The following is a 288358-nucleotide window of genomic DNA, read 5'->3' on the forward strand; positions in this document are numbered from 1 at the left end:
AAGAACACAGTTTTAGCCCAGTAAAGACTGTGAGAATTAACTCGGCTGCAGAACAGAGCTAGATCTGATTACAAGTTTTGAAAGGGAAGCCAGCTGATGCTACAGAACCATGTCACAAAATGAAGAAGCAGAACAGATCTGACAATTCAGAGGTGAAGTCTAAAAAATGCAATCAACTAGAGCGAATTTTCAAGAAATAATGGAAGAGACTGATTGGAAGAAAATGCACACCTATATTCATAAGAAGCAAAAACATTTTGCAAAAGCTTCCCATCAGTAACTACAAGTGTCTTTAAAAGAAATATTCTATATGAGGGAGCCGTTCAAACGATAGCTATGTTTCAGATGGGATTTGTCTCCTCTGACTACAGCACTTTACAATGTAGGTCTCTACTTCTGCCTGGGGAAGAATCCCATTGTTGTTAACAGAGTGCTAGTCAATGTAGTCAGAACAGTTCAAGGTGTGATTCAACTGAGCGGATATAGGTACCTACATCAGAATAAGAAGAACTGCCCCATAGACTACATTGACTATATTGACTAGCCCGCTGCTGCTGTAAAAGTGGCTTTGGGAGACACCTTCATTTTGTCAGAAAAATCCAATCCCACTGCCTGAAATACAATGAATATGAGTTGGACACAATTTTGCAAGTAAAGTTTCAATAACGTTTTTTTCAGTTATATACCTATCCAGCACAAGTAGGTAAAGCTCATGTCATGCAGTGAACAAAATATTCTTACTGTGAATAAAATGTAAATCAGATGTAAAGGAAACAAATGTGAAAGAACAAAACTCTCTCTCACCTCCCATTGAGAGAGCTGAAACTATGGAAGAACAGGAGTTCATGAAGATAAAATGAAAAAGATGTGCATAGGAAAGCTGAAGTACACGAAAATATAGCAAAGTAAGAATAGAATTTCTAGTAAACAGTCCAGGCCAGAAAGAAAATGCTAAGATGATAAAAGGTGAGTGCTGTTAACAACATAACAAGTGTTGGAACAGATACTAGCTTGTATCTAAATATACTCAAGGAAACTTTAGATCAACAAGTTAAGAGATGGCCTGGATTTGCCTATGATGCTGAGAAAATTACAGACTAAAAACAGATTACTTTTCTTGTTATTCTGCTATAACATTATTAAAGAATATCACTGCTACACTGGTAATCTTATGTCTAGTCCATAAAGACTGATTACACCAACTGTGGTAATTACAGAAAATGGACCATGATTTGATTATGATGTTAAATGTCTTGCAAAAATAGTATCACTTAAAGCACTTCACGGCCAAGGTATCCACAACATAATGGTTTTATGGAAAATGTCATAAAGATTGCAACCAGGGTGTCTACAAAAATCTCAAGGGTGAAACACACTATTTGCCTTACTCTGAAAACAGACTATCAGTTGCTGAAAGTTTAATGGGCATAGCTTAAAATTCATTATATAGTTGATAGTATTATATAGAAAGATAACGCAAATTCTTACTAGCCCCATTAAGAAAAAAAAAAAAAGGGGGGGGGAGGGAAACGCACATGATGATAAAAGATATGAGAAAAGGTGACATAAGTGAAAGCCCTTGCAGCCATAGGGCTCTGAATATCTTACATAATGCAAACCACAGGTGAAGCCCTTCCAGACAGTCCACATGAAGTTTCTCCTTATCTGTTCAAGCAATTACTGACCAAAAACAATTCTTAGGAGAAACACAGGTCATCTTCTGCTTCTTCCAGAACAGAGAATGCTTCTGCATCTCCTAGAGTTTGAAACAGCAGGTTTTTGATGAGTTGGACAGCAGCAATGACGAGAACTGTGTGAAGAAAAGCAGATGCTGAAGTATACAAGATACTGAGGAGATCTGGGAAACAGAGGAGCCAGCTGAAAGACAGAGAATTTATTTGTGTTGTACTGTATATGATTTTCTTCTGGATGATTTTCTTCTGATGAGAGGGTTATTTGAAAGATGAAATTTCTTGGCTTCAGCCACCTATGGCTAACAATTGCTAGTGAGAGGACAAGTGGGATATTGAGATCACTCTACTTCCCTCACAAATTCTTTCTTTCCTAATATTATTTTAAACTAATCCTGGTAATAAATGTGATTAAAAAATGTCATTTGACTGTTGTGCAAAAGTCAGAGATAACCATTGTTATGGTAGGCTTGAGGGCTTCCTAAACAAGACTGTGAAATGGTGTGAAAAGGAAGAAAAGAATGTTCCAGCAAAGCAGCTCTTGATCTTGAGGCCTCAATCTTTTTTGAGGTATTGAATATTATACAATCAGTAAAAGAAACCTGAAGGTTATGGCATCCATCATTTCAGGCTGGAAGACTGGGCAAGAAGCTCATCATGATATCATGATGTGGACAGCAATGTAAACAAAAAGAGTGTTCTCTGTTCAAAATTGCACCAAATGGTCAATATGATTCTGACAAGATGATGCTGGTTTAGAGAGTAATAAGCCCTTCTGCTTTTCTGATGTTGCCTGCCAGGGAAAAGCAAATCTCACACTCTGGCTTTGGAGTTTGTTTTGTATTAGTCTGACAGGATGTTTAAAAGAAATCGGCCTCATATAAGGAGTCACTGTCCCAAAGGTAACAACATTTTCACACAACATAGCTATGGAAATCATTAATAGCAGCTAAAAATAAAGTTTTGAAATGAGCCAAACTGCTTTTTCTGTCAGGCACAGATTGCAAAACTTATTAAACTGCAAAATAAACGCTTTGTTTCTACTGCCTGAGTAAGTGCAGGCTTTAGTTCTGTATCTCACAGCCTGTGAAAACAGTCTGCTAGGATATCTCGTGCTGATGACAGGGAGGCTAATGACCCAATGCTTGTTCAGTCAGACTGATGCTTTACACTAACCCAGAAGAGGACTACTGTGCCACTTGTACCAATGACCCCTAGAAGAACCTGCAGCCTTCAGAGCTACTGGACAGGAGCCCTGAACTGTTATCAGGCTCTTTATTTAGAGCAAAGGAGAGGCTCCATTCTACCAACAGAACTGTCTGCAGAGGCTGTGTTAGACAGCTTTTTTCCTCTTTCTTATTTCCTCTGACCTAGACTAATTGTTTCTTTCATCTACACAGAGATAGTCTGACCCCAGAGAACGTCAATCAGTGTCTTTGTTGGTTTCTCCCCTCTCTGTCATTGAGGAATGTAGGCTAAAAGGAGTGGTTCTTCTCTTCCCGCCCCATGTGTTGGATCTAGTTATCAAGTGACCTCAGGATGATTTGAATCAGCTTATTGATCTGTTGGGAAACTAATTATTTGGGAGGATTTGTGATTTATTTTCTACCAGATCAGCAAACTGATCTAATTCACCGTGGGCTGCACTATCGGTACAGACGCAAGAAAAACTCATGTTTAGGCATGGGGCAAAAAGGAATCCACCCTTCGGAAGCAGCTTCCTCATGAGAATGTGTGACATAAAACTGCACCACCAGCAAAGGTCTTTTCTTGCTATGCTAAACACTATATTGTCTTGCTAGTTAAACAGCATAAAAAATCTAAAGTCACAGACTCCATGAAATAACCTCATCCAATTTGATTCATATTGACAGAATACACAGAATCAACCCTGACAAACACAATTCTGTGAAGAGTTTTTAGGTGGAGCGTTGGGACTGCAGTCCGCTCCCTGCTTCAGAGGCTACTGGCTTTGTCAGATGCTATGGTTAGATGTAGTCTTTTTTCTTGGCTCATCATATGTTCAGTCTCACCTCATACCTGTTGGGAGAGGTGTGGGTGGATTTCTCTGAGTCTTATTCAATGAATGTTCTCCTAATGCTGGTTTTTAATTAATGCCATTTAAAGGGATTCGTTGTTTTGTGGGCAGGGTTCTTTCGCCTCAGGAATTTTAAATATTTTGATTATGAATACATTATTGAGACAAAATGATTTTTTTCAAACATCAATAAACTTACTGCTCCCTTAGTACTCCCTGACCCTGAGGGAGTTGCTAGGAAAGCTGCTGTCATGGGGAGGTGAAAGAGGAAGGAAAAAAGGTGGGGTCAGAATGGAGAACCACAGGAAAAAGCTCAGTGGCGCTTTTTACTTTATCCCAAGCTCCCAGTGATGGGTGGCCAATACACTGGTGGGAGGGCTCTGCCTCACACACAGATTAACAACTTGCTCCACATTCTCTATCCACTTCCCATCAGCGACAGGAGATAGATCAGGCCATACATGCAGAAAGCAGAGAACAGTTGTGTAAGTGGTGGTCACCACTTCAACGGTTTGTTTTCAACTCTTCTGGGGAAAAAACTGTTGGCCAGATGGGAGCATCCTGATGGATTTCTCTGAGTCTTATGAAGCAGATTGACCAATTTCACATTTGGAATCATTAGCTCATTTTTATAGTAAAACAGAATGATGTGAAAGGTACAATATGTAGTATCTTAAATTATGCATCAAGTTGTTATGGTGATATAAAGTGCTTTTAAAAGAGATTTTTACTCCCCTTAGTGATGTGGCTTTTTTAAAAATACTGTTCTTGAGTTCCTCTTTTAAAAGCATTCAAGCACTCATCCGACTGTAGAAAAGACATACTTCTAGTGAACTTTGTGAAAACTTGATGTGTAATTTGTTTGTAATAAGTTTGAAGCAAAAGTTTTAAATATGGTACCAACAGCAGCCTTCAGAAAGAAAAAGCCTGCACAAATGATGCAGGTGTGGTTTCCCTCCTACTGTTTGGAGTTCATGAGCTCTGTTCCACAAAATGGTAAAACTCTGGGCTCCCAGAAATCACCGTGAGTTCATGGTGCATGGCATCTTGCAGGATTAGTTCCTGTAAATACAGTCACAATGTGCTTTCCGTGTGTTCCAGAATGAATACTGGATTTTATTTGATGCCTGTTTAACATAAAATACGTAAGAGTCCCTGAACAATGGAGTAGAACCAAGATCTTCCATCACTTCCTGGATGAGCTTCCTATTCATGAGACCAGCAAGTCATGTCACCACCCTATAGCCCAATAATTATATTTGCAAAGTAATGTGACTTCAAAGGGGGAGGGGGAGCACCTTCAGTATACCCATAGAATAGTCTCAGCTTCAGAATAGCTTATAGCTTGGAACAAAAGCATTTTCCTGGGAGGTGAGTGACATGGTTTGAAATGCCCTTCATCCTTCAGGCTGAAGAGGTTTTCTGTAGTGTTCGTGGTGATGACTCTGCCACCAACCTGTTCGCTGTGAGTTACACAGAAACTGATCTTCTAAGTCCTTCTCAGGTGTGGCCTGAATGCGGCTGATCTACCAGGCCTCTGCGGCACTTGAAGGAATGTCTTGCCTGAGAATTCAGCCAGGCTCTGACATAATTTGGGTACCGTGCTCTTGGTTTTACCAAGATGGCAGCAATTCTAAACATATGCAAAGCAGAAAGAAGGCTGCAAGGCAAGGTATTGGCAAAATTTAGTTGCCTAAGGAAGGTGTTTGGCAAAGCACACGCTGGGATTAGGCAGGATTTATGCACCTAAATCCTACCTAAATACCGAACTTATGGATCTGGGCCCATGTAAGTCTAGCTGTGCTGCATGTCCTCCTCTGCTACAGAAGAAAATTGATTCTGCATGGTGAAAGGTATCCAGTGTTCTGGAGATCAAGAGCACTTGCTCTCTGCTTTAGTTAGGCTGCATGAAAAAGTATCAGGATATGATCGCTACCACCTCAGGAGCCCAAAATGCGTGCGATTTCCCCCATGCTGTTGCCAGGCAGCTTTCCACAGCCCTTCAGAGGAAGAGCCATTATTCACTTTTACTCATCATCCAAGGGCTCTTGCTCTTAGGAGAGAAGAGAACTGTTTATTGAGTAACTTCGGTTTTCTCCAGCGTATCTTTTTTCTGGTAGATTATAAATCTCAGATGCTGTCAGTGGTGAGTGGAAATGAAGGCTATTGTTGGACAGGGAGGAATTCTTATCTTACATCCAGTTACTTAAAGATAACTTAAGATCTGCTCACATGTTTTCTGCTCCTCTGGTCTGGAATATCTCGTGTGGGGCAACTGGGCTTTAAGGCTTTGACCACATGGTGTGGAGGGGACCACACCCCATAGCAACTTGTTCTGTCAAATTTTGTTTTTCCCAAGGTGTTCAGAGTGGGAGAGAGGACAAAGCTGCTACGCAGAATACCGTCAGCTGTGAATTTCAAGTGTTTTTGTGGACAGGGGAATACCATCAGACTTCCTAGCTTTGCTATTCAGAAAGTGTTTTTGCAAGATTCTGTTAGAAATATCATGGGCACCACACAGTTTTAGTAATTTACATTTGTAATTTGTAATTTAAATCGAAGGTGTGCATAGCTACGTATAAATGCACACACAATCAGATAATTCATTCAAATAAAAAGTATAGACACATTAATTTTTGCAGACATGGCTTTTACCTGAATTACTACCACCTCCCCAAACACTGAAAACATGTATGCATGTCATATCCTACATCTGTTTTGGAGGACAGGCACACAGTTCAGACAGGGTTGTTGACATGAAGAAAAAATACAGCATCTCTTTACCCTTTACGGCTTCTTAAGACTACACCATTATGCGAGAAATTAAAAAAAAAGCTTAAAGTTGAGGGTATGAGAAGAGCGTGTACACTCCTGGAGGAAATTCGACAAAAGTTTTAATTAAGACCCGACGAGGGATGACCAGAGGTGCTGCCTCACGTTGGCAGCTGAAGCCGCGGGGATGTGCGGGGCACATCTGTAGTTCCGGGAGGTGGGGGGGGCCCGGCCGGTGGAGAAACCGCCCCAGGCAAGAAGCGCGGTATCCCTTCCCCGCTGAGATCAGACGCCTTGCGTTTGGCTCGGCTCTGTCCCTGCGACACAGGACCGCCTCAGCCCCCGCTCCCCAGACCGTTACCGGACTGTGCCCGCCCGCGCCGTGCGGGCGAGGCCCCCTCCCCCCGCCCGACCGCTGCCAGCCGGGGCCTCCGCACACCCGGGCCCCGGCTGCAGCCCGCCTCTCCCCACTCTGCGGGGCTGCCCTCACCGCCGCTCGGGCACTCTTTTCCCCGCGCCCAGGTCCCCTTCCGGGAGGGGTGCGACACCGCCCCACCGCGCTCCCTCCCCGAGCGCGGGCCGCCCGCCGCGCCCCCGCCCGCCGGAACCCGCTGCCCGCCCCCGCCGCGCCCCGCCCCGCCCCCGCCGCGCCCCGCCCCGCCCCAACGGCCGTGGCGGGGGCAGGCGGCGCGCCCCCGCGGGCAGCCAGCCAGGGCAGCCAGCCAGGGCGCCGTGCGCGCCCCCGCGGCGGGAGGGGCGGGCCCGCGCGGGACGGGGCGGGGCGGGGTGGGGCGTGCCGCTGCACCCCCTCCCCCTCGCGCTGTGCCCTCCCCCTCCCCAAGGTGTTGGCGGCGGCGGGGACGCGCTCGCTCGTGCCCGCGCCGCCCCCCCTCCCCGCTCCCCTCGGCTCTCCCCGGCTGCGCTGGCGGCGGCGGCGGCGGCTCGGCCATGGCGGCCCCGGCGGAGCTGAGCGCGGAGCGGCTGCGGGCGCTGCCCGGCAGCTGGAGTTACGGGATCAGCCAGGGCGGCCGCGTCTTCTTCATCAAGTGAGCGGGGGGCCGGCGAGGAGGGGAGCGGGGCTGGGCTGGGCGGGCGGGGGGTCGGGAGGGGCGGGCGGGCGGGGGGGAAGGCGGCGGCGGCGGCGGGGCTGCGCCTGCCTGACTCGGTCCGTGTGTCCGTCCCCGCAGTGAGGAGGCGAAGAGCACGACCTGGCTGCACCCGCTCACCGGAGAGGCCGTGATCACCGGGCACCGCCGCAGCGCAGGTAGGAGCCCCGCCCGGGGGCCGGGGGCAGCCGGGGCCCCTGGCCCTTCCACGGCACGGCCGCCCCCGCCCGGCCACCCGGCGAGCGCCGCCCTCCTCCGCTCCGCTCTCCCTGGGGTCTGGCCGAGCCCGTCGCCCCGCGGCTGCCGCGGCCGCCCCCCGGGCTCCCGCCGCCCGCCCCAGCCCCCGGGCGAGCTCAGCCCCGCGGCCCCTTCCCCCCCCCGCGGGCGCGGGCAGCGCCTCTGGCTTCTCCCCGCTGCCCGCAAGCCGCCCGACCCCAGAAGCCACCTGGGTGCCGCCGCAGCCACCCGAGACAACTCCTCATCCCGTGCTTTCCGCGCTCCCCTCACTTCTCGCAGTTGTTTGCCCCCAGGTTGAGCAAGAATGACATTATAGTGCAACCTGGCGTGTCCAGCTTGCCATCAGTGTGCTCCCCATCTTTTTCTTAAAACGCTTCCCTTTGCACCCGTGTTTTCCCTCCGCGTCTGTGTAATTTCTCTTTCTTTGCTTGCTTTCTGTTGCCTTGTATCACCCCTATGATATTGTATAGTTACCATTGGAGACCGCCTTTTTCCTTTTGTGCTTCTTACAGGCTACCCTGGTTATTCACCTGCATAGCATCCTTTCTTAGTTTAGCATTAAACCACTCATCTTATTTCTGTTTCCAGCAGTACCTAGACATAACCACGATAGGTATACTAGAAATGTAGAGGCTGATTCCACTAAATGTAGTCACCTAGAAACCCTTTTCCTCCCTTCACTTCTATCTAGGTTGAGACTGTGGGTGGTTTCTAAGTGACTGAGAGATGTGGAATAGGTAGGAAGAAAAGGGACTGAAACATTAGGAATAACTTGGAGGGAGGAGGGTGGAATCGGTCGTCTTTGCTACTGCAGTTTGTTCTACTCTGGAGAAGTAGCAGCAGGAGGTGCTGGAGGAGGAAGATTTACAGCAGACGCTCTGGAGACCCAGAGCCAAACTCTGACTGCTGGAATTGCACACAGGCTGCATATGCCACTGGGAGGTGGTGGAGTGTAATAATAAGTGCAGTTGTTTTTATGTATGTAATCACTTGGATAATCGCAGGAAAATCTGCAAGTGAATTGGACTATATCAGATTATTTGCTTTTTATGTTTGGTTAATACTTACGCATTAAGAAATCAGAAACAGCCTTTTAGAAAACTGTGGGCAGCCTTTTTTTTTTTTTTTTTTTGAGTTGGGAATAGTTTAAGAAGCACAGGTTTCTGGCTATTAGAACTCTGCAGTTTGATCTGCAATGAAGGACTGTTGTTTGTAAGAAGTCATTTAATGTCGGGCAATAGAACTTACTGATTGCTATCAGGCTCCTCTTTTCCCTGCTTTCAGTACTCGGATTAATTGAGAAACTGGCCTTCATCTACAGCAATATGCGTGGGGGCAGATGTATGTGAAGTTCTTTGCTTGTTGGACACTAACATTACCTGAGTATTAATTCTTTTTTTAAACTATTACCAGTGTCTCTGTTGACTGATGGTGATTTCCCACTGATTTTCGCAGTGTCTCATTTGTTTCTATCATTAAGTGACTTCTAAAGGAAATGCAGTTTGCTTTTGAGTATCTATATTTTATGTAACGTAGCAGAGTTATCATCAGGTAAATCAAACTTGTTTCTGAACACAAGAGTGAGGCATGACCTTGGATGTACTGACCATGATTTGTCAATCAGATACTGAAGTGTCTGCAAAACAAATCTGTTTCTGTAGTTTTCCTCATTCATGTGTATGTTAATGAATCCCTCCATACGTAGATATAATCAAACAGATTAATTCTGGGTTTCATATCTTGTTTTGCCCTGACCATTGTTTTGGAACCTAGTCAAAACATGTTCAAAATATGTCTTCTCCTAAGAAACAATATTTGAGCAAATAACACTTCTTTTGGAAGTGTGTATTATTGCAAAACTCCTTATTAAATAATACTGTGGGATGTTGAGGAGATGATGAGGAGAACTAGATGATGAGGAGAACTTTGTCCTCCATTATGAACTGAAGTGCTTTTTATTCCTTGAGATATTCAGCACTGGAAAGGTATTTTTTGCAAAGTTCTTATAGCAGCCATAAATACTTCTGCTAGAGAGACTTCCTGTTTGCTGTACTTTGCCCTGTGCTGTTGTCGAAAGACACCTTGATTTTTTTCCTAGAGAAGACAGGAGTGAAGAAAAAAGCCAGCCAGAGCAAATAAGTAAACTGGGAGGAAAAAAAAGCACATTACCCAGACTGAATATTTTTTCTTTTAATTAGGAAATGCATTCTTGCTTTTATAATTTAATGAGCGATTCCTACATATCAATTATTGTTTTTATTAACTGGGGCAAACTTTTAAGGGTAATGATGTGTATCTAGAGTTGCATAGAGGTGCCCAACATCTTCAGAGCTTCCATTACATCAGGAAGCTGTTACTTGGAAAAAATTGACCACTAGTGATGGGGATTTTTTTATATATGGGCTCCTGATTCTGAAACGTGATGATAGAGAAGGAAAAGATGTACCCACCTCCTCCAGTAGATTTGCATTGAAAATTATTTCCATGTAGAATTGAGTAGAGTCGTAAACGCTGCAGGAACACTTGTTAGTCGCAACAGTGGTGGAATTATGCTAATATAATGCTAATGCTCTGTGGTGTAGTTGATATCATACCTGTTAAGATGCTTGTAACTTGCATGTAACGCAAACTCGGTAAATTGATTTTTGTTTAGATCTCTGCCTCTTAAGTAATTTGATGCTACTGAAATTCAAGGCAGAAAGATCGGGCGATGACCGTGAGTTCTAGTTACTGGTCAAAGGAAGGAACGTTGTTAAGTAAGGGCACACTTAAACCCTTATTGTTACTATTTGAGAATGAGAAATCCAAATCAGATTTTCATGCATGTAGCTTCTCTTGGATTACCAAATTTAAACTGAGACAGTATTGTGAGTCAATTCTAAAATATTTGTTTATAGGACTAAAGCTTTCGACATATGGAATCAGACACACAATATTTTAACACCTTAGTTTTAGGGAGTAGACCAGTATGGCTAGCATCATTTGAAAAGTTAATTGGAATGTTTTGCTACTTGTTTTCCAGACTTACCCACAGGTTGGGAGGAAGCTTATACTTTTGAAGGTGCAAGATATTATGTAAAGTAAGTTGAATGTTTTTCTGTCACAGTACTATAATTTTCAATTAGTTTGTCTAAATGTTGCTGTAATCTTGAATGTATTCCAAACTGAATTTAAATGTTATGCTATAAATCTAAAAGGAGTATTCAAGCTTGTCATAGTATATGTAGTCCTTTTGTTTACTGAATTCTGCACAGCTAAAACGATTTCTTGAGTTTTTCTGTTAATACTTTTAATTAAAGCTGCTTAAGGATGCAGATTCAAATGAAATTTCTGCTGTGACTGACCGTCTAGCAACAGATGTCCTTGCAAATCAAGAATACCTTGAGTTTGTCTGTTTGTTTGACACTTGTGTGTATACCCTGTTATGCCACAAATGCTTTCAGGAAGGCAAGATCTTACCTCGTCACTGGGAGAAGAGTCTTGATTCAGCCATATTCTCTAGTAATTATGTTGTTTAAAGCCACTCTGAAGGTTTAATGTGGCTGTCTTCTTTGCAGACCTCTGGTTTCTGCTTCTAGCATTGATTTTCATTATTTTTTTATTCAGGTTTTAGTATGTTTTGAGGCGTGTGTCCACTGTGGTAGACTTGCTGTATGTATTGTCTTTTTGAATCAGGGGCATGGAAGTAGAGCTGCTCTGTACAACTCCAGAGGTCGTGTTGATCAGAACTGTACAAACTTCTTACAAGCTTTTCATCTCCAGATAGTCAGACCATCCTTATCTGGAAAATTTCAAAGTGGCATCCATGTGTATTTGTCCGGTTAATATGCTGCTTTTTCTGTAATTGAACAATTTGCAGGCTTTTGTCGATTCATTTAGGAGTTTTACTCACTACACTGTATGTTTGGTTTGCCATCTTTAAATGAATAGTATCATCAGTGGGATAACTTGTATGAGTGAAGGTTGCTAATAGTCATAGAGGTTATAGGCTGCAGATAGGTTTTTTTGTGTCAGTGTTGAGCAAAAGGTAGCTGCTCTGTGTAAGTTGCATTGTAGACATTGTGAGATGGGTGTTACATATGTGTTGCATGGTTTATTTTATATAGAAACGTGTTTGATTTGATCCTAAACAAAAATAAAAAAAATATACTGAAGGATAATGCTCCAAAAATCTGGTCAGAGCTGGTGCCGGGCTCTCTAGAAGGGGTCTTCTTGTTAATAGGTGACATATTTGTTTTACTGTTCTATTCTGCCTTCTTGTAATTTACATTACACTAGTGTTGTACAGCAGTTGACAAGAACTACACCAGACTGAGGACAGGAATGTACTGAGGATTTCACCTCTGGTGTCCTGTTCAGATTATTAAATGAAGACAAGTGAAAATTAAAGAAAGCTGTATTTGTGTGTGTATAATATAAAAAGAAATTCTTCTAGACTTTCAGATGGAACTTGTTCTCATAAAATAAACCTATGAACAATGTGTTAGCTATAGTAACTGGAAATTAACAACTTGGCTTTTCTTAGAATACAAAAAAGTGTGTGGACAGCTATTGTAGAGTGACTGGTGCACTTATGCACAAACTTACCAAGTGGTAGGTTGTTTGTGCACTCTTGTCCTTATAAGATCTTGTGTTCAAGGTGTTATCATAACTGTTAGGGTGTACATTAAGCTGATTGTTTTGCTGATAGCCAACACTAAATAGCTCTGCTTATATTTAAAAGTTGTACTGCATCTTTGAAAACATGTTGCACAAAGAACAGTTCTCTGTGATGTGATATATGTAGGAGGGTAGCAGCGATAGTGCTGTCAAGCTTGCTGAAAGGTTCACACGGTATGACCAGTTTGGCATCCTTAGTTAAATACGTGTTTGTTGTGTAGCCTCTCAGGCTGAATTTAAACTTCTGCCCAATGATAGCTTCTCCTTTTAAAGCTGTCTAGCATTCAGCACTACCAGTGCTAGGGAAGATGTGAGAGCTAACGTAGACAGGGTGACAACATTATAATCACTATCTTATAATCCTAGGGAATGTAACTCTGGATGATATGTTGATTATAATAATTCTAGTTGTCTGAATCTAAACTTCTGTGGTGCTCCCACATGAGTGGTTGCACAGGTTGTTGTGACGTTGTGCTATACAGGCACCCCCACACGTGGATTTTTAATTGTAACCTGCTCATTTGAGTGTACTACTGATTTGCTAGATATTAATGTTTATTATGTTGATCACAGCATAATAAAACTAGGTTAAAACTAAAAATATTGAAAACTTGTTCATGGTCAGGTCTAAAAGAAATACGTTATTTTATGGTCCGCAATGAGTTACAAAGTTATGAGGGAATGAATGTTGATGCATTCAGCTGTGTGAAACTTGGCTGTTGGATTTATGTAAGGTGTCCAATAAGAGTTAGACAAGAAGGATAGTCAAGTTTCCTGATCACATAAATAATTTCACCTAACTTCTGAGGCACAGCTTCAAATATGTGGGTTGAATAAAAATATTTAACAACCTTGCTTTATGGTAAGACCTATGGCTAGACTATGTTTGAAAATAAAAACCTTTTGAAAATTATTCTTATGGTTCTTTAATAATAGGTCTTCACTGTTCCAAGTGGGTGTGTCGCTGAATCTATTACTGTGCTTTTTCTGGCTTTGATGTAGTAAACACTGTATAATCAAATTGGGATAATGTCGAGGAGATAATCGTCAGCTAAATCTTAACGTTCCTTGGACTGGCATTTCAAACAAATGACTCAGGATACAGACTGCGTTGAAATGTGACTATTTTTAAAGAACACTGTATTTTTCTTGGGATGTGTACATTCGTTTTCAGAATAAGTAAATACCAAGTGGTGACTATTTTACACACTCTTTTTTTTCCCATGACATTGAATTTGTTCTAGCATTAAAAAGGAAAGGTATTTTGGAACGCGGATAGATATGGAGTTGTTTCCATTGCATAAGGTGGTTTTGGTTTTGTGTAGAGTTGTATTAGTAAGTTGATGCTAGGTAGGATTTTGACCTTTTTTGCAGGTTTTTTGGATTAGTACTAGAATTCTCATACTTGGTAATGACAGAATCCTTCCCCCACATCCTTCCCATCCCTTGCAAATGCAAATGACAAAAGGTGTTGTTTGTTATTTGGAGAAAAAAAAAAATGCAATTCCATAATATATTGTATATGTTCTCATGAGATGTGGTTACATTGTTAGTGTTTTGTCTCTTTGGGAGTAAGAAGGTCTGGTTTTGTTTACTTAATGTTAGAAATGTGCACAAATAGCTCTTCCGCATCACTTGATGGGAATTGTATTAGTAAACTTTTCTGAAATAATGCTTGGTTTGGGTGTAATCTTTATTTATACAATAACTAAACTTTTACCTGGAATATAGGGCTGTATGACTGTAGAATCGACACATTCAAATATAACCTTTAATAATTCGTTTATTATCAGTTAACTATTGAATTTTCTGTATTATGAAGTAAAACAAGATGTGGGAAAATTCCTCAGTTAGAAAATGATGACACAGCATGCTCAAAAATTTGGGATTTTCTTTTGTTTTGCTTGGAATACTTCACTGGACTACTTATTTATACTTAGTGTATTGAGCAGTCATTGAGCTCTGGAAAGTTGAGGGCTTTATCCCCAAAACTGATTTAAGTTGGATAGTAGTATGGGAAGCTTAAGTTACTTACATTATTTATAAATGCATAAGGAAATGGACCCATGTGACAATCCCAGTATGATAGTTGTCAATAGAGAAGACATACCTGGTCACGAGCTTCAGACTTCTCACCTATTAAGATTAATGAGAATTTTCAACTTGATGTTTTTAGTACCTTGTGATGACTGCATAGTCATTAGGCACCAAGGTACTGGTTTTGAGTCCCATAAAATTATATAAATATGTCTTTCTCCGTGTGTGTATATGTATGTGTGTATATTTATTCATATGCATATGTTTAAGAAACACTTATTGCTGGTTAAAACCACCTGACTATCTAAACTCAGGCATTTGCTTACTTGCCTTTTTCCCTTTTTCATTTCAGTAGTTCTGAACACGTTAGGATTTTTGTATTGATTTTTTTTTTAACCAGATTTATATTATTTAGGTTATTAGTTTACCAAATAAAGTTGTTTTAAAAATCAATCCAAGGTTGATATTTGAGGAATTTTGCATCAGTCTAACTAGTCTGGCTTCTACAGACTCATTCTTGGATAAGCTGTTTGGCTGTTAGAATTTAATATTTCTTAACTCTGCTGTAGGACCGGTACTTCTGGGACAGTACAAAAGCTGGCTGAAAAAGTTCTTAAAAACTTAATTAAGAAGGCTAAAGTTTAATTTTTAGAGTTTTGTGTTGAAGTTTATCTTTTTCTGTATTTATCAGAACAATTTTTGCCTGTCTCTTGCTGAAGCAAGGCCTGGGCAAGCCCAGGCCAAAGCCAAAGTGAGTTCACTGTTGCATCAAATAGAGGTTTTGCATGCTTTTATAGAGACTTTTATCAATGCAGGTTTGCTTATTGTAGGCATGTAACTTGAAGTTGGGAAGGTAAGAAAAATTTGTTAAGAGATTAAAAGGGATAAGATCTTTTTCAGCCTTGAGTTTCTGTTGTTTACTAAAGTAAACCTGCGCTCATTGAGAATTCAGCTTTTGTTTGAACCTTTGTCTTTTATGTGCATTCTAAAGATCCTCTCCCGTTCAGCTGAGAAGTTCTCCTGAAAAATCAAAGAACAGCTAGTCATGTTTGCAGAGAAGCCCTTTCTTGAGAGGAAAAAAGGGATTTGAAAAACACAAGAACAGATCAGATTGTTTTCTTCCAACAGTAAGAATCACAGTGTTCCTCCCAGAAATTCAGTTCCTCTCTTGTTACCGCTAACCTTTATTTTACTAAAATGAAGGAAAGACTAATGTTTATTCTTGGCCTTCATTCAGTTCATTCTTTCATGGTAAGACCTCTAGGTCAAATAGTGGCATATGGCTAGATGGGTGAACTGGGCCATAATGTTACAGTGAACTAACCTGTGCCTTTTACCGTTGTAGTGAGCAAAGCTGTTCAGAAAAGGAGAACTCTTTAGGAATGCCTGCAAATTCATTATCTATTTTAACATTTACTTCTTTATTCCACCGAAATATTTCAAGAACCAAAAATAGGTTGTGTGGGGAGCGTCTTGCTCTGGCACTTCACAGTGCTGCCGCTCGGCGAACGCGTCTCGCAGTGTTACGGCTTCTGCTGCAGGTCTCGCCCTGGGAAGGATGAAATTGTGTCGCCCGGGAGCCCCAGGAGAAGCGCAGGCTTTCGCTCGGTGGGGAGAAAATCCAAGGAGGTAGAGAGAAACAAAAAGGGCATTTATCTGGGAATCTTGCTGTGGGGGAGTCGTGAAAGGGACTAGCTATGCAAGGGGCTACAGCAGGAGAGGAAACAGTCCCGTGGGTGCAGTGCCAAAGCCAGGTGTGGAGGTGGAAGGGTTCTAGACCCAGGAAGAAACAGGTGTGGGTCAGAGGAGGAGAGGTGGGACTGCCTCCAAAAAGCAGCTTAAGGGGGGATGTGGAGGGAGGAGGATGGAGGTAGTGACATACTGAAGGAGAAGGCTAAAAGGGTGGGAGTATTTGCAGAAGGGGGAGGAGTGGAGACTAAACCAGGCAGAAAGGAGTGGTGGCAGAGGAAAGTCAGTAGAAGGAGTAGGGGTGGGAGCTGATTTCCTAGGAGCGAACTTGGTGGAATTTCTCCCAGAGGGAAGGGTGGCAAAAGTTCACCCTGCGCAAACATGTTGTCTGACTCGTGTGCGGGTCTGGCAAGGCCTATTACCCCTGGTTTATGAACCTGTTTCAAAGTTAGTCTGGCGGGTAGAATATCAGATGTGAACGCTAGGAATTACTGTGCTTAGAAAGTCTCTCTTGGAGTGTGATGTTTGTGGTTGATGTTTTGAGCTCTCTCTTTCCTGAAGTGTGTTTCTAAATTGGGGAGTACCTTGAATACTTTAGTTTTACTAAGATAGACTTGAAACCATGAGGGAACTTACAGATTTTTTTTTTTTTTTTTTAAAACTATGACCAAGTTTTTAAACACTTGTAAGAATTAATGGATAATTATTAAAAAATACAAAAACATCTATATGTAAGTTATTACATGAAATGTTGAAATCCATGAGAAAGACACAGAAGATGCTCAAGCTTTTTGATATCTGTTAATAAATTAGTAAGTAAAACTCCCCAGTTTTGGATCCTTGGTTTTGAAAGTGGTAATATTTCTTCCCAAACTTTGGCCTTAATTGGTGATGGGGTTAATAATAGCAGATAAAGCTAATATATACTTGAAGATGTTATTCCTGTGAAGTGAATTCTTCTGTAGTTTTTAATTTTTGGTATCTACAATATGTAAAGGGTGGTGAAAAACAAAGGAAATACTGATCGATCGTAACTTTTTGTGTAGGTGGTTCCTGCATTATTTTATAAGTATAGTGATGCATTTTTTTCCCGATCCCTCCCCCCTTTGGAAAAAAAGATATCTGAATTGATGTGCATTCTAAAATTATTTTGGAACCTGTACCAGTATTTCCTCTTCCTGCTGTGTCAGGGGGTTGCACAGGTTCTTTTTCTCTTCCCTTTCTCGGTACACATGTCCTGCAGTACCTGGAACTGAGGGACACTTCCAAAACCGCCTGAAGTGGCAGGCAGGTACGTTGTGAACTTTTCCAACAGAGAAGTCTACTTGTAGCCACTATTCGGTAGACTTTTACAGGTCCAAATTTTACCTGGTGCACATTATGTTTTGCTGTTACTTAAGGAATTGCAGGCACTTTTTCCCTGTGGTCTGCAAGTGTTTTGTTGTACTGGATCAAAACTAGCGTCTGTTGTGGTGCTGCGCTAAGCCTGTTTTTCCTGCATATGTTTATGTTACACTGGCTCTTATTATAATGAATTACACTTTCATTAAACCTGACATACACTTTGGTTGGCAGTTCAGAGCAATCTTCAGTACGCTTCTGTGTGCGTGTGAGAGAGGGAGAAAACTCTTGTGAAGCTTGAGGCAAACGCTGGCTGGAAGCAAAGCTCCACAGCCCTGACTGCTGGGATTTCTGCCAATGTGGTGCCTGTATGTGTGTTTTTTCTGTGTTTCAGTAAGTAAATACCTAAATTTAAACACTTCCCCCTTCTCTCTCCTTCCCTTGCCTTCTTTCTTTCGAATGTGGAAGACAGCCGTTTCTCTCTGTTCACTTCACTTGCGCTTGTATTTGGTTGGCGGGAAGGTATTCTCTGATAGCGATGTTGGGGGGGGAAGAAGTTGCATCAGTAGCCACCTTCAGAAGTAGAAGTTTGGGGATGGGAACTTGATAGTGTAGGCACTCCAGTAAAACTCTTTGGGAAGGATTCCTACTCCCCAGTACAGAGTAGAACAGGGAAGTCTGCTTAAATAGTTGGTTGTAACGTTTCATCTTTCTGCTCTGGACCTATAAACCTGGAGTTGAATACTCATTTGAAATCTGTGATGTGGAAAAAAAAAAGTCTTTTAGATAGCGTTTTGAGTGCCTGTGTGGCCTGTGATGGTCATAGAGCTTTATATAAACAATTAAAAAACACTTGCATATTCAGGAGGGTTCAGAAACATAGTTCTTCATGGCTTTCTCCATGGTGGCTTAGTAAGAACAATTATTTGTAAGGAAAGGTGTATTGCCAAGCAACCTATCCTTTAAAATTAGCTTCCTGTTTTTTCTCTTCCAGAATCTATTACAAATCATGTTTAGTAGAAACAAATACTTAAAGAACTAATTTTGTGCTTTATTAACTGGAGACATTTCAGACCAGGTAAGAGGGGGGTTCTAGCAGACAAAGGTGTTTGAAAGGAAAATACCTGGTGAAAGTTGATTTAAAATGCTGTCTTTGGGATCTTTCAATTCTGGTAGTTCATGGAAACTTTTGTAGTTTTTACCACTCACTGAGTAAGTAGAACTACTGAAATTGTATAAATCCTGCAAAAAATACAGCTTTTGATGCTTTTATCTGAGCAAAATTCTGACACTTTTTTTTTGTTGTTCTGCAATGTTGTGTTAAATCCTACAGATTATGCAACTGCTGACCAATGTCTAACATAATTTTTGAGAATACCTTTTGAGATGTGTAAAAACAGATGACATATCATCTTCAAAGTTTTTCAATGAACCTGCTTTATAAGAGGGACAGAAAGCTCACTTGGAAATAAAATGTTGTAAGCAACAAGAATAAACAAGTGGTGCTCTCAAATCCCTGTGGGAAAGAAAAAAACTTTTTCATCTGATCGAATGTCAAAAATGATGACTTGGTTTCTTGGAGAGAGTAAAACTGGCTAAGACTGTTGGGGTCAGGGTTTTTTTTTGTTTAGTTGGGTGTTTTATATATTGACCATACCATTTAGTAAGGCTGTTTTCTTTTGTATTTTTTCATGTATGAAGAGAATCCTCTAGATAAATTTAAAACTTCTTGGTTGAAGTCTTTGATAAAGTGTGATACAGAAGATTGAAAAAGAAAATTACAAACAAAAATATGTGTTTGAGCAATCAATGTCATAACATCAAATGTTTATTTTAACAATTAATTTTAATCAGAATAATACTGCAAGTTAAACCTCGTTAGAAATTCATATAATCTGTTCTGATTTTAAATCTCTTTTATGGTACAGTCTCTATCTTCTATACTTGATGTGGGTATCGGTTGCTTACCTGGTCTGAAACACTGAAATGTTTTCAGTTAATAAGGCACGCAAATATTACTAAATTCTTCTTCAGTTAATAAAATTTTGGCTTTTATTAATTGATCCATCTTCTTTATTGTGTCTGCAGAATTAAAAGAGATACATTTGAACCAAGAAATTTTTACTTGGCTGAATTGAACACCTAAGAATATCTCTAATATAGTGAATTTTACAGGTGTAGGTCGCTAAAGTTATCATTGATCAGGCAGGAGGTAGTTATTAAAATTGTTCTACAATGAATTTGAAGAGTTTGGGAGCCTAAATACTTACACTCATTACTGGGAGTCTTGGGCCATCTGTCTGTAGTTCTCCATAAAATATTGACTTAGGGTTTCTTATGTCTGTATACAAGTGTACCTAGGGACTACGCCAGGCTGATGAGCCTTGAGACACTAGTATGTTCTGATCTCTGCCATACAGTCTGTCTCCTGCTTCTGTCCCTCCTTTTGCTCAACTTCAGATAAAAATGAACTGACGATCAGTAAGGCCATGTAATAAACCTTGCCTTGAAGTAGTGTGGAGATGAGACGAGAAGGAAGCAAAGTGTGAATTGTGGTAACACTGCTGGAAAAGGTGGTTTGACTCTTGTATCATTTTGTACTGAGCCTTGTATTTCTTTTTCTGCAGGTCCTGTCTGTCTGATAATTCAATTACTAAATTAAAGTTTTTTTCTGGAAATTGAATTAAAAACTTTCCCAGGTTAAAACTTTCTCTGCAGTGTTTGCCACAAATAGTGTTTAAGAAAAGTTTTGTTCCTAAAAGCAGATAAACTGACAACAAAACCATTAAATCAGCGTAATTTTCTAGCTGAGTATATTGCACGGTATCTCGTAAACAGCATAAAAGGTGAAGTTTTGGAATTATTTAGCTGAGTGATACCCAGTATTATGGTTAAAGTGACTTCTGTTTAAATATAAATTAAATGAAAGAGTATCCTTTTGGCCCTCCCATTGCCAGTAGTGGTTATATATTTTATACACACACACACACACACACACACACACACACATAAATGCAGGACACATTGTTCTTTATGCCTCTTTCAAGGACCCCCCCACTCCAAATTTCTTACATGGAACACTTGCATTTTGCTTCACTTTCAAAATATAAAAAGATTTCTAGACATCAGGAAAAATTTGAACCTTTTCCTGAAGTGCTCTTTATTCTTGTATCCTAAGCTAAACACAAAAAAGATTTTGCAATACACTTCAGAATAGAGCTTGCTCTGTTGTGGTTTTTGTTCAACTTCAGATGAGAGTGCCAAACCTGTCTAACAAGAAATTCGGGATTTCTGTTGCTCACTTTGTGGTTTAAAACAACAAAAAGTGCTATCAAATTCAGCAGTCAATTCAAATGCCCGTGCTTTATCCTCTCCTTTATAATCCTTTGTTTGGATGCCTGCTGCTTCAAAACATTTTTGAGCTCAAATATGTAAGTTATGTGAAAATTTTGCGATTTTGTAGATGGAAAAGAACTACGTGAAGTGAGACATAAGTAGAAGACAATCTGTTGATGAAAGCAGTGATGTCCTATTAGCTTGTAAGTGGGGTTGGTTGTGTTTCGATGGTTTGAGCTTGGGCTACATGAGAGACTGCATCAGGCTGAGGAGTTGGAATTATTAGCATCCTGGTTTTAAATAAGGGGGGGGAGAGGGTCTTTTGCAATTGTTGTTCAGTAGTGGAGCTGGTTTTCCTTTTTGACTTTCCATGATGCTATTTGTAAGTCACTAAAGCAGGCAGAAACTTCTCAAACTTTTAATGAGGATTGAAGGTACCGTCATTTTTGACAGGTATTGCAATCAACGTTAATTTGTATGAGAACTCTTGCATTTCAGTTATTTTATTACTTTGTTTAAAAATTGCCTTGTGCAATTGTAAATAGGATTTTCAAAGAAATTATGGTAACTTAAGGTTTTTATTTAATTTTTCAAGGAGGTGAAGAAATTAATCTGGAATTGGTTCAGAATCTGTGTCTCTTGTACAATTTCACCAGGCCTGGTATATAGGAGATTATGTAGCTGGCAGAGTGAATCTGTAAAGAACAAACATAATTTTTCACTTGTTTGAAGATGGGATAAGTACATCTAGGAAAAATGGGAATAGGGTTTGCTCACTGGCTCTTTGTATTCCTATCTAACTTCTTTGCAGCAGTAGTGAATTGTAATTAATGGGGGTGAATACATTTTGGATTTGATTTAACTGCTGGATTTAACAGTTATCTGTATTACAACTGTAGTGGGAACAGTCAAAAGCAGAGCTTATGGGGGAGTTTTCTGTTTTTGTTTTTTTTATGTCCAAATTTGACGTAGATATGGCAACCACAACAAGATATCAAATGCAATGCACACAAAGCTGTAGTTGGCACCTGTTAATTTGTTTTGAGCAGAGACAAATATTTCAAGTCTTCTGATTAGTTTATTTTCCTTGAGTTGAACTAATTTGCTTTTTACTAATTGAAAAGCCTGTCTGCACTACTAGTTTGAAAAAAAAAAATCAGGGATTTATTTATATCAGAAAAACAACTATCTCCAACTCTTTTATCTTCAATTCTTCTTTTCTACTGCTGTTTGACCTTCTCTTTCTCTTCTTCCTTTTTATTTTATTTCTATATATGTGCCCTTATCATTCACCCTACTCTTTTCACTGTTATTCTGCTTGCTTCTAGCACTGATAGCTCAAGTAGTGTTAGATGTGATCTTCCCCAGTGGGACTGCATGCCAAATTTTCCTAAGGGGAATGTAAATACTGTGAGGTCAGTTCAGTATCAAATGCCTGCAGCCTGAAATGAACTCTGCAGGATCTTCTGATATTCAGTCAAAATTAGAACCTGCTCAGGATACGGTGCTAAACATTGAAAAGTCAAGACTTTAAATTATATGTTATACTTTACAGATTTTTTTTTTTACTTTAATTAAGCTTACTTTTTTCCCTAAACTAAAAGCAAAAGAGTGAACATGAGGGACAACTCACTATAATCATGGTAATTAACAGATATATTTAATAACCTCTCTATATATACTAATGTATTACTTGATTTTTTTTTTTAAGGTTGTAAGCCAGAGGAAGCGGTATATGTGTGTGCATGCTCGCCTGCAACATATCTAAAATGGTGATACTTAAGCATTGAACTTGTGTGCTTTTGATAGCAAACCATCTGTTCCTCCGTGTTTCCCGTCACCTCCTTCCCTCCTCCCTTTCTCCCTGAAAAAGAATGGTGGGAAGAGAGGACTGTGGTAAATTCACATAGCAGAGCAAAACCAAATTGCTTTTTTTGACTTTCTCCTGTACTTCATACAAACCTGCTAGTCATTCTTTTGAGGGAGAAATGCTTAGTGTGTTTCTTTTAGGTCAGTGATGCTCTTTAATTGGCCATATGGTAGCCTGCATTACTTGCATCTATGTGCTGCTAAGGGCTTGATGCAGCACTTCAATTTTTACACGGAGTGAAAGTATAGATTAACAATTGAACTTAAGCTTTTTTGCTTTGTAGTGCTGTCAGTAGATTGGCCTAGTTTAGGCATATTTGTCTTTTGAACGGTTTGTCTATGAAAGACTGGCTCCTATTAGTTTTCGTGAAGGAATCCATCTAACTGATGAAACTAGAAGAAAATAAACTCTGAATGTTAATGGACAAGTCAGGGGTTGAATTGTTCTTTGTGTATTCTGTTGGACACACCATGACAAGACCAATTCATTCTCTGTTTTATCTCTAGGTCTCTAAGATGTCATGATAATGTCACTGTGAAATGACAACAGAAAAATATGACTTGTGGTCAGGGAATTTTTGCTTTCTTTTTATCAAAGCTGTTTTATTTTTGTGAGGAGATAAATAGTGTTGAGGTCATTAGATAAGTCCAAACTGCTTTACAGTGCTATTGTAATGTTCCTGGTAAAGTTTTACCAACACATCTGTGGTTTTGTGTGGGAGGCTTTCATGATACTCAGATGAAGAAATATTTGATTATTGAATGCTACACTTCGATTTTCTTTGTGGATTAAAGTGGGTACTGAAATTAACTGTTAGAGTTCTTGATGAAAAAGTACAGTGCTGAAATGAGAATAAAACAGATTTTAGAATGGAAGGCATTTGTACCTGTCTTGTAAGTAAAGTAATGTTAAGTTCAAATTAATACATTATGAAATGGCTCATTCTAAAGCAAGAATAAATATATTATGGAGCGTAAAGCCATCTTTGAAGAATGGTACTCAAATACGTTTCTTGAACGGTTCTATTAATACTTAGTTTTGTGCGGTTGAGCAGCACTTTTTACTATACTTGAAATTATTTATTTGGAGATGAACTTTACATACTATTTCTCGCTAAAAATGAAAAGCGTAAACACCTGTGTGCTGGTATTAAAATATTCAAGTAAAAATTCAGATTAATGGTTGTGAAATAGTAGGAACAGCTAATCTACCAGTTCTGTGCTTTCTTTCAAAATAAAATAAAAAGCTATTTTTGTGACTTAATCAAAAGAATGTGGGGGGTTTTGTTGTTGTTTATGAAATGATGTAATAGTCATTTCTAATTTCCATTTGAAAATTATGGGAATTTCATCAGCAGAATTACAAGGAGCCTGGTATGTGACTAGCTGTGTAGGATTTGTTAGGTTTGTTTGGTTTTGTTGTTTTACAACGCTTTGCAACAGCGCTGTTGAACTTCTAGAGGCTTAAAGTCGGTGAATAAGGATGTTGTAAATACTAATAAGTGCATAACTTCACCATATGGATTGACTCTGTTTTGGCTTCTGGAGTTGCCTGAGTGAATGACATGATGTCTATTCAACTCATTGTTGCATCAGTGCTTTTCTTGGTCTAATTCTGTAACCCCAGGATTTCTTTTGGGCAAGATCCAATACTGTTTGCTGAGAAGTCTACAAGGGAATGTAGAAGTTTTTTTTTCTATAAAATAGAATATTGGTCGTCTTTAGAAGCTGCTTTTGAAGTATTTAATGAATCCTCCTCATGAGGTGTGATGATTAAACGTAGTTCCCTGTGCATTATTAAAACTTGAAAAAAGGTGCTGATATTTATTTTTCATTTCATTAGGAAAGGATGCAGGTCTATTCTCTCAAATCATTGCGTTTGCTGTCTTTTGTACAGCTACATTCCCATTAAAATATTTTTTCTTACTGTTGCTGAACAAAAATTAACCGTTCAAGGGCTCTAAGGACAACTGTAGTTTCCTCTGCATCTGAACTGTGTATCCATTAAGTGTACTCTGGGGCTGACATTAGATGTTGGAGTGTAGCCTCTGTAGTGTTGTCTCTCTGCAAACCACTGTCAGCTTTTACATCTGTATTTAAGCGATTTGGCTATCCCCCCTGTGATGTAGGTTAAATGTTACTCTTCCTAGTCAGTGAAGATGGATTCCTGGAGTTGTGAAAATGAGTTCTCTTGCAAAACCAAGAAGAGGACGGCCGCAGTGCCTATACTCCAGGTGCATTTACAAGTTGCACCTGTTTGGTTTTGTCATCTTAAATAATTTAATCCAAAGTCAGAGGAATTCATTAGCATCCTTAAAAATATGTGGAGCTTATTGGTAAATTCTCTTTCTTCGTATACAGTTTTGAGTAAAACTAACTTTTTTTAAATGTGAGGGATTAAACTGAAAACAGCTAATTCAAATCCCGATCATACTGTAGACAGTAAAATGTTGTATCTGAGCAACTACTGGAGTACCATCATGTAAAAGTAAAGTTACAGGAAATTATGTTGCTGTGGAAAAATTAGTTTGCTTTATTCCCACAGGCACTAATTATTATTGTTCTAAACTGAAACATGTACTTTTCTGCAAAGGATCCTTGTAAGGAAAACATAATCAAGAGCCACTAAACTCTCTGGTCTTATTTTTAGAGATAAATTGTGCTATTTCGTTGGTTGTATTCCAAGTTATGTATTGAAATGGTAAAAACAAAAAAGTTGCTTGACTTAATTTCATATAATGGTACATACTTAGCACTCAGCACTCAAATAAAAGAGATGGGAAGGGAGAAGAATCTAATTTCATAATGCATTTCCGTAACTTAGCAACTTGGGTTTCAACTATGTGTTTAAATACTTGATTTGTTTTGATTTGCATCCAAAACCACTGTTCTTATTTCTTCATTTTTCAAAGAAGCTCAGCTTTTCATGCTTTTAGACCATGTTTTGTACTGCACAAAATATCATGGAAATGCTTGTCCTAGAGTTCTCTGGTGATACTGCTTTGAGCTATTTCTGTATATGTTCAGATCTTTCTTCTTTGGTGTTCTGATAGTTCTTTGGGACACCAGAAATTATATGAGACCATTACTAGTCTGTAAGCTATACTTAGATACTCAATAAATTAATATATATTTACTTGCTCAAGGTGTAATAAAGAAAAGTATATAAATACTGTGTGTGGAACAATCTTTGAAGCTGTGATTTTATTTTCAGTAATTAGCTGTACTCATCTTCCAGTGTTACTACTCTATGCTATTATGATTCACCTGGTAGCATAGTAATGGCAAGGATGATAATTTGGGAAAAACTGACTCACCGAAAGCTGTGGAGATACAAGTCCCAAAAAAGATAATGGTATCAGGATATTAGTTGACGTGCATCACTAACTCTAAGCAACCTATTGAGTGGTAGAAATATTTTGTGAATTACACCAGTAAATAGGCAGGGAGCTGAATGGGGAGAGGCAGAATGCTTCTGAATGGATGCATTTCTTTAGAATAAAAACTTTTCATGGAAAAAAAAAATCTACAAGGGAGATTACTTTGTGCTTCTACAAATACTTGGGAATAGGATTGGCATATAGTCCCAGCAGCTAAGGGGAGAATGATTAATACCCTACATGAAGTTAGGACAGGAGTTTGCATACAATTACTGTTCACTTGAGCTTAAAGGAAATAGATATGTTTTCAAGATATGACCTGTCTGGGCAGTAGAAGAACTGAATAGTGTGAATTCATCAAAAGTTTATGTATCTTTATAACCTGTTTTGAGGCAGCTGAAGTGGTTCATGTTAAATATTCTACATGGCTCAGCTCTCCCTTTCGAAGAATTTTTTTTTTAATCTAACCAAAGTTAACCATCTGCTTGTAGGAGATCTTTTTGCTGCAAAAACAGATGAAAGGTTTTCATTGTGGTACAAGATTAATGGGTGGAAGAATATGAAGTTAGAGGCCAATTAAAATATTTTCTTGTTTACCCTGTATAAGTAGCTCAGCATTAAAAAAAAAATTATGATGAGGTCTGTAATGACATTCTATAAAGAACTTATTTTAGTGAATATTTTTTCCTCTTTATATGCTTGTTAATTATGACTACTTAATTGACTTTCTCTTTTTTTTGTTTCTATTTGCCTGAGGAGAGGGACTTTCCCAAAGTAAATTAATAACCCAAAAAAGCACATCTGTGTAGTGTTAATACTGGTTCAAGGTTTTTTTTAGCTGACTTTTGGTGTTCATTCTTTAGAAAGTGATTTGAAAATTGAAATCCCTTTCTTTGCAGATTCTACCACTGGTTTCTTAAAAAAGAAGAAAAAAGAAGTGTAATAATCTGCTTCTTATTTAAGGTAACTAGGAAGAAAATTGCCCTTTCACTCTAAATGTGCCGTGTTGAATACTGGATTCAGCAATAACATGCAGTACAGAGGAGAGTATAAGCTCCATGTTCTTTCAGACTGTCTTTCAAAGATTTCTGTATAAATCCCAATTGTTGTGAATAGTAGTACAGATTTTGTGAAGTGGGCACTAAAGTTAAGCTGTGAGTCTTGTCTCCTAGAAGTAGTGAAATAATAGCATTTTTTTGTTCCCTTATGTGATTTGGACATCTACACAGGCAATCTGCAGATGATAGATGCTGTTTTATCACTTCAGTCTATGGAGCCACGGGGTCCTACAATTTTAGTGATGTCTTTCTAAAGCTGTCTAAGTTGGTTTTTTTTTTTATTTCTTTATATTTCCTTTTGAGCCAATATCTTAATTGAATCTTTTATTTTCCCTTTGTTAAAATAAACGTAGAGCAAATGTCTGTTCATAGAATGAATATTCTTGCAGTTTTAGCAAGGAAGCTCTACATGCGTTTAAAAAAAACACTTTGCATGCAACTATATCAATTTGTTGTCTTACTAGTGTTTCCAGAAGTTGGTGGGAACTTACCAATAAATGATCAGCATTCCCACTGCAGTGGCAGGCGAGTGGAAATAGAGCATCTATACATAACTAGCATTTTGTTGTAATCTGCTGTATGACCACTGCTGTCCAGGCATACGCAACAATAGCTTGTTTATTGGAGACAAACAGGGGTTGTTTCTACTTTTTACCACTTGCCATGATCCCCTGGCAGTGCTGAGAGAATCGTAAGCCTTTCAGGAAAGTGTTTGTTTAAATCATTTCATTTGCAAAGTAAAAAGGAGACTTCTTTTTGATTCTTAGGTGTAATTTTTTTGTTGTGATGCCACTCCTTTTGACCGACCTTTTCATGCAAGGATTTCTAGCTCTTTTTAACAAGATTTCCTATGTGAAAGGCAGCACTACTTTCTAAAATTTACTTGAGATCTTAATGATGTTAGGCTTACGGATTGACAGAATTGTGTGCCCTCAGGATATAAAAAAAAAAAAAACTATTTATATTTTATCGTTTTCATTTAGGAAAAAAATGGAAGCTGTGGCCTTCATCCACAGTGTGGAGAAAACAGACTTCTTAAAATCAGACTCCAATTGAAAAAGTCACGTGACTATAAAGGCTTGACATCTGAAATAATATTGTTCCAGTTAAGCGTGTCTGAAAATATGAGCCTAGTTTTATGCTAAAGTAGTACTGGTTTAACAGGAAAATGATATAATAGAACTAGAAAAGATACAGAGAAGTATGACAAGGGTGATCAAAGATGGAAGCTCTTCATTTGAATAATACCTACAATACTTCACTGAGGACTGATGCGGAGAGTGTAAGTCTATAAAATTATAAGTGGTAGAAAGGAGAGTAGAGAACACATTTGCTGTATATTCCAATAAAAGAACTAGCAGGAGGAATTACAGACCAAGAAGAGTTGACCCTTGTGGCTAATGTTCAAAAGGTCTGAAAGAAACATATATGTAATTAAGGAAAGTGACTGAAAACGTCTAGAAAATGTAGCTTAGGATGCTGTGGGCTGTAAGTCTGCATTCATGGAAGAAGAATATGTGGTCACCTTTTTCATGTAATATCCCACCTCTTCAGCTTATAATTGCTGAAGCAAGGTATTGCTGTGTGTCTCTCCTGTTCTGATGGGCTCTCCAAGACGTTTGCTACTAATCACAGCTGGGAACAGGGCACTGTGTTATGTGGACTTTTGTTCTGACCTAGTTCAGCTGCTCATAAGAACAGCACTAATCACCAAATCATAAATATTCATTTACTAGTAGTAAATGAGAGGAATGTTGTTTTAATTATGGTTTTGCAGATTCTTAGGAATGGTCTTGCAGAGCATCTCTGACTGGTATCTTATCACTAAAGCTTTGATGGATGCTGTGTGCGCACAAAACATTGCTGTATGGGAAGACTTAATACTTTCCCTATAGTAATGTATCAGTCTTAACTTGTTTTGAAAATAAACTATGTAAACATGAAAATGCCACTGATCTTCCTACTTAAGCTTTACTACACACAGAGATTTAATGAGAGGAACATAAAACTTACGAAATCATTAGATACTGTCTGCTACCTGAGTATTGATTTAGACTGATGTAACTGACTTAACTTTTTCAATGAAGAGGTTTTGTGTGAGTGAGATGGTACCTGGCAAAGAGATTTTAAAGCTGCATTATTTTTCAGATTGTAGATGGAATTGAAGTGTTAAACTTGTACCTGCTTTCAGAAATCCTATGAGATCATTTTAGAGATAGTTGGAGATTAATTTAGATGATACAAGCTTGGGGAGGGTAGAGTGTGATATTTTCAACAGTCTAAATGATGGACTGATTATTTATTTGCAAAAAAATAAGAAAAATATATTCTTCTCTTTTCTTCCTTTCTTCCCAAAAGACATGGCTGTTCTATCTAAGCACACGGGCAGTTGAAGAATGATTTTTCTTCAACTCTAAATCAGTACTTCGATTATTAGGAAATAACTATCCTTTCTATATTACTCTCTCAAGAAATAAATTCTTTGGAAAATATAACAAGTGGGATACAAATACAGTAGAGCTTTAATCATAATTTATGCAACTTTTTTCTTTAAAGTTACAGATTTGATTTTTTTTTTTTAATTAGTGAAACTATAGGAATTTATTTGAGCAATGAATCTGGAAGCTTTCTTACATACAGATCTCAATGTCGATCAACTCTGAAAATTAAATTTTGCTTTCCTGCATGCGGCCCATAATTGATGTCAGAATTTAGAGTTGCAAAGTAACAGGCATATTCATAAAATCTAAAAGACAATGACTTGCCTTACTATTGCTAATACTAGATCACTGTAGGTTGTATACACAAAACTCCAAAAGGCTTTGGAGTACAAGAACTCTCTATTAGAAGGCTCTGTGAAAGGTTTAGTTTTTTGGAGTCAGTATTGTCTTCTGTTATTAAAGAAAAGAGAAAGCCTGTGGTGTTCCTTTTCAGATATTTTGAAGAGTGGAAATACAGACTTCCTGGCTGACACAAATGACGTTTTTTGCTGTTAAACTACATTTGTGGGAATAGACGTGTAAACTCTCTCAATGGATAGGAATCAATTCCGAAATTTGCTGGATGTGCCTCTGGAATATCTTTAAAATATAAAGAGAATGCTATAAAGAGAATTTAGCTGGTAAAAGCTGCTTAGTGTAACACCACCTGGATTCCTAGTCTAGGATTCATTTGCATTTAATTATTTCTCATTTGGTTTGGGAGGAACAAGATTAAGAATAAGTATGTAATAATATTAGAAACCTGGGTTCTCATTTTATCTAGTAAACAAATAAAAGAGAACTGAGTAACAAGAATATTGGAAACTAGTAATTTATAAATCAAATTTGTTCATTTAAGCTACTCATCACCAGGAATTAGGTTGTGAAGTGTTCTACCAACACTGCCTAAATTTAATCCTACCGGGAATTCAGCCAAGCTTTTTAAAGGCATTTGCATGGCTTATCCATTTCTGAAGAGAGAATAAGAAAATAACAAAACTAAAGAATAACTGAGTGAGTTTCCAAATGTTGATAAAGATCTTGCCATGCTTTCCCAATTTTCAGGCTCTTCCATTTGGACTGTTTTGTGACTACTACTTTACCCAAAAAGATGTCAGTTTAAATCCTGAAATAGAAGAATTGTTTGGAAAGAAGTCAGCAACTAGTGTCTTGGCACTGTCTTCAGCTTTTTAAGCCAGGTTGCTGACAGCGAAAGCATGAACTGAACTTTGAAAAAAAAAAATCTCCAGTCTTCCAAAAGTAAGTCTAAATGGAAAATGGACTCCACTTTAGAGAGACTACATCTTTCTATGCAATTATTTTAAAATTCTTCTGTATAAAATAATAACACTTGAAAAATTCTTTTACTTGAAAATAGGTTCTGCTTTCTTTACAGGTTAATTAGGTCTTGTAATTACTTACGCCTACGTTTTAATCCATGTGATGGCACTTCCACATCAAAAATGATAAGTTATTGGGGTGCAGCTACATTTGTTTCTAATTTTCATTCCCTACAAAAAACTCTTTAAGACCTAATTCTTGCAAAACTCTTTGTAATAGATGAAAGAATTGGAATGCAGGAAGTAGCATGAGGAATTATCTTAGAACTTATGTCAAAGGCTGCCACAGTAGCATTTGCTCTCTGCCACTGTTTGATGTATACTCTTTGAGCGGGCTTGAAGCAATGGTGAATTGAGGCTGATTTAAGTGCTGACAATATAAAGTATGTAAACAAAAAACCCCAGATAAGTGAATTCTGTAACAAAAACTTCTGATTGTGTATGGAATTGTCAGTGGAAGTTACCATTTGTTAATCATAACCATTTTAAGAGAGAGTGCTGTGCGAAACAATTTTTTCATGCTTTGTACATTCTCTCTGAAGCACCCGTGAAATCAGTTACTCTTTCATAACTGTGGACAAAGAATTGTATAGTATGGATGTAGGTTTGCCAAAAGTCCAAAGTTAATGGCTCACTCCAGGGAGAAAGGGTTTTTTAAATATTTTTTTTTTTTTAGCGTACATTTGGAACACTTTCCCAGGATAGGTTCATCTTAAATTTATTTGAAACTGTGTAGAAAAGATCAGTCCCACAGATTCCTTTCCCTCTAGTCATGTAGTCCTTCCTCTCTTATGATGGCTTTTGCGATCATGCAAAAGTCAAGTCAAGGGCAAGTCAAATCAAACTGAAAATTTGTCTGTTGTAGGAATAGTTTTCAGTCAGGTCTGTGAGCTGACTTGAATCTGCATGACTTTCAAAAAGTGCTTCCATAAATACCAGTTCATCAGGCAGTATCAGCTATTCAGAGAAAGAGACTTTTATGTTGGCATAGCTCCATCTGTCTTAAGAGGGTTTGTTAATGCTGAAATGTTTCTCATTAAATAGCATGCTGCATGGTACTGCTATATGGGGAAAAATCTGCTATGTAGATTTGCTTATAGTTTTTATGAGGTGTTCTTATGTGCATACTTAAGTACTGCCAGGTCAGTATTTCCCTGCAACTTGCTCATGTTTCTATTTATACTTAGTTTTCTTTGATTGGCTAAAACAGTAAGCAGGTGCTATTTCTAGCATAAAAGGCATATTGAAATAGAGATGTAAAAATATTCTTTGAAGTCTGCTTTTATGGCTGCCTCCAAAACGAGCAGAAGTTTTAGAATCCAGCAAAATTGATAATGCTGTTTATTGAATTGAACAACTTGCCTGTCTGTCCACAGAAATTTGAAAAAGAATGCTGTAGTATATAGCTGAAATGGTAGGTGAGTTGAGTTAAAATGTAACTGTACTAACAGGAATTGATTAGAATAGTAGAATTAACTGTTCTGGTGTTGTGTTGAGATGTGTTGAGCAGTTGAGCAGTGTGTGTTGAGATCTTTAATAACTAGAACTATTTCAGATTAGTTTAAAACCTTTGATTATACTTGTAGGTACAAGTCTAAACTTTTATGAACTCTTAAAAGTGAGTCTGGGGACGGGGGAAGGCTACTTCCCCTTCATGTTTTTTTCTGACTATCATGTATATGTGCATGTGTGCACAGATGTGTGTATACATATGAAACAAGGTTTGAGATTTGTATAGTTTTCTGCTAGTTTCTACATTTAAAAAGTTGACATAAGAAAATGAATGCCAAGCTGACTAAGCAGGTAAAGATTTTTTTTTCAATCTCCAGGTTACTAATTTTATTTTAATCACCAATCCCTAATGAATCAACTGAGAAAAGGTAGAGATGTATTTAGATAAAATGATTCATGTTTGAGATCTCTAAAATTCCAGCAAAACCAGAAAAGAATTGACTTAACATTGCTAATGTTTCTGTGGTAAAGCGGGCAATGAAAGTAGAATAGGGGGGGAATAAAATAATGGCAAAAGGTATGTTTACCTTCGCTACAAATTCCTGGAGGAATTTCAATCCTTAGGTTGTCTTTGTGCTCATTACTGTAATTCATTTAAAAAACAAAACAAAACACCAAATAACAAAAGAAGTTGAATTGAGAAGTGCAAGTCATTCATCACATTGATAAAATAAAGGAAAAGACCATTCATTTATCTGACTTGTTTGTAAACACTATTTTTTCTCCACAGATTATTTGATGTGTCTGTTGGTTTTAAAGGCAGAGAACGTATGCCATATTTGCTTCGCCTGTTATCCCAGCATAGCATTAAAAACATGGACCTATATGCCTGGAAATAAAGGAAGTATTTCTGACTGAATACCAGAAGTTTTGTCAGTTTTGGCAAGATGACTTAAGGAAATGGTTCTGCCTTGAAAAACACTGTCAGAAACAAGTTTTCAGTGCATAAACTCTATTATAGGGAATAGGCAGCTGCTGCTGCTGACTTTTTCAGCTTTTTTAACATAGCAGTATCATTTTGTTAGGAATGGTAGGGGCTTTTGCCAGCTCTTGATGATAAGAAAATGTAAATATCCTTGAGAAATGCATAATCTGTCACTTACCTCATCTCAATTCTTGCCCAGAGAGGCCGTGGGGTCTCTGTCTTTGAAGACTGTCAAAACTTGACTGCACTCTAAGGCTCTAATTAACCTGAGCTAGGTTTGAAGCTGGCCCTGCTTGGAGCAGGGGTTGGACTAAATGAGGTCCAGAGGTACTTCCCAGCTGAAATCATTGGGAGATTTTTGTGAGTGAAATCGTGGATCTTCCGTAAGAAGATAATATTGTAGTAGCTTTTTCTCCATGGGCATCAGCTTTTGGCTAAAATGTGGAAGGAGGAATACTAAGGAAAAATGTAACTACATACACAGACTTCTTTTCTGAGAAGTGCTTGATATCAGGTTGAGCGGAGATTGGTCTTTTGCTGCTTTTGTGTTTACCAGTTGTAGCTTACAGAGAGTTGTAAACATCTCTGAAATCGCACAGTTTGTTCAGTAATGCTGCAAACTGGACACCTCCATGGATCCCAGTGCCAAGGAGAGATGAGTTTTCAGTTTAGTCCTCCTGAGCTAAAAAATCAAGACAGACTTTGAATGTAGAAATTAAAAGATTTGTCTGAGTGTACCTGGGAGGGAAGAACTGAAGCTTAAACTGAGGTGGTTGGCTCCAACTTAGTTCAGAGCAGACTGATGTGATGCAGTCTGCATTGGAGTGAATACTGTAAGCAAGCACCATCCCCAGGCTTCCAGTAAAAAACTGTAGTTTGGATTTTTGTATGATGTTAAGAGAATACTTAAAATGTGTTTTGGGAGAGAAGACCCCTTCATATCTGAGTGGATATGTTGAAAGGTCAATGAATAATAGTTGAAATATAGATTAAAAGTTAATGCGATGCGTTAAGGCACCAACTCGTCCTGAATGTGGTGAGCTGAGGAGGAGAAATTTATGGTGCTTTTTCTTCGTGTAGTATTTTTAGTGTTTCTAATATGTTCATAGATTTTTTTGAAGGCAATGATTACTTCTACTTCATATTAGTTTGTATAGTTTGTTTGGAATCTTTAAGTGCTACTATTAATAAAAATCATCTCTATACTATATTGAATTTGGAACTTAGAACTTTTAAACTTATAAAAACCTTGTTGAAAAAAGTCTTAATAATTAAGATTATCTCTTCTTTTAGGACCCAGACCTGTCTAGGACAAGGCATTTTTCCTGGCTTTGTGCTTTAACTGACAACTCAGGAGTAAATATAACAGCAGAGAGAGCTTGATAGTGTTAGCGTCTTTAAATGCATTATTTAAAAACAACAACAGCCAAACAAAAAAATGCAACACACTGCTTACCTTCTTGAGAGCGCTTTGTGGTGCACTTGAAAATAGAAACATACAGTGAAGCTGCAGAGCAGTATTGGCAGTTGCCTCATTACTGGTTTGGTCATGTAAACTGTTAGTTGGTACAAGAGAGGTGCATGGGCAGGAAAATCTCTTTTGCTTTTTAATCATTTTCAATACCGTGGATGATGATATAGTGTTTGTCAGTTTGGTTCATATTCTTTTTTTTTTTTTTTCCACGTGCATGGATAGGAGAAGAACTTATATGTTAAAATTTGTGATTTTATGCAAATTTTTTGTACTTTTAATCTGTTTTCATGTTTTTATACATGCATGCGTGTCCATGAAGCTTTTGATACTAAATCATTTAAAATGGAATTGGAGGAGAATTGAGTGTGACAGCTTTTCTGGATGTTATAAAAACACGTTGGTGTTACCAGACAAAATAAGGTTTGTTTTGTGATGTGTATGGTTTTTTGTTTGTTTTGGTGGTTTTGGTTTTTTTTTTTTTAATTCTATAGTAGTTGAATATTTGCTTACAACTGTAAGCATAGATGTTTCTGGCTTGCTATGTATTCTCTAAAATATTGTCATTCAATTACATAAACACAGAAGGCAGATTTAAGGAATGATAAATTGTGCTGTGTTTCTTTTTTTAACCTAGGTGGATAATAATACAGCTGGATTTGAGAGTCTCAACAGTATAATATACATGAAATAAGTTGCATTAAACAATGCTAAATAAGAGTAGTGCTCCAAGTATGTGTTAACAGTGCAGATGTAAGCTACCATCATGTATTTATTATTTGAGTTGACTATTTGTTGATACAATGCATTCAAACAAACTGAATGTTATGAAGTCTCGGGTGGATATAGTTTTTTTAGGTACTAAACATCTCTCTCCATATTATTGTATTATATATATTTATTGATTTATTTAATAATAAAATTTATTTTATTATTAAAATTATATATTATTTATTGAAAAGAGGTACTTTCATTTTTTCTTTTTGCTCTTTAGAAACATTTCTGCAAACATTTGTACTGACCTGGAAGTAGGCTGGAAAACAGTGCAGTCTCATTTTATATGTTTCCTTTAGCTTTTATTTATATGTTGTAGCTGTGAATATTACCTATACATGGTAAAAAGAGCCAGAACTTCATTAAATTTGGGGATCTTGTTGTTACTACTTGCACTATGTGAATTTTTTTGGTGGTTTGAATCTGTTGCAGTGCTTGTTGCAAATAAACCTAGTTTAATTTATATTTCAAATATAACTTAAAAATGAAACAGTTCCCTCTGTTATGTGGCGTTTAAAGTGGGAAGAGAGGAACATGGACTTTTGTAGAAAATGTGTGTACTGATGGACTCATCTTTATTTTTTTGTTTGTTGTAGGGGATCTTTGATAGAAGTTAGATAACATATGCACTTATTTTGGGGAGTTTAGTTTTTGACATTTTGACCATTTTTTTGTAACTACTGCCTTTTCATGCCAATAGATTAATTTCCTAATCTTACTTCATAGGTATGTTTGTCTTGAAGAAATAAATCGGCGGGAGAAGATTTGGGATTGTAACTGTGGTCCCACTGATGTACATACAGACTTGTAACTCAGTTGAGGTCACTTTTTTGAGTTGACTGGGTTTTATACTCTCTCTGCAGACTTCACTTAGTATAACCTTCCTGTGGCAAATGCAGATCACTTCATAGAAAAATAGCTTTGTCTCTTTATGTGGGAGGAAAATGACTAGTACAGGTACAGCTACCTTCTGACAGCTTTGTTGTCTCATTCTTCTCTCTTACCGTCTTCCTCTCATGCATGTCCCCCCTTGCCAGTATATATACGGCCTTACTTTGTCTTACAGCTATTGTCACCTGGACAAGGCCATCTGTGTCAGCTTGAGTGCACTGTGAGCGTGTTACTAAAGGACTTGAACTAAAGGGCTGCTGACTTACATGTTGTTGTCTTCTGTCTTGATTGTCAACCAAGGGAAAGCCAGGCTAAAAGATTATTAGGGGCCAAATGTGACCATGGAGAGATGAATTGATATGCTTTTCTAATTCTTATCTAATGACACTTGAGTACAGTAAGTAATTTCAGGCATGCCTGGTGTGGGTTAGAGCTCAAAGATGATTAATTCCCACAAAGTTTTGTGAAAACAGGTAGAAGGATCTATTCTGTATGGGAAAAATATTATGGAGAGCCTCAAAAATTTATTCCTGTGTTAGATGTTAGAGAATCCGCTACTTAATAAGTCCTTCCTGAGTGAATTTTCTGGAGCCTAAAGAGGCTGCATTTATTTTTTTGGTTTTTGTTTTGTTTGTTTTTAATCTCTGGCATACTTCTGTACTAGTTCCAGACCAAAGCTGTGTTACTGTATAGTTCTGTGCTGTGTGCTAGTATTTCCAGTTTGATTGCTGTTAGAGATTTCCCCTGTCCTTTCACATCTTTAACATGTCCTAAAGTTCTTAACATTCGCTAGCAGAGCAGAGTGAAGGCTGTCTAATAGACGTCTTGCAAAGTGTGGTGTTCACCAGCATTCAGAAAAGAGAGCAGGCGTGAACTTCTGGGCACCTCCTAGAAAGAATCTGTGTTGGTGGGATCACCGCTGCAGTTAATTTAGGTCATACTTCTGGAAAAATATTTGGAAGCATAGATGAAAAAGTGGTACAATGAAGAATAGACAGGAGGAAATTCTAAGTAATTTTTAGGGTGCATAGAGTAAAGTTTAACATTTTGGTGCAAGCAACCCCAGCTGCCTATGCCATGGTGGCAGTAGCTGCTCTGAATAGTGTAGGGGGGAAAATAAGTGAATTACCCTTCCCTGACTGCAAGCTCCAAGGAAAAAGAAGTTGGGATGATTCTTTTTGAATGGAATAGTTTCATATGGACAAGGCAAACTTTGTGTAAGAATAACAAAAATACTATAAGCAGCTCATTTATGGAGCAGGATGTTAAGAACCCCTTACCTGTTGAGTTTGCAAATTTCACTTGATCAAACCTGTTTCTTTCAGAAACTGAATGAATGTGAGTCATGACTGCAGTTCTGTCACATTATATGAAAAGCTTTGATCTTTTATCTAACTCACACTAATTTCTTTGACGGTGGTTTTTGAAGTAAAATCAGTGTACATGTGTTGTGGGGTTTTCGGGTGGGTGTTTTTTGTAGTGGGTTATTTTTGAGTGTTCAAATAGTGCCCTCCTACTAGAAATGTTGTTAGTGAGGAAAAAATTGCAGGAGTTTAGCAGAGGGCAAGGAACCACAAATACTATACTTAAAGGCTGCAAATGATACAGGGCTATTGAGGAGGCTTAATGGGCCCTGGACCTTACTCTGGTCACAGAGCTTGTAAAATGAGATTACGCACACCTGTACCCGGTAGGAGTGCTGTCCCTGTTCTAAAGGAGCATTCCAGTTCTGAGTGTATTTTTTGGGGTTTGTTTGCCTGGAAATTAATCGTAACTTTGCAGCTTGATTGCTTAAGAGGGTAATTGCCAGGTTAGTAGCTCAGAAATCTGAGAAAGATTAATTTGAGAATTACAACATAGATTGTTTTTTGACTAGTGGAAGCAGAGGAGAAACAGAACTTGGGCTTCTTGTTGAAATGACCCAAATATTAAACTGTAGCCCTCACTTTTTCTCTCATAAGGCACAACATAAGTTAGGAGAAAGTGGAGTAAACACTTGTATTTTAAACTAATAATATGGTTCAAAGCATAAAGCAAGACTTGCTTGTTTTCATCTGTGGGAGAGTCAGTCCTGTTACTATGTCTGTTGTGGCAATGTGTGAAAGTGTCTATTTTATGAGCTTCAGAGAGCTATCTGGTAATATTTTCCTCTCTTTACTTTGATTTTAATACTTTTTTTTTTATGGCCTGAAAGATATCTGGATGTTTCATCTGTTTTCCAAATTAAGAACAATTCTACTCAATGTTTCTCTTAAACACCTATCAAATATTAGCTATCCTGTGTCTCCAAAACTTCAGTATCTTTCTCATTTAACATCATGAAATAGCAAGTGCTTGTGAAATTTCTTCCATAGGTGCTTAGCTTCCCTTTTGATGAGTATTTGATCAAATACAAAAACCTCATAATTGGGAGCAAGAAAAATAGTCGGTTGCTTTTGTGTGATTCATTTTACCTGAACTCAGTCGGAGAATGGAGGACATTCATCAGCGAAGTTAGATTTACTGCTTTAAGACCAACAATATTGTAGCTATTATAAATTATGCAATGAAGCTGTGGTGAATGCAAGGTTCAGTGAGATTTGTTTTAAGTTTATTAGCATGTTGCACAACGCCATGTACATGTGATTGTAGCTTTCCTGGGTGGTGGTGCAAGTGATGAACTTACAGTTTACAGCAATTTACAACCAGTTTAGGACCTCGTCTTTCAAGTGTATAGCAATGTGTAGTTAAATAGGTAATAGCAGCAAAATTCTAGTGTTGCTGTTTGTGTTGCTTTAAGAGACACTGTGTTTGTATCAAGCTTTTCACTGTTTTTTTCCACTTCTTCCTTAAAACACATGAGTAATGCTGGGGTGGAGGAGTCTTGGCAGTAAATTATCTTACCTCAATCTATAAATGGACAAGGACTAGTACAGAAGGAAAAAGTAAACATCCTTTTTGTACACCACTACTTAATTGGAGTGTGTTCTTCCTTGCTAAATGATGAACTTTATGGTTGGTGTGGTCAACAGGAAAAACTTGTCTTAGGCCTCAGGGCAAGTACCTGATGACTGCTGTGAAGTTCTTGTAGGGTTTTCTTTTTTCTTTTTTTCTTTTTTTTTCCCTCTCTTTTTGAATAATTTGGGATTATACAAACTTTAATGCTGGTGTTGACTACTCTGCTTTCTTGAGAAATAATGCATTATGCCAGTGTGAAAGAAGGAATGAGTGAAAATTGTATGACTCAGCTTTGTATAATTGGGATTTATAACTTTTCAGACCAAAATATTTAAATAAATTTGGTTTAGTGAGATTAAAGTTTAATCTTTTTGGAAGAAGATACAACAAGAAGGTACAAGAAAAATCCCTCAAGACAGGAAGTAGTTTCATGAATGTGTGTTTTGATTTTTAACATGGAAAATGGTATATCAGATTGGTACCTACCAGGAAAATGAGGATAAATGGAATTTATAACATGACAACTCATAAGTTAAAATAAATAAAACCAGCAACAACAAAATGTAAAACCAAAAAAAAAAAAGCGCAAGTGCAGACGGAATGTTTGACTCAATGTAGTGCTTATAAAAGTTGTTCAGCTTTAAGGATTTTGAGATTTGCCTGGGCAAGGGGGAAAGGTCAAGCATTTTCAAGCAGGAGTATGACTCTTGGAAGATGTACATTTTGCATTGGCTTGCGCTTTGTGGCTTGATGCTTATGTTAGTAATAATGTTGGTGATGCAATGCTTTCTCTTCCAGCACATACCACAAAGGATAGTTTGTGTGTATCAGTCTGCTCTAGCTCTCTAAAAGTCCAGATGTATACATGTTGATTAGACCATTCCTTTAAAAAAAAAAAAAAATCCTAAAAAAATTCCAGTCTTTGCTTTATTTAGGAGGTTATTTGGTTTTTTTAGGGGGAAGAGGGGAGAGAAAGGTAAATATTTGGGAATTAAGAATTTTCAAAATTTTACTGTTCCTTAATAGTTCATAATATTAAGACACAGGTGTACAATAAGATACTATATACAGCATGGTATGATACATATGAAACTGGTACAACTTTTCGGCATTTTTAATGTTTGTGCTGGTGTCAGACAGTCGTCTTAGTGTGCAGTCCACTGTCCACATTTAATTGTTCTTGAAGTATTTTACCTGAAGTGATTAGAAATCACCAGTATCAGTGAAATAACATTTGAACTTCTGAAATAATGAAGTTGAATAGCTATCAAAAGTGGTAGGTAATTCAGAAGTACTTTTAAGTCAGTATTTTGGGTGAGAAGGCACTTAAAGTGGCAGATGCAACCTGAAACACTGTGTAGTTTTCTGAAGACTCTAATTTGATATGAAAGAAAAGGGACTACACTAATATGTTACGTAAAGAAGTAATAAGATTGGAAACTTGAAAAATAAAGGAAGCTGAGTTGATTCCTTAATGATTCTACCTTCAGGTAGACTTCAGCAATTCATGGTGTTTTAATTTAAGAGGTTACCTCACTTAGATGTTAATTTTAAGAGGTTAGCTCCCCATTCTTTTAGCAAAGATCTTTTTGCATCATCCTTTTAGGAAAACCAACACAGCAAAAGATGTGTCTGTTACTTATAGCACAACATAAAGAAACTCCATGGCTTACACTTCACAAATTAACGTGTATTGATGGCTGCGTTGATGGTAAGCATAGTCTTCTTGCAGGTGCATAGTGATAGGATGAAAGACAACAAATACAAGTTTTAGTGGGGTTGAATTGAATTAAGTATTAAGAAAGAAAAAAAAAATTGCTATGAGGGTAGTCACATATTGGGACAGGTTGCCCAGACAATTTGTTGGATCTCCTTCCAGGACTCAACAGGACAAGACCCTGAGCAACTTGATCCATGTTGGCTCTACTCTAAGTGAGGAACTAGTCTAAATGATTTCCTGAGGTCCATTCCCAGTCAAAATTATTCTATTATTTAGGATTCTGCCTCCCCTGCTGCAGGCATGGAAACTCATAGGATTGAGGTGGGGCAGGCAGCTGTCTTTTAACCTGTCTCAGGTCTTGAATTGCCAGAGTGCATCTCTGAGCTGTCAGGTTATAAATTTCTGGATATTTGGGGCGGGGGGTGGGTGGGTGGGTGAGTGTGTGTATGTATAGAAGTGTGTTTGGAAGTCTTCTCAAACCTAACGGAACTAATATTTCAATTTTTTCCAAGTACTACTTAAGAAAAAAAAAAAGACAGACATCAATTGGTATATAACATGTGAGGGAATTTTGCTTATTTGTGTTTTATCTTTAATAGATATCAACTGGCATCTTAACTAATTAGTTACAGATCCTTATCAACTGTTAATGGTAGTAGCTTTTACATGTGAAAATACTGAAGCGTCTCGCTTTTTCTTCTGAGAAATGTTAGGGATATAATTTTGCTTCTGCAGTAATTTCAAGTGCTAAAAATATATTTAAAATCCTGGGTTTAATTTTAAGACTGTCTGGTAGCTGCAATATGCACATTGTATGTTATGGATATGACTAACAGCCACCTTCATATCTTCCCATTTACATTAAAGAGAATGTCTTGAAGTCTTCTGTCAGTCAAAAAGGAATTTATAAATGAAGCCAAAATACTGAAGTGGGCATCTGAGTTTTACTACGCCTTGGGGGCAAGGGGAAGAGCCCTTTTAATTTAAATCCACGTCAAGGAGTTCTTTCACAAAATGTCCGGAGTCAGGTTGGTCACTGCTTGACATTTGCACTTATGCCAATGAGTAATCATTATCAAGGTTTCTTAGGGAATTATAGAAAAAGATAAGATATAGTAGTCATCCTCCTTTGGATTTTTAGTGGCTTTTACAACAACAAGAAAATCTTCTAAAGTTCATTCCTTTTTTTTTTTTTTTTTTTTTTGTCTTGCAGTCATGGTTACACCTTAAGAATCTCTTTTAATAAAGACTACATTGTCAGATCATTGGGAGCATGCATTAATTTGCAGTGTTGCCTTCCCTACCCACTGGGTGATAAAGCTGCCCCATCTGATGGTCTGTTATTGGCCTGTAAGCAGACCTACTAATTAGAAAAGATTACGGAATTAGAATTGTAGACCCTTTAAAACTTTCACTAACTTCCATACCATTTGTTTGCTGGAACAAAACACAACCCTCTGCAAGGCTGTTGGAGACACACCTAAAGCATGCTTTACTGGTTCGTAGGCAAAAACAGAACAAGAGAGGAGGTAGACAAAAACAACTCTTTTTTTTTTAAGTGTGATTATTATACTCAACTAAAATATCCCAACTAAAACTAAATATCCTGCCACTTGCTTGCCTCGAAATCTTTTTGTAAAATAATGTGACGTTTCCCAATTTTTCAATAGCCTGACTGCTGGCATGTTTAAATTCAGCTTCCTCCAAAAGTGTGAGTAAGTTACTCTGTGTGGTTGGTTTACTACTTAATTTTATTTTGAGAACAGTAAAACTACCATGCAAGTTTGGCCAGCTCCCTCTGTTGGAAACTCTCTTCTGTGGTGGGCTGAGCATCCCTGTAAGCTGGAGCCCTCGTTCCCTGGGGTGTTCCGGGCACAGGTGGTTACCTCCAGGAAATGTAGACCTTCAGCCCTTCAGCTCCACACTTTGTCAGCCAGATGGATCACTGAAGGAAGTAGTTAGTGGCTTAAAATTTCCTTCTCCTGTTACTCTGTATCAGATGCTTAATCTATGGATCTAACCTGTAGCTACTGTGAAGTATCCGAAAACCAAACCACACTGAAATGTGTAGTGTTTGCATCAAGTCCTTGGCACCGAAGGCTTTGCTTTGAAGATCTGCTGCTATTTTTTTCCTCTACTTGCCACTGTAGTCGGTTACTGTTAAATGTGCATGTTAAGCTCTTTGTATTTCACACAAGGTTTTAAAATATCCTTGTTCCTTGCTTATCGGCAGGAAATACAGAGTGGTTGAAGTAAAATAATAAGTTTCTGATGTATTTCTCTGTTTATTTTCCTCTCTTTTCAAAAGTTGTCTTGGACTGAGACTGTTCAGGATTTTAAACGTTTTGTGAAGTTATGTGCCTTTTTTTGACTAGTGAATCTTTCTAATTTAGTGTACTTTTCAGCTAATTTGGACTGCTTTCCTTTTACAAAAATCTCGTAGTCTAACTCAGTTCTAAGATTTTGAGAGCCTTCCATTATGCCCTTTTTGTGATCCTTTGCTGCTGCTTTCTGTTCAGAAATTTCCTCATTTTGAAATGTCAGTGCCAATTAAGGCAGCAAAATAATAATTCCTAATTTGTTAAACATTTTAGCTTCTTGACTGTTGAATTTTCATTAAGGCCTACTTGTTTTCTCTTCCCTAGTTTGGTTGGTGGATGCTAGAGGCCTTTTCAGCAAAGATGGCTACAAAGGATGCATTACAGTTACACAAGTATTATATTAAGCACTTACTATCCAGAATCTATAAATTCTCCACAGCTTGTATCTGGATGTACATACTTTGTTTGAATACTTGATGTAGAAATTGAAAAGTAATCCATTATCTTAAATATATTTGAACGTAAAGACTGCTGACACTAGTTTTAACTATAGCTTTTTTAGCAAAAGTAACTATAGTAGCACACTTAGCTGAAAAAAACATAGAACGAAGATATGAAATATGTAGTATTTTTCCTTGTGCCATCGTAGAACAAATTGCTGAAATCTGTCATGTTTTAAACATGAACTGTTTTCACAAAACAAACTGACTTTTTTTTAAAGAACTTACTTCAAACAAAGGAGATGCATTTAAGCAGAGATGCAAACGCAACCTCTGGCAACTCGGTTCCTTAAAAAGATTATAATCTAAGCCCCAAAGTACTGTGTACTAGCAGAAAGGGATAGCTGAATTACGCAGAGAAAAAGGGGTCCCTTCAGGTATGAAATGGGCCCCTGGCTTAAGTTATAGCTGTCACACAGTTAGGCATTGATATGAGTTTGCAATATCTGCTTTATGCTAGAGTAAGTAGAATCACTGAACTGAAATATGTTTTGGACCCTGGACACAGACTCCTCCTTGGCCAGTCATATATTACTGGGAGACTGTTACACGCAAGAGGAATACACAGTTATATCTTGCAGCAAACACATGAAATGTCTGTTTTGCAGTAGAACATATTTATTCATTTACTTGAGCCTTTCAGTTTTGTAAATGAGCAAGCAGTTCTGGTTTCAATTTTCTCAGCACGCAAACTGAACTGAAATAAATCCAGAAGGTAAACTTCTACATTATTAGCGCACCGAAGTTACTCTTGTACTGTGTGCTTACCAGTTAATTTATGTTTAAATTTTCCCTTTTAAACATTTGGTTTCAGTAACTGTTCTGATATGAGAACAGTACTGTATTTCATGCTCATCAGAAGTCCATGAAAGCTTAAAAATAAACAGGTGTATTTAAAAAAAAATGGTTTTGCTAAGAATTTGTTCAGGTACATAATCACAAGAACTGAATCTAAGCTGCATTGTTAACTGGAGATATTTGTCTGTAGTTTTTTCTGCACAGGAACTAGAGCAGGTCTTTAAACTGCTTAAATGTGAAGAGTTTGTTAGGATACGTATTCACTCATGCAGATCTCTTAAATAACTATTTCTTACCTAAAACGTGCAAAGTACTTTGAAAATCCATTACTATGGCTTCTATAAATTCTATAAATTTACACTTTTCCTGAAAAATTGTTCCTTTAATAAAGAAAAAACCCCTCTAGTTTCTACTTCTCTTCTGATCATAATTTTAAGATGTACTACACATACCTTGTGCAGATTTCAACATTTTATACTTGGAAGATATTTGTAAATGGAGATGTAAAGACATTCTGCAACCAGTTGTAGAACACTTATTTTTTTTAAGTTTGGATATTCCTGCTAGATGTTCATCTCTACTTGATATCCTCAGTTATTCTACTGTGGTGTCCCATTCATGTTCTAAGCTTTTCTGACATTTCCTTTCCTCTATGAGCATTCTAGCTCCCCTGTGGCCCCCTATGTTTCCATATAAAAAGGCTGGTAAGAATGTTAATCGTTGTTATGGCAATAAGCAATTCATGAGGGACACCACCCCCCACAAACCCCCCAGTATTTCAACATTTGTTCTTGTCAATAAAACACAAACAGAAGTCTCAACTTTTTGTTAACTTTTTTCTTGTTTTGATTGTTGATTGATGGAATCATACTTGAAAATGTCATTGTTTGAAGGGCTGGACTATCAATGTGTTTAGATGTTAAAGAAACACCTCTGGTTTGTTATAAATGGAAATTCAGAAAAAGTGATAAACTTAAAATGCATAGCAACTTCTAGTTGCCATGGTGCTTCAACTTGAAGTAATTTTCTTCGATATTAAAATACTTCTTGGGTGTCGTCTTTGCTTTTAAGTAGTCACTGTTAAGAAGGAAGTGGCTCTGGGGAGAAGTAGTGAGAAACTATTTTGGAATATCTATTATGACAACCAATGAAGAAGTGTCAAGAAAAATCCTTAGTATTCAAGAATCTGTTTGGGGCCTGTTTATTTTGGCAATATAGGTAACTGCTTTTATGACACAACTTCAAAACACTAAAGAATGGTGGGTTACTGCGGGCCGCCCCCCAGCCCTGTGTAATGAGTCAATTCTTCAAGAAACAAATACGAAGTTGAGTTTGTCAAAATGTTGAGTTCGTAGTCTGGATCAGTCTCCACTGTACCCTTTCACTGTGTGTCAGTCAGCTACTCTGGTTCATGCATGCTTGCGCTTCTCCTCCCCAGTTCTGAATTGGCAGTCCTTTTATCAGTTATGTTAATGTATCTGTAATTCTTACTTCCGTGATAATAATAAAGATTCTTTGTCTGACTGGACATACCACTTTGGAAAGACTTTAAACTTCTTCCAGAGCTTTGATATCTTGCCTCAATAATTTTTGGTGTCAGAGCTGGTAAGTGTTAGACTTGGGTCCCCCATGTGGAATTGAGCTGCACTACGGCTCCCTGCTTTCCCAGCCGAACTGCTCTTGTTTACTCTTTTTTGGCTAGTTTTATTTACTCTTTTCGTTTCAAAGGAGCTTCTTCCATACGTTCCTCTTGAATAAGACCTTTGATTTTTAACAAAGTAAAAATAATAAAGAATTCTATCAGTTACTAACCATTTTATCTTGTTCTTGGAAATAACAGGGGCTTGCAAAAGCCTCTGAAGTGTTGCATGACTTTGGTACATAAGTAGTAATAAAAATGGTAGTCTAGAAGCTGGCTGTAAATGAATTTGTATTGAATTTCATTTGAAGAGTTTTAATACTGAGCATTTCTCTCTGACACTTTAGCTGCATGGCATACAAAAATTGTCAAAAAGCATCTCAATAACTTCAGGAAGTTGTTTTTTCATGAAATACTTTCTATTTTAAAGCAATAACATTTAATTTTGAGAAACTTGAGTTAAAATCTACTCCTTTACTGTAGTCACACAAAGATTGCAGCTGGTGGAGTCATTCTGTACAGTGAACAGGCTAATTACATAAGTTGCATAACATAAACTGGCTTCTTTAAAGCGCTTGCATCATGTTTATTGAAATGATCAATGTGTGAACCAAACGTGGCAATTAACTCAAAATGACCAGGTTTAGAGTTAATTTGTAACTCCATATTTTGACTGCTACCATGTAGCTGCTGAAACTCAAGGTATCTTTGCTGAAAAAAATATTGCCGCTTGTAGGTTAAAAGTCTTAGCCCTGTGTTCAGTTAGGGTGAGTGTTCACTCTGATTATTACTGAACCATCAGTAGAGAAGTGACATTACTGATATTTCTAGAGGTAAAAAAAAGTTGCCTCAGGTGGTTTTTTTTTGGTCTTGGAAGCAACAATCACTTTTCTACTTAGTCACTAAAAACATAACAATCCACTAGTAAATATAGCATATAGATGTTTTTAATACCATTATTTCAGGCTAAGGCATAAAAGGACAGCGATCTTCTAAACACTAAAAAATGACCTCTTCAAAGCAATGTCCTGCAACTGTTCAAAATTACCTAATGGGCAAAACTGAAATTAAGTTGCAGCTTTATCCCTGCTTCCAAGTACAGTAGAGCAATGGGTTGTTATTTACTCTTGCTAGAAAGCTCTATGCGTTCCAGCAAGGTTTTATGCAATTTCCTCTCAAAAACTTCAGAAGACCACTTGCGTAGCTGGAATGCTTTAGGCTGTATACCACTGGGTGAATGTCTTTTATTAGGTAAAAACATGACAATAAAAGTCTGCATATTTGACACCTCCATGTTGGGTTATTTAGCTGGGAAATTATTTGGGAAACGGTCAGAAAAACAGTAGCAAAAACTGCCTTCTAAACAATGCTTTTTTGATCCTGTCATGTTGCTGTAATTAGTTGTGATGGGAACCAGAATGTTTATGTTCTGGTTCTCAGTATATTGCTCTACCAGCTCCGGAGCTCTGTCCTCGTTTCAGAGCCAAGAATAAATTACCTCACCTCAGACAGCAGGTAAATTTTTGAAATGTGCCTACAGATTAGTCTTTGTGTCTGTCAGCAGTCAGTACAACTTAAGATGCTTTTTACTCAATTAAGGTGACGTAACTGAGCAGTACTGTGGACATAGCTGAGCAGTATGTTAAGCTTGTGATGGTTTGCCTGCCAGCAAATTCTGCTGGAACCTCCACATCAACAACACTCAAGTCGTCATTGTAAATGGGATAGTGTTTTGAGTTGGAATTCCTAAGGCACCTAGAATTTGTGGCTTCAGGCACCTCAAAAATTATTTCAAAATGCCTGCGCTGACACTTACACCGTAGAGTAGAGATTCCTGGGCTGGCTTTTAAAGAGTTAGCTTACACACCAAAAGCAGTTAAAACCATGGCGAAAGATAGAACTTTGCTTCAAAGTTTTTGAAGCTTTCTTCACAATGCCTCAGCTCTGCTTGCACCTTAAAACTCCCTCTGCAATCTCTCACTAGTGATTCCTATGTTCTCATAGTTTCACCTGCGTTACTTCAAGTACCTTCTATTGTGCCAGCTTTTAGAAAGGGCACACGTGGCTCTTCTGTGCTGGTGCTGTTATGAAGCAGCTCATCATTTCAAGCACATTCGGCAGTTCCTTCGTTAACAATCTGTGTATTACTTCCTGCTCAATTTTAGATGCTTCTGTATTTTTTAACAAGGTTGCTTTGTGTTTTGCAAAGTAGATCTGTAAATTAAATCGTCTCGTTCATGTAGTTTCTCTAGTTTAATACCAGATGCTTCCAAAAGGTGCTGCTACTCAAGGAGCTTCTTGTGATGAGAATATCTCAGTTTGTCTCTTGTTCCTGCTTACCAGCAGGTATCAGTGATGAAAAGCATAACCTAAAACTGTGAGACTTTCAGTTGCTACCAGGGTGACACCATTTTAGGCAGTAGACTGACTTAAAGAAATGTCAGCTAGGATGTTAAGTCCCTTGAGTTCACTATAGTAGCTGTCTAGAAACTGTAGCTCTCATCGTCTTAGCAGCTGAGTGTGTAATATCCTCATTAGATTGAGTATTCTTTACTAAGCTGATTTGCAGTGTTAAGTGCAGTGTGTGATTGTGTTGCTGCTTTAAAAATACATTGAACCTTTCAGTTCAGAAGGTGAGGAATCTCTTCACATCAGCGTCAGAATCACCATCAGCTTCAGGTTTCTGTTTGCATCTGCTCTTTGGATCCCTGTGGCCTTCTTGTGTAACTTTGTGTAAACAAAAGCCTGTTTCCACATTGCCTAAATGTGTTCAAAATGGCTTTTGAAATAAAAATGATGCCTTGAGGAAGTTGTTACCAGGGCCTTTAGGCTGTCATCTTGGATTTGTTCTATATGAAGAAAGACCTTATAACTGACTTAAGGTTGGGTGTTGGATTTCTTTTTGTTTTTGAGGTCCCACAAAAAAGATGCCAAAGCTTCCTTAATGTCAGAAAAAAAGTGTGGGATGGTGTTTACAAAGGGAATTAGAATTTATTTCTAAAATCAGTAGTAATCATGATCTCTAAGTAGTGTATGAGGAGTAATAGTCTTAATCTGTGTGAAATGAGAGGCAGTTTTGGAGGTACTCCAAGAAAGAAGCTACCTTTAAAATGCAGTATTTCATTCTAATCTTTATTTTCCTTTCAAGAAGCCTGTAGAGATTGTCTGGTTTCTTAATTTTTAATATTAGGGTGGTATCAAGAGAACCGAACCTGCTAAAAAAGGAAGTAAAATAAGAAGAGGCAAATTAATGTAAGAGGTAAGTCTGACACAGAAAGAGATGTCCTACTGCGGAGAAGTTAAGGCAGTTGTAGATGTTCGAAATGGAAAGTAAAGTGAGAAGTCAGCATATAAGAAGAGAGTGGAGAAAAACAGAAGGGAAATAGGAATACACATTCTTTTGTTGTGGTGGCTCTTATAGGATAGATATAATAAATATCTCATATCTAATGTAATATTGGAAGGAAAAACCTGGAAAAGGGAGTCTATAAGTCTGGGAAAGGTCTTTGAGGAATAAAATAATTGGTTAGTTTGGCTAGACTAGCCCCAAAGTGTTTCAACAGTCTACTATGGGCTGAACTAATTGGTAGCTTATGAGCTTGATTTTTGTTCCAGAGTTTCTATTTAGCTTTGTAACCTTGAGCTAGAGGATCAACTACAGTGATTTGAGAGGAAGGACTGGCATTGGCCGAATTTTCTTCTGCGCCTGTGTAGCTTATTGGGATTTCCCCAGATTATGTTCAGTTTATTCCTTTATAAATACTGGATCATTTCTTACATGTCTTCATACATGATGATTTCCTCCTTTGATTTCTGTGCATTCTTGTTATGAGATTTGATTCCTCAACTTGGAATTAATGGCAAAGCCAGGCTTACCACTGGTACAGTTTTGCAGTCAACCCATTCTTTTCCTTTTCTATTCGTTTTATTCTCTTCTTGCTCTCACTCCATCACATCTCGGGCAGGAGAAGGGCAATAAAGACTGCAGATGCAGTGGATTGCTTAAATTTCAGTAAGGCTGTGCTGTTGTCCTTTTGGGAGATTTTTGAGTCTGCTTCCTTGCTGAAGCCACTCCTCTCGCATTCTTAGGAGCATCCTGGAGATTGACCTCTCTGGTTGACCTCAGTTACTGTAGAAGTTGATATCTAGTCAACTGATGCTCAAGTCCCATTAAAACCACTTCCTCTCTGAAGTGCTTTTGGCAGTAAAGGCTCTCTGAATGCTTCAGAGGTTGGTACTACGAGTAAGATTTCTATGTCTACTTTTGTCCTGTTTTCTGGAATGATGGAGCTCTCACATAAAAATGTGAGTATGAATAGGTAGCTTCTAAAATATTATAATAAAGAGGAAATAACTCTTCATTTAAGGAAATTGCAATCTTTTGTTAATAATAATTTGTATATTAATGTATAAATTGATCCTGGATTAGCACTGTCTTCATGGGCAAACTGTTCTCTTCCTTTTTGTTCCACAATTTTTTTTTTTTTTTGGCAGTGCTGTTGAATTGGTAAAATGGACAAGTTGGATCAGTACCACTGTTGCTCCTTTGGAAAAATGTTGTACCTAAAAATTAAATCTTGAAAAAGCTTGATCCATTTAGTACTCATTAGAGTTACTTAGTCTGGGATTATTGGTAGGGAAGTTATTTGGTATTTAAATAAAATTTTTAATAAAAATAAGTTCTTATTAAGAAAATATACAGGATGAGTAAAGAGATATATATTGTTAGATATTTGATCCAGTGATGATTTGTGATGCCTATAGTTATGAAGCAATACTTCTGTCTAGAAGTTAAAAGCACGTTTGTCTTTTGGCCATTCCCAACCCACCATTCCCACTAGCATCATGATGGTTTCTTTGTGGTTCTCCTACCGCTGCTGGTTTCTTCATTCTCAGAAAACAGCAAGGAACCAAGCTCAAAAACCCCTCAGTTTACCTCTCTCAAGGAAAAATCAGAGCAGTTACCTAAGTGGTGCAGATCAAGAAAATGTTTTGAATGTTCATACAATGATTGCTGCTTTGGAAAGAAACTCTGAAGCAGATTTTTGGGGCTTGTAGGATAGAGTAAGCATTTCTCCACACAAGGGAAGTTTATTGACAAGTTGTATATATTTTAGTGACACGTTTGCTTTGTTTAAAAGAAAGTGTTGGTATTATTCTAACATCAACAGGAGATTATCCTGCCGTATACTGCTCAGTAAGCTTTCCTTGTTACAAGATCACTTTCAAGCCTCTCTGTAATTAATTGACTTCCAAAAGCATCTTGATTTCTTTGTCAGCAGTGCAATAGTTTTATAGTAATAATTTGCTAATTCTTATGTCCTTGCTGGAGGACAATCTTGTTAGTATTCTTTCTTGCCAGGAATTGATCATCCTGGATAGGACTTGTAACTGAATCTTAGAGGTTGCTGTACAATTGATTTGTCTTATTGTGAGAGCTCTGCATAGGTGCATCCTCAGCTGTAGAGCCTTTTGTTGGAGATGGTCTAAAAATAGAGTAAAATTCCTTTGCATTTAGTAATGTGTGGTGGAAGTTTCCGCTATAAGATTGTTGGTTGAAGTACGTAGTAGGTCCTGTGGTATGTAGTTAATCCTGCGTGCTAGTCAGGTTCTCTTTCCAGAATTTATTAGATACCTTTGTTTATATGTGTATCTGTGGTTGTATGTCAGTTGTGTAGTATCCGAGGGTCGTAACTGTTTAAATCTCGCCTGGCTTATAAAATTCTTTAAGATTTGTTTTCTAAGTATATTTGTAACTGGGAGGGGAGAGGGTGGAAAAAAACCCCTAATATTAAAAACATGGAGTGTGTCTGTTGAGAATGAGACGTGCCAGTGATTTCGTCAGTGCTGGGAATCTTGGATCGTGAAGGCCAGTTGTCTCTAATCCAATTTATTAGAGCGGGAGCCTGCGTAACATGATCAGGGTGAATTAGACCCTTGTTAAAGGTGGTAGTGGATTTCAAAATATGCAAATTTCTCTTTTGTTCACCAGTCACCTCAACCGTACTGTAGAAAATAATGAAATGATTTTAAGTTCATGTGTGTATTGTATTTAAGCAAGAATAACCAGGTGCACATGTGAAATCGCATCCAGTGAGTGCAGACTTTCTGAAATACCAAAATCAGTGCAAGCCAATTGAAGAGTCACTTAGGGAAATGCAACCTGTAAGAAGAGGTTACTTAGCCTACAGAGGAGAAAGCTGAAAGGGAACATAACTCCAGAAATACATTAACAGCTACAGCAAAGTGGGAATAATCGGTTTTCTATGTCTCTGGTAGTTAAGACAAGCAATAATGATCTTAAGCTGGAGCTGGGGAAAAACAGTCTAAAAGGAAAAATGACCCTGATAATTTCATAAGCCTTGATGGGACAGCCTGCAATGACAATCTGTATTTGTATACATTCGTGATGGTAACATACCTCCAAATTGTTGTTTTGTTTTACTAAAGATGTGATGAAAACATTAAAATCTCTAGCTGTAGCCTAGATTTATTGGCTAAGAACACACTGCACATGAACATCATTGCTCCCACTGTCAAATTAATATGTCACTTCAGACGTGTTAAACTTTCTAAATAATTGTTTGTTGAGCTGGTTTTTGTTTGTTTTTTTTTTTATGTTGCTCTCTGCATTTTGAAAGACTTTATAAATGCATATTACTTTCAACAGGGATTTTTTGTTTGGTTTTTTGTTTGTTTTCCTTAAGTAAAGTCATCAGTTGCATTCTGTTGTGAATTGTGTGCTTTTTTGGTCTGTCTTTCCTCTTTCTATATCTGAATGTAATCTCTTTGAAGTAGAGGTTTTATTCTGTTTTTAAGGTAAGGTACTGGTCCTTGACTAAGATCCTTTGTTTTCCTATATCGTGTGTAGTGTACAACTCAAAATACCACTTGGTTTCTGGGACAAGAAAGAGGTCTTCTAAGTCAAAACATGGTAGGTTGGTAGCCCGTTGGTAGCCTGCGTCCATTTGTAATGATACCAGGGTATCAAAACAGCTATGTTATATGGTATTTGTTCAGTGGACTGGAACTAGTATAATGTAACTTACTGTCTGGCATATTTAGGAGTCAGCTTTGCATGCTAGAGCAAGTGTTTTCAGCATTCTTTGTGGAGCTGAATTTCTGATTTTCCTTTGTTCATCTGGTTACATGGTTTTTATATATAAATGCTCCTTCTGCAGGGAAATTAGTTTCCGGTTTTTGGGGAATTAATGCTGTTTTTCTTATAAATACATGTGTAGCAATGGCTGAGTAGACTGCCTGTGAAACAAGTAGAGTCTTTCAGTGCTCTTTCCTACCCAAATGTTGCTTTCTGTGATTGTTGTTGGCAAAATTATTGATGGAAAGCACAGTCGGTTCACCTGAATTACAAGATTAGCCTTGCTGTGATGTAATGTAGGGATATAAGTCCATGCAGTTTTAAAGCATATTCTGTAGGATGCATCACAACTTTGCTTTTTTTGTAAGTTTGAAATCTGAAGTGCCATTAGTAATTAAACTTTGCACTAGGGTGTGGAAATATTCCTGTTGGCAATATTCTTTGTTTGTTTGTTTGTTTGTTAATAAACTAGTGAATTGGGAGTGTAGGTTCTATGCTATGACATGAATATCAATTTTAACATATTATTTTTTAATAGGTGGAGGGAAGAAAAGCCCCACAAGCATCAATTTGCTTTCATAAAGAATTATATACTAGTTTCAAAACAATGCTAGTGCATTCCCTAGATGCATTTTCAGGGGTAGGATTTTATTGTAATCTTAAATGTTCTATTTTATTATTACACTGATACCCATGTTCCTATGGTGAAAAAAACATTAAGGCTGCCTTAGGGACGTTTGGTCCAAGTGGTGTTATTTTATAGCTCAATCTTAATTGTCTAGTAAATGGAGGTTTGTTGGTTTGGTTTTGTTTGGGGTTTGTTTTTTTTTTTTACATCAATGGTCATCTAGAGTGTAACTTCAAAATGGCTGTACTAGGCAGACCAAAGAGATCTGTGCGTGATAACAGATAGCTATGAAGAGTGTGGGTGCAGCTAAAAACTGCACCGAAGTGTGTTGTGGTATTTGTTAGTACTTTATTCTGCATATGCGTGTGGGATTTTCCTCTCCGGAATACTTCGTGATAAGGAGATCCAGAATTTTTAAAAGGTCCATTTGTTTCTTCTGTTAAACAAAACTTGTTTTTCAGTAAAGTTACTGTTAACATTACTGCTTCTTACATCTTGAGAAATGATGACTGCTTCCTGTGTGGAAGTAATTTTCAGTATCGCTTTTCGGTATCGTTTGTGAATTCAGCTTTCTGCTTTATCTGCACCACTTTTCCCATGTGTCTCCTCCCCACTCTCTAAGCTCAAGTCCTGCTCAGTTGAGTCTCAGCTCTTTTAGACCATTCCATGTTTCTTATTGTCCCTTATGGAGTCCTTCAGTACACGTTCAGAGTTGGGGGACAAGACTGGATCTCCGTGCCCCGTAGAGTTCAATGGTGATATGGTTGTTTACTGTTAGCAGTTCCTCTGACGTGTTTGCCTTTTTGACTGCCACTGAGCTGACACTTCTTGAAACCACCGGGTAGATCTCCAGACCTTTTCTGAGAGGCGGCACCTAATTCAAGCCTGATCTTTGTCTCTGTGCTTCTCTTTCCTGTAAGAATTGCTTTGCAAGTGATGCACTCGGTTTCAATTGCTATCTTGTATCTCAGGCACAGGCTATTATGGGTTTTCTCAGCAACTCTCTTCAGTCTAATTTTGCCTGTCCTGAATAATTCCATATCAATTGCAAATTATTCTTATGCTATTCACTTGCTTTTTCAGATAGCTTATGAATATCTTGAGCATAATGGGTTCTTGTATTTTGCATCTTCCTACCCATACATAGAGGACTCTGTTTTGTTTCATTGCAGTTAGGTTTCTTTAAGAGGTCTGAATGAAGGACTTTGTAAAAATGGGATTTCTTGGAGATAAGCGTATTGATCTGATTAGTATGATTTCATTGCAGTAAATGTGCAAGGTGAGGCTTTCCCCTACAGAGGTGATGTTGACTCTTTCGCAGTATACTGTATATATTCAAATATCTGTTAATTCTGTTCTTCATTATAATACCTGATAACTCACCCAATACAGAAGCTAAACTTGAAAAAAGTGGAGCACTTTATAGTACATTTGGCATCTTCATTCTTCTGACACAAAAGTCAGTTTATATAAGAGGTATGCCATTCTGTCATACTACTAAATTTTTTCCCTTATTTCCTTAGAATTATTAAATAAATAAAATTTGACCTGGTGGTTTTGTTGCAGTTCACTTATATCAGCTCCATAAAATAAATCTCTTGTACTGACATTGCTTTGAGACAGTTTATAAAACTCTCTTGCTATAAAGAAACACTTTGGCACTTTTAAGGGGAACTTGGTTTCTCCAATGAGAAAAATGTGGCTAACACTTTTGCTGTGGTTTTCTCTGTCTTGAGTGCTCCTTTTGCATCTTCAGATCAAATCACTTCTTCAGATTCTGGAAGATTTTTGTCTAATTGGAGAAAGTTTCTGTTCGATTTTTGTGCCACGTGCCAGAGGCAATTTTTCTTGGCCTGCCAAATTGCGGCTTTACATTTTTGCTTTCTGTACTTGGATGCGAGTTCCACTTTTTGAAAGGTCTTTTTTTTCTTGTGGGTTTTATTTAGTGGCTTTTATGTTTTAAAGATTACAATTGTATAAGAGTTAGGCTGCCCTGTTTACCCAGCAGCTCTTCCACCTCCCCCTCCCACCTCCCTGCTTGCTTGCTGCCAGCTGAAATGGAAAATTCTCGACTTTCTGGTAGGTGGCAGCATTTACTGCCTGTTCTCCTGCCTGTCCCAGTGCTTTGCTGGAGGAGCTGGGTGGCTAGCTTCAATTAATACGTGCTCATGTGGGAGTAACATGGTGAAGCAAGGAGGAAGAGGGGGGGAATTTTTGTCAGCTTTTTCTCGAACTCGGAGCGAGCACTGCCAAGGGCGCGATACCGACTGTGGTGATGTGCCTTTCTCTTTTCGGAAGCGTAGCGTCGCTTACTCTGAGCACCTCAGCTGAGGAGTGATTTTCCTTTTTCATATCCTGGTTTGTGTGGTAGCTCTTGGAGGAGACTGAGTAGCTCAGCCTCTGAGTAAGAGGTGGTGCTAGTCTGTTGCACAAGTCTAAATACTGACTGCAGTATACAAATAGTGTATGTTTAAGATTAATTAAACTCAGGTGAGGCTTTCAATTTGAACATAAAGACTAGGATTCTTCTAGAAAGAAATCTGTCATTTGTATTGCCTTGCTTTAATAGCAGAGATTATCCAGACTCTTTAAAGTGGGTGGTATTTTCAATCTTTATTTCAAGCTCTCGGTATTTTTTCCTCTTTGCAAACCTGTTACAAGAACACAGTAAATGTTCAGTCTAATATTTTACTTTGATATAAGCTTATAAGTGGACTACGAGGACAAAAAAGTAATGCGAGAGTAGGATGTGGAGTAGAATTTAATGGGACATAAATGAGGATGGCATGGGAAAAGTAGGTATGTCAGGGGTGAAGAGAATTGCAATGTTCAGTGTTTTCATCCTTCCTGTAAAAACAAGCATGCTTGGCTTCATTGGGTAGCCATGCTTTAAACCAGTTAATATATGTGAGGGGGAAAAAGTGGTAAAATATTTTTGACTGTTGCTTTTTATGTCCTTGAAATGATTGAATGTTAGGGGAGGGAATGAAAGTAGTTCATTGCATTATGGAAGTGCTGACTTCTGCCTCCAAATCAATTCAAGGAACATAATAAAAATACAGTTAAAATATATTCATTATGTTCTTCCTGTTAACAAAAAAATTTGGACGTTTTTTACCTATCATATCAAAGACACTTTAAAATCATCAGAACATATATGGAAAATCAAATGCCAAGTTGGGTCCTAAAATTACCATTTTAATTAGCAGTTATCTGTCATTTTAGAAGTTGTGAACTTGTTTTATTGATGACCTATCATTTAGTTTGACAATTGCTTATTGCCAGTAAGTTGCCTCTTTGTGTTCCCTAATATTAACACTGGATAAATCATTCTGAGTTGAATTTTGGTGATTACCAAAACACATGATGCTTGTTATTCCTTCTTAACGTCTTTGAAGTTATTCTCAAAAAAAATGGCATCAATAGGGTATATCCCCTTATTTCACATCTGAAAATTGCCAGAGATGAACCAGAATACACCAGAGGGAAGAAGAAAAATGGTGTGGGTTTTTTGTGGGGTTTTTGGTTTTTGTTTTGTTTTATTTTTTAACTATCACCTGACAGGTCTGGATAGTTTATTATGGCTCTAGACACAGATTAAAACATTCAGAAGTAATTATTAAACTTTCTCTCTAAGAAGGTAAGATAGGACAACCAGCAGGAAGCACATCGTAATGGGCATATTCATTGCCACTCTGTTAGTCTGGACAAATCATGATATGTTACTTGGATTTGAATCATCATATTTCCATTCCTGTTGCAAAACAGAATTTGTGAATAAGAAACTTGGAGTCTATTTTATAATTTATGGCTAATGATGGAACTTTTTCGAATTGGCAGTGGCAGCAGCAATGTTTCTTACATAAGCTTCTTAAATGACATATGGAAAGCATTCCTAGCTTTTAATTCCTTTTCAAAAGCAATGTCGAGGAATTAACTGAAATAGATATTGATGTTTTATAAACGTGACATGCATGATTAGGCACTACTGTTAATTAGTTAAATTAAACAAGTATCTTCTTGCCAAAAGTGTTTTATTTCCTCACACACACATCCCCCTGATTTGTTGAGCTTTTGAGAAAGCTGCTTTTATTTGTTAGAGCAGTGTTTGACTATTTATAGTAGTGGACCCATATGTTGAGATTTGAGAAACCCAGAAATTAGGATTGACTAAATGCTTAGTGACTGACTTTTTTTTTTTTTTGGTGACAGTATTTAATTCTCTAATCTGGAAAGTTGATCTTAATCTGTAACGGCTTCATGGTATGTTATTTTGCATCAAGTATGCAATTGCATTAATAGATGTAGGCATGTTTGCAAGTATGTGGAAATGCGGACTGCAGTCTTACAACAAAAAATTTCATGTCATTATTTTACTTATCTAAATGTTAGGTCTAGAGAGTGTATGAACAGGAACTGAAGTGATACCAAATGAGGGGGCAGGGTAGGGGAGGCAGCTAGAACGGGGGCTTAAGCTCTGCAGCTTCTCCCTAAAATCTGAAGAATTTGTATTTCACTGACTGGTAAAAGCATTAGCCTTTATGGAAGAACTTTATAACGCCTGTGCTGCAAATGTTAAATCATGTGTCGCTTTCCTAGTGAACATCTCTAACATGTTGCACTTTCTTTGGGCCATAAATCTACTGGAACTGACCAAATCCTTCTGTGTCTTGAAGGCAAAGGTCACTGGTGTATCTCAGTGGGAATCAATCAAATCATTGATTCAGAAGAGGAAAGAGAATGAGTTTTGTAATGATAAAGATTCGATATGTAAAGTAATTCTGTTATTGCTAGGAATAGAAATTTGGACTCTGTTTAATCCATTCTTGCTCCTCTCTCCTTCTCCCTCCCCTCTGTCCCAACCTTGAGTAGATAGCCCAGAGGAAAGAAAGAAGTATTTTTTCGCAGGAAACTTACTCTTTTTTTCCACAGTCTAAAGGCAAATTCTGTTCTTTGTATAAACGTTTATGTAGGTATTTTTTCAGTATCTTTGAAACTTTAGATGAAGTCAAGGACAAACAAATGTGAAAAAGTTTTTTCTGAATAAAATTACCTTGTGTCCATTCTACTACTTAAGATGCATATGGTTACGGTCAGAGCTGTCTCTGTGGCAACCTTCCTGCTCTTGCTATTCAAACCGGGAAGAACATATAAGGCTTATCTTAATAAATGCAGACTACCTTATATTATGAGCTTTGTCTTTTTAGTACAAACTAAATGTTTGGATGGGATTTATTTTTTGTTTGGGTTTTGGTTTGTTTTTTTTTTAAGTTGCATTTGAACATTAATTTACACTGCAGATCAAGTTACTTCCTTCAGATACTTCTGTGAATAAGTTATGTATGTTCCACATTAAAATATTAATGGCGGAGATATCTGACTCCTTGGCATAGGACTAAGATTTTCCAGGTGAAGTGACTTGAGGTTGCAAAAGTACTCCAGTGCCAAAGAAAAAGACTAGCTTATGCATAATTATTTTCAGATATACTTCCTACAATTAATTATTGCATCACACTTACCATCATGAATAAACTTGTAAATAGTCAGTTTTTCCAACTCTATAGGTTATGCTTATATGAATCACTTACATATGAATTGTTCTGGGATACTGGTAAGGATTCTGGGGAAGGAAGTTGACACCCGAGTAGAATTTCTTGAAGTTTTCAAGAGCAAAGAGGAATTGGGAGGTGATTTTTAGAACCTTATTGGGACCTGTTGCCACACTAACCTACATTCATACATGAAGAGGCACAAATGATCTATGCAAGGCTTGAAAGCAGAAAGTTTCCAGGAGGGGACACCAGTGTAGTAGTCTGTTCAGCTTTCTAAAGTTGCTCCTAAACTTTAAAACTTGGGTAAAATATTTGTGAGTTAATGCTGCTTTTGTGCTAATAAAATTGAAAGCTTTGGAGTAAATGCACATTACCTGCAAATGTAAATGCTGACATTTTACTTTTGACTATCTCTTAGCAAGGTTTAAAAGAGCAGAAATGCTATATCTTGCCTTTAAAATAAATATCTAGGTTTTAAAATTCATATCCATAAGGAATAAATTTGATAATCATCAAAGGTAACTTCTGTCTTCAGACTTAACAGGAAATTCAAATGCCTGTCAGTCAATTTACACAAGTCACTTCTCAAGCACACAAAAGTCTGAAACAGTCTGTCAAAAGAGGTTAAAAAGAAAAGGAAAAAAGTAATATGCCACAAAGTAATGTTAAAAAATCAAAATGCCCCTGTATCTCAGAAAAACAAGTTTGGCTTGATGTTCTTTGGTATATCACGTTTGAAATGTGAAGTGGTGATAGTAATTTTGAATGATGGTACAATGATGGCACTAAAATATCTGTATGCATGTAATTCAGATATTTGTATTTCTAACAAGTTTTTGATGGCATTTCTTTTTTCTATATATGCTCTCTGGATGATTCTTATTTACATTGGTTGGCAGTGGAGTACTAGATTATTGTTTAGGGAGATTGATTTTTACCTCCTATTATAAAACCTAAAGGAAATAGCAGTTCTAAAATCTGGGGGCAGATGGGTGAAGGATTTCTCTGAATATTAGCCTTATAGCAAGCTATTTAAAAAAAAAAAAAAAAACCAAACCCAAAAAACCCCCCAAAAAACCATCACAAACAAACCCTGGAACTCCTATGTTTTCTTAACATCAAGTCTTTAGTAATAAAACATAGTAATACAGTAAGTAATACTTACTGTACCATAAACTTACCTTCAAGAATTGGTAGTATGTGTGTTTTTCTTAAATACATTTATTTAAGAACAAATTCTTTAAAACTCATGGCAGAATTAACTTTTTTAATATTGCTCATGTAATATTTTGATGTTTCAGTCTGATAGGAATCCTGGGAATGTCTTATCTAGGCTAATTTAGATTTTAAAAAAACAAACAACACAAGCCTGAACACACCTTGCATCAGAGAAAGAGAGGGAGGAAGGGATGGGATTGCCAACAAAAAATCAGGATTTTAGTGTGTTAGCACATTAAATGAAACTTACTTTTTGAAAAGCACTTTTTTTTTTGTCTATCGAACTTCCAGTTCTAAACAAGTGACTGAATTTCAGACCCTGTTTTTTAAGTGGGGAGTGTTTGGGTGTGGGGGGTTTTGAATGCCGGTTGTGGTTTGTTTGTTTGTTTTAACAGCGAATTAATTATTCAAAACCGGGGGAAAGATGATGCTGAGTCTTCTTTAGGCACTGCTGTGCAATCATTTATATCCCAGAACTTCTTGTTGGGCTGTGGTGTGACTTCCAGTGAGACACAAGCTGCAAGTATGTGCCTTGGGAGCTGCCCTCCTGTAGGTGGAAAAATTAACAGGACGTTAATACTTGATTAATAAGCACAAATTAATATTTGGGGTTTATTTTACACTGCTCTCTCGTTAGTCCTTGCGGGTACAAGATATTGGCAGAAGTAAACACCTGTAGTACAACCTTTGCTAAGGAAGTATAACAAAGTCTTATTTTTCACTGGTGGCAGAATACTGCCAGCCTATTGCAGTGCAGCTGGCACCGCTCTACAATTGAGAGCGCAGTAATGCATTTTTGTAATACTGTAATATCTGAGCGTTATAGTCTTAGCAGCTAAGGATTTACTAGTAAAGTATATTAATTCATAATTAATGTTGTTTCATAAGTATTGTAACAATACTACATTTGTATATACAGAGTAAATTAGATCATTGTTTCAAGGGTTTTCAAACATAATATCATTTGTTGGAAGTGCAGCTAGGATATTGTGTGGAAATCTGTAGCTCTATGTAAATTGGTTTTAAAGCACTTCAGACCACCAAGTTTTTTAAGATGGAGGAATTCATATGGTAAAAATGTTAAACTTCTGTTTGTCTGTAGATGGTTTCCTGAGAATTTTGTAGCTGGAAGTGATGTAGGGACGGTCTGGCAGGGTTTGCTCTGTGCGTGGTTGAGTTCTGTATGTCAAATGAACATTGTGAGTTTTGTCTACAAAATTACTTACTGTAAAACTGCACACTGAAATGATAAACTTCTTTGTGTATGATACATTGTAGTAGACAGAGCTGCTATTGGGAGGAGAAACTTGTAGACACGTTGAAGTAAATACTGTTTCAGGTTTTGTCCGTTTATGCTGTTTGCACACTGATAGTGTGCCTGGCTCACACTATACTGTGCCAAGATTCTGTTTTTCAAACATTGAATTACTACAAGTAATTAAGTCTTTTTTATATTTTTCTCTTTCTTCATTTTGAGTTAAGACCAACGACAGTTTGTCATCTATCTTTTTTTTTTTTATTTAAAGTTATGCAATTGTTTTAGCAGTTTGCTTTGAAATTTTGAGTCACAAGTGGCTTAAAAGGTGCAAAATCAACAGCAGGCTTTAAACACAATTGAATTTCTACTTGTTGTTCTCATCTTGTCAACAGTGGATTAAAGTAATAATGTTCTCATGTAATCAATGTGTGTGTGTGTGTATACATATATATTTCTAAGGAATACCTTAGCCTTAAAAAAAAGCTGTCAGAGGCTGCTTGAAAGAGAAGTTTAAGTGAAGCTGTGAATGAATTTCCTCTGGCTCACATTGAAGCCACACATATTGGCTATCTTGCTCATTAATTTTTCTTTTTCCTTTTTGGACTAATGGGGTTTTTGGAGTTTGGTTTCAGCATGTAATATACCACACACTTTACCACTCAAATTTTCTGTGTGTGTTTTTTTTTTTTTTAAGTGCTTTGGATGAGAATGCATCTTTTACTTATAGGAAGTCAAATCTCCAGTGTTTACCTTCTTGGTCTTAAAGATACTGTAAATACATGTTATTCCCATGTCAGCGTGAGTACATCTTAATTACTAAGATGGGTATTTTAAGACAATATGAAAAGCTTGCAAAATATTATTGGTGTTTGCTATCTTACCTAAAATTTGACTGTAGGATTCAAAATTGAAGAGATTTTTATTAGTCATGTAAGTCCAATTTAATTGTTGATTTTCTTGTGTTTTGCTTTTTAGCTTATTTCCTGTGAATCATGTTTGAATGGTATCCTGAGTACCAATTGTATACTTTTTGAAGGACTTGAAATATTGGAGTAATAATGAAACTTTATCCCTGGGCTGTTAGCTGAAAGCAAAAGTCAATTAAAAAAAGTATTTAAAGTGTTGCTCCCTCTAGTTTTTATTGAAGCATGTAGGCTTTTTCATATTGAGAAATGTAAAGCTCATTAGATCAGTTAAATTGACTTTAACAAAAGGGAAAGCCATAATATGATAATTTTTGTCTGTGCTGTTTTTATTTTAACTGTCACTTTGATTAGATTTGCTTTCAGCAGGTTTAAGTGGTTGGTATCTGACAGTAGGAATTCTTGGTGAGGATAGCTCTGCTGAATTGGTGGCAGCTTGTATGGAAGGAAAGCCTGTGATATTAGCGGCTAATCCGGCACTGTGCTGGATCTGGTGATTCAGTTGAGAATAAAATTACACAGCTACACACTAGCTTGTGAATTTGTTTTCCAAGTATATTAAATAGTATCCCTGTTTTAGGCATCTATCAGTGGGAACCTCCTAACAAGGACTTTTATATCAAGTATCTGATTGAAAATTATAATTACACACCTGTGTTGTGTAGTAAAGTTAAACTGCAAATTAGCTGCAGATCATTGAGAGTTTAATTATCCTGTGCACTGGTTTAATAATCTTTCAATGTCTGTGGCTTGAGAATTATTCTCCTCTCCCTTCCACAATCAATGATACATTTACATCAATTTCCAGGGAAATAGGGAACAGTCCGTAAGCTCTGGCCTGCTGGAGGAAGATGTTCATATTTGGCAAGCTAGTGTAATTTGAAGTGAAAGTCAACTCCATGCCACAAGTTGGTGGATCATTCCCTATCTTGTTGAAAAGGATGTTGGAGAAGCCAGGGGAATAGAAAAAACTGTTTGAAGAAATCTGTAAGTTTGAAAAAAAACCCCTAGATTTTTAATAAACTGATACTATAATACCATTCCTACTGGGCTTTACAGTAGCTGAGAAAAGCAGCCAAATATAGGAGAAATTATCTCTAGTAGTTTGCTACATCTGGTCTTCAAAGTTTCTAACAGAATGCATTTGTAGTTTTTGCAGCAGTTGCCAGAAACTGAGATAGCCAGAGATGAAGATTTTTGTTTTGTTTTTTGAGAACCTACACAAGAATTCCCAGCTAACAGCAGTCTGTGGTTCAGTGACTTCCAGCAGAGGCGATATCTTTGTATTTAACTGCACGTGATGGGTTTCTGTATTCATTCCTGAACCCATACAAACTCTCCACGAGTTGTTTTGGCGGCTGAATGGAGCTCTGTGCTGCAACTGCATGTATGAAGGACTATCACCTTTTTAGTTCTGAATCACTGTCATCTAGTTTCATTTGGTGTGTCCTGCTTTTCATGTAGGTGCAGTGGTGCATTTTTTACCATAAAAGCCTGAGTGATAAAAGGATCTTTATCACATGCCCAGTCTGAGGCCTATCAATCTATTTTTGTTCCTTATATCTGGAAAGTGTTCTACACCCTTTAGTCATCCTTGTTCCCATTTTTTGGAACTTACATGGTTTTTTTTTTGTTTTGTATGTGTGTAAGGACTAATCTACACACAAAACTTTCTGTGAATTCTCTGAGATGACCAGTGTATGAAAAGGTATCTCTTATAATACTAAGGTTTTGTTCTGTAGTAGAAATGGTCAGCTCAGAGCCCATTATTGAATATGTAAAATACAGGGTTTTTTTCATTTGCATCATGTTACGTTACCACTATTAAATATCACTTGCTATTTTACTGCTTGCATACCTAATCTTATATAGTTCCTCTGTAATTCTTCAATTGGGCCCTTCTTGTTGTTATCCTGAATAGCGTCCTTGGTATGAGCTACTCTCTGGTAATGTTTTACTTCTGTATTCATCCCCTTTTTGAAATCAGAATGAAGAGCATATGTGAGCTCAAGCCCTTGCAGGTCTTATTAATTCGTATCCTTTCATTCTTTTGAACCGGTTACCATCTATGTGACAACCTTCCCTCCTACCCTCTGGCAGCTTGGTTTCTTTGAGCAGTTTTGATGAGTGACCTTATTGGATGCTTTTAGGAAAACCAGGTTCTCTGTGAGCTGAAAGGCCCGTTTGCTTTTTTCCCTGTTGTTTTTTTTTTTCTTTGCTTGGTTTTTGTTGTTGTCAGTTTGTTTATTTACCACTAATAAGTCAGATAGATCTCTAAGGTATGGCTTTCCTTTTCAAAACCTGTGGTGACTCTTCCCTACTGCAACAGATTTTATACCTGTTAGTTCAGTTATTTAGAATAGTTCTTACTGCTTTGCATGGTACAAACCTGGTCTGTAGTCCTCTAGCTGACCCTGGAAGCTCTGTAAAACTTTACATAGAGTCAAGGACCTTCCAATTCTGTGAAACTGAGGCAATTTGGATACCTTGGACAATCGACACGCTCTGTGGTTACAGAACACTGTCTGGCTGCTTCACCCTATTCAACCAGTACTTTAATTCATTGAACAATCTGCCTTGAGTCAATTAGGTGAACAACGGTTCCCCAACTGTGAAGACAAATACAGAAAAATAATGCAGCTGAGCTTTCTGCAGTGACCTTATCTTCTATCAGCCCGCTTGATTTTTTTCTTTTTATTTATTTTTTTAATTTCTTTTTTCTTTGAAAGGCTTCCTGATTCTGAAGTTTGAAAGAGGAGCTATATTAGGCTTGAGATACAAGGTCTGTCTCTCCCCCTTTCACCCTCTACACATTTACAAGTGGTTCCTCAGAGCCTGCAATGTATTTATTTTTTGACTTGCCTGTTTGTGAGTTTTCATTGAAACTAGTATTCTTTTTCCCATTTGAACACTCTCAGAATTTTTTTTTCTTTCAGTAAACTTCTCTTATCTTGCTATTTAGTGATGCTGATCTGTCTTGCTTTAAATAGTTTTGAAATAAGTGATACACATTTTCTTTGCAATATATTACATTTTCTGTAATGCGGAAGAGTTTGTCCTCCTCTCTTTCACTGCAGGTGTTTCGTCAACTTAATTTTTACATATCGAGAGACTATGGAGATGAGGCAGAGATCTTAGTGCTTGTTTGGATTGGTTCAGCCAGTGCTCGTGTCTGTAATTCTGTATCAGGTATACAGTCAGCAAGTTGTCAGATCAGCATGTTTTTCTAAATAGCTAATTTTAAATTCATTAAATTATAAATATTAAGTGATAACTCTACAAAAGGATATTTTTACTTTAGAATTCCTTCCGTTAATATAAAGAAAAAGCTTAATGGGCGCATGTGTAACTGTGATTCAGAATGAGTTTAAGAACCTTGCAAAGAGATTTGGCTGGCTGGTAAGTTAATTTGAGAGGAGAATTCAGGTATTTTCCAGATGGGATCTCAGCAATTTTAACTCTGGCTTTATCAGTTAATAAAAGGGATTCGTGCTATGTGGTGGTTATTGAATAAGGATTTGAAAATGAGCATAGGTCTTGCAGCACAAAAAGTCCGCTGAGCTTCAATGTTTCTTACACAGAAACTTGTATTTGATGGGTTATTTTACTTGTGTTCTGTGTTGTATCCAAAACTGAAAAATATTTTATGCTGCTTTTGTTGATGCTAAATAGAATTGAAAGATATGTTATCAGCCAACCAGGTCTTGGACTGTACAATTTTTCCAGACTTCTTGGACTTGTACAATTTTTGCAGTGTAAGAAATTTGCAGAAAAATCAATTGCATTGGACATTAAGAATAAGTATTCAGATTGGATTCCTGAGATTGTCAGTTTTGAGCAGAAGTAAACATATTCATGTGTGGAATCACTTACTAGATTTTTTTAATGGCAATTCTGGGAGTAGACATAAAATAAAAAGGAATGGCACTAATAGGTTGAATTTTAGAAAAAGTCAAGAATTTGCCTTACCAAGTACAGTTCCTTTGTCAGGCTGTTGTTCTCTTGCCCATCTTGAATGTGTTTCTAAAGCTAATGACTGTTTTTAAAAGAAAAACAAATTTGTTAAGAGATTAATGGGTGAGGGGGAATTCTGTCTACTCTGAGGATAGGTAGTGGGTTGTCTGTCTCCATGTAGCTAGAGCTTGTCATCAGGATGTATTTATGAAAGGTGATTGGTTCAGGCCTGGTCTTAGTCTCAGACACCCTGTAATATAAAATATATATAAACTTGGAAAACAATACTAACAACCTGGGCAGCAGTGGCAGTTTTATATGTTCTGGCACACTGTCTGATATAATTTTCCAGATGAATCATATATGGTCATATATTAAAGACCAACACTCAGCCTGCTTTTATAAGCTGTGAACAGCAGTTATAAACCATATTCTTCCATTATACTTGTTCAAGAGCACGAGCACAAACTACTGCATCTGTAACATTTAATATACCTATATTTAGGAAGGAAATGACAATATAAATGATAATGCACAAACTCATAGTTGAGTTGTGGGCATATGAAGAGTGAAAGACTATAAAAAGACAGATTTACCAGTGGCTTGCAGTAACTTAATAAGGAGTAGAATACAGGTCTCTTCTCATCTGGTGGAGTAAATGTATTTTGTAGATCCTTTGATGCCTCATTTGCCCTTTCATGCCATGTCATGTAATTGTCAAGTCCTCCGTCATGAAGCCTTCAAATGAAGAGATGAGATGAGGAGGACATCCTCTGGAGAAGGTTTTTTGAATCAGTAATGGTAATGCCCTTTTGGTGGGTTGTGCAAGCCCCGCAAAATAGTTGAAGACTATCTGTTCTTTTTAGGTTTGGTGCAGGTGCCCTGAGAGCGCTAAACTCACGTGGAGTAAGAGACGTGTTGCTTCTCTGAATATCTGGAGTTAACTACTCAGATAAACTGTGAAAACATAGATAGTGACAGAAGTAAAACAAACAGCACAGGTAACAAACACTGTCGTTCTGTGGTGGTTTTATGTCCTAGTCCTGATTTTGGTATTAATCAGTTCCTGGTGCCTTTAACCATATGATACGTGCATTAATAAAAGTTCAGAAGATTTGTGTGTTACTTTTTCTCAACTATTTTTGTTCCTGATTGTTTGAAGTTACTATTCATGAGTAATATTAAACATCAGTTTAATTTGCTTTCAGTATTGAAGGCATTGGGAGATGAGTTAACAATAGGGAAAAAATAAAAGAAGAAAGTTGAAGAAGGTAAAAATAACACATGGGTTGGAAAGGAAAGCTGTAAACCAAGACAATATTTTCAAATGAGATGCAAGAACAATCACAAAAGAAAAAAAACCCAGAGAAATATACTTATTATTATAGGAAGACTTAAATATTACACAATAGGCACACTGGAAATATGTAGCACAGGCAAAACTATGAATAGAAACAAGAATGTAAATTACATAATGTAAATAAGAGAAAAGTGACTCATCTTTTGAACTTTGCATATGTAGTTTTTCTCTTGTGGTTGTCTAGACCCAGATACACACTTTTTCTTGGTTTTGTTTGAAAAATGTTCGTTCCACTTGAATGGGTCAGCTGATAGTTAAGATGTAAAAACATAATGGCAAACAGATTTTAAATTGCTACACATTTCTGGAGAACATAGCTTTAAACTATATAGAAAAGGAAGAAATTTTAGATATCTGTGATGTAGTATTTGAGAGAGGCATTTTGAGGTATTACTTAGAGTAGACCAAATCCAGGAAAGCTGCTTGTGTGATCATGCCAAAGCCAAGAAGAGAGCTGAAAGAGCTCGTGTATAAGAGACATGGTTGTGGAATTCTTTTTAGGATGCCAGAAAGTCTTGTGAAACTCAGCTGTATATAATTTACTGAAGAATTTATCACGTTTAGTTAAAAACATCAGTTGCATAAGTCAAAGCTTTTAATAAAATCCATATAAAGCCTAGTTATAAGCTTAAAAGTGAATCATACTTCATTCTGAAATAGTGGTGAGTTTGATATTGAGACTTAAAATGAACCTAAACATAATGCAAAACACCAATCTTATTAAAATGAGCTGCTCTGCTTGTCAGAACAGGTGATCAAAGGTGTTCGTGTGTGAACTGTTGATAAGAAGCTGTTAGCTTAGGAGCAAAAATGTCTTAAGTATTCACCACCTGATTTCTTGATAAATATATTAAAAGAAAAAAAAAAAACCCACCACCACCTCGGTCATTAAACATTTTCTATCGTGTCGCCTAACTGTGTGCTGAGTTTACTGAAATGAATCTTATTCCTGTAATACTCTCCAAGGGCTCATTGAACTCAGTCTTTATAGCAACACACAGTAGTCTGGCATAGTTCTAGTGTGCTATGCGATAACAAGGCTTTGGTTTGGATATCAATGCAGAAACTTTAGAAAAATGTTTCAGCTTCCAGGTCTGAAGTTTGATTTTAATCTAATACCAGCTTTGTCAGGTTCAGAATAATAACTATTTTCTGGAAGTCCAATGTACAGGGTATATTTTCTTACTTATGTATTAATTTCAGGTTTTTTCTTTCAAGAGATGTTTATTAGATTGCCAATTGGCAACTTTATACTCCCTTACTATAAAACTTTCTTATCAAATGTACAGATCTTGAAACTCAAATTTATGTCATTGTAAAGGAACCCTTTCAAGTTCAGTGAGAGACTTCTTTGCAAGTAGCATTTTGCATTAGTTGTGGAATCAAAGTATTTTGGTTTTATGTGCTATTTATAGCTCCTTTGCATTTCATTATTGTAGCTACAATTTGTAGGTCATTAAGAGAATAAAATACAGATTCACCAAAAGAAGGAACAAAAACTGTCCTGAAACTTCCCTAAGCTCCTCCTAAGAAGTTGGGCAGATGTCCAAGAAATGCAGAGGGGTTTTTTTCCATGAAAATTTGTCTTTTGGGGGAGAATATACCCACAAAAATTTAACTGCAGAGCAAACCTTTTGAACTTGTAAATTGTTCTCTAGCTCAAAGAAAATTCTTATAATTTGTGCTCAGCTTGATGGGATTTTGGGAAGCAAAGGCAAATAAACCTGAAACAAGAGAACAGTGTTTATTTTGATGGATTTTATTAGCGACTTTTTTCCCCTTTATCTTCTATATGTGGAAACTACAAAGTACTGATTAGGTAGAGATAGATTGGTACAATTAATCTGTTGTCAATGGCATTTTTTTTTTTTTAGAATGAAGCTAGATCAAACCTGCATGGATAAAAACGTTTCTCACTCAGGAGGCAACAATGTTAACGACATCTTGCTTTTTAAAAATATGTTGTATTTCACCAGTCTGAATCTCTGCAGAAGTTCAGAGAGTGATAACAGAGCAAATGATGAAAAGTTAGGTGATGAGAGGTGATAAGCTTAGATAAAAATGTGAAATATGATTTAATACTCATTTCCTTTTTCTTTAAAGAGTTCATTAGCTGGCAAGGAAATACTGAAATTCTTATCAGGAAGCAGACTTTTCATCGCCTAGTGGTAGACTGTAGAATTCATTTGAATTTTGCAACCTGGACAGATCTTGTAGCAAGAGTTGTTTTTTGTATGTATTGGTGTAAGAAAAATAACTGCCAAGGTATTATGTGATTAAAAATCAAATTAATGTAGTTAGTGTTACGTGATTATAAATAAACTTCTTTTTATAGTGATGTAGTATTATCTCTGGAGTATGAAATAGGATGTTTCAGTTTCTTCATGCAAATCAGGTTTAACTGTGCCATAGTTCTATTGTGTATCTTGACTTCTGAGTTTATGCCTGGAAGGAATTCTGAAGTACTTCTGAAGTAAAAGTACTTCCTATCATTTTGTGTGAGTTCAAAGGCAAAGGGCAAGGATGAATGTTAAAATAATTACCTTAGTAAATATTTTGGTTTTATGCCAAGAGGATTTTCAAAGCATAGGAGTGCTGTGTGTGAATCTTAGACTTCAGATCACTATGGCAGAAGCTGCAGATTCTCATACTAAATAAAAGAATTTTGCATTGATACGAAAACCTGATTTTTAAGTTAGTTGTAGACATTAGTGAAGATTAAGAATAATGTCTTCCTTCTCTATCGAACATTGTATTAACCTTTATCCACTGTACTAAAAGTAGAGGATTTGATACATGCCTTCCGAGTAGAGGAATTTATTCCAAATTCAGTTAAGTATTTCTATGCCCAGCTGTGGTAGAGACCAGGAGGTGCGCTATGTTGGTTTTTATATAGCATCTTTTAAAATACAGCATTTATAAAGTAGCCTGCCTGGCTTTGCTTTCAGCTTGAATGATAAGCAGGAAAGCATTTAAAAAAAACAAAAGCGCCTGGGGCATAGCTTTTGTCTTCCCACAAGAGGGGAAAGTCGTAGTGTATTCATTTGAAAAAATGAATATACAATAAATATGGAAAGAGGCCTGCAAGACAGGAAAACCAAAACATAGAAGACTTCTATACTTCTTGTGTCTGTCTGTGGGTGAATTAAAAGATGTTAATCTCTAAAGGGAAAGAGTTTGAATATCTGTTTTCTTTGACATGGGATTTTTGCATGTGAATAACCTGGCTTTTGGTATCAAAATAAATTGTTTCATTAAGAAGCTAAATGGTTTCTTTATGTATAAAGAGATTTTAAGTGGAGGTAAACTGCTTTGGAACATAAATCTCTTGTTAGACAGTTCTCTAGCCTTCCTTCTTGCTTCCCCCACTCTAAAAAAAAAAAAAAGCTGAAAAAAGCTGCCCAGAAATACCAGGTAGGGTAATTCTTAAATTGATTTGGGGATTATTTAACAGATTTGTTGTCTTTGTCTGATTTATGAATTGTGCGGATTAGTGTTCAAATCATATGCTATCCTGAAAAGGTTTTCAGTCTATTACAGTGGCATCATGTAATTACATTGAAGCACATGATGATAGTGTTTAAGCCTTAGGATGCCTTGCAGGGAAGTAGTGCAAATAATTATCTGTGCATCAGTGCAGATTTTAAAAAAAAAAAAAAAAAATCGATACTGCTTGGTGGCTGAGTTTTGCGTTTTCCAATTAATGATTTTAGATATGACTTAAAGTTCTGAAATTGTTTGGAAGTAGGCCATCTCATGCTGAGATGAAGCATCAGGCCATTTTAAATTAGACACTGAGCATGCTCGTATCAAGTACCCACTCTTAGATTTTGCACTGTGTGTCTCGGTTCCCTGTTAGTAGAGCTGTCATTCAACTGAAGTAGAGGAGAGCACAGCATGCCCTTTTGTCATCTTTCTATCAGTGCACATATGATTTCTCTTGGAACTGGAAACTTGAGATGTGAGACAAGCCTTGCTGTTAGATCACCACTGGTTTTGGTGAGTCGATTTTCATCTCTTTCCTTTCTAATGCCTTTAAATTCTCAGATAAAACTCAGCTTCATACTTGTCTCTATTCTCTGCTAATGATATCTATTTGAAATGTCTCTGCCATCGCTCACTTCAGTAAAATAATTCTGGTATGTATGTATTAATTTCTTTACTGCAGAATAATTGCTTTTTTAACAGGAATGCTAGGCTGTTTCGCTCAGAAGTTCAAAAAATGGGCATATATCTTTTTTCTTCTGACTTTAAATTACCCAACTATTCTAAATATAGCAACAGTTCTTCAGCCGTCATTTCTCAGTCATTTTTCATTTTCTTTATGTTCTTAGAAAATTGGTTTAAAAACTAGATTGTTTTGTGTATCTCATATTTTGAGTAGTCTTGCAAAAGAGAATTTTATTTATGTAAGACAATGCTGGAGGATATTTTCAGTACTTGGTTTCAACATAAATTGCTAAACAGGGTAAGTCAACTGTTGTCATCTGTTAGTTTTGCTAATAGATATGCACATATTTCCTTCTATAACCAGCTAAGAAATAGAAAAAGGCATCTCCTAGTTCTTTGCTATGACTGAGATTTTGCAGTTTGGTAGGATATAATAGGAATTTCTGCACAAATTTATAGTCTTTATAGTAGCTGAAGTGAATGTTTGATACAGCTTAACATTTAATTAACTTTTAATTAACTGTGGGAAGGCAGGATTTATGATTCAAAGTATTATCAAAGCTTGGTTCTTACACTTGATTTAAAATCTTATTTTCCTCCAAAAGCATCTGCAAAATATGACTTTTAAATTCTTTGATGCAATGCGTTTAACTTGCAGCAAAAAGTCAGTTGATAATATATATTTAAAACATCTAAACTGGAGTTGTAAAAAGCAATGAGTGAATTGATAAACTCTGACACCACCCCCCTCCCCCCCAAAAAAAGTTGGTTCCTAATTACACTTATCTCCCAGTGAATAAAGATGATTTAATATCATGATTGAACTTCATGTGTGTTTTAAGGTTTCAGTTGTGACATACTAGAATTACTTCCTAAAATACAGTTCATCACTGGATTGATATTGGATGTCTTAATTATAATTCATTCACATATATTTTTGGGCTGGGAGGTTGTTTGTTTTACAAGCAGATACTCTTTATCCTGTTGTGATTGTGCGTATATACTTTAAATAGTCTTCTGGATAAAAGACTTGAATTACAATGGGAAAAACTGCTTGTCAGTGAATTCACTGAGCCTGACAAAAGAGATTCTTGCTAAACATAACCCCTGTTATGATACCGGTTGACCTGATTCATAGGAGTAAAATCAATAAACCCGTAAGCTTCATCATCGCCTTGACAGTCCCGGTTGGAAGGGAGAGAGGACTGAGCGTGGTGCATGTGAATCTTGAGTACTTGAATGTTAGTTTGCTTGACCCCCTGATACAGGGGGGATTCTTGGGGGAAGTTATCTAAATGGGTGTCATAGTTAAGATTTTTGTTAAAGCCTGAGGATAATGCATTTAATTAAGGCCTTGCTGTGGCAAAGGGCTGTCGTAACCCATCAGAAAACCTGCGCTTTGACTGCCAAAACAGGATTCTAGCATGCGGCTCTGACAAATGGTGAGAGAGAGACAGTGAGGAGTAACTGCAAACCTGTGTTGTGCAAAATATATTACTATGCTGACTTGTTATTTTCAAAGCATGTTATTTCTAATACTAAGTTTTTGCTCTTATAACTAGAATGTGTCATTTTATAATGGTGGTGCCTTCAGGTGCCATGAGCTGTGTGAGATCTGGAAAATGCTATGAAGCCGTACAGATTTACCATAGGACAGTTTCCAGATGAACAGCAAACCTAGAAAACTCAAGACCTTTTATGAAGGGAACAAAGAGATGAGGTAGAGACTTGCATTAGTGGCTGCAGAGCAGGCAATGGGAATGGCAATATAAGAGGAACAGGGTTATAAAAGGTAAACACATGCAAAGAAAGTAGCATTTAGCTGTTTTGGCAGTGTTCCTTTATCACTGTGAGCATGCAAAAATGTGAGATTTCTGGTTGTGTTGCTGAAGAAGTTTGAACTTAATATGATTCTGTTGAGATATCCCTTTGAAATAAATAAGATTAAAAGTATAAAAAGTCATATTTTACAGGTTTTGTAAAGGAACAATTGTTAGTCTCAAGGAAAGTAGAAATTTGCAAGTGTTAAACATCTCAAGTGAAGTTATTTTTATAACCTTGGTCTTGTCTATTTTACTTTTCAGAATCATGTTTATCCTTTCCTTTGAAGTAAGTGCTGACTCCAGTTAGTTTTCCAAAAAGAGGAATTCTTATCGTTATAAAGGTTAACTGAAGTTTTACAGGCAAGATACTGTCTACTCTGCAGTGCTACTCTTCTCTACACCCATTTTATTTAGCATATAAGTCTGCTTTTGGTCATGGGTAGCATGCAGAAAAATTTGCCTTGTGTTTATGATCTCAATGGTGATTACGCATAAATAGGTGAATTTGAGATCTCGGAGAACCTGACACCCATATATTTCCTTTTGTTTTGCTGTAATTTTACTCTGTGTTAGTTTTGTTAATTTCTTGATATATGTGTGTGTGTATATGCATATATACACACACAGAATATGCAGAGAGAGAGGGTGTGTGTAAGGGCTGCTGGTTGTACAAGGTTATTCAGAATGTACTTAAATTGCACTGAATTGAGAACTAAAATGACAAAAGATAGTCAGTTTTATTCAATTTCAAAGAATGTTATCATTCAGTCATTTTACACGTGCCAGTCATCAGTAGGATTTTATTTCATTTTATTGTGGATCAATATATTGTAAGTTGCAATAAAATACCAGAATGTAAGGTTTAAGTTCTGATGACTCCGCTATGTAGGCCTACCTTTCAGATTTTCCGAAACTGTAGGTCTCTGGAAGGATCTTTGAGGTGCTCATTCATGTGACTGGCAATATAAGGCATGTAATTCACCTTGTTCAGTTATTTTTTAAAGACTATGAAAAAAATTATTCTGTTTTCCATATGAATAAAAAGTTACTGACTTGTGTGGCGCTCTTTCACTGGGAGAGCAGTATACCCGTAAGAATGTGGTAGTGACTTTATTCATTTTGAGGAAGCACCACTGCTGAAATAATCCTTAAATTTTGTGCGGCTTGAATTTTTTAAATATAAATGTTTGCACAGAACGAAGGAAAAAAAAAATCGGAAAAGGATGTAGAAGTTAGGGATGTGGGGTAAAGGGTATATATATCACTTAAGCTGCCTGCCAACTATTTATTGAATGATTAAAATCTTTTGGACAGTGAAGGATCAGTCTTTTTCTGTTCACATTGTCTTCTAAATGAAAGATTTTACTACTGCTGACAATTGCACATAGTCAGTTCATGTGCCAGATGGAGAGCCTGTGACAATTTTAGACTGAAGGTTGTGTCTAAAAACCTTGTCAGCGTTCTGCATCAAATCTTGACCCACTTTAGACAGTATGCTACAATCTGATACTTTCAAGAGAATAATGCCATTTTTTAGGGGCTTTTTTTATAGAGTGGAGGAAGGAGTGGACCTATGTTTCACAAGCATGATCTAAATTTACTTTTCCAAATGAAAAAGAAACTGCACACCAGTACTCATTTAAAATAATTGGCTGTAATGTCAGCATTGGGTCTGAGATTTTATGGAAAAATAAAGAAGGCATTATTAGTTCTTTCTGTATGTATGTAGTATAAGTTGAGAAGCAGGTTTATTAAAGTGAAAACCTAAAATGTTTTAAATTGTTTTATTTTTTTTAAAATCTTCAGCTTGTTTGTACCAAGAGAGTGGAAATAGTAAGGAGATGGCTAAGTCCTGGCTGAATGAGCTGAGAATTGTCTCTACTTTTTCAGTACATTGAGGTTTAAAATGGGTATTAGATACAGTCCTGTGAATTTTGGCAGATTTTAGCCATGAATATACTAGATCATTGCAATTCGGTAATGAATACCTATTTAGTGGGAATGTCTATCAATAAAAATTTAGAAAATTATTTTGTGTAAAGTGATTGTTGGGAGCTTTACATTTCCTAAAAGACAACCAAGAGTAAAACATTCCCTTTTGTAGGTCAGAATTCCCAGCCCCCCCAAAAAGCACAGGGAAGAGCAAAGGGGAAAAACAAAAAGGAAAAGAAGTACGGGAATATTTTTCAAAATAGTACGTAAGTTTTAATTTTTTCCATATGTTTTCAGCACAGTACAACATCACTTGCCCTATGTATGTATGTATGTATATACATGCATCCATATTTTTTAACAGAATCTGGAATACTATTTTATGCTCCAGAGAACATCAACATTTGAAATATTTTTAGGATATTCAGTCTTATGCACGCCTCAGTACTGTGGTAGGGAGACAATAGCTTAGTATTTAAACATCTCAGTGGCTTTAAGAAAACTAGAATTGCATTGTGTGTTCTTAAAACCAATCTGAATTTAATGGAAGTATGTGTCATACAGTGACTTATTTTGTTTCTAAGCCAATCACAAATTTATGCTCTTCCAAAGCACGACCATCCAGAAAAAAGAATGAAAAGTTAATTTTTATATACCTCAAGCCATTTGAAGGGGCTTATATGCAATTCATATCTTGTGATACATTCTTATCCAAAAACCTCAAACACCTCAAACAAAAGGTTTCCGTGTTCTATAGTTTCCCATTTATATAGAAATGATCAATTTAATCAGTATTTCAGTGTTTAAAGTTTATTCACAAATCTGTATGTCTGTATTTCTATTTCAGATGCTCTCTTTGCGTCTTTTGCCTTTATATAGAACAATGTGTGCAGTTTTTTTCCGGGGAATTACATAGGCATCATAACATAACCATGTTGGTAGATGATCTGTCATGTACATGAAAATTAACATATGGGCAATTAAATAAAGACTATTTAATCAGTGAAAACATGGTGTTTGGTGACAAAACTAAGTAACACTCTTAGTGGAATGACCTTCGACATTTTGGTAGAACAATACTTGCTATGCAGTCTTTTTATAGAAGTGTCTTTTTTTTTTTTTAGGCCATATTAAGTGTGACCCATGATTAAGTTAAAATCAAAAAAGCAAAATGGCTGTATTGCACTATTCTAAATTGTGCCAATTCTTTCTGACAAGATGTGTTCAGCATATGATGGAGGTTTTTTGGGGAAAAATGTTCTGAGAATCATGAAATACGATAAGGTTTTCAGAACTGTCATTAAAAAACAGGAGATCAGTACAATTTTGAACAATTTTCCTAAATAGAAATTTGTCTGATAAAAGAAATGGTATCTTACCTGGGAAATCTAAAATAAACTTTTTCTTTTGTTTTTCACTGTTCTGAGAAATGGTACGAAACTTTTTTTTTCCTCCTGGAGAAAATAGCCTGAGACATCAAGGTTGTCATATCCTAGCAGAGAACGAAAAGGCATGACTTAAACAATGCCATTTTCTGTAATGCCATCTGCTTCATCCCACACTGCCCAGTACATTTGTTTTCTCTATAGCAAAGAAAAGACAGATATCTTTAGTAGCCCTAACGTTGAGGCTGTCAAAATAAGTACTTCAGTGCTGCCTTTGAAAGTGTCTCAAAGTACAGCGTGTTTCTAGCCATAATGTGTTTCCTGCAGAGGCAGCTTCAGTTACCTGTCTGGTAAAGTCTGGCTGCTGCTCAGTGGATCACAGCAATGCCAGCAGGAGGCAGGATTTGCACAGAGGATGAGGGAAAGAGGAGGTGGCATGAATCAAAGAAAATAATTATGAGTGTGATGGAATTTCACCAGATCCTTAAAATTATATCCCAAAATGTATCTTACAGAAGCATCTGTAAGATGTAGCTGGTGACAGATGGGCACTGGTCAAGAGGAAAAGGAAAACCAGCTACTGAATGTACTTTGGAGTACTCCTAATGCTAAGTAGTTGAGACCTTTATTAACTGTTTTCTAGACCTAATGAGTTTGATTTTTAAAACTGGTACTGGATAGGTTTAGGCTGAATTTCTAACTGCTTCAATGACCAGAATAGGTTGAGAACATTCCCCACAACCTGCCATTACAGCATTAGTATCTCACAGTTTCAGTTGCATTTAGTTTCTTTAATGATGGGGAGTATTTTATGTCACGATAGTACAAATTGGAAATGGAAACGGAGGTTTACTTAACCAAGGTTACATGGAAAGTCTAATAAAGCAGAAAGTGAAGCCAAAGGGCATATCTCTGATGCAATTAGCTTGAGGTTGTGATCCCTGAATGACTATCAGTGAAATACTCCAGGTACTGAAATGCATGTCAGTGCAAAGCTGCACCTGCCGAATAGCCCCAGAGAAACTTTTTGCTCTTGAGACTGGACTGGTTTTGAGATTTTAGCCACCAGCTTTGCGTTATCCCATCTCACAGCCCGTTCTGGTATCTTAACATGGCACTGCCCTATAACATGATGAGTTTAAGTTCCTTACTTCATCAGCTTGGGATTCTGAGCACTAAGGTATTCTTGTCCTCGTTGTGTCCTGTAACGATTCTCATTTGCAGGATATATTCAAATTCATAATTTGATCCATTGGATGTGTTTTTTTATTTCATTAACATGTCTACATTGAAATCAAGTGAGAACAGTTTAGATATTGTTTAAACAGAGGTATTAAATATATTAATCAGTGTGGGACTTCAACAAAATTAGATTTATTTAATTTCTTAATTTTTTTTTTGTTATAGTGACACATCTAGTAGAGCAGCAATGTGTCATCTTCTGACAAGTGTGTTGAAATGATGTTGAGAGATTCTGACTGCAGTCCCCTCCTCCATTTTCACATAAAAATTTCTGAGAACTTCTACTGCACCTATGTAAAGCTGGAACAAAGTTTGAGAACTATATGAAAAAGTAGTAACACAGCAGTCAAGGGAATAGAAGCTAAGAAATGTTGGAGCCACTGCAGTGTGAGTTCATGGGGGTGTGTACATATGTGTATATGTTAGTCTAGCGAGTACTTTACATTAACCACCACCACGTTGTAGTTTCTCTAACACTTCTAGACTTTCTGGTCCAGAAAGCACTTTAGCTTCCCAGACTTAAATTTTTTCTCTTGTTACCTTCATAGTTTTATTTAAAAGATTAAATGAAAATGGTAGAGCCATGTCCTTGAAAGACATTGGAAAAAAAAATATTCTTAATAGTTTTAAAATGTTTCCAGCTGGTTCTCTGCAAAGCTCTGATATCCCTGTGGCGTTGAGGAAAAGTTTACAATTTAGAAGATTGGACCCTTTTTCAGTGAAAAGCATTTCAATCTGTCTGCAAATAGCATACACTTACTTTTTTTAACTTGTGGACCTCTTGCATGCACCGATAGCATTCTGACTGCTAAAATTCTAGGCATTGTGACTGGTGAATGTACTTCCAGTTCTCTACAGCTTTCTCATACGGAATGAACATAGAAGTTTAATTGAAGAATTACAGTAACAAGTAATAATAATCAGTAAGACCCTGTTGCTCTTGATCTAGAAAGTAAATTATTTGAAGACAGTAGATTCCATTGCCGATTCTGTTGACATCGCAGTCCTTACTCTGGAGGCAGAAATGATAATTTGCAGATGTTATGGTTTAAAGTTACTGACAAATAACTCTAGCATGTCATCTGTGTTAGAAACAGAACCCAAATAGGTAGAACAAAGAAGCTTATAATACTTAACTAGATGGTTTTTCAGGGTGTGCCAAATCCTTTATGACTCTGGAGATGATTACCAGTAATTCTGTTTTTGTCAAAACATTAAATTTGTGTTTTCTGGACAGGCAGTATTCACTTGTGTAACCGATAGATGTGGATCATCAGAATTTATTCTGCAAAGAGCTGAACTGTTCGGAATGTGAATCTTCCTATAAGTATTGGGAAAAATGTGTCGTCTTAGTCTTGAGTACTGAATATTTGATATCCCGATTATTTTTGAGATATCAAAATGAGTGACCTAACAGTATTTTGTTTAATGTACCTCAGTGCAACGCACAGCTAAACAACTGCTGTGCCCTGGTGTGAATACTTTCAAAATCATTAAAAGCGAGTGGGAGAAAAATTCTTACAAAGCTACTCTCACACCATCGTCCTTTCCTCAAGGAAAGTCGGCAAAATGCATTTCAAAGACAAGCATGGGAAGGAGATTCAGAAATCTATCAGATCTTAAAACTCATGAACTCAGTGGTTTTATACCACATAATTTTCTTGTCCACTTCAGCTAACCCCACCGTTTTAGCACCTTCCCCTTTAGGGGGAGAATAAAAGGAATAATAATAAAAAAAAAAGATTATTAACAAATTTCACTCCTCTCTACTGGACTCTTAACTCCTTTTCTTTTCAGCTGGTCTGATAAACATACCTAATTTCAACTCAGCATGATGGTTTTCAGCTTTCCTGAATCGGTGAGCACTGCTGCCTTTATTTCAAACTTGAACAATGGCTTTTGCTTCGTAAGCTTGTAACTCGTTTCCAGTGTTGTCAGTAGATGTAACAAAAGATGCTGATCCTTGTGTAAACCTTGCCTTGCTGGCTTCAGTGCTGCTTGTAGTAATGCTAATATGAACATCTGGCGTCATTACTCCATGTGAATAGCATTCATTTTACTGACAGAACATACCCTTTCTAGATGGGTTGGTCAGTTCATTGTTTTGTTCCTCAGAATAAACGAGGGACATGAAGGGTGACTAGAACCACTTTATGATAGTCCAAGGGCTTTCACTTAATAGCACATAAGAACCTCGAAGCATGCAACAATAACGAATGTTGTTATTTCTCTGTGTAAAGGGGAGGTACAGGAGTCCTTGGAAATAAGAGGAAAAACTCCAACCTAGAAGTTCTTTAGATGCATTTTAAACCATATTTATTGTAACGTGCTTTGGGGCTACTCTAACCTATTAGATAGCTTTGAGTTTGTGTAAACATTGCACATTTAAGTACATTACATTTAAAAGAAGTGCAGCATATAGCTGGTTTTCAATACCTATGTTAGAGAATTTTTTGATTGCTTAAAACCTCTGGTAAATTTAGGAATTAAGTTTTAAGTTAACTTTCTTAAGTTGTACTTACCTGCAATGGGATTGGTTTGGACCAGTGAGATTTGATAATTGATTTTCTTAAATACAGTGTTTAAAGTCTTGTGTTAACATTTTGGACCTTCAAATGTAGGTTCAGTATCTCACCTCATTCAGTGCATGAAATAAAAAAGCCCTGGGGTTCGTTCTTATCATTCCTTAAGGTTGCTGAAGGTGGCTGGTAAGTAATCAGAGGGTTACTCAGTTCAAAAGTGACACAGAACGTCACTTGTCCAACCTCCTGCCCAAAGCAGTCAGCTCTGAGTTCAGACCAGGCTGCTGAGGAATTTTTCCTGTATGGTCCTGAGAGCCCCCAAGGATGGAGACTGCACAGCCTCTCTGGGCAACAAGTCCCACCACCTAACTGTCCTTCACAAAGAAGTTTTTCGTCATGTCCAGTCTGAACCTCTCTGGCTTCCGTTCACGGCTGTTGTCTCTCAACCTCTTCACCAACTGTGAAGAGCTTGGCTTCATTGTCTTGATAGCATCCTTGTAGCTACAAGCAGGCTGCTGTTAGGACCCCCGAAGCCATCTCTTCCCCAGGCTGAACCAGCCCAGCTCCCCCAGCCTCTCCTCACAGGGCAGGTGCTGCAGCCCCTGACCATCTTGGTGACCCTCTGCTGAACTTGTGACAGTTTATCAATCTCTTTCTTCTATTGGGAGGCAACAAAACTGGACACAGCCTCCCAGATATGGCCTAACAAGGGCTGAGCAGAGGGGACGATCCCTCTCTTCGCAGGAGCTGCCGTCCGTGTCCCCGTTGGTACGGCCCGGGAGGCCACTGGCCGTCTCTGCTGCCGGGGCACTGCTGCCTCGTGCCCAGCTCGCTGCCCTCCAGGCCACTTTGGGCAGAGCTGCTCCCCAGGCAGGCAGGCCCCAGCCTGTGCGGCTGCCGGGCTCGTCCTCCCCGGGGCAGGGCTCTGCCTTCGGCCCTGCCGAATGTCACTGGGCCCCGGGCGGCCCCTTCCCTCGGCCTGTCTGGGTCCCTCTGTACGGCAGCCCCTGCCCTGCAAATTGGTGTCATCTGCAAACTTGGTCTAATCCACCTACTTCTGTCATTTTCTTGAAGGCTCCTGTCCTCCTCTCTGTTCCCCATTTGAACTTCAACTTCTACCTATTGCGTACTTGAACCCATCTAGACTACTTGGCCATCTCTTAGTGTTAATCCAGCCAGGTCATAGTCTCCAGTGAAATCTTTAGTCGCTGCACTGGACGTTGGCTTCGATGTCATTCCCTGCGATTTATCTGGGTTTGTGCCGTCCGCTTGCTTGCTGCCGAGCCTTCCCTGGAGTGCGTGGTTTGAACAATACCCTATCTTGACCAAAACAACAGTCGTTCCACGTTTTTGTTACTAAATTGAAAACAAGTTTGTCAAAGGGTTACCACAGCAGAGTTTCTACGGTGTTGCTTATTAACAACTGCTAACATGCAAGTGTTTGCTTAGTTAGAAAATGGCACGTGACACTTTTAATTAAGCTTTTCATTAATAGATCAATATCCCTGACAGAAATTTTGAAATGTTACAATGTTAATGGATACTGCTATTGTGTTCCTCTGTTACACAATTGCTAAATTTTGTAGTTCTAGTAAATAGCTACTAGACTTCACGTCACGCCCATTATGCTTTTCCGTGGCTGTTGGCTTCCTTGCATTGAATTCAGATTTCTAAGACTCTTAAATTAAAAGTTACTTTTCATAAGTGGTGTACAGATTTTAAATAGAGGTCAGTTAGTTGTTAGGTGAAGCTAAATTGCATATTAGATGCCACTAATATAAGCCAAAAATATTTGAAATAACATAATTTTGCGGTCAATATTTGAATACAGAAGACTGCTACTTACGTGTTTACTGCATCTAAGGTATATCCTCAAAGTTACACTAAATGTCAGAATTATTTTTTAAAATACTCATTTGGTTCACCTTTCAGAAAATACTATTCTTAGTATGCTCACTTTTTTAAAAACTTTTTGAAGCTTATAAGAAGGGATACATCAGAACGCTGGTAAGAGTAGGCAAGTGATATCTGTGCAGCAGCAGCTTTCTGTTTTTAAAACAGAAGATTGCTACTAATACTTTTATCGAAAGTATTTTTATTTTTAAACATGGCCTTTTTTCTTTATGATAACCTGACAAAATGGCTGTTAACTTTAGGATTATAGATCAATTTAAAATCTGTTTTCATTATCAACTACTTTAATATTTATCAGTTCCTAAAACTTTTTTGCATAAATATGGGTTCATGATGAATGTTGATTTAGACTGTTCGTTTATTTTTTGTAGAACAAAAATCTCCTTTAAGTACTAGAAATTTTCGATCTGAAGAACCTTCAAGAACAGTACTTATGAGCAAGTGATGCGTCTTTAATGGCCTCCTGGATTATTTTTTTTTTTGCCACTGGGGGGAGCAGAAGACTGTCACAGGCTTCAGGGAATGGAATATGAGTGTTTGTTTTCTGTTTCAGAAGACTCAGGTCTTAGTGCTGAGCTGTGGGAGACTGTGGGTCCTTCATGTCTGGCACATGCTTGAAAATCTGGTTTACAATGAATAAAGTTCCTAGATAATCAGGTTTCATGATTGCTTTTTTCCAAAGAGTTACATTCTGAATTTGAACTGGATTAAACATGAAAAGTATTTTGGAAAAGGAAGGGAAGAAAATATTCTCTACGGTATTAGTAGTATGAAGAGTAGATTGTGGGTGGTGTTGGTTTCAGTAGAGTGCTAAAATTCTTCTCTGAAACTTTTTGTTGCAGCTGTGCCTAATGGCAAGCTCCCTCTCAGCAGGAGGGTACAATGTAAGTGACTACATCACTTGGATTGGGGTGCAGTTTCCTTTAATAGAAGATGCCGTAGCTGAGAAATGTATATAATTTTTTTAAATTAATATGCGCGTGGCTGTTGCTTTAACCAGACATTTAATCCTGGTCTTCCAGAAGTAAATGTAAAAATACTGTTTCCTTCCTCTAAAAGCCTTGGAAAGGAGGAAACGAATTCATTTTCATTGTTTCTTTTAATTTTAAATGCATAGAATCAAAGGCTGTATACATGTAGGGTGCTAGAAACATGTTCTTCTAGAAAGACTAGCAACTCTAAGTGCTGACTGTTTATTCCCAAGCTTATTTAAGATTCTCTGTCAGTGTTTGTATGTCACTGTAATTGAGAAAAAGTGTTGTCGGCTGTTGAGGCCTTGCGTTCCCTGCTAAGATTGCTGGACTGGTAATGTTCATGCTGTGTGCAAGTTCTATTACGTATCTTTAACCTGTTTGATGTTTGGGGCAGAACAAGACATTCCAGTTGCAAGCCAAGGCTGGGCTTTCTCTTTGGAAAAACTTGTTCTGTCTGTTCTGCCAACAGCAAGCAGTCAAAATTCCTACTTCAAAATTCATTAATATTTTTGTTCATGGTGTATAGAGCTTAAACTAAGCAAAGCAAGCTTAAAGAAATGCTAGAGCAACACATCAGTGCTTTCAGTCATAGATTTACAGCAATTTCATGGCAGGAGACAGCCAGTCGGTCCTGGAGCATACCAGCAACCTGGGTTTGGTTGCAACCAGGACCAGTGATGTCTTTCCCATAGGATCATTTGTTGTTCCACCTCTTCTTTCTTGTTTTGACAGATATAAGTTGCCTCAAGGCCCTTCCCCCTCACTTTTTTTCTTTTAATAGGACATTCAGTTATAAGTTATTATATTATGAATAGACTAGAAGGTGGGTGAAAAACTGATTGCACCATTGGGCTTAAGGAGTAGCAATCAATAGTTTGAAGTTTTAAACAAGTGGTTGTTCACAAAGAAGTGTTTTTTGAAGTTGGTACTGGGGCTGAAACTATTTTAATACTCATCAGCAAGTTGGGCAGTGATGCAGAATGCACCATCAGCAAGTTCTGGATCACACCACCCTTGGGAGGAGGCATCGGTATGCTGGAGGGCAGGGCTGTCATTCACAGGGACCTCAGCAAACTGGAGGAGTGAGCAGACTGGAACATGCTGAAGTTCAGCAAAGGCAAATGTGCAGGTGGAGGAGCAACATCCTGGAAAATGGCCTGCGGGTTCTGGTGGACAGCAAGCTGAATGTTAGTGTTATGCTGTAATGGTGATGAAGGCTAACCACATATTGAGCTGGCTTAGCGAGAGTGGTGATTATTCACCTCAATTCATCACTTTTGAGACTATCTCTGGAATAATGTATCCAGTTTCGGTCACATCAGTATATGTGAGAGAGAGAGAGAGAGAGAAAGAGACATGAATGAGTCCAGCACTAGCATGCTTACAGAGCCAGGACATATCATTTACAAGAAGAGGCTGAAGCAGATTGGTGTGTTTAGCCTGAAGAAGAGAAGGTACATAATTGCAGTCATTCATTACCTACATGGGCTTTATAGAGGAGACAGACTCTCCTCAGAAGTGCGCAAAGAAAGGGCAAGAGGCAATGGTCATAAATTGCAATAAAGTACATTCTAACAGGTTAAAATAAAAATAAATAATAATACTAAAAAAAACAAACCACAAAGCTCTTGAGCACAGAGAGCCTATGGAATTATCATTCTTGAAGATTTTTGAAACTCCACTGGACAAGAGCCTTTGCAGCCTGATCTGGTATTGAATTTATCTCTGAGCATAGGGTTGAACTTGATGACCACCAGGGGTCTTGTCTAACTTACATTTTTGTATGAGTATCATTTTTATGGAAAATCTTTTTGACTTAAGGTTTTTATATAGCATAGCATTTATCCTGAGACTGTCCATAAGACAGCCTGTTGCATTCATCAGAAGCACATTGCCTAAACCAGATGTCTAAAGACCTTAGTAATAACATGAACAAAAAACCATAAATTCCGCGGAAAATACAGATAAGGTTGCCATGTGGTCATCTGTACATATGTGTCCAGAGCAATTTTATTTTCCCCTGGTCCTTTGACCCAGTTCTGTTGTTTTGTCTTTATATTGGCTTGACTGAAAAACAAAATAATTTTTCTTCTTACTTGAAAATAGTAAATTAGGTTTACTGGAACAGTCCATAACTCTCTAGGATAGTATGCTCAATAGTGACTAATTGTGACCAGTTGTCCTACTCTGATTTAGATTTTCAGGATTAATCTCAGCTATCTTATAGTTTTATGATGTTAAACTATTTGTTTAAAATGATAATGCTTCAGCACTGGGTGCTATCTCACTTTGCAGGCCGTTCAGAAGTGAGGAGTTAGCTTTTTGCTATGAAGTAACTATTTTTGTTTTTTACTGAAATAAAAAACTGGAAAATAGCAGAAATTTATTTAAATTAAAGTGTGATTTAATACTAAGTTTTTCTATCATTGAAAATTAGCCCTTACCTGATGGTAAGCTATCATGTCTCAAACCTGATAGTTCTTCTCTCTTCCAGCTGCCTTCATCCTGCTTGTCTTTGTCATCAAACATCATGTGCTACTGTTTTATCAAATCTTAACTCTGAAATCAGGGCTGGAGGCTATTAAAGAAACTTAGATTCTTCTGGAAATATCACAGCTCTTTCAAAGAGAGGCATTAATGCCATGGAACTAACAGGAGATTAATTACTTCTATAAAGTTTATAGTATGCTAACAAAAAAGGAGGAAAAGATTGCCAACTTAATTTCAGGCAGTGGATCAATTTTGTATGTGAAACATGCAAGCAAGTGAGAAAGGGAAGCATATTCTCTAATATTGACCACTTAATACGTGACTGATAGTAAAACTCTTCAATTTTCCAACTGATTTCTGGATTGTTAGTTTTTGGCTTCAAGTCTCATATTCCATACCTTTCTAGAAACACCTCTGCTCAGGTTTTCCACTGTAGACTTTTGCAATTCTAAGTGTGACAGGTGAAATTGTTTCAAAATAGGTCACTTGCCTTAAGGGTTAGCACCTGTGGATTTTGAAGCCAAGCTTTTTCTGACATGGAAGAGTTATATGATCTCACCCATTAACAAGACTAGCCTCATTTTAAAACTATTTCCAACTTCCATATCGCAGACAACTTTTATCTGTTCTAGCCTTAAATGTTATTTACCTTTCCTAGTGTTTTATCTATACAGCTTAGAATCATCTTTATGTAGTGAGGTCCTGTCCTACTTCATACTGCTTGGCCAGATGAGGCTTATTCCTGTAATCTTCTCTCTTAGAGTGAATGGTCACATTGGTACATTTATTTTTGTTCTAGTTTAAAGTAATAGGTATAATTAATTGGCATAGGTACATTACTTAATCATATTCTGATGCTGCCATCTTTCAACCTTTCTCCAGTTACGGACCCATTAGAAAAGAGGCAAAAAAAGTCAGTGGAAAGTGCAGACTTCATGTTTTACCATAGAAGTAGCCACAAGACACAAAGGTAGAGATCTCAGATTAGAACCATCTGCGTGCATACAGGATGCTATTCACATTGTTGTCTATTTTTTAACAGATATTTTGATAGTTAGGGGTATCACCTTACATTTGTATCCCTGAATTTTGTTCCACCATCGTTGCTCCTTCCTCTTGGGGCTTGGCTTTGTCACCAGCAGACTCCATTACATATGTCTTTCTTTTTAGTTACTAATGAAAACACTAATTTTAAGTTAATCCTCTGAACAGGATTGAATTCTGGCAGCAGTCTTCCATGCATCAGTTGGTTCCTGGGTTTGCACTTGGCTGCTTCTCTTGAACCAGTTTCCTCCCTGCCCCAATGGCAGGCTGTTCCCGTGCATTTATTTCTGTTAGTTCATTCTGCCTCCCAGCTCCCGTGGTTGATACTGCTCACATTGAAAACTGAAGAATATTACTCAGGTTTTGGTCCCCATCTTGGCTAACTCCCATTTTAACCCCTTTCTGACTGCATACCAGTTTTGGAGGTTTTTTCCAGTCCTTATTCTTTCTATCAGAAGAGCGTTTTTAGTGTCTAACTTGAGTTGCCATTTCTTTACTTTGAAGGCCTGTGTGTTCTTTCTGGTTTGTTCCTTTATTCTTTCTTTAGACTTTCTCATCTTACTGATGCTGGATTGTTTTTAAAAAGTAGTGATTTATCTTGTGAATTTGGGATCTTTTGCTGCAAGATTCTTCTCTTTATAGGTTGCAGATAATTTCACTAATTATAATGTCAAAAAATTTCAGGCCTCTTCTGTACTGAAAGGCTTGCACTGCCTTCAGTCAACTAGACTGAAGTCACAACTAGTACTTTCCCACACAGTGCCCCTGTTTATTACTAACCAGCTCCAAATTAGCATACTGTTGGTTCAGGACTGTTGACAAATCTGTGGGCTGTCATATTTAAAAATGTGTGACATTAATTTGAAAATATTCATGAAGATAATCTTTGATGCTTATGATTTTAATATGAAAGATCTCTGTCCATACTCTAGTCTAAATTTCGGGATTTGTAGAAGACCCCAGCTGTCCCTGCAACTGCAATTCTAGTTTTTGCTTTTGCAAAAGTGAATTTTACATAATACGTAATTTATTCATGCTGTTCATCTCCTTTTTGCTTTGTACTTTTAAAGTAGAACATTAGTCCATGGTTTTTCTTTCCTGTATAGAAATTTCCTTCAGTACCTCTGTTATGACCATTCCTTTCCTTTCTGTGGTGTTTAGCTTTCAGTGTGTATAGCTTCATATCCTGCATTAGTAGTTTGGATGCATCCGTTTTAGTATCAAAGTTCCTGATCTTAACACACAAGGATTACATTTTTGCTGATTATTATTTTTTTTTAATCCAGTTTCCTAGCCTTTTGCTTCCCAATGGAATTAGACAAGTGCTTTCTGAGGATCTTAGATTAGAGTCCATTGTGCTTCCAAGTACTCCTTGCGACTGGGAGACAAGGCATGGATGAGAGAATGGATAGTGGGGCAAATGTTGGGGCAGGAGGAGGTCAAGAGAGTGAGAAAGGTGGCCCGGCTGAGGGCCACCATGAGGATTCAAGAACTTCTCGTCTGGATTAGCTTGAGCCTCATAGAGAGATGCCCAGTGCTGTGGTGGTCTGTGCTAGTCTTTGCTCTTTCCCTCCAAATCAGAAAGTGTTTTATGAATATTGCTACAACAAATAAAAACTTTGCAGGTTGAAGGTAAATTAGAAGAGCATGTTTAGATAACATAGCCAGCATCTGTTGTTTGCTTTTTCTGGCTGTAACGTTTTGTCTAACCTCCTGATATGCTCTTAAAAATCTTTACTGTTAGCTCCTATTGAAACTTAATCCTGCTGTTAAATGTTTTGTCTTCCATCATCTAGAGGTAGAGATTTTATTGGTAGAAGAGAGTCGATAATTTGGAGCTGCAGTAACATTTCAGAAGTATGTGACATCACTCCGGTATCAGCTTTCTTGGAGGCTAGCAATCCTGACAGCTAAGTTGCTTTTTCTCTGGGTCAGGGTTGTGCAGTACTCATTGGGGAGCAGCTTCTAAGACAAAAGGGTTGTACCTCACATCCTTATGTGTTTTTTGCTGTTTGTGTGTCAAGCTTTTGGTAAAGAATGAATTTCCCTGGAGACTGGTGAGTAATTCTTATACATTTTAACAACTATTTTTCTTTAGACTTAAAGCATTTCCTCCTTTGGAAAAACACCTTTTTTTTTTTTTTTTTTTTAAATCCAGCACTCAATAATTCACAATATATGCAAAGTAGCACACAACATTTATAGCATTCAAGTTAAGATTTTAAATAGAAACCTAATTTTAGGTAGAAATTAAGTGTTTACTGATTTATTACTTACTGTAACTGTGTATAACTTCCACGATTTTTATTCAGACATGCTTGTCTACTAGATCACATGTCTAAGAGATTGAATGTAGCAGGAATTTGAGCTTTTTTAAGTAGCTTGCAACACTGAATGGGAAGTACTCTCCAAATAGACACTTGTAAGTTACCTTATTTTAACCTACAGCTCATACGGCAATGTTAATAGATGACCATCTTTCAAATGTTATTTTGGGGGTTGTATATGTGTGTAGGGGGGACCAAATGGAAAACCAGATGCATTTCCAGTCAGTGTATGTATCTGTATGTATATCATCTGTCAAGCTGTATGTTTATTTCTATATGAATGTCATGTACTGAGCTGCAAAATCTGTCAGCATAAAAATTATTTAGGGGAAAAAATAAACTCAACCCACAAAACTGTATCTGGCTGTAGCTTAAGTTTTAAATAACTGAAATACACTCTAGTTTGCGCTTCATGGTAACTGTTTTCTCATCGCAGAAGAAATATAAAATACATGGCTTCTTTTCTCCTCCCTAGCACTTAAAGGTCTAATTGTAAAAGTGCTGCAATACTATGACATTCGGAAATCTTGGCAGATTCCAATTTTGAAAGGGTTTTATTTTAATATGCTGATAATCTTCCATATTATAGCTAGAAAATTACAGCACATCTATCTACACAGAGGTATTTTGCAAGGGAAGCCCAGGGTTTTGCTGTGTCACTTTGGTTTTGGTTTCTTTTGGTGTTTTCTTTAACGATGACAAGTCTTAATGGATGAATACATGCAAAAATATCTTATTCATTTGTTTGAAGATTCTGGGGAGTAGTGAAACTCATCTTGGTAAAAGTTAGGTATTGATTTCCAGCAGGAAATCATTTCCAGACTGAATTTAGATGGTCTGAATCAGAGCTGTAGGTAGCTACGTGGATGTAATGTGTTAGCTTTCAGAAGCCTGTGCTTAGGATAATTTCATTAGTGCGTCAACTGACAGTTTTTATGATACAGTAGTGTGGTGATGATATATTGCAGATACAGAATTTATATCATATTTATGATTTATGTGATTTAGCAGATTACTATTAGCATAAAAGTTCCTTTGTAGCTCTGACTTTTCATGTAGGTGGCTGGCTTTAACCCAGAACTAAAAGCAATGAGCTGTGGGAGATGCTTTTTAAATTATATTGTCACGAAAAGAACTATTTTCTATGTCATTATAGTTTCCAAATAAATTTTGATGTTGAATTTAGATAAATTTTAATGTTTCATTTTAGTGAGATGTTTATCATACCTACTTGGCTTTTTTTTTTAAAGCTTGAGAAGTTAAATTTTATTACCAGTTTTATCACTGTTTTTTAGTGTAATTTAGACTTAGCCAAAATAGATTTTTATAGGCAGTTATATCAGACTCTCTTCAAAGATGTGTAAAGTGTGCTGCGCTTTTTGATGTATGTAAACCCTATTGAATGTACTATTAAATGGAAAATAATAGAGAACTTACGCACAAAAATGAGGTGCTGGTAGCATTTTAGGTTAGGAGTCATGCAAGTTGAATGACACAAATAGCTATTTTCCTGTTCTGTTGACTGGAATTTAGGATTGTGCATAAACTTCTAATTTGCTGCTTTTCTTTACCAAAAAAACCCATGCAGCTAGACTTTTAAATTAATCAGGATAAGTTGCTTAAATCCTTTCCAGGAAAAAAAAGGGAGTGGAATGAGAGAGGCTTTTCTTAAATATAGGTCTAAAGATACTTATTACATCGGTTAGCTTTGTCACATAATTGCTAATATGAAACTTTCTGGTTTTGTTGGTTAACTGAATAGAGCCATAGTTAGTTTGAGTTAGTGTGGTGATGGCTGGAATTTTCCAGTTACTTTTTCCTACCTATAGGAGTAACAGTCTTGCTCATAAGTTTCCCATTCTCTTGCAGGATTAGTTTTTTTAAAGGAGAAAAGGATACAGTTTAAATATGAGCAAGCGTTTTTTAAACGTTAAAGTACTTAAAGAATATCTTGATTGAAATGTGTGGCTACCTAATATAAGCTAAAAGAGGAATATATTGATGTATTTAAAGGTATATGTCACCAAGCCAAGTGATTGAAAGAAACTTCTGGCTTTGCTTCTAAGCTGAGCCAGTTGTATTGGTGCTGTGCCTATTTTATTGGGGAAGAGGGGGGTGGGGAGAAGGGGTTAAATATGTTTCTTCTAGTATTGAAACTCCTATTTTATCTAAATAATATGACCCCTAAAGGAACATAAACTGTGAACATTCAGTGTGATCTGTATTTTACCTTATCTGGCTTTAGAAACAAATTTCCTTCATGAAAAGAGTGAAAGCTATCATTCTGCCAGAAGTTTTCAAAAGCTTCAAGTGTGGTGTTTATTTTGGGGGGTGGAGAGAGGAAGCAGCGAATTTCTGATTTCACCTGAGCAGTAAAATAGTTTAGAGCAATGATCATTGAACAAATTCTTTAACTCAAAATACCTTCTGCCTAATGAGGAAAAGTATGAACAACATTGATGGCAAGGCATTACCACTTGTTCACACTTGCTTTTGGTGAAGGTGATGAATTTATTGCTTGGCCTTAACATTTTATTTGATTTGCCTCATACATTGATCTGTTTGCATCTTCTAGAATGTTCTTTTTTTGCAAAATACTGAAAACGCAAACCATGTTTGCTTCTGTAAAATACATCCTATGGGATCAAACTTAGCATTAAATCATTAAAAACTTAGTTATGTAGCAATGCCAATCATTTTCAGGGTTGGAACTATCCAAGTAAAAGAGAAAATAAATTTTATCTGAAGTTGATCTACCAATATATATTTTGACTTGTGCATTTTCTGTTCCTTTAAAATGCATTAAGTAGGTTGGATTGTTTGATTTGGATGTGTTTTGCCTCAGTTATTACCAGGGAAAGGGCATGAAGAGGGAGGAGACCATCGCAAGCTTTTTTACTGACTTGTCATTGGCAGAGCATTTTCAGACCCTGCCCGAGGCAGCCAGGGAACAGGAGCAAATTGAGTGTTAGCGCACCCTGCAGTCAATGGACATCTGGAAACTTCCCAGCCTAAGGCAATAATACGGCCAAACTCCCTACATTCATACTCCATGGAAGAGTTATTCAAGAGTTATTCACTCCATTCAAGTGGCATTTTGTTTTCAGCATGCGAGACTTACTTTTGTGCGCATTTTTCATGTGGAATGAGAAATCGCTGGTGAATTGCCTTTTTTTGTTTGGTTGGGGGTTTTTTGTTTCCCCTCAACCTTCCACTGTTAAAATTCCTGACCCTTGCTTTATGAGACTCAAATGCGATAGAAAGAGAATTAATAATATTCACAAATAGTAGTTAATTCTACCCAATGCAGACCTGGGTTATGGAGTTGCTGTCTTTAAAGTTGGTGTTGCTTTGTGATTTCTCGATTCTTATTGAATGGTCAGTCCTGAACACGATACAGAAGGATTTTCAAAGGTTGTGTCTTCAAACGACTTTTTTATTGTAATGTCCACCATTACAGAGTAACACTATTGTACATACAGCTCTAGACAGTAGCCAGTTTTAGAGATTTCATTGCTATGTTGATCAGAGCAGGCATACACAATAAAAGGCTGCTAAGGAGCTAGTGCTGGTCTGTGATACCTGTTCTGTGATCTACACTGTGCCTGAATCTGTAGTGGACACCAGGAATCTAGGTTTAAAGCAAACAAACAAACAAGTGAACAATGCTCTTTTCTGCCAGGAAGGACCAGGGGTCTTTTTAGTGCAACATCTAGTTTAGTTTTTTTTTTTTTCTTTGTAACAATGATAAAGTATTGTGCTGGCCATAAATATATTTCAAAACCCCCACACTTCATAGCTAGAGAAGGGGGTACACCCATATAGAGGCTGGATACCCATAAAGAATGCTAGGAAATTGTGGATACCGGAAGAAAACCATTCTGAAACAATTTAATATCAGAAGGTACACGACATGCAGAACTTACTGAGTAGCTGGAGATCTATAAAAATTCTGCATAGCATAATTGCTTTATAGATCTGGAATATCTCTAAAATTGCTGATTCTGGAAACATTCTATAAGGTGAGAGATACTGTAAAAGCATCTTTTTTTACAAATACTCTGTTTTATAGTCTTGAAATGTAGCCTAAAATCTGCTTTTCTGATAGAATGTGTAATCCAGAAAGAAAAAAATGAGGGAAGGAGTCGTCACTTCTGAGTTTCGTATGAAAAATCACTGCCTCGCAAATCTCTTCCTTATGTTCATGTTTTCTAGTGGTAAAAGGAGAAATGGGTAATACTCCATATGGTAAACTGCAGTTAATTTATCTTCTTGGATATGACTTTACTAGTCCTTTTAAAATTCTTTCTAAAGCCAGATTCAACATAAGAAGAACTTAAACAAGTTCCTAAAGAAGTTGATAGAAGATAGTGCTCCCACCCGATACAGAGGGTGGTATTGGATATTCTTTGTAATTTAAAAATTCCATTGAAATGACTTTGACATTGTGTGATGTCTGCCATCCAAGTGTCCCCTTGTCCCTGACCTCTTGCTCTGACACAAATGAAACAAACTGATTTGTCATTTCTATATGAGGTGTTTCTTTATGAAATGAGTCTTCACCAGGATTTTGTTCATTACCATATAGTTACACTCTTAAAAATGTCTGGTACAGATGAACTGCTCTGATATTAAAAACACTTTTGCCAGCTTGAGGCTGAGGATGTCGTTACACCAATGCAATAGTCAGCTTTGTCAGAAAGGCCGGTTCCATCTCCTGTCGCTGCACCCTGTGCTGTGAGCCTGCAGGAAGGTTGGTGCCATGAAAAACTATTCATTTTCAGTTGCGTGAACTGGATCACCGCATGGCTCCTTGAGCACTGGTGCTAGCACAAGAGCAAAAGGCGGAGTGGGCTTGTCGTTCTAGAGCAGCTAGCCATTTTCTCAAAGCAGTTGTAAGAGTGAAGCCCCAAGACCTGGCTTTACGCAGAAGTCATGGACCTGCACACAGAGCATACCTGCACAGATGACAGCTGTGGCCTCGCTTGTTCGGGTGGGCCAGGCATATGCATTTCCAATGCAACAGCCGTGTATGTACCTGCCTTATTGTGGCACTGAAGCTGAAGCCTGTGCTGCTTCTATCCCGGTTGCAGGTTGTGCGCTGTATTTTGTGTGCAGCATCAAAATACTTCAGTGTTACAGCTGCCCCTGCATTATAGTAATTTCAGTGGTCTGTGGCAGGTGTATGAATGTGTGCGCTTCACATCAGAAAATTCTAGCTGTTGGGATTAAAACTCAAGAAGTCGTCATCGATGCTGTTAGAATTGTATTACTCAATATGTGAGAGCACAGCCCACCAGAGTTGGCCAAAGATGGCTTGCGTGTAGACTTTGAATGGCATGCCATAATTCCAGCAGCTTGCAGTCTCACAACAGCTTGAAAAAACCACCTGTGAAAGAAAACAGCTCCCAGCTTCTGGCTGTCACTGAGGTATGAATTTAATGCAAGAAAATGCTGGCAAGGTCATCAGAGGCATCATGTCTGTTCAAGAGGAGGTATTGTCCTGGAGTTTTTTCTACTGCTGCAGTTAACCTATGATTGTAATCGGACGAGACAACCTGGTGTGCGGTTTTCTGAAGGGGTATGTGTTGCTGGGTCAGCAGTAGTTTTTGATAAAAATTAAGTGTTATTTAAGTTGTAGTGTGGGATAAGGATACAGTTGTGAGGGTCAGGATGTAAAACTAAGAGACTGAATTATAGTATTTTTTTGCTGTGTATGTTTCCTGCATAGCCGTCAAATCTGCTGACAGTTCATTTTGTAAATAAACTGTAGTTGTTCCTTTGCATTTATGAAAGAAATGGATAATGCAGAACAATCTGTGTAGGTGTTAAAACTGAAGATGTGAAAATACAAGGGGAGGCAGCCAAGAAATACTTTTGTCAAATGGAAATTTCCAAACTTCTAGAGCCAATGGTTTGATTATACGAGACCAGCAGGCATCAAAGTGATTGACAATCTGCATATAAGCACTGGGTGGTAGATGTAAACTCTTGATCAGATGGGGTGCTAAAATTTCATCTGGTAAATTGAATAATGATATAGCCTACTACCTAAATGACCTTGTTCTTATGGCACTTATTTTGGCCAATTCACCTTTTAAAACTCCTGACTGTATTCATTAAAACACATTCTAAAAAGTAAAATTTTTTTTCAATGTAGTGCAGCCATTTCCTAAAAGAAAATACTTTAAATAGTTCATTTTTGTTTACCCATCATACAGATTTTTTTCTTTATTTAAAAAGGCCAAATTGCTTTAATCTGCAGAGAAAGCGAATTGTAGTTACTCTTCATCTTTTCCACTTCCTTACCTAATAATGAGTAACAGTGTTGCTGAAGTTGTCATAACTTGTTGCTACTACTTCAGCAGTCTGTCTAAATTGTGGTGTTCATTTATTTAATAAGAAACTTAGCTGAGAAACTGAGATGGGGAAAAAGTAGCTAAAACACTAGGTAAAGGAAATAGTACTTAATCTTGTGTTCAGGTTGACTTGCTTCTTGCTTTTTTTGCTATTTGTAGGTAGGCTGGTTCTAAAATCAATGGATTTTATCATAATAATTTTTACTGTGAATAATCTTTCCATGGAAGTATCCTTTTAACTGCTTTTTCTTCTTCGTATTCTTTTTTAACTAAGTTGGCATTTTTTAGATCATTTGAGGGAAGATGTTTGGACGATATAAAAGATTCTACACAGCTAGGAATCTTAAGTATCAGACGACGACATTGGATAACAGTTCCATAATGTTACTAACTTTTTCTGTGTGCATTCTGAACTAACAGAAAGATACTCCAATACCTGGGGCTCCTGCCAGTTGTGATGATGCCTATAATAATAGATCAAGAGAAAGCAAACCAAAACTGTATTTGAAAGAGGGTTCTTTATTTTGCATTTTTTTATGTGAAGCTGACTAATCACCTGTTACCTAAGCGTGGACATTTTCCTTTAGACTACTGCCTCTAAATGCTCCCACTCTTCCATTTTGTGTCTGGTAACAGAGGGCGGGCGCCGATCTCCAGTTCCCAGCCGTAATTTGGCTCTGCCTGTTTCCATGGCATATTTCTCAGCCCTTTTCTTGTTGCATAAAACTGGGCTTCCATTGCTTTTTGATCATAGGCAAGAAAGCAAGGAATTAATGCTGTAGACTAACAGCATTAAATAGCATGGAAGGTAGATGCAACACTGTAAAGGGCTGTTTTTGCTAATTGCTGACAGGTATTCTTAGCACCAACAATTAGGCGTCACTTAAATCTGACAATCAGAGTTAAACTCGCCATAGGAGCATAAGAGCCGTCGCTGTAGATCAGACGGTGGGTCCATCTGGCCTGGCATTCTCTCCCTGGTAAGGGCTTGTGCCGATGTTGAAGACAGAGGTGTGAGAGGAATTAATACCATGTCGAAGTGTGATACTCTTTGGGGTTTTTTTTGTGGATAATATTATAATGGTGTTTTTTCTGAAAAGCAGTATTTGCTGAAGTGTTGAGGCCTGCCTGATTTTTAGAAATACTCGAAGCTAACAAGATGAATAGTAGGGAATGAGGAATTTAAAACCAGAGAAAAGAGAGGAAGTGTGGCCTCTTTGTAGTTAGATCGGTTCTCAAGGTTTCCCACAAGCCTCATTGGCATCCACACCTCTAGATTAAAAGATGTTATACCTCCCCCAGGATCTTTAATCTGAAATATGAGCAAATGAACATTAAGTGTAAACATGAACATTAAGCGTGGATGTTTCAAGAAAACAATGTAATTTTTTTAAAAGGATGTGAGTGTGCAAAGAAAATCCTGAGATAATTTCTGATCCACTTGTGATTTCAAACAAATCCCAAACCAATTTTATTTGTTGCCAACGTTTCAGTCTTTTGGAGCCTTCCAAAGCAACTTGCTGCTATTCTTCTGAAGCAACAATATTATTATGTTTCTGAAACGATCAGCTCCTGAAGCTGAACCTGAATGGACTGAAAGAAACAAGAGAGCTGAGCGAGGCTGAGCTGCGCCCTCGGACCTTGGAGATGACAGCTGATATGTTCAGCGTTCCAGTTCAGTGCCACGCTTTATACCCCGTGTGTCTCTGTACTTGAACTTTACGTCATAAGCAATGAATATTTTTAATAGAGTTTGTACTCTTTTGTCTGAGATGAATGCAGGCCCACACATGGTGTAAGCTTCAATTAATTATCCTCTGGGGTCTGGTGCACATATTTGCATATGCTCTATCAGTGGACCACCAAGATTATTCAATTAAATCCTTACAATGACTTTAAGAAGGCCAGTGATTAAAGCGTTAGTGATGACTGTTCATTTATAAAATAATTATTTTTATGAATTTCAGTGTCTACCCTTATTTCTTGCAGAATAGGATCTATTGTGAGGGAAAGCCTGAAATACAGGATGTGTCTGAACTGGTACCACAGTTAAAACTGATACACAAGTGGATGCACCAACATTTCAGCTGCTTTCTTCTGTCAGATTGTTAAAAGAAATATTTCTAAGCACTTCTGGATGATAATGTATTTACTTTGCAGAAGCTTGCCAGACCATTTTCCTCTCTCAGCAGACTGAGGAAGTGTCTAGTTATGACCTAGTATGTTCTGATATAAGTGCTTGATAAGCATGGCTTTCTTTTAAAAGTTCTACTGAGTTATTAATAGAAGTGTGTTGTTATTTAATAAAAATAGCTGTTTACTAAATATGTGATTGTGGAAGTATGCCAACACCTAAGGCATTGGGGGAGTGATCAAGAAATCATGGAAGTCATGTAGCGATCTGAAGACAGTGTTATGTTGTTACACTTCTGTGTTACCTTGCCTAAGATGATAAAGGGATTTGCTTCATAGACAGCTAATACTGTGAGATTCACACAGTCTTAAAAAAAGAAAAAAAAACAAAAACAAAAAACAGAGTAATCATAAATAATACCAGTTGGGATAAAGGAAAGATATCTGTAGAAATCTGGCTGAAGGTAGAAAAGTTTTAGGAGAAATAAGGTATTTAACTACTTCTGTTAATGCAGATTTTGATCCTGATGTGCTTAGCTAGATTTGCAAAGCCACACTGTGTCTCTTGAAAGTCTTCTGTTGAATTTGAAGTAGTCATTTACTGAAATTATATAATTTTTTAATATTTTTTTATATATATATATATGTTGCATTTGTAACTCGATAGAATTAAGCAGCTTTACTTCTTTGCAATTCTATAGCAGGAGTTTAATTGAACAATTGACTTGTGCTGTAACTCCTGCAATTATTCTTTAAAGGCTGTCACTGCTTCAAGTAGTTTGAGACTAAACTAAACAAGATTCTGAGTTATATGACACAAGAGTAAAAAAAAAAACTAAGCAAGTCATATCTTTTAACAAACCAGCAAGCAGTCTTGAGTGAAGATAATTGACAGCTGAGGTCTAAGGAGACCAACAATGGAAGCAAAGTGGAATGTGAATTTTGAGAGAATGAGAATCCACAAAATTGAGGTTATTTCAGTAATAGGTAATTGTATGCCATTATTGAAGAGTGGAAAGTAGGGAGAGGAAGAAGGTATGACAGTGAAAGCATTGAAATCGTTGCACAAAAAGAGTGGAAAGTTGGGGAAGGAACTACATGCAGAGTTAATCATTGTTAACTGGGAGAGAGGAACAGCCAGAGACAAGGCTTATAAGTGCTAAATATTGAAAATGGAAGCGTCATGCAGTAGATGATGAACATATATTCATACTGTGTTCTTTTGTCTACACCTTAAGCAAAAAAAAACCCCAAAACCAAAACAACATCCAAACCCCACACAATATGGTGAAAACTGAGATGAAAAGAAATTTGATACATAATATATGTGGGGCAAAACAGATCAGTAGTAAGGGAACGATAAATAGGGGGCAACTACTAAATTTACAATTTAGCAATTTACTAAATACCTAGATTTTTGTGAGGGGGAATTACTGGCTGTTCTGAAACGCTTGTTCTGTATCAAAAAACTGAGGTGAGTAAGCGCTTGTAGGATTTATTGCTCTTGTTAGCAAATGCACAACAGTTTCTGAATGAAACCCAAAGTTTTCTTTTTTTCTGTGTCCTCTGATTACCGAATCCATTGAGATCTCTTTTGAACTTAAAGTGGAGAAGTGGATTGAGTGACAGGACAGTCAAGGTTGTCTGTGCTTGAGAGGTGTAGAGAAGTGACAGTGATGCAGGCTCTTCAAGCTGAATGGAAATGAAGACATTGCAGCACAGCTTTGACTTTTTTCAGGGTATGCTAACTGGAGACATCTTGAGCTCTTGAAACCATGTGAGCTTGCAAAGAAGTCTGACCCAAGTCAGACTTCAGTTGAAAATACTTTTGACAGCGAGATTGGTTTTTTGCATAGACCATATATTAATGTAGTTTAAAATACATATACACATATGTAGATATTAAGCTGCTTAATTTGTCTGCATTCACTTTTCCTATAGTTATTTTTAGCAGTTCTTTTTGAAAACATAGTTATTGAAAAACATGTAAAGATTGGTAAAAGGAACTGTTATGTGTAGGTTTCTCTTGCAAAATGTCTCTAGATTTCATACAGTGAAATGGAAGCATAAGTCAAAACTGCCTTTTGAGTTCGTACTTCTGTTTCTAACACTTGCTTAAGAGTACATTTCACTTATGCTTCTAACACTGTAATAAATCACGAAGGCCAGAACTGCAGAACTGAGCTTAGTGGTATGTGTTGGAGATAATTTTCTGTCTAGTGAGCTTTGAAAACATTTAAAGTTGGTATGCAGCTATCAAAGCATTTGCTAAAAGTTTTTACTGAAATTGATGGTTAGAGTTGTGGAGGGTGACTAAGAGAACTGAATTCTCTCTAATTTACTTGGTGTGATTAATTGCTCCGAGTAGCGTGGTACAATCGTGATCATGCACGCCTAAGTGCGTTTGTCCCTTGTACATTCAAGTGAGGTTTGTTTCTGGTTCTGAAAACCTTTAACATCGTACATGTAAGAAAATTTCCATTAATGGTTCCTAATTAACTCATCTTAATGAAATGCAACAATTTATTAGCCTGCTAATCTGAGTGATCTAGCTTCAGAGCAAAGAGAGCTTGTTCTTTGTATCGGAACAGCTATTGACTGTGGCTTTTTGTTGCCCTCTCCACAAGTTAGCTTTTACTTCTTCCATCCCCTCTACCTCTTCAGGAGAGGCTGCAGCATCCCTCCTGCATTGGGGAAGCAAGCTTTTCGGCAGCATTAGCCGATCAGACATCTGCTGTCAGTCTTCAAAAGGAAGAGGCAGTAGCAGCCAGATTGGAGCATCCAGTGCTGCTTCTGGTCCACAAGCCACCTGCTGAACCATGCTACTCCAAATCCCATTTTTCTTTAGAAAACAGATTGTGGGTTTTCACTGCATAATTGTTATGGTACTCTAGTTCTTGGAAGCTTTCCAGGTAGTTAACCATTAAAGGATGCTTGGATTTCAACTATCAAATCTGAGGCTTACCGATAGTTCTGCCTTCTAACACCCACCTCACTACTTTCTCAAACTTATCTCAAACAGCAAACGATATATTAGTCATTTTTACTACAGACTAATACTTACAGAATTGAAAATTTTCTTCATCTGCAGTGCTATTTTCAAAGTACTATGTTAGACACTGTGCCCATGGCTTAAAATGTATGTAGTGAAATATTAGATAAATGGCAAGTGCATATCACAAATTGCCACACTTCTGTTTAAAGGTGTGTGGCTTTTGTGGCCTTTACCCAAGTCTCAGTATCTTACAAATTCCCAAATATGTTATCTACGGAGTGAAAGACACCCTCCCACAAAGTTTTGGGAAACTGAAAACAATAACCCTTTCTTTTTCTGAAAATGCAGTGCTTGGTTAGAAAGAACAGTTACTTATTGAAAGCTTCTCAATCTGTAATACGGTATATGCTATTTTAGAAAGTATTTCATCCTAGCATTTTGAGAGAGTTTTTAATATTTGCACTTAATTACATAAACTTACAGTTTTACATTGGAAGTATGTCATGAAAGCATGTTAATCATATTTGCTCAACTAAGAAAAGGCTTTGTTTTTACATAAATATTTTCATTGGAATATAAATCTAGTTTAAGAATGGTCCCATTGAAAGAAAGGTTTACAATTTCAGGGCAGTACTGCTTAATCTTTTGGAAAATAAATATCAATAATAATTGAAAAGCTGGAGTACAGTCAGCTATAGAGAAATGTCCAGATGCTTTTTCATTACAGCAGCAGCAAGGATACAAAAACTCCCATAACTGAGGGCTTAAAAGGAAAGCCTACAGAACTGACATGTTGCCTGAAAAAATAAACTCAGAGTAGACCAAAAAAATGGTTGCAGCAGCGACTATAGTTTAGGTGTTACATTGTCTGCCAAGAAAATTAGTAGAATTTTGTATGCACCTTCCCAAGTGTGTGCACGCACAAAGGATTGTAAACACTGCCCTTAGCAGCATATGTGATGTTACACAGGTCTGTCAGCATTTTGCTTTGAAACTTGCTGTCTCTTTACACCCTCTTTTGTTCAGACTCCCTGATGTTAAGTTACCATACTCATATGTTTTCCAGTGGAGCCATGCAGCCTGGTTTCCAAAGTTTGATGTTTAAAAAGCTTAATTGAAAAAAGGCTCGTAATTCTAGGGTATGATAGCACTGACAAAAAAGCGCTTGCATTTGCTATTTACTGTACAATGTGGCATTACAGATTTAGTAAAATAGAAGAGTTGGTACAGCCACAGACCACATCCTTGCTAACAGTTGTGTAGGGACTGCATTTACTTAAATTTTTTCCAAATTCAGACAACTTTTTGTTAGATAACCATAAGTTACTGCATTTATTTCAATTAGAAATGAGACATTCTTACACTAGAAAGCAAGCACACGAGGTAAAAATTGCTGATGTGAATTTTTTTTTTTTTCCCCTGGAATGAAATGCTTCACAGAAGCAGAATAAAGCTGGCCTAGACTTGTCTTATGTTTGTCTCCAGTTGAACCTTGCCTTTAAATGTCAGTGCAAAAATTTAGCATTAATGTAGAGAGGATGACTTTATTGCTCTGGTAATTTTGGTCATCTTACCTTATCTGTAATCTTTTAAAGTATTTTGTCATGAAGCAGGTATGAAAAATGCATAAAGCTGCTTCTCATAAGAAATATCTTTACGTACTCTGAGTATATTTGTGATATATAGGGATCGCATGTTTGCATAATAGAGATTAGATTGTCAGACTGACTCTTATCTAAGATGAAGAATAAATGTTAGGAGGCAGATACTTGGTGTAGCATTCTTCTGAAATGTGTTCTTCAGTGTTCACTTGTCAAAAGGAACAGTCTTTCTAAATTAAAGATACAGAGGCCTGTTGAAAGTTGTGTCCTGGTTTAAGATTTTGTTTGTATTCTTTCAGTGAAGTAGAACTCATCCTTTGCTTTGATGGTCATGTTGAGAATGAGCAAATGAGAAGGCCTTAGCATGTAGGAACACATAAATAAAGTCTACAAAGAAAGGGCATGAGAGCAGCTTTGAAGTGGCATCTAGTTTTAATTTTAGTGGGAGAAAACCAGATGTGTCTTTGGGACTTCTGGCCCAGGTCTTTTTTTTTTTTTTTTTTTTTTGAGAGAGAGAGAGAGGACAGGGAACTCAACCAAATCATACAATGAAGAGATCCCAAACCAACTGTACCCACCCTAGTACTTTGATCTTTCTTGCTACTTCTGAGTGAACTGCTCTGTTCCAGAGGAAAGATGGTCTAAACCCTTCATTTTTAATTGTGTGCATCCTCCTGTACAACTGGATTACATATCTGTCTTTTTTCCCTTCCAACTGCTATTATCTGAGTTTATTCCCTATCCAAAAAATCCTGGTACTCTTAAAGATGATAGCAATTTCAAAATGGCAAAACTTGACAGAATTTTGAATTTGCTGATTTTGCGGTGGTGTGTGTTAGAACAAAATATTGGTATGCAGCATTTTTGGGTCAGCAGTCCTGTAAAACACAAGGTAGAACAAGAACAAACAATCCTGCTTGTGTAGAACTTCTGTTGGCAAGCACTGCTCCTGGAATTATGCATTCTGTTGCTACTTAAAAATAAAATAATATATTTGAATGATGTATTTGAGGGCTTTTTTTTTAGTAGTCCTTGAATCACATTTGGCCATCAAAAGGATTGCTGTTGACTGTATATTTAGTGAGTAGACTAAAACTACACAACAAGGTTTTTTGAACATGTCTAGAAAATAAGTAAAATAATCATGTCTTCTAAAGAGATTAAGGATCTCAAGGGATGGAAAGGAGAAAGAGAGTAGATAAGAAGGCAAACAACATGAGTCAAATTCAAGGTCACTGTCAACTTCCAACCTGAACAAGATAAATCCTTTTGCTCTGAGGGCTTGTGCATGTGCCAAAGCTAAGCTACCTGCTAAATGATGCCAAAGCTTGCAGTGTTCAGAGGAAAGGATTGGGAAGGAGAAGTTTAAAAATTCTGGAGAAAAGAGGTCAAGTTAAGTTGGTGCTTTTAAGTTGGTATCAGTTGTCTTGCACCGAGATAGCTAAAAATGGAACTTGTCCCTGCGTGAGCTATTTTGGTGTGGTTACGATTTTGTGTTGTGGGGTTTTTTATTTGTTGTTCGTTTGTTTTGGTTTGGTTTTGATCCTTTTATAGCAGGTCATTGTCCCAGGCCACTACTGGAAGCAAAAACCGAATATTATCTTGATACATGCAAGAACTATGCTTTATTTTGGATTGAAATGCTTCTCTCTCATGTCATCTTAGTCAGCTGTGTCGATTTCTGGAGCCCAACACATCCCAGTAGCAAATATTAATGAGGAATAGTTTGTGCCACGTACTGAGTCTGGAGAGTATGCTCATGAATACTAATAAAATACACAGGGATTTTTTTTCTGTCTTTGGCTCTAGTGTTTAGCATGCCGTTAATACAACCTAACTATGGATGCTAAAATAGTAAGGGTCAGTTATATCCTTCAGAATAAGTGTAACAGTGTGTGTGTGTGTAGTTACCCTGTGTTCTCAAAACATGTTGATAGGAAAAATTGATTGGGGAGAGAAGGAAGAGGAGCGTTGTTTCCATATACCTCTTGGAGGCTGTATCTCTGCGTAAGCAAAAAGTTAACACACTGGCTTCTAGCTGCCTGTGTCAAAATGAATCACTCTTTACCACATAATAAAAGTACAGACACATAAATATGCAGAGTTGAAACTCTGAATATACAAACACTGGAGTTTGTATAAAATTGAAATTAGATTTCTCAGTAAAAAACCCCCAAACAACTTTTGGCCTATTTCCCCTGAGATTTATTGATGAGATATGTATTCTTATAGTGTAATATATGAAACACTAAGTGTGTGTGTGGATCCAGAAATTCATGGATAACTGAACAACTGTCTAAATCGGATATTGAAGATTGTGAATATCAAGTTGTAGCTCGGTTTTAATGAAACTCTCTGTAGTCTGCAAGATGGAGTTTAAAAAAAATGCCCTAACCTATTGTTATGTGGGAGGGTTATGATAATAATTATCAAGCTACTCTACACCTTACGCAAGTATTTTGAGGAGTCTTGTCAAAATATCAGCTAAATTAATGTCAGAAATGCAATAATTCAGAGTAATGAAAAAGTTTTCAAATGGAAGTATTTAAAATCTATTCATCCAGTTAGACATATTTACAGTCGCCATACTTCTTAGTTGTACAAGCTGAATTTCCAGTGTTCACTCATGAGATTTCACTTGCGTCTAAGCTGAAGAGAAAGAAAAGGTTGTTCTTCCTTTGCCTCACCTTTTGAGAAGGAAGTGACTATAAAGGTCTCCCAAATGCTAGAAAGAAATTATTGTATATTCCACAGGAGAATGTTTTATGTCCACAATATTTTTTTGCCTTTTTTATGTAATGTCAGCTACACCTCTGTACATCTCGACATCAGTGTGAGTAGTAAGGAAAACTGCATTTTGTCCAACACCGTTTTGATATTTTTGGAATGCTGACTTGATATATGACTCAAGCCTGAAACAAAATATGGTTTTGGTCAGAGCTTCCTCTCCCCTCTCATTTTCCTCCCCCTTCCTGCTTTCCCTCCTGGTTTCGTATGACCTCCCCTTTACAATCTTTGAGGGTGGCCTCTTCCTGTGTCAGTGTGAGCCGGGTGCACTCGTACAAAACACGGGATGTGCCTCCTCTGTAGCGGTCCTGAGTATTGATGGTCCTTGGGCAGAAGTCCTGATCCATTTATTTCTACGTTCCTGGATGTCAGCTGATAGCCAGCTGTCATGGTTTAATGTGAAGAAGATGGCAACATTTTGGCAAAGCTTGCGGAGTCCCAGCTTATCTCCATAATTTTTTTTTTCTTTCAGTTCGGTATGAGGGTTTCTGAAATGTCAGAGGGAACAAAAAGAAAGTTTTTGGAAGTGAAGAAAAAGAGGAGTCACAGAAAAACCTGGATGCTTCCTCAAGAATGTTTTGAATTTCAATTCTCTTCAGTCTGGGCCATTTTCACTTGAAAGGCATTGTAGGACCATGGCAGTTAGGAATGGCACAGACATACTCAGGTTGTCTCTGTTCTGTCCCCCCCTTGTAATGGATGCATTTCTGCAAGAGAAGCTTCTTTAGGAGCTAAACTTAGAATTCTGCTGAATTTAGTGTGAAGATAAAGTACCGGTGTTAGCTAGCTCATCAGTTAAGCTCCACAGCATCTCTATCCATTTAGGTATGAGTAGGTTTTTAAAATCCCAGTAAAGAAAGTGCAAAGAATTGAGCTATCTTCTAATCTTGTGCTTTAGGTTTATGCAGATTTATCCAACTATCCATTGACCATGAAAGTAGTGTGAATATCTTATTAGGCTTTTGTTTGGAGGTAACTTTTAATTAGTAATGCTCCGTAATTGCAAAATGTTATGATCCAAAGGAATTTTCAAGACACCTGGGGCATGTTAAGATGGTCTTGTTACGTCTAGGTTGTTTTAAGAAGCAGGAAGGGTAGAGAGCATAACATTTGTGAGATGAGCTGTGCTTCATAGTTTTGAAAGCGAAAAAGTTTAAATGAATAGGCAATAAAAGAAGTAGGTGTTAAGGATAAAGTGCCATTCAAAGCTTTTGTTGTTCTGCACCTCTTCTGCTATCTTGCAACTAAAGCGGTTTTGTCCAGGTTTGGTCTCTGTCCAGGAATATTTTTCAGGGCTGAACTTGTGATAAGAAAGGCATAGTATTGTGTAAGATACCTTACATGAAAAAGATTATCATCACATATTCTTTGCAAAAGTAAATACTATCAAATCGAATTACTTTCTTCGTGATTTACAGTGCTGATTTCAGATGCTGGTTTGTTTGCATTATATACTTTTTATGGTTATAAATGTTATTTAAAGTGTTAAAAACAGAAGAGGTGAGTTTATTTTGAAGCATGTGGGTTATATCCAAACAACGCGTCTGCATTATGTACTCATTGCCCTTTCTTGGTCTGATTTCTGCTTTTTAATCACTGAACGAGGTTTTAAATTTTGTCAGTGCACCTTTCCTGCTCTCTTTCCTACCTTTCGGGGCCAGAGAGTTCAGAGGGGGTTATTGCAGTTCAGCCACCCTTGCCTCCCGTCGTTGCGTAGCCTTGCTGCTGTGCCAGCCGCCAGCTCCACGCTCTCAGGTGTGCTCCCAGCATAACCGGTGCTGGCACCCTGCCGCTGGCGTGGAGGCTGGGGGTAGAAAAGCCCCGGCCTGCAGCAGCACAAGTTACAACTGTCAGCTGACTGACATATCTGGTAGGCAGTAAAGGCGATTCCTCCCCTTCTCTTCCTTCCCCTCTAGGGCCGGAGGGCTCAAGTCAAAACGTTTCCTTCTTGAGTGGCAGCAGCTGATAGTTGTTGAATTTTGGTAATTTCTTCCAAATTGTGGGAGCTGCTGTGATCTAGCAACACCTGCAGTTCAGGGGAACGAGGTGCTGCAAAGTGAGGGTTTTGTGCTGATGAGGGTGAAGCCCTCAGCCGGCAGGCTCCCTGCTGCCTGAAGGCACTCCCAAGCACAGCGCTGCAGGGGAGTAGCACTCCGAATTAAAAAGCCACCAGCAAAAGTAGAACTGTGATTGCGACGCATCACTCTGTTCCAATCACTGAATATTTATCTGGATTATCGGAAGATTTTAAACGAGTAACTTCACGTTCTAAGATAGAAGACAATTGTGTTTTCTGTACTGTTGTTTTATCCCTACAGAACAGTTTTTCGTGCCTTATGTTTAACTTGTCCCTGTCTAGCTGAAATTCTATTTATGAATATATAAAGACTAATACAAATAAATGTGACTATATAAATATATGTGAAGTGAATTATTGGTGATCATATATGAACTAGTTACACTCTTACTGCTCCAGTTTTTAAATTCAAAACCATGACCAACCCAGTGCAAATGTTTTCCATCTGTTTCCAGAGTATTCAAGAAAATTATTTAATACTTGCTATCCTTTTTGTTAGCTTATATATATATGTGTGTGGTTATACACATACATTGTTATATGTCGTAATGAAATATTGATAATCATTTTCACTGGGCTGATATACTTGATATACTGGATTTACACACTTGAGTTGGAAAATCAAAAAATTGTTGTCTAATAATTTTCCTTATCTCTTTTCCGCAGTCATAATGAACGAAAAGTAACCTGCAAACATCCAGTAACAGGACAGCCGTCACAGGACAACTGTATTTTTGTTGTGAATGAACAGTGAGTGGCATCCGTTTCAGTCTATAAACTACATGTTTTAAAACTTGTTAATATTGAAGTCAGATTCAGTGTTTGCTTATTGCAATATTTAATTTCTTTTTTCCAAGTCAGATTAGCATGTGTAAAGTTTTACTTGTTTAAATTATTTGAAAGTAATATTAAATATTTAATATTAACTTTTAAGATAAAAACCATACCCTAAATTAGTTATATGATAGAAATGCATCATGTTTATGGACTGTGTAAATTTCCACTTGTCACTTTACTTATTCTGTAGTGTTAGCAAACGACCTATATATTATATAATAATCCAATAAATTTCCAAAAAGGAATAAATTTTTTAATTAATTAGGGACAATCACGTGTCTTTAATCTATAAAAGATTTTTTTTTTGCCTGATAGTTCCTCCTCAATCGATTATTTTCTTGGCCAGTTGAGACACTTTCTGAATCGTTGGATAATGCTGTCCTTGCATTACTTTTGTAGAATACGTAACAATATGAGAAGGTATGCATGGAAGTCATACCTGACCTCAGGATTTTATATGTGGCTAGGTATTGGGTGTCCTACTCACCACCATTGCTGCGACACATTACACGGTGGCTAGAGTGAAAACCATCAGGACTGCAATATGTGAAATTTCACAAACATGCATATTCTCACTGAAGTGGGACAAAGCCATATGCAGGCTTTGGAGAGCATTTCTTCCCATTTCCATCTCATGTTCATACCTGTCTTTTTCCCTCCCACCAACTCCTTAAGCTAATAGAGAAACCCTATTTTAAAACAATGTCTTAAAATTCATCCATAATAGATTTAAGTTTAAAACACAGTGTAGGTAACTTTACAATGAAGTGTGAATTGCTTTCAAATTGGAAAAGTAGGACACAGGCTGTATTAGGCAATATCTAGGGGTGCTTTTTAATAGCAGTCTGCACACACAGCATGTTCTAGTGCTATTACATATTCTATTTTCAGGACTGCTGCAGCAATGACATCTGAAGAAAAGAAGGAGCGACCAGTAAGCATGATATGTGAAGCAACTAACTATAATCTGACATCAGATTATGCTGCTCATCCAATGAGCCCTGTGGGCAGAGTAAGTCTTTATGTTCAAATTAAATTAAAATTAAAATAATTCAGTTATTCCACAAGGTACTAGACAATGCTATATGTTAGTATTCCATTGAAAAAGAGAAACAAAGCATGTATCTTTTTCAGGGTACTCAACTCCTTTCATGTTTAATTTGGAAACTGAGGTGTCTGAAACAAATTATCACTGAAGCTGTAATTTTTATCAAGTATCTCAGATCTTATGACTTGCACATAAATTGTTTACAGAATCTGACCTTTCTAATCAGTGTGAACTAGCAAAATCTTGAGTGACTGATCAGACATCTGGGTAAGCATTGTTATGGAAATTGCTCGATCTCAAACAATTGCCTAGATTTCTCCAGGTAAAATAGAGAGAATTGTAACTGTGTGTAAGAATTAGTTACAAGAAAGATTGAAAGTGACCCTATGGTAAAATTAAAGGGCAGACAACATGATTTGCTGTCACTGGACCAGAACTAGAAGTCCTGGTTTCCTAGGAAAATTCCCGGGAAAAGTCCTGGAGATTTCTAGGTCACCTTAATTTGTGTTCCACTTTCTCCATTCACCCAGCTTCTCAGAAAGTTAAGGTAAGATGTTTATCGAGGTAATGGGTTCAATTATATCAACTTTAAGTTTATTGGATAAAGCTGATGAGGCTACTGCGTGCATTTTTTTCCATTTTTCTTGACAGCTTTCCTGACAGGAAAGTGCACTTGCTACAAAATTTAAAATTTCTTTAAGTTTGCTAGGACACCAAGATAACAACTTTGACAGCAATGACAGACAAGAGCCCTGCAATCTCTTCTACCCGGTAGTTAACATTTAAACAAGGAAAAAAAACCCATACTTTTGCTAGTCATTGTAAACTTTAACCCTGAGAAGTGCTTTTTGGCAGATTAATCCAGCCTGCAAGAGAAAAATAAACTTTGGAATGTATTTTAACTGAGCAAATTCCTTAATTTCAGAAACATGGATTGAATTTATTTTTCATGTGGTAGGAAACACTGTAAGTTTTCTTTAAGTGCATTTTTGAAACATTTTTTTTGTTGTTTTAAATGTCTCATTAGTCAGGCAGAATCCTGGACCTACATTAGAAAACTCTTATTTAATGAGAAAAGTGTCTTAATCTATCTGTGTTGCTGGGAAAAAAAAAGGAGTCACAGATGAATTATAAACACTTAGAAAATCCATAATTTCAATTTTCATATGATCATGTTTAAGTCCATGCAGGAAAGCCAATTTAAAACAAAACAAAAAAAACCCCACCAACAACCAGAAAAACCCAAGCCCAAACCCAGCTAAGCCCTAAAACAACCAACCAAGCAAAAAAACCCAAATAACCTATTGTTAGAGCTGTAATAGTGACATAGATCGCAATAGTTACACAGAAAATGACTTACAACAGAACTAGCTAGGAAGCGCTCTCAGGTTAAAGGTGGGAAATGAATTACAATTCAGGAGCATGTGTTTTACAAACATATTTTTCACACTCCTCTTTTAAAAGAGAAGTTTAAAATGCCCTTTAGCATGTTTGTCTCATAGTGTTCTAGAAGGAAATTGAGATTGCTATGGCCCAGTTATTGTAATTTCTTTACTTTCATTGATTAATGACACTTCAGCTTCCTGTGGAAATTATTGTATTTTGAAGAAACAGACTTTTGTTCTAGTTCTCATTCCTCCTGTCTGTTCTAGTTATTTAAATGCACTTAAAATATTAATATGATTAATGTGACTGTATGTGCAATTACTGTACATCAGTTTTCAGATGTAAATTTGTCTGTAGTACTGCCACACCACTTTAAAAGTTTTGTTTTCAGGAGGGGAATGCTTGCAAAGTAGAACCACAGTTAATATTAGTCAGCATTTTCTCGTGGTTATTTAAGGCTAATGAGTTGAATCGTTTTAAAAGATAACTATATAGAAATCACTCACTGGTTGTACCTGGATACAACGACTAATTTTCTTCTATGTTTTTATTGTTCATATTTCCCAACAGTAGAACCTGAAATTCTTAGCTGTCTTATCAACCTTTGAATATAATATGTAGAGGCTCTGTGTACTGCAGCACAATAAAAGAGAAGTAAAATATTGGTGAGGAAAGTAAATTACAGAGCAGAAGAATGCTTCATGTGGTTGCCACACCTATATTTTAGGTGTTTCTGTTTTCAGAGGTAACTCATGAACACACCTAATATTGGAAGGTAATGAGGAATGGAAGAAAAGTTTGTGGTACAACTAAAGTTTCAGACAATTGAGGGGTATAGAAATAACTTCTCCATTTCATTAATGTTAATTGATCCCAAATAGGCATGGAACACGGAGAAGTTTCTATTTTGTGGCAGAAAGACTCACTGGAGTCTAATGCTGCTGCTGTCTAGAGGCAGGCAAAAATCAGTCTCTCCCCAGTAAAAGTCTTATTTCTAATCCTCCCTTCCCACTATGTGCATGATGCTGGCCAAATAACACGCTACAGCTCTATAAAGTGCTGCTTTTTCCCTATTAGCTTTAAGTATATTTCTAAACTTGAAGCTACTAGCACAGATCTCTGACTGTGAAAAAGATCTGCGTAGGCTTGAGATTGCTAAAGAGATATATATTTCCACCTCTCTTCTTAGAATGAACAAGTTGTTTTTGTAGTTGTCTTCCTTTTTTTCCCCCCCCCGATGTTAAAATCACTACCAAGACAAATATGATTATATGTCCTGAAATGCATTCAGGGAATAAGCTTTTTTAGTGTGTAAAATCAGTCATATTACCAGTCACCCTCCACAGCTCATCTCCTCTACTTTTCATTGCTGTCCTGATTATCAGCAGAATAACGCTAACAATTTTCTCGCAGTAAGTGGAATGGAGCGTTAGCCCAGGACAGCTGCTGCAGAGCTCCTTGTGTCTCCATTACAGCTAGGATGTATCAAATTGTTTATAAATATTCATCAATTTATTTATAGATATTTCATATGGTCCTTAAGCCAGTCCAGCTTTCAATGGCTAGTTTAGGTGTAGCCATACATTTCTTCTCAGGATTCAGGTTAGCCAGAAATTCTGGAGTAATAGTCATGATATACAGTAGCAAACAGCATAGTAATCAGGAGCAATGGGAAGGACAATATTGGTGCTCATGACCGAACATCTGTACTGTGTTTTCATGATTTATATTAAGGCTAGTCCAGTAGTGCTCCTTGTGCATCTTACATTGTAGTCTTACCCAAAATAAATCCAGTTTGCTCTACTATGCAAACCAGAACACAGTAAGAGTGAATGATTGGGAGATTTGCTTCAAGGGCAACCTCCTGGTCTAAGCTAAAATGCTGAGGCAGAAACCTACTCAGCTCATGGAAAACTGCAACATTGGAAGGCACTGAAATTGCCTTCAAAATCCAGAAGGCAGCATCATGTTGGTTTGTGGTTTGGAAGATAATGTAAGCCTTGAAGACTGGAAACATATTTTTAAACAGAAGTTGAAAGTAACAAAGATTTAGATTTCCATTCTTTGAGTTCACATGCAGAAAATTTCCTTACAGCAAGGTTCTCAACCCACGTTTTTCAAATATAGACGCAATAATTTTAATGTTAATTAATTACTTTTATGCTAGTTCTGAAACTGGGGAAGAAGCCTCACATAAATTCTGGGTCCTCTACCAGCTAAGCGGAGAGAAGAGCAGCTTGCAGAGTGATGCAGTGTGCAGCCCCAACTACTGACTGATCTGTTGCCCAGAGTTCAAAACCCTGCCAGTGGTTGTTTTCTTCAGGTTTGGGAAAGAGTGAATATCACTGGCTTCTTTCTCAGTACTGGAGCTGTACAGGGTCCCCCCCATAGGTTCTGTTTTCAGAGGCATCACAGTTGCTGGGACCATTCCTTAGAAAGGGCCAGATGGTACCAGATGTGACTATAAGTTTGCTAGCTCTCTTACCTTCTACACCTTCCAGCAAGTGATTAGTAGTTGGACCCTACATTCACTGTCCTTTTTTTCTCTTTGCCTTCTCCAGAAGCTGGAGCTTCTGCAGTATGTCCTATATTTTTAGTGCTGTGGGGTAAAAAGTATTTGAACCCTTCAGTTCTTATTTTTTTTCCTTTCTTCCTGTTTCCCCAGTTTGAGGTATTAGATATGAGAGAATGTGCAATGATCAGGGATCCCAGACATAACAACAGGAGAAGGTGACCTAAAAAGTTTGAGAACTCATTATGAGTTTATATATACAGCTACGATATTTCAATATCCTAAAATACTCATTGTCTTGAGGCTGTGAAGAGTTTGTTGTGAAGAGTTATTCTCTTTATGCAGTGTGTGGTAAAATAATCACGAGTCATCTAAAGTGTTCTCTGTATTAACTAAAATTAGAAAGCACTTGTGATGCTCTGTTTAATTAATGGGAGTTTGTATTCACAGTTGATAAGATGTATAAGTAACCCATTAAAACTTTGTGAAATTGGAGTCAATATAGTTTGTTATCAGACCTGTCTAAGAGATACCTATCTATTTTATCTGAATTTGTTAGTAGACTTGACATTAGTAGTACTTGTTGGTTGTGTTTTCAGAAGCATCCTTAATGTGTTACTCATTGTACAGGCATAGGAAGTCTGGAACACACTGGTGAGGTTTTGAACCTTTAATACCTAATATTAGAGCAGGTATGAGAGTTATAAATTACTTCTGATCAAAATCTTGGCACAGCTCTTGTGTGGTATGCCAATATAGTAGCTGTACAGGTTAACTGAGATGGATGTAGAGTTAATTTTATAATTTGCTGAGGATTGTTATAGGTTCTCTGTATATTCCTTTTTTACAGCTGGATGTCATCGTTCTCTTGGCTTCTTACAAACCCTTGTCCATTTTGCACTAGTGGAATTTTTCAGATGAAAATGTGAAAGATTTTTACTTTTATATTTAATTAGGTTTTCAATTGCTTGCTCTATCTTGCTTTCCAAACAGAGTTGAGTCAAATTTCTGTATCTGCAAGGGAAATTAAAAGCACTCTTTTTTTTTTTTATATTCCCTCCTGATTCTTTCAAAAAAGAAATACAAAACAACCTTGTTTCATTGTGTTGTAGGCTTAAGACAAACACACATAGGTTTTGTAATGTTATTCTTTTTGGCTAAGCTATGTTCTGTTCTTCAGTTAATGGCATCGTTGACAAAAGCTGCACATCATTTTAAATTGCAGTTTTCAGTTTATGATTTGTAACCTACTGTGGAATTCTCTCTGAAGCATGTATAAAACCCAACTCAGTTCTGTGATGTGTGTTGAGAGAATTTCCACAGAGAAACGCCATACCCTAATTTGCAACAAAACCCGAGTGTTTGTTTAGCCTTCCTTCTTTAGGAACTTTGCATAACCTTGTGATTAGTCTCAATAGTACAGATGGGGAAGCTGAAGCACAGGATTATATTGTCTCAGTTCAAATGGTGGATTTGGAGCAGAGCCATGAGCACAGCTTAAAAAAATTATTTGAACTTCTTTTGCAGAGTGGGATACTTTGCTATATCACATCGCATGGTGTCTGAGGCACCAATTCTTACAGAATTTAAAACACAAGTAAACATTCAGCTCAGTTGCAGAACAAACTTTCTAAATGTAGGCTGAAAAGAATTAAATGTGAATTGGCAAAGCACTGCACGTTTCTTTATGCCTTTTCCAATTTCTTTTGGTTACTCAAGTAGAAGAATAAAATCTAAAATGGGTTATTTATCCTACTTCTCTTAATCATCTGTGATCGCTGCATAGCTGTAAGAGTGTAAAAGGTTTATGCAACAGCAGATATAAGTGCTGGAGTTTATGGGCAAAAGCTTTAAAGTAGGCCCTAGTGCAAGCACTGAGGTAAAATAATGACTATTCAAACCAGCCAAGAGATCATAGAGCAAAGGGTTTTTGAGGGGGGGAAGAAAGAATTAAAAAAAGTTAGTATAGGTTAGGAAAGGGGGGAGACTCAACAAGAAGCCTTTGAATTATATCTTGTTGAAATCTGAACAAGTTTTGATTTATTAGGCCAGTGTTGGAAGCAGGAAAGAGTAGAATTTTCTTGCCAGGTGATTTCGTAATTAATGATAGTTCTGCTAATTTTTACTTCTCTTTCTAAAGCTTGGTAGGCTTTCTACCTACCTTACAAGAAGGTCAGATATGTATTTCGTTGTTTTTTCTTGTTAAAAAAAAAAATTAAGTACTTGTCTTGGGATTTGTCTTTAAATTTTCTGCAGAGGAAAAAGAAAGAAATGCTGAAGCTAGCAGAACCAACATAATAATTATTTATCTAAAAAAGGAATACAGTTTGTATTCTGCAATCCTCCAGAGAAACATATATAAGAAAAAGATCTTAAAGAAAAGAAAATGTGTTACGATTTTTCAACAGATATTGATGTCATGTTTTCTTTAACCTATTCAATTCAATTTAGACATCACGATCTTCAAAGAAAGTTCATAATTTCGGAAAGAGATCAAACTCAATAAAGAGAAATCCTAATGCACCAGTTGTCAGACGTGGCTGGCTCTACAAACAGGTACTCTTCCCCTTTTCATCCCCTTCTTTTTTTTGATAAGGTGTATAATGTACAAAAGACAATCATTTGCATAAAATACAATGATAGCAATACCAGAGTGAAGCTATAAACTGTGAGGAACTGACACATGGTATTTTAATTAATTAACTACTTACTGGATAACATTCTGATACAAATGAGTAAGGGCATCAGACTAGTACAGAACATTGATATAATATATATACATATATCTCTCTAAAATACCCAAAGGGCTTGAAAAATCTAGGCAGATGTTGGAAGTAAATAGCTGAAAGAATTTCGGGCATGCTGAGATGATGGGACAAGGATGTATGGCCCAGCATATTATTTTTTTAAATTCTGGAGTTTCTTTTGTTAGGCTGTATCTCTTAATTTTTTTTTTTTTTAAGGAAGTAAATATTTTCAGTAACAAATTGGAAATCAAGCAATTTTTTCACATATGAAAAGAGAGAAGAATGCCTGTTTTCTTAACTCAGAGATGATAATCTTAAAACCAGAGATTATTTTAGGTTTTTCTATTGAATGTAAACTAATCTGAAGTATGTGCTCTTTAGTATTTAGCGACAGTGTACCCAGCCTGCTGTAGGTTTGCTACTCTGCAATACCAGACCACTTGCACTTTCTTGTTCTGCAGGAAATCAGAGTAGAGTAGTTTGATTAAAAAATTGAACAACAAAGCTGATTAGGCCATATTAGGAATATATTTTATAAATCCAGCAAGAACGCTGAAAGAACCTATCATTTAAACTCAGCTATGTATGTGTAGTTTTGAATCTACATTGTCATTTACTGTCCCTGCTCAGATCGACTGGTATGACCCACATAGCTTTCTGGATGCTGTTGATGAGTCAGTTTTTAAAAATTACAATCAGATAAAAAGATCTAGAAGTATCTGTTTAGTAGAAGATTTTTCCATGTTTAGAGACTCTTGTGGCCTCTACTTTCATGCAATGTTGAGAGTGAAAATTGTCATAAAGGTGAGAGATCTTTTTGCTTTGTTTTGGGGCTATTAAACTTTTTAGCTTGAAAAAAGGTCACAATATTTGTGAAGTAATGTTTTCTGAATTTTTTAATTAAATGAGACAATCAATTAACTTGATTGAAATATGAAGTCTGAATTATAGCACAGGTGGTTGTGCACATGAGTATTATGTAAATTGTTATTGCCATGCATGTGAGTATAAAAATCTTCCCCTATAAGAGTAGAAGCTTGCTGAAACTTTGCTGCCTACTTCTGAGTAAGTTAGATTCGGTGATGACCTGGTTTTTCATTCTGAGGTCCTTTATAGTGAGTTTTACATGTATGAAAAGATATGGTTATGTACCTGAACTAATTTACTGGAATGCTCTAAAGATTCTTGCTGTTTTATGTCTCTTTGATGTCAAACCATGGATATTCAGCATATAAAGTAGTACAAAGATATTGCTTTCCTAAAAATTATGCTCTTTGTTCATATTACCAAATACACCATTTTAGTGTACAATTGTATTATTTTACTAATGAAGAAACAGTAGCTGTATTTTAAGATCACAGAATCACAGAATTATGATGGTTGGAAGGGACCTCTTGATCATTTAGCACAAGTTCCCCTACTCTAGCAGGCTCAGCTGGAGCAGGTTGTCCAGGACTGTGTCCAGTCAGGTTTTGAATATCCTCACAGATGGAGACCGCACCACAACCTCTCCGGGCAACCTGTGCCAGTGTTTGATTACTCTCACAGTAAAAAAATTTACCTCTGCTCAGGTGGAATTTCATGTTTCTTAATTTGTGCCCATTGCCTCTTGTCCTGTCACTCAGAAGAGTTTGGCTCCATCTTCTTTACAGTCTTCCAGCAGGTATTTATACACGTTGATAAGATGCCCCCGAAGCTGCTCTTTCTCCAGACTGAACAGTCCCGGCTCTCTCAGTCTCTTATCATACGAAAGATGCTCCGATCCCTTAATCATCTTTGTGGCCCTTTGCTGGATTCACTCCAGTATGTCAATGTCTCTCTTGTACCGGTGAGCCCAGCACTGAATCCCATGCTCCAGATAGACCTTGCTAGTGCTGAGTAGAGAGGAACGGTGTCCCCCCTCCATCTGTTGGCAACACTGCTAATGCAGTCCAGGATGCTGTTGGCCGCCTTTGCCATGAGGGTGCGTTGCTGGCTCATGACCAGCTTGTTGTCCACCAGGACCCCCCAAGTCCTTCTCCACAGAGCTCCTTTTTAGCTGATCAGCCCTGGTGTGTACTGGTGCATGGGGTTATTCCTCTCCAGATGGAGGACTGAGTATTTCCCTTCGTTGAACTTCATGAGATTCTTCTCTGCCCAATTTCACAGCCTGTCAAGGTCCCTCTGAATGACAGCACAAACATCTGCTGTATCAGCCACTCCTCATAGTTCATATTACCTGCAAACTTGCTGAGGGTGCACTCTGTCTCAGTGTGCAGGTCATTAATGAAGATGTTAAATAGTCTCAGCCACAGTATCGACCCCTGGGGTAGACCACGAGCAACTGGCCACCACTGGTGCCACTGATCAGCCCTCTCTGGGCCCGGTAGTTCAACCAGTTTTCAATCCACCTCACTGTCCAAATGCATACCGCTGGACAGAGTTTATGTGTAAAATGATGTAGATGCTGTGATGTTTGATTGGTTTTTGTAAGAAAAGGGGTTGCTGCGTTGCTGTATGTTTCCATAGTAGTAATTGACAGCCTATTTAGTCAACAGATTTTTACCAACAGATACTATCTTCAGAAATTTACAGTGAAAGCTTGTGCAGGTTTCTTTTTGGTAGTAAGATAACTTTCTTAACATGTTTATGTAATCACAGAGAACAGCAAGTTTTGTTTGACTCAGGGTGTGTTGTTTCATTGCATGTAATGCCATTCTTCTGTCATTTTTCTACCCATTTTAAAGTCCAGAGTCAACTCTTTTTTTGGAAGGTGTTTACTGTGAACATACTGTTACCATATTATGACGTAATAGCAATCAAGAGGGAACAATAATTAGTAAATCCACTGATACAAAAAGGATGTACTTTAAAGTAGGAAAGAATGTAAAATATGAGAACCACACAATCGTTTTGTGTGCCTCTCTGCTATGTCTGAAGAAGGCCGAAAGATCATTCCTAGTGTGTCTCATTGCTGGCAGAATTTTACATGTGGCTGTGTAGAAACCCATTGGTGGTTTTGAGTGATGGGATAAATGTGACATTGCATAACAGCCTCTTCAGAAAGTCTGTCTGAGGGTTTGTGATAATCCTTTACACTGAAGAAGTTTGGGTATTTTCACATTGTACAGTTGATTTTTATGGCCAGTGTCCTTTGGGCCAGGGGTCTGGCATCCTAATCTGCTACTGAGCCAGTGACCTTGCCAGTGAGGTGATGAAGGCAGTCTCCCCTCCTCGTGTCTGCCGTTCCAACTGTGAAATAGGAGCTGACTGCTATGGACAGTGCTTCCAGGCTTCATTAGTGTTTGTTAAACCACTTTGAGGTCCTCAGAAGGAAGCTGCTATAAAGTCTTTAGTTATTCTGTTTATGAAAATGTTTGTGGCAAAAGATTTTTTAACTTTTTCTGAATAATATTTTCCAGCTAATGCTTGCTTTACCCTTTCTTCTCCCTCCTTCAGCTCATTTCCCCCACCCAAAAAAGAGCAGAGCTTGAAATATGAGGCTAAAGATTATGCTGACTTTTCTCAAAAAAACCCCAAACCAACCCGAAAATGAAACCCATCCCACCCCACAGTTTTTCATTATAGAATCCCTCTTCTTAGTTGTCACAAAACCTATTTACTACAAGAATATTGATAATTCACACATACCTTTCTTCTTGGAACAGATTAACATATTTATTAAATCTGATTCTACTAGGATGTGTGCGCTGCAATGCTCTGGCTTACTTACACTGCAGTAGTGGTGGCAGTCTTTCATTCTGAGTTGTGCGGTGTAAATTGGTTATAAGCATAAAAGAAAATGAAATTGCTTTAGGAATAAACTTTATTTGGGAAAGAAATTTGCTCTAGATATATGAGTAGTAGTAGAAGATGAAGTTCAGCAGAGAGTTTCTTCAGAAAACAAAGGAGGATGTACCCCAAGTATTACCTTTCTCTTTTCCTTTTTAAAAAAAACTATACGTTTTTTCAGTTAACTGTAGATTGTAGTCTCTAGCGTGCTAAAATAATGGGCTCTCATTTCATTGATTCTTGAATCATGTTAACTTCAGGCTTCCTGGGTTATGATATTTGTTTGCAGTGTCAAGTCTGTGATGAGAAGTCAAAGATACTTAAAATATCTTAGCCAAGAAAATGAACTACTAGCACACCACCACAGTTATGTAGTACACAGTTTACTTTACGAACTATTACTATTAACAGTCTTACCTGTTAAAGTTCTTACCTGATCACTTTGATTAATACAGGATAGTACTGGAATGAAGTTGTGGAAGAAACGGTGGTTTGTGCTCTCAGATCTGTGTCTCTTCTATTACAGAGGTAAGTTCCACTCAGGAAAGCTTCGTTTGCTAATTTTACTGGAAGCAGATAAATTTTGACACACCACTTAAATGTAAGAAAAATGAAGCTGCTACTTAATTTAATGGGTAAAATAGTTGTATAGCTGTCAGTATCCAGGCCTGCTACATCCCCCCTCTTCCCCCCCCTTCTTTCTTAATTACCAGTTTCACATAATTGCTTCCTGCCTGTCAGGTATGCTCAAAGGGCAAACACATTCACAGCCACCTCTTTTATTAAATTCTGGATTGTAGTTTTCTGACTGCTTCTGTTGTTAGGAACTAAATATGCCAGGTTAAATCTGATTTTTCATGCAGATGAAGTAACTGAAACGGGGATAGGAAAGGGATAGTGCAGGGGAGCTGAAACTCTGCCCTCGGAATGATAAAGAGGATATATATGCCTTTTGGGACTCTAATCAGTGTTCATGAATGCTTATAAAGTGAAACAAATGTTGTCCAATTTCAAATGAGTAGAAGTCTCTGCTGTATTTGGAATAAAGAAATCTGTTAGTGCTCCTATGTAGCTACATGAGACTTATTTTACATGGGAAAAATTAGCTGCTTATAATTCTAGTCTGGAGATATGTATGTTAGAAAACTGATTCCTTCACCATTACAGATTATTAACTGTAGTCTTCCTGAGGGGATAAACAAATGGGATTCGTGCATATGGAAACATATTCAATCCTGAAATAAGGTGTACAACCATAATAGTTTAAAGGAGGCTAAGAGCAAAGGAGATTGTAAAGCATGGCAAAATAGAGGAAAGTTAACAGTTAAGGCCATCTGCAGCCTTGTGAAGTGTAAGAAAGGATTTCAGCTTAGGGATAAGACTTTAGAATTGGTAGAAGTGGTGTTGATGCTGGTGATGCTGAAAGCAGTGACTGATGAATTTAAAATGCTGTTCTGTTAAAGGGTAGCATGGTTCTATTCTAATCAAGACAAATCGGGATGCAAAAGCTTTGTCTATGTAACTGTTTTAGTTAACAAATTCTGAATTATTGAAGTATAATCATTAGGCTTTGTTTCTTTACCCCAAGAAGTATATGTAGTTGGATAAACCACTGCTGAGTCAAAATTAGTCTATAATTTCAGTCATGGAGGCATTGATTCTGATACAACTACACTGTATTTAGTTAAGTGGTCATTGTATACTCTGTGCTTTCTTATAGGGTTTTCTTATTCTAAATAAGTCTTCAGGCTCTCTCTTCCAAAGGTTCTAAAGAAAGTGCTGCTTTGTAGCTGCCATAAGAACAGATTAGATTGACTTAAAGCACTGCATATGAAGTATCTCAAAATAAAACAAAAAAGCAATAAGCAAAACCAGCAACAAATAAAATAAATCCAAGCAGCTCTATAATCTTACTTTTTCATTTCTACATGTTAGTGTGCCTAATAAGCTGAAATACAAGCAGAACAGTCTAAATTGTTTACAGGATAAACTTAGCTTTTAGCTATCGTTCACTTACTAGAAAGCAGTTAAAGCTGATAAACTGTAATTAAACATGTATAGTAATGGTCTTAAAGGTATTAGAAATGGCTACTAAAATATAAAGAATTGCACTCTAAACCCTGGGCTTTTATGTTTTTGTTAATTCTGTCTCAGATATTGAAAAAATTGAAAGCGGGGAGCCATGCACTTACTCCCACATCGCAAACAGTGCTTCTGGTTACGTGACTGTGGTTGTTGGGGGTTTTTTGGTTTTTTTTTCTTGGTTTCGTTAGTAAATCTTACTGAACTTTTACAATTGTGTTACAATGATAGCAGCTGATGCTTAAATCTTATTTATAGATGAAAAGAAAAATTATTTCATTGTATTTCTTCAGAGCTTAGAGCGTACTCTTTTTCTGTTTCATGGAGGGATAAAAGACTGCCTGCCTTCATATTGGAAGATTATTCTTGCAACAAATAAAAGATCTTAGAGCTGGACAGATGATCTGCTCTTTTTCTCTTGTATTATTCATACACAGCATACAAGTAAAGAAGGGTATGGGGCAGTGTAATGTGTAGATAAAACTAGTCTGATGGGAAACAGATTTTTAAAATCTGGAAATGGAATGTAGCAGTATGTCTTCAACAAAGACCAAAGTCCTCCAGACATGCAGCTGTTCAGTGGAACAAAAATGCTTAATGCTTTTATATGGCACTAGTGGGTGTGACTTAGTCATAAGTCAGAGTATAGTCTAGCAGAAGAAGGGAATTTTTACCCCAAACAGCAGTCCAAATAAAGTAAACCCCAACATTTGCTGTGCATTCTGGGACAGGGGGGAAAAAAAGCAGAATTTTGTGTGTGTGGCTAGCAAGGAGGAAATATTTGAGAGGGGGAGATGGGGTGGTTTCAGGCATCCTTATGAATGCAGTTGAGTACCTGAAAGTAAATCTACTCCCTTCATGTCTTTTCCACCTTTTAATCGGAATAATTTTCTGCTCAGTCCTCCAATTAAATAACTATCCAAAAAAGCATAATTTTTACATCTAACATGTTATGTAATGCTGATATCTAACATGTTATGTAATGCTGATATGGCTGGGCAGAGCTTTCCCCATATGAATAACTTAAATGAAAGTTGTGGCTTTTCAGAATTTAGTGATTAAACGAGAACTGGGAAAAGATTTTTAAATCTGAGTATGAGAGAGAGTCCTTTTGTGCTGTTTACATGTATTTTAATTGTATTGTAAGTATAAATTTTCCGTGCTTGAAGCCTTGGAACATCTATGTTTACATCTTAATTTCATAGATACATAGTCATTCGTTGTGGGCAGTATCTTCAACTAAGAGAAGTGTTATGGGGGACAGTCTCCTAAGATACTGGTTGTGAACAGAAGTTCTGTATCTGAAATACAATTAAGATTGACTTTGTGAATTGCGTCCGATTATTCCTTTATTAAAGTATAACCGGATTTAAGAGCTGGTTGTTCCTTCCAATTAAAATGTCAATTTATTATTGTAATGTATTGTTCTAAAATTTTACAAAAAAACAATGCTCTTGAAAAAGAGTGTTTGGTTTGGGGAATTTTTGTTTGTTTTTTACAAATGATCTGAAACATATGCATTCTTACAAAAAGAATATAATTGAGTGTAAACTGTTCATGGGAATGATAACAATCTCATAACTTAATAATGCCCGATATCAGAAGAGGAATGTGCAAATTTTCTTAAAGACCAACAATCATAAACAGTATTTTAAAATACTTCTGCTCTCCTGGGTATTTGCAATTTTTACTGAGCAGGCAATAGATAGCAGGTATTGTTCTTGTCTCTGAACTAGAGGCTTGACTTCCATCTACTTTTCAGCTTTGAATTGTATACAGGTAAGCACTGATCCCCAGAAAAACTCTAGGTGAAGCTATCTGTGGCATTTTCCATAAGGTAGCTCATGTACTTTAACTTAGAGAGCTGGCACTCTCAGGAGGGCTTTTTATGCTTGTCCATCTTGGGAAAAAGTTGAAGGTGGCCATATTCAAATGGCCTGGATTTCACAGTGCTTAGCAGGTTTTTGGGGGCGCACACTTGTGTGATGTGGCATGCATTGGCAGAGAGGGACTGCACAATTGCTTTTGTGGACTGCACGCTTCTGGGGCTGTATACAGTCACCTATGTAACAAATCAGTCTGGTTTTCTGATTCTCTAATGCATTTTCCTCTGGAGTAAACTTCTTGCTACTGGTCTTGTCTTGTTAAGTACAGAGTTTCACTGAAGGGTCTGAATACAAGTACTGTGTGGCAAAACGCTTTGTTTCTCTAACCAAAGACTCATTCACAGATGAGAAAGAAGAAGGAATACTAGGTAGCATACTTCTACCTAGTTTTCAAATATCTGTGCTTTCTCCCGAGGACCATATTAACCGCAAATATGCCTTTAAGGTAAGGGAATCAAATTTTCAGTTTAATTTTATATCTGAAAGTACAATAGCCTAGTGAGCAGAACTCATTTTACTGAGGTGTTCTGCAAAACAGGATTGACAAACAGCTTCTGAGACTGATTTTTACATAACACGGTAGCAGAGGATTCAAGTATTTAGCCTGATGTAAATACAGACATAATTACTAGGATAAGAAAATGGATTAATATTACTTATTAGTAGTCTTTTATTTTTAGTTCATGGATCTTAAATACTGTGTGGTGTTTTAGAATTGTAAACTGTATCCGCAGCTAGACTTATCCCAATAATGAAAGTTCTTTAGTTATTTAGATATTAAGTATCTTACATATAAATAAAAATAAGGTTTTATTACCACTTAAATCACAGTATTACATGAATCATTGTTAGGAGTGTTTCACAGCTAATCTTTTTAATCCTTATATAAATCGCTCTACTAAATATTTTCTCTTGACTTTTTTTTTGTTTGTTTTATGAGCTCCTTTTGGCTTTTCTTCTGGCCTCCTAAGCAACACATCATTTATTTACTATGGTAAGTACAAATTAAAACTTACTGTGTCATTCAGACTGCAAAAATCTATGCCAAAATTTTCTTTATAATAATCATATTAATGTACATTAATGGATAGTCAAGATAGTTTTTAATAGATTGAAGAAATTTAAGGGCTTTTTATTGAGTGTATTAATGAAGAAGCAGCTACGATTGAAAATTATAGGCAATTATTTTGAAAATATGAATGCAGTGACAGAGAAACACTGAAGTATTCCTTCCGATATTTTTTCTGATAATATTATTTGCAGAAATCTTATTATAGAAAACATTAGAGCAAGTATACAGTAACATTATTTGCCTCTTTTCTTTTACAGAATCTTACATTTTTATTACAATGACCATGTCATTTCCAATCAGGCAGCTCATCCAAACATGAGGACCTATTATTTCTGCACAGATACAGGGAAGGAAATGGAGTTGTGGATGAAAGCCATGACAGATGCAGCACTTGTGCAGACAGAGCCTGTGAAAAGGTAATATGGATTTTCAAAACAGTGGCACAGTGTATTTCTTCCTCATGTTTAGTTTGATGTATTTAAATGAAAGGGCATACCTTAAAATAGAATGTAAATTGGCTGGAGTAATTTCTCCTTATATTGAAGAACCCTTACTAGTTTAACAATGTTGGATAAAATTTTGAAGTTGTAAAAATAATCTAAGTTCCTTTCTGAATACAGATGCCTTGACAGTAAAGGGCTAGAGGACAAAACTGACTAGTTCCTTTAGCCAGCGGGATCAAAAGAAGTGCAATGGCAAGTACTATGTGCAGGCATGTTTGACATCCCCTGCCCTCTTGACTGAACAGCAATAGCAGCTCAACTGGTGGTAGTCTTTGGCTTAAGCTTGTCATAAGTCTCAAATTCACAACTGTGAGTTCACAACACTGGCTAAATTAAACAGTTGCACCTATGGGGTTTTGTGAGCTTCTCAGTCAAACATAGTGGATCTTTTACTTACACCAATCTATGGGATATTCAGAAGGCTAGCTGTAAACTCAGAACACTTCTAAATTTGTACCTGTGCAACCGTTTAGTGACTAATCTTAAACAAAAGATTGAAATCCTAGCTTTCGTCTCTAATGTCCTTTAAATGTATAGATAATATATCAAGTATTTCATTCTTTGCATTGGACAGCATAGTGAAATAGCTTCATAGAAATACATTGTTCTCTGTACTATGGAAAAATAACACGTGCTTCAAACTCTCAGCTGTCATATTCGTTTTTCCCAAAATTACTGAAAATAGAAGATCTCAGCCTGTAGAAAAGGAGGAGTGGTAGGTCCAATTACCACAATGAAATTTGATCTGATTATGTATTATTTCATATTATATATGAAGATGTTATGTTCTTTGTCTCCTGTAACCCTCCTCTTGTTTGGGAACAATAGATAATATGGGGAAGGGATGAGCAGAGTGAGATAGAGCATAAGCAAGTAGATATTTGTCCTGGTTTCGACTGGAATAGAGTTAAATTTCTTCCTAGTGCTGTGTTTTGGATTTAGTGTGAGAAGAATGTTGATAACACACTGATGTTTTTAGTTGTTGCTAAGCAGTCGATAGTCAAGGACTTTTCAGCTTCCCATGCTCTGCCAGGTGCACAAGAAGCTGGGAGGGAGCATAGCCAGTACAGCTGACCCAACTGGCCAGCAGGGTATTCCATACCATATGATGTCATGCTCAGTATATAAATAGGAGGTGTGGTCCAGGAAGTAGTGATTACTGCTTGGTTATTTGTCAGCGGGTGGTGAGCAATTGCATTGTGCATCACTCATTTTGTATATTCTACCATTATTATCATTATCATTATTATTATTACTACTATTTTCCCCTTCCTTTTCTGTTCTACTAAACTGTCATTGCCTCAATCCACGAATTTCACTTTTTTTTTTTTATTCTCTCCCCCATCCCACTGTGCGGGGGGGAGTGAGCGAGCGGCTGTGTGGTGTTTGGCTGGCCGCCAGGTTAAACCACAACAATATTTACTAGCATTTTCACCTTTTAATGTCTTCGTTCAGAGCTTTTAAGAGATTGCACTTAACAGAATAGTGTTACCTTGACAAAATAAAATATCTCATTTAGCCTAGTGAATAATAAACTTAATCTGAAAAATCAGTTTTGTTTCGCATTGTAAGTGTATTGCAGATAGCTGTGGTAGCTTACAGATGGAGAAATGATTAAACCAAATCAGACCCACTTAACTTCAAAGAAAAATCATGTATTGATTGTATAAGCCCTTCGTAGGCTTGCAGTGGGCCATTCTGAATCTCTTTGAACTGGTGAAATGACCTTCATTTGGTGTTTGCAATACTGTGAACATTGAACGTTTGAAGAGGACATCTTTGTAGTAGAAAAAAATTAATGTGAAAAAAGTACATCTCCATCTGACAGAGCCTCCTGAATAAGTGTCGTCTTCGTATTCTCTCCAGTAACAGTCAATGCTCTATAGAAGATCTTTGGTACACCTAATTATATAGACAGTTGTTACATTATTACTTGTGGCATTTCTTTCAACTTAAGAAGCAATCCAAAATGCTAATGTAAATATCCACTTTCTTGTGCAGTTCACTAATGTAGCCGTACAGTCATGTTTGCTGCCTCAGAGCCTAGCAAGATTCGTAGTGAGCTCACCCTGGTGCCCGGCACAGCTTTTCAGGCCAGTCGTCCTTCCTAGGCTGCAGTGCCATGGCTGCCCTAACGAGATGGATGTGCAGCCTGCTGCCGTGAAGGGTGTTCCAGCCTCCCGAGATGCTTGGCCATGCACTCCTACCCCCTTCCTTCAGCCGCAGTGCCTGTTCCAGCAGTGATGTCTGCCTATTTCAGGTGTTTGGCAGTGTATAGGCAAACGGCAGGGATTCACAATACAGCTGGGCTTATCGAACACTTTTCATCCAGCTATACGTGCTCCTGCAACCTGCCTTGCCTTGCTTCAGGTGCTTATCCTACTCCTTGGTGAATCTGTGTAGCACACTAAACAAGTAGCAAAGCACTCAGCAGCAAAATCAGTAGTTTTCTGCCTGGATATCACAGGCAGAACAGGCTTGCCAACAGCCAAAACAAGTGTCAAAAAAGCAACAAGAAAAGCGACTTATGCAACACCATCTTCTTGTTTTAATTCAGCCAAGAAACCCTAGAACAAAACAGAAGTGGATGCGATCTCTCTGAAAAGTTTGTTAGTAGTCTTGAAATAATTACTTGAGAGAAAATACATTTCAAGACCAGTGAAGTCTCAAAGACTTTCATGTCTGTTAGCTATAATAAGGAAGAAAATCCTTCAGACATCTGTTTTCTAAAGAATCCATCTTTTGGCTATCAAACCAGTTCTTAAAATGAACCATGTAGCAGGATAAGATCTTATCCAGAAAAAATACTGTTTCTTCCCTGTAAAAATCTGTTAAGTATTAAGTATTGTATTACCTCATCTCTAAGTAACCTAAAGTTTCTCATGCACATAGCTCTAAGCATAAATGATTTTGGTTCAAATTCAGCTGGTGCCTTTGTTTCTCAATTCTGTTTTTTTGAGGGGTTCTAGCATTGTACTGAATACAGTTTTCTAACAGACTAGATACTTATGATACAATAGCTAGAGTTATTAAGAACTTACTTCCTTAAATATTTATGCAAGCTGATGTTGAGCCACTCTTAAGTGGTTGTTAATATAAATTGCCCAATGATAAGTCAGAGTTTTTACAGTATAGTTCTTAAAATCTAGAAGTCAAGGTACTTCACTGCTTATGATACTCTGAGAACCCAAACCCAACAATCTGTTAAATTGAATGTTTCAGCTTTAAATAATTTCAGAGCTACAATCTGTATCTTTATTTTTCTGAGGATATGAGTTCCTTGGAGAGAAAAAAGATAAAACGAATATTTAAAAGATTAAGTTGTGGGGGTTTTGCCTGGTTTTCCATAAAATAATCTTACTTTACACATATAATTAGCCACATAATACAGAAATGAGATACTGAGCTGAGAAAATAAAAATGCAACCATTTCTTTCAGAACTGATGTGCAGTCAAAGCAGAAAAACTCCCTTCTGACATATAACTGCAGGGAAGGACGAATATTATTTGGTCCTATTGACTTAACTGTAATTACTCCTTTCTAAACATTTTTGTTTTAATTTTACTTGGATAGTAAATTCAAGTTTAATAATGTACTGAGAGACTTATCAAAATAATTCAACAGAAATACTTTAGTCAGTAAGGAACTATTTAAGCTTATGACTCCAAATATGATCTCAAACAACCTCTCTGGATTAGCAAAACATCTTACTCTTTCCTTTGTATCACTGCAGACCACACTTAAGTTGTATCTGTGAGTACTGATTGCTTGTGTTTGTAGATGCTAATGTCCACCAACATTCTGATTTATCATTTTTACCCTAAATGCTGATTTCTCTACTCTCCCATGTTTAAGAGCATCATTTTTCTATCCTTTCACTGTCAGCTGTGTGTGCCAAAGTTTCTTCTGAGTGATGCAGCATGTACTAAGAAGAGAGTGGGTTTTTTTCCTCCTAGTGTAGTTAGTCTCCCTGAAGAGCATAAGCTAAGCTGCCAAAAAAGCACTTGTTAGCATAATGACATCCACAGTGGGGGTTTACTGATGTCACTGTATTTGGAAAAGATGGCTTTTTCTTTTCAAATGCCTCTGCCTGGTTTTGTTAAATCAGTCTTCGTGTCTGTCTGACACTTGATTACATGCCCCCCCTGCCCCTTTTAGAATTATTTACTTAAATAAAGCAGCAGAAAATAGTACTTTTCCTGTGTTACTGTTCTGTACATATTATTCCTGTTTTGTTGTAGAAACCTATAAATTGCATTCAGTATGTGCTGAAACACATATGTTCAATGCTCATTCTCTTTTGTCTTCTCCCTCTCCCGTCCTCAAAATACCCTGCAAGTCTTGTTGAATGTGTCTTTGAGAGCCAGATATAAATATAGAGCCAAATATAAGTATGGATTTATTTATCTGTTAGTTTCTGATAATTCTTTCCCATTTGGATCCTTTGCTGTGGAAAGACATCTCTCACTCACGCTGAGTTGACTGATTTGATGCGCAAAGTTAAAGGAGAGCCCAGAAGTCTATTTGAATGTCAGTACGTTCAGCCTCTACACCATCACAAAGAATGTCAAATATAAATGCTTGGCTCTGCTGTGTATAACCACAGTAACAAGGGGATACAGCATAGAGATTGCATAGAAAAACAATTCTGTGATTTTGGAGTTTGTTGTTTTTTAATTAAGATCTATAGTGGAAAGCACTATGATAGTGTGAATTGAACACTGTGCCAAGTCTTGACTTTGCCACCTCTCTGATGAATGTCCTTAAAGATGCCATTCTCCCTCTGCACCACAGATTTTCCATCTGTAAAATGGCAAGTGCTTCTCTGCTGTAAAGCACCTTGAGAAAGATTGATATGAAGTGCTATGTAAGGGTGTGGGTGGTACTATTAAGGCATGCTGCATATATTAATGCCTGCGTTTAGCAATATTTGCAAGGTAGTCCTTACATTTATTTGTAAACTCTTGAGCGCTGGCTGAAACCTGAAATTTTAACACCCTTTTTTGACTTGATAATTGTGGGAAATGGAGTTGAATTTTCATTCACTTTCCTGTTTGGGGAACTCCTTTAGTATGTGGTAGAACACTGTGTAGCAGTTTTGAGGTGGGAGGGAGGAGGTGATCCAGTTTTTTTCCATAACCTTGAGAAGGAACCTAAGCAGAAATTTTTGGTCTTGGGAACAGTTTAATGTCTTGAGGGGAAAAAAATAAAAAGAAAACACCTCACTTTTAAATTGCAATAGGAGATTAGCATAGCGTTTCTTTGCTGATACTTGGAAATTATAGAAAAGATGACATAGGTACAGCGATTCCACCACGTGTCCTCCCCCACAAAAGTCTGCATAAAAACTGGTTCCACATCAAGATTTTTTTTCCTCTAAAAATTATGGTTGGCAGAAATGTCATCCTCTCCTTTTTGCTAGCAGAAAACATCAGATGTATCTAACCTCTGCATTTAATAGCGATGTATGAGAAAAAAACCACTGTGTTTCAAAATAATGCTGACGCATATAGCCAAAGAGATGTTCATGTTAGATTATTGGTATGAATGTTTTCATTTGCAATACATTTGATGTGTGTGTACGCTTTCACATCAGCAGCTCAGGAATAATCACTGAAAGAGAAGGACTATTTTGAGCTACTTATATTAATAGAGTGAATTTTGGAGGACTTTTATAACGTATTTTATAATACCTTTATATTATGAAGTATTAAGCAGAGATTGGGATCATCACAATTATGTCAGGAAGAGGCATGGGGGAAAAAATCACACCCTTTTGTTAACATGCAAAGAGCATGAGCATTTCATTCTAACTCACGTACAGTATTCAGAGGACCGTAGCGTCTTGCTGTTTCTTATTGATACATTTCAAATGGTGTACTTGTCAAGGCAGGAGTCTCTTGATCCTTTCATATCATGGAGAATTCATAGCAAGAGTAGGGTGGTAATGGGAGGTGCATTTAAAATTAAGTGTCCAGTATTACTAGCAGTGGGTAGTCATTTATAAGGACCTTAGAGTTTTCAGTCCTTTATCTATATGCTGGGGTTCTGTCCCAAATAGTTGTTGGCCTGTTGGGAATTCATGGCTTAAATAATCTGTTGGGGAAGTGTAGACTTGTTGGACATTTAAGCCTCATGTTAAAGACGGGTTAAGCAAAAATGCCTACAGCTATGTATGTAGTTACTCTACTTGGAACTAGAGCATTTTTCAGAGGAGCGGTTATGCTTGTGGTCTTGGTCAGTTGTATATGTGATGGCCTTTTTACACACGGATTAGGCACATGAACTGCACACAGTTATAAAGATGAATAATGCATTTGCAAAAAAGATGCAAAACAGTGTGAAAGGTTAATTTGACATCATCTTAAAATAAAGTTTTGTTCTTGGCTTGGTTTTTACCGAGATGTAATCTTAAAGAATTATATCTCTTCCTCTTCTTTCCTCCTGTACCAAAAAATGTTGATCAAAACATTTTAGGGGTTTTGTGGGTTTTTTTCTAGTAAACTGGGAAAAAAAGTCACTATCTGAGCTGGATGTTCAATTCATGTCCCAGTACGGAAAAAGGTACAGCTTCTTGACACTTTGAAATTTTATAAAGAAGATAGCTAATAGAACTGCATGCATTGAGTATTGTGCAAGTACTGTAAAGCAGTAGTTTTCTAAAAATATTATTTTTGTGGTACAGTTCCCTAAGTCAGCAGCTATTTTCCCCCTTAAAATTAGGGAAGCCACAGTTATTTTCCACAAAATGTATGCCAGCCGAAGTGATAACATACCAGAGAAACTTAACTGATGCCAGTGACCATGAAAAGTTGTTTGCTTTCTTTAAAGGAGCTCATTATATGTTAAATTCAGCGGTATTGTGAATCACAAGCAATGTAATCTGCTACCATTTTTAAAGATGGCTTTAAAAATCGTCTGGATTTCAGGCTGTTGACATCTGGAAGCTTTAGCTCTTAGAGAGCCACTGAATATTTTTACTGTTTGAATGTCCAGCCCTCCAGGAACATCCACTGTTTCAGACTCTGGCTTTATTTCCTCTTGTGCACATTTTTCTACGGGGTTAATCTGAAGTTGGCTTAAAAATTTTACCCCATGTTATAAATACTTTTAAAATAGCAAAGAAATAGAGAAGTGTGGAAGAAAAAATACTCACACTCTCCAACCAACCAACCAAAAACCAAACCAAACCAAACACCACCACCACCCCCAAAACAAAACAAAAACAAAACAAAAAAACCCTCAAAACAACAACAAAAAAAACCCAGCCTGTCCTTGATTATTGTGAAAATATGTCCTGGATTTTTCTCTTGAAGACAAGATATTGGTGTAAAATGTCTGGACAGGGATTCACTGAAAGAACCCTGATAAACACAAATATATTAACTTTTCATTTTCTATTACTGTTTTTTAATGAATGTTTTTTTGATGTTATAGCTTGTCATATATTCCTTTCCAGAGTAGAGAAGTTAACCACTGAAAATACGCCACCTCGAGAGGCAAATAATATTTCAAACCATCGGGTGCTAATTAAGCCAGAGGCACAAAATAACCAGAAAAATAAAGAAGTGAACAAAAATGAGGAGAAGAAAGCTTTGGAAGCCGAAAAATATGGATTCCAGAAAGTTGGGCAAGATAAACCATTAACGAAAATTAACAGTGTAAAGCTAAATCCTTTGGGATCCGAATACAGGACTTTACCCATAACCACGATTCAGGCTGGACACTTCAGACCAGTTCATTTAAATGGGTCTGAGAATAAAGCTGTTGGTCTTGTCCTGGCAGAGACTGGAGATGGAGGTCAGCACAATGCAGTTCAGTCACATATGGAGTCTGAACGAGTTATGCAGAGAACTAATTCAATGCTGCAGTTGGAACAGTGGATTAAAATACAAAGAGGAAAAGGACAAGAAGAGGAAACAAGAGGGTAAGTACTATGAAATAATTTTTTTTTTTTGCAAGGCTTTCTAGCAAATAATACTTAGACTTTTATCCTGGTCAGATTCTTTATATTTTGTTCTATATTACATAAATATATAATTCATTGTTCTCTGTAAGAAGTGCCTGGATGACTGCTCAGAACAGGTTTATTAAAGTTTCTCTTTTATTAACATTTGAGTGATTATTAACAAATTAAACTATATTAATAACAATAAATAAAAACGGCTAGAAACTCTTTTTAGGTGTTAGAAATTTCTCTATCCTAGCAGAGAGAAGGTGTCATCAATCATAACAATTCTTTTTCCTCTTAGAATCTGTTCTTGTAATTGCCCTGTCTTGTGCATTTTTGTTCACAAATTCTTGTAATAATATTTTATTTAAAATTCTTAAAAAATATTGCAGGGAGCTTTTAAACTTTAAACAATCTTTAATTGAAGAGAGAAAGAGAGAGAGAGAGAAGCTCTACCTAAGAGTAAGTCATAGAAATCTAACTCGATGCTTAAAACTTCCCTTCTCATGAAATTAAACATCTCCCAGTTCTAATATTGAGTTCCAGTGCCTATTCATGAAGCTTTAAAATTATGTGTGAATGTTATTGAATCTTGTGCCGATAGCAATTTTTCTGTCTGAGATGGGACATTGTGTAGGGACATTGTTTCCTGACTGGCTTACAGACAAGCAGCTCTAGCAGTAAAATATAAAAGTTTTTAATATTACATCAGATAGGAAGTAATGGAGACGCTATCACAGGAGATATTTTGAAGAGTTGGAAATTAGGGAGTTTGCATATAAATGGATGGCAGAGCAGAGCTTAAGATAGAACCAGGTTCAGAAAATGTGTTTTCTGCAAATTTCAAAATATGGCGGTTGGGGGCTTTTCAATTTTTGCAAAAACTTGAAAAATTTACATTAGTTTGATTTACACTTGCCAAAATTGGTTGAACATTTCCTCATTGGCTTTAGTCCTTCATTAAATATAATTAGGAATTGTTAATGTGTTGTTTCATGAAGTACTCAACATAAGTAGTTTGATCAAGTTTGAACTTCCAGTACAGGGAGCGACTTGCACACTCTGACATATATTTTATTACGCATGCTTGCATAATGAGAACTGAGAAGGCTCTTTGATGCAATTAAGAGTTTTTTTAAATTGGACTGTAAAACTTGCAACCAAACAGGAGAAATTTGAATAGCTGTGCCATTTTTCAGTTGCGAACAAGTATTTAAACCCTAAAACTGATTTCATTGTGGGAATCAAATAGAAGGAAGTAGTGTTAACAGTGTGTTACTAATTAACAATATTTTATTCTTGACTATAGAGGCCACTTGCTGTTTAAATAAGGGTGGTGCTTATAGCACAAACGGTATGCATTCAACTGCAGTTCTACATAAAGGTAGCAAATGGAAAAAGAATTGGCCTTGAGCTATCTTTTTTGCTTTGTGTGGAAGTGGCCTTGAATAATGATCCACATTTCTAATGTATAGTGGTGTCTAATGTCTTTAGAATGTGGTTTCATTTAAACTTTAAATTTTATTTTTGTTCAGATTGTCAGTTTCTGGCTGGAGAAGAAATTTAAGTAGAATTCAAGTTGGTGAATGAGAGTAGAAAGAAGCTCCAGTTTATGTTAAAGCTTAAGGTTGGGGTGAGGGGCTAATTAAGGCTGATGTGTAGTAAGACCTATTCAACTCTTGAATTTTTAACTTGAATTAACTTAAAATTAACTTGAATTTTTGAGAAAAGTAGTCTTCACTTAATGCGGAAAAGTTTCTGACTTTTCACAAAGATGCTTTCCGTTGCGTCTCTCTCTAATGTGTTAGAGAAATCATGGAGGACCAAACTGAGTATCTCCCATGTGTCAGACTGAAAAAAAAAATTAGGACTTTAAGAAAACTAAAACGTTAACAAACAGGTTCAATTAAATAACTATATATAAAATAGGAGCTGTTAGCTGTCCTCAGTATGGAATGAAAAGGGTTCACTGTGAAAGAACACACTGACTCCTTAGTAGTTTGATTTCCTGAGAAATTAATGAGAATGACGGCAATGCAGTTTTTAATTCTTGAAGCTGTTATCTGCCATTTCCGTGGATCTAGACATGTAATTTTGCAAGAGCCACATGAGTAAAGACAACTGATGCCTTGAGGAAGACAAACCTTTTTTTTAACCAAAAATAAATGTTTTTTTAAATAAAAACATTCCACTTCAGTATCATTTTATTAAATTAATTTTGCACAAGTCAGTTACAAGTAAATATTTTCACCGAAAGTGGTTTACTTGAGTGGTCTTTCTCAAATGTGAAAAAATACAGAAGGGTTCATGGTACTAAGTGAGGTTTTTTGTTGCTGCTAACCCAGGGTGTGAGCCTCTGTCTCCCCACCTTGCCCATATAAGCATCATCCTAAATGATAAATGCCTGCTCTACAGCACTGGGTTTCTGTCTTCACTCTGCCACCCTTTGCTTGATGCGCATGTGAAAGTTCTGTATGCTGGGCCAGCTGGTATTTGCATTCTTTATGATGAAGGGCTATTTTGAGGTTCCAATCTGAGGGTATTCATAACATTGCAGAGCTGAGCCCCTAAACGTTTAGCAGCAAAGTTGCTTTCCCAAATAGTCCAACTTAGACACCAGAACTAGTATTGCTACCCAACAGTAATCCTAGGGACAACCTCTAAAGGTGTCTATAAGGAGTCTATAAATTCACGTGAGAGCCTTTTTTTCATATGGGAACATTTGTAGGGAGCTATTTATGATGACAGTTGGAGAAATATTTTGCAGCCTCACAGTGTGCATGACTGCTTGACTGGCTGCAGCAGTCTCCCCTTGTGTGCAAGGCAGCTATCAGCTGCAGTACTGTCTAGAGTTGGTTTTTGCAGTAATGTCTAGAGTTGGATTTGACTGGAATGACATTTTAGCAAGTATCAACTTGCTAAATTGGTGAATCTGTTTTGATTTTATCAAATGATGTAAAACAAGGCTTAATATTGAGGCGGTTGGGCCTTTTACCAATGGTTTACCAATAGAAGATGGATATGTTATCTTCCTAAATGTTCTAGAATATAAGTAATTGCATCTAGACTTTAAATTTATCTTTACATAGTAAGAACTTCAACAGCTTTTCTGCCGGGATGTTTGAAGGAGCCAACGGGATTACACTGCCCATTTGATTAATAAAACGGGAGAGGAGCTTCAGTGAGTGAGGTGTATCTAGCTACCGGATGTCTTCATGAAAATATCAGGCTTCACCATACCCTGTTTGAATAGCTAAAATAATATTTTGAAAGTGAGAAATTGAACCCCAAAGTGTCTTTGTTGTTTGTTTTTTAAATATGGAGATGGAGAAGAGCCCTTATCATTAATGGTATGTTACATGAAGAAATGTAGAGGTATTTAAGCAGGTTTTGCAGCAGAAGAATAGGATTTAGAATCCATTTCCCTTTTTTATAATTTTTTTTTTCTGTGAGAATGGAAAGCTGTCCAATGTACAAAATGGGGATAATACTTCATTAATTCTTAGAAAGCTTCAGAAACTGTAGCAGATTTTGTATGTAAAACTCTTTATAGCAGTTTTCATCTCCAAAGTGTTACAGGTGATCATAAATACTCAGCTTAACTATTTTCAGTGAAAAGTGGGTTTTACTGTCATCAATTTCCTTGATAGTTATTCCGTAAGGATCTAACATGCATAATGCTAGTTTACCTTGCCATTTGCCCTACAACATTTCTTTAATGTTTTTGTGGCACTGAAGTAATTCAATACCATCCTCAGATTCTGGTGCCTCGTGGTGGCAGGGATTTTAGTTTGAATTAGTCTGGGGTGTAGCTAGAAGCTGCTGCCCTCTGATGGCTGAATCATGTCCAATTTGAGATCAGTTTTGTTGTCTCTAGGCAAGCATTTATCACAGATGGGATCAGTAGCAAAAGGCTTTAAGAGATGCTCATCTGAATTTTAGATAAGGGTTGAATGAATCAATGTTTATGACCTAGATTTTGTCCTCTGAAAAAAACAAGAAATGCTTTGTCATACATAGGCATGCATCGATATTCGGTATGGAAAATTTTGCATTTCAACTAATGCTGAAAGTTGCTAAATGACTTTAGCACTCCAGCGTTTTAATGTGGCAACAAATTAAAGAATAAGCCTTTGAATTCATATCCGAGTTGAAAAGCAATACAATATTATTATCAAACAAAGAAATATTTTGCTGTTTGTTTCACTTGAATAGCTGATATGGAATGGCTTGTCCTTGACAATTACAAAATATAATTTCATTGGACAATTACTTCTATTTTATTTTGGTCTGCTGATAAAAAAAAAAATCCTGATTTTTTTTTTTGTGTCCATAGTAATCGCTCAAGATTTTCTTAGGGAAACAACAAGAGATTTTTCCACTTTTGAAAAAGAGAACATTTAAAGTGGGGTCATATGGAAACAGTATAGAACTTCAAAACTTTCAAAACTTTGACTTATCCAGCATATAGACAAGTTAGAAGATTTAATCTAAGCTTGACACTATTAGACTGTTACAACTGGTAAAAAGATGAAATGTGGATTATGTAATCAAGCAGCTAATCAGCGAGAGGATCCCGTTTCAGCTGCTACAGTGCATTCAATCAGTATAATTGATTGTTTAATTGTCGTCTTGATTTTCTTGCATGTTTTTAAAATGACACTTGTAGTATTAAAAAAAAAAAAGGTAAGAGTTAGCTAGATAAACCTAACCAATATTGAAAACCTTTATATTGCCATAATATTAGTGTTGTCCACTAATAGAAAGGAAAATTGTATTTCAGCATAATCTCATATCAGACATTACCAAGAAACATGCCAAGCCATCGACCTCAAGTCTTACCCCGGTACCCAGAAGGCTACAGAACACTGCCGAGAAACAGCAAAGCACGGCCGGAGAGCCTCTGCAGCGTAACACCGTCGGCTTACGACAGAGCCATAGGACCAGTAACAGCTGAAGAAAAACGGAGGTCGATGCGTGATGACACGATGTGGCAGCTCTATGAATGGCAGCAACGTCAGTTTTACAATAAGCAAACAACTCTTACTAGACACAGTACTTTAAGTAGCCCAAAAACTATGATTAATATTTCTGATCAGACGATGCATTCGATTCCCACCTCACCTTCTCATGGTTCAATCGCTGGTTTCCAAGGATATTCCCCACAGCGGACCTACAGATCAGAAGTGTCTTCACCAGTGCAAAGGGGAGATGTAACTATTGATCGCAGGCACAGGACGCATCATACTAAGGTAAAAATACTTATTTTAATAGTTATTTACAAGGATTCTTAGTAGAAAGTATATGGTTACTGTAAAACTCATGTTGCACTGTAGTATATTTTATTATAATGAAGATTAAGTTACATCACTGTTTTCATGGAGAAAGGTTTGATTTTAAAAAGCATTTAAATATCTAAAAGTTGTAAAAAGATACTTTTCTAATACGCTAGGTGAAAATATGTTATCTTAATACTACTGTCCATGGTACTATGTTTCTCTAAAGGAAAGAAAAGGAGTCAATAGGCAAATTATTCAGAATAGTTTGTTTTATGTACAGAAATCTTTCTCCTTTCTAGCTTTCTTAGCTGGAACTTTAAGAGGACAGAAAATCCCAGATTTCTTTCCACATGCTGTTTTCTATTCTTCAGCCACAAGTTTGGCTGCCTTGGGTTCCAGCAGAAGACTGAGTGTAGTTGTTTCTTTTGATGCCTTTGAGTTATTAGGGAGATCACTAAAGCTCAGAGCCTATTTGCACACAACCTTAGCACTTGACTAGTGTAACTTTTCTGGTCTTCATCAGTGAGAGGGAGACACGAAGAATTGTAAACCTGGGTGCCATATGTGGCTCCGCTATATCCATCATGCTTGTGTCATGCATGTTTTTAATGGATTGGAGATAATTACATGAAAATTACTCTTTCAGTTGGATGTAAAGCTAGAGTTTGTATAAAATACTCCTGAACATTTTTCCTAAATCTTTATCTCAGGTGTCTTTATGGTTCTTGATGCAGGAAAAAAAATCTTTAACTACATCTTAAAGCAGTTTAAACAACTTACAGTTGCTTACTAAGTCTTGGTTTTGGAAGTTTTTAGGTCCCTATCAACAAAGGAGTCATTTTGATATCCTTTATGTCTCAAGGGCACTGGAAATTTAGTAATCAGTGCTTCTCGCAAATCTGAGAAATACCACTAGGGTCAGTGCTGCAGAGCGTGCGCTTACTTGTCCTTTCAGCCATGTTTTGCTTTCTCATATTTTTTTCCTTGTGGAACACGTTATGCTAGTATTTCATTTCATATTTAGCATCTTTTATACAAGACTCTTACTTACCTTCAATTTTTCATGCTACTTGGTTTGTGTTTTTTTAGTTACACAACTAGCTTTGTCCATTAACTTAGAAACACAAACTGGTTTTTAAGAGGTGAGTAATTAGAAGACTGTTTGAAATCAGTAGGGTAAATTTAAGATTTAAACTCCATCTATACAGAGATCTTAAGGTTTTAAACAGCTTTCAGTGATGGTGAAAAACTAAAATTGTTGTTGTTTACATGGGCTACGATTAGGGCAACAGCTGCAAGGGAGGACTGTTAATTAAAAGGACGATGAAAGCTGGGTTATTTCTAGAAGTTAGAGGTAGCCGACTCGAGTGTCCTAGATGGTGGATCAGCAGGGAGCATGACTGGCCAAAGCTGGCACAAATCATAGCAAATTTGTCATGAGCGTGAAGTTGGTCTGAGTGGGTTTTTTTGGGTGGGTTGGGTTTTTTTTTATAGCATTTAATAGTTGTTGAGTCTTTAGGTAACTATGGATCATACTGTGCTATTTTGTTTTTGTACAGCACGTCTTTGTGCCTGACAGAAGGTCAATGCCAGCAGGTCTGAGTTTACAGCCTGTTACTCCTCAGAGCCTCCAAGGCAAAACAGTGAGTTGGATTTTTATTTGGTACATGAGTTTTTCCCTACGAATAATTCTTTAAGTATGAAGAGGCAACAGTGAAGTCTTACTCTATGCAAAGCTTGCATTAAATGCAGCCTTTATTTTAATTATCAGGGATTTTTAAAGCAAATAAAGAAGTACTCTGTGGTTACATGGAATTCTGAGAACATGTAGTAGCTGACTCCAGATTTTTTTTGAGAAATACAGATTTTTTTTTTTTTTTTTTTAATCATCTTTGATACATTACAGAAATTCCTGGGAGAAGGTAGAATACATCACAGAACACTTATTTCTCCATTAAGTATTTAGAAAATCCTAGAAGTAAAGTTTACCTTTTTTGGAAATCTTAAGGATACTAAAACCGCATTTGATAAAATGATGTCCTTTCTGACATCTCCCATTTTTCTGTGAGTTGAAACTCTCATTGACGGTATTTCATCAAAGTGATATTGGTGAATACTGTCCACCTTCCTAATTGAAACATGACTCTTAGCCAAAAGCTAAGAAATTGTCCTAAATTTATTACATTTATTTACCAGTTTTGGTCTCCTTTCCGTAATCTTTCTCTGTCCATCTGAAATTACTGTGTGAGACAGTTATGAATCGAGAATACAGATTTTGAATCATACTGTGGGCAACAGCTCCCCAGTCAATCCTTCCACTCCCTCGACCCCTGTTTCTTGCACTTCCCAGCATGAATTCCTGGCACCTTCAGCAACTGATGGGTTGGCCTTTGGCAGCTGGCGCCTTATCTCTGCGCCTTGTCTTCTGCAGACGTTTCTTCGGGTTCATGGCCCCATCAGCTCTCCTGGGCTCTGCTGCTGGAGCTGGGCTGATGAGCCGGGTAGGGGGCAAGGAGGTCCAAGCTTCTGCCTGTGGAAACCAGAAGTCCTGCCCACAGCACAAGTGTTGCAGGGGCCAGAGGAGGAAACCTGTAGGTAGCTCTTTAAACAAAATTCTGTATTGTGGTTGTTGCAAGAGTCCCAAGAGCTGTATCAAGAGCACAGCACTTACAGCAATGTCAAAAATGTTTGCAACATTATGAATGTCTAGAGAGAAGTAGGAATTACTGTTTGATGGGCTCCTCTATGGAAAAAAGTTTGCTTGCAAAACATTGGATTTAAGTACCATTAAATAGTTTATTCCTAATGCACTAAAATCAGGCTTTTGCAGGGCATACCGAGAAGAGTTTTGATCTTGAAAAAGTGATTCACTGTTCCTTTTGTTTGAAGATGCTACTTTCAATTCTCTTATTTCTAAAAATAAGTTTTCTTGAAATGATGTTAATTTTCAGACTGAAAGCATTGTCACTGATTTTTGGAGAGAACTTGAAAATGTCTTGTATAGCAGTCCAGATTCTTACACTTACTCTCTGAAATTAAGTATTTTAAATCCAGGTATTGAAAAAGTACTATAAGAGGAAGATTGGCCATTAGACAATTTGGCTTTGGTGTTGGTTTTCCCTCAAAGCAAATGGTTTTGACAACTGAAGCTATGTGGAAATCCCTTGCTCCCTCTTGTGGGCTACTTGGGTACGAGCTCACAACGGTGCCAGTGCCACGCTTATTCTTAGGGATTTTTCTTCTTTATTCCAAGAAACTGGTATTTGTTTTTCAGTAACTTAATATGTGGTTCTCTGGAGCTTTTTTTCTTTACTACTTCGCTTTGGGGAAATTCTGTATCTGTGGGAAAGAGCAAGCAGGGTTTTAGGGGGTTTTTGTGTTTGGGTTTGTTTTTTTTTTTTTTAACTCACAGAACTTGTGAGAAAATTAAAATGCTGGATGAATATTTAACCTCTTATAAAATTGCCTTCTGGAGAAGTGTAAGAAACAGAAGCAAACAGGAACATAACAAAAATACTTGTGATGTTAAGTGTTTTGTTTTCTTTGAAGTATTGCTAATAGAAGTAGTTCCCAGGAATGGTTCAAGTAGAGTTTCCCAAACTGATGTAAACTGATCTGTGTGGAATTACCTGAAAAATACCCATTTGAGTGTGACTTTATTTCCAATATATATATCTATAAACTTGGGTTTTAAATACTATTCTTCATCCCTTCCTAAGGCTGTATTGTACATCTTAGTCATAAAAGTAAAGCAATAAATTAACTGGTAGCCTCAGACCTGTGGGCTGAGGAAGGTGGGACGGAAAATTATTTTTGACATGCTTGTACAGTTTTATTTTGTGAAAGGTGATTGTTTCTGTAGTTCAGTTCTCATGTTTTTTTTTATTATTTTTACTCTTAATTTTGACGCATACGTTTGAAGAATTATTTTTAAAACTAAATTTTCTTGAGGGCATTTTTTGATTCTTTCACCAAGCTCAAATGGCTGTCCATGTACAGGTAATGATATCCTAAGGGCTGGAATTATCTCCCCCTTCACTTAAGTCAATATCATCAATTTGATATGCATGTCAGAAAAAGTTTGAGGGCTGCACAGACTTTCTCCTGCAAAATCCTCCCTTATTTTTGTCCTTTATACAGAATGTTCCACTTTTATGGCATTTGCAGTATCAGTTGTTTTGAGTAGTTAAAAGTTAACCCTTCATTATATATTTGAAAGTTGTCAATTTGGGGAAAAATAGTGTGTCTTTATTGTATCACTGTAGAAAGTTTTTGTAAGAAAGATACTAAGAACCCTTATTTTAATTAAGTGTTGTTTAGGATACCAATTAACCTTTTTTCTACTCTTTGGCTTCTCACACTGCACTCCTTCAGCCAGAGGAGCTCACGCTGCTGCTAATAAAGCTGAGACGGCAGCAAGCTGAACTGAGTAGTATCCGGGAACACACACTAGCACAGCTCATGCAACTAAAACTTGAGGCCAGCAGCCCAAAGGTCAGCTATAAAGCAATGTGTGTCATGTGCCATTCTCACTAACATGTAGTCATTCATTAATCAAAGTTTGCATTGTACCGTTAGTGCAAAATTTTCTGACTACTATGGCAGTAGAATAGAGTAACATTGGTTCTTTGTGTATGTGTTCTACTATTAACCCTTTGAGACTTTACTCATAGCTTTTTGATATTAGCTGAGTCAAAATCACATAGGAATATTTTAAAATATATTGTAGTTAAGTTTAAAGTTAAAGGTGATTAACCTATTGTTGTTATAAACAAAATTAGTAGTGATAGATTATGAGATTAATTTATTGTTTATACTGCCTCATATCAGATAAAATCTTATTTGTAATCTGTGTACAAAAATCAGGACACGTTTAAAACACAGATGATTTATCAAAGGGTTTATAGTTGTCTGTGTAGTAAACATTTACATGAGCTTACTGTATTTTATATGTAAAACCAAAATGTAACATAGTAGTTTGTAGTCTGATTTGTGGCAAACTTTCATCGCTTCTGTTTTGGGATCAAAACTTGTTAACAGTTCGCCAAAAAAAGCAGATAAAAACAGCATTGTATTTCTATGTAAAACAGAAAGATCATTGTCTAGTTTACATCTTTTAAAGCTCTTTTCATGCATTCTGCACCTTCTGTCCCTTTCCTTTTCCCCCCTGACTGCTGCCTGCTAGAATGAGATTCTTTCACATCACCTTCAAAGGAATGCCATATATTTGGATCATCAGGTGGGATTTGCAATTTTCTTGTGCGTTTACATTTCTTAATGCTTTTTGCCTGCTCCTATCAAGCTGGAAATATTTGGGGAGAAGGATTTTCAGTGCTTTTTGTGAAGTTGGATATTTAATATGTGCCCTTTTTAAGTAGCACAGAATATCTTAATCGATTACAAATTTAACATGTAACGGAAAAAAAAACCTCAATTTAAAATTCGTCAGGATACAGTAGCCACTCACCAATTAATTTTTCTGTTCTTCGTTTCCTTCTTATAATAACACTAACTGTAGCATTTTTATCATCTTTAACCAAAGTCATAATATATTTCCAAGCTCATATGACACACATGCAATTTATAGAAAATTAGTACTTCTGATAATTTTAGTTTTCCAAATTAAGAAGAGTTAGGTGTTTCTACAGGGCATTAAATGAAAGGGAGTTCAAACATGAAAAAATGTTTTAAACAAATCATAGCATGGCTCATTACTTTTTCTCCTTTTATTCAGTTATTTCTTAAGGATTTATATAAGAATAAGATTTTACTTCTTTACAACTACTGATAACTTGTGGAATGAGGGTACAATTCGGTCTTCACTAACATGATTGTCAAGTGAAGAATTGTGATATCGCATACCTCTTCTTACGGCTTTGTTGCATGATCAAATGGGACTTCTGTACGACTTTTGTGTGAGAAGTTTTTAAATGGAAAATTTTTGCTACCACTTATAAAAGACAGTCATAAGCAACTAGGTGTCTATTAGTTAAAAATATAAAAATCACTAGAGCTTTTTCTTTTTCTAATATTCTTTCTTCTAATGAAATTTTTCAGCCTTACACTTAAAACCAATTGTTCTGAGAACTTTTATGTCCTACATGTTTCTGTGATAGGATTTCAACGAGTTACTAAAAACCACACATGGGCATGGAGACATATACACGCACACGCCCGCGGGCTTGGTTCACCTAGTGACTTTATTTTCCTATTATCTCTTGGAATCAAGGTGTGAATTGTGACCAATTCAGTTAGATGACAATGCATTTGTAAACATCTCTGTCTTGTCTTAAAGGGCTGCAGGAGGTCCAAAACAGTAGGGAAAAACTGCTTGCTAAATTAGGCTAAAATATTTCATCCAACTCAAACATTTCCAGTTTATAATGTTTTGGAATAAGGGAATAATTCTGTCTTCAACAATGTAATTCATTGCCAGAAAAGGACAACTGTCCATGTGAAGTGTAAAACTATGTACCATGCTGTTGCTTGATTAGCCAAGCTTGTCAGTATAATAGACAGGATTAAATGGAGAGAATTGCCTATGTATAACACGCAAAGTGGTAAAAAGGATTTTCTATTTACTTGCATTAATTTAGGGAAGCATCTAAATCTTATAAATGTGTCATAATTACCCCTACCAGAAATGCAAGAAATCACTGCACTTCTTACAGTAAGAAATCATTATCAAGTCTAAAACATATTACCTTAATCACAAAATCATGGACGAGCAGGTTGGAATACTTGTCCCAGTTTCTGATCAGTTTTTCTTTTTTCCCCTTGTTTTAATATAATACTGCCACCTACCTGTATGAAATAAATCCCCCTGAGAGTCTTTGCTTTGAGTACCACTGCTTCTAGGAGTGGTATCTCATTTATTTCTTTTTGTTACTTTGTCCATTATCCGTTTTCCTTTATGTTGGGAAGAAAAAAATCAAAGTTTCTTTTAGTCTAATTGAGGGCTTTCCTCCTCGTTATCAGCATCTGTAACCAGCTTGCATAATCACTTGCCCTCTTCAAATTTTAAATGTCCACTATACTTAAATTAGGTATTTCCACTTATATTTAATCTCTGAAAATAGTGTCAAAACCTGCTTTGCTTAGAGCATGTGGTAGAACTCCAGTCCTGTTATCTTCAACTCTCACCTTTTTGGTCAGAAAGAATTCAGTACCGTACATAACAATAATTAGTAAGTTTGTACCGAGGTTGCCCACGTGAATTTTCAGGCAGACTAAAGTTCATGTGTAGGGAGGGTAACTTTTATGCTGTTGCAGTAAGTTGTTGTCTACTGGTTAGATGCCTTTTTTAAGTCATGCTTCTTTTTTGTCCTGCTGTTTCCTTTTGAGATGCATAGAAATTCTTATGTTACGCTTTTTGATGTTTTTGTATTATGCTTTCAGAATTTTTGTTGTTGTTGTTGGAGTTCAGAGATAGAGAAAAAAAGATTGAAGAGACTGACACACATATATCCAGCCATATGATTTCTTTGATGTCTTATGGCCAAAAGAATGATTTTTTTAAAGTGAGGTTGTGAACCATTCTGCTGGCTCAAGGTTCGTAGTGAGGCGGAAGAGAGACTCGTTTGCCTCTTAAGAAGTAGTTCTTTGGACATAGCTAGCAACCCTAGGCAATAATGATTTGTTTGCCAATGTGGAACATGTTATGAGGGCACATATAATCTCAGTCTTTTGCATTATCAAATTTTAAGGGGTCACTTATTGTGTATTACTAAATCCAAGCCAGCAGTCTGCTTAATGTATTTGTACCCAGTAATAACAGTAACAGTAACAAAAATTTGGAAAATAGTTTTTTTTTTTTAAATAAAAGCTAGACACACTTTTTTCTCCTTTGTAAATAAAGCCATGGCAGGAGGTCCCACTTGAATCTTTCTGTGCTATGGAGAATTCCAGCAAACCAGTCTTTTAGTACGCTTCTTAATTTTAAGTTGATAGTAAAACTTTTCTTCGCTGAAAAATCCTTTTCTACTGAGCTCAAGCTATCTATGTAAAACTCTCCATGTGTGTTGTCATATTGATCTGAGCATATCCCAGGTTGGTTTGTCATAGCAGAAGCTCTACTAAATTTCATTTAGTCTTCCCCCCCCCCTCCCCCCCCCCCCCCCCCCCCCCCCCGTTTTTTGAAATAGCTATTTATGTGAATAGTTTAGGTGTTAAGTTGTTTATATACTTCTGCTGGTACTTTCATTTTTAGTTTCTATCAGTTTTCAAAGGGTGCATAAAAATGAACAGAACTTGAACAAGAAGTTGTCAAATAATGGAGTGAAGGTCCCACAGCCAACGTCCATACTGTCTTGGTGTTTTGCTTCTGTTTTCTCCACTTTACCACCGTCTTTCTGAGATGCTGAAGGTGGTTCTGGGAAAAGGTAGTAAATAAGGGAGGCTGGAATAGTACAAGGGGGTTTGGATAGAGTGGCAGGTATCCTGTGTTATATCTGATATCTTGTCTTTCAGCCTAAAATTCTATCTCCTATATTAGCAACATATAGGATACTACTCTTGTATTTTTCAGGTTATCTGGAAAAGGTAGAGTGGGCAGACCCAGCCACCACTGTTGTTCTTTCTGCTGCTGCTTTTTTACCTTTTCCCTCCCCAGAGGAAGAAGGGAGGCTCAAGGACAGGGACTCTGTAGGGTGAAAAAAAGACTGTGCTGGAGGCAGCATTGCTGTAAAAAGAAGGCAGGAAGGAAAAGTGCTTTTTCCTTCTTTTTTTGGACGGAAGATTAAAGAGCAGAGGAAAGGTGGGAGAAAAGCTGGGGCAGGTCCTATTGCCACTGCTTTTATCTTCAGGAAGCTTGAGAGGAAATGGATAAAACTGCCAATCCCAGCTCAGTCTTCTGTCACCCATAACATATGGTCTTATTTCATCAGTGAGGTCAACTGTCCTGGTAGGGAGCCACTATTCCAGCTGATCATTGCCACCAGCACAGCACATACTGAAATGTCATCTGTGTAGGGTGTTGTGAAACACGGAAGAGAATTTAGGAAAAGGAAGGAAGAGAAAAATTGTCAATAGCTTGGCTTTACAGCTTAAAACACAAAATACCCACTCAGATGTTCGCTCATAAATAATGTAGCTGTTCATATAGATCATATGTCAAGGAGGTGGTTTTTTCGTTGTTTCCAACTGGAAAATGCTTTTGTATATTACATCGGTAAAGACAAAAGCAAAGATGAAGCATCACTTCTGGGGAGAAAGAGTTATTTACTAGAAGTAGAAAGTGATAAAGCCAAGAGTGCTGCATTTTATTTGGTTTTACTGCTGTGTGGCATCAGGCAATTCACACTTCAGTTTGCTTATGAAAATCTCAATTCTGATTTTTGTGACTTCTTTAATTGGAGAGACTGTATGAGTATACTACTATGAGTATTCTACATAGGATCTAAAAGGTGTCCTTTACTGTACAAAATATTTTTTTTTCTGAAGTGAGAGAAAATCAAGGCTTATTTCTTTTATGAACAAGCAAATATTTTTCCTTGAGCTATTTATTCAATGTAAATAATGTCCAACTTCAGTTTGGGAGTAGCCTCATGATAATGCTTCAAGAGCACAAAATAGGTATCCTTTTAGAGCATGGGACTTGCCATTGTGTCCTGCGTAATTCTGCTTTACTCTGCCAGTTCTTCAGTATGCATTGCCTTGTGTATGCGCCTAGCTTTAGTTAACAGAAGGTTTATGACAGATACATATTCCCTCAAGAACTTAACTTCTCAATAGTTAAATGTCAGTATTTTTTCGAAACATTATTTCCTAAAGGGGGAAAAAAGCTTGCTATATTTGACTGCTACAAAGACTCTTTGGTTGGCATTACTTGACCAATTAACTGTTTTTTGATCTTTGTTCCATAAGGGCTTAAGGGTCTGGAGCTTTTCTGGAAATAACTGGTCTTTGCAAACAGTGTTAGATAAGCACAGTTAAGCACCAATGGTAGTAAAAATATTGGAAGAAGTTCCTATAAATCGAAGTTGGAGCTGGCTGGAAGACAAAACATTACTTCAGAACATCTTTTTAGCAAATCCACTTTACTTCTTTTCTAATCTGGATGAAAATAATCTTTGAACAGTTCCACAGAAATTAATTCCGGTGTTGTCTGTTATCAGTCAGAAAGGAAAAATTTGAAATATTGTGAAAAAGAATTAGCCAAAGAGCCTGAAGCTGTTGAAATCCTCCTAATAAAAATCCATCCAAACCAGTATACTCCTAATAAAATATTTCAGCTTCAGAGCAATTTTTCCTTTACAAATATTTCAGTTGGCTGTAGATTGATTGCTTGGCTTTGGACCTCATTGTTGATCTTACTATTGAGATATCTTTTGGTATCACCCGGTGCACCCACGCTCTGGACAAAATTTTAATGTAAAGGGAGAACAACTTCTTGTGTCAGTTCTAGTTTTCTGTTTAGGTATGCTGTAGATGATGGAGCAAATAGGAGGGGTTGCTTGTTTGGGTTTTTCCCTGCCGTGAACAAACAGAGCATCATAAGCTTGCCTTAAGATAAGGTACTCTTTATTGGGTGATAAACTTATCAGCTGATCAGGCTTTACTATGTATAAAAAAACAACAACAACAACAAAAAGGTCCTCTATCTATAACAAGAAAAATGTCTTTCCCATAAAAAAAAAAAAAACCTTCTCCAAATGTACAAGTTAGTTTTTTTCCTAAAGAATTAGGGGCAAGAAATTCCAAAAGGCATCAAAAACTCAGGCTTTCTGTTGCATTTCAAGCTGTGAAACAAAACTTTGCCATGCAAATTCATGGTGAGTGCATACATATACATAAACACAGAGTGAAAGATCATAAATATTCATACACACACTTCCTTCCTGTGTAACCATACTTGAAACAGGTATTGCTGAAGAGGTCCTAAAGTTTCCAACAAAAATAGGAGGGGGATTGTGCATTAAGTGGCTTTTCAGTTTCTTTTGGAGAGGAAAACTATCTGTTTTCATAATTTCTCCCTTACTGTTAGGAAAGTCTCCTCCTTTTTAAAACCAAAAATCCCATGCTATTGTCTGTTGCATACTTTTCTGAAATACTAAATGTATGCAATTTTTACAATAATCAAAGTATCTGCTTTTGACATTTGCACACATATCAATAAATACTGATCATTATAGAAAATATCTGACCAGTTCCAAAATAGTTTCACACCCGTATATGGGGGTGGATAAATACAGTGAGTAATGATTCAAAGTTCCTAAGTGTACAAATCAATGCAGTATATAAAGGCATTTTGTGATATATGAACATAAGTCTAAACCTCGCTTCAATATTCAGACTGCTTATATCTTTTTAATGTACATTGAGTTATTAAACCTATAATTTAAAAGGTTTTCTGATAAAGGTTTGAGTGTTCCTATTGTATAATCCGATAACACTTTTCATTTCAATATCGTGCAAAGCCGGGCTTATTTTAAGCATTTTTATTTTTAAAAAGGGAGAATGTTGGTGAATAAATATTACATTGGTTTTGAGCATTTATGTGGTTTAGCTACATTTGTTTGATATTATTAAACTTTTCAGATGTTGATATTACTGAATGATGGAATATATAAAAAGCATGGGATAAAATGTAATCTACTGCATTATTAGAAAAAAATTAAAGTAGAGGCTATATTTTACAGTGTCGTCTTTCAAATCTAGCCATGCTGTAAACTGATGTTTGCTGTATGCTCCTCCTGATTTGAAATAGATGAAAGAGAATGAACCTTTAATCACCATGGTTCACACTATGATTGAGAACTCGGCGCTAAGACCGCAACTGTACCAGCAAGTAAGGTCTTGGATAGTGAATGAAATTGCTTTATCATCTGCGAAAATTTTCCTTAGTGACAGTTTTGGTTGTTCCTCAGATTTATTCATAACATTGGTGTTTCTCTTCTTTGCTTTGGAAAACCACAAGTCATCCATGCTTTATAAAATGCTGCAATATCGTTAGCATGGCTTTTGCTGCATTTTTGTTGTTAAGTATTAACTTTACTCTTTTGAATAACTTTTTCTGTCTAGACGATTTAATTAGTTGATGTTTTATGCAGGTGTCCAGTAAATTCATGAAACTTCTAGTAAGCTTCCAACATTTGTCTTAGCATGATTCTCTGCAATTAGTGTTCAAAGGTGCTTCTTTCTTTTGACCAGTACAAAAGCATGTGAGTGGTGTTTACCTGGTCATTTCTGGCAATTTTGTTTTGTTCTAGGACGTGGATTTACAAGTTTTTGTTTGCACCTACCAAGCCTTTAGCCACTGAAGAAAGGAAGGATCAAAATTACTTTGATCTGGGGACTGTAAATCCAAAAGGCAGTGTCTGTTCATAAAGTCACAGCAGACTTAACTGTGCACACTTACAGAGTATCTAGTGATGGTTGTAAATGGTAAGATGGAAGAAGAATCAGAAATGTGAATGGAAATATTGTCTGTGAGTTGAGACCTGCATTAACTTATGAGCATGGCCAATATGCATCTGTTGGCACTGCAGTGTCTTAGGGATACTGAGGCTTAACTGAATAGCTCCTGTCACATCAGGGATCGTTTAAGAAGTTTCTAGCCCCAACTGCAACAAAGATGTTGTTCTTACTTAAATGACTATGATATTTTGCAGCAGATGAGGTGTGCAATTTTGGCTGCTGGTCAGAAGGGAATATCTGACCAGTTTCCTTACACTTGCGTTTATGCACATGTGAGCCAAAATGACATATAAAGGCTGCATACTTTGAAGAAAAGGGAGATGTTCTGCCATGTAAAACAGTCATTTATTAGTGATTAATGCTTTGCCATGTTTCTAAAAAATGCTGCAGCTTAATTTCATGTTTCATTTTTTTGGAAGTCAACTCCACATTGTAGATTTGCTTATGATCCAGAAAAGTTGCAAGAAAAATCTCAGCTTTCCAAAGGAAGTTGGGTTGTGAGTGACTTTGATTTCAGGATCATCCAATTTGTGCTCCTATTTGCAAAATAGGAGCTTTAACATGGAACCGGAAGGAACTATTTGGGAGAGGAATGGGAGAAGTAAGGTGCCCTCAAGCCCTAAATGAAATTGGTTTTTGTTGGGTTTTTTTTTAAAGAAGCCTAGCTGTTACGATTTTTTTAAAGCAAATCAATTTTCTGTAACAGAGTCTGAGAGACAAATAAGTCAACATACATATAATGAACAGAGGTGCTTTGGATGTGTCAGGGTAAACTAGCTCAGCTTCTAACATTAATATAGACACATTTGAGGTATAGCCGTGCCTGGGCTAGTCGGCCCCCTTATTTAGGGATACCAATAAATTTCAGAGTGCTGTCTTGATGAAGCTGTGCTGTCAGCTAAGGTATCACTACACAGCACTGCCTTTACCTTGTAGACATTCTGCTGTTTCGTAATTGACACTGAATAAGCACCTTTTTTGACATTCTTGTCAAAGAAACTGAATCTAAGGTCATGAAGACTGAATAGCCTTTTGTCACTAGAGATGTGGTCTCTTCAGGTCAGAGCGTTTGCGACATGTTGGCAGGCTTGTGCAGAAGAACCCATGTACTGCATAAACTGGAGAACAGCAAAACCTTCTGCTTTCACAGATGAAGTTTTCTATACGAAATACTGCATTAACTGACTTCTAGGAAAGGATAAAAATTCACTCAAAATTTCACCGTCTAAATAGTCTTCTAAACTTCCATAATGCAAAACTAAACTGTTTAAAATTCTGGCAACTTATTTGAAGTTTAAACAACATATAATTTTTTATTCAAATAAAATAAATTGTTTTTACCAGTCATCTTTCCCACTGCAGTTTTAAAGAGATGTAAACAATTGGGAGAAGCCTCTGTGTAAGCAACTAAAACCTGTTTTGTTGTCAAGATGATAAACTAGTTTCTGATGACCATAACCACACCTGCGGGTGGAGAAAAGGATCTTTCTTTGCTTCAATTTCTTCAGTTTTATGACTGAGCTAGCTTAGAGTTAAGCAAAGGAAAGCACAAAAGCTTGTATTTAATTAAAAAGTAAGGTGTCTTGCTTCCTGTTTGTTTGTAATGATTAACAGTTTAGTAAAATAGCTCAAATATATACTTTTTCAAATGTGTTATTTATAAGACATTTTTGTTTGTGATTTGTCACATCTTCACAGTTAATTAAATCACTTTGCCTTACATCAGTCTGCTCTACAGACTGTACTGTAAATTTACATGTATAAGCCAGGGCAACGATTCCATATGTACAGACAAGAAAAATAGAGCCTTTTTCCAGCCTGGACCCATTTCTACCCTGTTTTTTTTTGTTTCTTTCTAATACTAAATGAGGAGTGTTAATCTTGTTTTCTAAAGCAGTATATGCTGATTTTAAAAAGTAGAATTATCCTCAGTTTCTCTTATGTGTGTGAGTTCCCTTAAGGGGGAAGAATGAAAATCTGAGTGCCACAAGCTAACATCCAGGTCTTTGCTTGGATAATTGTTCTTAATAGATTAAAAACATATAAAAATAGTCCTTGATTTTTTCCTCCTACAAGGATAGGGAGATCTTATTTATGGCGTACTTCTTCATCATCATTATTATTATTATTATTATTATTATTATTATTATTATTATTATTATTTATGGCATTATTATTGTTATTATTATTATAGCAGCTGCATACATTTAAACTGTTATGCGTGTTAGATTTTGAGATTTGTAGATAGAAATATTTTTCAGGTTTTGTTATGAACACATGAGATGATTGTATTTGAGCTAAAAATCTTGTATTTTCAATTTGTATTTGAAATGTTATCTGTTGCATTATGCAAAATTAGAGGAGAATCTTGCTTACTGTGGGGTAAATGCCCATTTGCCGTGCTTCCTGATAGTAAGAAGTACTTTTAAAAAGAAAAAGAAAAAAAAAGCCTCTTGGAAGTCTGACTTTAAACTCGTGCTCCCCACAAAATGTCCTAGATTGTCCTGTTTTAATTTCCTAAGTGCAGTATCTTGCAGAGATGCTTAATGTGCTCTCAGGGTGTGAAATTTCCTGCTATGTATTTACTGAATCAAAATGGTTAGTGGAATCTGAAAATAGCTTATAAGGTAATGAAATAATACTGTCACTTAAATGTTTTTAATATTGATTGCTTAAGTAGGTTTAACCCCTCATCTCTCAAGAGAGAGATTTGCCTAATCTGCATTTATTTGGGAAGAAATTTCCCTCTAAGGACATCTTCTGTTGTGTCCATTGTGGTGGATTTATCCACTTCCGTGATTCGTCTGCTACTGGCTTTTGATGGAGATGGGGACTGTACAGTGGGACCGTAAAGTAGATGACAAATTATTTCTAACATAAGATGGAGGTTCAGTTAAGGTCACTTTACTTTTTCACATGTAAGATACATGTTTGGCCAAACTCTGCGTGTACATTTTGCCTTTCAAAAATGGTAAGTTCTATTTATAGGTATTCAGGGTGCTGCTCCTTAATGTTTGGGAGCCATGCAGTGTATTTCACCATGTTAAGAGGAAAGGACTTCTTTGTATTTGAGTAGGCAAATGTCGAGGAAAAGTGTAGAAGTCAGCGGCAAGTCGTGTCAGTGGTTCAGTAGGTGGCACTCTTTCTCTGAAATTACTGTCCTGGTAAAGTATTTGTAGGAACGACTTGGTGAGAGAGGCGTTTGTGGAACGTGACATAAAATACATTTCAATAACTTGATCGTTGGAGCTCTTATAATGCATTTTCCAGGGTTATGAGGTTGTTAACCTTGCTTGTCATGTGTAATTGCATTTTGTCTGCTGCAGTTCCTCTCATAATTCCAGTAGGATGCAATAGCATTCTGCACTTTTTGCCTTAAGCTGATTTATAGATGTGCTGTGGAAAGAGGAGATGCCGTTTTGTCAGAGATGGATTAAGTGTTTCACACTATTTTTAGAGTTTTTGCGTTAAGTCTACGTAAAATGTTGCAGTAGAAATGTTGAAATGAAGTGGTTCTCCAGCAGTGCCTGTTGTGGGAAACTAGTACCGCTGACAAAAGCGAGAAGTTGGCAGCAATTGTAAAAGTGCGATAGGATTTTAATAAGAAGAATTAGCACATGTATAGTATTCTTTGAAAAAAATGTGGTTTTGTTTTGTGGATACTTAAAATATATTCCTTTTAGGAGGTAGGCAGGGATAAGGATGCTGAATTGGCAAGCTGTTTTAAACTTGGCTATAATTAAGGTTGAAATCCAAAAAAAATAAATGTCTCTCTTTTTAAAAAAATAAAAAAGTGTAAAAAATACTGGCTTGAAAAAATAATGTTACATTTTCCCAGGCAAGCCATGTAAAATGCTGAGCAGTGTCTTGGGAAGATTTATTTATCTAATAGGGATAATCCTTCTTTTGTGAAATCATTCTGTTGTGTACTGTAACTAGGTTTTCTCTGTAAGTTAAAGACATTTGGCCATGTTTATGAGTTTTTTTTAAAATATTTCCATTCCTCATTTTTCTCTCATTGTGATAAAATCAACAGTTAAAAAACACAACTCTACAATAGTAGGAGTTTAAATAGATACCTTAATTTTTGTGACATTCATGAGGTGCAAAAGTGCTGTGGCTTTTTTCATATTCCAACGCTCATTTTCATAAAATATCCATTTCAAAGAAAGTTACTGTGTGGTTTTAATACACTATACATACTTCTAAATTGTCACCAGGTGCATTTGCATGAGGTATGTAGACATAATGTCTTGAAATGAAACACTTAAGTGTGTTGAAGATTTATTGTATGTTTGGAATGCTTGTCTGATTAACCCTTCCGTAGTCCTTTTATTTATAAGTGTCCTTTAACATGGACTTGTGTTTTTATAGTCTTTCTTGCACTATTAAGTCAGGATGACCTAATTATGACAGATACATGAAAGGAAAGCATCTATGCTGGCATTCAATGCACACATGTTTAATTAAATAGAATATGACAGTTGATAGTGTTATGCCAATGCTTGCCGTATAGGACATTAAGTAGTTACTTTATGTGACAGTCCATTCTAAAATGGGGAGCTAACTTTTTTCATGTAAGATATCTTTAAATCTTTTTACTGGTCAGTTCAGAGACTGAAAGAGTTAAGAACTTAATGTGAGGAGCTGTGTGAAAGTAGTTTGAGGATACCTTACATGCTGACTAGCATGAGGAGACAAGTTTTCTTAGGTCCAAAGATAAAATAGAAGGGCTTCCATTTATGGCATTTCTGGTAATATTCTGTTGGAGGGAAGGGAATCCATATGAAAAAGCAGGCAGAAAGGTGTTTGGCGGCACTTATTGGGCATATGTCTGTAACGGGATATTTTATACGTATTTTGTATATTTAGGTCATTCTGTTCTGATTTCAGATTCACATCAGAATATCCTCCTTGTGAATACACTTGACTTTAGTGGGCCTAGAATGGTTAATTCCAGGTAGAATGAGTCCCTGTATTTAGAACGCACATAAGAAAACATACATAATGATGCATAAGAGTGTCTAGGTGTACTCTGGCAGTTTCATCTTCCTACATAATCCATGTTTGATTGAGTTAGTTGTGCATCTTTAAAAATCCAGTTTGCATTAGAAACATAGCCTGTTAAGTTAATGCAACTTTCTACTGACAGTCTGCTTGACATTCCATTTACTTATCTTCATTAATACATATTGGCTAAAAATATATTGTTCAATGTGGTATGTTTGACTTTCAAGCAAAAGCTGATTTCTGTATTAAAACTCTTGAGCTGAACAGTAGTTTCATTTTCATAGTCCAATTAAGTTGTTTTATGGCAATATTATTCTTCCTTATAGTTAACACAAGAAGAATGTAGGGGTACACTATACAAATATAGAACTGAAGAGCTGGATATTGATGTAAGTCATTTGTATTTCTTCTTCCTTAGAAATGTTGGTATTTGTCTCTTTATTTTGATAATAATTTCCCCCTTGACTTTTGGGTTTGAAACACAGTTCATATAGGTGATTACCAACAGAAACTGCTTGTGAAATTGAGGGGCATAAGATTCTTTTTGTAATAAGCTTCTAACTTGCAGGAAGTATTACATTTTAGGCTGAAATTTCAAGTATTATATCTGTTCAAAGGTGAATTGCTTCTAGAAAGGAATTCGTTACTGTAGAAGGGAAAAACTCTGTAGCTGTAGTTCAGTTATAAGCATGAGAGATGTAATTTCTCAGGAAATATGACTGATATTCCAAAACTGAAATTTGGCATGGGTAGTTACCATTCAGAATATTGGGTTGCTAGTTACTAAAGAAAAGGGGCTTGGTATTTAAAGTCAGTTTTAAAATTGGTGGTGAAAAATACACACATATAGTCATACTGTATATGCATACATATGCATGTCTAGCCATTCTTGCAAAATGCAACTAAGAGTAGAGACACTGATTCAAGGGATGTTATTTTAAGAGTAAAAAAGAAAGCAGGCTTCCAGTGTTATCTTAGAGTTAAAAAGTCAGAGCAGCACAAAACGAACCAAAAAAGCTGTTCAAATAAAAAAGTAAACCGGTTCAAGTTGGTTAGAGTACACTGAACAGTTATTTGCTAAAACTGGAGCTGGAGTGGAACAGTTTTAGTCATAGCCAAGCCTCAATCGAAGGTAAAACAGAGCAGAACGTGGATAGCATTAATAACTAACTATTAAAAACCTGAAATAAACCGTGGGAAAGACTGTGAATGTATGCAATATTCTTTATAATACCAAGGAATATGTAAATTAAAATGGTATTTAATAGCTATTATTGAGTTGTAAAGATTTAGCTGTAGAATCATAAATTACATGTTTTGAGCCACACTGTTTCAAGTTATAATAACACTTACTTCATAGTATCTTAAGAGTGTTTCTTCAGGTTAATTTGAAAATACAACACTGACGCCTTTAGAGTTTTAGAATTCATATTTTGTGGTAATAAAATTTTATGTAGGTTCTTGTAATTATTTGATCAAGTTATATTTTGATTGCTGAAGCTGTTAAAAATAAAATCCTAATTGCGATCATTTTCTGTTATACGCTAGACTAAGCTTAGCCGTTTATGTGAACAAGATAAAGCTGTACAAGCACTGGAAGAGAAGCTTCAACAGCTACACAAGGAGAAAGTAGGACAATTGTATTTATTACCTAAAGTGGATGTTATTTTACATGCTTATTATCAGAACATTGGTAACTGAAATAAAATGAAAATCAGCCCAATGATGCAGAACATTAAAAATAATTCTTTTTATTATAATAGTACACGCTTGAGCAAGCTTTGCTATCAGCAAGTCAAGAGATAGAAATGAATGCAGATAATCCCGCAGCCATACAAAATGTAGTCTTACAGAGAGATGACTTGCAGAACGGACTACTTAGCACTTGTCGAGAAGTATCGCGAGCTACTGCGGTGAGTAATACGCTCTTGCCAGTAAAACTCAATGAAGTGTTAAATGATTATCTTCATATTCGTAATTGGGTTGTCTTTGGTTATTTTTCATTACGTTCCAACAAAACTCAGTTGTCTTTTACTTGCTTGTATTTTTGTCAAAGGCAGCTGGAAAGTGATCTTTTCACTATATTCATCGGGTAGTCTTTCTTTACCTTTTTTTTTTTTTTTTTTTTTTGGCCAGGAATGAGTGCATACTGACTTTAATTGGGGTGGTAATTTTCATCTTTATAATATGAAAAATTGATTACAGAAGAAGTAAATAATGCAAATAAGCTATTTTATGTCATGGCAAAATAGTAGCAAGCACAAACTTTATCAGATGTTCAATTAGATAGGTGACTTACTTTAAGCAAAAGCAGCTGCAGGATGAAAAGAAGAAAAGATTATACTGACATGGTCTCTCTTAATAGTGGGCCATTATATTTAAAAGATCTTTCAAGTTATGCACTTTCAAAAACCTTAAAAAAAACACAAAGGAAGGGAATTGCTATTTACTGTCCTTTTCCACTTGATGGTTTCTACACTAAAATGACAAGGTAAAGAATCATTTTTGCCCTCTTACATAGATATCCAAAAAGGTATTTCAGTGTCAAATTCCAGTGGTTTGCTGTGGTGAAATTGATACGAAGTGAGCCCTGAAATACTGGTTTTAGTCTGAACGTTAGACTATGTTGTAAAAGGAATTGGTTGGACAAGGAAAAGGGAATCGGGAAAGGAAATCCTCAAGATATACTTTCCCTCATTAACTTTTTAATATATGCTAAATTACGTAAATTGCTTCATGTAGGCTTAAAAAGTGAGATGGTAGAGCTGACCTCAAAGAAGATTTTCTTTTTGCACCTTATCCTTTCCGGTGTTTGTAGTTTCACATATGTAAAATAATGGTGTATTAGCAGGCCTGGGGCATTCACTGGTAACCTTACAGGCAGGGTTGGATGACTTACATTTGTCTTGCATAACACATTGCATATACACACACATGCTGTGCACTCACACATATGTATTCTATGTGATAAAAGAGACAAATTTGCATCCATTTTTGTGGGTTTTCTGCCTCGGTGGAAGGACAGCTTAAGACCCACATGCCTGCTGACTGTAAAGACATATTCTGAAGATTTTGCCCTTGCCTATCTTTTTTGTTTGTGAAAAGACAAAATGCTGTTTGTTTGAATTCCATTCAGTGTCATTAGAAAATCAAAAAGCTGTTTAAACATTGCATTCTCTAAAATACATATTTATTTATTGCTGATATCTAGTTATGCATTACTTCCTGAAGTTTCATGCCATTGAATAAAGAAAAATAAATATACTCTTTTTTTTTTACTTGAATGTGCCTCTGTAATTCTTTACTTTTATTATATACCTAGGAACTGGAAAGAGCTTGGAGAGAATATGATAAACTGGAGTATGATGTAACTGTAACAAGGAACCATATGCAGGAGCAACTCGATCGGCTTGGAGAAATTCAGGTGTGGCACAGGTCTTAAAGTACATTGAAGTAACTTTCATTTTCTATGATTTTGTTTAAAAACTACACAAATGAAGAAAGGGGGACGTGGTGCATTAACTTACAAGGTATAAAAAGAAATTAAAAGTTTGTAAGTTCTGAGGAGGTCTTCAGCTTTTCCTATTTTTTTGAAGCTACAGCACTGGTTTTCCTGTGTCTGGAAGCCTCCTCTTCCTCTTTCAGTGATGGTGTCCAAAATGGGGTAGTTTTCTCAGACCTTAGTTGCTGTGACAGTCATAGTAAATCTTCACACAAATCCTTCCATTTAACTGAATATTTTAAAATGTAATTAAATCATTCTATCAAAATAAAATATAATAAAAAGTATTCTAAGCATTGCTTCAGGTCTTACATATGAGGAGTTCTGACATGTACCTTATCAGCTCGCCATACTGTGGAGGATTGGACAGTTAGTGTAAGTTCTGAATTTCTAAGGAGATCTTTCTCAGGGACACACACACACACGTGCGCGTACTCTCTCTCTTTCTCTGAATTAGGCAGCTGGGTGTGGTCCATGCTGGGAGGCATTAAGGGCTGTTTGCTCCAGGGATTGATTTTCTGTGCAGCTATGAAGGGAGATTACAAGGAAGCCCAAGAGCTGAGAAATTTGCGTTATGCAGTCCAAAGCATGCATGGCCGTGAATGCAAATAGGCCCACAGCTTATATGCTAGTATGCAAACACCATGTTCATCTCCACCTATTTTAGGGTTGGAACAGGTGATTCCTTTTCTTTTATTGTATGTAGGTCTCCTGTGCAAAGTTTGCTTGGATTTTCTTTGGAGACAGTAGATACAATTCTATTCTTAAGTGGAGTTTGAACTAGCAAATTGCTGTCAAATTAACTGACACATTATGAAATTACTTCATCTTATACTTTTTGTTTCTGACAATATTTGAGTGTTGCATTTTTATGGGAGAGTGTCTGTCATTACTGCATTTTATTTTCCTTCATTGGGAAAGGATATGCGGTGTAGTCTAAAAAAAGAAAAAGGTTTTCTGTTTTTTTCTGTTTGCAATGTATTCTAATTTATCACCTATATATGCTGTTTATTTACCGTCAGACTGAGTCAGCAGGGATACAGCGTGCTCAGATTCAGAAGGAACTGTGGAGAATTCAAGATGTCATGGAGGGTCTAAGTAAACATAAACAGCAAAGAAGCTCTTCAGAGGCAGGTAAACTGATTGTTTTTATCTCATAGGATAAGCTCCATGGTTGCTTTTGTATGTTTGAAAAAATGGTACAATTGCTGAGAAAAAAGAAAGCAATCATCTATTTTAAGTTGATGCTTTGTGTATTTGTTTGATAGCAACAGGTTATAGTTCTTAGCTTTTAAAAGCTATTTATTGAAAAAAATTTTTCTCTTTCTTTCTATGACTTTCCACCTCCCCTGAAACAGGCATCATGGGATCGAGGACATTTTCAGCTATTAAATATAAAAATGAGGTATGGTTTTAATATATTTACCATTTTAGCATCACTGAATTTCTAATATACATATGATACAAATGAGCATTATTATAATTGTTTTAAGAATGTCTGAAGTATGTATTCAGTATGTTCGGTGAAAATACTGCATTACGAATTAGTTTTAAAGACTGATATCTCCACTAGTAATTCTAACACTTTCATTTGTTCTGTGTCTTTATATTCTCACCGGTATGTTTCTCTCTTCCGTTTCTCACCTTTTCCTCTCCCCAGGCTCTTACCCTACAAATATAAACCCTGATTTATGGATTTGTTTTCTACCCACCACACTTTTCATGGGAAGATATACATTGCTGTATATGTCTATTCACATATTGAGCCCGGTTCTCAGATGGCCAGAGCACCCACAAGAACAGCTGAAACTGTGGGAGCTCCCAAATGTTCAATTCCTCTGAAAATCTGGCTACAAGTTACAGTTTTAAAGGGACATTGTCATGGTGGTCTAAAGTTTATACATCTGGCTTACAGAACTTTCTAGAAGTCTAATTTATATACAAATCTTTAAAAAGATATTGAATTTAATTTTTAAAACTATGATTCAGAGAGTTCACACATGTCCAACAGAAAGCGCAGGTGTTAGAATTGCAAATCTTGATAAGCTGAATAATGAAACTATTGAAGTATCTCAATCGAGGTGGTAGTAATAAAATAAAAAACAAGCAAAAGAAAAAAAGAAACAACAAAGAAAATAAAGCTGCCTTGGCCTTTTTTTTTTTTTTTTTTTTTAGTGTGACATTGTCCCTTTAATTCCAAAATCTATAGCTGATGTAGCTATGGTAATATATTTTTCTTTTTAAGTTATAAATAATTGTAACAGCTGTGCACATCTAAATAAGGTGACTATTCTACAATCTTTAGGAAGAGGAAGTAGTCCCACCTCGTCCTCCACTCCCTCGGTCCTATGACTTTACAGAGCATCCTCCCATAATCCCCCCTCTGCCCAGTGATAGCAGCTCCTTGCTCTGTTATAGCAGGGGCCCAGTACATCTGCCAGAGGAAAAGAAGATTCACCAAGTTCAAGGATATCAGAGAAATGGATCTTACTGTGTAAGTGGCTTAAACTGCCACATTGTTCTTGAAGCATCCCCCTTCCTTTGCACGGTCACAATTTTTATTTTGTCATCTGGCTACTTTTGTGTTATGTTTTTACTTTGGCTACTTAGTTTTATTTATAGCTCCATCATTTGCTCTTCACATTTTCCTGTTATATATTCTGTGCATATATAAAATGTCCTAAGACTTAAATGTCTGTATCTGAGTAAATTTCAGAAAGTTAGATTCTTCTACTCACAAGTTTTTAAAAAAACTCTAGGCTCAGAATCAGTTTTTGCTGAAACCTTATACAAATTTGTTTCCTGAAGATCATTTAAAAGAAAAAAAAAAACCCTCCGCATTTTTATGGCAATTTTTTTCTGTAATTTCTGGAAGTCTGCAAATGTTGTTACTCAAATTAACTACAAAGAAATACTGCTGCAATAGCACTTGAACAATGAAACGTTGTCTTAAAGTGAGAGCAGAATCATCACAAAATAACTGGTTTGAGTCTTAAGACATAAATGCTTGTACAAAAATGCCTGTTTATTTATCTCATAACTTGTCATTCCGCAGGGTCCTGATTATAGGCTTTATAAGAGTGAACCAGAGTTAACTACAGTAGCAGAAGTGGATGAGTCTAATGGTGAAGAAAAAACAGAACAAATTTCAGAATCAGAATCTACAGCTAAAGGTTTGTCCCCAGGCGTGGTGTTTACAATCTTTCAGCCTTTTTCACAAGGAATACAAAGCTTTAACTGTCTTAGAGAACCTATATCATCCTTTGTGTTTTTGTGGCCTGTCCATTTCTTAATGTGATGAAACAGCTTCCACGATAAAATAATGATTTAATTATATGACGAAAAAGATTTCAGTCAATTACACCACAGAAAAATCAAACATTACACTCACCAACAACCCTGAAATCCTTATTGACACCATGTCTAATCACATCACTCACATTCCCCACACACCATTCCCTTGAACAATTACCCATTTTATGTTCTTGCCCTTGAACAATTATTCAGTTTTTGAATCAAGCTCCTGATGTTATGTCACTGGAACGTCCAAAAAGGCAGCACCACAGAATTTTCAGGCTCTCATAAGGCAGGGAAACAATGTCTTTTTCTTTTTTTAATCTTGTAATTGTTGAATTGCCTTCTGTCCTCTGATATAATAGGAATAATGATCATGACCTTGGAGTGTACAGACAATAAAGGTCTTTGCAATTGCTAAATGCTTTAAATTCTTCTCTTCATCTAGCTTCCATAAAAGCTACTAATTGCTTGGTAGAGTCTTTTACCAGGAAGTGCTTCTCAATTCTGTTTGTTAAAACACACAGAATAGTTTGTTAAATGTGACTTCAGGAAAAGCAGTTTGAGCACCTCCCCAAAACCGTATTAAGAGCTTTTAGAAAAAGTAACTAAACTTATCCTTTTTTTTACCGTAACGGTTGATGTTTCAGTACCAGCGGGATCACTGCCTTCTGCTATGGTAGTTTGGCTAAGCATGTACATAGCAGGCTGGTACCTGCTATGTACCTAGATATATACAGCAATGTACCAGAATTTGGCCAAGAACTATGATCATATAAGGATATTATTTTCATCAGAACAGTAATGGAAGTTTTTAAAACTAAGGTTAGCATACAGTTTGGGTGTAAACAGTGTGAATGGCCCTATGATATATGATATAATTAAGCTTGCACTTACCAGATAATTAGTCAATTCAGATTCACTGTGGTATTTGCTGAGGTATAATGTTCACTTAAGATAGATATTAAATCTCTTAACTTGGTGGTGAAAAGTGCAAGGTTTAGCCTGAGATTTGCTAATCATCAGCCACCTAAATTGAGGAAGTTGCCTTTCTGACAACATACCTAGGTTTTAGTGACCTGTGGGTTCCAGATTGTTTATAGTCATTTATGACAAGAGGGAAAGTAATTGTCAAGACAATATAAGAAAGCCTGCACTGATTATATAAAGCAAACCAATACTTTTTAAGCACCCCAATCTGCTTTCTATCTTGTTCTGTAAAGACAGAAGTAATTTTATTATGTCCATTTGTAGAAAAACAGTCCTCAGTAAGGGAAAGCAATAATACAAATTCTTCTAATATAAATAATATTTGGGGTTGGGGGAGAGAATAGCTGCAGTGGTAACGAGCAGGAAGAGGCTTTTTATTTTCTTAAACAACAGTGAGAAGTGGATTTATCATAACTGTGTTTTATCATCTGGTCCACACTTTTGAGCATGTGAATTTTCTAACGGATATTTCTTGTTCTGTGTATTCACTTATAATAACAATCCCCATGCAGCAGGAAAAATATAACCGTTCCTGGTTTTTTTTTTATAGTGCCTGTGCCATTACGACTGTATGCTGTTTCAACAAACATTTTTATGCCATTCTATCTTAACAATTTATAAGCTGAAAAGGAAATAAACTCAAAGGCAGCTCATCTCTGCAATTTTTCTTTCTTGCTGTTTTAAGAAATCATATTTAAATGACGTAGTTTCCTATTGAGGGTGGTTCTAAAAATTTGTAAATTTCAGAGGAAATTTTAAAAATGTTTTTCTAGTTCATTGTGCACGTTACTGTACTAGACGCTTCTCATGTGTCTTCTGTCAGCCATTTCCCTCTCTTTTCAAATGTCAACAATCAAAGAGAAACATTTTAATGGCGCTAAAAAAGTAAAGTAACCCTTACAGGTGTCTGCAAGCAGAGGAATATTTATGACCTGAGTGGTATATAAAGGTGACACAAAAGGACAATGGACTTCTGCTGTGTCTTATCCTTTTTACATCTAAAGGAGACCCAAACTGTTGCTTTATAGTTTTTGTTTAGAATTATGGATTTGGCATTCAAATGCCTCCAGACTATTTTGTCAGCCTATCAAACAATTTGGAGAAAGAGTTGAGTCTTCACCGAGTCAATATATCTTCTGAAATCTGTGCAACTTCAGGAAAAACAAGGAGAAATAATTTGGCTATCAAAGAATACATTATATCTATTTTTAGGCAAAATCAGTGAGGAAACAATATTTTTAATAGTTTGATTTCCTGCATGTATCAAGAAGCAAAAATTAAGTATGTGTTATTTAATTATATCTGTATATTTTGGTAAGTTTTAACTGACTTCAGTTTTCTACCAGCTTAATTACATTTTGGCAGGGCTTCTCTAAGTAGAAAAAATAGTGGTGGGTATTGTTACGAGAGGCTGAATGTAGTGGACGTCAGGACACAGAATATCCTCAGCTCCCGACCAGACAGAGCCTGGCTGCTGCAGTTCCCTGTCCCTAAGTACAGCGAGCTGCAAGGCTGAGGACATAGTCCCCCTGTGCACAAGCACAGCCACAGCTAACCGCAGCAGATAACGCAAAGAGGTTTAAGACCAGTGCTGTTACAGGCACTGCATAACAAGACCAGCGCTCAGATGAAGGTGAAACACCACAAACAGCACGATCCCGTTCTCACTCGCCAGCTAACCAGGCTCAAAGCTTGTTAGCTGATCTCATACACATATAGACATGAGCACACGTGTGTGTGCACACACGAATGAGTCCCTCCAAGAGCTGGCCAGACCTAAGGTGTCTCCATCAGTCAACTCTCAGTACCTCTGGCCTCTCCAGTATCTGAATCCTAGACCTAAGTTCTCTTGGACAGCTGGCTTCCACACCTTGTATTCTGCTTGCTGTCTTAAGTTCGTCAGCATCTCACAGACAAAAGGTTCCCCCTGGTAGCAGGTCCAGACTTAGAGCCTGTCTGGTAGGCTACCCACAGACCTGCAATCTTTCCTGTCTTTGTCCTCCAGACCTATGTATGATCTCTCTGTAGCTGTCTCCTACTGGCAAGTGTCCTAGTTTCGGCTGGGATAGGGTTAAATTTCTTCCTAGTGCTGTGTTTTGGATTTAGTATGAGGAGCCTGGCTTCAAGATCACTAGCATCTCTCACGCTCTCATACGCAGAAAGGAAAGCATACTCACATGGAAAATACTGAAGAATAAAGTTTAATAAGAAGGTAGGACCGACTGCAATGCTGAGGCACAGGGCTTGGTCAGACAAGCATCCTGACAAACAGCTTGTTTATGCAAAGCTGGCCCCTTTTATCCCCCCTCCTCTCCATTATTCCATGCCTGTTCTTTCCCATCCGCCTTGCCCCATCCCTTTCACAGCCTTTGTTTCCTCCCAAATAAACAACCCACCCGTAATTACTTTTTGTTCATTGGTCCCACTTTTGCCAAATTTTGTGTCTTCAACACTGTTATCTAGGTAAGCTTGGCCTAGGTAAGCGCTGATATCGTTACCTAGGCACTCTGCTGGCCTTGCAAACTCTATTCCACAAAAAGTTCCCAGTACTGACGTCCGATTGTCTGTGAAGTTTGGCCATCTTTCACATAATTCCCCCTTAACCATCTGTGAAATCTAGCCATTCCACACAGTGCTATCTAACTTGTGTCTGTTTCTCACAGACAAAATCTTTATGTTTATATTTTTATGTCCAGCAATTTCTTGTGCCATGTGCAGTAGTTTCCCACGGGGAAAGTCATCTGCCTGTGTACCTTAGCAGACATGATAGTTAGGCATTAAGACCTTTGCTGTCTTTTGAAGAATAGTTTCCAAGGCTGACAACATGTACTTTCTAGAAAACAGTAAACTGTTTTGGCAATGTTTTGCATAGCACTTAGTATATTGCTTTACTCTTTCGCAGGCTCACATTTTCCTGTGGGAGTTGTACCACCCAGAACCAAATCACCAACACCAGAGTCTTCAACAATAGCATCCTATGTCACTTTGAGGAAGAATAAGAAGATAGATCTAAGAACGGTACTTTAAAATAACCTTCAAGCATTGATGGATAGTGATGTGTTCATTTCTAAGTTTAATTTCTGTAGTTACTTCAAAAGTTGTAGTTATCTTTTTAATTTTCTTTACAAAAAAAATCACTGTTTTAAAAATATATACAAAGTTAATGGAGACAGCTGTAGAAAGAATGACAAATTATAAAGGTCGTGTATGTTAAACTGCATAGAGACACTCAAACCGGGCAAGAATGGTAATGGTAAATCTACTAAGTTACTAAGTTCAGGCTGGAGTTGAAAGGGCATGAGGCATCTTAGGTTAAAACTTAAAGGACTTGTATTTGGCTTCTGGGGCAATTTAATAGCCCTTGTATAACAAATACTGGCTTTTATTTATTTCATTACTAAAATGATTTGGGAAATACCTAAAGCAGCCAGAAAATAAGGATACAGTAAGCAATATGTGGGTAATAAGCCTGGAGTTTCAGATTAGAGAGTCCTGTAGTCTCTGGGTTAAAGACAGACATTTACATGTAGTTCATGCAAAAGGGAAGCAGACTTTTGCCATAGTTACAGGATTAATAGAAGAGGAGAAGTTGTAGGAAGAAGGGGAGAGGAGAGAGAAACTCGAAGGATGTTGACTGGAGAAAGAATACCACTTTTTCAGAAGTGAAATCAGTTACTGTGAATGTACTGAATGCAGCTGGTTAGCCCGAAGTAAATATTTTTTTCTGTCATACAAAGTACAGATCCATCTGAAAATCAGTGAATTCCAAGAACAGAGTAGGTAAAGTGATGGTTGTTATTTTGGGAATAATGTAATGCTTAGAATTACAGATTTTTAAGTGGTGATAAATTCACTTTGTTTTCAGCTTGCACTTGCCATTAAATGATGTCCATTTGTAGTTTTTCTGGAAATAAAAAGGCAGAAATCACTATTAGATGAACTGGTATAAATGTCCCAGCTCATTAAATTTCGATTATGTTTCCGAATCAGTCAAGTAACTTGCGTTTGCCTGTCGTTTAACTGTCTGGTAAATTGCTTCAACTTGATAGGATGGCTTTAAGAGAGCATCTACCCGTTTTCTTAATGTTTATCATTGATGGTGGTAATGTCACTGTTCAAAAAAGCAAATTATTCTTTCCTTTTATTTTGAATTTCGGTGTTCATTTGTTAATAATTGGTTCTTGTACTTTCTTCACATACATAGGAGATCTTTACTTGCCCACTATTTTTCCTGCTTTTTAGTAAATTATTAGGTGATCTTTTCTGATAAGCTGAACAGTTTAGAATTTTGCTTTTTTAAAACAAATAAATATATGTATATATTCTTCCATTTAAGGAAAGACCAAGAAGTGCAGTGGAGCAGCTGTGTCTTGCAGAAAGCACACGGCCTCGAATGACTGTGGAGGAACAGATGGAAAGAATAAAGAGACACCAACAAGCTTGCCTGAGAGAGAAGAGAAAAGGACTCAGTATTATTGGAGTTTCAGACCAGTCTCCTTCACAGAGTCTGTCATTTGTCAGAGATAATCCATTCAAATTGGCACAGGTGGGTCCCACGTTATTCAAAAACTTTAATGTGTCCAATTAAAAAAAAAAAAATGTTCTTCCAAAATCACGTGATACTATAAGTTTCTATTTGTGACTGCTTGTATAAAGTAACAGTCACAATTCTCTGCTATACACAAAAGAAAGGGAGAAGACAATCTTCATGCTTATACCTAATGATAGTAGAAATCACTTCTTTGTCTTTCTGGAAAATAAATAGTTCGAGTCTACATATGTTTGATTATGCATTGTGATGTTTGTTAACGGGTTTTTTTGTCAAATCTAGCAAACAACCTGAAATTGCAAGCTTTGTGATTAAAAGCAGTGTCAGGGAGAATCATGATTCAGTTGATATATAAATTACGAAGATTTTTCTGCCATGTAATATATTGAAACATTTGTAACATTTTTAGGTAGGAGTGTGTATTTATGATGACAGCTCTTAACTGATGCTATTTTGCTGTGGGTTTTGAGCCCATAAATACATAAAAATAGAACCCTCACTTTTGTTTTCACTCATTCTTAAACAGTTAAGGCAAAGAAGTGATTTTATTTAAATGGTTAAGGGTGGGGAGAAAGGAGGAAGATATAACTGCTTGTCATTAACCGGGAAATACTATCCTGAATATACATCTCAAAAAGACAAACCCAACTAACAAACAAAAAAACCCCACAACACTTCAGGACAAAATCTCAAATAGATTCAGGGTAGTGGATGTTAGACAGCCTACTACTTTCTAACTGCTAAGAATTAGTTTTCTTTTTCAATAGCTTAATGGAGTGGGGGTTTTTTGTTGTGTGTTTTTTTTTTTTTAATCTTCTGGCATACTTTTTTCCTTAGACCACATTGTTTTTGATGGTTTGGTTTTTTTTTTTTTCTTTTTTACACTGGCATGGAAATGCCTTCTTTTACGTTTTGTACACATCTGATTTTCCAAAACCAGATTAAATGTATTGCACTGTGAAGAAGTCACATATTTCCAAGTAAGTTTTAGGTTTGGGTTTTTTTCCCTCTGAGTATGCTAAACTGCCGTCAGAGCTATACAGAAGTTACTTTTCATTCAACAACATTGGATCCTCAGAAGACACTGAATTCAGGTTTTGCCTTTGCATTAGAGCATCTGTATTTGGGATGACATCATGAATGCTATTTATGAAGGGGGGTCCTACAAATATTTTTGTGATTAACACTGCCTTTCTCAAGAAAAGGATGTGCAAAGCAAAGCTCTGCAGATGTTTCTTTTTGTAGTTCTTACAGAGGTGTTTGAGCTTTACCACTTCCCTATGGTATCATTTCATACCTCAAGGTGAGGAAACGGCAGTCATGTATGTGTCATACCTGGTTAGCCAGCACCTGGGGAGCAGAGTGGGGGAGGTGACCAAATCCTCTGTGCCAGCACTACTTGCTATACAGAGCTCAAAAGAATTTTGTTCATGTCAGCATGTTCTTCAGTCTTTTGTATGAAATCAGCGCTACGTGGATGAGATAAGAAATTTACAGAATAAGTGAGAACGTCTCTGAATTGAATATTTAGCTAGTAGTCTGTGCTACAAAATCACCTTTTCTATCACAGCTTTAATTCTTCCAAAATGCTATTTGGCAAAAAGCCCCAAGATGAGGTATTATGCTGTAGTAATAGCTCTTATTTTTAAAAGCATAGTTTCTATGCCTATTGATTTTTATACAGACAAATGGTGCAATGGCATTAACTGCTGGAAGTCTCTTCAGCTGGTGTTTGGTTATCTAAGAATTGGAGGGAAAAAAGGATTTTATAAACAGCCTACTGTGTAACTTTTAAGCAATTACTAAAATACAAAAGGAAGTTGCTTCACAATTGTTATTGTTTGGGACAAGTGTATGATATGGGTGCATACTTTAGTTAGGAAAGTAAAGAGATTGATTTGTGAACTGACTTACATGGAATTTCCTCTTAACAGTGCACATGTGCTAAATCACAGGAACTCAGCCACAAGATTTACTACTTTCATGGCTCCTATTTTTCTTAGCCCTAGTACTTAGTTTGATAAGACTTTTATGAACCTCGCTTCAGTTCGGTTTGCTACTCTGCTAACAGTTCAATCTTAAGTCACCTCTACCATCCTTCCTCAAAATTTTTATATCAAATTATTCCCTGTGCAATGGAGATTTTTTTTTTTTTTTTAAGGAATAAGTAATATTCTCTGCCATTATCAGATGCTATGTTATCCTCTGTTAAATCAGTTAACAGCATAGGCTTGGAAGATATGCAAGATAATTGGGGAAAGTGCACACAGGTGCACTGTGAATTTTATATTGAGAGCAGATTTTTATCCATCTTTTTTTTTAACCAGGAAAAGCTATTTTTAAAAAAATCAGTGCTTATGAATGCAAATAAGAATGCTCCTAAGCCTGTGTGTGACTGAGCTAAATATGAATGGAATTTCAGAAGATAAAGGTGACTAATTTAAGTGCTGGATTTTGGGGGGGGGAGGGGGGAACAGAAAATACAATAATCTTATAGAGAAAAAAGTTATTAGTCAGGCTGAACAGTTTTGAAAGGTACAAAAAAGATAAAATTCTAAGTCCTTAACAATTTCCATTTCCTTATTCCAATGTGGTATGCTTAAGGTTTTTTAAGTATTTTTTTTTTATCACAGTCAGAGACAGCACAAGACTCAGAACTGAGACCGTGATAACTTTAAGAATACGTCTATATATCACTTTTGTTCCACAGAATCGAAAAAAGGATGATACTGTATCTGGTAATATGAAGGAATTAGAGAGCGCCAGTAAAGAAAATAATTTGAAACAAAATAATGAAAGTTCTGGAGAAGAAATAGCGCAACTAAAACATGATGGAGAACAAGAACATAATTCAGGTTTTACTAAAGAGGTACTAAACTGTCCCTTATTGAACTGTTCGTCAGCCTGTCTTGCAGTAGAAAAATATTTTGAGCCACAGACAGCAGAGTATAGGAGATTGAGCCAGTTCCTTTTGCTTGGAAGATTAAGATATCTTTTTGGATGTAACGAATATTCTATAGAGAAGCACAAAATTGTATCAGATCTGTCTATAGCTGAGATATTGAATTTTCTTGTGTATGGTCTTTCTAAATTTCATTTTACTTAACTTCATCTGTTACTATCTTGATCGGTCGGAAAACTACAAAATTGTAGTCTTTACTTCTTTGGAAATAAAACCGATACTAATGCATCTTTAAATAATAATAATTGATCATTGCTTAGGATATCCCAGTGTAGTTTTTGACAGTCATTTAATACACCTGACTTTTTTGTTTGGTTGGCTATAGTGCATCAAATAGTTTATAGGAAGCAGAAGAAAGCTGACACAACAATCTATACATGGAAGTAGGCAGTAACAGTAGTTTGTGCTATTTGGTCACTGGATTGATTTCTGTCTTGAAATAGTCTCAAACTCACTTGACAGAGAGTTACCTTGGTGTTTCTGGACCTGAACGCTCAGCAAAAGCAGACTGTGAAGAACAAATTACTGGAGTTGTTTCTACATAATCATATCCTGCTTATAGTTTAATATTTTTTAAATCTTATGTAGAGGGTTTTTTTTCTTCTTTTCTATCCATATTCTTTAATTAATCATCCTTTGCTTTTCCTTTTCCTCACTCATTTTTCCTTTTGTTTTCCTATTTTATATTTAGCTTTTTTAAACATGTCTGATGCAGAATGGTATGAAATCAAATAATTGACATCTGTTGTTATTCTTTAAAAACACTTTCTCTTGAGAGTCTGTTGCTTTGTTGAGTATGCAAATCTTTTCAAGGAAAGTTGTGTGATACATTGGTTATATCTGATCAGACCTTTAAGAGCAGTGTTCAGGCTTATCAGCTATATATTCCAGTAGCTGGAATCTCTGTTGGCATTGTGAAGAGAGGGATAGCATGAAAAAATAGGCAGGCTGCAGTCCAAAGAGTTCAGATAAGTTCTGGAAGTTATTAAGCCAAGCCCTGCCCCTTGGCTCTGCTATAAGTTTCAGGATAACTCTATTAACCTGAATGGTACTGATAAAAATTTCTTAAGTTATGTAATTCTGAGTTACTAAGTATACATGATGGCAAAATTTGTCTGTTAATAAAACTGTTTCCTGATACTGTATTTCTTATCTGCCACTTAGTATGTGTTACAGCTTTTTGTTTCATGATTTCAATTTTTTTATAGCTGACAAAAACTGACGATCTTTTATCAGATGCACATGTTGTATCTGACTCAAAAGAAGTGAGTAATGAAGAGAAAGCAGAAAAGGAAAAGAAAAATAAATTGGAAGAAACACATGATGGTGATATAAGGTAAAAATAAAACAAGATGTTCAGAGGCTATTTTAAACTTGCACGTTGTATTTATTAGCTGAATGGACCAAGCAACTAATGAAATACTGTCGTAAATACTTATAAGGTATATTTATACGGTTTTGAGTGGTTTACATTTAAAGAAATCTAGTGAGAAACCTAACCACTGCGGGGGTTCAGTAAGAGGTGATGAGTTGGTGGGAGGAGCAATGTTTATTTTCAAGTATTGCCCCAGTTATGAACAGAATATGTTCATAATCCTTGGGATACAAAATGTATTTAGTAACGTCAGTTCAAGCTTTGTATCAGTTTATTATGAAAGCTTCAGCCAGGGCTTCCATAGCAAACTCTCTACCACTTATATTAAGGAAAACGTCACTTTCAGGAGCAGACTGAACAGCTTACACTATGTTTCCTGCTTTAACTTTTTCTTCACTGTTTTGGAGTATTGCAGAATTAGAGAAATATGGTGTCTTGGATATTCCTGTTTAAGGATTCGTAACTTTATTATAAGTTGCACTGCAGATCCTGAGTGAGTTCTAACATTAGATCATAATTTACTTACAGCACCCTTCAGCAAAATAGATACCACGCAGAAGGAAACTGCATGAGTATGTAAAGGAAAGGAATTCAGTTTCAAATGCCTTTTTTTTTTAAACTCTTAACTTTACAAGGTAAAAGGGTTTCAAAATACATGCTTAATTTATGTTACACAAACTTGTAAGTTGCAACTTTTTTCTATTAACAGAAGAAAATTAAATTGTAACTCCTATACTTAGTGGTTAGCACCTGAAATTAAGTTAGAGTTCTAAACGCTGTGCTTTTTTTAACCAGCTTGCGGAGTGTGGCCACAGTTACAAACCACAAACCCAAAACCAGCTCAGAAGAAAGTGAAATAGTTAGTGTTCAAGAACAAGGAGGGATTATTTCTTCATTTGAATTAGCAGCACAGTCTTCAAAAGGAAATCAGGCAACAGCAGGTATGGAAAAGAGTTTGTCTGAAGCGCAGTTTATACAGTATATATGTAAAACTTCATTTCATTTTGATGATGTCTTTTGATGCTCTGAAACCCTTGTGAATTTAAAGTGCTGAGCTAGTCTAGATGTCAAGTATATGGTTTTATAACGTAGAGAAACGTAGTTTCCCAGTGGACAACTACAGAAATTCCATTTTTCTGAGGTTTTAATGTAGATGTTATGGCTGCATTTAATTCCGGGTATTAAATAACTATTGCCAGAAATTGAGTCATACTATAGTTGTTGATTGGAGCAAATCCTTCCCTATTCATCTTGTAGAACAGCATCTCAATCCTGGATACGTATAAGTTATTTACCTTTACCTCATTGCTAATGGATGGCCTCAGGTATGCCCAAGATTGAGGAATCCTTGAGAGTTTCCAATATATCTAGCAGATTTTGAACAAGCAAGTAAAAGACCGGTTTGGTCATGTTTTCAGGAGTAAGAAAAGATGAAGAAACAGAAAACACTAGCTGACTGGTAAAACGACTGGTAGTATACTACTTTGCAAGAAGAGAAGGCTGGAATAAAGCAAAATTGTTTGCAAAGAGAAAAAGGAGGAGAGTGTGTAGGGGAGGAGGAAGGAAGAAGATAGAATTTAAGACATTATTAGGATATTTGGTGATGGGAATGGTTAAGTAAGCCAAATGGTTCAATTTATGGATATAAAAGGTGACCTGGACCTTTGTAGTGCAGTCAGCAATCCTTTCTGTGACTTGATAATCAAAACCAGAACTGGTAAATACATTTTATAGTTCTCAGCAGAATAAAAAATGCTTAGTTAATCTGAGCTGGGATATAGAGGTGGGTCTGGGAGTATGCCAACTAGTTAAATTGTACTTTTTTTTTTCCTCTCTCTTTGCAACACAAATAACACATCAGCATTCATGTGTCTGTTGTTTGTTCCTTAGGTGTTCTACTAGTCATTTATAGGCCTGAGTAATGATCTTTCTTGAGAACAGCTATGCTCTCCCCTGAACTTGTGCTCTTTGTGCTGATCAGATTTTAAGTCTTTACTTATGTAACTTTCCTTTGGTTCTGCTTATATTTATTATGGCTTGAAATCATACCTTCTGTAACTTGTATTCTTATTTATCTTGCTGTATGACTCACAGTGAAAAGCTTGCCTTCTTCACCAGAATCGCCATTGTCGCCAGCTCCGTCTACACAGACACAGCTCACAGAAGGATCACATTTCATGTGTGTATAGTTACAGAGAAGTACGTCTTTTTTTCCCACCCCTCCTGCCATTTTCCTAATATTTTTCTAACTGTACATATTCTAGTTATTTTTCCAAGAAACATCTGTAGACAGTACTTGGCAAGACGAAGTTATCTGCAATGTTGAATATAAACTAACCAGAAAACAAAACAAAACAAATACATGTATTGATTTTCTTGCAAGTAATGTATTCTCTATCCAAATACAAAGAGAAAGGTGACAATTGGATTATCAAGCACATTCTCCACAACTGGCAAGATAATAGCCCTTTGAATTACGTGAGAGACCTAAGCTGTTACAAAACAGATAACCAGCTAAGGTATGAGCATCAGTGCTCAGGTGCAAACGAATCTTGATGCTTCAGTGGTGGTAACAGGCAACTAGAGCTCAATCTCTTAGTGATGCATGGGAGGGAATGGTCTAATGGCCCAAAGAGTTTATAGCTTAAGACATAGATGATTGAGGCATGACAAACAAGAAGGGAAAAAATCAGGGTAGAAGAAATGTAACAATTACAAAACTTTTTTTTTTTCTCCTTTCTATAGAGAGCCCCACACAGCTGCTCTTCCCTTCTCATAGTAGGTGATTTCTTCTAGGAATCAAGTTAGAAAGCATGAGTTAGGCTAGATTTACATGTTCCTACCCGTAGTGTTCCCTACTTAACGAATGGAAATGGAAATATAAGTAAGCATATTTGTTTATACAAGTGTTTAAACAAAATTAATAGGATACGAATGTGAATGCTTCAGCACTTTACCAGCATTTAAATCAATCCACATTTCTTTGTTGTCAGGAAGTACCTGTTTAAATAAGCTTTCTACTAAAAGAATGAGCTTTGTTTCAGTAGTAATGTTAAATGCCATAGCTAATGTAACTTAAGAAAACTCTAAAATCAAGAAAACTTTAAAATTGAGATGGTTTTAGTCATTTAGTATGAGATCAGAAAATGCGCTTGCTTTTTTTTTTTGTTTGTTTACTTGTCCCAATCTATATTGCCAAGATTTTATCTTAGCAAAATTAGACTTATTCATCACAGACACCTTTCTTGTATGAACTATGGCCAGGAAACTATTTATAATCTTCAAGAAAAAAAAGGAAATTATTTTCATCTTTTTCTCCTTTTGAGAGTGTGGCAAATGCACTCTTCACATTCAGTACTGACACCTGTGTTGCTGGCTTCCTGATGGATGTGGTCTGTCATGATTAGATAAGTGGGACTCTTCAGTTTTTCTGAAAATACTGATTTGTCTTAATGCTTTTCAGTTTCACTGTATAAATACACATGCATTTATCATGCATCTTCTTTTTAAATAGGACAAACATTACCCCATCAACTCAGTTTCAGGTCAGGTGCAACTGAAACTGCACTGCTGAATTCTGTCCGTAGCCACAGCATGCCTCTCATGAAAGGGGAAGCAACCTATAACTTCACCAGAAATTTTTTACCGATTGCATTAAGTTGCTTTCAGCTCTTGTCATCAGCGCCAATGATCAGATCAGCAAATTCATTTTTTTTAATTATTTATGCTAAATGTGAGATTAGGAAAAGTGAAGCGCTTATATAGTGATCTGCTTTGTAACTTAATGCGCAAGCCTTGACATCCCACAGCGTAGTGTATCCTCGTAGGTAATACTGTAGCTGTAACATTTCCATGTTAAGTACAATTCTACAAATAGGCCTTAATTGCTTATGACAAAACGGTGCATCTGGGATGGCACTTGTAAAACTAATGCTCTGCTTACACATGCCTCGCTATAATGAAGCAAGGATTCCAGAACTTAAAATACACCCCTTTTGGCTGTTTAGTATTGAATTGAGTTGGAAAAAGTACTCAACTACGTGCATATACATTCCACATTTCTTTGCTGCACTTGATGCCTCTGTTGGTTGTTTCCTGGGAGCTCCAAAACAAATTTGTGCCATAAGCTGGGCCTAGTATACGTAGGAGCTGTAGGAAGCATGGTCTGCTTGCCTGCAGTATTTACTGCCCCTTCCCTTCTGGGGCTGCCGTTCCAGTATTCCAGTGCTTTGCGCTTTGTGGAAAGATAGGTCGTTTAACGTGCGAGAACTCAGCGTCTCTCAGATGCAAGAAATCCTATGCGGAGAGGGAACTTCAGAGCTGTGGGATCAGCCCTGTTCATATGCAACCAAATTTTTCAGGCAGCATCTGGAAAATGTATGGTAGATTTCAGAGAATAATGAGGTAATACCTATATTTGGCTTTTACGGTCAATTAGTAAAATGATACTCTTGGCACGATACCAGGGGAATTTGGCATAGGAAATTGGTGGCACAGGATATTGTAGGACTAAGGAAAAACCCATTAACACAAAGCTACTTTCTTTGTCACGGCTCTTGCTTTGCAGAGACAAATCTGGATGTGTACCACTAACATTGTTATGTTTTAAGCATTACATTTACACTGAGCAATGGAGGGATAATGAAATTTTATACAGCACCTGGATCCAAAGCTCAGAAACATTTTTACTAACGAACTGTTAAAACCTATTTATAGAAGTCCTTTCAGCAATTACCAAAATGCAGCAAGCTCTGGGTGGAGCACTTGAACTTCAGAACACCTTACAGCTAAGCTGCCATTACGGTGTAGCAACTGAATAATACTGCATCCCTCTTCAAACCATGCCTGTCATTTGTAAGAGCAATTAGGGTCTTTGCTATTATTACTGGTTTTGTATGAAGAACATTTGGAGATGGCCATGTGCAAAAGGATAAAACTCTCAGAATAAACAAGCTTTCATACGAAGTTGTGTAAATTTGAAGAAAGCTTGCTTTTGCTTCTTGCTGTCAAAGTATCTTGACAGCAGTATTATTCATCAGGAAAATTGATTTTGGAAACAACTCATTTCTAAGACACTTTATTATGTTCTACACGATTGATAACTACTGCTAGGATGAGGTCAGAAATTCCTTGCTGTGTTTAATCCCAGGAGTTGCTTTATACAATATTCTGTTGTTGCTAAAATAGAGTAACTTAATCTATGTCTGTCTTTCAGCACTAATGGCTTCTGTTGAAACAATTCATGCCTGAGATGTATGGACCTGACCTATGAAAATATGAGAAGATATTGTACAGTATATTTTAAATCTATGAAATTCATAGTTCTGATGCTTTTGGCCACAGAGCATCATTTTATCACTTCCTGGAAAATGTTTATTCCAAGAGAGCTTTAAATGGCCCACATGTACACTCAACAACCTTCAGATTGTTCTCCTGATACCAGCTTGCTGCTATGATTTCTGTGCACATAAAATAAAGGCTCTTTTTAATGTGCAGCCTACAGTCAGAACTTTATTTGATATTCTCCAGAATTTAATGTTCTTTTAATTATGGATCATATAAGTTTACTTTTTTGCTTCTTTTAGATACATAACTCAGTTAATTTTACATATCACCACTAAACCTTGTTTTACACTTTCTAAACACTACAATTTATTGTTTTAACATTTTATTTGTAAAATTTTTATATATATATATACATATAGATATATTTAAAATGTGCCATTTTTATTATTGCTTAGTAAAATATGTCCTGTTTCTGCTGTAATTATTTCTTGGTCAGGTTGCAATGTCAGCAGTTACTGCCACACTTCTGTCAACATATACATTAATGTTAGTGGTTACTTTTTCTTAAATAAAATGGAGTGTAGGTATTTTGAGGTACTGGGCTTTTCCTTCGTTGGGTTAGGGTGTGTACAGCAATAAGCAGGTTTTCAATCCAGTAATTAGTTTGTGTACAAATGTAATTATGTTCATTGTGTATATATTATACAATGAGCACATACGATGTAAGTATAAGAAGCCACTTATTATTGTTCAAATACGAATGTTCATATCCCATTTCTTTTATATCATATCAAATAAATGTTGATGTTCTTAAGGACTTGTATGGTTAGTATTTCTTCCAGCAAACAGATGTCACACTGTGTTCCACCTTTTGCTGTGGGGAATGCAACAATTCTTATCTCATTGGCGACATCACCTGTCAACCAGAGTAGCAGTGACAGACTCTTAAGAGATTCCAGTCTTCCTCTGCAGGAAAGAATAAGGCTGCAACACAGAACAAAAAGACAACCTGAGACTGAGATGCAAGAAATGCAGGTTCAGCTCCTGACTCTCCCAGACTTGTATCATGATGTTGGAATAATCACTTAGTCATTCTGTGCCTCCATTCCCTGCCTGTTTACTTGAGAGGTAATAGCCTGTCTTACTGGGCTGTGGTGAGTAGTAATTCAGTATTTGCAAATGTTGAACACCACGTTCAGTGGGGTTAAGGAGAGAAGTGTGATGATTCCTTGAGGCTTTGACATCTGCAAAGCATCTTCCAGAATCTGAAAGAAAACCTGAAATAATTTGTCAAGTGTCATCATACTACAGATGTTACTAGCTTCATTTTTCCATCTTGCACAGCTGTCTGAATTTGCCTGAGACAAAAGAGGTTTAGAAAAGAATGATGAAAAATGAAAAGATTTAAGGGAAAGCTTTTGAATCTAGGATGTAAAGCTAAGAAATCTTTTAAAGGTTCGGGCAACTGCTGTGTGCTTCAGTGCACGTGTGTGCCATGAGTTTCATAAGACGACGGCTGCCAGCTCCTGTTGTGCTTTTTTATCATAAAAATCATATCCTGTTCAAGTTAATATTTCTGTACTAGATGCTATATAATTCATTGTGCTTTTCCACAGAGGAGTGCCTGAGATTGACAAGCAGTTTGAAATTAACTCTTTCTCATTGCCCCCCTAAGTAGGAGTTTGTGTTTGTCGTACTCTTCTGCCACTCCCAGCTCTGCTGCCAGTTCTTCCTGGGGCTCTTTGCCACAAAGATGCAGAGTATGCTGTCTGTCTACCTGTCATTTTGCCATTTTCTTTGAAAAGTGAAGAAATAGGAAGCAGAATTTAGCAGCAGAGCTTGGAGGGTCATAGTGAAAGAGATGGCTGAAGGAAAGAAGATGAATCATGATGCAGGCAGACAGCATCCAGCTGAAAGTTTGACCAAATAACCTTTCTTCTTTTTTTGGAACCAAAAATTAGCGCATCCTTCCATCCAAAACACAGAGCGAACAAGAGGAATGTATTTTTATTGCTCAACCAACTGAGGTTTAAGTTCAGTGGCATCACTGGAACACCTGGGGCAAAGCAAATACGACACACCCTGTTCTCTCCCTAACCCTTCTAGAGAGAGCTGTTCAGCTGTCAAGCTTTGCAATCCCTTTCTGTCCTTGCTGCCAAGAAAAGAATTGCAACCAATAAAGGAAAGAATGACTAAGTGGTTTTTAGACATTTATAGATCTTGTCTGCGTTTAAAGCAGTTGTCAGTTTGGTGTATCTGCGAAGTACGTGCAGTTTATACTGAAGCTGGGGGAGGGTGGGAGAATTAGCAAGTTTTTGCTGGTAAAAATGTTGGCAACGACAGCAAACGTAAATGATGTAGGAATGTATTAATGCTCATAGACTATAATTTCACTTCCTGTGGCCACTTGCAGCAAAGACTTGCAGTTTCATTGGGTGCTCTATTTTTTGTGTCTTACGAAAAAAATGTATGGCTTTGTGTTATCACAGAGCATCTACTGTCTCTTACCTCATCAGAACAACTCATCCCAGTGATCATACTCCTGAGATATAGAAATATCGGAATACTGATATTGTCAGCCTTCAGACATCTATTTTAAGTTTGTATCTAGGATATTTTTATATTTCTGACTGATTGCTTTATTGACTATTGCACTGACACTTGTAGATATGGAACATGTGCTTTTTTTCAAAAGCAAGAGTCCCTAGGAATAATGCAACACATTCTCTACAGATGTTCATGCTTTTCAGAACCAATTACATCTATTTTTGTCTTTTGTTCACCGTTTGCATTGTTCCAAGACTACTAGAGAATGTGATTCTTTTAAGTCCCTTAATAAAGTGACATTACTCAAAAAGTTATAGTTGGTGTCTTGGCAGTTTTTGTATGTCGTGGACTGGCTTAAACAGAAAGACCTCAGCAGGCAGTTGAAACCCAAACCTTGTTTATATTACTACTGAGGGGGAAAAAGTAGTCTTCATCTAATATTTCCTCATAAATGTATCTGTCATAAAATGAATCCAATAAGGTTCTATTTTCAGGAAATCAGAAAAATTTTAAACAGTTCATTTCTATTTAAATCACTTTAATTGGAAAGTCTGGGAAAGAATTATTAACTACCCTATTGGATCCGCTAGATGTAGTCATCAGGAGTACATACATGAAAAATGTTAATGGATTACACTGTTAGTAATAGATCTACTAAATTCTCTAGTACTTGGACTGGTGGCTTAAGTTATATCCTGGTTGAGTAAAGCAGCAGAGTGGAAGATATTTAATCAGTGGTGGTGCTGGATAACTCTTATCCCAAACTTTTCATTATATTGTAGCAATAAGATGGGTTTGGGTTTTTTTTCTTTTCTACTAAAACAAACCGTAAATAGTGCTCAGAAGTGGGTCATCGTGTCTTTTCTGCACAATGCTTTTTTGTCGCTGTGATCCTGGATTTTGCTATACTTTTTTTTTTTTAAGTTATTCTAGGGTAGTTTAATCTTATTTCAGTTTGAATCCTCAGTTAAAATGTTATTTTCCATCCTTTGGAAAGCTGACATTTAAATGGCCAATGAACAAATTGCCTATACCTGGCATTAATAATATCTCTGAAACAACTTAATTTAACTTTTTTTAAGGATGCACGTGAAGATAACAAAGCAACATCTGGCCTTCATTTCTTCTAAAGAACATTATATATACTTGCTGTTATATCCTTGGAGCTGTTTAGCTTGTCCATATGGGAACACTGAAGAAGCTGCTACAAAATAAAATGGAATATACTGGTGGCTGAAAGCAAACGTCTGGCCCAAAATGAAGGCTAAAAGCAGCTGCTTTCTGAACTTGACACGCACAACTTGTTACCCAGCTGTTCCAGATGTGTCAGTATTCAAATGTTACTTGTGGAATGAAGTTTTTGTTATTTTTTTATGATGTTTCTTCATTCTGTTGTATGCCAAAAAAAATGTTTTTAAGGTCTGACTACATATTATCTAGCTGCTGTTGTGAAACTGCAAGCAACTCTTGATTGTAGCTATGGGTAAGTAACATTGCCACAGTGGTTGCTAACTGGGTCATGTAGCAGTCTTGCTATGGATGTGTTTAAGAACACTTATTTAGGCTGGGTTAGTTTCTGTTTGGAATAAAAGAAAAAGCTGTAAGCAAATGGTGCTGTTTCCAGTGGACTGCTATAGAGTATAACAGGACAAAAACAGATGTGATCTCATTAACTTCTTTATTGCTGAAACCAAACCTAAAATAAGGAATTAATTTTTTGTCAAATTCTATCCAGATCCCTGTTCTATGGAACAGGAATACTTCAAAGAATTTCAGACTAAAAATGGAAACACCCTCTTCCTCTTTTGAAGGTGAAATGAGTACTGTTAAAAAAAAAAAAAAAAAAGCTGACCCCGCAGGTTTAACTGCATACGTAGCAGAAGCAAGATTTACTTATGGCCTAGAGATTTGGTCAATGAAAACTTCCAGAAAAATACCTGATCCTCCTCTGTTGTCATCTGTAGTTTTCCTGAATCACAGTTAAGTGACTGGCAGTGTCCAGGACTCTCTTCTCCAACTTTAAATCCACTCCAGCCCAATGTGTAAAATATTCTGCATTCCTTGTATGGAGAAAAAAATGGCTTACCCATACAACAGCTGTCTGTCCCTACATAAGCAGCTGAATCCAGGCCACCAGTTTCTTGCTTAAAATCGCTAAAAACTGCAGGTGCTTAGCTTCTTGAAAGATCAAGCTCAAAGCGTATCATGTGAGGCACCCAACATTTCAAAGTAGCTTGCATATGAATCTCCCTTATTTTCAGCAATAGATTCTGTTTGGAAGAAAAAAAGATTTTTTTTCTCAAAGTACTAGTCACATGGCTAGTAATCAAGTAATTAGTAGGTACAAATATATAAGAATTTATTTGAGGAAATTGTCATTAATTGACGAGTACATTTCAAAGCGATTGGAAAAAAAGCTGCAAAATTCAGCAACTCTCAATTCATAAAAATCACCTCTTCACAATACGAATTTCTGCAGAATCTTGACACTGATTACACGTGTAGTCAACTGCTCTGTATTGTGCAACTTTCTTCTTGGTAAAATCCCAAGTCAGCAAGAACGTGGAGGCCGTTTCAGATGTTTTAGCTGTAAAGATGAATGTGTTTGGGTTTTCTTTTATATTTTCATGCTCATCCACGAGTCTTGGAAACAGCCATTAGTGGCTATTGCATTTCTTCTTTTTGTACACTGAAATGGTTGTATCTAGACAGGTAGAAAAAAAGCAACCGAACTTTCTGATTCATGTTTTCTGATGTTTGGGACTGCTGCTATTTCGTGTTTGATTTCTTGCTGCCTGGAGACTGTCTCAGAGACTTTACACATGGCTACTGCACGGAAGCCAACTTGTGTATGAGAAAGGACTAGCTGAAGGTGTCATTTCGTGCCTGGAAACCTGGGATTGTTTGATCTAAAGCACCATGGAATAACATTTCTGGCTGTTTTCTTAGCCTATGCACACACCTATAATATTTTGTAACTACTGTTTCTAGTATATTGTGCCTACAAATAATAAATATGTTTAATAAAGACAAAGTGCCTGGATAATGTGTGAGATCCTGATCGCTATTTACAAGGTAGCAGTTACTAAAGAACCAGCCTCTCCACCATTTAGGACATTGTGTTAGTGAAGAGGAATTGGTAATACTCAAATGAATTGCAACATCGGGAAAACCATACTTGCTTATATAATCTGATTCTTTGGAATATGGGGTGGATAACTGCCCTGAACTCACAGCATTTTATTTTAAAACTTTTATTTCACGATCTTAAAGCTATTCCATTCTGTGTGATCAGCTAGATATAACCCAGTTAAGCTCCTCTTCATTTCCATTATCTAGAATTTAGGACAAGGAAGAAGAGAGGTCATGATATTTTGATCATTTTTGCCTCATTAAAATCTTGTGGACCCCAAGGAGCACAGTTATGTTTGTAAAAGGTAGGAGTCTAAAGCCTTGCTTTAAGCCATGCCTATTTCGGAGAAGAGCTCCGCACGAATTACCATACATCTTTCCCTGTCTGTCTAGTTCCAGGCTAGAGCACTTCAGTTATTTCACCTTTGAACAGAATCCCTAACTTTTACAACATTTTCAGGCAATTAATCACAGGCAGTCTGTGAAGTCTAAGATCTCTTTACAGCTGGTGGCTCTAAACTCTTAGGAGGATGACTGTATACAGGAGCAAATCGCAGTTAAAGCCTAAGCACTCCAGGCTTTCTAGGCAATTCCCAAACCCTTGGATGCTGTAACTGCATCTTTGCCTGCATGCAGCAAACTGGATTTCTATTCAGTTGATCGGATGGCCGCCTCCAACAACTGTTGAGGAGCTGTTGATTTTAAGGATGCCCAGCAAGCTGGATTTGTGTTTTGAAAAGTGCTGCTAGCAATCAATACTGCTGCAACAGGAGGCTTTCCCTCCCCCCGCCCTCCCTTTCTCCTGCAGCTGTCAGTAGGCACGGACTCCCTGCTTGTGCTGTAAAACCAGTGTTATTACCTGTGGGCCTTGATGCAGGAGCAGCCACTCTAAGCTTCCTTCCACTATCTGCGCTGGGAAGATAAGTTGTGTTAACGGGGGAAGCAGAAGATGAAGGGCACGTACGTTATCAGTCCAAGTTCAAGTACTCACCCGGAAGGACCCCGAAAGAACAAAGTTAGCCTGGCTGCAGCTGCTGCCGCCGCTCTCCCTCTGTAGCTTTCCTCCTTTTTCCTCTCTGCCTGTGCTTTTGTCCTCATGGCGTGGTTGCCATTGTATAGTAGTTTTGGGGGATGAAAGCAAATGATTGCTGATGGGTGACATGATAGTGCTTTAAATGGGAATGCAGATTGGTTCCAATACCAAGCAATATAGTAAAGCAGACAAAGCAAGTGGCGGCAGCACAATAGGCTTAGAATGATCGCCATAACCGTAAGTGACTGACAAAAGAAACGGTGATACACAAGTACCAATATGTGTTTAAAAAAACCCTGATGTTAAAATGTCCACAACTGTCACAGATCCTGTGGGCTGGGAAACGGTGTGACTTGCAAGCTGTCCAGATGCGGCGCAGGCTGCAGCTGACCTGTCATCTTAGCAGTATTTAGTATCCCATTCTCTTCTGACGTTCTGGGAATCTGGGTGCTGAGCACGCGCAGGAAATGGGGGATTACAAACTTGTCTGAACTTTTCACTGCCAGACATTAACATGCGGATGCAGCAGCCTGTATGTAAATGATGTTATCTGAGCTGGTTTATGCATGCGTTTCCAGGATAAGAAAGGAGATTATTTCATTGTGTGAACTAATTATCTGTGAAGAAAAAATTAGAGCCTTTTTAATGCTAATGCCAGGCTGTATTTTTATTAACCTTCATACTCAATGATCCAGTGTTGTTATGTTTATTGTGTATTTTCAAATATTAAGGACTTGATCCTTTAACCTAAATGAAAGAAGTTCTTGATGTGACTTTGCATAAACAAGTTTCTTTGCAAGGTTGTAACCACATCTCAGAGCCTTTCTTTGCCCATAAAATGGGGTTGCTTCACCAACCGCAAAGACAAGTGACTTTTAAGTGTCACGGTATTGCTGCTTAATCATGCACAGCAACGATTAAAGATAAAAAGTGGACAATCATATTAAACTGGAACTACAGGACAAATTACTGCAAAACAGAGAAAATACATTCTTGGCCCAATCTGAGTTGCAAACAACCGGGGCAATAGAGTTCATGTTCATATAATAGACCTGAGCCCAGATGGGAACAGCCCTTTTGGCTTCAGGTGGACAGCTTGTACGATTAAAAGTTAAACATGCTCATACTGCAAACATTATGATATGAGAGAGAATTTGTGTGAGAGTCTGATCTCTTGTGGTTACTACATCTCAGCCAAAATTCAGCATGTTGCTTATTAATACTATAATTAGGTAAGGGAAGAGGGGAGTAACTCTCAAATATTTCATGTTTTAATATTTGTATAGCTTTTAAACCAGCATTTATTTTGTCATACTTTGTTAAGCATGATATAAACTGGGTTGTTGATGTTTGCATATATATTTTACTATAGAGCATAAGCTGATGATAATATGTTGCATATAATGGAAATGAATGTATATGCAATATGCCAAAGGAAGTTACCACAGTACAGTGCAGGTGGTGGACTGAGATCACCTAGTGTAATAAAAGCAAGTCCCAAAATCTGACTATTAATATGAAAAAGACCTCCAAAATGTGTGCTAGTACAACAAAACTGAAAGACAAGTGGTTCACGGCCATTGGTCCAGCACTTAATGTATGTGAAAATAATCAAGGGTGGTGGGGGGAATTTTTTTTTCAGTAAAGTCCCATTTTAAACTGGCTGCTTTCCTACCTCTTTACATGGAGCTTGTGGTTGTGAAACTGGGAAGTAAATGTGGCTGAGGAACATTTGTGTAAGATCAGGTCCTCAAGGTAGCAGGGAGCACAGAAACGATGGCCTGAAATGGTGCCAAAGGATTTTCCTTGGAAGAAACAAGGCAGAAGTAGGTCATCGTTCTCTACAGAGCTGATACCTTAACACTTTTCAGTGCCTGAGTTACACTTCTGTAATACGTGCCTCTTTGTTGTACCTCTCATGCACTAGCACAACCGAAATCCAATAGTTTTCTCAACTTAAGAGTCCCCAGTTTTATGTGAAGACATGTAGGCATAAATTGTTGTAAGATGCACCACGTTTAAAATTAGATCTTTGTCACCTTGTGTTATAACAAAAATGTTTCCTATGTTTTCCAGGCTTTAAATAGCTGAATCCACTTTTCAGCAAGATGAAGCAAATACTTAGCATTGCCAAACCCAGCTAGAAATTCAATCGTAAAGGTGATGGTTCTGACAAATTATCTAGTTAAATGTAATATAAAGCTAAACTGCTGCCATTTGTCCTGATAGTAGGCCTCTATAGCAACAGCTGGCTAAGAATTTATAATGCCACATTTTCCTACTATATTTTAAGTAGTATAATATGTTGGTTTGGGGCACTGAACTGCCTAGGAAAAGTACTGGACAGTATTTGTTTCTTGAATACAGTTTAAATGTGTCACTAGGCAAAAATCATTAAGCACATAATAAATGTTCATCCTCCCTGAAAAGAAGTTTTTAGAATCAGAAGCGTTATGTCATTAAAAACTAGGCCCATCTCTATTGAGAACACTCCATGTGTATGCATAACAACAGCTTTCACTGGAAGGCTTCAAAGACAGACAACTATACCTCAGAGCAATCCTGGGAAAGAGACTCTATTATGCACATCCTAACCATGGTTAAATTGCTACATAACAAAATGATAAAATGGTTTGCCCACTCCTATACAGTCAGTTGCTTTGGAGAGTCTCTGAGCAACTGAGCTGGGAATAGACTTCAGGAGAGGGGAATCGCCGCTCTGCCTATTAGAAGACATGCAGCGCATCTGCAGGGCACATCAGTGGGGCATTAAGCTAATTTAGGATTTAGGTCTCCCAATTCTGCAATGTATTCCAGGCTTCCTGCGAGAGGGACCCTCTGAACTATTTAAATTCTGAATTATGGAAGGGTCATGGTGCAACTTAGACTCTCCTGTGTGATACATGCTGAGTCCCCACCTCCTAGCTGCCATGCTCCATAGGCCAACAATATCAGGATTTGCTATGAGTTCCTCAAAACTCCCTAGTTCCCCAGCTCTCAGGCTGAGTTTGACATTCTGGCCCCACTGAGATCAATGTGAATTTTGCAGTCAATACCAGAGAGGCCAAAGTTTCAGACAAGGCTTGTAGAGCTCACCTGAGAGCACACATCTCTGACCATTTAATTGGCAATAAAGGTGGCTGTTGCAAGATTGGGTGTAAAGTGCTCGATCTCAGTTTCTATTCTATGAGTGATAATCAGCAGGAGCATAATGCAAGTTTCCAAATGTTCATGTTTGTATTTCCCAGTGCTTCAAATAAACAGTGTTGGAACTCGATCAACATGTGCATAGTGAAAAAGACCTTACTTTTTCCTTCCCTGCTTACATTATGTGGTTCTCAGCCATGCAGCAACTATTTTCAGTCATTTCGGTAAAATAAAAGCTTCACTGTGAATGGAATAGTTTCATAGGTCCCCCAGAACTGGTGCTTGTGCTGATTACAGTGGGGCAGTTGGCATGGATGGCAGGTCGCCTAACAATGCATTTACTTGGAATGGAATGGCCAGAGTTGACCAGATAAGATCCCACCATTGTCAAGAATATGACCCCAAGCAGCTGACACTGCCACAGAAATCCTCTCAGCCTCTTGCCCCAAACCTGCCGTGCAGACATCACAGCATACAGAGAGGCTGGCCCATAACATTGAGACAACGGGAGTGGCAGTTGTTACATCGATGGAGTTGGATTGCAGAACGTGCTGGTATTTGTATAGGATTTCTACAGATTACTGCTGCCTTCTACATGGCATTTTTTTTGCCAGGGAGAGTCAAAAGGGAGTACAGGAAGGCTAGCTGCTGCCCCTGTTAAACCAGGTAGATGAACAGAAGGTGTGGGGGGTTTTGAAGGGGGAGGCGGGGGACAGGAGAGTTCCGTTTTTGCAACTACGTTCCAGCTTCAGAGGGCAAGAGTGGGGAAGTTTGCAGAGTAAAACCAGGGCCTACTTTACCAGAGTAAACACAGCGCCTTTGGCACAGAATTGCTGCAGTGAGCTGATGAAGATCTTTTCAGTCTCTGGGCTTTCCAGTGCTGTCATGACAACAGCTACTTTCTCCGTCCTGCCGAAACCCCTTTTCACATCCAGTGAATGCCATGCACAGAAAAGTAGGTTGTTCTCATCAATCTCCCTCTCTCTCTCTCAGATTTGATTGATTGAGAACAGGGAGGGACACTGTACTTCTATGGACTTGGCTTGTTTTCCATGAACGTGACGGATCCTTGACCTTATAGGAAAGGTTTTAGAGGTAGGAATTGGAAACATCATTTTAATAGCTCAGAAGACAAATACACTACCTGTAATAAATATTTGTCGTTAGTGGCAAATGACAATAAAGTCATCCTGCTGGTTTTGTAATTGTTAAATTAGTTTCGATTACTTTGAGAATGATTTCTGCTGTTCAGGGAATGCCGTAATAATGGAAAGGCTAGTTTTTGGATGCAAATCTGAACTTTTCTGAAATTCAGGTGTTTGCTCGTGCTCAAGCCTACCAAATAATAACTTCTATTTAAATATACTAATGCTGTATATCTCTAGCTATTTGATAAACATTCCATGACCTGAATTTTTCTTGTAACATAAGCAGAGCAGTGGGGAGAGAAGAGGAATCGTCCAGCTGTTAAGGTTTTGGGAAATCTGGACTTTGACACCTTCTCCATGACAGTATCTTGCCCAAGGCTGACCAGACTGTGTGATAAATGCCTCTCTTAAGGATAACCTCTCTCCCTTAACTCTCTAGCGCACCAAGATCTGGCAATCATGGAAAATATGTAATCTTAGTTGCTCGTCACTTTTAATCTCACAGGATTTAGCAGGGCCCTAAATTTGTCATACACGCTATCATGGGAATTCTGAATGCAGTCATTAGTCTTTCAGGCTGCATCTGAACCTGTCTGCAGGGACTCACTTCTTGGTCCCAGTCATGCAGCTCAGCTCAGCTGCCGTGACTCCTGACTTCTCCTGGCTCCATCTTTAGAAATCACGGTGCAAGGCATGACCGGTGTGAACATGGTTTTCATCCCCATGTGAAGCTGGGGCAAAGCCAGGGTATATGGTTATATCTGGGAACTCAGAAAAATGTTTACTGTTTTTGCAGATTTGACCATGCCTGTGTCTTGGTGTAACGTGGGAATAGTATCTCAACTTTACAGAATCACAGAATAGTTGAGGTTGGAAGGCACCTCTGGAGATCATCGAGTCCAACCCCGTGCGTAAAGCAGCGTCAGCTAGAACAGGCTGCTCAGGACCATGTCCAAGTGTGTCCTGAATATCTTCAGGAATGGTGACACCACAACCTCTCCAGGCAACCCCTTCCACTGCTTGACAGCCCTCACTGTGAAAAAGTTTTTTTCCCGTGTTTAAATAGAATTTTCTGTATTTCAGTTTGTGGCCATTGCCTCTTGCCCTTCACCAGATACCACTGAGAAGAGTCTGGCTCCATCTTCTTTACCTCCCCCCTCAGATATTTATACAGCTCGATAAGATGCCCCTGAGCCTTCACTTCTCCAGGCTGAGCAGTCTCAGCTCTCTCAGCCTCCCCTCATTTGATGTGCTCCACTCCCTTCATTATCTTCAGGGCCAGCCCCTTGCTGGGCCCACCACAGCATGTTCTGGGAGGCTGAGAACCGTGGTTGGAAGGACATGTATTCACAAGAGCTTGATCTTAGAAAGACAAGAGATCCTTTCAAGAAAAAAATGAAGGGGGGGGGGGGAGCACAAACATTATGACTAGATTTCTGCACGGGAATTTTCATTTAAATTTTATGAAATATTAATTTAAAAAAAACTTACGTGTGTTCTATGAAAAACCCATATTCTAGTTATGACTACAAATTGAAGAAGGGGAGTTTTAAAGTAATCCTAGAAGAACGTGGAAAGCTGCTGTAAACTTGTACTCCTTCCAAGCTGTGATTTGTATTTAATTAGCATTCAATTCATTATGCATTTCTGTTTGGTTGTAATGGTTACACACCAGTTTTGCAACATGCAAGATCTTGATTACCTTTATGGTTTTGAGAAGAATCTCCATGTGTGCAAAGAAAGACTCTGCTCTTGATTTCACATATATGTTTTTAGAAAAAGCTGCTGAGATTTACTGCCTAGCGTGCTTGTGCAGAATTGCCCCCAACTTTGGGATGACCTCCCCCTGGTTTTACTGTAATGCTCTGTAGTAACTGACCTGCAGAAAATAAATGGACATACTGGTGGCAACCCTGTATTTGTGGTCGGGCGCACACCTTCATTTAAAGCTGGAATCCAGCTCTGTTTTGCATAAGAATGTAGAAAACACGCATTCCCCAAATTAACAGCATGTAAAGACTCTTTAAACTGGAAGCAAATATGCTAATTATCTCTGGTTAAAACTAATCTAAATTGCACCCTTTAAGAATGTTGATTCTTCTGAGACTTCAGAATTTTGGCTGCCTTTTCTTGAAAAAGAGCAAACTGTGCCAAGTAAAAAATGTACACAAGGAGGTATAGGATACTTTGGAAGGAAAAGAGAATGTCTCTGATAATTTATGGGGTTTTTGAATCATAATATAAAAATATTGACAATATTAATGACAGAGAAAAGATGCTCTATTTGCTCGTACAGTATCACATATATTATTGTTTTACCTGTTCATATGATGTATTGCATCAGCTATCTAAATTTTCCAATGTGGCATTTAGAAAAATTTCTGAATAGTTTCAAAGAAAAGCACAACACATTTTTAGCATATACTTACACAAGTCCCTGGAACTCACAAAAATTTAGAGATATGGGGTGACAGGATTAATATTCAGATAGATACACCAATGCAGAAGTATTGTAAGTAGCTTTTGCTTTTGAAGCAAATTCTGAGTTGGTTCTCAGTGGTATCTATAGTAACTAATAGCTTATCATGGCTAAATAATATGTATTTGAAATTCTGTGCTTATATTTTAGTTTTTGCAACAAGCTGTAAAGCACTTAAATGAACCATATTATGAGGCCTTCTAATGTCTTGAACTCAAAGCTTTCTATCTTTCACTTAAAAGAAATCTTCTTGCTTTTTGTGTTTTCCTTCAAGATCATTTGACAGCAAATTTAACATCAATTAGCGTGGATTTTAGAGAAGAGGTTTTATGCACTTGTAAAATACCTGATTCCTTTCAATTATACCAGAGCATCTATTGGAACACAGGCTTCCTCTTATGGTTTGTGTTTAGAGATGGCTTAACGCAAAGATGCCCTCACCTCCACTGGCCTGCAGATTGTTACAATAACACAAATGCAAATATAATGAATGTTGGGATGTGCTCCAGAATGACAGAATGGGGTTTTCCATTCCTGAACTAATTCCTGTTCTTTTGTGTCACCTTAATAATTTCCTCATTTTTCTGTTCCTTTTTTTCCCATCCCCAAAGCCGGCACAGTTACATTTAACTGAGCTGTCCGGAGTCTTCTGAAGTTTCACCACCTAACAGCAACAGAACGCTTTTTTTTTTTCTTCTCCTAGTTACCACTAAAAGCAGTTTCTTGGTCTAGCTCATGGCACGAATTTCAGAGGCAGCTGTGCTGGCACAACAGAAGCAGCAGTGTGTCACCATGAGAGCTGTAACAAAGCGTGGCCAGGGAAGAGGGGGAAGAAGGATCCGAGCAGCCTCTAGAACTCATATTGCTGCAAAGTGTTTTGCAAAGCCAATGCTCAGCCCCAGCGAGGGCTCACCGCCCAACGGGGGGAGAAGAGGGACCCCAGCCCAACATGCATTCCCAGCAGCCTTCCTTTGGTTGACCCAGCCTAAGCAAGGCTTGAAGTCTCCTATAGTCATGGTTTCTAAGCAAACAATACGGGGAAAGATTAAAGGCGGGTTTAAAAAGAAAACAGCGTAGAAGCCGGGTTTAAAGGGAGAATTAACTGGGTGCTGCAGGAGAGGGTGGGGCCAGAATTGCAGAACGAGGCAGTTTCAGTCCGGTCTGAAGGGAAGGGTGAGAACCGAGTGCTGTGTGCTTACCTGAAGCAATGGGAGATTGCAGCCTTTTCCTCCAGACCTTGAATTTGGATGGGGAAGGGTGGGGCAGATGGAAGGGAAGGGTGCAGTTTCCAGAGGCTGCTGAGCAGGCAGAATATTGTGAGCAAGGTGAGTCATGAGGTGCAGGCAGCAGGAATTTCCTGCAGTGCTTAAGACATGCATGCGGAGGCAGGGGCAGGAGGAGGGAGTTCAGTGACCAAATGTTCTGGTTTATGGAATTTCCCCTGGTATCCTAGCAAGTGCAAGGCGGGATGTCACCTTTCCGGTCTCTTACGCCTACAACTTTTTTTTTCTCTCTTTATAGGCCTTTCTTACTGTTTTGAAGTCCTTTGCTTACATACTATACATCATAGTATTATGATGCTGATCAACGTTAGGAAAAAAAGCTCAAAAAACCTGCCTTACATGTTCGAAACCTTCTGATGATCTCACCTAACTGTCCTTCAAAAAAACCCCACAAAACAAAATTGTTGTGACGCAAGAAAAGAAGAAATTACTTCTTTGGAGCGTGCTCCATTATTGATTCTGCTGTCAATGTGACTGTCCTGCACCCTGGTGTTCCTGAGGTAAGAGGATAAAACCTTAATTTCTTCTCCCTGCTCTGCTGCGACTGCAATGTTGTTTGTTCTTGCACTAGTGGAGAATGGTTCTGCTTGGACTCTGCTCGTGAACATGTTTCTTCTAGTTTACCTACTGGCATTTTTTTTTTTTATTTTGTACTTTGTTGAGAATGTCTTCCAAGTGCCACAGATTAGTATGCCTCGACATAAGTGCTTTAAAGCACTGTCCCTGTTGTAACATGATCATACCAAGCTAGATACTGAGCATATCAGAAGCCCTTTGTGTGAAGGACAGAGTAACAGCCACTCTCAGCCTCTAAATGGATGCGTAAGTTCTTCTTTCCAAAGGATTTCCTAACAGCGTGTCTCCTGCTTTGAGCTTTTATCAGACCATTCAAATGCAAGTGGTTTAGATGCCTTTGCAAGTTCGAGACTCACCTGTTCTCAGATAGATCTCCTTTTTCAAGAGGTTTGAAAAGTCAAAAACCTTGGAGAAAAAGGAGATTTACCTTCGCTAAGCTGGATGGTTTTGTACAGAGAAAGCTCAGTTAGAGGAGACTCAAGTAATCATCGCTGCTTGCACTCGATTAGGACTTTATTATAGCGCTCAAGGACCAAGCCTGGATGCAGAATTTTGCGGTTTTGAAAAACTGAGAGCAGACACCAAGAAGTTATCACTGAGTACTCCTCTGATGACTGACTGCTGCAGCAGTGCCCCCTTTGGTACTGATCTCTTGCTTAAATGCTAAGTGATTTCCATTAGGCAGGTTCACACCGTCCTTCCTATTCATTTGCGTCCTGAGGTTTCCTTCCCTGATCCTCTTTGAATACACAAATTACCTAATGAGCTGGCGTCTCTACCGCTCTGCTTAGGAAAGTGGGAGGTCTGAATCACCCTGCTTGCTCTCGGTACACAAACACAGGGAGCCTTGCGTGCACACACGACCTCAAGAAACCCAGAGGGACTTTCAAAAAAGGAGTACAGTGACGGGCTTGTGAACACGCAGTGGAGTGGATCGGGACAATTGACATTAGGGTACATGGAGCTCTCCGAGATAATTTTTCTCCTTTTTTTTTTTTCATATTCTTAGGTTGTGAAAGGTGTCTTTTACCCAGGTCCTTTATGTATTTTTGGTTTCCTGTGACTTGATACCTCTCTGATTCTGTCCCTCGCTACAGCAGAGAACTCCAGAAAGGGAATCGATGAGTGGAAGAGGCATAGGAATTACTTCAGCTACTACCGTCTCCTGACTGAATCAAAAGGTGTCGTTTGTCTTTGAAATCTCATGCCTTGTGTTTGGTAAGACTAGTGACAGCAGCACCCACCCGGGGTGCCACACCTTCCTAAGTGAAGAGTGAAGCACAGAGCACGTTGTCACCGCGAGGGAGGGGGAACGGCAGAAAGAGGATGAAGCAGCTCAGGGTTTGGTGACTGTTCTGGTGGAGTTAGTAGACCAATTACACAGATGAAACAGCATTGCAGCTGTCCTTGTCTTTTTTCTTTTTTTTTAAGCATTCTCACCATTTCCACTTTCTAGCTGAGGTTTCTAGAAATCTGGGAAACTATAATAACTTTTTTGCTGTTGTTGGTTTCCCAAGTTTGCTTACGCTCCTTTGCAGGTTAAAGATGTCGTTGGTTTGTTTTCAAAAATTAATCCAGTGTCATGTCCCTTTGCTCCAATACTGCGTTGCTGTTTCAGCACTGTGGCATTCTATTTGGATGCTGCTGCACCACGGGTTGCTGGTGTTGCTGCTAACAACTACGTTTGTTGATGGGCTGGGAGCCATCTCCAGCTACGCTAACACAGGTCTTAGGAGCACCCTTTCCAGATTTTAATCCTACGCAGTTAACGTCTTCTGGAATCTAGGATCTCTGTGGAGATGCCAGATACGCCTGCTGTAACTTGAATTGGTGATGTTCTTCCTATTACGCAGAATGCACAATGTTTTTCTGGACTGAGTTGTGGTTCTGTGTTTTGCAGTTTGTTTTTAAACTAAACTACCACTGCTTCACGATTTTTTTTTTAAATGTGGCAAGCTCTGTAAGAGTTGGGTAAAGACTGACAGATGTATATATGACATTTAAAATCCATGGGGAATAGCATTTTATGCTTTCAATTACCCTCTTCATCCCTCCAATAATTTGTGAAAATACCTGATTTCATCTCTGTGTTCAGATTCTACCCACCTTCCTGTTCTACTGCAAATCCCCATCCTATAAACTTTTGCTAATCGCTTCCACATGACAACTTATCAAACGCTTTCTTGATGTCCGTGTAGAAAAGACCCGTGTCAAAAAGCCTGTCACGTTAGTCTGGCATGATCTACCTTTAGTCAACTTTATCCCATTTTACATTACTATTGACGTTAATTTTCATAATTTGTTCTGAAGTCTCGTATATGATTGACAATAATTCTGTTCAGCTATCTTTCACCTTTCCCCTTCTACACAAACACAGCTGTTTTTTTTCAGATGGCACAATTCCCAACTCAACAAACTCACTAACCCCATGCCTCCAGAACCGAATTTAGGTTCATGAGAGAAAAAATAACCAATTTCCCCAGTTTTGGTACATCAAATTCTTTGGTTTTACTTCCATTTAAATGCAGTCATCTATATTTTGCATTCCCCTTTAGTCATACTGCTTTTGCCCTGCAGCCAACATGCCTCTCTACTGCAAATGGAGGTTTAAGGCCAGTTTGTTCTCTTTGCTCTCTCCCCTCACTGTATGGCGCGCCTTTTTCACTCCTTTTTGTCAGTTTCCCTGAAAACCTTTTTCTGTCTCCTTTGTGTCTCAGCTGAGCTCGCCTTTTGACAATTCTCACTGGGTAATGTCACATCGTGACCTGCACCCCGTAGCTCTCTTTGCTGAGGAGCCTCGTTTCTCCCTTTCTCGTAAGCTCTGTATTCCGTTTCCCCCCTATTTTAGTTACTACGAGTCCAGTCAGCTCCGGAGTCCCTACAGCCTCCTCCCACCCCCGTCTTCCTCTCACGGATACAAATGTCACCAAGTTTTCCTCAGCCGTGACTCCCGGTCCCTTTCCCCCCCGCCCTCCGGCAGCCCCGTAGGCCTGAGACGACCCAGCTTCTGACTGAACCAGCCAGGTGGCTGCCGAGGCTGAGAGGTGTAGGACGCTTGCGCCGCCGGGGTTTCTCCCCGGGGGGGGGAGAGGAGGGAGGGAGGCGGTGCGGAGGCGGGGGCTGCGCCCCCTGGCCGGGAGTGCCTCGTTCTCCGTTCCCGGCCCGTCCTGCGGGACTCCCCTCCGCACATGAGCGTTTAGCCGCTCTTCCCCCCGACGCGGTGAGTAACGATGACGCGATTCAAGCGAGGCGTTAGGAGCGAGCCAGGATCCCCGCTGGGCCCCCGCCCTGCCCCGCCCCGCCCGACCGTTAACGCCCCTCCCGCGTACCGCCTCCCTCGGCACCCCGCGCCAGGGGCCGCCGCTCCGCCCTTCCCACAGTTTTGTGCCCAGGCGCGTTCCGTAGCGCGTGCGGCGGCGGCCCGAGCCCCTCCTCTCTGCGGCTCGCGCCGCCGCGCGATTGTGCGGGTGAGAAGGGCAAGGGGAGGGAGCGCGGGGCGGGGGGGAGCGCGGCCGCGCGCACGGGCCACGCGCACGCCCCCGCCGTTGCCGCCGCCGCCGCGCGCGCCCGGCCCCGCTCGGCTCCGCTCCGCTCGCAGCGACTCGCAGGCGCCATGGCGGCCGCTCGCAGCGACATGGCGGAGCCGGAGGGGCTGCTTCCCGGCGAGGCGGCGGCCGCCGCGGCCGAGGAGGAGGAGGCTGGGGCTGGATCCTCGTCGTCACCTTCGTCCTCGGCGGCGGCGGCCGCGGCGGAGACGGAGTCGCTGCTGCTGCTGAACGGCGAGGCGGAGAGCATGTCGGAGCCGAGCCCAGAGAGCGCCAGCCAGGCCGGGGACGGGGAGGACGAGGACGAGGAGGAGGAGGAGGAAGAGGAGGAGGAGGAGGAAGAGGGCGGCGAGGAGGAGGAGAGCAGCCTGGTGGGGAGCAGCAGCACGAGCAGCGGCTGCTGCAGCGACGAGACCCGCTCGCTGAGCCCCGGCGGCAGCAGCGAGGCCGACGCCAAGGAGGAGCCCAAGGGCCCCCGGGGCAGCCAGGAGGACGGGCTGGGCCGCGGCGGCGGCGGAGGCGGCGGCGGTGGGGGGAGCAGCTCCAGCAGCGTGTCCAGCGGTGGCGACGAGGGCTACGGCACCGGCGGCGGCGGCGGCAGCAGCAGCAGCGGCAGCAGCAGCTGCAGCGCCACGTCGGGGGGCCGGCGGGGCAGCCTGGAGATGTCCTCGGACGGAGAGCCCCTCAGCCGCATGGACTCGGAGGACAGGTCAGTGCGCGTCCCGTCCCCCCGCCGGCGGCCGCCGCCTGCGCCCTTCCCCGGCCCCTCCCCGGGGAGCGGGGGGATCCCTCGGGTCCCGGGGCCGGAGGCCGGCGGGCGCCATGTCCGGTCGCCTCCCCGCCTCGCAGCGCCGGGGGGCTTGCCAGCCCGCGCCCGCCCCGCCGCAGCAGCGAAGGGGCCCCCCTTCCCCGGGCGCCGGCCGCCCCTCGCCCCCCTCCCGGGCGCGGGGGCTGTCAGGGCGGCGGCGGGGGGCAGCCACAGGTTTCTCCGGCCAACTTGTGCCGGGCGGGGCGGCGGGCGGCCTGTGGCGGCGCGGCGGGCCCTCCGCCCCCGCCGCGGCTTCTGCTCCTCGAGGGCCCTCCGAAAGCCTGCCCGCTGCTTTTGGGAGCGGCGGGGGCGCTCCCCCCGGGCCCGGTACCGGGCGGCAGGCTGCGTGGGGGCTGCTGGAGCTGCAGCCATCACCCTTAGGCGTTTTACGGAGAGCCCCAGAGCGGCTCCCGCTGCGGTCTGAGCACGGGGCGCTGCCGGTTCAGGTGGCGGCAGTTGGTTGCCCCTTTCCTCAGAAGCTGCTGATTTTTTTTTTTTTCAGACGGTGCTTTTGGGATTCTTTAGGGTTGTGTCTTGCGCTAACGCACAGGCGGGGTGTACCAAACCTTCAGGATGGGAAATGATCCGTGGATGTGGTTTTTACTTGCACCCGCACCAGGGTCTCTGCACGAGAGGTAGAAAGCTGAGTGGTAACCTCTTAAAGCATAAGGGGGGAAAAAAATCTAATTTACTAAATTAAAAAGGAGACCAGCTTTTCCGTATTAGGTGTGCACAAGTAATAAGCATGCACAGTATTAAGCGAGGCTCAGTAATTTGAGGCTCAAAGTCATCTTTAGATGAGTTCTGTAATAGTAAAGGTAAAGATTATTTCTTAGGTTTTTGTGTGTTAAAGGTATGCGTCTGGTTTTACCAAGACTTTAGCTTGTGGAAGGGCACAACTGAATTCTCACAGGTAGGTTGAATTCTACCTTTCAGGTCTGGTTTAGCCTAATAAGTCAAGCATTTGAAAGACCGTGGCTTATGGAGTAGCTTTCTCGGATGTTGTGTGCAACGGTTTAATTGACAAACTGAAAATAGGATGAAAAATGGACATAAGAGCAGTCTTAAAATGATGTAGGTCCCTTTACTAATTAGTCCTTTCAAATAGTTTAAGAAACCTGTGCTATTTCTTTATTTCAGTTTAGCATTAAAAAGTATCAGACTTCCCTGTTAGAGTTACAGTTAAGTAACAATTACGATTTTGTTTGTACTTTCTTAAGATAGTTTCATTGTTAAGTGCGAAGAATTATGTGGTTTGGTCCAGAAATGTACTTTGAATGTATATTAGATCAAATTCTGTGCAGCTATACAAACACCTGTATTTTAGAAATGGGGCATCACTAGATCTAACCTCAAGTGTTAAAAACAAACAAACAAAAACCCTGGTGAGTCAGTTCCCCAAGACCATGTAGTTGGCCTAAAAGTCTGAAGACGAGACAAAAAAATTCAGTTCTTTGGTTTCTATCTGACTTTTGAGACTCATAGAAGTCACATTTTCTTTCTTCCAAACTTGTGCCAGGTGGAAAGAGGGGATAGGTGTTGGGGTTTTATTTGATTGTTTTGTTTTGCTTTTTCAAAAGCTAAGATTTTACGTGAAATCGCGTAAGTATGAGAGTAGACTTCTGGAAAAACAACAGGTACATAATGGAGTCTTAAGGTAATAGTTTCTTGTTTTTCATCAAATTAAAATCTAAATCTAATCCTGATCTTGTCTGAGTGTACGTCAGTTTGTGGGTTGAGGAAATAACAGAAATAACTTGCAGGGGTTTTCTGGAAGTACAGTGTCATTATGTCTTGCTTGTGCACTCCAGAGCTAGTGTGCTACTTTCTTTCTCTGTCATTGTTCTCATGGTTCTCTTGCTGTAGTCACACAGTTAAATCTTTATGTGTGTGCTCATCATTGCTTCTTTCCCGTACCATTGGTACAGACTCAGTTGCAGGAGTTGGGACTCCTTGCGTTTAGTGGTTTAAATGAGGACTGCGCCTTGTTTTTAATCTTTGCAAAGTTTTATCTTGAACTTCCAGGCTGAAAACGTGGGGTGCTGAGAGGGAATTTTGTGCTGTAATTTCAAAGCCTGCTTGTTGAGTTGGGTAGGAAAAGAGCAATGCTACCAAAAGTGCCATTTGTTATTCCTCGTGATGGAAAATTTCATTTTGTGTGCACTCCTTGCTGCAGCATGGTAGAATGCTTTATTATTTTTGCTACATGTAGTCCAGCAAGTCACTTGGTTGACCTAGTGATCCAAATGATTGCTGCTGCTTGGAAGCCAGTCGCAGCACAATCTTATGCCTTTTAGGTGATCAGACAGACAAGCAGAGTGTTGCAAAAGGTAGGAGATATGCTGAAGAGCTAAAGAGTATGTGGGCTGGGATGGTGAAATACCGGGGAAGAGCTGGGAACAGTTTAGACTTACAGGTGGAGGTACAGGTTTATGATAATATATTAAAATCCTTAAAGACTTAATGCAGAGTTGACCAAATCAGTGAATGATTAAAATCTAAGTTCTGTAACTATTAGAGAGTGATATTCTATCTATTAACTGATGTCTTACATGAAATAGTACATTGTACAGTACTTCATGACCTTTGCTGGCTACCTGCGTCTCTGAAGTCCTAAGGAATTTGGTGTCTCGTCTCACAATGTGTTGTAGACTAAGATTACCGGGGGAGGGAAGAGAGAGAAAAGGAAAGAGAAATTGAACTAACATGCTTGAATGTACAGTCCCTGGGTTAAGCGAGAGGAAGCTGGTAGAAGGGTATACTTGGTAAAGATTCTCCTGCTGTAGGCAGGTTTGGTAACATTCAGATCATGCCCCTAGGCTTGGGATTTTTTTTCTTGTTTCCTCTGTAGAAAATTTGAATAAATAAGAGGGTGTGGTGAGAGCACCTGAATTCCATGAGTGATCAAATTCCTCTTTCCCTGTGTATGGTCTTTATCATTCTCAACAATTAATAATGTGTTATCTCTTTGTTTTTTGTTTTAGTGGTATCAAATATAAAATAAATTACAAATAAAACAGCTGAACAGGAAAATCTTGCATATGATCAAAATGTAATTACTCTTCAGCAACTTCTATTACTAACATTTTGAGTGTATTTTGAGAGTATCTGCTAACAGAATAAATAATTTGGGGCATTACTGTAGGAAATTTGTAAGTATTCATAACAACACAAGAAACAAATATAACGCTGAATATTGATGCCTTGAAACTTAGGGTGAATTTTAACCACCTATTTCCATGCACATAGACAGGCTTGGTACTTTGTTAAAACATATTTATCTTCCTCCCCAAAAAAACCCAGAAACCAAAAAGCAAAACCCAAACTGATACCTAGGATAACCAGGTGGCATTTTCAGCTCAGTGGTATTAGTAATGAGAATTGAGTGCAATAACTCTAGGACTGGTAGGTATCTCGTTGATCTGTGTTCATTCCGGGTTTTTCCTGGGAATTGTGCTAAGTTCCCACTACTGTGCTAAAGTTTGTCTACAACTTTTCAGCAAGCTCGAATCAGCTGGCTCATTAATAATAGGCTGCGTTCAAGTCTAGTTATCCTCCAGATTTCCAGGTAGAACAAAGACTATTATCAGCATGTGAATGCTGGTAGTTTTCTTGTGCCTTTCCCTGACTTCAGACATGGGCTGAAAGGATGGATATGTTTCTCCAGGGTTCTCTAGAGCAACTAGTCTTATTACAATGCTGAGAAACATTTGATACGACTTCCAAAGAAAAAATAATGGTTCCATTAACTATAAACACAGTAACTGGGTTTAGCATTGGACCACAGGTACTGAAGCTAGACCTAAGCAGATGCATGGATTTGGGTATAAATCAGCTGATCTGAATGCAGTGAAGATGCATCTGCAGCTCACTGATGTGTTACTGCTGAACTACAATATTTACTTACAAAGACTTAGTTTTAGATTACTGAAATCATTTAAATACTGTTTACTGGAAAGTTTATTATGGAAGTATATTTAAATCTGAAATAGTTTCGTTATCAGATTTTTGTTTGATTTAGAGAACAGTGGTAGATCTAGGAATTGTAATAAGATGTTTAGCAGAAATATAAGTAGTAAAGTATATGAAGGGCTTTTTTTGTTCATCCTTGTGAATTTGTCTTGCATCTTTGTACTCTCACCTAGAAGTTACCCCTGGTCTTCTGTTCTTACATCATCTTTACCTTTCTTTAGCAGTTTATCCTTTGCTCCCTTCTCTTACTGACTAGGCAAGAAGCACTGAAAAAATATGTTTCCGCTGGAGGTATCAACTGTTCTGCTGATTGGTATATAAGTGCCGGTTGACTAGCTGGTAGGCCAAACGTAACAGGTTGTTGTTGGACCTGTGTAGTAATCTTTCCCTCAGGCACAGCACTAATTAATGTCCATCTTTTTCACAGAGCAGGCAATTTTCATGTAACTTGTAAGGCTTTTTTTTTTTTTTTTGTGTTACTCACCAACAGAATCAGTTATTGGGAGGGACTGACTCAAGGAATACTCAATAATACTCGAGGAAACTTTTAGCTATCTTAACCATATTAGACTTGTAGAATACTTCTAGAAATGTTATTATTCTGTTCCTGTATAATAGAAGAGCAGTTTTGAAAACAGACATTTCAGAAAAGTTTTTCAATAATAAGCCTTTTCAATCAATAAACCTGATTGTCAGGTTCATTTTATCAAGTGAAATGAGGCAGTGTGAAGCTAACAGTTTGAAAGATAAGAGATTTAGACATGAAAAATCCAGGATCTAGGCTGAGGTTTTTAATCTCGTTTAAAATGAAGGCCTTCTCAACTTTTAATATGTATGCTGATTTTAAAATATTAGTTATTTAAAGGTTTAAATACAATCTTTATTTTGTCTAGTTTTTAAACTCTTAAAAGTGAAGAATTTTCAAGATTGACTAGGCAGTGACATGTGAATTGTGCGAGCGATGTTTATGAAGGCAGAATGGTAAATCTGAAATATAATCAGGAAAGCATATGGTACTAGTAGGTATGCTTCATGTATCCATGTGACCAGATTAAAAAGTGCTTCAGGCCTCTCTTTGCATAGTCTCACTTGTTCCTATCCAGGAAGTGAAGAATCATTCATTAACACTTATGGCAAGGTGGTTAAGTCGTTAAAATATTTTTTTTAGAGTGTGTGTAATATTGATGTGTCAGAATGGACTACATAGCAGATTACTTGAGATTCCAAAATTCTGCTGAAAATTATATTTGCAGTGTTTCTGACTGCATTTATTGTTGCTGCTGTTATTTGCTTTCAAATTGCAAAATAAAACACTTGTTTTTGTAATGCATATGTTCAGGCCTTTCTGGCACTGAAGAAAATAGCTTTTGATGGGAAGACAAAACAGCCCAGATATTTTGTACGTGAGTATCTTTATTACTAAAGCTGTTGGTTGGTATAATTGAGTGGTTAACATGAGGTCTTTTTGTGAACTAGATGAAAGAGCTTGGTATAATGAGCTGTTGTAGTTATTGTAGTAACATGTAAATATACTTCATAGAATTTGAGAAAAATATTTTCCTATTCAGTGTAAGAGATAAATGGTATTGCTTTTATGTTGGATTTGTACATCCACACAGGCCTACGTGCATTTTGTTGAAGTTTGTGACATCATTAAGTCTGGTAACTTCTGAATATGAGGTTTGATTGGTGGGTTGTTTTGGGGAATTTCCTAGGCAGTAGTGGAAAGAACTGTGTTGGACTTTTTTTTTTTTCTTTCTTTTCTTTTCTTTTTTCTATTCCACTTTCCAGTTAAGTTAAACTGGGTGTTATGTGCAGCCTGAACATCCATTTGGCAAAGATCTGACATCATGCATTTCTGGAGTTGGTCACAGATCAAACTAACTTTTTTGGATGATGCAGTGGAAATGTTCTACCATAGCTACCCTTACTCAAATCTGCACAGCTTTCCAATAGCTTTAATGTATTTACATCTTTTTTGAAAAATTAGAGAATTTTTTTCCAATTAGAGAATAATGTTGGGGTAATGACCACTATGCAGAGCTAGCGTGGAAGACAGCAATATGGAAGTACACCTAGAACCCATTGCATTGGGGTAGTTGTAGAGCAGTCTATTATTGGGTAGGAAAGTGGGACATGGCATAGAAGGGAGCAGATGGAGCATTTGAGATGGGAATAGGTGTTTCTGGCAAGGGGGAGATGCGAGATACACACAGAAAACTTTTGGTATGATAGAGAGTGAGATATGCCTAATAGCGTGAGGAAAAAGCGGGAGCTTAACCCAAAGGAAGTGAAAAATTGGTCCCTGCTGTAAAGGAGCCACGTAACTGCAGGGAATCCTTGAAACAGGTGGGAATGTAATCTCCAGTTAACTTGTGCAGGAGAAGGGAACAGAAGAGAGTAAGGAAGTCCTGTGTGTGAACAGTAAGTTATATCTACTCTTCCAGTTGCTATTAAAAAAATATGGTGGCACGATTTGCAGAAAAACAAAAGTGTAGTTTTGAAAGATTCTTTGAGGTAGAGGTTTCTTTGTTTTGTTATTTATCTATATAACTGGTTCCTTTTTATAACTTTATATGCATTCTGTCTGTTGTTCATGTTTAGAATATGAATGTCTTCAAATAAATTTGTTTTAGAAAATGAAATATAAATATTCCATGTTATGCTTGCTATTTATCTTTGGTTTTATGATGTGCTAAGATAGTGTTTACAATTCTCAGATTGTGATTTTGCAAAACCAAAAAACAACAAATAATCGGGGAAAAAATTTGGAATCTCTCAAGATACTGGTGTACTTTTTTCCCTTCATAGTGGTAAAATGCAAAAAAAAAAAAAGAAAAAAAAAGACCTGGAGTTTCTTTCCCATATCTGGTTTTCTTCTCTATTCTAGAATTTAAGATCTTAAGTATCTTTTGCTAAACTTCAGTTGCTAATGTTTAATGGATACTTTCTTTAATAGAGGGTTACTTAAGGTATATGCAAAGATATTTGATAGTGATAGAAAAGCAAAAGATGTGTTATGATCTTGGAAGTCCTGTTGTCATCCTGATGCACTGTAGAAGAGTGCTGTAATTCAAATAGCTTGTGTAGTATCAGAGGGAGCGAAATGAACCTAAGTTGTTTGAGTTGAGAGACTTGTAAAGACAAGATTATTGGCACATATAGTGGTAGTATAATTTATTAAATATACTTTACCTAAATAAGAATACAGCATAAAGAATCTCCACCTATTGTTAATCTTAATGTTGTTCCATGCTGCATCTTGTACAAATTACCAGTTCCCCTGTAAAATTGCAGTAAAGTCCTTATTTTGATCATTTTAGTTTATTGTGCTGTAATCATAACTTAGATTCCAAATATAAAAAAAACCTTAAAGGCGCAAAGAAAATATTTTCATTGTATACACAGTAAACCGAGAAATGTAAACTTTTTTTTCAGTTGATATAAAACTACTATTGGCATGTCTTTACGTAGACTTCCTTAGGCTAACTTGCATGCCAAGTTGTAGATTAGACAATTTGTACAAGTAGTAGTTAATTCAGTGTCCAGCAGAACAGGAATCAGACGTTAATTTATGACCTTTCTATTATGAATTGACTCAATTAGTGGAGTTTTACTTTGCTGGTTTCTCTGCTTTTGATGCCTGGTTAATACTTGAAGTAGCAACTATTCACTGAGGTACGAATAGGCAAAGCTGCTACTTCATAGACTGCTATCCTATCTATTAAGTTGAACCTAACATGACAGTAACTGAAACTTGAGGGTTTTTTTAAGTCTCCTCTGGGAGTTTTGCATCTCTTTGGTTGTTTTGTTTTCTGCTTGTTTTCTCAGTTTTGTGTCTTGCAGGCGGGGGTGAGGGAAGGTATCCTGAGGATGGGAGAATAGGAGGGTAATGGTTACAGTGGGTGGAATTTCCTTGACACTATGCCTGAAGGCTGTTAACTTCCCTTGCTGATAAGACTCTTCATATTGATTATGGTTCTCGGAATGGAAAGCACAGTTAAAAAAAAAATTAATTCTGGTGGTTCTTTAATGACTGAATGTTTCTTCTGTGCTTCTTTTAAGCTCTGCTAGTAAACATACTGTTTTATCAGTAAAGATTGAAAATTATGAACCACTTGTTGCTGTTCCCTAACTTTCCAAGGAGATTATCAAGTTAAAGATAATGTGTTTCCCAGAAATGAAAGTCAGTTTTATTTGTATCTCTAAGGCAGAACCACTTACAGTTTCTTGATTTGTGTAATCCTTTTGCATATGTAGTCTTTGTGCTGTCATATCACAAGGCATGCATGTTTAACCCACTCTACTTTCTTACTGCTCTTCTGATATTTTGGCATTCCAAATTTCTTTATTGTGTTACCTGTTCTCTGTATGCTACAAATCCAGCAATAAGCTGGGTTTGTGTTATGTAAATATTATGAGCCCAAATATTCTAGGGCTAACAATCTAAATAATCAAAGTAAGTGATCCAGGAGAGTGGAAACAGCTCTAGAGAGGTGGTGATTCATAACACACTTTCTCAGACTTGTTTTGTTTCCTGTGCATGTTTGTTATTTTAAGTTCCTTCGATTTCTCTATCTTGAAGAGCTTTTCTATCTTCCCCTGGTTTTATATTATCAATCTGAAGTGTTTGCAGTGTTACTCCCTTTTCTAGGTATTTATATGTAATCTAGACGTAGCTTTACTCTAAAATAAGCTGCTGCTTCAAAAAGAATTTCAAAACAAGTTTTTTAATGTTATCACTTGTCACGCTGTATAAAATTCTCTCCCTTGACATTTTTATTTTCCAATATGTTGATTTTTTAGTAGTCATATAACTATATAGATATTCAAGAAAGAGTTTTGCAGACTTGTTTTTAAAATTGATTTATGAATACTTTTTGAGTCTCGTTCATTTTGAGAAGTTTTTGTTGGAGTAACTTAATCTGTATAAAGCATAGGTTTGATTTCCAAAAAAATGCCTGAGTGATTCAGTAGCACAAGTGCTTCCAAGTGAGTGGGTGCTCTCTTAAATCATGCAGTCCTGGAAATCATGGTCTTTTTCTTTTATCTAGAAGTTGCCTTAATGTTTATTTATTTAAAGGTAGCAAGAACCTGAAGGTGCTTCTAGAAAATGCTAGACCACCAAACACTGCTATTTTCCTTTTCTATCCCTCTTAACTTTTTAGTATTATCTCTTTTACTTGCTAGTTTATTATCCCTCATTTTCACAAAGTAACTTTGCTAACATATGCAATTTTTGCCTATCCTATTTTTCCTCCCTTGCTTCTGAAGAGCCATGGAGTCAGTTGTGTTGTCTGATATCAGGGGTCTTTGTGGATAGGAGCTGCAAGAGCAGATGTGAACAGAAGGTACTGCCTTTGAAACACACTGGTAACTTTCACTTTATGTAGTTCTGGCTTATTGTTTTCATCCAGGTATTCTAATTTCTTGTTGCCATGTGAATTATCTTTCTCTTTGGCAGCCGTTTAGTGTTCTGCAATCTGTTTTTGTTCTGTTTTTGTTTTGATGGTGGTTTATCCGCATACACTATTTTTTTTTTCTTACTCATGGTAGATTTTCCTGAATTCAGAAACTGATCATTATCAGTCATGAAATTATTTTGGATACTTTCTCTTTAAATTAAAGACAAATGGTTTCCTCAGGAAAATCATCAAAAAAACCCCAAACCTTAGAAATGCGGGTAGTTGAAGTTATTTTCTGTCTACTTTGAAGATTGTCTCTGGATTACTTGCTGGTTAGATGAAAAGAAACTGTAGGAGTTCTAAAGCATTATGGCATTTCCATGCCACAATCAAACTACATCCATTAAAATAAGGCAAACTGTTTTGCCTGTGGGACATGAATGTTTGATTTAGGGAATTAAATTGATAAATAATGGAAATTTAGTAGTGGGGATGTATCTGTTACCAATGTGGATGCATCATAAAATATCAAATTCACCAAAGATGGGGAGAGGAACAAAAAAGATCAGGCAAATGTTAAACTTTTCTGCTCTGTTGCTGGCTTATAGTGGTTGCTCATGCTTTGTGAACTCTTCATTTTTCTTCGGATCTCTTTTAATCTCACTTTTAAATTGGCATGATCATTTGAAGAGCATAAAGCAAAGATTAATTTAAATCTGCTTGGACACCTGCGTATAGTTGCCTTGAGCACTGCATTTTATGGCATACTGGTACCCTGATGCAGATGTTCTGATAGTAACTTCATAAAGAGGTTGGCATTAAATTTTGCTTAATATTCAGTGAAGATCAGCAAAAGTTAAATCTTAATACAAAAACATATGAATTTATTCTTCTTCTGCTTTCATTTAGGAGCCAATGTAGCGATTTCTGTTATTAATCAGTTGTATCAAGTTCAATTGTACCATTGAAATTATTAGGTCTTAGAAACAACATTTGTCCTACTGTTTTTAGCAGCCTTGGTCTGCAGTTCATATTGCTGGGTGGAACGTAAAAAAGTAAAAGTTAGTCATGTGATGCTTCTTGGAGAAGATACAGTGGCTCCCATATTTGGAAGCGATGGAGATTTTATAAAAAAGATAAATAAAATTCCTAGGACAGATGGGGGAGCTTGCTATCAGTGATGGGAGCTCAGGGTTGATAATTTGATCATTTTCAAGTTTTGTGAGGATTTATCTTGCTCGACCATTGATTGCATTAGGAAGTAGTGAGTGTAAATCACTTCGAATTTGGTGGCCACCAAAACCTGTAAAACTGCTAGTTAGTCTGTTGTTTTTGTGGAACTAGTCCATTGGCCAGAGCTGTACACCAGAGTTTTCCACCCCTTGTCTTGGAAAGGAATAGAGAAGAGAGTAATGGGGAAACTTGTAAGTTTTTGTTTTCACTCTTGACTTTTCCCAGTGAAATTAAAATAGTGAAGTGCTGGGGTATGTCACTAGGCATGTAATTTTTAATTCCCCCCCCCCCCTTTCAATTTTTGTTCTGTTTTGACTTGGTGTTTGTAATTGAATGATTGTGATTGATGCTGTTTGTTTTCTTTTGGGATTAGTACCTAGTTGTGATTTGGTCTTCCATGTTGTAAAAGCTTTTCTGTTGTATTCTAGGTTTTAACCCTTGAAGTTGCTGTAAGAAATGACTGTCATTCACAGTGTTTCCATTATTCTGAGTTTGTTTTGTCTGAGTGTTACAGTTCAGGTTTCTTTCTTAAGCTTCCCTCATATGGATTGGAACAATATAGCTGAAGCTCCATGCAGAAATGGCAGGGTATTTCACTGACAAGTAAAAGCCAAAGAAACTAGCAGGGTATTTTTTTTTATCCTTAAAATATTCATCTACTTCCAGTGAGGTTCGTAGTATTTGAATTCTTGAATGTTATTTATGCTTTTCATCTAGTTGGAGGCAATCTTCTGTGGATTTAATGCTTTATGACTGAATTATCACTTAGAAGAAACTGTTTCTGAAGATTCCTCACTTGCATTAGTGTAGTGTGCAGCTTGATCGCTACTCAGTAGTGTTGGTTTTAGCAACCCTACAATGTGCATTCACTGAAAACTCTGTTTTTAATTTGATGCGTTACAAGATGAGGTTATTTATTACAGGATCTGTCACAGTCGTTTCCCTTGGTGTTAGCTGAAATCAGCTGGGTCCATTGCTTACCTACTGAACATCTGGGGGCTGGAAGCTAAGCATTCTCGGTGGAGGTACTGTAACTCTGAAATGAGCTCCTGTTGATCAGACTAAAGTAGTGCTCGTTGACCCTCAAGGGCATGGTATAAGGCCCATCTGTTAGGTCTGAATTTTGCCTGAGGGAAGGTTACTTCAGTTAAGGTCTAGAGGGAGTATGTTTAGCAGACATTAAAAGTATAATAGCAAATTGATTGGGCTTTCGTGCATGTGTTAGGTGCCTGGCTCTACTATTACTTCAAGTGGACAGTTGCTAATGGGGGTTCATGGAAAGTAAAAATGAAATTATGCTGCTGTTCTTTTGTTTTTGTTGATATTCCTTCTAGACTCCTCTTGTCTGTTGTTCTGAAAAATTAACAAAAAAAGGGAAAGAAAAAATTTTTGGCATTCCATTAATTAAATTCAATGGAGAGGATTACTTGCAATAGTGAGGAAATTGATCTCCTTGGAGAGCCAAGCGTGTGTCAGGAATGATGTGCGATACACCATTTTCTTTAATGCATTAAATCACAAGCTTGTTATATTTTCATTTGCATTTAACTGTGCACAACAATTAGTGCCCAAATGTGCATGTGGTAAATTATGTGGTTTGAAATTTGTGCATTTTAAATTGGGAATAATTTGGAGATTTTTTTTTTCCTTATAGAAAATATTCATATTTACATGACACCAACAGTGGCTTAATTTTGCTTGGATCTTTAAAGGAAGAGAATTATCCAGGACTTAAAATGCCAGAAGAACTTTTTTTTGTTCTCTATAAAGTGAAAATGACTTGCAACTTCTTATAAGTCTTTAGCTATTATTTTTTGTTTCAGTTTCAGGATTGTTTTTAAATACAGTTTGGACTGGATTTAACCAGCCAGACGCATTTGGTTCACACGCACGTATAGATTGTGCTGGTATTAACCTTTTAACATGAAAAATTATGCTAAAAAAAATCTTGATCACCTTGATTATGGAGATGTGTTATTTCTAGCTACAGGTAAAGTAGGTACAGGTAAAAATAAGACCTGAAACAGTGCCTTTGAGGTAATGATTCCTCTATTTAAGCTTGCATTAATGTTGCATAATGAACACTTTAAATGTCAGTATCATTTCAAAGCTCTTGATCTCTTGGTAGAAGGAAAAAATTGTAGGAGGAGGGAAAAAGGTCTGACTCTTCTGAGAAGATTCCGTGTTTTCAGTTCTACCTTGCTGCGTTTGGAAGGCACTGTTTGCCAGTATTTGCAGGCTTGGTAAAATGAGGTGTGGGTTTAGTAAGGTATTTTAGAAAGGCATTCAGTTCTTGCCTCTAGAGCTGTCATTTTTACTTCAAGTTGATTCTGGTGCTCAGATTAGGATGAAAGTAGGGATAATATAAGCTCGAAGACTATGTTGTGCTTGCTGTAACAGTTTTAAATTTTAGTAATTAGTCAGTCTTTTGAATGGTGCTTCTTAAAAACAGCTATTGTGTATGCAGGCTCTCTCCAGCAGTGACTGTTTTTGATGCTCTATTGTTTGGGATGACCCCTGAGTTGAACTCTCTGAAACTAAAATGTCTAATGTTCTTCATCAGGCTATGGTCTATAGATCCATTACAATGGAGCTGGAGCCTGCTTACAGCTTGGGAGCAAACCCAGACCTGTCTGTCACTAGCAATAGGGGAATGCCACAAGCGCTTAAGTTCTACTCGTGTCATTCTGCTTTGATAGTGGCAGTCAGGATTTACACAGATCTCCTGGCTGGGGAAAAAGGGCTTAGAAAAAGGCAGAAAAACTTGCTTGAACTTACTTAGCTAAAAATTTGTTTCAATGTCTTTGTTTTGTTACCAGTAGTTTTCCAGAATGTCTGTGTTTTCCTTATTGGTTCTGTTTTTGGCTCTTGATATACATTATTACTTTCCCACTTACAGACTATGGATTTCAGATGAGAAAGCAGAAGGATGTAATTTCCATTACTACCGTCCCTTTGTTAATGAACTTTTCCCTCTCTTGGATCATCAGATAGAAAGTCAGATTGGATTAAAAAGCCCCATTCATAGATTGAAAGATACACAGACACTATTTTAGTGGTCCAGCCCTTCTTGGCCTGAGTTGATGTGCTTCCACTCTTTTGGTCAGAAAAAGACTGAAGTAGACGAGATAAGATGGTGGACTGTGTGCACACATCTTACCCACTTGTATGTCCTGCCCTCACACCCTTTCTGAAATCCCAAGAAACAAAAAAAAGTGGGTGAATCAGCAGGTCTAACAAAAACAGTGTTGCAGTTAAGTCTTTGCAGACTTAGCAGCAGCCACAGCTCTGACTATAAAACTTACCATCGTCTTTCTGCTTCATCTTGAAATGGCAGGTCAAGAGCAAGGGACCCCCCAAGTCAGTGTCTTCTCTGATGCTATATATACTAAAACTTTTCTCTGAAAAGCTTCTTGATATTTTCTCTGTGTCTGGAAGACTAGAGAAAACATATACATGCTTGAACTGTGCAGGGCACTATGACAGAGAGGCAGGATGTTGCTGGTCTTTCACAGATTCTTTTCACAGCCTTACTTCTTTCCTGGGTGACCCAGAACTCGCTGAGTGAGAAAGACAGAAACTAATTCTAGGTTCTTGGTACTGGTGAGGCGCCTGATCACCTGAAATATGTTGGTTCTGGAGGCACAGAAGAGAAAACAGAAAAAAAATCATTTTACATTTTTATTTAATGGGTTATTTCTAGAGAAGGAATGTGTCAGGGCAGTAAGTTTTTTGCATTTTGACAGAGCCTATCAAGAGAACCATAAAAAAAAAACCAACAGTGATCTCTTGTTGTGTGACTCCCAGCCATTTTGTTTTATAAGCAGTTTATCTGTTTCTCTAGTAGGTCTGTTACAGCAATATTTGTCTGTACTCTTAGTCTTACATGAAGTTCTTCAAACTAGAAGAAAGGAAGGCGTTCCCTGTTAAATAAAATACTGATCTGTTATCACTCACCTAGATTTGAGTTACATTTCTTTTTTTCATTTTTAGACTATGTCTTGAATGGATTATAGAATCATAGTCCAAAGTAGCATTTCATTCTCAATTTACAAGAAATTCTATAGGCTACTACTTGGCTTAAGTGCTATGGGAAACCTTTTTTTATTTCAGTTCCTCTGATACTAAATTTTGATATCGTGTATGCAACTCTAATCTATTAGCCCTTAGCAAACACTTAGGCTATTAGAACAAAACCAAGCAAACATTTAAACTATAACTAAATCAGTTTTCTAAGTGTTATTGTTTTCTCATGTCATTAATAACCCTACTTAGCAGAATATCTTTTGCTAGATCAGTATTACTAGTTGACTTTTACATATTTTTTTCTCCAAAAACAAGAGTAATTTTCTACTGGTAGGACAGCATATAAAAAAAAAAAAGCGTAAGTATTTGCATTCCTTAGGCTGTAAAATTAAAGACCTGTGATTTTGTATCGTAAGGTGGTCAAGGTATGTTGCATTGCATTTGTAGTATGAAATAAACTCTCATGCTACAGGTTCATCAATTTGAGGTTTTTTATCTCTGCTTAGAGAAATTAACCAGACTGGATGCCTGTGAACCGGAGAAACCACACACACGTGCATGAGTGCACAATTCTGCCCGCTGCCCCCTGCCCCCACCCCCCCCGTTCTTTCACAGAACTCTTTCTGGGTTATGTTTTCTCATTGCTTTCCCAGGTAAGACCAGGTTGTAAAACCATGGAACCTTTGAGAGAACTGTGGTAAATATCCCTTCATAGTCTATCCTTGTGGTCACCAGCACCATATCTCTTCTTAGTTGGAAGTTTGTTTATGATTATTTGTAGGGTTTTTGAGAATGTCAGTAGATGTAGAAACTCAGACTGACTGTAAATAGTTTGGAAGTTTGAGCTCCTACTTAAAGTAAGTACTGTACTTTGGTACCTTTCAGCTGTGACAAAGTTAGGGTTACTTATCCACATGAAATGGTCTGAGGCAGCTGTTTCATGAGTGCCGTATCTGCAGTGCTTTGCCATCCTTGGTTAAGCAACTTCCTGTTGAAACCACTGATCTGTGTAACATTACTGTATGTGACAGAAGTGGTCAGGCTATATGCCATCTTGTATGCATTCAAACCTACTTCTAAGTACTGATTTTGAGAAAACTGTATTTGGATAACTCAAACTCAGGTGTGTGTGGGGTCACATTTAATTATTTATTCAATTTTCCTATCATCCTGTTGGTAAACTTTGCTACTATAACACAGTTTTACAGATTTTACTTTTGGGGATAATTTTTGGCTTAGGCATCAGCTGAGGAAGGGGGGGATGTCAGTCCCCTAGTTGCATCTATTGTGGGCCTGGCATGGTGGAAAAATTGGGATTGCTTGCAACATATTTTGCACTTCAAGCTTCTGACAATTTCCTAGAGGGATCCTAAACTACTATTACCAGTAGTTGTAGTTAGTGGCTGTTAATGCTGTTGGGACTGGTAGCTTCAGCTCAGTGCTAGTTGCATTTTCTTGGAAGTTTCTGGTGAATATAAAATAAGCTTTTTGGGAAGGGCAGCAATATGGAACAGATTTAAAACCATATCTATATGCTTCTGTTGGCCACCTTTTCTTTATTTGCTAGTCACGGATTGTGAGCTTGTATGTCATGAAAGGAACTGAGACTACTTTGGGGGGGTGAGAAGGGGGAGATGGGGAGGGATCATGGAAAGCTGTGTGTATTCAGGGTATAGAAAGGGAAGAAAATAAAAATAGTGGGCACATGGGAAAATGCTGTGTAGCAGCAAAGAGCCCGTATGACTTTCATGAGTAGAAGGCATGCCTTGTAAATTGTCAGATCTTTTTTGATATTGGGAGGGGAAAAAAAAGCATGTGGCGTTTGTATAGCATTTAAGAAGTATGTATTTGATATACTTTTATTAAAGCAAAAAAACCTGTTGAGATGGTCTCTAAAACTTTCTTTTTAACTTGGAAAACAAAGGCCTAAGAATAATTGGTCAATTTTAATAATAGGAGGAGACTAATGGCTTGGAAGAAGATTTTTAAGGGATCTGCACTTGGGATAAGGTAGTCAGCGTTTTCATAAATGCTACCTTGCTAGTATCTCTCAGATCAGAATTTGCTCACGAAACCAAATTACTTGGGGTACTTAGAACTAAAGCTTAACTGGAAAGCATTGCTAAAGGGAATCTGTTATTTTGACTAAGGCAAGACACTTTATGTTGATAAATGCAGTGGAATCCATATGGTGGGTGAGGGCTAGAAATCTAAACAAGGCAAATATCTATGATGATTTCAAAATCTATCACAGGAGAAAACTGCTAGCACAGTAGTGAATAAAAAAGATACAGATAATGTGAGAAATTGCTAGTAAAGGCTTTTAGAGCAAAAGAGCAATGATATCTTCAAATTTTGAATAATGGTGTGGTTTTTGTTTCATCCTTCTCAAAATGTGTAATAGAACAATAATAGGTATGTAACCAGTGATGGTCAAAAATACAGAATGGAACCTATACCTTTAAAAGAGAATTCTTTAGAATAGTAATTATGTGTAAGAGGTGGGGGAGAAGAGGGATATGATAAGTTAGAAAATTATAAATATTATGTAGAGCTGAATAGAAAATTATTATTTTCTTTCTTCAAAGTAATATAATTAGATTTTTTTTTTCTCCTTGCATTTTGCTCAGAAGAATATGTAAAGACACCTGTGTAAAAATTACTGCTGCATACTGGGCTGTATTACTAAAAGTGTATCTATACTATCAATAGAGGTGATTCTTCACCTCTACTTGGCACCATTAAGAGTATGTCTAGATTACTGTGTCCAGTTTGGGACTCATCCCAGATACTCATGTACTGGAGAGGATCTGGTGGAGGGTCTCCAAGACGGTTGGAAGGCTGAAGCAAATGCTATACATGGAGATGCTGAGAGATTGGGTTTCTTCAGTGTTAGGATAAGGAGGGCAGGGTTATTGCTGTTTTCAGTGACCTGATAGGGAGGTTTAGCAAAGGAGGAGCCAGAGTCATTTCAAGCTGACAGTGCCAAGGATGAGAGGCAACAGACAGAAGTTGCAACACTGGAAATTCTGATGAGATGTTGGGAAATTTTCCCCCTCCTCCACAAAGAGGTTAATCAGACATTGAGAAAATTGTTCAGAAAGGTAGCAGAAACTCCAGCCTTTGAAAAAACCCCTTAACAACTTAACTGGACAAGACCACAAGCAATCTGATCTCACTTGCTCCTGTTTGAGCAGGAGATTTGACCACCTGATCTTCTGAGGTCCTTTCAAAGATGAGCTGTTCTGTAATGCTGTGGATTTGTGGAAGACAAAAACGTAAAGGTCCTAAAAGGCAGTGAACAGGTTTGCGAGGTAGAAAAAGGTACATCAGTAGCTATTTAATGTTTATCCAGGAAGAACATCCATCGATCTCCATACTTCTTGCTTATACATGGAAAGAGCACACTCTGCAGTTTTTTTGTGGTCCAGTTTGATACTTGGCTCAGTATCTGCCAAGATAGAGAGCAGAAAAGCTGATGAAAATGACCCCTGCTGGCCACGTATTCCCACTGCTGCTGCTGGCTTCTCTGGAAAGTTTTTTAAAAAACAAACAAACAAACAAAAAAACCCACCAACAAACCAAAACAAAAAGCATTAGTTTAGACCATGCATGTGATGGACACTGTGCTGGGGCAAGTGTGGGAGTACCTTAAACCTTCTATAGAACTTCACTGCTGTATTCTTTTTAAGGATCTAGTGTTAGCGGTGGGTGCTGGGACAGATACATCTCTGGTCTGACCCAGCATGCCTTTTTTTTTTTTTTTCCCTTCCCCTCCCTTTTTTTTTCTTTTTCCTTTTCTTCTCTCCTGGGAAATAAAAATAATGAATGCCTGTTTAATGTAGCTTAAAAAGGACTGTGTTAATCACATGAGAGTTAATTTTCTGACAAGTCAGTGAATGGGAGAATTTTCCATCCCTCCCTTTTGTTGCCAGTGTCCAGAAGATGTTACACTGTTGAGTAATAGTAGCTATTTCCTGACTGTACATTTGTTATAGTTAAGGTGATGAGCCACAATAAATAGTAAGTTTATGTAAGATTTTCCTTTCAATCTGTCTAAATATATCTGAAACGAAACTCCAAAGAGCTATGATTTTTATTTGTTCTGTTAACGTGCAACAAATACGAACTTTCTCTTTTTTTGTCTTGCAGCATAAGCAGCACTATTATGGATGTAGACAGCACAATTTCCAGTGGGCGTTCAACTCCAGTTATGATGAATGGACAGGGAGTTCCTGCCTCCTCTGCAAAAAGCATTGCTTATAACTGTTGTTGGGACCATTGCCATGCTTGCTTCAGCTCCAGCCCGGATTTGGCAGATCACATTCGCTCCATACATGTGGATGGTCAACGAGGAGGGGTTGGTGTTACTTTTTGTTTTCTTCCTCTTTCTTAGTTGCCCATATTTTACTCTTTAATGACAGTAGCAAATTTTATGTTTTAAAGTATCATTTCTGTAGCTAGTGGCAAGTAAGGTTGGGCCTTCAGCAGTCTGGTATTAGGCATTCAGCTGTGTCTGTTGCACAGTTCACTTGATTTGGTATTCTGTGTTTTTAATTGAATGCCTAACTTTAAGAATGTAGTAAGTTCTTTTTAATAAATGATTTGGAGCTATCAGGTTTTTGATAAGTGTGCTAACTTCTCAACATCCTGAAGCTGTTGGTATATTTTTAAGTGCTTATACTTGGAATTCATTTTCTTAAAACTATTAGTGTACGTGTTACTGCATGTGAACTCAGGTGAAGTCATATCTTGATTATTTTTACAAATGTATCTAGTATCACTAGAGGTAAAATATATACAGAATGTATGATAGGGAAGATGTAAGACTCATTGACTTGAGAGTACAAAGTCTTACCAAAACAGCTCTGTCTGTAGTACTGATGGCAAGTATACCTTCAATATAACTGCATCTAGGTTGTTTTTTTTTTAAATTGAGGTACATACATAATAACGTATATTTCAGTCTAATCCCTTTTCAAATGATGCAATTTCCATTGTTCTCACAATTTTAATGCTTCAAAACATCTTCCAGTAGTGTAATTTCAACTCTGTACTTGACTACCTGTCCCTCCCCAAACTCCCAAATTATGCCTGGAATATGTCATGTAAACTACCTTTACATCAAACACAAGCAATCTGCCTGCCTTCAGCACTGTATATTGTAGCTCTTTAATTTCTTGGAGAACTAATACCAAATCTTAACCTAGAATAGTCATTATCTTTTGACTTTGTCCTGTCACTTCTCCAGAAGTAAAATGTTAGGCCATTACACTTTATTTTGAGTGAATAAGAGACTTGAATAAAATGCTAATTTGCATTACCTTAAATAATTTATTATGTAATTGTGTTACTGAGGCAGCCGTGACTCTGGTTGTATTTAGTTGATGTTTTTTTGGTATGATTGAACTTTCAGCTTCGTATTTGGTGACTTTTTTCATTCAAAGCTCTAAGCAGAATCATCCATCCAGTGAGCTGGCTTTTTAGCCATCCATGAGATGATTTCTGTAGTTCACTTCGTAGGTTTATAAAAGTGTTATGTGAATTCAGGATGAAACAATGAAATGGATGAGATGTATCAGTATCCTGTGGGCTTTCATGTAACTGCATCTCCGGGGATCTTTGTTATCCCATCCATGGCCCCTTTTCGTTTCTTAAAAAGAGACTGGAAGATTTTTCAGTTTGGTTTATTTTGTATTGTGTTTCTGTTCACTTAGATTCCATAAGACATGATTTGTGGATATTTTTATTTAGAAAATGTTAGACTGTATTTGTCTTTCTGAGAGGGCTTGTTGGAGGCACCAGGTGTCTGATAACTGTTGCGTTCAGTTCACACTTTTTATCCCCCTATGGGAGTTGTTTATTTTTTGAAAAGTTCTTCAACTTGATGCTGTGGAAGGGGACTGATTCTGGCTGGTTTGTTTCAAGGATTTGTCTGCCACCTACTGGTGAGGTGTTTGAGTGGCGTTAGAAATTATATTCTTGTGGTTTTGTCTGGATTTCAGATATTACACAGCTACAATGACTATAAATTTGAAGAAAAGTGGGAGTAGTAACTGCTTACTGAGAACTTAAAAGCAATGCGATAAGCATCCTTGTATGGTAAAATGTGTATTTTCAAGCTAATACTGAGATAATGGCTCCAAACCAAACCAGATAGATCCATGAAGAGCCCAAGAAAGTTTTGACAAAATAGTTTTACCTCCCAGAAATTTTTTTTCAGAAATATTTTGGATTCAGCCTTTTGACAAGGGTTCCCAAGAAGCCTTGCCTGGCCTTCTGGTGGGTTGTTGTAAAACCAAGTGCTTGTTTTTTGGACAGATTTCATTTTCACAATCTGTGGTTTCATAGTAGTACTCCTTTGCTGAGTGCCCTGCAGTCTGCAATTGCTGCTGAAAATATTGGGGCAGTTACGGAGTTGTTGCAGAGCCAGGAATCTCGGAAATTCCAATTCTGTGGCTTCAGGGGGATCTGAAAACTGAGGAGTAGCAGATATTAAAGGTTTAGGGGGTTAGGCCTTATGTGTCAGTAAATCTGGATCAGTCATACAGACATGCAGGGTTTTCCAGCTTTGTATTAGTAAGCTGGGTTATCTATATATTATAAAGCAAGAGCATAGCACTGCTGCGGCTGCTCTTTTGTTTTGAAAATACAGTCTTTTTGAAGATTGAGTTTTTTAATCTCCAAAAGAGAACAAGAAACTCAAATCCAATTAATTTCCTGCAGTTCTGAAAACCTGTATTATGGACAATGCTATTCCTGGGGACTGTATTTTGCTGCTACAAATCAGGGCTATACCTCTCTTCACACACAGACCTGTTGAGGAAATTCTAATGAAAGGCAAGTTCATTGAGCTTTTTTTATTTTCTCAGTTGTAGAGACACACATGAGAGGAGAGAGAGAAAAGCAGCATGAGTAAGTTCTACTCCCCTTAATGCACTATTGTGCATGTGACTGATCTGTACACTGGAATCACAAAACATGCATAGACTTCGAACCCTATGAAAAATTGTAACTTTCTTCATTAGGAATTGAGTATAAGGCCCTAACTAGAGTATCCAGTACTCCATAATATAAAACAACTATATTGTAATTAAAAGTTTTTACTTTTTCATGCTCAAAGAATAAAATTATTACTTGCTTATGAGAGTAAATGATTTTATTTCTATATCTGCTACCCAGAAAATGTAAATTTGTCATTTAAAAATGTTCTGTCTTAATATCTGGTAGATACAGATATTGAGTGCAAACACAAACTCCTTACAGTGGATGCTGTGGCTCTTGATTGTGTTTATCTGCAGGAGCATTTGGTTTTTGATATTTTATTCCGGTGACCTGCTTTTTTGAATACTTGTGGTTGTAATTATTTTTTCCTTGGTGAGATATGAGAAGTATGTTGCAAAATAAATGGTTATTGTTCAAAATTCTTTGAATACTTTGTATTGTGAAAACAGGCTTCTTTGCTAATCTGATTATTTTTTTTTTTTACTTGTTTTCTTTGACTTGTGTAAACTTACCACATTTTTACTCTATTAGGTGTTTGTTTGCTTGTGGAAAGGTTGCAAAGTATATAATACACCTTCAACAAGTCAAAGTTGGTTGCAGAGGCATATGCTGACACACAGTGGGGACAAACCTTTCAAGGTAAGGTTCATTGTAAGATATATAATCCCTTATTTTAAGAGAGATCCTATTTATTTTTTCCTGATACGTTAATTGAAAAATGCCATCACAGGAGGATTTCTTAAAAAGTATCCAGTGATACTGATGAGCTGAGCCTTCGTCTTTGCAATAATTGTGCCCAAAGGTCCTGTTCTGTTATGAAAACAGGTGAAGATACCGTTATTGCTTCTCTATCCCTGTTTCTTTTAATCTATAAATGGTAGGGGAGTCTAAAACTAAATAGTGCTGAAGTTCAATTTTTTGTGCATTTTCCAGTTGAGCTGCTTACACTGTAACAGTGAGATATTTTGCCTCAATACTTTACACTTCCACATGAAACTTTGGATCATGCCTGATGGTGTACATTCTGTGCTTGAATAAGAGCTGGTTTTGTTAACAAAATTTGGTTGAAACAGTCAGTGGCTATTTATGGTTAACCTCTCTGAGAATAATAAGGAAGTCAGGAATGCAGGACCGTTGGGCTGACTGTATTTCCTGCATAGTATTTTCTAACCTTCTCTTTCTTTCTCCCCCTAATCTGTACCTGCAATTCTAGGTATAGTAGTGTTTATCATTCCCATATCCACCAATCCGTTATTAATGAGTTGCTTCATCCTGTTATGGATACAGTTGGGGCAGTTCATAGCTGTCAGTCCTGGATCACTTGATGGTAAGTCCCACCCACACTACTTCAGACTGAAGTTCTCCTTCCATGTAGGATATGAAAATGAATTAGGGTTTTTTATTAAGTGTAGGCAGCATTTTATGCTTTCCTCTCCCACACCCCCAACCCCACCAAGTTTTAGTCACTGTTTCTCCACTCCCCCCTCCTCTCTTTCTTCTCAGGTAATATCATCTGCTTTTTTTTTTTACTTTTTTGTTATTTTAAGGCAGTTTTACTACTAAAAAATACTTTTCTGTTACAGTGATGTCTTCCAGAAGTTACTTTTCCTGCACAGCTTATAACAGTAGTTGTGATAGAAAACAAAACTAAATTCAAAACCTAGAAACTAAAAATAGTGCGTTGCAGGTGAAAAAGTTTTTTAATAAAAAAAAAATCAAAAAAGTTTTTTTCCCATACTGAACTGTGTAGTTTAGTCTGAAAATTTCTGACTAAGAGAGTGAGTAACAACAGGAAACTTGCTCTTGAGGTTATCATACCCTCTGTTCAAAGGAATAAGGTTAGCATGCTCTTGGAAGCGTACCATAAGGATCTTAGATCCCTGAACGTTTGCAGAGATGATTGTTCCAGCAGCTGATCTAATCTTAAGTGTTAATCCGTGAATAAAATAAAAAAAAAACCCCACCCAAACAGTCATCAGAGGAAACTTGTATCTTAGGTCTTCTCATTTTGGAATTAAATATTTTATATACCTTAAAGTATAATGACAAGCTTTGGTCTTGAAGGAAAATCTTTCAGTAGGGCAATTTGTATACTTATCTGGTCTAGATATAAGAAACTCAATTTTAGAGACATTGGGTTTAAAAGAGATGGGCATAGCTCAGAAATACCAGTAGTACTTTTGAGTCTGTCAGAGTAGAGTTGTCAGAGTCAGTAAAAGTTGGTATCCCAGTTTTTTGGCTAGGCTGGTTACAGCTAAAGCCCTAAAATCTAAAACAATTAGTTCTGATAATAATCATCTTGTGTTAAATATGTGTTGTTTCACCAGCTGATTTTCTCTACTTTCTGGTCATGCTAAGGAAAAGAACAAGACACAGGCTAGGATTGAAGTAGTTAATCATTATGGCTTAATGTGTGTCACTTCAGCATTTTTTCCTGCTGTTGTCTTCAGTCTCTCTGTTTGTTTTTTATCTCTGTATTTCTCAATCTGTTCCTGGGGGCTTTGAATGGAGAATAATTGTGGTCTGAGTAGAATTTTGTAACATCTTTTGTTCCCCTGTCATTTATGCTGAATATAGGCTTCAGGGCTCACATGAGGTAGCCAAGTATGTAAGTGTCTGTGATAGCAACCTATTAATTAACTAGCCCCCTTTCCTCCCTTTTCTTTTACAAGCTTTTGAAATCTGCTGTGATACAAAAACACTTAGGAAAGTGTTAGATATTAGCCTTGATCAGTCCAAGAACAGCCATTACTAATTGTTTTACGGCAGTCATTCAAAACTGGAGCAAATGTTTCCGTTTGGTGCATTTAGCTGTTCTTATAAATCTTAATTGCTCACCTTTTAGGAAAAGCCAAATTTTTTCAAGTCAGAGTTGGATTAAGGACCTCTTGTTCTTGATGATTACTGCAGACAAAATATCTCCCAAAACCTAAATTACAAATTAAATTTCTGTTGCCTCATGAGAATACACTTGAGTTGTAGCATAAAAGAAGGAATCTGTCATTTTAGAGAACTTGCTGAAAATGCCTAGTCATTCAGTGTTTTGTTTTTTTTTTTTAAAAAAAAAAAAGTAAATGAATGTCAGGATTTTTGAGGAAAACCGTAAAAGGCAGTAATGGAAATAATATACCTATATGCTGTTGTCTGAAGAACTGCTGTTCAGGATGTTTTTAAGAAAAACAAAGAATGTTAGCTAGAAAAGTGACAATTAAAAGCATGGAAAATTTACTTTTGCAAAGGTAAAAGAACACTATAATCGTTTAATGAGCAGAGGAGAGAAATAAATATATGTCAGGTTGCTATAGTCCTATACTTCTAGTGGTATAAGAGACAAAAGTATTTTCTTAAATTGAAAGGCAGTTGGGGACTGTCTCGGGCATAAAACTCTCCTTTGCATTAGAACTAGTCTGTTGAAGGGTATGTCCCTGTCCTGTCACTTTTTTGCTTGCAAGTGGACTCCTTTTATGTAGTTGCCCATTTTGGGTTTAATTTTGTATTTTTGTGATACATGTGGTGTTGTCCTTTGATTAAAAGCTGTATTCAGCTGTAAATGAGCTGCTGTGCTTTCATATTAAAAGGTCTTTGTGGGTTTACCTGCCCTTTCCATGCATTCATATAAACTATGTGTAGTTCATTTGTCACAGAAATGAACCCGCTTCTAAATTACAAAGCCAAAATGTTTCATATTTTCATAAGTTTCTCCTATTCTTTTCTGTTTGTGTGGTTTAGTGTGTCCCCCTCAGCATTAATATTGCAATAATACCTCTGTCACAGAAAAGGTAAATTTCCTTATGAATACCTGTTTTTGAGACCTTTGTTATGCTAGGTTCGTTTTTATATGGGGCAATTTCTTGGTAGTGTATGTCCAGCTCATAAGATAGAGACATTTTATATCTGAGTCATCTGCTGAACTAAGGAGAAAAAAAAAAGATACCCTAGATCTTTGGGCAGAATTTAGGACCTCAGTTCCCCTTTAGTCATCAGATTGCTTTTCTGTTTATTCCTTCTCCTTTTTTCTAAGTTTTTAATACTAATGGCCTTGGGTTTCATGTGGAACACATGGGTGGATTTTTTTGAGTCCATCATCACTAAGTTTTGTTATTGATAAAGTGTCTTTTCTTAGGGCACCCACCAATCTCTTCACCAAAGAAAGTGTCCATTAAATGAGACGTAGTTACCATTCATTGCAGCTAGTTCTCAGTGTGTAGTCAAATATTTCTGCAAAGCAGCATACTTTTCCAATCCTACTTTTGGTGAGCACCGTTTCCTAGATTTGTTTTTCTTGTCAAGAGGAACAAACAAACAAACTGGTCTTCCAGAATATGTTTCTGGCTGAGAACTTGCTGGCCTCCTTTGGCCCACTGTTATGTATTTTTGAAGTTATGCTGCTGCTCTTAATACTTGAAGTTCATTGCTCATGTGCTGCTGGAAGTTTTCTCTTTGCTTATTGCAGTCTGATTCTAGCCATCCTTTCCTCTTTTTTTTTTCTTTTTTTCTTTTTGTCATTGTAGACATTCATTTTTTTTCTTTTTTTCTTTTTGTCATTGTAGACATTCATTTTTTTTCTTTTTTTCTTTTTGTCATTGTAGACATTCATTTAACATGGGTATTCTCAGAGCATGTAATTATTTCTCTGAAGACATTTAGTATGTTCATGTTTGTATGATTTTACATCCACAGCTGAGAGAGAGAAAACTAAACATCATTCTTTTTCAGTTCTGTTACTACATAATTTTTGCAGCTTTTTAGAAACTGGTGGAACGTTGTGGAGTATCATCAACATGTAGTGGTGGTCCTGTCGAGGGTTCAGCAACTTAAAAACTTTCAGGTTTTCAGAACATGTAGACAGGTGAATCTAGAGAAATAATCTGCTGAGTTAGAAAAGTGATGCCGCTAACTGTCTTTAGCAAGCTGAGAAAGAATTTCTTCATTCACTTTATCTTTCTTGTCCTAAACTTGGCTGTTACAAATAATAAGTATTTGAATAGTTAATGTGCTGTGACAACCTGCATTTTCCAGCATGGTTTCTGGTACTCAAATTAATCGAAGTACTACTTGCCATGCCTTGTTGCTGTACAAGGCATTGAAAGTTACTTGAAGACATATCAAATGAACTCTTAAAATGTAGTCTAGGTGATCAAATACAAAATGTTAGGCACAGTGAAAGGACAAATGGTAGAGTAAGCACAAAAGAGTGGGAGATTTTATGCAAACTAATTGCATATAGCAATTTTCTGTAAAGATAAGATTGCATGTGGGTATGCTATCAACTGCTTTCACATACTGATTCTAGTGGGTATGCTCTTAATGTTTAAGATCAGTCATGAAAGGTTTGCTCGTGTGGGGTAAATGCTTTCAATAACAACGAATGACAGTACACAGGTTCATTGGAGGCTTTCACCCTTTGTTTAAAAGGGGGGAAGAAAGTAATAATGAAAACTAAATTTGGTGCTCATTCTACCACGTGTAACTTCCAGAATTCATTAAGGGGTGACTGCATTTGGTATGATTCTCAGTAGAGTAACACTTGTTGAAATCTCGAAAACACAGCCAAGCAGTTTTAGTCCTCATTCGGAATTCATGTCTTTTACTCTCCTGGCAGAATATCTTCTATCATTAGAGCTTTGCAGATGCAGATAGAAAATGTAAAGGCATTCTGCCTGAACACTTAGATTATAAGACAGTAAGAAGGTTTATCCAGATATCTAAAATATTACTGTTAGATTTATTGGAAAAATTATACATCGAGAAGATTTGGTTATTTTGAATTTAATAGAAAAAAACCAACCTGTATTGCTAGATATTTTTATCCTGTTTGTTAAAGTCACTGCTCATTACTGCCCATTAATAATGGTGGGTATGGGTACACTGGAGAAATTAAACTTATTACGCGTTGACTTATTTTCTCTTGAAGTAACATATCCACCAATCCGGACCCAATCTGTCATATTTAAAATTGAATGCAAAATTTTGAGATTTAGGTTTTGGGGGAAAAATGAAAAGATTGATTTAAAGTTGTGCATAATAGTTGAGTTTGATTTATTAGAAGCCCTCTAGATCTGTATAATTATCTGGTGGGAAGCTGATTTGGTGTGACTTACCGTCCAGAGATCCTGAAGTGACAGCCTGAACTGCTCCTTTATCTTTGGAGAGAAGAGACTTTACCCATTAGTAACGGATTGCTGGATATATTATTTTAGAGAAAAAAAAGAAAAAAACAGGTAAGAATTTTCTCCTCTTCTACTATTTCCTGTCTACTACAAAGGCATTCTGTGTCATCTTTGATATATCAGCTGTTGATTATTTGATGACATGATCAGGTAGTCTCAAACTACAGAATATCTGAATGTAATGATTTCTGCAAATATTTCATACTGTGACTTCAGGCTATAAATAGGCTTTCTGGGAAAAGAAAATTTCTAGTTGCAAGTTGCATATATTGAAGATTTAAGGATGCTGGTCTGCGGCTTTTGAAAGTAAAACTTGGGTAGAGCAAGAAAAGTAAGTGGTAGCTTCTGTAGATAATCTGTATAGAATATCTGTGATTGTTTTCTTTGTACACGACTAGACAAAATTCAAGTTATGACATTGTGAGTCAAACTGCAGTTTGTCATAAAAAGATGTTTCCTATCTGACAAGAAATACAATTAAGTCTGATGAACATGTGCTTCAAAAAATTTAGAAATGTGCCTGACACCAAATTTATCTGTTATTTTCAAAAGGTATTGCCTTTTGATATTATACTTTAATAAACTTGGAATATGGTAATGCATGCATTGTACCAAGACTTTAAGTTATTTTTGACCTCTGACAGGCATTGGCAAGACTAAAATTTCAATTTCTCAGTGTGATTGTACTTCAGGGTATGGGTGGTTTTTTTTTTTCTCTTTTTTTTTTTTTTCCTATAAGTGTTTGTAGGATCAGAAAGAGCTAGAAGCTGATGTCGGGAGCACCTTAATGAAAGTTAAACCTAAGTTTAGATTTAGGTGCTTAGTTTAGTTTCATGAAACTGCTTTTATGGACGAGACAGCTATTTCAAGTACTTAAAAACTGGAGAATAAAGATTTGTTTGAATTAATGCACGCACGTATTTTACTGTATCTGTTGATTGTGAGTTTGATCATCTTCAATACAACTAAGTGGGTCAGGTCCAAGGTCAGGTTGGATCGGGCTTTGAGCAACGTAATCTAGTAGATGTCCTTACCCACGGTAGGGGGGTTGGAACTGCATGATTTTTAAAGATCCCTTCCAACCGAAACCATTCCATGATTCTATAAGTGTAAATTTTAATCTTCAGTATTAATTTGAAGTAATAAATATTACATTGAGGTTACCATAGTGTAAATGAGATGAGGCTCTTGAGTGTTTTGAATTTCATAGATGTGCTGGGATTTCTTACATTGTAAGTCACTAAAATATAAGTATACAATATTGCTATTGTTTGAACATGGGAAATTATAGGGCAAGGTAAAAAGGCGTAGGAAGGTTTTTGGTAAAAATCTTCACAATTCTTGAGATACTTATTAGTGGGGGAGACAGGAGGAACAAATACAGTGTGAAGGATCCTAAAGCTTTTTGTCAGAGAATTACATGTTTGTAGTTAGCTCCGTAGTTAGAGGAAGTTAGGGGAAGTTTTCTAAGTGTGGTTCTCCCCCCCGCCCCCCCCCCCCCCCCCAAAAAAAAAAAACCAACACAAAAGGCAAATAAAAGTGTGAAAAAGTGTGAAAATGTCCTCCTATTTTTTGTCTTTTACTGTCTTGAAATGTATATACATATTTTTAGTCCTGTAGCAAGTATTAAGTCCTTGGAGATAACACAGGTTTTTCTCTTCATGGACACTATATTGTTTTATGATGATCATGGAAAACCATTTGCTAGGTCTGAGGTAGAAACAGACTTTTCAATTCTGCAGCCACAGTTGGAAAACAACACATTTGGATTTTAGGGACAAAAGAGGCTGAGTGGTGTTCTACTGCTGTTTTCTTGTCTTTCAGTCAAATGTGCAGGCTTGGGGCAGATTACTGTAAGAGCTTGCAAATTCATCCTTAGTCTTCAGAGAAAACTTAGCACTATGTGCATGGTTGCAGCATTATTTATTCCCAAATTCCTGTTGGAGCTGCCTCATCAGTTTGCTGTGAAAGGAAATGCTAGAGAAGAGATGTATAGATCAAAGAGCTGAGAAAGAGGGGAAGGAGGGAAGGAGTAGAACCGATATGGAAGAAGGAGAACTTTCCAATGGTTTAGAGTGGTTTCTTGCTACTGGCTGATCAACTCATTTGCCCTACTACTATTCTCTGAATCAGAAGAAAAATTTACCACGTGGATATACAATTCATTGCAGCCAAGGATGGAATGCATATCTTTAAAATCACTTTTCTATTACCCTTGTAAGCTCAGGGCACAAGAGAAAAGGCTTGTGCCTCCCTCCCCAACAGTATAATTTAAATACTCATTTTGCAAATGAAATAATCGTAAATCTAAACCAAATACTTACAAAAATACCAATGATTATTGTAGCCAGTACTAGCTTAGTTGCATGTATCTTGTGATTTCTATGTTTCTGCTTAATTATTGTTGGACCTTTTCTTATTTTTCTGTTTGAAAAAGAGGGACCATTTTCTTTCAATAAGAACTTACTTAAATACTGCTGAAGTAATAGTAGCATCCCAAAACAAATGTATAAATAATTGTTATTAAGTTACTGAAGTTAAAAGTTTTAGACAGAAGTGTAAGATAACTATTTATTGACTTAGTATAGCATTTACAAAAAGCGTTAAGCTGTTTCAAATTTAATGTGGGTAAGGATGTACTTTTTTTACTTCTGCCTTGTCACAAGAAAGGAGGATGTTAGAGAACGTTACTGTTATCAAAGGCAGAAGATTGGAGAGCTGTTGAGAAATACAGAATAACAGTGCAGTATTTTGAAAGACAAGGGGAAGTTGGTCTGCAAAGGGGAAAGTTCTTCAGAAGCATTTATTTTCTGTGGGAAAAGTTTCAGTGCATTGTTTGAGATTGGTTTTATGCTATACAATATTAGAGAATATAATATAGCATAGAAAAAGATGATTATACCATGAAATAATTATTGAGAGTTATAAAGTTCAGATAGAAATTTCTTTCAGGTTAAGTTTCTGTTTTTTTTTTTTTTTTTTTAAGAATTGCATGGTCATTAAGAATTTATCTTCCTCTTAGTGTGTTGGAGATTGAGCCAGAAAAGTTGAACTGAAAGATCTATCAAACTCCTGTGAATGAGTGCCATATAGCACACTGATACCGTTGTTCTGGTTTTTTCTCATTAGTGTGTAGTTGGTGGGTGCAATGCCAGCTTTGCATCTCAGGGAGGACTTGCCCGTCATGTGCCCACACACTTCAGCCAGCAGAACTCTTCAAAAGTTGCCAGCCAGCCAAAGGCCAAAGAAGAATCTCCATCTAAAGCTGGAATGAATAAAAGAAGAAAGTTAAAGAACAAGAGACGACGATCATTACGTAAGTATTTCCAGAAGTAGAAGTTCTTGAAAGTTTTGTCTTGGATAGGAAGTTTCTCTTCAATGTGGATGTTTCTCTGCAGACGTGGGTCTGGTAGGGTTCGTGATCTTTAGTATTAAAGTGTTGGCATCCCTTGTCATGGGAGTAAAACAATTCCAGATTCTGTTTGTATTCCTTTTTAGGGTAAAGGATCGATGTGTTCAGTAGAACAGATCAGTTTTCTGTGAGCAACAGTTTGAATTTACAATTTAAAGATGCTTTTCATTTTAGAGTCACCTCTTGTTTACTGCCTATATTACTGTTGGAAAATGTTGTGTTTAGTGATGATGAGATCTGAAGTTCAGTATGGCAGACAGAGATTGCAGATTCATATAAACTAGAGATAAATGCATGTTATATAAGCCCTCTTTCAAGCACAACATTTCATTAGCCTTAATGACAGTTTTATGAGCATAACCAAGATCTAATTTTTGGCAGATTTGACTTGCTACGTTTTTTTAGTCTTTCTCCGCACAGTTGATGTTCGTTAAATTTCTATGAACCAATGTGTTGAGAAGTATGATTTATCATTTAAAGTGAGAATTGTTTCCTCTAGCAAGTAATAATCACCCAGTATCTTTTCTAGTCCATTTTGATCCAGTTGTTTGATTCCTGGGTTGCCTTAGCATCAGACTAATAACCATGTCGGATTTAATTAGAAATTCTGATATACAGAAATGGTTAGGAAAGACTACGCAATTGTTAAAAAATTTAACTTTGTTTTATAATTACTTTGGATGCAAATCTCCAGTACTGAATTGATTATTTACTAATTTTAAACTGTTTCTGTGACAGCTGCATTTTAGAGAAGACATGTAAAAAAATCCATTTAAATTTTTTCTTGCTAGTATGTCAACAGCTGATGAAAAAACTTCCATTAATTTTTACCTGTGGTGTAAAGTCAACCTGAACAGTATTGGAGAGAAGCGCAAGATACTTTTTTTATGAACCACTGAACCTGTTATATCTCATACTGTCCACAGAAACGGAGCTCTGTTCATAAGCAGGCAATTATTTCAGTCCTGTCTCCTGGCTGGCGGTAGGATTTTAGTGATGGTGTGCCACAAAACTTGTGTTACTTCGCTGGGTCAGCAATTATAGTCTTTATTTTTCCAGAACTCTTCTGTGGCAGAACACTTCACTGTCTTGATCTTTCTGTTCTTGTGAAGAAATACAGTTACCAATTATTCAAGTGGTACTGCAACAATGGATGCACATACTAGTGGTCCTAAGTGATTACTCTGTATCACATGATTGTGATTATTCTTACCTTAATACCTCACCTGTGTTTTAAGTAACGGAAATTTATGAAGCAGCGGTCATGTTTCTGCCTTGAACGCAAAGAAGTCGATCCTGGAAAGTTGCAGTATCATCCAGAATTCTGAAAAGTTTATTTCCTGTGTCTTTCTTCCACACTGTGTGACAACTATGCAGTTCAGTGCTAGAAGAGCCACTGTTACCTTTAGTTATGGTGATTATTTTCTTTCACTTTTTTTTTTTTGGAAATGATTGGTATATGTGTGCAAATTATGTCATTAAACACATCTTAGAGGAATTCTTTAAGTTTACACTTTTAATTTTGACACCGATTCAACATTCAACATACCAAAGAAGGTAAAAAGCTATTTTTGTTCTTTTCAGAATTTGGCTTTCAAAGAGGTTTCCCTTTCATTCTAGCAATCTGTAAATAAGAAGGTTCAAGAAGGGAAGGCTGATCTATGAAGGGTTATGTGGTCACTTTGCAGTATCCTTTCAGTTCATCTTAGAAGTAATGAAAGAGAGACTTACTTGAAATAGTTGCAGGTTCCTAAAGGATTACTTTGATTTGTTGCCTGTGTTACTCAAACAAAATATAGATGTCTAAGACTTGTCACTTCAAAATTTTCACCTTCAGAGATTCCTGAGTTGCATCTTGGCTTGCTTCTCCATATTGATTTTGTTAGGTGACTGATTTAATGCATCTTAACTTAATTTTTGCCCCAGTATATGCAGAAGTAGTTTTTCAGGCTGGCATTTTATTAGTAATTGATGAACATTATTGACTTACAAGTTTCAAATCAGAGCTTTGTAGTTAAAACTTCAAATTATCTGCTAAGATGTTCTAGTCGTAATAAGAATTTACTGCAGAATTCTTGAATGAATCTATGGCAAAAAATGTAAGTAGTAAATATTATGGGTATGTTAAAGACCAAACTGTAGTACTTCAGTAGTCTGCTGTCTTGATCAAGTGTTGCACAGGAAGAAAAATGACAGCTGCTTGAGCAATTTTTTATCTTCTTGCCTCTTGAGACAAATGCAGTGCTGGCTGTAGAGTTTTGCCTTAAGGCAAAAATCATCTCCAACTGAGTTGGGAACTGACTACTGTAATGTATTTCTCCAGAGGGTATGTGACCCAGAAATGTATCGAAAGTTGATGGCATTTTCTGAAAATGCTAAGTAGTGGTAGCTTTTCTTTAAAACTGTGTGGATTATTGTTGATTAGGTGAACTTGACAAAGGGCTGATACAATTTTGCTTGTCTTTCTGTTTCTTAGCTTAGTTTTAGTTAAAGAATGAAGTGTACAAGTTTGTATATTTTGTCTTTACAAGAAGGGGCAGGGGGCAAGGACCCTTATCTAAGAAACCGAAGTAGCAAAGTAACAGCATTAAATATTTTCAGTCTAGAGTATATAAAGCTAGGAACATAGATTTATATTTAGATATTTTAAAAGCATCCAAAAGGAGAGGTGTTGAACATACATACCAGGTTCTCTGCAAGTTGGGTTACAAGAAGTTACAACAAATGGGTGTAAAGCAAGATGCTATTTGATAGTGTACAATCTGTTTAAATCACTCACAAATAGTCGTTTGATGAAAAAATTACAGTTTTGCATCACACAACAATTTTTCTCCTGAAAAAACGTTGTCAATACCTCCTCATGGTTTGATTAGACCCTGACTTGTTTTGCAAGGTGTAAGTGGCTTACTAAATATTTATTGGCAATCGATTGCTAATACATGCTGCTATTGAAGCATCCTTGTATATAAATTCTTAACAGTTTAAATACAGCAAATCAATAAATTTGCTTCCTCTATATAGATCTGTGTTTTATATCTGAAGGTTAACACCCTTCTGAGAGACATTAATGCATAAATAAAAAAGGAGGCTTTACTGTGGCTTTGTATGTGACAAGAACATGATCTTCTAACAGACTATAATGAGAATTCTTACTGTTACTTGCTGTTCTTAAACTGTTTTGCATTTCTTTTTTCCTGTCTGTAAACAGTATATGTTCTTCAAGTGTGGAAATTAGTATTTTTATGATGAAAGCGTGTTTTACTATAGACACTGGTATAGGTGGTTACATTAGTGATGCTATAGAGACCGTCCGATTTGGTGTATAAATTTTGATGTTGCAGAATAATTCAGGATTACAGTCAGTAGCTTGCTTTCTCTTCTGGATAGCCTTAAACACATTCACTGCTCCATGTAGTCTGTCATTTAGAGGTATAGAGCCAAACGTATTGAAAGTGTGTATCTCTAAAATAGGTCATACTATGGCTATTCGGAAGTTACCTCAAAGAATTTTGCAGAACCTGAGACTATATTTACAATATTGTCACTTGCTTTTCCAATAGCAAAGATGACACTATAGTTATTAACAAGCATGATAATTGAATTCACTGGAGAAATGCAGGCGAGATAGGGAAACTTATTGTTCATGGTATTTACAGTAAGAATGTTAGTTACATAAGACTTGGAATTTCATTTAGTAGGCTACTGGTATGAAGATTTTAATTTATTTGACTTAAGTAATTGATGTGTTCTTGGAACTTGTATTAAGCAGGAAGGGAGACACCTTACTTTGAAAATAATTTTGAGGGAATAGATTTAAGATACACAGAAGATACAGCATTAACACTCAATAAGCAATAAATAAAACTATTCATATGCCTTTGACAAATTGTGCCCATTCTTCTCTATCTGTTAAATGTTATCCAGTGGTAAATCCTGAAGAAATTTGCTGTATGAAACCAAAAGCAAAAATTTGGGGTTGTCTTTTCCTTTCCATCCTCCCTTCCTTCCTGCTTCATATTTATTTATAAAATATTTATATGCTTCATCACTGACCACCTGCAGCATGAACTGCGCTTCTACATTACCACATACAGCAAGAAAACATTTCAGTGAGATGATTGCCTAATTGGCAGTATCCAGCCGAGATAGCGTAAGGACAGAACATAATGTACAGATGAATGCGTAACAATAGTTAGTCCCAGGAGTGTAGCAAATACTAGTTTTAAGTGGCATTTGTAGTTTGTTTTGAAATAACGGATAAATAATCTTGGTGAAAAGGAATATAGAAGTTGTTTTAAATGAAGACAACAGAACTTTGAATCACTGTTTTTGCAGATTACAGGATGATATATAGTTGATAACGTAATATCAACTCCTATTCTGAGTTTTAATTTGTGTGTTTATATAGAGAGAATTACTGCTCTCAAGTAATGCTTAAAAAAACTGAATACTTTCCTACTGTATTTGCTCATGTAATTTTACTACTGTACTATATGGTATATTTTTAAAAATTTGTGTGAAGTATTTCTAGCGGTATGCAAATATATGCCTAGTAGCAGTTATTTTTTAAAGTACTTTTAGTGTAGAATTGATAGACCTTCTTTATACTCCAAATCAGAATTCAATTATTTTTTACTGTTCAAGAAACACTTAACTATAAAAGTCCTTTTCTAAAAGGAAAAGGGCTTTATTAATGCATGCTGGTTTTAGACCACTTGTAAAATATCAGACGGATGTTAATTGCATTTTACTCAATGTAAATTGAAGTGTAGTATGTGATGCAGTTGGTGCTTCTTGGCTAGAAAATAATCTGTTTACTAATAATCAAAGAACATGGAATGACAAATTTTACATAAAAAGAAACACGTTTAGCAGTGTGGAGTTTTTCACATGACTATTCAGCATTATTACTCCTTAGAGATCAAAAATTTCTTGACAAGCTAGTATTTTCTGTATGTTCACAGTAATTCTTACTTAATCCTTTGCTTTGTGTTCCACTGTAGTACCAAGCAGTTTTGTTTTCAGTGCCATTGTTGATCTCTGTGCAGCATCCCGGTATTCGCTGAAATAGCTGGCTTTTTTAGTGATTATAAATTAGATCAGAGCAGATTGTTTTTAATAAAGTTAAGAAATAAGGTATGGGTATGATTCTGCTTTTAAGATGTTGGTTGTATGCACTATCATGTTTTGAAGTACTTTAATACTGTTTTTTAAAAACTCACAGCAGTAATATTGGAACTATTGAGTGTGCTGTAAAGGTGACTTGGCCATTTAGGTTCCCATAAACATCGCAACCTAACCAAGCTGTTTTTGCATTGAATTAAAACTCACATTTATTAATGAGTTCTGGGATTTAGTTTCTTTGTAATGGGACTTTTTTTTAAGAGATGATAGCACGGGATGTTCCCAGAGGTACTCAGCCAAATTAATGAATTCTTAATTTTGAAGATTAGGAAAGAATAGAATTCACTTGAAACTTAAAAAAATGAGCGAGTGTAATTCAGTTTGTCAAAATAGGTGTTTCATCTACAAGGAATATGTTTTAACCAAACTTAAATGGATTGTGCCCCTCTTGGAGTCACTCCTTCCTCTCAGCTAAATTAACATTTACAACTCTTTGACAAGGTAGTGCTACTGCCATAATGATAAATGATTTACTAATGACACTTCAGACTTATTTACATGCTTGAATGTGTTTGAATGCTTTCAGTGTGCTGAACACTAAGGATCTCTTTTCCTTTTTTTCTAGCAAGACCTCATGACTTCTTTGATGCGCAAACACTGGATGCTATAAGACATCGAGCCATCTGCTTTAACCTCTCAGCACATATAGAAAGTTTAGGAAAAGGCCACAGTGTTGTATTTCATAGTACTGTAAGTATATATGTCATGCAGTCTGTTTGTTTACCTATGTGTCTGAAAAATCTAATACTTCAGAAGATTTCTGTTTTCCTCTTACTGCTGTAGGCATTTAGTCAGAAATAAGTAATAGTAGGTATTTTACATTGTTAATTTGTCCATTTCTATTAGTAAATTAACTTTTTAGAAGTAGTGTTAGTAGTTGTTCTAGCGCACAAATTGAATAGCTTGCAACAATTCCTGTCTGATACACTTAGGGAAATATGTAACAGCAAGTATGTGTTGCAGAAAAATTTAGTTATGCCTTCTAAATAAGGATGCAATTCAGATGGCATTTCTGTAGTAGTGAGTGACAGTGCTAATTTATTACATGGAATATTTTGAGGGTAATTGTGTAATTGAATATTTAAAGATACTGATCTGAAATTTATTTTTATTCCTTTTTTTCAGTTTAAAAAATATAATCCTGAATAAATGTATTATCCCCCTTTTTTCTTTTTCTTTTAATAAATTAATAAACTTGCCACCAAAATGTCAGTGAATTGCTAGAAGGAGGCAAGTACCAGGTGGGGAACTGGCCTTTAGTCCTGTTTCCATATCCTATTTTGTTAATTTCACTTGTTTGTGGATAGGATAGACATCAGTATTAATTTAGAAAAGTTCAAAATGGGGAAAAAAGTACTGAATTGGGGTATAGGGATCAGAATTTCAAAAAGCTATATAACCTCAGGTTTTCTTAACCCAGTTGGAAGATATGGGCGCATAAAAGGTAGAGACTCAGCTGAAGAAAAGAATTAAGAGGTAGGACGAAATGAGGGAGGTGCTTTGTAAATTGGCAGACCAGTACAAGATGAACTGCAGTCCAAGGAAGGAATGCCAACTTCTGTGTCTTCAGCTATGGCTTAACCTTAACACATGAGTCAAACTATTGAACTGTCAGTCTCTTTCCGTAAATTAAAGATGATTTTATATGCATGAAACTTATTTCATTCTTTTCTACAAGACTGATGATTGTTATAAATATCTGTGGCCTGTATTAGAAATTTTTCCCAAATGATCACTCCTGAACTTTATGTGCATTGAGCACCAGCTGCAAGTGGAGATTTGCAGGTGACTTAGCTGTTACTGTATTTAAATCTCATTCTAGTTTTCCCGGCTGACATGGATTTTACAATGCTGTGAGAAAAGCAGATTCTCTTCCAATTCACAGCTTGCTTTAATCTGAAACGTTACCCAGACAGACTACTCAATTGTGGAAGCTCATCTCTGGCTATTGGAATAATTCATAAGAAGATGGAATTAGAGGGAGGAATGTGCTCTAAAACTGCTTGGAATTAACTTGGAGGAAGTGGTGAAAATCCTTTTAGCTTATCCATGTATGCGTCACTCGAGGTGGTAGGGTGTTGATTAGATCTGCAATTGCTTAGATCTCAGTTATGGGAGAGGTCGTACCAGCGGCAGAACTGTTCTAAGATTCCAGCCCTATGCTGCACTTTGCTACCCTGTTTTAGTGTGCTGCTACAGTTTTGTGGGCTTGTGCTAGACATCAGCTAAAATCTGCTTTGAAAAGAAAAGGTAGAATAGAAGCAGTCTTGTGGACGTACACTGTTAACTGAGCTAATGGTCACCTCAGATGCAAACACATTTTGCGTAACTTATAAGCATTAGGACATTGAATTTGAATGGTGACTGGCTAAATAGCATAATATGGTTTGTGTAGTCCACCTTCAGATGAAGAAAAAATGTGTAATTATAAGAGGCATTAATTTGAAAGGTGAAAAACATGAAGATAAAACTGTCTTGCTGTCTGAAAACTGACGTAAATGATGTAGGTTTATTTTTTTTATGCAGCATAAGAATAATGTCAGCACAACGCAGTATTTTACAGGATGGATTTCCTAGTGACAAATTACTGATGTGAAGAATTTTTAAGCAGTCACTGTAGATACCTTTCATGTCCTATGAAAAGGCACTCCTTTTTTTTTTTAAACTCATCTTTTTCTTTATACATATGGAAAGCTGTAGAATGCAGTCATCAATGAAGTCTTTTTGAATAAATGGTTTTGCCATCCAGAGTTCACCTTTGACTTCACTATGAATTTTTTTTTTCTGCTTAGTTGTTTTTATGGGGGTCAAATTCTTGGTACTTTGATTCTCTGAATTGTCAGATGGAAAAAGTCAAGCATTTCCGTTTAACCTGAAGACCAGATATTATACTGATTAAAAAATGCAGCTTATAAGTTACCCTGTTCTCCATGCCCCGCCCCCCCCAGCTTTTTGAAATGGCTAGAATTAATTCTCTAAAACATTTGAATACTAAACTGTTTTTCACTGGTTTTAGCTTTTTTAGATGTATCAGTTCAGCAATCACATATATTGATACTAGTTACATGTGTTTTGAAATCTTAAAACTTTGAAACACAGTAACTGAATAAAGTAAAATGCATACCAATTTATAGGGTGAAATTTTTTTCTTTTTCCAGAAGAGGTCAGCAGAGCTCCATTTCTGTTTTGAGACAACTTTGATGCATATTTCCTTCACAGAGATAAATTCAAATTAAATTTCCCTTTTGTTTCTGGGACAGTGCATGAAATTTAGAGAATATAGTAAGAGTTTTTTCAAATAAAGCTGTATTGAGCATACATCTACTGTCTGAATTGTATTTTTAAATGAAAAACTTAAATGGACTTAAGTTCTTTACAAAACAATTTTAAGTCTTCAGAGCATCATTATTGCAGACATGCTAGATTTCTTCCATTTCAGTTGTAACTTTTGAAGACTTGACTGTAAAACTCTGACTAGTGTCAAAGTAGCAAATAATTTTTTTAATTTTTTTTTTTTTTTAATTTTTGTAATTTTGCATTTGACTGCATTATAGCTGTGTTTCTGACTCTAGCCTGCCTAGGATGGTAAAATTTTCATTGCACTAATTGTGGTAAAAGTGGATACTTTTTATACCTTTTATAAAAACTTCTTTAAATTTGACAATTTCAAAATACATGTGGGAAAAAGCAATGGCAGCTATAGATGACAGATTTCTGTTGTCTCCTAACAGAAAGCTAACATACTACTTTAATATTAAACAAAAATAAGCTTGTTCCATATCTGGAGAGAGGATCTTTCATCCCAGTCAAAAACAAGTGAATTGCTCAGATTTTGAGTATTGATTATTTAGTAGGGACAAGATAAGCCAATGATATGGGGAAAAAGTCTGCAAAATTCACATTGGGTACAAGTATATCTCTCTGTGTGAAAGCAACCTAGCTATAACTTTCATAGCTTTCATGTATATATATGATTAGCTCTTTTATTATGAAAAATTATTTTTTTAATTTTCTACTGCTAAAAGTTACTTTCTCTTCCTGTTAAACTTCTGTGTGTGTGTGAAAGCTGGTTCAAGCTCTTAGTGTAGCATTGATGGCTTGAAGATGTTCCTAGGGCTGTAGAATAAGAGAATGTTACTTGCAGTGGTATAATTCAGGCAGTACTTGAAACACCCTAAATTTTGTACGCTGAATCTCTTTTATACATCAATGTTTCATTTTTTGAGTTTTTACAGATACCTCTTTTCAATGTGGTGATGGTAAGACAGCAGAGTCCTAAATTTTGTACTGCCTATTCCTGAAAATGAGAAATTGTTAATGTCAGAGTCTGTACTTTTTTTTTCCTGTTGGAGAATGCAGGTGATGATATTGGGTGGTTCTCACAGACTTCTGTGTGGTTCTGGAATGGTGATTCCATATGTATTATACTGTAAAACTCTGTAGAAGCAGTGCTATTGATCATTTTATAGAGGGACAACAACTGGTACTTAGATGTAATATGCATCTGTGTATTCTGTATGGTTTCCTAGTTCATATTCTTCAAGTTTTAGATAGGATGAAGAGCAGTTTGTAGAGAATAACTTCTTCCTTCGAACTCGGGTGTAGCTAGTTTGCTGTGTCCAAATGCTAACATTTTAAAATTTTAACCTGCAAACTTTTCAGTATGTGTTATCCATGATGCTTGCATTACATGAGAGAACATGTGTGTCTCCTTAAAACTTGAAGGTTAATTTGAGAATGAACTGGACTGTACAAGAAAATGTATGGTTTTGAACAGGAAAGCTGATGAGAACTGAATTTTATTTGCTATGTAAAGTGAGCTTTGACTTACCTTTATTTGGTTCCAGGCTCAGGTCCTCCAGTTTACAGCAAAGAAACTGAGTTTGCTGAAGAAGCAGCTGGGTTCTGGACAAAGGCTAAAACTTAAAGTTGGAAGGGATTGGAGGAGTGCTTTCTAATCTTTATTTAAAAAGAAGTCAGGGTTTTTGTCCCTGCTCCAAATTTAGCAAAAGGATGTATCCTGTTGTGGGTGTGGCTTGAGACTTATGAGGAAAAGTCTTAGCAGTGTTTTGCATGCCTAAATTAAAGAACCTTACAGTATTCTTTGATACAAGAGTCAATTAAACTTTGTCGAATTGGCAAAGATTACTAGAAAAAGGATTTTTACTGTCATTTATCTACCATATCCCTCTATGATATCCTATTGCAGTTCTTGCGGGGAGCATTCCTTCACTTTATCTTGAATTGCCTGATATCAAAAGCAGATTTTCTCACTCTGCCTTCCAATTCCATTTCCAGATGAATTGTGAATATATATTAAATGAGAGAACCTAAAACTGGGGCTAACTAATGGGAACCTCCTCCTTTTGGAAGAACTGTGCATTACCGTACTTCGTTTATTGCTTCTCTAGCCTTAGGCTATTGGATGGCCTTTTCCATGTCTCATGACAACTTGTTTTAAAACCTGAGACTTCAGTATTTTTTAGAAACTCAGTATCTCAGACACTGTGATGGCTTGACCTTGGCTGGACACCAGGTGCCCGCCAAGCTCTGCTATCACTCTCCTCCTCAACTGGAGAGAGGAGAGGGAATATAATGAAAGGCTCATGGGTTGAGATAAGGACAGGGAGAGATCACTCGCCAATTACAGTCATGGGCAAAACAGACTCGACTCGGGGAAATTAATTTTGATTTATTGCCAATCAAATCAGAGTAGGGTAATGAGAGAGAAAACCAAATCTTAAAACACGTTCCCCCCACCCCTCTCTTCTTCCCAGGCTCAACTTCACTCCCGATTTCTCTACCTCCTCCCCTTGAGCAGCGCAGGGGGATGGGGAATGGGGGTTGTGGTCAATTCATCACACGCTGTCTGTACCACTTCTTCCTCCTCACAGTCTTCCTCTGCTCCAGCGTGGGGTCCCTCCCATGGGAGACAGTCCTCCACGAACTTCTCCAACATGGGCCCTTCTCATGGCTTGCAGTTCTTCATGAACCGCTCCAGCGTGGATCCCCGGGTGAACTGCACCCTTTGCATGGGGTGCAGTCCTTCAGGAACAGACTGCTCCAGTGTGGGTCCCCATGGGGCCACAAGTACTGCCAGCAAACCTGCTCCAGCATGGGGCCCTCTCTCCACGGGATCACAGGTCCTGCCAGGAGCCTGCTCCAGTGTGGGCTTCCCACAAGGTCACAGCCTCCTTTAGGCATATCCACCTCCTCTGGCGTGAGGTCCTCCATGGACTGCAGGTGGATATCTGCTCCACCATTAGCCTCCATGGGCTGCAGGGGAACAGCCTGCCTCACCATGGTCTTTACCACGGGCTGCAGGGGAATCTCTGCTCCGGCGCCTGGAGCACCTCCGTCCCCTCCTTCTTCACTGCCCTTGGTGTCTGCAGAGTTGCTTCTCTCACATATGCTCGCTCCTCTCTTCCAGATGCTGTTGCGCAGCAATTTTCCCCCTTCTTAAATATGTTATACCAGAGGCGCTACCACCATTGCTGATGGCTCAGCCTTGGCCAGCGGCGAGTCTGTCTTGGCGCCGGCTGGCATTGGACATGGCTCTGTCGCACATGGGGGAAACTTCTAGCAACTTCTCACAGAAGCCAAACCTTGTCGTGCAAACCAGTTCTCATCTACAAGCATATTCATACCTTCAGATATCTCAAATATATCTGTATTAATAATCTGGCTGTTAAATCCATGGAGACTTCACTTTGCATCATTTTTGTTCAGAAGATTACTGCATAGTTGTAAAAATAAAACTTCAAACAAATTTGTGAATTCCTTGAAGTATCATGACTAGGTTTAATTTACCATGGCATTCAGTTGTGGGAAATTGCTTTGGTTGATGCAGATTATGGACTTTGGTCCATAGATCCGTATGCTACATTTTAGTTAAGCCATTTTCATAAAGATCGTTACCACCCTTCGTTATTTCTGTTCTTTAAAGGTTCTCTAATAAACTTTTTGGAGTTTACAATATCTGCATTGACTATGTATAGAATCTTTCAAAGATTTAATAAGCATTTTATGCTCAGAGGTGCAGAAGGTGGAAGAATTGGTGTTGGAAGCAAATAGGAAAATCTGTATGAAGTATTGTGATGTGTAGTAAAGGAGAAGCTGAGGGTAAATCAGTAGAAGAGGAAGCAAATGGCTTTTCCCTGTTTTTCTGGATAGTGTAAATTTTTGGGATACCTTCTGAATGCTGGTGTTAAAGAATATATTTGTACCTGAATGAACAGATTTTTTTTTTTTATACTTCCTGTGTGTGTATTTCTAACTTTATCTTGGCTAAAGATGGGAGTCTAGCTTCAGGGTCCTGCACCTAAAAATTTTATTCTCTGTGAGAGTATCTTATGTGCTGGTCTACTCTGAGCTAGTCTGAGAAACTATGAGAAAGGAGTTCTCACTTCTTGTCTGGGACCTTACCAGTGGCGTGCATATGTTCTGCTTAAACTCTATCAATTGTTGACAGGTCTTTGAGATGTCATTTGATTTGTCATTTGTATAATAATAGTAGTGTGTTCTGGATTTAGTATGAGGAGAATGTTGATAACACACTGATGTTTTCAGTTGTTGCTAAGTGCCCTCCTAGTCCAAGGACAGCTCCCATGCCTACTGACTGAGCTAGGTACACAAGATGGGAGGGAACATAATCAGGACAGCCAGCCCAGCTGGCCAATGGGGTATTCCATACCATGTGACGTCATGCTCAGTATATGAAGGGTAGGCGTGATCCAGGAAGTACCGATCGCTACTTGGTTATCGGTCAGCGCGGGTGGTGAGCTCATTTTGTATATTTTATCATTATCATTATTATTTTCCCTTTTTCTGTTCTATTAAACTGTCTTTATCTCAACCCACGAGTTTTTCTCAGGCTTACCCTTCCAGTTCTCTCCCCGTCCTGCTGGGGGTGGGGGGAGTGAGTGAGCGGCTGCGTGGTATTTGACTGCCTGCCAGGTTAAACCACGACACCTTTACAGTGTAAAGGGTCCCCGTTATGTATGCATTAAACAACCTCTGTAAGCCCGTGAGTTCTTCCAAGTAGCCTTTGCCATTGCCTCATTCAGTGCTTGGATCAGGTGTTGAAAAGGAATGAGTAAAGGTTACCTAGGAAGTTATACACACGATGTGTCCAGATGTCAAAGCATTTGTGAGAGAAGATTTTATTCTTTTGCCATGCTATAATTAAACTATAAGCTGATCAGTTTCTTGCATCTTCTATAGACATCTTGTGGAACAACATAAGTATATTTGTAAAGGAATGTATGTTCTTCAGAGCTTTTGGAGTAGCTGCTGAAAAATTTGAACTATTTTAAAAGAAAGAAGACTACTTACAGGATGCTTTTTTTTTTTCTTCAGGGACCACTCGGTAGACAAATGTTAAAGGAAAATATTAAACCTTGCCAAGAATGGCTTGAGTAGTGATACATGCATTCTACCTATATATAGAGTTAATACAACTTTCAAAGAGTAAAACAGTTTGCCTTTTATGAATGTCCAGTTGAATGTGAAGAACAACAGTTTTTGAGGAAAAAAAATCTGCAGATTTGGTTTTAATTATGATTTATGTAATTATTATCAGGTAATAGCTAAAAGAAAAGAAGATTCTGGAAAAATAAAACTCTTGCTTCATTGGACACCGGAGGACATGTGAGTATATTGCTAGTGATACGATATAGGATTTAAATGGGGAAGGATTTACAGTGGGGCAAATGAGCTGTCACTAAATTATGTTATGCCTTTGAATATCTAAATTAAGGTTCATGTTTTAAAAAATGCTTTTTAAAAAGTAATTTAGAAGTTCAAAAAATAATAAGCAATGCTTAATTGGTTTTTTTACTTTAGCTTTCAAGCCTTCAGACTCTGATACCAGTTTAAGAAAATTTTAAGCTGTATTTTTGATGCATTTTGTCACTATGGGTATTAATAACAAGGTCCTCTACTTATTGAATGGGGAGTTCAGGTTGGTTTTGCCAGCCATATACATACGGAAGTTTATCACTGAGACAACTTTGTTTTATCCACTGATTTGTCTTGATCCTAAAATACTTTTAGGTGCTGAAAAATGTACAATCATCAGTGTAACGGTAGAACTACAAGCATCTTTGCCTAGGTGCCACAATTTAATAGTATACTAACAACAGTTGGCCTTTTAAGGTATCCGTCTCATATTGCTGCCTCTTTGGATTCTCCCACTGAAGCTTGGAATAATCTTCAAGCATGTTTGGTTGCTTTTTTTTCTTGGTTTTTCAAAGTTCTGCCTTGTTCCAAAGGAGTAGCCTTGTGTGTAATGCAGGATGAAGGTACTGTCCTCGGGTAGGCTTGGGACATATGAAATAGTAAGTGTACTTTAGAAATAATTTATCTACTTCTTTGAAATAGCTGAGATCTCATCTATTTCTTCTGACATAGGAAAGAGTTTATATGTAGATATTTTGATCATAATTATATGGAAAAGTAGAATAAATGTTTGGTTTCCACTTGCTGTAGAAGAGCAGTAGTCAGAGTTGTTTTAGGAGAGGCAGTAGCTGTATACTCTGTGTTTTCCACGTTTTAAGGCAATTAACTACTTTTCCTTGTAAAGGTAAGAATAATTATAATAGAATTTATTTCTTGGATCCATACTCCTGCATACCGATTCCTGGATCCATAGTCCTGCATACAGATGAAGTTACTGGGATGTTTAGTTCACATTAAGTTGGAAGTTACTGAGACATTTAGTTCACACTAAGATGAATAGCTGCATAATTAGGTAGGACACGCAGGTTTAGAGGCTCTTTCTTAAAAGGAATTTCAGTTTTACCAGGAAGATACCTCTAAATTGGTAGAATTCATTAGGTAAGAATGTATAAGTTTCAGAGGAAATAGTCATAGTTCATGCAATTAACTTCTAGAACAAGGGGGTCTTTTAGATTCAGTGCTGCTTCTAAGGGATTGAGTGGGATGGTGATGCAAAGCCTTAGCATAACAGAAATTTACCTTTGCTTTGGTGAAGTTATTTAAATTGCTCAGTTTTGTAGTGTCCCAAATTAGTCATATGCAGTAGTGTGAACTTGGCAGTGTGAATCTATTATAACTTTTATTTGCTGAGGACAAGGGTTGCTGATAAGTTATCTGCAGCAATGTTTGGCATTTTGGTGCAATTTTAAAGTGTCTAAAGCTTGTGCTGCTCGTTGCAGCACTTGTAGACTGCAAGTTTCAATTCAACTTGGGAGAGGATAACTAAAATATTCTAGTAAAAAGTGTAGTTTTTTGCTTCCTTTTAAGACAGCTGGTAATACTATATGTAGCAGAATTCTGAAATTATTTTTTTTTAAATATTACAGATAGACAGTTAGTTGCATTTTAAGATAAAAAGCATTAAAAAAGCATATAACACTGGGAACATGAAAAGTTATAAATAAAAAAAAAATTCAGTACTTTTTTCCTAATAGAGTCAAGTGAGGTTTTTGCTCATGCAGATGAATACAATATTAGAATCTCTGCCTTGGAGAAGACAAGTCATTCAGTAATGTTAAGACATCCCTGACGGAATGTAGATTTGGTTGGTCAGGTCAAAGGAATAAGGTGTTTTATATTCATATTTCTTGTATCTTGATTGGGTTAGGTAGAGGGTGTATTTCCTGCACTGAATGATGTAGTTTTGAATTATTGAGTATTCAGTAGATTCAATTTCATCTTGATTATTACACTTAAGAACAGCAAATGCAAGGTATCATGGCTCATGTCATCCATCTGTCTTACACAGTGAATGTACTCGCACTTCAGGAAAGTTGAATGCAGTCACGATGATTACTTTCCGTTGTGCTGAGCTGTTCATCAGCCTTTCACATGGAGCTAGTAATAATGATTTAACTTTTTCTACTCTGAGTCATCTTGAGAAACTGTTAAGCTGCTCCAGGTTCTCTGTACATTTACTTTTTTCAGGAAAATACTAGTCTTTAACTCGTTTCCTATACAAGAGGGAAATAAATTTAATTTTTTTTTTTTTTTTGAGCAGGAATTTATTCTTTGTGCCAGTACTTCTTAGCTTACTGAGTTGTTATCTTTATGTATATTTCAAATAGTCTTTGCATGTGAAAAGTTTTCTTATTTGCTGTTTGTATCGTTCTGCATCTTCAGCACATAGCTTCTACTAAATGTTCCAAATGTTGCTTGTCAAAAAAATGATTTTGGCTTTATTTAAAAAAAAGTCTTATGATGTTTTTTCACCTTTCATGATCTGTATTAAACCTTATTAGATACATGGGTTGCCTCCTGGGTGTCGTATCGTGTGTGTCCCCCCTCTTTTTTCCTTTTACCACTTTCATCTGTAAAGGCAAAAGTATGATTGGAGAAACTCCTTTTCCTACTGGGATAGAAGTTCTCTGTTTCATTTCATTTTTTGGATGGCTTACCCAAAAAATTGAATTTGATTTACAGCTAACTTTCATTGCTGAAAAAGAGAGGTTCAGTTTAATAATTTGCAAAAGTCTGTAAAATTGCATATAGCTTTGTTCACAGAAAGAACTGTTTTGTCTCGATAGTCTTAAATGTTGGGTTTCTCGATTTGAAACTTGTTGAAAAATGTTAGAATTCTTAATTACAAACTTAAATGTTTTTCCCCACCCTGAAATTAATTTTTGGCTCCTAGGTCATATAAAAGGGGGGGGGCAGGGAGGGGAGGGAAAGAAAAAAGAAAACATCGCTTTATGTGGGCTGAAAATAATCTCAGGGGGTTGTCGGTGGTGTTTTTCTTTTTTTTTTTTCTTTTGGGGGAGTGGGTGGTTTGGGGTTTTTTTTGTTGTTGTTTCGGTTGGTAACCCATCCCCCTCCCCCCTCCAGTAATGGAAGCAAAATGGATCACTTGTTTGTCCTGCACAGCCTTGGTCAATGCTAACTTTTGGAAGGAGGCAGGAAAGTGGGTTTTCAGTAAGACACTGATGACCTCTGCAAGCCCAGTGCCTCTCTTAATAATGTGTTACCTGAAAACGTCAGCAGGGCCTTAAAAACCCAACGTGCTTTCAGTAAAAGAAGCAATAATGCAAAAGCCACTCTGAAGTAGGCATGTTTGGTTTCAAAGAATTTAAGTACAAAATGTAGATCAATTGTGTACGTTATCTCTAGCCATCTTCCCCAAGTTTCACCGCAAGTGGCACTGAAGCAACAATTCTCTTTGATCTATAAAGACCAAGTTTTATTCTGTCTCACAATGAGAACTATTACATAGCCAAAATATTTTGTGGTGATTGCCTGGATTTCCTCAGAAGGTAATCAAACAATTAACTTCTGCAAAGTTGGAGCATTTTGACATTGGAAGCTTTGAACTTGGAGCAAGGAAATTAGTGTAACTTGAAGCTCAGTGCTTGCAGTATATTCTGCCTTTACTTACTTTTTTGACAGCATCAAAGAATTTTATGCCCAGTAAAATAAAATACTTTTAAACATCTTTTTTCCTGCTACCCATTTTCACCTTAAATTGTTAAAATGGAGAATGTTGTGCCATTATCGTTGTATGTTTGATTTAGTATTCTTCTGGAATAATCTAAATTCTGTTTAGTATCTTTTTCACACTGAGAACTTGAAAAACTTCGAAGTATAATATGTAAAGATTGGCTGTCTTTTCCTCACTCCAGTGAAGATGCTTTTTAACCAGGGAAATGTGAAGATTACTTTTAAAAACTTCATATGTATTAGATTACCACATAATTTTATGGTAAGAAAAACAGTTGATCTTTTTTGAATATTTTTATTTTATTTATTCATAGTCTGCCTGATGTGTGGGTAAATGAAAGTGAGCGACATCAGTTAAAAACTAAAGTAGTTCATTTATCAAAACTACCAAAAGATACTGCCTTGCTTCTGGACCCAAACATATACAGGTAATGTCTTAATTTTGAAACTTTCTCTACTTAAATATATTCTTAAGCCTCACTTAACTTTTAGACGTTGGAAAATCAGGATTGCTAATGCATTATACACCACACCAGGGAGCCTCGATCCTGTCAGCGTCCAGGAGTTAAGTTCTGAGGTCTTAAGTTGTTTCAGAATTACTTAACTTCTTGAACTGAACTCTAGTTACTGAGAAACGGGGAATGTGTGTATTTACCAAGTGTATTTTACTTTTTTGTGCTTGGTGTACAGAAATTCTAGTAAAGGAGGTACATACAGTGGAATCCTGAAAGATCACTTCTGTTAAGATCACATACTGGTTTGTATACCAATTTTTTTAAAGTCCAAATTTATCTTTACATATTTTATATTCAAATGTAATACATGCAGTATTACCTTGAAATCTGTACTTGTATACAAGTACTGTTATTTTTTAAGACAAGATTCTTTAGAAGGGGACAGAAGGGGACAGTACATGTTACTTGTCTTTAAGCTGCTTTCACATTTGTGTTTTTAGGACTTCAGATTGGCTTCTAATCCATCTTGTTCCTAATAATTTCCTGATTTTTTCCCCCCCTCTTTATTAGTGTGCTCACATAATTGTCAGTACCCACAGTTCTGTGTGTGTACAGTTTTTAAAGGTAATCTGAAATGCTTAATTCACTCTTAAGTTTTTGAACATCCAAAGATACATATTTATGGATTTATATTAAAAATTCATTAAAATGGGTCACAAAGGAAAAAAAAAATGTTTTTTCTGCCATGACTGAAGTTCACTGTTCCTATGTTTCTTCCTTAACATCCAGTGACCTAGTGTCTAAAGGAGTAACTAGAACGCTAATTTGAGGTCTTCATATGCGATAAGCCTTTCAGTTCACCTTTAATAATCAGTGTATTTCACTAATCAAATTAATGAAAACTTGGTTTACAATATGAAAATAAATCATCATACTATATCTGCTATCTTTGTGAATGTAAGTATTTAAAATACTTACTTTAGTATATGAATTACTGATGTTAACAGTAAATCATAAAAATGTTATGAGGAAATTGGATTGTGTGTTTTAAAACTGCTTAACACAGTGACTGTTTTATGATCTAATTTAGGTGTTAATCATCTTTATATTGATTACCTTTGCAGAACTTGATAGAATAGTTTGATTTGAAAAGGAAATAAAAAACCTTTTTTAAATAAAGATGTAATGATCTTTGGGATTAAGTACTTGGAGAAAAATGAGCAACCCTTTCTACCTCTCCCACATAAAATTAAGGTCCCCTCACATAATGTTGTACTAGATTTTTAGCAGTATAGATCAGTGTGTGATTAAAAAGAGCTTTGGGACCAACTGTGGGAGATCAAAGAAATAAAATTGAACAAAACTTTGCAAGGGAAAAAAGTGATTAAGGGAATTCAGCTATTAATGTCATGCTAAAATGATGACTCCAATAGAAAGTTTGAAATAATTATCTGAAATGTACGTTAATATGGGATCATATAAAATGGCTTTCAGTTTTAATCAAATTAAGTGAAAGTAGATTTTATATAGTCATGATTTCATAGTATACTCTAGCTGACTCGAATTTACATCTCAGGGTCTTTATGTAAAAATGTACTATCTTCTTTTACAGAACAATGCCCCAGAAGAGGTTGAAGAGGTAAAAACCAAGCAAGTGGGGACACCTGCAGTCTTAGTCACTGACAATGGATTTAGAAACAAAGTTGCACATTAGTCAAATCCCATCCTTTTTTTTTTTTTTTTTCCTTAGATAAATATTTATGCTTAGTGTAAACATTCTGTGAATGAAGTTGATGCTTCCGTGGAATATATTAATATATTACTGTATATCCACATTTTCATGGAATGGTACAGTGGGAGACTGAGCAAACACTCTTCTGGCAACTTAGTGGAACAACTAAAAGGCTTTGCATGCTTGCTTCTTTAAGCTGCGTTTTTCTTTAGTGAATACAGTAGTTTATATTTGATGAAAAGAAAAAGTAACCATCACCGTTTACTCACAATTCCCAGGAGAACTGTTAACAAGCTATTAGGCTTCTTGTCAATGTTAACCAAATATGACACATGCCAGACAATAAAACAGCTACCAAGGGATTATCCTGTTGCCCTTTGAGTATGGTGGATAGTAATCATTTGTCATTTGTAATCTCGTGTCCTTTTGCAGATCCCTAAAATATGTTGGATTATAATGTTTAAACAAATGTTGATGGAATGCTTGTCTTTTCCAATCAACTATGAATACGTATAGTACAGTTTAAAGATGTTAAGAGTGTTGCAGTATGTCTGACCCCTTTTTCAGGAGTAGTATAGTATGTTAATGAGATCTGCTTTTGTGTGATCCATATCAATGGACGGTTTTTGAAAAACCTCTACTTAAGCAGTTAGTGTTATTGGTATTTTATTTTACTTTTTTGACCCTTTAGGATCCCCGTTCACTTGTAAAGTATACTTTTTTATTTGGCCTAACGTTTTCTAGATGTAAAGAAAATGGTATTTTTTAAAAAAAAAAAATCTAGAAAATCAATCCTTTATGCACCAAAGTTGGCTTTGAAAAGGAAAGTAAAATCATTTTCTTGCTTAATAAGCAAGAAGCCATGGATTTTTTTAACTGACAAATAGAGATGTGTCTAACCTGTTAGTCTTTGTATGGAGACAAAAATGTTGCATATAGATAATAGGACATTGCTTGTAAATATTTCAGCAGATTTGTAATATATTTTTATATTATGAAATGTACTGTAGATGTTTTTCTAGAGGCATGAAAGTTAAAATGTATATATTACGGTAGAAATAATATTGAAGGATATTGTAATTCACTAGTGCTGCCAGAAGAATTGTTTAAAAAAAGCACCTTCCTTAACAATAAAAAACCCCCTTCTTTTACATACCTAAGGGACTATATACTACTGTTAATATCTGTTGTAAGAACAAAAATACATTGAACATCCTTCCCAGAAATCTTAGAGGGATGAATAGTACCCATAATTAATTCATGGCGCTCCTTTCTAATAGTGAACATGAAATTAGTTTTTTCCTTACTATTGGAAGGAACTAATGTGTAAAATTTGTATGGATATATGCAGTCAAACTGCAGAGTTAGTCCTCCTTATTGGGGAGGAATTTGCTACAGTGAAACTAATAACCAGCAGTTTTTACACTAAATTTTTATTAAATAGAATAAAACTTAAAGTAACCCTTTGGTTGCAGAAGTGAGCATATCCTAATATAATACAAATGCATTCTGCATTGGTACTGACACGAGAGTCTTGCTTAGCTCCAATGGGTTAAAAATGTTACTTATATACACAAAAAAAAAATCTTATCAAATGAAATGAAGTGCAGATTAAAAGCACCACTAATATAAGATGTTCTGGAATGGTTGTTTAATAAGGGTATTATTCATGAAATCTGTAGTGATGTGACTTTATTTTTGAAAAAATGCAGTGTTTTGGTTTTTTTTTGCTTGAGCACTTCACCTACTGCTTTTTCTGTACCTATAAAGTAATCTGTAATCATTGTTTCTTTTTTTTGAATTTGTTATAAAATTGCCAAATAGAAGTGTTTCAGATATAGTTTGTATTTGTATTTTTTTAATTTTATTGCTTCATGAGTTTCTTGTAAGTCATTTATAATTGACAGATGATTGTAGACCTTGCCTGAGTATTTTTTCTAATAAAACAAAGCAAACAAACCTATTAGCTTCGAAAGTGTAAGATTTCAATGAAGTTTTCAAAGAGAAATGAAAAATGTCACTATCTCTATTTACCCTGTAAGTAGTAACATGCATACCTTTACACAATTGGGAATTCATGGATACAAGTCATGTATTGTTCATGTAAACTGTGACTTTCTTTTCTTGGGTTTGAGAAAAGTACTATCTGATATTCTCCTAGTACAGCTTCTGCCTCAGAAGGAAAAATCAGTTAAAATTCAAAACATCTGTGAACAAATGGATACATTGGAATTAATTAAACTTTCCATAATAGTCAAAAGGTAAGTGGATTTTTGTTTTTTTTTTTTTTACCTTGAAGTTATCAAAGTGAATTGTGAAAAGTATTTATGCTTGAAAGTTGTTTATATTCTACAAATTATGTAATTACTCGGTGGTGTTTTATGTTTCAAATGACAGTCATGGCTCTCTAAAGCTCTGCTTCAGTTTTTGTGTGTGTCCCCGGATGAATTTCAGTTTTGTTAGAGTACCAGATACATGGAACTGGCACTTTGTGCTAGGAGGCATTGATCACTTTGTTCTGAAAAAAATCTTACTGCTCTTACTGTTGTTCTTGAAAAGTGTTAATGAAATAATTGGCCTCTACCCTTTGGAGTAGCTCCGTGTGCTTTCTTTCGGGATGCAACATACAAAGGTTTCCTCCTGTCTTTCCTCAAGAACATTTTTTTTTTTTTAAATAGATTTTCCAAATACCTACAGAATGTGTTCCCTCCCAGCTGGAGTGTTTATTTTCTTTGAAGAGAAATGTCACCAAGACAAACCTGTAGTTACTTTACCCTTTTTTGCAGTCTGTTTCCAGATTGCTTTAATGAGTAACTATATAAATATCCTGATTTTATACTTCTTTACTTAGACATTCTGTGTTATCTTTAACACATTACAGAAGGTGAGCAAAAGAAAATGACTTAACTTTACAGTTAAAGTTAAATCATGGCAAAATACACTGACGTGTGTACTCCATGAGGAGAGGCTGAGGGAGCTGGACAAGTTCAGCCTGGAAAAGAGGCGACTTTGGGGGAACTTAACAGCAGCCTTCCAGTACCTAAGAAGTTACTAAGAAGGTGGAGCCAAGCTCACTTAGAACTGCACAGCAGGAGGGTGTCAGTTATCCGGGTGTTTGTTTATTCCATAAATTGAAATGGGAGGGTTTTTTTCTCTATGAGGATAGTCAAACGTTGGAACAAAACTCCCGGAGATCCCAGAAATCTCTGTCCTTGACGGTTTCCAAGATCCAGACAAAGCCCTGAGCAACCTGATCTGGATTCAGTGTTGTTAGTGTTGCACTGAGCTGGAGATTGGACCAGATGGTCCCTTGGCGGTCCCTCCCAACATGAATTATTCTGTGTTTCTGTGATTCGGAACTAAGTAGGCTTTCTTTTCCAGCCCACATGCTCAGGAGGACATCAACTATGTTCAGATCACATTAGCAAGCTCTTCATACGTTCATAGATCATGGTTAGAATTGGAGCTGTTTGAACTGAAAACTGATCAGCTGTGGCAGTAACTTGGATCTGGGGCTTTAGTCTACGTTTGTTTTGGCTTGAACTATGCTGGCACATTTGTCTTAAGGTAGATGTTGATGCTTGAGGATGTGGGTGAGAAATGGGCATGGGATGGAATGTTTATTCCCCCACTGTTGGGTGACACCAACAAGGGTTTTCAGAAATCTCAAATGTGTTTGTGGGTGTCTTGGGTTATCTTACTTCTGGGACACATTTAAAGAGGAAGTGCCGGATCAAGCTCTTTGAGAGTTTCACTTTTCAGGAGTTGCAGTGCACCCAAATATCTGTGCCCAAAATAAGCAGTCCTTTTGGAATGTGTTGGCTTGAATTTTACAGTTTTCTAAAGCTGAATAACAGGATTTTTGAGTGAGGAATGCTATTTTGAGAATGCAGAACATTTCTGCCTTTTGCTTAAGTCGATGGAAGTTTTTCTCTGGGAAGACTTCCTAGCGTTTGGGCATAGCATACAGCTGATTGTTTGATACTAGATATCATTCTATCTACTAAAGCACTTTAGTAGAGCAGAAACACATCAGTTCTTTTCTAATACATATATTGCATATAAGTTTCTCTGAAGTTGCTGTGATTTTTCAGATTTTGGCTAAATTGCATAATATGCAACACTATATATATTTTTTTTTACTTCTATATTCTATTAAGTAATTATATCAGTAGTTTCCGATTAAAATTATATATTAAATCTGGACTAGCTTCATTTGGGAACAAATAGGTTAATTATGTTTAAATCTGCATTGTTTTTAATAATAGGAATTGAAGTGCTTGATTTCTGTTCCTTTCAGCTTTTCAGTGCAGCATATGAATTGATCATCTTAATACTTCAGTCTGAAATTGATGATATATCCTCACTTAATGTTTTCTTGCCTTGACATTTTAAACTTGTGTATGAACCTATCATAAGTATTTCTCTTGTCATATTAATGTATGACAAGTCCAACAGGAAAAAAAATCATCTCATCAGGAAAGTTGGCTTTAAAAAAGCAGCTGAGTCTATGGTTTCTTTCAGTTATTTTCTGTAAGTTGTTAAGTAGACAGCCTGTGAATGGCTCCTATATGCACATGGCTTTGAAAGTAAAATAAACAGTTTGATCCCTAAAACAAGATTCTCTAAACAAAACATTCCAGCAACAGAAGATGGTTTTAACATCACATGGATTTTCTTAGTCAAGTGAAGATGCCCTTAGATCTGTTAGTTATCCTCGTGTTTATTTATTCCAAGTAAATAATAGTCTTTGGTAAACTATGTTGCTTCAACTTCTAATAAAAATTTCTGAATTACGTATTTTGGGGGGGGGAAATACTGCACTGCTGTTTTGAGCAATACGATGGAAAAAATATTTTTAAATCAAGAATATCCATTTGTTCGTGCCTTTTCAATAAGACCCCGTTTTCTAAAATTCTCTGTGCTTGCAATTACATAAACCAAATTGAGACTAAAAGAATGAATACTCATATTAATACAGCTGTAGTCTCCTAGTGCTTATAATGAGAAGAATCAGGTTTAAATACTAGAGGTGAATCTCTCAAAGTATATTTATGAGAACAGTTATTACAGTGCTGAAGAGCTTCATTATTGTAATCTCTATTATAATATTTTTTCCTAACGTAGGGTGAACTAAAATTTGACCAACAATAAAACCTCATACTCCTGAAAGATTAGGATTTTTTCAACCATCTATTCTGTTATGTTTCCCTGAATATAGTTGACAAACTAGAAGATACAAATAGATTTAGGTATGCTGTCAAATCTCAGGTCATCTCCTGGAGGGGGGGAAAAAACCCAAAGATTAATGTTTTGTGTTTAAAGCAGAACATTGGTTCCAGGAGACAGGAGCTGTGAATTTACTCTTTCCAGGTAAGAAACTGTGGTCATGAGCATAGACCAATGTTGCAACCTGTATTTTTGGATTTCGACTGGAAATGGCAGTACTGATAATTTGCTTTCTTACTGTATTACAGCAGCTCTCCTTACAGTGAAAAATTCTCCCCAGGCTATAGAACCAAGTGTCTTAATTTTTATACTACAGTATATAGTACTCTGTACAGTAATCTACAGAGTATGTATGTTTGTGTTTTGATACAGTTTTATCAAAATCTTCTGTAATAACTGCTTTGTATTTTTCTTCATTTTAATGAAATGTATAGTTGGAATACTGTTGTCTGCCTCTTAATGCTTTGTAATCCTTAAAATCTAACCAACTTACTTTTTCTGTCCAGTACTTTCCATGCTAATCCGTTTACACTGTATTATAGCATACAGTAGTACAAGTACAGAGGTGGACCAAAGTAAAGTTCCACGTGTACCCCTAATTCTTGCATACCCTAATTTTTGAAAACTTGTCTTGCAACCTTGTCTTAAAGTCTTTTATCTGTAATTTCTTAAATGATTTAAAAATATATACCAATTCCAGTATATAGCATCGTACCATCATTTTCAGGGAGCTACAGCAGTTACCTGTTGATATCTACAAGGCTCACTCTGCTGAGCTGTCCTATTGGAGCTAATAGAGTAACTCGGAGCAGCAGTGGATGTCGTCTTTCATGCAGACTAGGAACAAGAAGGGAAGGAGATGCTACTTGTGAGTTTGGTAGCTGTTGAAGATTGAGTTAGTAATACAGTTCTAGGCTGGAAGGAACTGTGATCTAGATCTATCTTCTAAGGTTCGATGCTTAACTTTTTTTTTCTTTTCTGTTTTCCAGTATTTTAAGGCAAAAAGAAAAGCAATGTTCTGGTCTAGCCTGTTGTTCTGGTCCAGTGCTATTTTGCTGTCAGCTGTACATCAAGTTTCTCATATTTATTTCCCCTTCTCTCCCACATACGTACTTGCACTTCCACCTTTAATTCTTTTCTAGAGAAGAGTTAAAATCAAGATGTCTTTGAAGTCACAATGTAACTCACAGCAGAATACAGAAATGTAGTTCTAAGTCTAAAGAGTAAAATTGTATTGATTGCGTACTAAAAGTGGACTGTTTGTTGACAGCCAGTTACAGGTAAATTCAACTGTTGCAGTTGTTTGTGAAGATTAATACACTGTGACTTATGCTACATTATTTGTTTTTACTGATTCTAAAAATGGCCCTTTTCACTTGTGTAAATCCTCCTTGGTAATAAAGCAACAAATAATAAGTAATATGATAAATCTGTTTACTTCATCCCAGATGACAGATAATTGCTGATCAGCATACCCTTGGGTTGCCTTGCTTACAGAAGATTTGAGTACTGTCTACTGGATGCTGTTCAAAAGTTTTTTCAAATTTTAATATCTTTTCGTCTTAGTACTTTCCCTGTGTTTGTAGTCTCAGTGGAGGATATAAGATCCCCTCATATATTTACTGTGAAGAACTGCCACTGGTTTGAGACAGTCAGTAGCCCTTTTGACTAACAAAGGGAAGCAAGAAAATGTAGTTAGTGGTGGTTTGTCTGGTGGGGTTTTTTGGGTTTGTTTCTGGTTTTGTGGTTGTTTTTTTTTCTTGAAAGTGTATAGTTGCATTGTGTTTAAGGAGAATGTTTACTGTGTTAGGGAGATAGGTGGATCTAAATGGAAATGTTCTTCCTTCTGTAATACTTGCTTGTGAGAATAGCTGCTTTCAACAGTATCCAGCAAAAGGTATGAAAGATGTTTCACCAGAAGTTCCAAAGGGACTTACGAAATACTTGAATACTAGTAACGCACAACAACTTGACAGTCAAAAGTTAATTCCAAAATAGTACTAGACATTTAATGCCACTGACCAAACTCTGAGATCTCTTTTGTCTGAATGTCATTGCTCAGTCGTGGTTTTTGACTTGTTCTATCCATGTTGTGTCTAATTTCACGCAGCTCGGTGAGATTTGTACAGGCATATGGAGTCTGACCAGTGCCTTGTTGACTTTAGGAGGACTTCATTACAGATACTTGACTTGTCTACCTCAGTTCAAATCCTTTGTCTGAAACTCAGATTGTGAAATCAGGAGAAATGGAACATGATGTTGCTTACGATTCATTTAAGCCAAAATGCTCAACATGAGCCACTTAAACGTGTGTAGGCACTGAAATATACTTTTGGATTTACATAATTTCAAGGCCAAAAAATTAATAAATATGTTGTTTTGGGAGCAAAGCATTGGAATCTGAGATTAAAGACTGCCCTTGGGCAATAGAGGCATTTTAAACAGTTTTAATTTTAAACACTTTGCAGCTTTTACTTTCTAGTGAATATGAGGCAGGGGCTTGGACCCTGCTTGCTTTTTCTTTCTTCATGTCATAAATATTCTCTCCTAGAGCATGGAAAATATGTCAATTACACTTAAAACAGCATTTATTGCACAGCAGATGTGTGCATACAGCAACTGTAGCTGAAAGCCGAAGTATTTAATTAGCAGTTGCCTGCAGCTGGATTCTTTCTTTTTAAACAACTGGGGAGGTGGGGAAACATAAAAGAATGTCAAGTGATGTTCTGCTGACAGTGAGCAAGTTCATGTGTAATTACTTATTAAAAATTTTGCTCTGCCTCAATACTCAAAGAGCTATCATGTGGTATTGCTGCCTTTTCATTGTGCTGTGCAGTCATCTATGAATTTCATGTCCACACTGACCAGATACATGTGCTGTTTCATTCAAATAACATTTGATTAGGTTGTATAGCCTTTAAGAAGGAGAATAATAGATATGAAGATTTTTTAATAGTCTTATGTTTATCTGTTAGTTTCATTGTAGCTGTTTCCTCTACAGTTGTTGAGGGTTTGCCATTGATTTGAAGGCTGAGGATTTATGTTACAGTCAGATCTCGGAGTCTGGAAATACCTTCCTCATGGGTAAAACAGTCTGGATTTACTTGCTCACATATGACATACATAGACTCTCAAGTTGTAACATAGGCTGCGTAGGTCAAATATATGATGGCAGTAATTTTTTTGCATGTTTTACTTCTCATTGACTACTTAGTAATAGCTTTTAAAATGAACAGATGAGGATAAAAGTTGAATGTATGCTGTAAAAATTTCAGAGAACTGGTTTTAGGGTGAAAGGTCACCTCTGTCTTAAAATAAACTGCATAGTTCCTTTATATTGTTGTTCAGAAGTGAATTACTACAGAGGAAAAGTGTAAAACAAAAGTTTTATCTTGGCTAATGTCTAATCTGGGTAATCTACTACAGGTATACAAACTGCACGTTGTAGTTTCTGATGTATTTATCCCCTTGGAGTCCTCTTCCTTCCCCCCCCCCCCCCCCCCCCGGCTAATATATTTGTTAATTTTAATCTTAGAAGGTACTTCATATTTAGTAACCACCACATGCATTCCAATGGGAGCTGATTTCAGCGATAGAAGAAGATGTGAAGATATTTTAAGCTGGAAGATGGTAAGTAGATGTCAAGACACGCAGCCACACACCGCGGAGTTTACAGAAAGTATAAATGATGTTCCTGTCCTACCCCACTGTTCTCCGAGATGCTAGGATCGCACACGTCACAGTATGCATTTCCATTGTATGTGCGTTTTGGGTACAAATTTAATTTCATAGCAATCTGTAACCAAAAGGTGGCAGCAATCTACCACGCTATGACTATGCATAAATGTAATATATCGCTTTGTAGTGATATTACTTAAGGTGTTTAGTTGCTTTTCTCTACCAGTCTCCTTATGTGCAATTTGTTGCCTTTGTTGCGATAGGATGGAATTATGTATTAATTGTTTTAACAGCTCTCCTAATTGTCTTACTGGTTGGTCTATATCTCTCAGATACTGCAGAGGAGAATAGAAACTGCCTTCTCTTTTAATAAAACTGACTGATAAAAGTTAAAATACTTTAAAGAAATTCTCATTTTATTATCCAAGTACTGAAAAGATTGAACATTATAAAATTCTGTAAAATGCGGCTGGGTAATTATGGTGCTTGGTCACTTTCTTCTCTAATCACCTTTTCTTTGCCAGTGATGCCCAAGATTGCACTTTTGACCATCTGATTATTTTCCTAAAGGGGCATGATGGGAAGTATGTTTATGGAATTCTGTATTTATTGTTTAAGTAAGTTGCACATCAAACTTATTTGTTTAGGTGATCAGATCAGGTTTTTTCTTTTTGGTGGGGGTTTTTTTTTTCCTTCCCCCTCCCCTATGTAAAAAAATCTGGCAATTTCAGCATGGATTTAAAAAAAAAAAAAAAAACAAAACCAAACAACTTTAAGTTCTTGCCAATTGCAAAACCTTTCAGATTGGTATTCACCTTAGGAAATTAGATAAAAATGCTGCTAGAATCAGTATCGCAGTTTCTTTTGTATCTGAGTAGTCCTGTCAGAGGGAAAATGAAATTTTTGTCTGTAAAATGAGTAGCCACATATAAACTTCCTAAAGCAAACTTCCTAAATTCAGAGCTGCAGTTGCCCTCAGAATTGTAGGATTCAATAGCAGCATTGAAATGATGGCAGCAAGATGTACCAAACCTTCTTCTGTGCTGGTATTTATAGAACTTCTCTGAAGTAAACCCTTTTTCCAAAAAGTAATGTTAGTCGGTCTGGTTTTTACTGTAGTTCTTCAATGATGTAACGGCTTTTGATGCCCCAAAACTTTGCCATGCATCTACTGTTTTGCAGTAATCACCTACATAACCTTTATCCTCTAGTAGATGAAAGATGATGCAACAAAGTTCTGTTCTCAGTAAGAAAGGGAATTACTTTGCATCTGTCCAAGAGTGATGCAAGATAATGCAGTAAACACAGAGCTGTTGACATACAGTGTCTTTCTTGCTCATGCTTAAATTCTGAAATTTTAAGCTGGCATCTCAGAAACTATCTTGCATGGCCAGATGTGGAAGAACACAGCAGTGGATGGGCTCAGCTCCACACCTAGCCCAGGAATTGTAAAACCTGAGCCTTATACCAAATGTTTTGGTTGCAGCCCTCTTTCCTTCATTCAGCAGTTGTCTGGAAAGTGACCACCTTCTCATCAGCCTCTCTGTAGCTTTCTAGGGATTCCGATAATGTCATTGTCAAGTTTCTGATGTGCTGTACTCATGGTTATGGTCTTAGGCTCTTTGCAGTCTCAGGTAGATATCAGTACATCATGTACACTTGGGTCATACTTTCCAGTTTCTAGTCACAATGACGAAGGCTAAAAATATGTGAGTAGATTAATGGGAGATAAATCTGATGTGAAGGCGATTGCTTGACCTAGATTTAAATCTCACTATTGCTATGGCAAGGCCTTGCAAGGAGAAGGTGGTAGGTTTCTTACACTGCCTCTTTTCTCTTTTTATGCAGCTCCAGTTCTTTATTTGATGGTGAGTAAACATGAGTTTGTGTTTTTTTGGCAAACATCTCAGCTACGTAAGAATTTGTTGAGCCAAATTCAGTGTTGCTGTTCAACTCAGTAGTCATCCAAAATGGGTGCAAAATACTGCCAAACCAGCAGTATGGAATTTCTGTACTTGTTCTGCCACGATGTGAAAGGCAACGGATGATTAACTGAAAGAAACGAGGAATAATAATGGGATAGTGGTAAATGAGTCACAGTTGAAAATTGGATTTGAATGCTTCTGGGGATTTTTTTTCCAGTGATTTAAAGCTAATTTCTTTTTTCTTGGCCATATCTGTTTGTGCAAAGTTAGTTGTTTTCTAATGATCCAGGTGGGTTTGAGTTCTTATTTGTGTTAGCAAGGTGCTCATCAGAAGATACAGAAGAAATCAGATTGTCTTTTGGTTTGAATCCATGATGCAAGCTTTTTCTATTTCTACAAACTGTCTAGTCAGCATCCTTGCCAAAGTGTAAGGTGCAGTTATTCTCTGTATGGTTCCCTTCCCTGCCCCCTACAGTAGTGGCATCACCAAATAATCTTTAGGTTTTAAAACGCTGGTTTTATAACTCGGGTAGCTATTTATTGTTTATCCCCGAAGTACCTCCTGAATGTAAGTACACAAGCAAACACTGAGTAACTAAGTTGTTACTTGCATGTGTATCACAAAGCCTAATGTCATTTCATGTAAGTGGTGATTTGAGTCATAATTATGTGTGTTTCCATGGTCCTTAACTATGTGTTTTGTATGATGTACTGTGGAATTTATAGTGAGATCTATTTTGTTGTAGTTCGCACAGCTAAAAGGAGTGCAATATTCCTATTTTTTTTTTTTTCTTCTATTAACAAACAAATCCACTGGTACACATGACAGTAATCTGGTAAGTAGTGGTGAGTATGTCACTAGATACTGGCTGCCTATTTAGGAACGGATCAAGGTTTCATGGAGCTTAGGAAACTGTCTTGAAGCTACAAGTTAGTTATTGGTGTATCTTTTTTGTGCATTGTCACCATTTGTTTTCAATTATGGATTACTTTTTCCAAAACTGATTTCATTCCAAGCAGTGCCTAAGCATGAGATCAGTGAGGAGAAATGATTGCTTGGGCAGGTTTTATCTTTCCAGTGGTTAATTTATCACTTCTGTAAATAAAAGATAATCTGGGGTCCGTGTTCTTTTATATTTCATTGTTAAACCCCTGCCATGCCAAAGAGTAGAGATGGGCAAGATATTTTGCAGTCCTATGTAGAACAAAATTGCCAAGTGATAATCCCATTTTTATTCCAGATGGATGAGGTGATCCATTTTGCATCCACCATAATAACAGTTTATGAAGCAGCCAACTCAATACACAAGCTGCCATCTGCACTTCATCAGTTTCTTTTATAATAAGGGACAAAGTTTTAGCTGTCAGTCATACAGACGATGTGTATTTTGAGTGATTGTATACTTTAAAAGTAAAAATCCCAAAGTCAACATGTCCTTCTGTTCTTGTGTGCACTTTCTTCCTCTTTCCCCCTTTGAAGATCAGTTGGCTTCAGTTTGGGGGCTTTTTTGCTATCTTGCCACAAAAGAAGCTGTGCTGTTTTTTCATGGAAAAGGGGCACCCACAGGAAAGGAACAAATGGTTCACAGGTAAAAAGTGTAAAAGGTGGCCTGACATTGCCAGTTTACTTCCATTCTGACCTCACAAGCTTACCTTCATTAGATTTCCAGTGCTAAAGCATCACCCCTATCTAGAGGCTTTTCAGGACCAATCTGAAGGGGTGGGAGGCGGAATAGAGTAAAAGCAGTTAATATGCACCCTCCATTGGTGTCCAGCACTTTCTTCTTCATAGGATGTCATAATTCACAACATCACTACTCCAAATTCTTCCATGTGTTTCACTGCTGCTGCAGTCCTCCACGTTTCCTCGGACTCCCTGTCCTGGTTCCGGCTGGGATAGTAGTAGCTGGTATAATTTTCCTCCTAGTAGCTGGTACAGTGCTGTGTTTTGGATTTAGCATGAGAACGATGTGATAACACACTGATGTTTTAGTTGTTGCTAAGTAGTGCTTACGCTAGTCCGGGACTTTTCAGCTTCCCATGCTCTGCCAGCGAGGAGGCGCACAAGAAGCTGGGAGGGAGCATAGTCAGGACAGCTGACCCAAACTGACCAAAGGGATATTCCATACCATAGGATGTCATGCTTCGTATATAAAGTGGGGGGAGTTGGCCAGGGAGCAGCGATTGCTGCTCGGGGACTGGCTGGGTGTCAGTTGGCGGGGGTGAGCGGTTGCTTCACTTGGTTTTTTATTTTTTTATTTTATTTTTTATTTTGGGTTTTCTTCCTCTCTCCTTTTTTGTTGTTTTCCTTTTCATTACAATTTTTTTATTATTATTATTATTATATTTTATTTCAATTATTAACCTGTTCTTATCTCAACCCACGAGTTTTCTTACTTTTGCCCTTCCAATTCTCTCCCCCATTCCACTGGGGAGGGGGGAGGGTGAGCAAGCGGCTGTTTGGTGCTTGGTTGCTGGCTGGGGTTAAACCATGACAGTCCCTTTCTCTTTGACTCAGCTGTGCTGTGACTTCCCAAGACACCCGTGACAGCAAAGGATTTGGAGGCAGAAAACCTGTGTACTGTTTCTGCTTGGTTTAGTAAATTTATTGGCAATGGTTCCTTACCCTTTCCTGTTTTGGTAATCATAGGGGCACCTCACCTAAGCGTGGCATGTTTGCCAAAGTTGATAGGGTTTCTGTCCAAATTATGACTGAGCAAAAGCATGAAGATTTGGTCCCAAGATCAACATCACAAAGTGAAAACGAGGGCAAGGGAAGAGTGAAGGAATATGCTTCTTACAACCTTCTTTATATCCAAAACTGCTTGAAACACCAATTCTGCTGATTAGCAGTGGATATAAAAATGTGTTTTTAAGCATCCAAAATTATTCTGCTGTTGTTCTATTTGAGCACAAGTTTTACACTATAAAAGTCAGAAGGGGTCTCTGCTTCTTTTAAAAAGTGTTACCACAGAGGAGCCACACTTAAAAATGTTGAAATACAACAGAAGAGTGATATAGTGGATTTTTGTGTGAGAAACTTCATTGATGCACAATTGACTTCAGAAATCTATCTCAAAAATAAATTGAGACCAACACTTTGATATTGTTCAGATGGTCTACATCTGATAATTTATATCTTTATTGATTAGTATTCAGAGCTTTTTCCCCCTAATTTTCTAAAATGTTTTGATGAAGGAAAACCCATTTAGTCTAAGCCTCCAACAAAGAAGAGGGCAGGGCTTTTTTTACTGTTTCAAACCAGTTTTATCAAGGAGTGACTAGAGAAACTTCTATGTTATTCAAAGACGGATGTATAAAATACATCTTCTGTGTTGCGTGAGATCAGCTATCTTAACTGTTCAGGTTAACCTAATCCTACCTGAAGAGAATTAATGTGTAATCACCTGAATGCTTTGTGATAAATTGCTGGAATGGTAGTCTCTAAAGATGGACCTCTTTTGCTAGCGCGTCTGCACCTGGAAGAGTGAATTTGCCCAAAATCTTACACTGACATAAGGAGTGAATTCCTTGTAGTCACTTATCTGCAGTGACACCAGGGGTTTTCTTCAGCTAGATGTATGTGAGAAAGGACATCAAGCCAGACTGAAAAGTGACTGGGATAAATGTGCCTTTGTGCTTACATTGGTAAGTGAGTTTAACTTGTATTGGTGTGTTGTACTGCTAAAACTTTTGTGCAGGCAAGCACAGTTTTCTCAGTGTAAAGACAGCTTATAGTTCAAATGTATTAAACCATACAATATTTGATGTCTGAGTTCAGATGCTGTAAATTTTTCAAAAAAGAAAGGATGCTTTTAGAGTTAAGGGAGGAAACAGAAAAGGGCTAGAGCCTAAAGAAGTCTGTCTGCCATCACTGAGGGGGAAAAAGTGCCCATAAACCATGTTAAAATGGCAAGCTATTTTCCTATTAATGCCTCAATCTGCCTCTCATTTGCCTTACTAGTCAGGGGACTCTTAGTTACCTTTGTATGAACTTTTGGGTTCTGGCATCATCGGTCGTTTTGCTACATTCCTGGTCTGTTTAATACTGTTAGATAAATGACCCCAAATGACTCCAGTCTTCTGGACCTGTTCACTATTATTAGCAAGGTTCCATGAGAAATACAGGGGCTGATGCATTAAGCGAGTCTTTCAGTAAACACAAGTTATCGGAAAGTCCTCTTTTAGCAGCAGAGGGTACAGCGTGTCTAGGACTGATGCTTGAGTTAGCTGTACTAGTATTTCTAAATTAACAAAGTATTCACTGTGTTAATACTGTTTTATCAGGTAGCTGCCTTTGAGATGATTATGTGAAAGGAAAAATTTTGTAAGTTTTCTTCAGTGCAGGCTTTGTTTTCCAGCCCTGAGATAGTGATAGATTAACTAGTCTTAGTCTGAAGTGTGTGTGTGTGAATGAAAGACAGCGGGCTCTAATGCATGAGTAAGGGTACATTTAGTAATGATCAGCAGGCTGCTGCTGGTTATAATATGGCAATAAAATATGAGGCATTGGAAATTGCATCTGCCTGTAGTATAAGGCCAAACCACAAGGTCAAATGAGGTTTGAAACCAGGTTGTAAAAGAGCTAGTACAGAAACTACACTTAAACATACTGTTAGTTCTATGATAAATGTCTGTCTCTCTGAATGATACTTGCCTTCTTGATTGCACTGAAAGCATGTATGCAAGCAAAGCACACAATTTTTCCTTGTGTCTAGGTTCTTAAAAGGTGATACAATGCTTAGTGCCCAGCCTGCTGATCAGAAGGCACCAGGTTTCATTTTCTGTCTTTATGTGAATTAGTTTGACTACCAAAATCACCCTAGCTGCTCAGCTGTGCTGACTACTGCCTTCTGATTCTTGTTCTGATGGGTCAGTGGTACTAAGAACCATTTCTGAGACCTCAGCTGTTACCAGAGGTTTGGTGTCTTCGTTGGTGTTGGACCCTAAGTTCTGTTGGGTCTCCACCCCTCCTTTCAAGATTCACTGGTTTCCAAAATACAGTTTCAGTCTTCACTGTAACCAGGAGTTTGGTGCTTAGCTGAACCTAATTCGTAACATGTTCTTCTGCTGACCTTGTGTGCATGCCAGATGGTGTAGTTGTTATTCATGGCATATCTACCTGACCAGAGGTCTCAGAGTGTCTGCTAGACTGCATGTCCTTAATGGAAATTCCTTACAGAATGTCATCAAACAACTTAACAACCATAGGCAACCCTCTCCTTCAAACTTGGTTTCTTGTCCAGTGCACGTGTTTAAAAGACTGAGCATTCAACAAAAATTATTGTCCCCTTTCAACTGCTTCTCTCCCTTGTTTAGTCTGAAGGAAAGAAATTTCTGCAGTAAGGGTAAGTGGGTTTTGAACATGTAGTCACAATAATCATGCCTACATACAATTGATACAGCTAATTTGCGTTTTGTGCACCTGACCTTTTGACAAAAATCAAGCTCTGTAACTGGTCATTTTATTGTAGACAGAATATGAAGACCTATGTACAGGATATTACATGAAACAGATAAAATAAGAGACTGGCTGTAGTTAGATGTCACTTCAATGTCTTCAAAGTCAAGAGCTAAACTGAGGAGATTGTTTTCAGGTAGACGGGTTTCATCATCCCCCAATGAAATGACATTATGCATTATTTAAATTGAATATCAGATGTGCTTTAGTATACTACTGAGATTTCCAAAACAGCCATAAATCCTTAAAACTCTAACAAATAAAGCTGCTCATGGGTCTCTTAAGCTTTATTTTGCAACATAAGACAGATGATAGAATAGAGAACAGGTATTCTATATAGTCTGTATTTATTTACATTTAATACTAAATGTGTATGTATTATAGATACAGAATGTCTACACTGTGCTTATCAGTGTCACTTCAGCACTTTGGTTGATAACCGTATACTATGTATGTCATAATATGGATAAATTTTTAGGAAAACCAACGAGAAATTAAAAAATTATAGCTAAAACTGCACACTGCAGGAGGTTCAGCTGCGCTACAAAGGAAAAGCAAATCATGCATGTTTGACTTTTCTTTCATATTCCTCATTTATTTATTAGGGGTTTGGGGTTTTTTGTGGTTTTTTTTTTAAGACTATAGTTTAGTGTAAACATCTTATGTACTGCTGGTGCTGTTACGACAGGTCTATTCCTAAGTATGATAAAATTAAAGGTAACAATGTAGCATGGTGTTTTAGTCAATGGCTGCCTAATTTGTTGTGAAGCCTCTTGCATGAAAACCTCATTTACTTAAGTTTTCTCTTCTTCATCTGTCTGCTTAGTTGCTTTAGTAGAGCTACAAGATGCAATTGTGTGTCAGACTGCTCAACCCCATCCTAGGTATAACACTTACAGGTTAGAGTTCATGTTTTCCCTGATTTCTCTATTTTCAGTGCCAAAGTGTAAAGCCATTGTTTTATGAGAAGGAGCGAGATTAATGCTTTAAATTAAGCATGATGTGATGTCTTGGGTAGGAAGTGCATATTTTTTCTGGTGGAGTACTAAAAGTTTGATTTTTATGATTTTTTTTTTTTGAGGGCAGATGAACCCCAACCCAAAGAGCATGAAGGGAAAGTCCTGATCTTTCTAGTAAAATTTATGTGAACAGAAGTCCCAGCAACCAAATTCTGTGGAGCTTCATTGGTGACTTTTTATGTAAGCTGTTGAATGATGTAACTTTATTAATTGCAGCTGATGTGCTTGTAACCAGGTATTTTTGAGTATTTGTGTGAAGAGGCTTTCTCATAGGCACCTGAGACCTGATCTGAAATGAGGCCTTTGGATAGCCCAGCATCTGCAACACGAGGATCTTCAGAGGATTGTGTGAGTGTGGAAGGCAAGGAAGTGCACATGTGGAAGGGGAGGTGGAAGTAAGATCCATCAGCATTATCTCTCTGGTAGATAATAAGATTAAGCAGCTGAAAGCAATCTTAATGATCAATAGACAAGGTTGCTTTCAGACCAGTGGTACAGGTGAAAATGTGTAATTGGCAGTCTCATGGTATTTAGTCTCACATGAGTTCATATAAGAGAGAAGTTGTATATAACCCTGAGGGCTGCTGTTACAAATCCCACTTAATTTGCAAAGTCAAGCTCTGAACTTTAAATCTGTTGTTCCTCTTTTATCTGAATAAACTTAATCCCTCTTGTGCAATGCACTGACATTTGGTTTTGTTTTATGATGTTTACAAATGCTATACATTCTGGTATTGGGAGGTGAGCCTGTAGCCCTACAATGTTAGATGTGCTCCAGTTAAGCTTTGTAATTAGAACTAAAAGGATGTTACCAGTTTTTTTCCTAAAATGATGCATGATTTTTTTTTTTTAAGGTATTCCCAGTTATGGGTGAGACATCGGTGGAGAACTGAGTGTTCAGGACTCTTTCGTTATGTTCTAGGCTTTGGGAACAGGGTGTGGTATAGTTTCCAACACGAATTGCATGCAACCATAGGCAAGCTCTTTAGGTGTGAATGTTTGTTCTGTATGTCTTGGGAATGCTTTGACTTTGTGCTGTCATGTTGCAGGTGTAGTTATTCCAGGGAGAATTACAAGCCGTTGTTCATATAATGGTGATAGGGAAATGCGAACGCGCTACCTGCAGCCTGAGGATAAGTAAAAGAATGGGATGACTGCACCTTTTGGCACTTCCCCTCAGCAACAGCCATTTTTCTGGAAAGTGTGTGTCAGTGGGAGAAAGAAGGGGTCTCAGGAAATTTTGTCTTTCTTTTACAGAGGATGCCAGGTTTGACATGGCAAATCTGGAGTTGATGTTCGGTAGTGGGGGGCAGGAGACTGTACTGGCCAATATTATTGTAGGCTTGGACGTTTCAAAAAACGGGGGGTGGGGGGAATTGCCGAAATGAATCAAAATGCACTGGGGTATGGAGCACCCAAAGCAAGTTTAATTTTAAATGGCTTCTTTCATTCATCTCCCTCCTTCTTGAGCACTTAACTTGCTTTTACTCTTGCTTATATTCTGTTTCTTTTTCCTATCTTTTTGAGAACTATATTCAGTTTTCACAAGCATGATTTAGTGTTTTCCACTGTCATAAAAGAGAGGCTGGTTTACGAATTGGACCACCCAAGTGTGGACTGTTATGTCAATTAGGATGGTGTGGGAGGTCTGGGCTTGCTGCTTTTATTTATTTATTTATAGCTTTGGAGGTGAGTATAGTTCCCAGGAGATTGCCAAAGCTCTGTGGAATGGGGAGTTTATTTCAATTCACCTCCAGCTAATGGATGCAAGCCCAAGAGCTTCAGTTGCTTTTGATCCAACTGTGACTCCAGTTGTTTTTCTTTCAGTCTAGGAATTTTTTTAAAGCAGCTGTATGACAATGGTACCTCTGTTTCATTCTAACAGGACATGCCAATAATTCCATTCTTCAGATGCAGAAAAGAGGCTTTTCAAGAAAAATAGTTATTCAAGTAGAAGTCAGTGTGGATCTCCTGGTAGGTGTGCAGAAGCCCCAGCTGCGGTGGTATTGTAGTCTTCTGAATACTGACATCCTTTGGAGCGCATGTGTCTCCCTGTGCTTCTGTTCAGGATCTATGACCTTTATTGAGTTTGATCCTTGCACTCTTGACAAGATGGAAGCTGGAGAGTCTCTCACCTGCTGCTGTTTATTTCAATCTCAAACTTCGTATGAATTTTTTGGGGTTTTGTTTTTCCTAAATTTCAGGTGCTCCAAAAAAACACAGGGGAGCAGAGAATGAGATACTGTATATACTAGTGACTGGTAGGGTGGATGTAAATCCACCCAACTTAAACTCTATTCATTGTGCAAAGGTTGTCATAACCTTAGTCACAGGACATCCCACCTGTCTCAGAAAAGGAAACATTCATGACAAGCAGTCAGTCTGGTTAGTTACTAAACTGCATCCAAAAATTGTGCTGTAAGGCTCGAAATAACATGTCTGGTAGCAATCAAATTCCACCAAGACTCATGCAAGATCAGAAGAGAACCTCAACCAAATCATTACATTCTCCTATGTACCACCTCCCAGACTAATCAGCAGTTTCTTTACTGGAAGAAAAGGGTCTTATATTCCTGTTTGTGTGTCTAGAGAAAAGGCAAGTATTTGTAAAAAATGCTACAATGAACAATGACTCTAACTGTGGCTACAGCAGTCATCTGGGGAACAATCACCTAGCTAAATATAGGCATTTGGGATGCTTTGTAAACTATAGGGTATTTCCACAGAGCTGGCAGAGATGATACAGATCCTATGGGAGACCTTGCTCCTTCTGTAGCAATAGCTGCAAACCAGGTGGGTCACGCTACAATGTCTAGCATTTCATGAGACACGTGAGTTTTGTCACCTAAAATACTCCCCTGATAACATCTAGGGTTAAAAGGAAAATAGACAGTTGAAGATGGAGGAGCACTTTTCTGGGAACAGAGCTCTTATTAGTCTGATAAATGAGATGCTTCCCACATTGAATAACTTTAGGGCAGTACTGAAAGCCTTGTCTCTGTGCTGCCACATATTGGTCTTCAGGAGGACACAGAATAATGTATTTTACCTATCACTTCCCAAGTGAGGAATGGCCACTCATCCTTCCTTTCTCTTCTCTCTGCTCCCTGTATAATAGTCCCTTTCCAAAGGCAATAGGTTTAATGTGGAATGTTTGAGAAGCCCATCAAGGTCATGCCATGACCTGTTCTCCTTCATGTGGGAAGAAGTTGTAGTCAGTTGTACTCAACTACCTTCTTTCTTTCACACTCGGGAGAAGTCTGGTTCCTTTCCCCTCTGCTTTTCAAAGATGTTGTCCTCAAAACTGGCTATTTTGCTTCATTTCAGAGAGAGATTCCACAGGAGGAGATTGATTAACTCTATATGTGTTTGTATGTATATAAACTTATATATGTGTATCTATGACTGAAGATGCATATGCAAAGGGGAAACTTCATGTCCCGTATCCTCAGGACTGTTTTTTAACTCTGAGCTTGTAGGAAATGCATATACTTTTACAATGACCCAGCTGAGACTTACCGGAGAGCAAAATTATTAAAACATATACGTCTATCTGCACCTACATAGCCGGTAGTTAGCAGTATATTACAGTATGAAACTAAATAAGCCTCACCTCTGCTGAATTTTTTTGTGTCTCAGGTGGTGTCTAAGTTGAGAAGACACTTCTCTCACCTGTTACAGCTCCTTCTCTGTTCATTCACCAGACATCCTTCCAAAAGAAACCAGTACGTGGGGAGGAAGTAATGCATACTTGGACCTCGACTCTCCAAGAGTCAGTAGGACTTGTAATTTGCCTGGACCCGAGCAATAGGAGCCACCCTGCTGAACCCATGGTTTAGAAACATCCTCAGGAGTCTACAATAAGCTAATGTTTGTTCTGTTGTGTGAGGGAATTGCACATTTTTTTTTCCTCAGAATGGCAACAACAGCAACAACAAAAATTCATCTGAGAATAGTTTATTCCCATTACAGCCATCATCTAAAGTAGTACTATCAGATGTGACTGTAACAATCTGCTCTTTTCTAACCTTACTAGTCCATCTGCTTATCAGACTTCAGGATTTGCAAGTAGTAGAGCTCGGACTTGGTTTGGTTATTCTTTTCCAAACCGTCTCATTAATAAAATAGTTTAAGGACAATCTGATGGTCCTTGTGGCACTAAATGATGCCACTGAATGAGGCACCTCAACACTGCTGATGTTTAAAATGGAGTTGGCTTTTGTGACCATAATATTATCCAGGACGTTATGGGGTACCAACGGGAAAGCTTGTTCACTGCTGAAGCTCTTGAATACTTCTGTGAAAATACTTTGGTTTTTTATTTAACTCAGCTGAAGTACACTTACTCAGCAAGTTCTGATATGCAGCCACTGATGCTGTGTCTACTGTCATTGGACACTGTCCAAATATTTCAGGAACTTAATGTTCTTGGTGACTTGTGAAACTCACTCCATCAGACTTGGATGGTGTTCTTGGTGTCCTTCTGCGAAGAACTGATATCAGATGTACAGGCTGATACGTTGAGCAGCTCTGGAATTAAGCAATCTGCACTGCTAGATCAGATAATACATCTAGAATATTGCGCCTCCCATCTGCATTTTTCTGTGCAAGGTTCCCCTCATGCTGAGGGACCTGTGACTTGCAGTGGGATCTGTGCTGACTTCTCTCTGAAGGAGGGATAACTTACCTTGTAGTAAATTGTGACAATTTGAGATGTTTCTGCTGTAGAACCTAGAACCTGCATCTGCTCTTGGACTTCCAGGTACTGTGAAGTTCAATAAAAGGTCTTCTAGAAGAGTCATGTTGCACCCTTGATGCCTTTGTCATGAGAGGAGGAGACAGAGGGGGACATGTGTTTGCCACACAATGGACCAAAGTTTTCAACAGATTCTGGGCTTCCCCCATGAGAGGGACAAACGTAAGTGGTGAGATCTATGCTGACTGGTCACTCAACGTTATTACTAGCAAGCTAAGTGACCTTTGCTAACACTTTGGGCATCATGTGTATGTTGATTTCAGAGTATTGGAGTTCAGAGACAATAGTATCTTTTATGGGGTCTGTAGGATTTACTGACATTGTTGCAACTGGCTTGCAAAGCTGCTGTTATCCTATTTCTCAGATGTTCCTGGGATCACTGTCTTAGCATTAAGCAGAGGCACCAGCTGAGTTAGAAATTAGTAACACCTGAATACACAGAAGGCAGGAAAACGATGAAATGGAAGAAAATGTCAAGGGCCCAATCCTTCTTAGTCTAGGATGTAAGCCAATGTCAGTGGGGGTCTTGTTTGGTGAGTGAGGTGCTTGCAGGATCAAGTCCTAAGCTGTCCAAGAGCATGTGCAAAGGTTCGAAGAAGCAATGTTTTAAGCTGTTCAGTTCCAGAGTGGCAACGTGTTGTATGATTGTACTCCAGCCACTGGTGCAAGTGTATATTAGAAGGGAAAAACTGCCAGCAGCACTTAGGGTGAGTACCTAGGCCTACAGTGTGTGAGGCAGAACAAACATCCCCTTCTTCCAAGCAAAACATGTCAATCAATTTAAACTTTTTTTTATAAACTATCCTTTTTCTTCAAATAATCTTCTACACCGGAGCTCAGAGCAGCAATATTGGCTGGAGGCATTGTGGCTATACAGTGCAGAAGCCATACCATAAAGCAACGTGTTCATTGCAGCTTGGGGAGCAATGGAGGTGGTATGTAGAAAGCTCTGCTAAGACTTTGGAAACCCTGTGGCTGGCTGGTGGTCCTGCCACAGCACTGCTATCACCTGGTAGATGCTCTGGGCTGTGTGGTGCTATCAGCACCACCTGCAGCTCCCCTTTGCTGACCTCAAGGTGCTGAGTGAGGAGATGCCTGCTGGCCACAGCTCGGCCCTGATAGCACACTCCTGCTTTCAACCACCAGAGTTTGACCCAGATCAACATTGTTTGTTTCAACTCTTTCTGTCTCCAGGGTCCCAAATATATAAACCCCTTTAAGGGTTGATTTGTTAAGGTCCTGAGAGCTCTGATGCTGCTCTGATCTTTTGGGAATTGTAGAGTAACTGGAAATTTTGGAGAAGAGCTGCTTTTCTCACGACAAGCGGGTGTTGGGAAAGATTAGTTTTATCAGTGTTGTTAACTCTGTTTCCATGCATCTGAAAGGAGAGCAGATAGATTCATTTTGCATGTTGGTGAATTAGTCTCATCCTGTCGAGCTCAGGGAATCACAAGTGCTCATGTCTTACTGGGATCAAGCCCTTGCTTTCTGACTTGTACTGAGGGAAAAACAGAGCTTTGCTTTAGACCAGAGGAGATGATAGTTTTTTACTATCATGTGCTTTTTTCGAGTGGTCTCTCCTCTGACTTGAGCTCTGGATTGGACCCTCTTGGAGCCTGCGTGAGGTGCACCTGCAGTTTATGTAGGTGCCAGTAAGACTCTTCGGACAGAAGTGAATTTCACCTTGGGTGAAACTACATGATATGCGTATTCTCTGGTAATAAAACCTGTAGTTAATCAGTCTTTTCTTCACCCTGTGGTTACAATGGGTGGATGTTTGGCAGCGGCCTGCATTTTACACACCCCTAAAGTCCAGCCCTGACCCTGTAAATTAATGGGAGCTACAGCATTTTGGGATCAAGTTGTTATTGTCTAGTTGGACACATTGATTCGTTTTTCTTGGACTCTTAATCAATTGCAATATTTGATGTGTAGATGACTTAAGTTTGCTTTAAAAAATAGATGTTTTGAATTACCTATTATCTTGCACAAAATGAAACTATTTGCCCAACCCCATGGTTGCCTTAGAGACTTCTTGGAAACAACAGATACAAGCATGAGCTTAATATGAGGAATGTCCAAAGGACAAGTATGTGAGTGTTGAAAACAGAAAAATGCAACAACATCATCGTAACATCTGTCGAAGAGTAGGAGACTCTTTGCAGTATTTCAATTTCATTGTATACTGGTTACAGGCTTCTGGAATCTTAGGCCAGCACCTGGCATTTGTATTTCTTCCTGAAGGCCATGAAGTGTTTCAGTCAACATTCAATCCATCTCTTTCCCTCTGAGCCCCCAGATTGCCTTGTTTGAAGGCAGGAAAAATTGCTTGTTTCAGACAACGTGGGAAAAAGTTCATTCTTAGCATTGGGGAAACAGAAGCTCAAACCCTGGAGTTCTGTCTTGGATTTTATTCAGGAACACAGGCTCTGTAGAATTTGCCTGGTGTAAAGGCTTCTGCATTTGTCATAGTTTTAGTATTCATATGTAAAAATTAAAGGTCACAGTTGTTGTTAAGCTTTCATTTATAAAACAGTTAAGGGTGGCTATCTAGTATATTCTAGATGTTTATAAAAACATAGATAGTTTGTTATATAGGCTTATAAGCCAGTTATTAAAAAATCCGTGAATCATTTGATAGTACGCATTGCAAATAGAATATTAATGGATGCAGCAATAATACGTGGTTAACTTAGGATCCCAGTCCTTTAATAAACTTTGCCCAGCTGGAGCTTTTATGTTCATACATTTCCCTACTCATACATCTCAATGGCTTCTAGAGAGAAGTCCCAACAGAAGCTGGTATCTGCTAGCATGTATCTATTTAAGTGGAGCTTCAGGTGTCTCATCCCTTTCTTGTCCATATGCAGTGGAAAATAACAGTTAGACAGCAAGGTCTAGTGTTCTCAAATGCTAAAATAAGAAATAAATAATGAGCTTCAGTTTGTATGGGATTGCCCAATAGCAACAGAAATGATTGTAGTTAACTTGAATTTAACTCTTAGATTTTTTTTTTTCCCCAAAGGGAATACTAGTGTACCAGAAAGGTGATAGTTCCATGTTTAAAAGAGTTGTAGCAGCTGTTATTCTCCAGCTAATGAGATCTTTGAAGTTTTCAGTCAAATTTAATTCTGCAGACTTTGAAGAGGAGGAGGAACCCTATCTTCAGGCTGATTTGGAGCGTATTTTTGAAGTCCACCTAAAACCCTGTTGAGTCCAGCAAAAGAAGGGCTGCGGGGAGACCATGAGTAAGCACAGGGTGCCCCTTCCAAGCACATCTAGGGATAACTTAGGATTTTAAAAAAAAAAAAAAGCATATCATGGAGGGGAGGGGCTGGGCAAAACCTGTGTAAGTGGCTTATCTAGCTGAAATTACCGTTTCCCAGGAAAGATGCACAGTTGAAGCTCCATAATTTCAGGCTCATCACCTGATTGCAGTAAATCAGCTGCTTACATGCCGCCACCTTCCTCTTCTGTCTCCACTGAATTTACCCCTGAATAAACTGCATGGCTCCCACCTGGCAGGCAGGGGATGAGAAAATCCTCCTCTTGTGCTCCTTACGTCTCGCAGATGCTCTGTAGACGGCTGCGCAGTTGGGAGCAGGGCACCCCACTAGGTGCTGACCTTACCTAGCACTAAATGTTGCTCTGTTCACCCAAAAGTCCCTAGCTTCTCTGAGGGTTAGGATTAGCAGAGAGTGTCTTTAAAGCGGTAGAAACAGGGGGTCAAGAACTTGGCGGCCTAATTTTATGTTGTCTGCTCTGTTTTGCTGTCTTTCATTCCGTTATAAGTGTAGGGTATGTTTCATGAATGTCATGACAAAAAGTTTCTGGGCTTCACTGGGGGAGGAAATCACTAGTTTGACTTGTATCTCAAGACAACTAATTGGTACCTGTGGAATAATTTCACAGATACTAATGGATTTTCTGGTTTATGAGCTTAAAGGCTTTCCAGAAGTAATTCACGTGATGAATAATTGGTGCCAAACAACAGAAGCACAAATGGGAAGTTCCTTCTAAGCAATTTTATTTTTCTGGGTTTTTGTGTGTGTGTGTTGGGGGGGGTGATCTGGTTATTGTTATATGACATGCTAAGCCTTCAAAATGAAATAAAGGTTTGTTGTGTTGTCAAGGCATCCAGTCAGTAGCTAGGAAATGAGAGCAAACAAAACCAAGCTCTAAAGAGAGATAGGAAGGTTTTTTAACTGCAGAGGCCTATCTATGCTTGAGAATCTGTCCTGTCCAAAGCACAAGTTTGCTTTTTATTGCATCAGTGTTGCTGCAAAATTCTGAACTCCTATTGGCACACAAACTATTTGTTTTCAAACTAAATTTTGTTTCCCCTCTGCAAATAATGAGTTTGCCCTTGCAGATAAGAACAGAGGAACTTTGAGAGACCTGACTTTGCCTAGCTCTGATCCACTTGATTTCAATGAGGATTTGACACAGGATAGATGTCCTTCTAGTATAATCACCATCAGGGCTTGGCATGGCTGCAATACAGGGAAAACTCTTTAAAATGCTTCTTAGGGCATACAGGGTCTGAGATTAGTAAAAGTCTGTGCAGTTACTTCACTGCAAGTGGAATTTCAGTTTTGCTATGAAATACTGGCCAGTCTGCCAGCATTCTGATTGTGTACTTATGTAGCTCTCGTATAAGGTTTTAAATGCAGCTTTGTTCAGACTTGCTCAGTGGGATCACTGACCATTGTTTTTAACTGCTCCACAATAATGCTCCTCATCAGTGTTTTCTCACTAGCGCATCTTTGAAGCAAATTGCCCAGAGACATCACACCTGAACATCACATAGACCTACAGTGTCATGTTTCATGTGTAGGAGTTGTGCATCTATATCCTGTTCTTTCACTACAGCAATGGCACCTTACTCTTTCTTCCCGGTCTCATGCCAGTGCACCCTCAATTAGTAAGTCAGCTTGCAGTACATGATGCGTGAGATCTGGGAATGGCAGGTAAGATGCAGCATGCTGCAGCAGTGGGGTAGAATGGGCTTCCTTTGCGGTATAGCTCCGTAGAGTAAGACTATATCCATCATGCCACTTGCTGGCAAAGAAGTGGGCTGCCGTTTCATGTGGCTCAATGCGTGGAGCTTCTTTTCCTGCATCAAAAGGAACTCCCAAGTCCTGCACATGATGAGCCTGCATGGTGCCTGATGCATAGGTGAGGTGTAAAACAGCGGATCCCTCCTAAGATTCTTGCACTCATAAATGTGTTCCCAACAGTGTGTGTGGATTATAGTTTGGTTTTGTGAATACCATTACATTCAGCCCTTCCCTGATAACAAGTTAGAATTCAGTGAATTATTGTAGAGAAGCAGAACTGTCATTTTAAGAGTGAAAGAAATTTAGCCAAATGCATGACTGTTGCACTGGAAAAAAACCAGACAGATGTCTGGTCTCTTCTGTTTCCTGCTGCTTCCCAGATGCAATGTATTCCTATAGGAAAATCTTGAAAATCTTCGGCATGTGCACACCTTTATTTTTTGCATAAGCAGTGAGCATGTTAACTAATTACTTAGATTAAAAAAATAATAATTTACTATAAATTACGTGAGACAGAATTTTGTGTGCACGTGTGCCTTGTTTCTTGAGAGAGAGAAAATAATGCCACCTGGTAAGCAGGCTTTTAAAAACATATTAAATTCAAGCATCTCCGTATATGTGTGTTCATAGATAATATCCTTTAAATGCTACAGAGGTCTCTGTATGTATATATTTAAATAAGGAAACAAAGTGACATTCAAATCAGGAAAACTTCATAAATCCTACCGTGGTGTTAATCTGGATGCCATACTGTGTTTTATGATTATGCACTTGAAACCATAAGCAAAAGTATGCTATGACAAGAAAAGAAATTGAAAGGTAGCACCACACTGTTAGGAATCCTAAAATTTGTCCAGCCAACAATGATGATTTTTTTTGTCTTAATTTGAATCACTCACTGAATTACAGGATGTTCATAGGGGAAAAAAAAAACCAACCACCATCATAAATCTCCAACCCTTCTACTCCCTGAAGGACAGCTGACAGCCATGTCTCTCACAGAATCCCAAAATGAGAGATGGGAAGAGCACACGCAACGCAGCACGGCCAATGCGTGAGACACAAGGTATCAGACGGGGAACATGGTTTCATGCTCAAAACCGGGGACGGAGATTGGAGAACTGATTAGACTGGAGCACAGATCACTCTGTCTATGATGCATTCCTTATGAATTGTAGAATGGCAGCCCCCAGGAAGCCCACTAATGGCTGGCTTTTCTGAAAGACCTCCTCTGCATTCCTTGAAGAGACTTAAGGCCATTTCTGTCTCCGGCACACTGTTGGATCTATGTTGTCTATAAATATGTCTGTCTTTTCTGCATCCCTATGAATGCAGAATGTCTGAATGAATTGCGATGAGCACTCAATATGGTACAAATTCATAAATGGGAGACCAGCTGAAAAAAGAGAGGGAGAAGTATGAATGGATCAAATAGTTAAATACTGCATTAAAAAAAAAAAAAAAAAAAAAAAACAAAAGTTGATTCAGCCACAGGGAAGAAGAGACCAATGAACTATAGATTTTGCATGGTTGCTTAGTTTGCTGTTCACAGAAAATTGCATGGTTACCCAAGCAAATGCCACATCAGATAAATTATCTGTGATCTACATGACATCTCCTTCAGTGAAGCACACGTGCGCATCCCGGTCACATGGGCCAGTTCTTGCTCAGATGTGTTATTGTTGGACTAGCTACAAGAAGCACAGAACTGATGCTTACCACCATGTAAGTTGAAAGCTGCACAACTCCCCTTTCCCCTCCCTCCAAATTTTTTTATGTGTAAGGAGAATTACTCAGTCACTATATCCTATCTTCTTTCTCCTACTCCTCTCTATTTCTCTGTCCCTGTTTTCTCAAATATCCATTCTCCCAGAATTTCAGTTTGGTTAACAGATTATAAAATCCTTAGCATGCTCAGATGCATCTATTCATACACATTGACCTTTTCATTCATCCCTTTCATCCCCTGATCTCCCAAGTCACTCTAGCCCCTTGATGCCTTGCTCCATAATGTGTTTTATTGCCCATCGGGCATGAGGGTGGTATTATTCCTGCTCTTACGAAGATAATAGTCCCCTCTCCCAAATTTGTTTAAGTCTATTTCTGCCTTCAGACATTGTATAGGATATATCTTGCCTATAAATGTTTCTTTCCAGCTTTTTTTTAGGCTTTTCGAAAGCAACTAATTCATTTAAGAGTGACTTATATCCCTTCAGGGTTGTGCTTGAGCTGTTGGGATCTCAGCTTGTTCCTGAGTGAACTGTTACAGTGCACTTGCTATTGCTGGCTTCTTCCTCACTCTGCTTAGGGGGTGGTGGTGGCAAGTTTTATCCCCCAGCCTTGAGCCTCTGCAGGTGTGAACCTTTCCATAGCTGCCCTTTCCTTTCCCATGTCAGTGACCCCGCTTCTCTAGGGACCCTGCTTCTGCTCCTGCTCCCAGACCAGAGAGTACTGAAAGCCAAGCCCTCTGAGAGCTGTGTATGCAAAAGGGTGTCTTTCTGTCCTGCAGCCAGCTTGAGTGAGAGCCAGGCGCACAGCCAGTGCTCAAACCCCAGGTACGAGGTACCCGTATGGTAGATGGCCCATTGGCTACTTGGAGTTTCTCATTCAGTTGCAGGTAAATGTGTGCAGCATAAGGGACGCTGTGGAAAGGGTGGTGTAGGACTGTTGGTGCGCTGTCATCGTCCAGGCTCCATCCACTGCAAAGAGGGTGGTAAGGCTTTGGTTTCAGGCTTTGATCTGTACCTGCAACAATCAAAAGCCTGAGTTCAAAGTGGAAAATAGTGATGTGCATTGGGGAGGGTGTGCAGAAGAAAAATGTGTGGGGAGTGGGATTACAGTGCTTCACTTTTCCTGATGTACTTTAGTAAATTTTACTCTGACTGACTTACGGTCGTGGGATCACTGGAGTGAAAGCAGGATTTGATCCTGTGGTCTCTGAATCACCACCCGGCAGCTTTCACCTGTCGCTTTTGTTTTCCATCATAACAAAGGATCATGTTAAGTGAGTGTGATCTGAAACTGAGGAAGCAGACGTTGTTCCTGATTTTTCTTGCATCTTAAAGCACACTGCAGTGGCCGTCCTGAAACTATCAGCTAACTAAGCTGTGTTTAAAACAATTAAGTAGAGACAATATATTCCATCTCTCCCACAATTCAGTATACCAATAGGAAAAGTAAGTAAAGTGTGCACAGAGCTAAGATATTTACTTTGCCATACTCGCTTGGCTTTTAAGGTGAAAATGCTAATAGAACTGTGGATGTGGGGTATTTTTTTTTTTCCAGACAGTGATTTGACAGTAAATTTTCGCGAGGTCTTATAACTGGATTTTGCCCATAAAACTGTGTCTCAGATTTATTCCTCCAGACATGAACTGCCAGCTCTGACGCATGTGAGCTGGAGCTACCTGACTCACTTCAGACCTGGATGGTCCTGAATCAATAGAGACATCTTACATCAGCAGTAGTTGTTAAGCGCTGCTAAGGGGCTACTTAAATTGCCAACTCATAAATCAAGTTATTTTTGGTACAGTTCCCTGAATGGTGTAGTTCCTAATTAGGTGAATTCAAGCAAATCCTTTATATTTTTCAGCTGAGAGAGTGGTGGTGATGCACAGACTAGACATAGAAAGTCCAGGATAGCAGTGGGCAGATGGTAAAATGTGAATGCAGAACGAGTAATGGATAGAATCCAGTATCACAGTGATAGATGAGGCTGTGCACTTCTGGGTAAAAAAAAAAAAAAATTACTGCTCTTTCTGAATCAGTATAAATATTCACCCTAAGATTCTAAATCAAAGCATGAGGCAGGAGCAGTGATAAAGCCAAACTGCCAGATGTCTATGTAAAAAGGTGTAAAGCAGACTGTCTTTGAGGGACCTTATGCGACTTGGCTTGGTGGGATTAGACTGTACTAGCAATAGAGATGGAAAATTGCACTGAGAATTTACACCCCTGTGCAGCAGTACCTGGAAAAACTTCAGTCACCAATGAGCAATAGAATGATCATGTAATAAGCAAGAGTAAAAAAATCCAGGCAGCCCAAGATCAAAGACACGACCTCAAAATTAGAGCAGGGAACAGAATATAGGTCAACCTAGACAGTCCAGGCTAAGTCACAAAGACCCTGATAAACCCTGATTTTGATAAATCACTTAATTTTTTTGATTTCTGTCTCCTGGGCCACATCAGAGAAAAGAGGAATGCTGATCTTTCTTAGGTAGACTTTGGGAGCTATTTTAATGTGCCCTATTTACAGAAGCTGTTTAGTCACTATACCAATCTGCTGAAAATGAACCTATGCAATATCTCCCACTCCCTCTCCCCTCCTCTTCCCCCAGCAGTTTGAATAGGCACAGCACGATTCCAGGCAGAGGTACTCCTGGGTGCTAACCATGTGTCTCTTCCTTTTCTTGGGCTGTGGATTCCAGAGTCTGAAAACTACAAGTTCTGGAATAAGTGTGATGTGTATCTTTTCACCACAGAAAAATACCTTGTCTGTGGGGGCTGACCAGACAAATCCTTAGGAATTATGTGTCTGGAGAGCAAGACAGTAGGATTAGCAAAATGAATTTTTTTAACCGTAGCCTGGAAAGCTCTAGAGATCCCAACAGCTCTTTGGAAAACAACAAATGGACCTGAATGCTCTGCCCCTGCCTGACCTCATCCTTCCTGAGGCCAGAGGCTTGGTTCAGCATCCCTGTGCCTGGCAGCTGGCCTGTCATGTGGGCTCTGCTGGTGGTCTGGGCTGGTGCTCTGGAAAGCAGTCATTTCTTGAAAATAAGCTTTGTCTCACCTCTGCCAATGTCTCACCTCTCCCTGACCCAGCCTTACCCAATTTCTCAGCAGAAAGTTATTCAAATCAACAGCAGTACTTTAATTGCCTGTAGGTCCAGTGAAGGAAACTTGTTAAACGGCTTGAGTGATTGTCATAGGGTCATCTCTCTTCTGAGAATGTGAAACGCACAACCATGGTGTCAGAATTGACAGATGTTGTCAAACATCAATCAGTTTTCAACTGAAACTGGTTATCTCAATCCACCGTGGCAGTTAAAATGCAGAGTGAAAGATACAATTATGGCAACATTCATAAAGCAACAGGCAATTACGATTTGACACAGATAAAACCCTTGCCTGGCATGAGGTATTTAGCACAGGAGCATTGTAAATGTGCCTAAGCTATTTAGGTGAATAAGAGCTGCTGTTTTTTAGCAGCCTCTGAATGCTCCAGACACTTTTGAAAACAGGGTTTAACTTCCCATGTCACTTTTGTGCTCTGAAAATGTTATGTGCTTCTGAAAAGAGCTTTTGGAAAAGGCACTGTACCTGGACATGGTACAAACTACCTGAAGATGCCAAAGCTCAGAAAGTTCTCTGTCATCTCAAGTCAGATATTCTACCTGAGACAACCAAAAAAAATACCAGATGTGTTAATTTTGTCATGAGAGTTACAAAGTACAAAATTAATATGCCATAAAGATTAAAAAATTGATAGCTTGCCTGTTTTGTTAATTAAAAAGTGCAAGCACATTATTTGCAGATATCTTACAATTTTAAAAGTAGATAATATCTAAGGTCAATGTATATAGTATATCAATATATTGTTGAGCTTTGCTTTGCAAATGACCTGTGGAAGAGGTAAGAGTAGTTCTACCCAGTCAACTTCAATACAAATAGTATTAGAAAAATCTCTTCCCCTAACAGGAAGGAGAAATGTTGGCTGGGCATGGATCTTAATGTGGATAAGAAAGGGGAGGGGAAAAAATTATCTCCCTTGGAGAGGAGGTGGAAACTACAAAAGGAATGGTAGGATTTGAGCTTTCTTTGAGTTAAGGTCAAATGGATTCCAAGGGAATGATTTGGAGTGCAGGTACCTTCTGTGTATGAGCTGCCTCAGCCTTCTAGGTGTCTACCCTGCCTGAGGGTATAAGAAGCAGAATTGTCCAATTACCCCTGAGTTTGTTCTTACAAGCTGTTGCTGTAAGGCAAAGTCACTTGCTGGGTCTCTGGTGTGTTGGGCTGTTCCAGTAACATTGTTATGAGTTTGTACAGTTATAATAATTAACTGTGAAAAATGAGCTAAGAGGAAGTACATGAATAAAACAGCGCTGAAGCTGCTGGTGAAGACAGTGATAGGAAGATGCTGATATACCTCCAGAAAAATCCTTCCTGCAAAGTTGGAATATTTGCCAAGGGTAAGCAAGAAAAGGTTTAGGTGCAGAGAAAGAATGACAAGCAATGAGAAGCAACATATTCAGCTGATGCTACATATGTACTGTTTCTCCAGGACACTGACAAAGGAAGTGGTAGAGTCTAACATCATGAAAAGAAAAAAAGCTAAAAAATGTGTGAACACTGTAGCTGAAGACCAGGTAATTGTAAAGAAGGATAGAAGCATATGAGGGCAAGAGAAGTGAGAAAATTACTGACTTAAATGAAGCACGGGACCCAGAAAAGTCTGGGGATAAATATGTGCTACTACCTACGTATTGAAGAAAACCATGGCAAATACTGGTGCGATGTTATGCAGCTTTCCTGAGAAGAATCTGCAAAAGACCTTATCAATAAAGTTATGAAGGTGAAGTTAGTCTCAACCTGGAAGATCATAAATTGCCCAGATTTCCTCTGTAAGAATCCCTGTACAAGCATCAAAAAGGCCATCAAATGGAAGGGAGATGAAAGCCAGTCATACACTCGTATGTTTTGTTTAGAAGCTTCCACCACAATCCACGGAGGAATGTTGTAAAGTGTGATGTGCCAAGAAAAATAGCACAAAGGTCTGATGCTATTCTTAATTATCAACTTGAACAATTAATCCATTGTAGCTGTTAGCATCAAACTTGAATGCATTCTTTCACCTCCAGTAAATAGCATTGTTATCGACTTCATTATGAGAAAACTTGTAGATATACACACCGAGTCATTACAGGCTTTGATAATAATATACTAGAATAATTGCATGTAGATTATGTAGCTCTTTGATGTGACAGTTCAGTCAGGAAAAAGCAAACACAAGAAAACAATCCAAAAAAAAGGGAGTTGGTCATCATTTTTGGAGGGGGGTGGGGAGAGCCCTACAAATAAATTTAATGAGAAATAGGAATCTGGACTCTAGTTTAGAAGACAAAGAAAGAAAAAAGTGACTCAATTTACATATTTTGGCAGTCATATCCTCATGAAAACATCAGAAGCTGGCTAAGGCAGGGTTGCATTTGGCAGCTTAAGATTTGTTTTTGGGAAATCTGCAGCTTAAAGTGAATCACTGAATCTTCAGTGTTCCATTTTAATAAATGTAGTTGAAAGTTGTAGGTCTAAAAGTGCAGAAGGAGATTGAAACACTTTGAAATGCTACAACAAATTTCTAAGAAATACAGGGATTCAGCAACTGTCAACAACCCCTTAGGTTTGCAGAAGCTATTAAGAGAAGAGGATGGAAAACATTGGACCCTGTGTTGAGAAAGAGTGTCTACTTGAATACTTAAGTACTTGAGTAATTGCCAAATTATGCAAAAGAGACCAAGGAACCTAGAATCCCTCCAGGGGTACTATTAGAAAGAAGGAAAAATACTGCTATTCTCCAGGACACTAGAAGAAAGGTTCAATACAGATAAACATGGTGGATACTTCTTTATGGATAGTAATATCTAATACACTGGATTTTAAAGTCAGTGAACACATAGTTATCTAAATTTACAGTGATCCTTGGCATTTTTTTTTTAAATATACACAAAACTCTAATGAGAACTAAATTCTATTCAATGCATCTTTGATATCCTAGGAACTGAAGATTAAATGTGTAAGTAGAAGCTTTCTCGCCATGGTTTAAAAAAAAACATGTTTCATGTATAGCACACAATGCCGCTCATCTGTGAACACTCTCAGTGCCTTGTCTGAGAGAGACAAGGATAAAACTTGACTAGCAAATTTGGTGTGTTCTGAAGGGAAATTTTTTGAATAATCTCATTTTGCAGGTTAGTCTTTCTGTCAGTGAGGCCTCAGTTCCCTTTAGGTATAGCTGGTAAGTACAGGCAAATGAGGCTCCTCTTGCATCCGTGTCAATGCCAGTTTGGGGTATAAAGAATTATAAGTTGTAGACATGGATTGTTTTCGCCAGTGTATGGAAAGGGACAGAAGGTTCATTACAAGTAAAGGCTCGTTTCTTGCTAAAGGGTATAAGGTCTTTTTTAGGTTCTCTGTGTTGATATCCAAGACAGCACACATGGTGACCTCCTTCATATGATGCTTTCCTCTATAGTAAATCAAACTTAACACCAGTGCAGTGCTCTGGCATTATATTTGTTATTCAAATCATCTGCCTCTATGTCTATTTTTATATTACTAGGGTAATTTGAACTCAAATAGTTGCCTTAATGCTGAAACAATAGATATTAATTCATGACTGGATTTGTGGTGGTATATCCAAATTGACATTTCTGGAGAAACTTAGAAAAGCATAAATGACTGCTTTTTTCAGAGGCAATGGACAGGACATGATCCTTTTCCAAGGTGTGGCCTCTTTTAAGAAATAAATATTTGTAGAAGCTGCAGATAGGCTGGCAAAGAGGAACCCATAACTTTATTACAGTATATCATAGAAAAAAAACTCCCAAACAGTGCTAGATATTTGGGAAACTGAGCCAGCTGCGAAGGCTGGATTGGATGTTACTTGGGAAATCTGTCACCAAACCCAGACCAAGAAGGACAAGGAATATTGAATTAATATCTTGCACTTCATTTAAGTGTCTGGAGATGCCTAGAAAAAAAACAGCAAGGTGGTGCAGAAGGACACAAGGGCTTTTGAATAGTACTATGTTGGTTGTAGGTGCCTGAAGAATTGACTTCAGGCTGGTGGTCCCAACACATCACAAAAAGAATTACTCCTCTCCTGCTTGTGGGTGCACCTTTCTGCTTTCCTTTTGCCAGATTCTTCTCTCCCTGCACCTCAACTTCCAGAAAAGAGCCCGAAGGTTGCAGCAAGGACTCCATGGGAACTTGCCCCCTCTATTGCGTATTCCCCGATGCAGTTCATTGTGTTAATGGTCTTGGCTGAGCTGCCATCTCCTCTCACTCCTCAGCTATACTGCTTACTGTTAGCCCACAAAGCCAGCATTGCCCACTGTTTCCAAAGAACAGCTTTTCAGTTTCAAAGGGTGCATTAAATCTTCTCATACAACTCGGTTTCTCCAACACCAGCTATCTGACAGAATGGAGAAAAACCTCAAACTCCAGCAGAACAACATCCAGTCCCAGCTGCAATATTCTCATCTTCTCCTGGCTTCTACAGACAAGTTTAAAATTTTCCAGGATTTAATGAAGTACATGGCAGAAGTCTTAGGCATTCTCTAGAAGGCTGTCCAAGAAAAACAGGAAAACTTTTGGAAATATTGCACTTGTCAACACAAGCAGTGTAACCATGCCCATCTGGCATACACCTGTATAGACCTTGGCTATGTCCAAAAAAAAGCAGACAGAAGATATCAAGCTCCTGCAAAAGCTTTTTAACATGTTTTTTTGCTCCTGTGCCTGACTGCAGTGCTTGAGGGAATCAAGTAGAAGATCCACCCTTAATGCATTCTGTGGGGAAAAGACATCCTTCAAGCATTATTTATGAAAATGTTTATCCTGCATTTTTTAAATGGTAGTGATGGATTATATGATACCATTTTTGTTAGAAAATCTACCTATGTAACTCATCAAAGATTGCTAAACTAGCTACAGCTCCAAACAAGTCATCTCTCTGCCTTATATGTCTCTAGATTACACTAAACATAGTTGGCACTCCAACATATGCAATGACTTGTATGGATGCCATCATGACTTTAGCTTTCTGAAATCCTCTGAGTGATCCACGTAACAGTTGAGGACATCTGTCTGAGGCTGTCTTCATCAGTGTTGTATGTGATGCTTTCCACATCATAACATGCTCTCAGGCAAGTTCTGTGGGGCTTCTGTGTCATCGTTCCTTAGAAAACCAAAACAAGACAACAGAAAACTTGTGACAAGAAGCATATTTTAGTGTGATGCTATTCTGTCACCAGCCACTAAGATTCACAGACTAACATGGTAGCACCAGAAAAAGCACCCTGTGCTTTAGATGAGACTTCCTACAGGTAGTAGGTTTGCTGACGACACTAGGAGCATTTTGCGCTATTTTTCCATTCTACTGTCCTTGAGATCTGAGGAAGAGTTCATCGTGAAGTTCTGTCAGATCTATTGATCTTTGCTTTCATAAATATATTAGATCAGATAAATCTACACAGCTTAGTATCCTTGCAATCCCTTTGGCTGCTTTCTCTCTCTTTTTTTTTTTTTTTTTTTTTTTTAAGATTCTTTTCACAGGAGGCGGCTAGTCATCATCTATGTTTGCACCTACTAACAGAGGCGTTTTTAAAGTTCAGAGGTTTGTCTTTTATTCCTGATGCTTTCAAAGAAGCACAGGGACTGGAGGCACATACTCGATCTCTAGTGTTTTACACTATTTACTCTTTCAAATTTTGAACAATGACCTCAGAAGCCCCTTGTCTCAGAGTCCTGATGTGAATGAACACTGATGCATGTAAACACCTCAAAGCATCATAGTTTCTCCAGAAGAGATAATAGTTCTTAAAGTTTTTGAAAATGGTCTAGATTAGATATCTAAACACTTTTGGGTGCAGACAATATATAGTAGCGACTGCACATCTCTTGTAGACTGCAGGAAAAGATGAAAGAAGGATTTTTTTATAATGAGGAACGTGAAACAGTGAGAAGAAACTGTACCAAAGTAGTGGCACGGAATTAAGAATACACTAAACTAATTCTTACGTGCAGCCTTTCATTTGAGTTATGTAGAAAAGTTTGTTATTTCATATTCTATTTATGTTGTGAGAATACCTAATAATGGTAGCTACTGCTTTTCTTTTACATCAATTACAATTTGAAAAAAAAAATACAGATTTGGGTCCTCTCTGTTCCGTCTTGAGGATACCATGGAAGTACGTAAAATATGGTATCAAATGGCTTTCACTGAGAAGTATAGAATTAAGGATAATATCTGGAGAAAGATGAAAACCATTAGCAGTTAGATTTAAAAACAATGAGGCAAGATAAATTTTAGCCAGCCAGAGGAGAAACTTGGGGAATCGTATCTAAAAGAGCAGGTAAAAGTTTTGGTTGAATATCTGATTGGATCCCTAACTGATTAGGGAGACAGCATGTGTACCGACTGGAAGACAATACTCCAATAACATTATATTGGACTGAGTTAAGGTTGTTCATGCTATTGTTACTTGATTTCAATCTTTTGTATGTGTAAGATTAGTTGAATTCAAAGAAACATGGAGTATTTCTGTTCTTGGAAAGACATTTGATGAAGTATTCCATTATATTATGTATTATGTATCAAGAAAGAAGAACTACAGTAAGATGGCTGCACAGGTTTGGAAGGTTGCTACTAGATGTTTAATACGTTTGAAATACTTGTCCAGTGAAGTTGTTATCAGGGTTTATTTGGTGAACAGTTTCTGTTCTTCTTGAGGCACTCACTTCGATTGTTGTTACAAGTTACTGAGCTAAAGGGACCTCTAGTCTCATCATCTTCAGCCACACGGTTTAGAGAACTTAATTTTATACGTTTCTAAGAGGTTTGAGAAAGGGGATACAGGGCCTGTGAAAGGTCAGTCCACAAAAGGTACACTTCTTGAGAAAAGTAAAACTATAGCAGAAGACAGACAAAAATTTGAGTATCTGAAAAGGATAAAGTAAATGAGATTCATCAATG

The 288358-nt window shown here is 37.5% G+C and overlaps 2 protein-coding genes across 7 annotated transcripts; both read left to right on the forward strand.

Annotated features, from left to right (window-relative positions):
- The first annotated feature begins 7290 nt into the window (after positions 1 to 7290).
- On the forward strand, positions 7291 to 178956 carry PLEKHA5 (pleckstrin homology domain containing A5). The gene is made up of 30 exons (XM_075160173.1): positions 7291 to 7547; positions 7689 to 7765; positions 10867 to 10924; positions 108955 to 109038; positions 110017 to 110137; positions 116523 to 116627; positions 121045 to 121117; positions 124902 to 125002; positions 125930 to 126045; positions 133593 to 134060; positions 138868 to 139336; positions 140923 to 141006; positions 143738 to 143857; positions 144549 to 144602; positions 151071 to 151151; positions 157117 to 157179; positions 158339 to 158419; positions 158554 to 158703; positions 160113 to 160214; positions 161315 to 161426; positions 161651 to 161697; positions 162598 to 162786; positions 163348 to 163465; positions 167479 to 167594; positions 168913 to 169122; positions 171836 to 171994; positions 173296 to 173423; positions 174258 to 174403; positions 175557 to 175661; positions 178678 to 178956. The coding sequence occupies exons 1-29, from the start codon at positions 7450 to 7452 to the stop codon at positions 175649 to 175651; spliced, it is 3825 nt and encodes a 1274-aa protein (XP_075016274.1). The 5' UTR covers positions 7291 to 7449; the 3' UTR covers positions 175652 to 175661; positions 178678 to 178956.
- An 18718-nt stretch (positions 178957 to 197674) lies between these two features.
- AEBP2 (AE binding protein 2) lies at positions 197675 to 254283 on the forward strand. Of its 6 annotated transcripts, XM_075160195.1 has the most exons (9): positions 197678 to 198347; positions 217235 to 217442; positions 220619 to 220726; positions 229387 to 229573; positions 235419 to 235543; positions 243435 to 243502; positions 247600 to 247713; positions 247976 to 248042; positions 249353 to 254283. In XM_075160195.1, exons 1-8 carry the CDS (start codon positions 197707 to 197709, stop codon positions 248028 to 248030), a joined length of 1506 nt encoding a protein of 501 aa, XP_075016296.1. In that variant the 5' UTR covers positions 197678 to 197706; the 3' UTR covers positions 248031 to 248042; positions 249353 to 254283. The 6 variants fall into 6 exon arrangements, with proteins under 6 accessions (XP_075016287.1, XP_075016322.1, XP_075016330.1 ...); XM_075160205.1 differs by lacking the exon at positions 247976 to 248042; XM_075160215.1 differs by lacking the exon at positions 247600 to 247713.
- Positions 254284 to 288358: the final 34075 nt, after the last annotated feature.

Source organism: Calonectris borealis, chromosome 1 (assembly GCF_964195595.1).
Source record: "Calonectris borealis chromosome 1, bCalBor7.hap1.2, whole genome shotgun sequence".
Lineage (NCBI taxonomy): Eukaryota > Metazoa > Chordata > Aves > Procellariiformes > Procellariidae > Calonectris > Calonectris borealis.

What these genes read in the sequence shown, in the direction of transcription:
- PLEKHA5 (XM_075160173.1), top strand. Translation starts at nt 7,450, where the DNA reads ATGGCGGCCCCGGCGGAGCTGAGCGCGGAGCGGCTGCGGGCGCTGCCC. An exon ending in GGCCGCGTCTTCTTCATCAA is followed by an intron (nt 7,548 to 7,688) that starts GTGAGCGGGGGG and finishes CCGTCCCCGCAG; the next exon opens with TGAGGAGGCGAAGAGCACGA. An exon ending in AAGTATCGCGAGCTACTGCG is followed by an intron (nt 158,704 to 160,112) that starts GTGAGTAATACG and finishes TTATATACCTAG; the next exon opens with GAACTGGAAAGAGCTTGGAG.
- AEBP2 (XM_075160186.1), top strand. Translation starts at nt 197,707, where the DNA reads ATGGCGGCCGCTCGCAGCGACATGGCGGAGCCGGAGGGGCTGCTTCCC. An exon ending in CAAGAGACGACGATCATTAC is followed by an intron (nt 229,574 to 235,418) that starts GTAAGTATTTCC and finishes CTTTTTTTCTAG; the next exon opens with CAAGACCTCATGACTTCTTT. An exon ending in GTGTTGTATTTCATAGTACT is followed by an intron (nt 235,544 to 240,747) that starts GTAAGTATATAT and finishes TCCTCCTCACAG; the next exon opens with TCTTCCTCTGCTCCAGCGTG.